This window comes from Drosophila innubila (genome assembly GCF_004354385.1).
Source record: "Drosophila innubila isolate TH190305 chromosome 3R unlocalized genomic scaffold, UK_Dinn_1.0 2_E_3R, whole genome shotgun sequence".
Taxonomy (NCBI): Eukaryota; Metazoa; Arthropoda; class Insecta; order Diptera; family Drosophilidae; genus Drosophila; species Drosophila innubila.
In genome coordinates this window covers 3,475,565-3,735,304 of record NW_022995380.1, presented here as the reverse complement: position 1 = coordinate 3,735,304, position 259,740 = coordinate 3,475,565, and the positions used below count along the sequence as shown (strand labels likewise).

Genomic DNA, 259,740 nt, shown 5'->3' with positions numbered 1-259,740 from the left:
AGTTTATGTGTACACGTATGTATTATGCATACGCCTTTAGTTGTTGGTCGTTGTTGTCGTTGGTGCCTCTTTGTCCTCAGCACATGCAAAATAGGTAGTTACTTGAATTACCTTTATGTATGTATAGTTTGCTTTCAATGGTGTATGGGCACATCAAGGGTATTATAAGTTCGTCACGATATGTGTAACGTATTAAAGTAGGAGTTTCCGAGTTCTTAAAGTAAACATGAATTGTCTTGAGTTGATATCGCAATGTCCGCTTGTCAATTTCTATGAAATCTCAGCATTAACATTTAGAAAAGTGTTAGTTGAGAGTGCATAAATCTGAATTACCCCATATGCGTTGGCAGAATAATAATAAGGACAAATTGTGGTGCTTATAGAATAGTATATATACGAGTATATATAATAAATCAACACACATTTATTTTGAATTTGAATACCAAATTTCTAAAATTCGATGCTCTTATCACGTAGAGTCTTGAGTGGATCAGAAAAAGTGAAATCTTCACCCATTCAAACTTAAACCTCAAATATTTTTCCTAGTAGGAAATTGGTGAAAAATGTGTTGATTTATATTTGACATAGATCTTTGAAGTCAATAGAAAATTGTATACTACAGTAATAAATCCAGCTTCAAAGCTTTTACGATTTGGGCTGTACGTTGATTGCCAATCAGTCAGTCAATCAGTCAGTGAGCACTAAGAGTTTTATTTATATAGATTGAGATTAGGTGTCAAACACTCCTACTTGTTTGTATTGATTTTCAAATAAATAAGAATATTATGCACACAACAAACGGGAATGCTCGACTAGGAAATACCATATCTATCAGACCTGTTCCGGTTTTCACTTTCGGCAATATTTGTCGGAAGTGAATATCTTTAACCTGTATTGAATTCACATTGAGTTGGTGAATTTGTGTCCAATAAAGTGCTAAAATATAATTTTAAAATGTTTAGCCCAAATGCAACGTGAAAAATTACATTTTTTGAAATTCGATAAAATAGGAAGGGAAAACCGGAACAGCCCTGTATGTCTCAAAAGTGCAATTTTGTTTCTTAATTATTCCGCAATTGGCATATACATATAACTTGTGTATTTTCTATACACAATCGTTTAAAGAAAAAAAATAATAAATAACTGTGTTCGACATTCAATCCCGTATCTTCATTCGTTAGGATCACATATCGTTCTGTATTAGCTCTGATCAGTGATTATCGGGTTTCTTCTTTTCCCTTTTTTTTTTTTAGTATTTTATCGAATGAATAGATATTAAACAACAATTCTGAAAAGCAAAAGACGAACAGAACCGAAACCGATTTTGAAGCGATGTTAATTTAAGTTTGATTACTTGCACACTTGTCTAATTGGAAAATCAAAATGTACGATACATAAATTTCTTTAAAGTCATCTTACAAGATAGTTAATAAGTTGAAACGAGTAATATTTAACAGCTGGGAAATTTAACTCAAATCACGATAGATTCATAAAAGTAAATATAGACACTGGTAATATATTACGGGAATATTAACAGCAATTATATAGTTCTCAACTGTGTCTTTACCTATTCTCAAATAATTAGTACTTTAACAACTGATACGTTTATTATCACTTAATAGTTGGAAAACTATGAAAACAGAGCGTTGTAAGAAATGTGCATACCATTTAGGAATTATAAATATGATACTCTGCTTTTAAATAGACTTTCTCGTATTTAACGGAGCGGATCTACTTTTAGTATTTATTTGAAAATTAAATTTGGTCTCTGTTTAAGCATTAATTTGTATAATGATCAGCCGACGGATATTACAATGGCTCAGATATTAAATAAAGTGTATGTTATAGTTATTTGAATTACATACAGGTAAATGGGCTGGTTCATTAAAGATTTAAGCCAGAAGGCAGATCGTCTTGGCTATTGAAGTTTGAATAAAACCAAGACCAATTCCAATTTAATTGATAAAATTATGATAATGAAGACTTCAAATAAAAGTGTTTTACTGATGTACGAGTTAAAGATAAAAATTAAAATCATTTATCTTAGCTATAAATACCAATATGCGCATATATACTCGTAAGCTCATATATATCGTTATCAAAGGCGATTAGGTAAAAACAATATAAAAATGCAGAGGAAACGTAAACGTTCGAAGCATATCCTACTGATATCCTGATATCCAACATAATTGACTTTTATAACCGAACCCAACACCTTAGCGAGGCAATGAGTAACTTAGGTTAAACTCAAGCAGCCGTCAGCGATAACCAGCTTTATTCACCAAATTGCTTTAACCGAAAGACATTCCGTCGCCACTCAACAGAAATACGCAGGGGTGCAGTTGTGCATTACACCGACATACAAATACCCTTTAATTTCAAGCTGACTTGATGGACAAATTATTCAACTATAAATTAATTAGAGTTTGTGATGCGTTAAATATGAACACATATTTCTGTTGAGATTAATATTCACAATTAACAACATATGAATTTCAGTCAAAATGAAGCAACAACAGCTTTTCAAGGGTATGTAAACTTCGGTGTGCCGCATTAAGGTTCTTTTTTTTATTTCTTTCTTTCCTGTAGCTTGTTTTCAGCTTTGCTTATACACCGCCCAGTTTGTCGATGTCGGAGCAAAGAGAGCAAAGAGAAGACCTCGAATGAGCGTACGTTGGGTTTTTCTTTAAAGCAGCCGAAATATGTTATTACTGCCTCGGTCCAATTATGTATATTCATCTACACCGCTTCGGCGCGAAAAGAACAACGATTCTCGACACGTTAAACTAACCGTACCATAAACAAACCATTATACATGTATTAATTGGGATTATTTATTTTCCCTCGCTCTGTAAATAAATATTAGCATAATTAAAAATATTTTCCTTAAGTCTTTTGCAGATGTTGATATACTTCAGTCATTCGTGTCGAACTGTGAAATCTTCAATATCAATGTATTTAAAATTCAGTTACTTATATTTAATATAAAAGAACATTGTAAAAATCTGGTAAACAAAATTATTCTAAATAAATAACAACATTTGTTTTAATGCTACCAAAGCTATGAAGAAATACGTGTTCAACTCAAATCTAGAAGTATATAAAAACTAAATTTGAAATATATTTGTAAAAACTTGAAACATTAAAGTATTCTGAGGTAATAATTATTGCATTTTATTTAACATTGCTGAGAGCTTACAAGATATACGAGTTCAACTAAGAAACTTTTAGCGACCGAGCGATGTCAAACTATCTTGTAAAAACTTGGAAGCTTAAAGTACTCTAAAATAATAAATACTACATTTTATTTAATGTTGCTAAAGTCTGACAAGATATACGAGTTCGAATGAGAAAATTTTAAGTAACCGAGGAAAGTCTAAAAATATTACAAAATAAATTAAAAAGATTTTTGTAAATACATACTTAAAACTATTAGGTAATCTAAAACAATTTTTACTAAATAGGTGCCTTAGTAGTAGATAGGTACTAATAGCTATTATGGTGTAGGTATATAAAATTAAATATGGAGTAATGAAATGTAGAAATGCATTTCAAAGCACTTAGTGCTTGGATCAAGGGTATCTCACAAGTCGTGCACTTTCAACTAGATCTCTCTTGCTTATTTTTTGTTGAAAAGGTTTGAAAGAATGGCAGTGTTGAATGTAATTTGTGCTGTGTCTAAAGCAGGTAAAAACCAGGTAAAAGAATAAAGTATACAGATAAGTAAAACACTTAGCATCCGACGACCAACTGGCCCATTAGTTGGCTCAGATGGTTAGAGCATCGCCTAATAACGAGCAGTCGTGAGTTTCAATCCCTCAAGACGTTTTTCTACATTTAATTTGTTTACTTTATGGTATTTTTATTAACATTATAATATAAAAAACATAGTTAATGCTTTCTTTATGAAACGAATTTGGTAAATGCAATGAATCATTAAAAGAGAAGTAAGAGCGTGTAAGGTGTCGAAATATCCTGTGGCTTTCAGTTGAGAGCTATTACCGATTTGGGAAACTTATGAGATTATTAAAACTTTGCATGATTGATTCTTGCGATCCTGCCTGTCCTGGCAGTTATAGTATATATATATCCTATATATACCTATATAGTATATAGGTGTGTTCTAGAAATGTCTAGTGATTTTAAAGAGAAATATTTTGAAAACGACCATATGAAATGTTGGTGATCCTAAAATGTCGGAGATTTAATATTTTCAAACATATTTTTTTTTTTGCATTTTTATTCAATTTAAAGATATTTTAGCTCAATTTAATATATATTTAATTTTGTCAAATCCCTCAAATTTTTTTAGACAATTCAAAGCAATGGTTTCTTTTTTTTTTAGGAGCACCAACAATTGTTTTTCGGTTGCTTTATCGCTCTTATAAATTTGTAGAACACACCTGATAAGCATTTTTATTTTATTTGAAAATCTATTTTATTTTATTCAATAATTTTGGGGCATAGAATTTTGCATTTTCTATGCTTTTTTATAGAAAATTTTGTAGAACATATCTAAATGCTCTCTTAAGATTATGTATGGTGAGTGCGCACATAAAACTACACTCCGAAAAGGTCTTAACTTATATAGTTTTGCACAAAACTTACGACTACTAATAACTAATGATAGTTGAAATTTGAAATAATTTTATGGCAGTCGACTTCAGTGACTTTGGACATATTACATATTGTATATCATAAATATAAAATCACTGACATTTTGTAAACTCCGATATTTTCAAAGGGCTATTCTTTAAAACATCTTTAACGATTTTTGGTGTGTAGATATAATTTTAAATTTTTTTTTTTATTGACCATATTTGGCTTAGATCGGATTTTGATCGGAAAAACGTTGTTGCTTCTTGACATATATCAAACAATCTCACAAATTGTGTATTTTGCAAAGTCTTCTACAACCTTAGCAAGTCAAGTTGCAATCGGACAACTATATCATACAGCTGCTATAGGAGAGACGGGTCGAAAGACAACCTTAAATATGAAAATTATCTGTGTTTTAAATTAATTCGGAATCGGACCATTATAAAATATAGCTACCATTTGACCGATTTTTCGAAAATTAACCGGTACTTTACTCTCTCTCCATCGATTTTACCGATTAATACATAAAAAGACGCGTAATTTATAAAGTTGTATAAATAAAGAGTAAACAAAATTGTAATTAATTTTCTTCGAGTTTTCCGTGAGTCTTAAATTTTCTTATTTTAAAAATGATTAGTGATTAAACTATTAAATTTAATTTAAGAATGTGTATGATTCAAATGTATTCATTAGCTTTCAGAAAATGAAATGAAAATTATGAAATACAGTATGCGAGCTCATATCTGAAAATAAACTCAAAAAAATAAAATTTTATTAAAAAAAAAATATACTATAGGAAAAACAATTTTTTTTATGTTATTGGGCCCCATATGTATCCAAAAAGGTGGGTTTGGTACCAAATAATAATTGGCTCTTGCTTAGTGTAATTAATATTGCTTTTTAATGCGCGTATTTCAGAAGCTAAATAATGTAAGCCCATATATAATGAGAGTATCAAACTTTACAAATTAAATCCACACTTATGGCGCAATTATTCTGATTCTCTTACCGTTAAGCATATCTGTTCCATCTGATGAAATCTGTAATTTAAAATTGTTTTTCTGCGTCGATACCCAACATAATACTTATAAACTGCTTAGAATATTTGTTATTTTAAATGATCCCGCTTATTATGATGATCAAGATCATACAGAATATGAAATCGATTTTAGAACAGTGTACACAAAATAAACTTAAAAACATATATTTTTTAATAAACCATATTTTATTGTTAAAGTTTGGTAGGGCTCCCTACTCGACTTGCCTTCAATCGAAACAGTATGGAAATCTACAAAATCAACCAGCAATAAACGTGTTGCAACTGCCTTGACGAATGCAGCATTCTGACTTGTTTACCTTAAGCCTGTTTTGAGTCTTTTGTGGCTTTAATGTGAACGTATTGTATACACACACATTCATGAGTATGTGATGTTAAAAAATTCTGTTTAACTAAATCGTTTTGTCTGCGTTCAAACCTAATTTGGATAAATAATGATGAAACATGCCGCACACAAATTAATTCAGTTTTTAACGCTTCATTATTTAATTGTATTTGTTTTGGCATACACGCTATTAATTCATCCATAACCATTATAACCAGTTGGAATAGGAAATTAGCGGTAAGATGAAAGACTTAAGCGCAGCATCTTTGCTACCCCCCGCTAGGAATGGAAGTGATGTTTCTCTTTTGTTTGTTATAATTGCTTGAACTCATATGTTTTTAAACCCCGTGGGTTAGAAAGGGAATGTTGTTGTTATACCCTGTATCTACCAGCACATAGGTATTGTAAGCTTAGATATATGGGCAATACGTATTCAAAGCAAAAAGAATCTTGAAATCTCTCTTCCCGTAACTCATATATTTCTTCAAAAACTTTAAATAATTAAATTTCATCGGAAAAGGAAGAAACAGCGAGCTCTGGAGTATCTCATCGCATGTTCCAGTGCATCTAATAGTCAAGAACGAGTTGATCTTTTGGGTTAACCATCAGATCTAGAAGATATTATCAGGATATTTTAGTTCCATTTGGTAAAAATACGAGATGATATTCAAGGTATTAGATCTTATTGAAATTATCATGATTTGTTTCATTCATTTTATAATAAAGCTGTATTTTGGTTAAGGCTTTGGATGTTCATAGGAGCGTTCTGAATTATACTACATATGTTCACAATGTTTGAATCTTTGAATCCAGTGTCGAAAGCAGCACGTAGGGTGAGAAAGGCGACTAGCAATATATGCAGGAAGAATATGACTGTTCGATCAGATCGAGTTATATGCCGATCGGACGATTTTGATTTTAGAACTGTAAGAAAACATTATAAAATTGACCGTAGATTACGAATACGAGTTAGCATTTTTCAATTTTTTGGAGCTCATACAAATCAATGCACCCTAACACACATATTTCTTCTCAGTTCAATTGAATGACAACAAAAGATTCTGAGACTAAAAACCACGTAAGAACTACAAGTGAATTGGAAGATTGGGAACCTCCATCGTATGTAGGTATACTCATAAAATGCTTCTACGCTTGTTTTATACGGAATATAAACTTTTTAGTTCTGCAACTCATTGAAGCTTAAAAGCAATCAGTGTTAAGGTTCGATTCTTCGTCGCTAGATTAAGACAGATCATGATTATAATTCAAAACTCATTCATAAGTTTCATTAATAAAAAGTAAAAATGGCATTCATTCTTTTTCAAAAATGCAAAAAAATTTTGCATCACTTTTATTATATCTTATTACATAAATTAATTAACAACCTTTAGGCAGATGTACACAAAAATGTTCGGATTATCAGCAAGCACTGTTCGGCTCGCGAACAGCCGTGGTTCAATTTAGTACAAAATAATTTATTCTTTTAATTTTTTCTTGACTTTTTAATCAATCTAATTTTGAATTACAAAAAGTTCGTATTTTGATAATTTATTTCAAGATTTTAATATGACTTTTTTTTATGTAATTCCTTTTTTTCGAGCTGAACCCTTTTTTAAGGAAAGTGGTTCGGTTCAGGTTCGGGCTTGCAGAGTAAATAATTTCAAGGGTTCGGTTCATGCTCCAGTTCAGGCTGCTTAAAAATCCGCAGCGCACTTAATCAGACAGACGGTCACAACTCTGAAATAAAATTTTGAAAATAGGAACCAATGGGGAATAAATGAAAATGTCGATTTCGTCGCACACTAAAAATTTAGGTACTTAAACCTCAGCCATAAAATGGAAAATACAGGTTGTGTCTCTCAATTATGAGTGTAAGGGTATCCACTAGTTGAAAACTCTTATGAAAAGAAAAATTACTCAATTTTTATTGGCTAATATTGGAAACAATGCATTAAATTGGTCAATTGTTGCAGCTTATTTGTTCAAAGTGTGTACACAATAAAAGTGCCAGCAATAAAAGTTCTACAAAGGAATACTTAAAAGTTTTCAAAATAAACAGCTTTTCATATAATTATTATATAAGGAAGTCATTGTCAGTCCAATGCAAGGCAAAGTGCAAAAATATAAATCGTAATGGTATAATAAATCAAAGGCAAAAATTCGGTTTCTTGCCATCTAAAAGGGTCGTCATGACGGGGTAGCTTTTGTGTATCATTAAGGAAATGATTGCCCTATATAAGCACAATAACAAGGGGTGGATGCTTGTAGATGGTAAGCTGCATCAATTCTTATTCTCGCAGGAGAAACCGAGTTCATTTTGGCCACATTTCAAATTCCTCTCTGTTGCCATCAAATTGCCATGAAGAGTTAATGAGCCGCAATGGGTCTAAGCAATTTGTTACTTAGTATTCGCATTCAGTTTAATAATTCGAAACCGCAAGTGTCACGTGTTCACTTGATTGTGGTTTCTTATTACGGCATTACTTGCACATATGTTGCAAAGTGGTAATTGTTCTTATAAATAATTCCGATGAATTGAAATAATTGAGATTTAAGTATAATATTCTCTAAACAAATTAATGCACTCAGGTTATCTCAGGCCCATCAACATAAATAATCTTTATGCTATTTATATATCCAGATACCTGCAACGAATCCAAATATTTATCATCATCAAGAAACTATGCTGCAGTCGAGTGCAAAACCTGAAGATACCCTGTTTATGGGTAAAATGTATAAAATTAAATTCATGTTTATGCCCGTTTTAACTAATTCTAAAACTATGAATTTTTTTAAATTTTACAGCAATTAAAATATTGAAAAATGGAACGTTTATTGAATCTATTAGCTGCATAAATAATAATTATATTATTTTGTAAGTCAAAAGATCTTTATTTTAAATTTTTAAATGAAAAACACATATATTATATTACATATATTTTGATTACGTATATTTACCCTTACAGGTCTATCGCATTTATACACAGAACCAAGGGCGTAGGCAGAGGGGCAGGGGTGGGTGGCTTCAAGTGCCCCTATCTACACTCTAAACAAAACTACACTCTCAACACGCTAACAAAATTTTAACTTCCAAAATCCATTCAGATTGGTATCACATCACATAAAATAACAAAATAAAATTGACACTCTGGATCTTTCATTGATTGAAAGTTGTCAAGTATGAATTCCAACGGTGGTACTATTCACGAAATTATATGAAGTGTCGAGCTCTAATTTTTCACACCAACTTGCGGGTACACAAAGATGAGTTATCTTCATTTGGTACAAAAAAATTAATTTAAAATATATTTAATGTCCTTTTGCTAAATTTTAAAAACATCGTAATTTAATTTTATAATTTGTACATTTAACAGCAATCATTGTTCATTTCTAGGGCCTCGACAAAGCCATTTTTGTGCTTTTTGGTTGTACAAATTTTGTAAAACTGTCTTGGATAATAGAGTCGGTCAATTTGTATGGAGTAACAAAAAATTAATTTTATTTCATAAGCTCTATTTTGATTTTAGACCGATGAAAAAACCTTCTTAAAATTCGTTTTTTTGTCGCAAAAAAAAAAAATGACCAACTTTACTGTAAATTCTTTTTTAAGGATCTTGTATGCTGAGTGCGCAAGAAAGGCTAGTTTTTGAAATAATTTTAACTTATATAAAGCTTAAAATGACTACAAAGACTAATTTAACCTCATAGGAATGTGTGTTCTAAAAATCTCTAAGAGTAACCCAAAAGGTGGTGTTTCTGAAAGTATGCAAGCAAAGCTTTCAAATAACAAAAATATTTTGGAGAGGTAGGTATTAAGTTACTTTTTAAAATTGAAAGAAATGTATTTTGAATTAATTTATTAATTATATTAGGTATGTTTTAATACCTAATATAACACATATAGCACGTAAATTTTAAATCAGTTTGTTTAAAAATCTCTAGAGGTTTTGGGCAGGGTTTGTGGTAATATTATAAAAAAAAATTTTTTTGGTCCTTCCCTTCGCTCAAAGCTGCCTACGCCCTTGCACAGAACCCCTTTGATCAGGAGAACGAGCTGAGTCGATACAGCCATGTTTTTTATTTTTACAATGCAGTAAACAAAAATCGGTCGGATCGAATTTCAATACAATGTCTTATTTCATATTGTTGTAGATCCTATGATCAATTAAATTTTCGTATGCAACTCTTTTTTGTATCTGAAGTTCTTAAAATAAATATAAAAAAAATATTTGATTTTTATATATATGATTATCCATGGGCGTCGATTTAAAAATTAATAACAGATATTCAAATTTTGATACACTCTTTCCGTTTGCAACGTTCTCTTAATATTTTATTTAAAATATTTTTTTTTTATTATCACAAGCTTTTACCATTTTTCACTTCTGTTTTACAGAATCGAATGAAAGGTATTTTTCACTTTCTATTTACACTAAGTATTTAAATATTATCGATTTTTATTCTATCGAATTGAAAAAATATGAAATAAGAAAAGACTAAAGATAAAAACCGGTACAATCATAATACTATATGTACATTTGATGTCATACAAATTGCTAGCAAATATGCATTATTAAAGCTGTATAAAATTTGGTAAGACTGAGCAAAGCGGAAAATGGTAGCAATATTAATCTTAGTCGCAGGGATAGTCGTAGTTGTAGTCTAAATCACCAGACACTATCGTAAAAAACTATGCGATGCACATACATACATAGACTTACTTACTTACACACGAGTGGATTAAAGCAAACAGCATCAAAGTTTTCAACATCTTATCCCATCCACATGTAGAGTACATAAGTAAACGTATCTCTGTTTATATGTTAGTATATGTGTTGATATGTGAATATGTATGCATGTAGACGCGTTACGAGCCGAAACAATCGCCACACTGTCTCGCAAGTCAAAAGCGGTATTTCCAAATTGGTAGTCATTTCTCGGTTCGTAGAAAGAAGCTAAAGTCATTATGGCTTCCATCGAAGCGATTTTACTGTATGCTGTTTGTGCGCGGTCTGTTTGTTAGTCTGATGTCCGAACACTCCTCTTATTATACATAAGTATAACCACACACACACACACACACACACACACATATACACACGCAGCATAAAAGACTGGATGCCGCAACTTGTGGATGTTCAAATCGCAAAATACACAATGTGTTCCGCCTTCGTCATATACATATACAAAGATACAGCACCAACTTTAATTTGATTTCGATTCAATGTGAAGTGAAACACGAAAAAAAATAATATCCCTGGACTATCCTGATTCTCAATCATTAACACCGCATCCATGCAAGCTACGTAGCTAAGCTTAGTGAACAGCGTCAAGCAGAGATTCGTTGTTAAAATATTTTTGAGAAAGCAGTGCAAATGATACTCGCTGTAGGGAAGAGTTGACGGTGATCGTTCTCACCTCGTCGACACTATAACGATGAGCATGGCATGGTGCTGTGTTCAATGTCTGCCTACCCTACAGGAACTGTGGACAGAATTAAAGTCCATTTAAGGTTAATTTTCTCAAAGGTTTTGCACTAAACTAATTATTCAAAGTTATTTTATAAGTTTTAAGCCAAGACAACTTATTTTCAAAATATATTTAACATTTTCTTTGACTTTTCCAGACTTTAAAATTATTTGAGAAACACATTTCTTATTTTTAAAGAACATTGATATAATTTTAATAATAAGTCTACAAATTTATATAGTAAAATATAAAAAAGAACCTTTAATTTAATTTTTCTTACGCCTTTAAACTCGCTTTTTTTACCTTTCTCACTGAATTTACGTGCTCTTTGCAAGGCTTTGCTGCAAAATTCCAACTGGGCACTATGTTTTAGCATGGTAGGCACATGAAAAATACTTCTTACATACATACCTACATTTACGTACATACATATGTATGCATATGTATGTATGCACACGTATGGTATACATCCTCAGGGCAGATACAACTCAACTTCTGAAATTAGTGTGTTACCCTTCAATAAATTGGCGGCTTGTTGCTTTCAAATATTTATTTCTTATGAGCAGATTCAATGCAGACAAAATACCAACACATAAAATAATAAATAGCGATAGCTTATTATTATTAACAAAATATTTACAAATTTCATTGTTACGTTAGTAATACCATAGATATGGACCGATGGACATTGATATACCCTGTACAAGAGTTAATACAACACTTTTAAACTGGCGGACATGTTATATCTAAATTCCCCATGGTAGAAAAAAGTATGGTACCCTCTGGTACTCATTTACTTTTCTGATTAATACATGGACAACTTTAGAGATATTGGCAAGATTAAATATAAGTTAATTAACAAAGCTTCAAATAAATTACTTGTTAATTTACTAAAGTCTTCGAAAGTCGATACTACTCGTAGATTTCATTGATATTAAGATAGATAATTGATTTTAAAAAAAAGGTGAATGTTGAACATCAGTTTTTCTTATTCATCTTGGTCACTTTTTTCGTGCTTTATAATATTAAACTTAGAAATTTTATTGGCCCGGACTTATCACTAATATATGCAGAGCATTTCGAAATATTAGTTAAAATTTAGGTATTCGACACGCCGAAGATTTGATACCCTTGCATTAAATATCTTTCACAAATGTCTCGAGACTTGGGAGAAAGTCTCCCAAACATGTATGGAGATTCGGGAGATTTTCGGTTGGTTTCGCTTTTCCCGGCACTCCTCCCGGGGCTTACATAATTCAAATAATTAGGCATCGCTTACAATAAAATCTAAGAATAGTCGGCTGAGATTTTACCATATCAGAGAGCCTATCCCATGTGAACTGAAGTGTTTGATTGAGAATTATATAATTGGCCTTTATTTAAAATTCAAGAATACTAAGAAGACGGCAAAAAGAAGGTTGCTATAATCCATAAGTCAACTACTGCAGTTTAAGTGATGTTTTGTGTAACTCAACATATGTCACTTAGAAGCAAAGATCTGTAATTTATTTTATATGATTAGCTATAAAATTTTCATGCATTCCAACAAATACAATATACCCTTTCACTTATTTTTTAAGGTACGGGTATTAAAAGATTGCCATAGGTTAATTTCGTTTAATCGTTTCTATAGCAGCTCCATAAAATAAAGAACCGATATTATTTCGACATGTTTTCTGTGTGCAGCAAGTAGACGCTCGGACTTGTACCAACTTCATCAATATAGCTTTAAAACTGATGGACCAGTTTGTAAAGATACCGAAAAAAACATTCTGCAGTTGACAGCTCAGTGCATTTATTTATAGTATATGCCTCTGTCTTGAGTGTACAAGGGTTCCGTATAACTTATTATTGATAACATATTTCACAGTTTGAAATACATATTAATATACAGTGGGGGTCAAAAGTATTTACACAAAACTAAAGTTAAATATACTCGCTATTTAAAGTTACTTCATACACAGAGGGAAAAATCAAGTATTTCGTACTTAAAACGCCACTTTTCGAACTTGATTTCTCACTAAGAATGAAAATACTGAAATCAAAGATTTCGAACTTAACTCACGTACGATATTTTAAGAACGAAATTTAAGTATTTTAGTATTTTAAAACTTAAAATAACTTTAAAACGTACTTGATTTAAGTACATTTCAAACTTGATCCAAGTTCATAATATTCTAAAACTGAGTACAAAAATATGTTAAAATATGAACAGGATACTTGATTTAAGTATATTGCAAACTTAAATCAAAATCGTGTGCTCTTGAATTATATGTATATATGAGATTTTCTTGAATAAGGTATTACCTAACGCTACCTGATTAAATTATCTAAATCGTAAGCGTGGGTATTAAAAGCTTTCAGTTAGTGTGAAAGCCAGTGAAGACTAGATTACAGAAATTATTCTGTTATTTAGTTTTAAGTGCCCATCGGGGTACTCCTCATTGAACCAGTTGAGAATTTTAAGCAAGCGAACGCAAAAAAGAAGTAAGAATGTACTATATGTACTTAATTCAAGATTTGACGAATTTGATCTGTGAGTCGACCCTGAATTCGATCTTATTTTAAGAATTTTTGTACTCATATCTAGTAATTTGGGAGTTTTACTTGATTCAAGATTCTTTGTTTTTATATCAAGAATGTTGGTACTTGGTTAAAGAATTTTTATAGTTATTTTCAGTAATTCGTACTTATATCAAGTATTCATTTTAAGTATCGAAAATACTTAATTCGAGCTCATTCGAACTTAGTTTTAGTACGTCTCTTTTTTCTCTGTGTATACACTTTGGCATCAATGAAAAGATCTTCGAAATGCCGTTTGATTGATACAAAACTTTCCTTAACCCAGTAAGTACCCATTAAAATTTTTGAATTTATGTAAAAATCTACTTTTTTGACTTTTCTGAAAAAAGTCACTATTAGAATGGTTTAGAAAAACTTTTTAAATCAAAATATTTTTTGTTTAAGCCCTAAAGTAGATTTTTACATAAATTCAAAAATTTCAATGGGTACTTAATGGGTTTAATAAAGTTTTGTATCATTCAAACGGCATTTCCAAGACCTTTCCATTGATATTTAACTTTACTTTTGTGTAAATACTTTTGACCACCACTGTATACATATATCTCTTTTTAAAATTTCATAATCGATGGAATAAAGTATTAAAGTAAGTATTTATAATATTATTATCATACTATAACTATCAATAAATTACTACTTAGGAGTGGCACTAAAATGAAAACCAACCAAAAACCAAACAATGCTCTATACATTTTTGGTTGGTTTTTAATTGGCCTCGATCTCTCTCCCTGATCATCCGATTGCAAACATATTTTTGATGTGTTGATCAGGAAGGAACGCAAAGCAGTTATGTACAATGCACTGCTTCCTGTTGGTGTACTCCAGTGTAAGCAGTGTGTTCGCTTGCGGCAAATAGATCTGAGCCCAGGGTATTTTCTACAGAGTATGCTCGACTAAAGCTTCTTTTATTGTTTTCTCCAGGGTATCAAACAGAATCTTATATTGGTTTCAGTTCGGGTTTTGGTTGTGTTAGTATTTTGGTTTTCGGCTATCGGTTACAGAAATCTTTGTATGTCGGATTCGTAGTGGATACCGCTTTTTTGTAGGTTTCGGTTTCGAAATACCGGTATGATTTTGGATCACAAAAAAAACCATAATATATAATAAAATCTTCTTTGATTTTAAAAAAGATCTGTTTAATACGATCAATATACAAATTCAAAACTAAAACAATTTTAAAAACAATAATTACACCTTAACAACATAATTGAATCTGATGCTTGATTGAACCCAAACTAACCGTTATACATGAATCGGTTACTAATCGGTTACTAATCGGTTATTTCGGTATGAATAACTTTGGTTTTTCGGTTTCGGTATAATTAAAAAGCTACGGTTACCAATTCCAATCGGATAATACCGGCTAAAGGATACGGTTTCGAGTACGGTTTTAATCCATTGTTTTTTCAAAAGATGAAATCACAATTTCGAAAAAAAAAAAACAACGAAATGTGTCGATTAAAAACAGAACTCTAATTTTAATAAAATATGACCTGGGTATGTGGAACTCGGATTCGATGAGCTTAACTAAATGTTACCATCCCTATAGCAGCTGTACGTTACAGTTAGCGCGGGAACCAAATCCTCAGCTACGGAGTTTTTAAACTAAGCGAGTAGTTTGCAGGATGAAGCCTTAATTATCATTGTAAGGTACATAATGGTGTTGTCAGCATTGAAAGATAAGGGAATCATTCGCCCTTTCTCAGTCATGAGAGCGCTAATTGTGTGTGTTCGTGTCAGTGTGTATGTATCACACACATTTTAAACTCATATGCAGGGCATCTACTAGTCGTTCACACTGTTGTTTACTCATATTCAATTGAATCTTTCAATTGTTTTTCAACAAAACAAACCCACAATTTTAATTTAAGTGTCGAGATATTTTGCAAATGGTAATGTTATGCCTACACACAGTACATATATTATAAAAAGAGCACCCTAATACTCGTACTAAACTACATTTTAATTTGTTTGATTTTTATCATATTCGTATGCTTTTATTTATGTTTACTCTTTACAATTCTCACAGTTCCACTTGGGATTGGTCAACAATGGCTTACACACCGTTTTTGGCACCGCCCTTAAATGTTATTGGTGTAACCAGCAGAAAGGGATGGCGAACATGCAAACGGATATGAATGCGTGCGTGGAAATGGCACAGACTTTATTTCAATAGCTGCGTCCCTTTCACTCACTCGCTGGAGCCATTGTTGTGTACGAAGAACACCATTCATTAAAACATGTCTTGGAACACATTCTTGTCAGTTTGAACGCTGATGCCGTCGAGAGAGCATCGTTTGCCCAAAGTGAAAACAAAACGTTGTGAAAATATTTAAAAAATAAAAAAAGAAGAAGAACCGCCGCAAAATGCCACGTCCATTAAAAGTTACTTATGGTGACCAGAAGCCGCCATACTCATATATATCATTAACTGCCATGGCCATTATGCATTCGCCTCATAAAATGTTACCGCTGAGTGAAATATATCGTTTTATAATGGACAAATTTCCTTATTATCGAAACAATATGCAAAAATGGCAAAACTCATTACGGCATAATTTAAGTTTTAACGATTGCTTCATAAAAGTGCCCCGAAACATAAGTAAAGCCGGTAAGGGTTCGTATTGGACTCTGCACCCCAAGGCGCTCGGTATGTTCGAAAATGGCAGTTTGTTGAGGCGACGGAAGAGATTTCGAGTCAAACAGCTGGAAAAGGATCTCATTAACTCTGACCTGGCGACAATAACCGCATATAATACTGATCCGACTGGCCAGATTAATACTGAGCGTATGAATGATCCACATTCAGAATGGAACAATCAAAACAGGATCTTCAAAAATTCCACACAAAAGAAGCAATATTTTGACGAGCCGTCGCTAGTTCCATTAGATGTAACTGAATTAGTCGATAGCAGTACGATCCCAGTACGTCCGAAACGTGCATTCACCATAGAGAGTCTGATTGCTCCAGATAATAGTATAAGAACTTCATACGATGCAAGAATCGCTCAAGCTATTCACAGAAAGCAAGTTTTCTTTAATAGTCGGTGTATTGAGGTCAATCCAGAAATTGGCAGACTGCCTGACTTCCCTCAATCAAACTTTAATCAGTTAATGACACATCATCAAACTAATTTGCCATTAATCACACACTATTTGTATAATCCCCAGCATACATTAAATACTATGTACATTTATCAACATAAGCAATTGCATGACCTACGGAATCATTTTAATGGGTCGCTACCAATTTTTTAAAATGAAAACTTTAAGAAAATTACAGTTTTTTTAAGTTAACTTATATAAATATTTATAAATTTATATTGACTAAACTCATTTGTGATATATTAGTTTTTCTATAATAAATTATTATATATTTTGTTAAAAATTACTATATAGAAAGTAAATAAATACAAATACTAAGTAGAACTAAACAAAAATTTGATTTTTGAGAGTAGATTTAAATGTATTGTATAGAAAAAGTAAGTATCAACCGCAACCAATCAAATAGCCTCTTTCCCCTGAAAAAATAATAGGCTTTCTTTTATATTTGTTTCCCTATATAAAATAAACATCAATGGAAAACTGAATTCGCACAGTGGCCAAAATTCCACACACCTGATGCTTACCTTACTTGAGTGGCCATGATTCAGCATATAATTAAGACGAAGTTTTTCCCATTTCTCATTATTTATTGGGAGTCCCAATTTGGGACAGACATTGCGTGCTTTAAAAAAACTATAAAAAAAATTCAGAAAATTGGATATTTAACGGACGCCAAAAAGGGTTTCAAAAATGTATACGGGATTTATTCAGCTTATTAATATACAGTTATGTAAGATAAAAAATTTCGCTTTTTTTTTAATTAAGAAGGAACTTGTACAAACGGAAAATATGTATGTATTTATTTTTTGTAGCAGATTTTACATTTTATACCAACCGAAAATCTCGCAAATCTCCATACATTTTTGGGAGATTTTCGGTTGGTTTTGGATTCTGTGGCACCCCTGTATATGCAAAATTTATATATACTTGCTATGGAATTATAATTTTAATTGTTATTTAATCGTGTTACATGGCCGTTAAAGTAGATAAATATGATGATTATAAACAGTGCTCGTTGAAAATCGGCCAACAAGAGTACTACAAATCAAATGAATTATTACATACTCAAATTAATCGATGGTAAAGTTATGTGTACATAAGAATTATATTTTACCGTCCCTATACTCTCTGAAGCATCCTGTTGCGCAGTTTCATTTACTTGAACGATAATAATGGACTGATCACAAATACTAACTTTTCATCGACTGTATTTGTTTAAAGAAGTATACGCAATGCCGTATGCAAGTAAGTGGACATTGCCCCCCTCTCCACACTCAGCTAACAGATTATTCAGTTCCAAGTCCACACTAATGCTATCATCACATCAAATAACAAACCAATTTCAAGCCCTAGATCTTTCATTACTTGAAAGGTGTTCAGTTTGAGTTCCAGCACTGGTATTACTCATAAAAAACTGTTGCCAAAAAATATTTTCAAATATTAACAAAATTTTTTATTATTGAAATTTTTGGCACGAAAAAAATGCAATCAAAATGTGTTATAGGAATTTTCATTTTATTTTAAAATTAATTTTATTTAGTTTAATAGTTTTTACATTTAAAGCAACCATTGTTGATTTTCGGGACATCGACAATTGTTTTCTCTGTGATTTTTATTGTAAAAAATGCATCCGAAAAAAATCTTAGCTTATATAAGGTAGCGAAAAATTCAAGATTGCAAAAAATTCAAGACTAATATTTTTATTACAAATGTCTAAATGCAATCCAAAAGTTGGTATTCCTAAAACCAAGCAACCAATGCTATTTAAACAGTGCTGTCCAAAAGTATTTAATAGCTTTATTTTTCTAACTTTAATTTAATGAAATAAATATATTTTGAATTAGTCTACAGTTGATATAAAACATTCCTAAAATTAATAATTGTGTTCAAATTGTAAATTAATTTATGGCAGTGGAAAAAAATTATTGAAAAAATGAAATGGCTGAGGATTCCGAAATTTTCGAACGATTGTTTTCAAAAGCAATTCTGTTAAAAATCGTTAGGTATTTGCGGTGTGTAATATACTATGAAAAAAAATTATTTGCAAATAAAATATGACGAGTATGCAGTGTGCGGATCCAATTCGTAGCCCAATTCATACAGTTTTACCAAAGATACTACGTTTTTGGATGCCGGTGCGTCGTCCTAATGGAAAAGTTCTTTTCCATATCAAATATGGTAGTTTTCTACCCAATTCGATTTTAAATCAATCCATATGCAAGAATTGTATTTGCCGAAAATCAATTTGAATTAATCGACGGGCATCCAAGAAACCTTCGCCATATCATTATCCCATGGGAAGTTCAGCGTCGAGAGTTCCTTAGTCTCTGGTATGCAATAATGTATGCAAGCTTTATTTACATTTAAAAAGTGAGGAAAAAGTTCTTTACTTACCATCTGCCCAATGTTTTATTTCTGATTTCGAAACTGCGTCCACTGCAATTTTAATCTCACCATTCGACTAAGATATGTTTTATAAACAGAAATCTAAGGACTGCACCGTTATCTTTATTAGAACAATTTTATGAATTTATGAAATTTGTTTTTATGTTAAGTGATAACACTTAACAACACACCTACCACAGATCTATTAGCCCACGCTCTAAATTTTTTTTTCTAAAATTGAATCATAAATAGAAATATTTAAAATATATGAAATTTAAGCAATATTTTCTTGTTAAAACTAAGAAACCCTGAGGCGTATGCCCTAATTTTAAGTAGGGAAAATTAAAAAAGGAGCTCGAAGAATTCAAAAATATAATAACTTTTTCCAGCCAATACGTCTCATATTTAATGCAGAATACTAAGCGAAAACCAGAGTTTACCATTTACCATTGAAATTCAACTGCACCATTTAGGTAAAAGCTTAGACAGCTTTAAAAGATATATTTTTAAATTTCACATTCATGTGTGACAAATGTTTATAGCTTAATTTCTAGGTTTTATTAGAAAAATCATAAAAAGCCGATGTACATAATCATTTATGTATAATTGGCTTGCAAGTATTTACTTCTTTGCATCATTAATTACGAGTATGAAGAAGGTCTACATCTTAAAATCTTCTATAATTTGAATGCTGATTATTATTTCCCCTATGGTTTCCTTGTCGGTAGTTTTGATGCCTGGGCCCATTATAATTGTTCCTCTGTTGATAATTGGAATCCTGGTTTCTTTGATTGTATGGTCTGTGATAATTTTGATTAGAATGGTAGCCTGAAATATAAAAAAAAATTTCATATATCGATGAAAATGTGTATTAATAATTTCTTTAGCTAAAATAAAGTAAATGGTTAATTACCTTGCGATTGATGATAGTTGTAGTTCATAGCGTTTCCCCCATTATTTTGATATGAATAACCTTGTCCATTATCATTTCTTCGCATGCTGGAGGAAACTAATCGTTGAGCTCCAGGTGGGAGATAAGCTCTCTGCTGATGATTTCCGAATCCTACACAAGACAAATAATTAAATTTTGAAAATAATTATTACTCTTTTACTTTTTTTCTACAAGATTATCAAAGAAGAAATATCCCTATGTTAACATTAACACTCATGGTTAATATGCAATTAACTCATTTGAATTTTAATTGAATTAAAGATATTTAATTTGAAAATCTTAGCTCTTACCGATAACAGGTCCATTTTTATTATTGTCCGATTGTATAACTTGAGGAGGATCCACAGCTTTGGGAAGCCTCTTAGCCAAGAAAATGTAGTCCTCATCATACTGAGGGTCCTTAAAAACAGCTGTTATAGTGGTATTCTCAACAATATCAGGGAGACTTGGTATTGGTGACTTCAAGTGACTAAAAGGATACAATATTTATATTTTATAGTATTATTTGGTGACCACCAAAAGATCAATCTAAAAACATAGTTATGTTGATAGGCGCACTCCATCTATTTACTGAAGCATCGATTAGTTCGTTATCTGTTTTTACTTACCCATTTAAGATGGTGTTGAGTTCAGATGCCGAAATAGTTCCAGTCATTCCATCGAATGATATGGGGCAGTCTTCATTTTGCGAGCTGTCAGCTTTTTTGTATAGGTTTTGAACAGACTTGAAATGAGAACTTAATTTACTAATGTAAAGATTATTTTCCCCTCTTTTGTTACGCTTGACTGAAAATGGAAAAAGAAGATAAGATAAGAAAAGAAGTAGATATAGATAACTGTGGTTGTGAGGCTTAGGTTCCGACTACATTAAAAGTAAATTACCTTCTTCATCTGTTAAATGGCTATGAAGAGGTATAAGCGCCTTGAATAGCCTTTTCTCATCAACAAATGGCAACAGAGCAACACCTTGCCAAGCAAACTTTTTACCATTGAGGTCGATCTTAAAGTCTTCTGGATAAAAATCAATTATAGTTGAGTGCTGGCAAATAAGAAAAATATTTGTAATATATTATTAGTCAATACTATATTAACATAAATTTATTTTCTAGATATCACGTTATCACGTCTCTTAACTTTATACGAGTATTGCTTTGTCTCAAACGGATTAATTTGCATTAATTATGATAAAGCTGCGAAAATCCCACCTTTTTATGCTTCTCAGCTCGGACCAGGAATAGATTTTAGTATCTTTTGTAACTTTTGTTACCATTTTTTTGTGAAAAAAAATCAATGCACACTAAATAATACATTTACTAAATGTCAGGCCATCGTGTTTGAAACTCGTGGAAGATATTGAATTTTATATTCAAGATCCAATTCAGAAAATGACGAATCGGATAAAGATGATACTTTGATAAATATTTAATGGTAGTGTTCTACTTTGTACACATTTGGTCTTAACAAGCTGCAGGTTTTAAAAAAATAGGTTCGATGGTAAGCACGCTACTTTAAAAAAAATAGTTGATTGATTAAAAATATACATGTAATTTTTCTTAATTATTCTGAGCAAGATCTTTATAATCAAATAAGAATTTGTTTAAGATGTTTTCTACTTACAGGATTGGACATTAACTCTGCCCATGGTTCAGGCACATGTGAGCTACTAGCTGCTGGGAATACTCCCATCAATTGCTCCAGTGGATTAAACTATAATAAATAAAATGAAAACTTTTTCGATTAAAACATTTTGAAAAATCAATAATATCTATAACAACACAAATATTTACTTGGTTGTTAGGGAACATAAAGTCTTTGTTAGTGGTAATAAAATTAAATTATTATTAAAACTGCTTCAAAAGTTGCAAATAATATTATAAAATAATTCAACAACTTACCGGTTTTGTTCCTTTCTCGAATGACGTCGAAAGTCCTTGAATATTTACGAAATCAGATGCAAATGGTGCATAGTGGTAAGGAAAGTACCAGTTCCAAGATGCACAGCCTTGATAGTAATATTTTAGAACCCAACAGAGTCCCCTAACATATTGAAGTGCAACAGCATAACGAAATTGTAGATTTTCTGGAGCTACGTCAAATTTAGATTCGTAGTATCGGGACTTAAAACCTTCCTCCCAAAGTCGCACTTCATCGTTATTCTCTTCTTCATCATCTAAATTGGCTTCTGAACTAGAACGTTTAACTCCACCTTCCCCTGATCCAAGTCTTAAGGCAGCCGCTTCTTGTTTATAGTTAGTTATTTTGCCCTTAGCACTATTTGGTCCAACAGCCGTCGGGCCGAAAACAGATTGTTCCATACCCTTATAGCTATTATTGTCCCTTTTCTGTCTCGCCTTATACTGCTGCTCCCTTCTTTGTCTATCCTTGAATATTTGGTCTTCTACATTCCCCAAATCTGTCATGATCAATTGAACCCTGTCCAAATTAACGTCCCCGGAATCCGTTAAGTATCCTTTAGTTTTATAAACACATTTTTTATATAACTCGACCAATCGATCTACGGCGCCCTCTCGGATTTCCAAACTGGGCAGATGAGGTAAAAAATCGTTTCCCACAAAGAAACACATAAAAACCCAATCATCTAAAGCTCTCTCAAAATCATATGCGAACGGTAGATTAGGCATTTCCAGCGTTTTTTTAAGATACTCCCTCAAAACGCTTAACCGGACAAATATAAACTTAACTTCTGCTCCAATCGGGACATCGGGAGCAAAATTACTACTACTTGGACCAACTGCGCCGAGTCCAACACATTTGTCCATTTCGTGTCCAAACTGATTACAGACGTCACAGGGACGTGGCTTATTCGGAAGGAACTCTTCGCGAATTATAGTAAAGTTAGGTTCGTGAGTCGCCAACCCCAACATTATCAAATCAGCATCAGCTCCGCAAAGAACATGATGGGTGTTAGGATCATGGTCAGGCTGTGCGCGTTGTTTGCGTATATAATCCATGATTTTGTGCTCTCCTTCGCCTGGTACATTGGCATCAGATAGAATTACTTTGATTCCCTTCCATGCTGGATTATTATTAAGGCGGTCGTGTACATAATAATGTAAGCATTTACTCAATCTGTCCATAAACGGAGTTCCCGGAGTTATACAATTTGAGTCAAAATGTTCCCCTTTCTCCTTTGGCGGTGGCAGTTTGCAGCCTAAAATAAAAAAGATGTGTATGCTTAGTGGTAAAGTTCAAGATTGCTTTTATACAGAAAAGCTGCGCAATACAATAGATAGCGGCATTCCGAATGATTGTATACAAACACATACTTCCATATAGACACGTGCACATGTATGCGTGCGTGTGTGTATGTATTCACTTGACTTACCTCGTGCTAAGAGCTCATCTCGAATTCTCTCAACTTCCAGCCGTTTTTCAATTGTTTCCTTAGCAGCGCGGAATCGTCTTGATCGTTGTTGATTCATTTTGGCTCTTGGCGCAACTCCATCAATGGCCATATACAATACTTTTCTGGGCCGCACAATACCGAAAAGTCGGTCAATGCATTCAAATATGGCAACCATCATTTCTTCTTCATTTTTGGGGGCTGGCTTGTCTTCAGGGTGTGTACAAGGATGTATAATGCCATTCATATCGAGATATAAGTTGTCAAATTCGATGCCATTGGGATTTGGTAAAGTCGCATCTTCGTAAATATTTTTGCCTGTTTCCGGATCTACTTGCTAATCAGCCAAGTTATTAAAGTACAAATATAATTGACAGGGTTCAACCATACCTTGTTTTCGTTGCATTCTATTATAACGCAAGGATACTTTTTGCTTAGCCATCTAAAGAATGCCGGTACTCCCATTTTAATTCAAAGAATATTGCCGAAATGTTTTTTTTTTTCTAAACTGAGTACATGCATACATGTGTTATATATATGCAAAATCACTGAAATGCAACGCTGCCAAAATATCGACGTTACACACTGTATGTGTATATTAATATCGATTATTCAACCAGAGGTGATATTTGTTAAGCGACTATTCGATATGCGCCGATATTTGGCAGATACGATATTTCCTTTTTATCGAGCATATTACAATCACTAATTCGGAGTTTTATAAGTACTTGTAAGTTGACAATATTTTTAAACTAAATGCGGAGAAAAGCTTCTAGCACTTTTGAAAATAATTTTATTACTTTATGAAAATAATAAGCGATAGGACTTCATTTCGAGGTTAATATCTGTTTCATGCCATATTCTCGAAATTAGAAAGAACCTAATAAAGGGCGATTTATCATGAATTATTTTATTTTAATTTTTCAAACTAAAATTCCTTTTTTCTGTAGTTGTTTAAGCAGTTAAATTACGCGCGTAAGGCATTGCATGAAAGTAAAGTACCGAAGCAGGTTGTATCGATATTGTACATTTTGCTTGTGACGACAGCTTGCTTATTCAACCTTCGACGTACACTTAACTTATTTTTATCGACTAGTTTTTATAAGCCATAAAAAACTTTTTACGATCTTTACAAGATTTGCAAGATAAAGATTAGTTGCGGTTTTAACTAATTTTTTTTAAAATGGATTCGGAAATATCATTGAAAAGTTAACTTTTGCATTGTTGCCTTGTGCAAGTTGACACTATTAACGCTTGTTTATCAACACTAATTTTCTCTCAGATTCTCAGTTTACCAGCACTACACCTTTCTTTTTAAAAAATCAAACTTTAAATTATGTTATCAAAAATAAGAAATCGTCTTTGGAAAATATGTCAGGACCGATTTGGTCACATGAGTCTCATGACGGCTTCTCAGATATCATCGTCTTCTTCTCCCTAGGAAATGCTGGGATAAAGTTAGTGTGCCGTAGACAAACAATTTTTGTTATTTAACTAACCTGGTCGAAATGAACATTTTCATTTATTATGGATTCATTGGACGTGTTGTAAAGCCTCACAATGGCCATGAAAATATGATGTAGCCTTTTCTTGTGGTCCTTGAACATTTTATGGAACTGGCACTTTGCCAAATGTCCAATGTAATGCTCTTTCTGTCGTTTATGATGGGTATACTTCGGGTCTGCGCGAGTCTGGCTGGGTCCACAAATTTCTTAGAGTGGTTAACTGCTTGTTTTTTGTAGCCATCGTCATCCAAACAGTTGTAAGCCTTCCAGCACTCAGAGATGATTGTAGTCCCATCCGCTATGCGCTCTTTAGTAACGCTGAGCAACGTTTCTTTGTCCCGGCTTACAACTGGCAGAATGAAGAAATTGCCACTTCCTCTCTCGACAGCTCCAAGCACCCACTGGCCTTCCACCTGTCATCCACAGTTATATTTTCTTTGGCCCACTTGTCGCTCGTCTATCTCTATTGTCCTTGGACCTCCAATAGTAGGACGACTATTAGTAATATTCCAACCAATGTAAACTTCCCTCAAGAAGTTTCTCCAGTCAACAACAGTTTGCCGAGTTTATTTCAGTTCGTCCATCTGAAAACTCGTTTTATTCTCCAATCGGATATTTTACCAAGCAACGAACTGACATATGTCCTTAATTGACGAATCCGATCCCACCAAAAAGGTGTTAACACGCACGATTTCCTGGAAATCGCATTGGGTTTTTCCCTCGGTGATATATGAGTGACAGGGAAAAAAAGATCGGTATAGTTATTAGACGTCAATTTGCAAACCGATCCACATTTTGGACATATCTTTTCAGCCAGGATAACGTTGTGTTTGCGCATGAAGTCAACGAACTGACTCTCATAAAAACAGATAAACTTCAACACCTGATAATCGCAATCGCACGACATGTTAAATATTTCCACAAATAAAATTTTAGCACGATTCCGCATTTAGTAGTGTTGATAAACATTTACTAAAAAGGACAGATCAAAAAAGTAGTGGTGGTAAGCGAACCCTAATAGTGAGGATTTACACCAAGCAACAATAAAAAGATAATCTTCCATCGAAATTTAAAAATTCATAAAAAAAAAAAAAACTAGTCGAGTGCCCAACTAACAGTTACATCAAAATGTATAATAAATCGCTTCCTATTTGATTTTCTTGTATTTGAAATATATTAAATACCCATATACAATATGTTTCTTTTTTGTTCTACTTGTTTTCCACTCCTTTTTCTTTTCTTCCTTCTTAACCTAACTTTATGGCAATAATATTTTTGACATGGCAGCTTTACCGTTTTATGGGCGACAAAATTATTCCACACGGCTACGTGTGGTAACCTAAATCATATGAAAAAAATACAGAACTACAATACATATCATCTAAAATATCTAAACATTTCAGAGTGGTTCGTGTTAATAAGCCTATCAACTAAAGAAATGGTTCCAGATTATGTGCACTTAACATCTTCATAGTATTTTGCTGCTTAGCGAAAATTTCATCACCAGGTCGGGAACTGCATAGGAGTTCTATCAAAGCTTCCATATCCTTAAGGTGCTCTAACATTAGATTCGGCTTCAGGACCGATAGATGAGAAGCAATAATTGGTATAAGGGACGCTGCAAATTTTCAAACAAAAGTAAAACAGTTATTTTGTAAAGTTAAAAAATACAATTTTAAATCATTTATGTGGATTTTATTACAATTAAATAGATTTACAAAAAATTATATGGATACAATGAAATGAAATAATACATTAGAAAAAAGGTGCTGTTTATATTTGCAAATTCTTTTAAATCTAAAACTTAAAACATATTGGGAATATATAGGCATTCCCATTTTCATTAATATAAATGCATGTATACTGTTAAACTTGTAGGCTTAAATGTAGTTAAGCTGCTAGTACAAATTTCTTTTATTAATTTGAATACTTATGTAATTTATTTTGATTCGAATATGTAGACACGAATATCCACGTTTGCAACATTTAAATTTTGAACAATAGATTCAACAGGTGGTTTCTTGCATTGAATTCGACTTTTGACAGCTAGCATAAATTTTAGTATTGCCAAGAACTGTGGAAACGTTTGGGTTTAGGTTCTGCTGTAACGAGCTGAAACCTTCCTTTCTTTTCGAGATCTCCTTACAATCTGTATTTCCCGTATAATGCGATCCTTGGACAGTTAGAGTTTCCTGGTCGTTACTTCCTTTATTGTTCACATTGCAATCGCTTAATGAAAATTTAATATTCTTTTTCAATGACATTTGACTCATTTGCTCGGATAGACGACGGATGTTCAACTGAAGTTCATCTTTCGATTGCTCAGATATTGTTGAAAAACTGTGTCTGTTTTGTAATTTTTTTGGATTGTTAACGTCTAAGTTATTACTTGAATGTTCTGTTTGTCGTGGTTGATCTGATCCTGCAACATAATTAGCTTGAAAAGAATTTCGAGTGACAGTGTCATCACAAATATCAATATCTCCAAAGGGATTTAGTAAATTTCTACCTCTAGCTGGTGAAAAGCTGGCAGACTTGGTTTGCATTGCTTCGTTGGGTAAGCGATTTAAAGAACAAGCTTCATTTGTGGTTTTCAAAAAGTGTGGAGAAGGTGGTGCCGAAGCTATACACTCCCCATTTCTGATACTTTGATGTCTTTGCACTTCTGGCTGCAAATAATTGGACTTTTTAGTTTCTAAGAAAAGGTCCCTTCTGGCAGATAGAAATGGTTTTAATTTTCCGTTTTGAGACTTTTCCTTAAAACGCGATGTTGGTGTATGGGATTCAACGGTTCGTTTGATCCAAGGATCCCCGGAATTCTCGCCTATTTCATTGTATCCATCCATTTGTATCTCACTTTTCTTTGTCCAGGGGTCCACGGATGACACATAGAGCAAAGAACTTGCGATTCTTTTATTGTTATCATATGTAAATGTTGTCTTTTTAATATCTATATTATTTGGAGAAGTTTGCTCTGATTTACTTATTGTAAGTGCATAATGACATTTATTCTGATTGTCTTGAGCTGCAAAGCGGCTCAGTCGTTGTGGGTTATCATAAAAAGCCATATTAGCTTTATCAAATCGAATTTGTTGAGAATAACGCGACTGATTAGCTATTTTTTTTAAATTTAAATCACTTGTTGAAATATTTTCGAATGAACTCTGGGGTATAGGCAGTAAATGATCGTTATAGTTACTGTTGCGATTATGTGATTTGGATACATTAAGCGTGGGCTCCTTGACCATAATATTTGTTGTAGAACTGTGACTAAAATCAAAACAATTTCGCTCTTTTGGAGTTATTGTGTCATCAAAGTTGGGAGATTTCACACAACTACAAGTCATGGTCGAGTAGTTGGGTGTTATTCTTTCCTTTTCTCTAAAATCATTTATATTTATAGCCAACTGCTTAGTATTAAGTAATTTGTTTGTTGATTTCTGTGGCGCTTTTTTGTTATAGATGTAACGACCAGATAGCTTATTTTGCTGGACATTAGGATATGAATATGGATGCACCGGCGAATGAGGAGAATGTATAGGAAGTGTTGGAGCAGCCTTGTGCAATTGCTTAACAGAGTTTGCAATAATCTCATCTGTGTTTTTATCATTACGTTGGGAGCTTTTTCCTAGATCTTTGTTGCTTGTGTTCTCGAATCCTTTTGAATAATTGATATTTGATAATTGTAACGACTTGTTTTGGGCTTCAGGTGTAGAGCCCGATTTCTTTTGCTAGAGTAGCCTCTCTGCAAGGTCTTTAATTGAAATCGAACTGGAGGCTGAAAGACCTGAAAAGAAGGTAAAACACATTAGACGTTAAATGATTTAAAATTATTTTGTTGAATTTAGTGGATTTATATTGTTTTCAGCAAGCCATTGTAAGAAGCAATATTGATTTTCTATATGTATAAACTATTTGTACATTTTAAATATTAAGAGTTTCTGTTGCCTATCTCATTAGCGAATCCTGTTGCTTTACTTACCTTAAAATACTATATTTAGTAATAACAATTTCTCGACTTATAATAATAATTTTTAATCAGATCTAAACAGTAAAACAAAGCTTGTTAAAATTTTTACGCTAGCCATGTGCAATTTAATAAACTTTTTGAAGAGTTGTTAATTCATAGTGTTAAAAAGTCCCATATAAAAAATCTCCCTTTTCGACATATCAAAATACGAAGTTTATATGCCAACATTTTATCACTTACCGAATAAATTAAAAACTATAACACGGGCATCATAACAATACTCAGAACAAGTCATACTTAAACTAGAAATAAATTAAAAAACCGAAGTAGAAAATATAAATTAAAAGCTTATAATTATTGAAATAGTTATTGTGATTAGTGCGCTGAATCATAATTTTAGTTTGTTGCATTGAATTATTTATTAAAAAAATAAAAATTTATAAAATGAAATCACATCTTAAATTTATTATGTTCCCAACTTAACTATTATTTGCTAAAATATTACCAACGACACTCAATGTGCTAATTGAGTCCTCATTTGTACCACTCAAAGAGATTATGCGGTATTCGGGATCTTGTATATTAAGTTACTTTGTTATCTTTTAAGTTTTCTGTAATTTAACCAATGTATCAATAGAACGGAGAGCCGCAAACAAAAAAATCTCTAAAACTTTGCGTCAAGTTTTCTGCCCCATTGCCGCCGACATATTACTCAATTATTAATCATGTTGAAAATAGATTAAAAACAATTAAAAAGCACAAAGCGAAAAGTCTAAAAAAGTATAAAAAGTTAAGTAAAAATAATGTGAAACTATTTAGTTTACACGCAATGAATAAAGGATGTGTATATGTTTATTATCAATATTTAAAGTGTTTTTTTTTATAAGCATTATAATGTTTTTGATTGTCTTGGGCTTTAAAAAAAAAGAGCTTTATGGTAGTAGGTTTCTACATTTTCTACTAAAAAACTAATCCTTAAGTGTATTACATTTGCCGCAGAATATTCAATTAAATGGATACGGTATTTATTAAATTTAACTTTATTCTCATAAGATGTACCACAGCTACATGTTAATGGAATGGTTGTAAATCGTTTTACTTTGTTTTATATCACTGATCAAGGTTTCTTAAAAATCTGTATCAGTAAAAATGTTTAAACAGATTAATTGCTAAGCTATTTTATTATTATTTATATATATTGACCAAAAAAGAGTATTGTGCTGGATATATGAATTCTAATTCGGATGCACCGGCAGAAAAGAATTCTGTCAAGAGAGTGTGTGGGAGCTGTATTGCGTTGTAGCTTTAAAGTGGCGACAATCATTCATTCCATCTGACTTTTTTATCTTTCCAGATGTTCAGTATCTATGTATTCGCATCCTTGATAAATTAAATTTTTTTTGGATTTTGGCCTGCATTGAGCAAGGTTTTGTGTTCCTAGCTAAAGAAACTTTTCAGCAAGATCTTTAATTGAAATAGAACCAGAGGCTGTACAACCTGAAAAGAAGTTCACATGTATTAGATGAGATAACAAGTAAGAATGCTCTAGTCGAAGAATCGATTTTAAAATGGACTACATCTAATTGCAATTTGAATCAAATACTAATTAAAATCTACATTATTTTTTGATTATAGGAAACATTAGTTTCTTTATCAACTTTAAAAGAAAATGTCATTCCAATTTGATAAGAGTATGAGTGCCACAAGCATATACTAAATGTCGTAAAACTGTTGTGGACTTCCCGTTTAATATCCCAGGGGATTTTAATGTGGTCCATGGGAAGGGCGAAAAGTCACAACAGAGGAATTATTAACTTTGGTTAATAATAATCTCCCCATGGACGGGAAATGGTTACCATGATAAGTATAAAGAAAATTTCGATAGGTCGCCTGCAAAAAAAATGACTATGAATGAAAACGCACAGTATGTTTATAAATGTATAATATTTTTAGAGGGGAGCATTCTTACTTATTGAAACAAGTATCAACAAAGTATACCAAAAAAAACTTAATGTATTGATTTTTAAAATAAAGTAATGATAATAAACTCAATATGTGCCTTTTAATGTTTATATGTATGTATGTATTTTTGATATGCTACTAACCATCGTTGTCATCTTGCTTATTGTTTTTGATATTAGATTCACGTTCTGTCGCTGCTGAAGCGGTTTGCGGTTTTTGACTAAATTTCAAACTAGCTGCCATAAGATTTGTATTTGTATTGTTAGTTGCTCCATCAGAAGTATTGTTACGAACACCTCCATCAGCATTGTTCTTTAATTGTCATTTAATCAGTTCCACGGAAAGAAATTTTCTCAACCGCTCATAGTATTGGGGATGTAATTCAACGTCATTATGACCAGCTCCCTGCAAAAAAAGGAAAATATAGTAAATTACAATTTAGTCAATGCTCTTGTCTAGATAGGATTTACTACTTTTGGCTTTTATTGCATATGTAAATAAAACAGTGTTTTTTTTACAAACTTACCTCCACCCAAAAAGGTTCCACAGTCTTAGGACATCGCTCATAAATGCCAATTCCATGAGAAAAATCAATGACCTCGTCGTCGGTTCCATGAATGACCAAAACGGGTGATTTAACTTTAGCCACCTTATCAATACTGTTTTAAAATGATTAATTAAATGCACACTTGAACTTTGTTATTTGATACATACCTTGGAAAGGCATCGAAAAACCAAGTTCTCTTTGTGTTTCTGAAGACAACTCGAAGCCCCGACATCAATGGTGAATGAAGAATAACTGCACCAACCTCATGACGAGATGCGAGATCGACAGTTGGAACAGTTCCTATGCTCTGGCCGTAAAGTATAATGGTCTCAGGACTTATATTTAGCCTTTTTAAAATAAATAAAATAATTTAAGCTAGTTATAAAAGAGTGCTTTTGCTTATAGGCATATTACCTTGTCCTCATTGCTTGCCAAGCAGCTTCGATATCTGCATAAAGGTTCTTCTCCGAGGGTTTTCCACCACTCATACCATATCCGGAATAATCGTAGCCAAATATGTTGCAATTGATTTGGGAGCCAAGTGTGAGATAAAAGCTGCTCATCTGACCCAAATCAACAGCATTGCCATGAGAAAAGAGCAGTGTATATTTTGCATTCTTGCTGCATCGAACATATGTGCATGTAATCAAGTTGCCACGAGATGTGCGGGTAAAGAACGACTCAATTTTTGATTTCTCGCGTTCAGAGTATTGCCATTCGGCGCGATCATAAAGCTGTAAATTGTATTTGATGTTCGTGTCATCAGCTGGCGTCAATTTGTATGTTGGCTCAGGTGGCTGGAAAGCGAGTTTGGCAGCTATCGGTCCGGGACAAGGCGGGCAGCAAAACATGCAGCATAATTCACTAATGCTAAACATACTCAACGTCTAATACCAAACAACGGAATGTTAATTTTCTAAATTTTATTATAACACTTCACACTTCTGCTGAACAAAGAACGACGATTGTACGCTCGTACATCAATTATGATTTTTACAAAATATGTGTGGATTGGTTAATTTAATTACAAAACGAACATATCATACGTGCTAATTCAAAATGAGAGACGTATTTGACAACATTATATTATGTTATTATAGTTTTTATCAACCTCACACATTTACAAAGTGTAATGGCCGTATATATTATACACATACAAGTCGTGACGCTCCCGTTCTGTTTAGTTCAATAAACCAGATTTGCAATCGATATATACTTTCCTAGGGTAACCTTAAGAAATTGTTATCGATGAAAGAGTCGATTTACTACTGAGTCAACTTTTGAAACAATGGAATGGAACAGAAAAGATACATGAAGAATAATTCATATATTTTTATTTTATTATTGTATATTTTATCAGCATAGTTAAATATTCATAAAAATAATTAATTAATGTTAAACCACAAATGTAATAAAGACAGTTTCTTGCAGCTTCCAATATTTATTTTAATAAACACATGAAAAAATAAATATTTTTATAGAAACTTAAAGCTCCAGGTTGTATTTTGAAATCCAATTCAATCCATCGACGGTATTTGTCAATGGTTTATATTCGCATCCAATCCAATCTTGATGACCAAAATCTTGCAGCGTTTTAAAAATGTATTCGTAATTAAGTTCACCAGGAGTATCTGGCTCATTTCGATTTGGCACCTGAGCGATTTGAAAATGTCCAATGACGTTTTTATATTCCTCTAAGGTCTTAGTGAAGTTCCCAGTTATATGCTGAAGATGGTAAAGATCCACCATTAATTTTATGTTATTGCAGTTGATTTCTTTCAAAACATTTGATGCTGCAAATAAGTCATTTAAAAAGTATTAAAATATAATTGCGCTGCAATATAAATTCATGACATTAAAGTTCTACCTTTGTTGTAAGAATTCATGAAATATGTTGGAATGACATATCCATTTATTGGCTCAATAACGCCGGTCATATTACTCAGTTTCAACTTTTCTGCTGCTATTTTTAAATTTGAGATATATGTTGCCAAATGGTCGCATTCTGACTTATTATTGCGTGTTCCGGACATAAGATGAACTCTACAAAGAAAGTAATGTAAATGATATGTTTATTAAAGTATAGTTGTTTCATAAATTAAAAAAAAGTGGTATTACATATATGTTTATACTCACTTCTTGCACTTAACAGTTTTGGCAAATGCAATTGTTTCATCTAGCTGCTGTTTAAAAAGATTTTCTGAACCAGGAATACTAGTAGATCCAAACTTAAGCTCCTCCTTCGTTTTATCTAAAAGTGATTTTAATAATTTTATTTATAGGTACCTAAATACATTTTGAACCTTTAACATTTCCTTAAAATCACGAATTTCAATAGTATACAGAAATATTTTTTCGATATACCTGACTGTTTCTGTAAACTTACTGAGTGACCCACTTATCACTGCGTGTCCCAAGCCGAATGAAGGTTGCACCGGCTAGTTACTCTTGACATTTAGTCACAATAGGGACTCGTGATTCAAAAAAGTAACAAGTACATAAATATCGGTTATCTCTAATGCATGCACTAACATACATACGAGATCAGCTATCTATCTGATACATACATTCATACATATGTATACAAATGTATTACTTAAAAACTTTAAATGTTAATCTATATAAATATGTACGCAATGTAGTATGTTCGAATGACCTTTTGTCTTACCAAATGCAATGTTTATTAGACTGACTGTTATTCCGGTATCATTGACTGCTTTCTCTGCTTCCTTAAGTTCTCCCTCTGGATATGGAATTTCTACAGCTCGGAATCCATGCTGACTGGCGAGCCTTATTCTATCTGATATTGTTACTGCCGTTTCAGTAAAAAGGAAATTTAAATTTGCAGCAAATTTCAACGCCATGTCGAGTTGTTCGCCGTCAGTTATGAACTGATAATAAATTTCTTTGCAGTAGCACTTTAGGTAAAAAGAGAGCAAGTTTGAGTGTACATATACATACATACAAACATTTGTGTGTTTTTAGTTATCTCTGAGAATTGTTTATGTATATACAAGCACAGATAATTACATTCCATACATATGTATGTACAAATAAATCCAGATGGATTAACATGAGGGGTTATCCATTAAAACCACAATTTAAAATATGTATGTATCTATGTACCTCAATACACACGTGTCTGTATATTTACTAATATGATAATATGTACGAATGTCCATAAAAATTATCTGTGTTCTGACTTTGGTGGATGGGAATTTTTCAGTCGTTGTTTTAAAAGTTAAATAAACAAAGTGACCTGAGGTATAAAATCCACTTTGCTTTTTGCAAACATATTTTAAACATTTAATAAAATATATATATACATACCTTCAAATACTTTTGCAGATATTGCAATATTTATATTAATTTAATTTGGAAATTAACATTTGTTAAAAAGCTACAATTTTGAGATAACAGTCTATACTTCTTTGTATTTAGCTCCAAAATTAATTTTAGTTAATGTCAAATGCTTGAAATACTTATATTACAAGTATGTTAATGTTTTCTTATTTATTGCAGTACAATTGTTATAAATAATTGTCATTTATTTCAAAGTTCTCTTTCCTTTGATAACGGTTGGACGATTCCGAATGAATCCCTTGCGACGCTTCAAGTTCTGAAAGATGAAATTCATGAGATACATGATTTATCTTTAATATATAATAATTTACCTTTCTAGATATAAAGTTGGTGGGGGGAATAAGTCTATCTTTAGCTTTTAGGGATGGTCGGTTAAACTCAAATGGCTTCTTAACTCTGTAGATTCGAACCAGCCAGTGCTCCGTGGTATAAGCCTCTTCCAAGTATGTCAAATCGAAATCTTTATTACCGATTACAGCATTGCGGGTACGATCATAGCCAGAGGGACCCCTAAAAAAAATAATCGAATTATTTAAAACAAGTTCAGCAAATTGAGAATCAATGGTATCAATGTGGTAAAACTCGTACCTATAGTCCAATTTCAAGTCCCCAAAGCGATAGTAGCTTAATTTGTACATAAGACAGTTAAGTAGAGCTGGAGCGCCTTCGGCATCCACTCGAAATTCTCCACGATCGGTAAAGAAATCGCTTTCCTTAATATCTTTTGGATGCTCTCCTTCGGCAATTCGAACCATCCAAAGGAATTTATTGATATCATCACCAGAATAGCCAATCACACCGCCAAAGATAACAAGGACATAATCCACATCCAGAGATGTCATAATTTCATAGGATTTCTCTTCAGTTGATGACATGGCTTTTCCAACTAATGCAATATGACTATTATTCCAAGTATTATTATCCACTAACGTTGTCCTATTCGCCATTCCCGCTATCTGATACCCGTAGTCCCACCAAGACATAATACGTGCATCATCAGCAGTGTTTTGAGAAAGCCAGTAATATGCCTCCCTAAAATCATCCAATATATTGCGCGATCTAAAAATAATAATAAGAACAAATAATTATCGCTGATTCTCTTTTGGATATTTTTAGATTATTCGATATAATAATAATATCATATTCTTTGATAATTTCAAATTTCTTACCCATCCTGACTGTTGTGGAATGCAAGCACAATTGAGGGGCTGGAATAGGCATTGCTAGTGACCCAAGTACAGTGAACGGCAAACATCATTAAGATCATCAATACAGCCAAGATCACAATACTCTTCAAGTTGGAACTTATTCCACTTTCATGTGAGGGATCGTGTTTGGTGCGGTGCTTGAGTTTTCCAGCCTATACAAAATATGTAAATACAAAACATAAAGAAGATGTTATATTTCTAGTAAAATTCATTCGTTTGCAATTTTACCTTATCGTAAAAGCTCTTCTTCTCCAATGATTCCTCCTGATCCTCAGCTTCTGGTGCTGAGGTGACCGTGTTTGCCATCCGTTTGGATGCATCTTCCTGGAGGAAGACGTCCAAGAGTCCAGAGAATGCAACGCCAGCGAGCATGCACACAACTGGAGTAAGTGTCAACATCAGGCGGACCATGACGCCGGCAAAGTAGACGGCGCTTATGGCGTACAGGACAACGAAGACACGTTCATCGTTGATGTGCTTGATGCTGTACCAAAGACCAACCGGAAAGGCGCACACAAGAATGTGCAAGTCGAAGAAGAATGAGAACCACGTGGTAGGCTGATGCTCCGACACAGACGCGATAATGGGAATATGAATCTTCGCATAGCCAGTATCCCAGAGCGAATAAAACCGTCCACTCCATGGTGCCACCACTCCCATTACGGTCAACACAACTACGGCCACAAAGACGAGCACAGCTGCCAGCAGGCCGCCAACAATGAACAGTTTCCGGAACTCATTGCGTGACAATACGGATTGCAAGTGACGGAGAGCAGCAACCGCCATCAGAAGCACAAAAACGCCCATGGCTGCCATGTGTTCACTAGTGCGTATGGGCTGGAATCCAACAAATGGTATTTGCATGGAGAACAGTAGTCCAAGGATGTAGAAGGTGCTGTAGCTGGTAAGGAGTCTCGGCGAGTAGCGTCCCATGATAAGCAGTACAAAGACATGCAGTGGAATCAGATTGATTATGAACACATATCCACCCCATGCGGACACCATGTAGAAGTAGGAAATCGCTGCACCAGCTGACCAGAAAACGGATCCAGTTTTCACCGATCGCACCCAGAGGAAGTATGTGAATTGCAGTGCAAATATGGCGATGCCTTCGTTGTCATAGGAACCAGCTACGGAGCGGCTAATATAACCAGGCACAATTGCTATGAAGCTAGCAGCAAAGAGTCCAGCGCCGGGAGACCAGAGTTCTTTAGTCAATAGATAGGTTGAAATCGATGTGAGGCCACTGAAGACGGGAGCCAAGAACACGCATATGTCACGTATATGCACTGGAATGTTCAGAATGTGCAATAGATAATGGATGCTGCCGGAGGTTATCATGAGTCCCGGATACACAGTTCCACCAACAATGCGGCCAAGCGGATACCAGGCGCGCTCATCGAACCAATTGAGAAACTTATACCAGCCATGTTCCACCATGTAGGCAGTTGCACGGTAATTAAACCATGGATCAAACTCGTGGATTATCGACTCGAATCGTATGACGGCAAACAAACGTGATGAAAATCCGGCTATCCAAGCAATTAGCAAAACTGCAAATGTTATAAGGCTGCTGTAGCCAGCCACCTTACTATTGAAAATTTTCGAGCTCCGATTCATCTTAAATGTGGGCTCTGGCTTTATATTTAAGATTTAATTCTACTTAAATACCACCAGAAAACAACTGAGACACGTAGCCTAAAAATATACCGGCGATTGCTGGGCTACCTTACACGTAACATGTTATCGAGCATGAAGGGTCGTACACGATACGATATTTATATACATCTCTTGCATAAGAGGTATTCCTTTTAACTGCATTACAATATACATTATATGTATGTTCCCAAATTTTTATTTTCCTAATATATATATATATTTTAATATAAAACGTATATATATATACAATTACAATATTGTACTGATCCTGACATTAAAATTCAATATTCAATGCATTGGCATTGGCATAAGCAAGTTTAAAAAACACATCAAACATATCGATAGGCAATATCAACATATCACATTTGTCATATAACATGTTTATATTGTGCCTAAAGTTGCTTTAATTAAAGCAAATTAACTTTAACCGCCTTTATGAACACTTTTTAATGCGTTTTAAAGTAAACAGTGGATTAGCGAAGCTCGCTTTTTAAACCCGCCGCTAATTTTTTACGCCTCCTTAAATATACTTATCACTACAAAACCAATTGTTACCATGTTTATACAGGGCTTTAAGTTGCTTTAATTGAAAGTGAGTTACCTTAAACCGCCTTAAAAGCACTTTTTTAGTGCGCTCTAAAACTAACAGTGATTTAGCGAAGTTCGCTTTTTAAACTTATTTTTTACGCCGCTTTAAATATACGTATAAGCACTTATCGCTTTAAAAATGTACTACAAAACCAACGGTTTCTCATATACATCTACTAAGTGCCATTGAAAATGCAACGATATGAATATTTAATTAACACACAATAATAACAAAATAAAGTCGCATGTGTTGTAAGAACAAACGATTTAAGGTAAAATCTGGTTTAGCTGCTCTATAAACATGGTAATAAAAAAACCAATTTCGTCGATAATTATCAGGTGATGGATGAGTTAAACAATCAATAGTAGAATTCCTCAATCTCGATTAGATTTGTAGTCAGCATATATAAATGGATAAAGGGAATTACCTTATTGAGTTAATTTACATTTTACGCAAATTTAACTTAAACATCGTGGCAACAAAACAAAAATGCGAATGCACAGGAGCCGAAAGAAAGTGAAAAATATGTTCTTTTGCTGTGTTGCCTAAAGTTTTGAAAAACGCCCATACCTTATCTGTAAACTTTGTTTGATAGCTTTAGTGAGTACCGCACTAGCTAAACTCAAGCAAAATAATTTGTCTTGCTGTTTGCCACTGTTTTCTTTTTAGGGCGAGTACTCAGAAAATGTTTGTCTTCGCTAGTGAAAAACTCTCAATCATTTGCTGAGGCCTAGAGAAAGCCAGTGTTAATAATGCAACACACAAAAAAAAAACATAGTGGAATGGCAGCACAGTTGCGCGATTTGTTTAAATTCAAAAAACACACAGCTGATGTGTTCTAACACATTGAGGAGGTAGGGGAGTGGAAAATGAAGGTTATTCAATTGTTTAGTAATGCAATATAAGGTAAATGTCTATTGGTCCGGTTCAAACTCAAAAATTAATTTAAAAAACCCCAAATAGAAGGTGATTTATTATGCATTTAGCCATAAAAATTAGTTTGGAGACTCATCTAGTTTTTTTTTTAACTAATCTTTGAAGTTTCCATGCAAAATTGCCTTTTTTGTTGTTGCTTTGTGCAACTTTTCACTGTTATGGCCCGTTTACCAACACTACTCTTCTTTGACTTGTCAATTTTTTGGCCTGTTTACCAAGTACATCATGGGTTTGTGAGTTTAATTTTGAAAAATCTCAACCGAAAAATAATATTATGAAAAAGATCATTATTGGCGAAGTTGCCATTCCAAAAGAATTTGGAAGATCAGTGGAGAAAAAGTTATAATTTTGTTATGCTCATGTAGCGTGTTAGCAATTGTGAAAATAAGCGCCGGAAATAAAATTGAGCTGCCAAATATATAATATAATACACATGTAATAATAGTTCGTCTTTATATACGTAATTTTTTTCTTTATTCTATTTGATTCTAATATAAAAGCACTTCCTACTTGTGAACGCTTTTAATTCTCCAATCCAGTAAGTCGTCTACACTGCATTCTTCACCAGAGCTCGACTCTACATCCAATTGTACTGGTCTTTTTTCTTTGCGCTGTTTTTTTAAAAGAAAATTCTTTTTATCATTTATTTTTTCAAATCTCTTCCAGTTTTCCATTTGTTCGTCAATTTCTTTTAAATGTCGTTTTATATTTAAACTATCCTGTTCTTCAGATACTATAATATTCGATACAGTGTCTGCTTCTCTTATTTCGCGCTGAAATTTTAACCATTCTGCTTCTGTATCGCGATCGTTAGCATTGGTAGATTTTTCTTGATCAAAGAACTTTTCCGGTAATACGTTTTGTGAACTTTGATTAGCTGGAGCGTCCTCTGATTGAATGCTGTGCAACTTTACGGCATCAATTTTAATTACGTTTTCTGTGGTTATTGGCGCCTTCTCCTGTACAGGGTCTGATTTAGTTGTTTTTAAGGCCTTTGACGTTTTTGAAGTATTTTCCGCTTCTATTCGCTGTTTTTTGGCCAATTCCACAAACTGTTTATGTTGTTTTGAGTTGAGGTGAACTTTCCAAACGTTGGACTTGATGGGAATCCTACACAAAACGCAAGATAGGTTTCCCGAAGAATCATATGTATATAGGGAGTTAAGAATACCAAATATGTGAAACTTAATGTATTATTAATATCTTATGCTTATTAGAGTCACGCACAAAATAATAAATGCTGACTTAAGTATGCGGCTAAGAATATTAGAATTGTGTGTACTTGCATACAACATGAAGATACAATATGTATATATACTTATTAGTAAGTGCAGTTATTAAAAAGGATATTTGGCCAATGGTGAGTCCACTTTTGTAAACTTGGAACTTAGTTCTGTTTTTCGACGAATTTTGTTATTAGATTTTAATAATTCCCTCGTTTGATCCATTGTAAAGTAAACAACTATTAATAGTGATGATATACAACTTCAATATGAGCATATTATATCGATATTTAACAAATATCGAAATATCATCAAAACAATTAAGATATTTACATTTATCAAACTACATTTAAATAATTTAAAATTATTTTAAAAATAATTATTTTAAAGTTTTTTTTTTAAGTAATTCATGTATAATCAGTGAAAAAAAAGTTTCAGCTCTGTTATCTATCCTGTTTCATTCCATTCCATTTTGTAATCTGTTGCTCTTTTATCGATTAATCGATAGTTGTGGGTACGAAAAGCTATGCTTTTATGATAGATACGATATGTGTCGTGAATAGGGCTGTCGAGTGTTTTTTATATATCGTATCGAAAGTATTTTTTGTTTTGAAAAAATATCAAAATATATATCGATTTAAAATACCAATATATTGGATATTTTTATTATTTTCTTTTTTCTCACAAAGTGATATTTATTACTTTGATTTTAGTATGTAATAAGATACATTGTGTACAACTATATTTTTTTTATATTCGATATAAACAACAAAGCGAATTTGATTAGACAATATTAAAATATAACGAACTTTTAGTTCCAATACCTTGATTTCACGTACTTTAAAAATACTCATTGCTTTATGTGGTGATCTGTCATTCGGCTACGAGAGTCACAATTGACACATTTTATAGCACTGAGCTACCAGGGCTGTTGAGGTATCTTAAGGCGATTTTATATAGTCTCGACATGGACGCCTTATGAGAATTCCAGAATTTCGCTATTTTCGGGGTCGCTTTTGCTCGCTACCCAGACTACAGAGTGAAAAACGCAAAAATATCATAAGATATGCCAAAAATATCGCATATTCGATATTTGGACAAAAAATTATTACGATATATATATATCAGTTTTGGAAAAATATCGATATATTGATATTTTGATATATTATCAACAACCCTAGTCGTGAACGAAAAGTCAATATTGCTCATCTCTGTTTTATATCTATTTACTTTTGATTAATAGAATCATTATTTAGTGCTTAGACTAGTTTTAAATATGTTTACATATGTAAATTGGTTTATGTATGTAAACATTTATATAAATGTTTGTTAATAAGAATACATATGTTTGTGTGTAAACGTGTATGCACATACATAATATATATGTATTTGCAGACAATATACATATGAATATATGTACATAAATATATTTCTAATGTATCCAAAAATGTACAACTAGATTTGAATATTTGTATTTACTTATGTTTAAAATAAATATATGTGTTCAGGACTCTCTGGTTTAATAAATTATGTAGTCTGAAAAGTTATAAGTATCTAGTGTAAGCTCTGTCTGTAAATATTTTGGTAGACAGCAATGTATCTATAAGCAAATACATATGTATGTATGTATGTATGTATACTCAAATGGCTATTTAATGGTTACATTTCCGTTGTTTTTATAATTATTGTTAAGGAATATTGCAATAACACATATGTATGTACAAAATTTACGTTAATATTGTACATCATATGTTACCAAATGCAAATAACAATGTATTTATGCAGATCACTTAACCACAAATGTAATGTTTGTGTATGTATCTTTTTTTAATATTTGTTTATCCAAGAAAAACCACGCATCTATTAACATACGTATCTATCACACACGTATGTATATATTTAATTAAACTGCAAATTAGGCTGCCAATCGAAGCTCAAAACGTAGTTAAGTCGTGAAATAAATTTCTACAATTTGCAGCTTGTGTTAAGCCTAAGGGAAAAACTTTACAATATCCAAGTCAATTAGCGGAAGAGATAATTTAATAATTGTAGTTCATTTGTATATCAATGCAAGAAGGGCTAGGGTGTGCTAGTCCCTGATTTATTAGTATATTTAAGTAAATAATGATAAGCACAGTCTCGGAGAAGGATTTCTATAAGGATGCCAGGATCCCTTTGATACTTTAATACTTTTGAATCCATCGTGTGTATTCCTTTTACGCCATGGTTTTTTCTATACATTGGGTTATCCTGAGGTCTTGCCGTATGAGCATTTAAACATTAAAGCAAATCCTATGCGATTCCTATACAAAGATTTTGAAACTCGGCTGAAATCTTACAAAGAGATGCAGTGACGTATTCAAAGTTTGCTCCAATACGTGGTGCCTAACATAGTCGTGTCCACTCAACTCCAGTAAATGCCAATTATAGGATAGACTGATTTTACTCTTTTAATAGGTTGCTCACGTAAAGGTCAATTGAGCCTTCCACATGCCACCCATTGATGATCTGATACCTAAATATTTTGGAATTTACAGCGGTATTTGATATCTGTGTACCAATAAAGGTTTGGTTCTAAGGCGCGAGCCATAGAGAATGACTTAGGTTCGGTCCGGGTGCCGGTGCTACAGTCGAGCATACTCGACTTTCGAAGACCCCGTACTTACTATGGCAAAAACTAGGAATGGAAAAAATCAAAAAATATTTAGTTAACTTAAATGCATATTCTATAAGTTTGGTTATGATATCTTATAAAACAAAAAAAGTTTTTCATACTAAGACTTGATTTTCGCCCGATCGATCCTATGACAGCTATATGATATAGGGGTCCGATTTAAACCAACTTCGATATGGACGTATAAGACTACCTTAAATGCATATTCCATAAGTTTCATTATGATATCTCATAAAACAAAAATTTTGTCATACAAAGACTTGATTTTCGCATGATCGGTTCTATGACAGCTATATGATATATTGTTCCGACTTAAACCAACTTTGGTCAGGATATATAAAACTAAGTTAAATGCATATTGTATCAGTTTTGTAGCAATATCTCATACAACAAAAAAGTTTTTCTTACTAAAACTTGATTTTCGACCGATTGTTCCTATGGACGCTATATGATATAGAGGTCCGATCTAAAAAAGATACAAACTTGATCTGCCTGCAATATAGAGGAGTCTACATACCAAGTTTGGTGTCACTTTAAAATTGTTCTTATAATTTGGATATGAAATTTTCTTTGTCGCTTTTTAGACGGTAAAGGGGGCGTGGCCGAATTCTGAAACAAACTTGATCTGCTTGCAATATAGGGGAGCCTGCATACCAAGTTTGGTGTCTCTAGCTCTAATAGTCTCTGAGATCTAGGTGTTCATACAGACAGACGGACATTGGTATATCGACTCGGCTATTGATGCTGATCAAGAATATATATATTTTATAGGGTCTTTCACGCCTCCTTCTGCCTGTTACGCACATATTCTAAGTACGAGGTCTAACTAGTCGGAAAGGCTATAGTCGAGATCCCAACCATAGAATATCCGTCAGTTATTTCACGGACGGACTATATCGACTCGGCTCTTGATGCTGATCAAGAATATATATACTTTATGGTCGGAGATGCCTCCTTCTCCCTGTTACATACATTCCAACGAACACAGTATACCCTTTTACTTATTTTTTAACGGGCATAATAAAATTTTATTGAATTTTGATAATAATCTTATTTTAATCCTAGGTCTCAAATAATTGATTAATTTTAGAAAATCATTAAAGCTATGTAATTATTTTTTTTTCGAACCGAACCTTTTTTTTTAAAAAGTGGTTCGGTTTAGGTTTGCGTTCGATGAGTTAAAAATTTCAAGGGTTCGGCTCATGAGCTGGGGTCGGGCTGCTAAGTTCGGTTTAGAACCGGTTTGCAGCCTTGGTATCAATACACCAGAGGGTTGCAATGAATCGATAAATTAATCGCAGTGAAGGGGCAATTTATAAGGAGTCAGTGCATCCTATTTCTTGTCACTTATACCGAGTTTACGCACACCTGCTTCCGACAGGACCTTATTTTGGTGCACATATTTTTGGAATCAATCACTACATATGTATATATATATATATATATATATATATATATATATATATATATATATTCACTTGAGAAATGATACCGTCTTTGTGGGAATTAGATGACCGATGGTATCTCTTATGCTACATCTTATCGAACGCACGTTTAAGATTCACAAAGACTTGCCTGGAGTAACTTTAACCAGAGTGGAAGCCAAATATCTGTTTCATCGCCTTCTTGAAATCCATTACGTTATAAAAGACGCAAAACTCCTTTATTAGTTTCGATACTAATTCGATAATAAAGTAATCGTAATAAAATGTTAATGTTATTAAATTTTTAATTTAAGAGATTTTCCTTTATAATATAAGGTTGAAATCTATTGTGCCTTCTTTAGACGAAAAGTTTTATAAGAGATTTGTTTTTCTGCCTTGGTGTGTCATCATGGTGTCCGATCTTGAAAATATAAGGGACGATTTCGGTAGGCACTGCTTTGCCAAAGATACAATCGGTAATGGGTAACGAATCTAGGTTTATTTAGTTTAGTTTTCGTCACTTCTTGCGACTTTAGGGTTTTCAGAATTACTCAGTTAAAGGCCCTAAATGTTTTTCTTTATGGAGAGCTCCTCTATGAATGTCCTTGCTAAGGGTACTGCAGGAACAATTAACTCTCTTGTCGCTACATCAGATATTCTATTATGAAGACAGTTTGTATGCCTCACAGGACTACACCCAATAGTGTTGTTTTTGTCTTTTTCAGACCGTTTAACATGATTCGAATTCCTGAAGAAGAGTTTCCGGAAGACAATAAAGAATCACCTCAAATCGAAAAGCTCCATCAGAAAGATACACCTGGCAAGTCGCGTTACCATATGCCAATGTCCCCGGAGCTTTGCCCAGATGCGATGAAAAATAACTGCTTTCCAAAAGGCGGTTTTCTAAATAGTGCATTACCATATGCTACCCATATCATAAAGTCTAGTTCACCGGCTTCAAGCATGGGAGAATCGGTATTTGCACCTGAGTTTGCAAATCAAATGCAATTAGCTCAAGGTCAACAAATGCATACAATGGCACCCGGCGGTGACATCAATTTTTACAGTTTTCCAGATTTTATTTCCGATCAAGAGAAGACTATATTGTCGGACACGGAAAAGTTGCTAAGATCGAAGGAGAATGATATGTATAGCAACGAATATAACCACATACACGACGTGTTTGCCGTTCGCAAATATTATCATCCTCTTTTTGCTCATGGTATATGTCGTTGGCCGGGTTGTGAAATGGATTTGGAAGATATCGCTTCATTTGTCAAGTGAGTATTGGAATTATTGATAAACGACTATTGCTCAGTCAGCATTGAAAAAATCAGGTTTAGTCATAAAAAAAAAAAAAACAGGCTTAACAGCAATCTTCTATATTATTTCGTTAAAAATAAAATTGCAGGCATCTGAATACGGAACATGGGTTAGATGATCGTTCTACAGCACAGGCTCGTGTACAAATGCAGGTTGTTTCTCAATTGGAATCTCACCTACAAAAAGAAAGAGACCGTCTTCAAGCTATGATGCATCATCTTTACTTGTCTAAACAGCTACTATCACCAACAAAAGCAGATCGAAAGGTATTTATTGTAATTAAAAATAGTAGAAAAAATGTTTTTTTATTTATGGTTCTTTCTAAAGTTATAGAGTTTTTATAACATTATACTACATGTTTGATTTTTAGGATGTTACAGGAACCGATATCAATTTCTGCGGGGGAACAACACCAATTGTGATAAACAATGTTGCTCGAAGCCTTTACCGAACACATTCCCCCAACTCAGTTAATCTGCCAATCGTCAACTCGACCGGTTTATCCTCAATGAAAAAAAGGAGTCATGAAAAAAGTACTTTCTCTGTAACGGGTGGTAAGTTGCATTCTACTCCTGCTACTACTACTCTACTACTTCCCAACTACTGTTTCACAACTACTTCTACTGAACAACTACTATTTTACTGCTACTACTACTCTACTAACATATGTATTAAAATTAAATTTTCTATTTAGGTTTACCTTATATGCTAGAAAGGGCTGGACTTGATGTACAACATGGTGAGTAAGGTATTTGAGAACCGAGGTGATTAAATTTATGGTATTTACTATACTATGATCCTATAAACATTTCTCGCTTACATATTATATTGCTTTTAAACTATAATATTTGCAGAAATTCAACGCAACAGAGAGTTTTATAAGAACGCTGACGTTCGTCCTCCATTTACTTATGCTTCGCTTATCAGACAGGTAAGTTAACGTCCATTCTCTCCTTTTTTAATTCGAAACTTAATGACTTTCTTAATTTATTTGCAGTCTATCATTGACTCTCCAGACAAACAATTGACACTAAATGAAATATACAATTGGTTCCAAAATACGTTTTGTTACTTTCGAAGAAATGCAGCCACTTGGAAGGTACTTATCTGAATCATTACAAATAATTAAATTTTACTAGAATATTTCACTCTGAGGCAAATAAGGTGTTAAATGTTTGTATTATTGATAAAACAAGACGTTACATTCTGCATTTATGTTATTTACTTAACACCAAAAAGTCTAAGTTGAGTCAGTATACTGTCTGCCTTCTGGGTAACTGTAATCTTACAAGATTCTAGGATACTATGCTCTCTCCTTGGACTAACAAATCGTTTTAGAAAACTTTCTATGACGTTGGGGAAAGATACATCAGTGAACATGATTAATTATTTAACATTGCGAAGAATCTCTTTTAGTGCATGGAATATGAATCCTCAAAACGCACAAAATTTTATATTTTTAGTCATATCAAAAATTTGTTTTTTTAAGTCTTATAATTTATTTGTTAATTTAATTTTTTTTTAAATTTTGTTTTATTTTATGCATAATTTAACTTTTTGTCGACTGATCTTATTTGACGTTAATAAATAAATATAATTCTAAGGCCCCTCTTTTATTATTTGACAAGTACTTATATTCCACAATATTATGCCCATACTTTTACCTACAATAGTGCCAGGTCATTTCACAACCATTTGTAGCCATATTAATCAACAGGTCATTTCACAACCTTATGTGCCCATATTAATCAAGCAAAAAAATGAATTTTGATAATAACCCTTGGAAATGCCCATCTGGGTGTAATATTGTGCTATTACGTTTTTACGGATAAAGTTGCTTTAATTAAAATTTTTGTTCAAGATTTGAGTTTAGAAACTTTGTGTTTAGAATCAATAAATGAACACTATTAAAGAACCTCCGTTTGAGTAACTGGTTAGGTTGATTTCTGGACAAACAATTAAATGATATAGTAGGAGATTTTTTGATATTATTGCAAAGAATTTAAACAATTAACTAAAACTGGCATACCCATAGAATGCAGTACGTCATAATTTATCGCTTCATAAATGCTTTATGCGTGTTGAGAACGTTAAGGGCGCCGTTTGGACGGTCGATGAAATAGAGTTCTACAAGAGAAGACCGCAACGTACTGCTGCAGTTGCTAATAATCTAGCCGGTGTCAAGAATTCGACGGATAATAATTTTTACATAGCATTAAACTTTGGGTAGGTGGGAGAATTATGCAAATACGTATATTTTATTCTGAATGCTTCTCTTTCTATTAAATTATTCTATGTAAGCTTAGAAATTTTAAAGAAATGTATGAGTGAATTAGCTTTGATATTTTATTTTTATCACACACTAAAAAGTTAACAAAATTTTGAAGTTAAAAAACGTGAATTTATAGAAAAGTGCCTGATCTTCAAAAGCTTTGCTATTTTTTATGAGCTGCAAAGTTTCACAAATTTCAAAGTTAAAAAACGTGAAGTTATTGAAAAGTGCTAAAGTGCTTGGTCTTTAAAAATTCTTTACCGTTGACGGGTTATAAAATTCGTGGTCATTAATTTATGTGCGGTTATTGGGCAGACCAAGCTTATTTGGTAGCACAGAATATATGTGATCTTCCTCCAAAGAATACTGTTCGAGGTACTTCCTGGATTTCGCCCGTAACAAGTTTCGGCTTGGTATCGTTTGGACCACTTGAACGTGCATACTTTGAACGTCAACGTCCAACGCAAGATAAATTGCTGGACGCTGGATCCTCAGCACGACTATACGTTTACAAAAATGACGTAAAGGCGGAAGACTAGATAAAGGAGGGAAATATGGAAACAAATATAATAAGAAAAAAAAGCTTTCCTTCGTTACGTCGAAGATTTTATACTCTTGCAGAGCTCTGTATTTAATTTTTGACTGATCGTATAGTACTCCGATCTTAACCCAATTTCGTCCGGATATATAAAAGAATACCAAGTACACAATTTTGTTGAGACATGTCATGCATTTCAAACTAATGGTTTAATTTTCGTCCGATGGGCCCACTAGCAGCTGTAAGATCAGTCTTAGCCAGTTTCGACATGTGTCTGCGAAAAAGATGCAGATTGAGAACCTAGTTAGCATAGAAATAGAAGACCAGTCAGTCAGATAGCCAGACGGATAGACGGAAATGACTAAATCGTTTCAGGATCAGTGTCGCCTCCGTTTATCTGTTACAGATTTAATAAACAAATTATAATACCCTCTGCAAGGGCTTAAAAATATATAATCAATATAATCTAAGGAATACAGTGGTGGTCAAAAGTATTTACACAAAACTAAAGTTAAATCTACTCGCTATTTAAAGTTACTTCATTTACATTTTGGCATCAATGGAAAGGTCTTCGAAATGCCGTTTGAATGATACAAAACTTTCCTTAACCCATTAAGAACCCAATGAAATTTTTAAATTTATGTAAAAATCTATTTTAGGACTTTAACAAAAAATGTTTTGATGCAAAAAGTTTTTCCAAAGTATTCTTATAGTGACTGCAACAATTTTTTTTTCAAAAATTTCTTTTCTTATATTTTTATGATTTTTGAAACTTGCTAAAAAGTACCTTTTTTGCACATTTTCTTCCTTTTCATGAAAAATTTTTTTTTGCCCATCCCATACAAAAATTCATAAAAATTATGAGCAAAGACATTTTTGAAAAAGTTTTTTCAATCACTATTAGAATTGTTTGACGAAACTTTTTGCATCAAAACATTTTTTGCTTAAGGCCTAGGAAAAAAGGCAAAACAAACGTAGATTTTTACATAAATTCAAACATTTTAATGGGTACTTTATGAGTTGAAAGCATGAAGATCTTTCCATTAATGCCAAAATTTAAATGAAGTACCTTTAAATAGCGATTAGATTTAACTTTAGTTTTGTGCAAATTCTTTTGACCACCCTGTACATTTAGCTTAAGAAAAATTTACTAAGCGATGTGAGCTAAAGTTTTACAATATTAAGGCAATAATATACTTTAATATATTAGGAATACCAAGAAGCTCTCCAAAGCAAAAAGGTGAAGTAATATATTCCTGTCCCTTTACCCTTGTCCAGTCCGGTCTGTCGGTTTGTCTGTATGTCCGTCCGATATCTGTCCGTCCGTTGTCTGTCTGTCCGTTTTCTGTCTGTCTGTTATTTCGACGCGTACTTCCTACATTTCATATAAATTAAAGTAGAATTACTTAGTCCGATAGCGCGGAGAACAAGGTATTTAAGATTCACGGACTCATATTTGTGCTCACGAACGTGCAGTCTGGAAATTGTTAAGGTATTTTAAGACTTGGTACTGGGTATCTCCTAAGCATTTTGTAAATGCATGTAAGACTAAGAAGTATATAAAAATATATTATATAATATAATAAAATATAATTTTATTATCTACATCTATCCTGTCCGTCTGTTTACCTGTCAGTCCGTCCGTGTATGAGTATTCATAGAATATATTTCAATGTTGCCTTCCCTAACAAGTGTCAAATTTAAAGCATAACAAATGAAATAAAAAGAAAATTCATAAAAACATATTGTCTAAGTCACAAGTATTATAAATTAAAAAAAAAGAAACAAAATAAAATATATATAAGAAATAATGTTTATAAATAAAACTCCTTATTTTATGGTAAGCAATGTGTATATTTTTTCTTATATTCTTTACAACCAACGATTTTTGAACAGTGTCCTACAGTAAAAATTTAAAATCTTTAGCGAATTTTGTTACTGAAATTCATGTGTTGGTATTTTTTCAATTTAATTTACTTTTTTTTAGCGTTTGCAGAGCCTTTCCTATATTTCTGAGTAACTTACTGCTCATCAATATATGTATAGCTTTTGCGATGCGTTTAAATAAATGTATCAAGTGAACTTACGAATGGGCACAAGTTATTTCCCATGTGCTCTTGCGCACTTTCAATTCAAGCACTCAGATAATTCTGAATGACAAACTTGTGAATTATTTCATTAAAAAACTATATTGAATGCAACATATGTCTTACATTTTTTATTCCATTAATAATTATTCATAAACTATATTTAATTTTTCTTCTATTACAAACCCGCAAACCCGGTTTTTAAAAACATTTTTTCGGATTTAATTATGATATGATATTTATACGCATGATAATTGTAGAATGCAATTCGAACAAATTTATCTTTACATAAATGTTTTGTACGTTATGAAGATGACTTTGGTTCTTTTTGGATGGTTGATGATAATGAGTTCATTAAAAGGCGTCACTTATCTCGAGGTCGTCCTCGCAAATACGAGACGTCTTCATCGCCAAATTCAAATCAATCAGAATGCGTCATTCCCATTGATAAACACTCTTGTGATAATTGCAGCCAGAATTGCCCAAATATGGTCGGTGATACCGACAACAGAATTGAAATGAACGATGTAAATGAAACTAGCGAACAAAATATATTTAACTTCAACTGTGCAAGTCGAAACAAAAAAGAAAAGAAAAATAATGAGGAGAGTAGTATTTATGTAAGTGACTGCTTAAATAAGAATCCGAAAGCAATAAAGACTTCGGAAGCATTGGTATCCATGTCAAACGACTATATTAATATTGATGATAGTTCTGGCACAATTTTTCAAAGAAATGTTAATAATTTATACCATTAGTGATGCTATATACATAAATACTTGTGCAAGTAACTACCAATACTTACTGTATGCATTGCTGTTTATTTTTTGGGACACGTAAAATCGGACTTTTAATACGAAGTAGTATTGGTTGGATTCGACATATTAATGATATATTATATTAAGATATACAATTTAGTTAAGTGTAAGTAGGTGAATAATGAAAAATATCTTTGTAAATTTCCTTTTGATTTTAAAATTTTAGTTATTTTTAATAAATATTTTATTAAAAACTCTCTAGTATAACTATTTCTATACCATATTGCCTTTTTTCCCACAGTTTAAAGCATGTATTTAAAATACAAAATTTCAGCAGAGTTTGTCTTTCTCCCGCTGAAAACTAATGAAAACTTGGTAAGAATTTAAATAATATTGAACAAAGTATATATTTAAAATTTTTATCTATGTTTATGTAAACATCGTTACGATTGTCTCGGGTCAGGTATAAATTCAATGGCGCCACCTAGCGTTCGTATCCTTTAACATATTTATGTGTTTGGCTTATTTAAATCAGTACTTTGAAACAACATTAAGCTGATTTAATAACTATACTAAAAAGAAAAGGAAAACTATATAGTTGTTGGTTTTTTATTTTAAATGTTGACATAAAGCTGCTTGTAGGTGACGTGACAGATTTTTGGTTTTCAATCTTGTCTGTTCGTTTTGAAATGTAATTTTTCGTAGTTTATTCTCAGGTGGAACCCACCCCGAACAAGACAGAAAATCAATGAGTTCCATAGAGACTGAAATTGAATGCTGTTGTTGACCGTTGTCAACTGCCGTCGGAAGCAGTCGTCTCCGTTTATTTAAAGCTTAAAGATTAAATTGTGGTCATTGGAGCAGAACTTCATCTGACCTTTCTGTAAACCTGTATTCAAAATTTTCCGCTTCGAAATAATTGTGGCCGCTAATGGTTAAGTTTACTCAAATATTTTTTGGAATATTATTAAATATTATGACCGATGGTCATCGCGCCGGATTTTTTTTTTTAAGAATTACATCTAGTACGTACTGTTGTCGTCTGAAATACCATTTTCGAGTATTGTAGATCTAATTTGTTAGCCGTGAATTCATGTCAATTCTTCGCATTAATAAAACATTACGGACTTTCATGCCAATTGTCAACTTAATCATTGTTAAGTCCTTAAATTTAAAAAGCGTCTATATTTCGTTCATTAAAAAAAATTTATAATCTTTTAAAAAGTTTTAAATCTTTAAAATGTCAATTTGATAAAAAATAATTTTCCTCAAAATTTTGTTCATTTGCAAAACTTACCTCCCTGCGAAATTGTTTTTAATATTTTCATACCATATTTAAATTAAAAGTAGTATTTTCGAAAGTAGTGTCCATAAATTGCTTTGAATTATTATAATCTCAAGAATTCTCTCCCAAATCTTTAGTTCTCAATTTTTGCCAAGTTCACCCCAACGACTGATGATCGGTTCAAAACGTCATGTCGACTTCGAAATTAATTGCAGTATATAGAAGAAGAACAAAAAACTAATTATAAGTATTTTAAGTATTCTAAATCTAAAAAAATGTAGGAAACTTTTGAACACATTTAAGTTTTCAGTTTATTGTATAATACATTGATCTATAAATATATACACTTATTATATATACTTTTTGTTTTATTTTTGAGGTTTTGAGAGACCTTCCTGTATATATACTTTTAAGAACTTATTTATTATTGCTATTATATAAAGCAATCATTTCATTTAATGAAATCGAAATCAAATATCGCTGCATCTATTTTAAAATTGTCTTACATATATCAGCTGATATACACACATACATAACTGAATTGAGTACACTTGAACATAACCGAAAGAATATAAATGATACGAGTATTTATGATACATTTACCATGCTCTACCTTGCAATGGCAAATAGCCTCCACATTGTTGCTGATGACCATTCGAAATGAAATTATTTTGGTTTCTATATGCCATAGCTAAACTATTGGACATTAGAGCATTATTGCAGGGTTGCTGTAACATTGAAGCATTGGAACCTCCAACTGTCCCACCATAACTTGCTATCAGAGACGAAGATGTATCAGGTGAGTGTGAGTTGGGTGCATCTCCTGGAATGAGACTGAGGCCACTCGGCACATTGGCGGTAGCTGCTGTTGTCCCATTTCCACCATTCGCATTTCCATTGCTATTATTGCTGTTATTGCCAGAATTTGTCGAGCTGTTAGTATGCGATTGGGGTTGTGCGGCACTACTGGCTCCAGAGCAGGGCTTTCCATCCTTTACTAAAACTGGCACCGCGACGCGTCTTGGCGAGCTTGCAGACTGAAAAGAAAATTAAATAAATAATAATCAAATTGAATAAATTCCAAGTAGCTCAATTATTCATTTGATTTAATGCTAGTTGAACCGAAAACAGAATATCCTTTTATCAAGGGGGAATCTTGTCGTTCGACATTTCGCTTTTGGGTATTTCATGAGTGATGTAACACCTTTTTATTGAAGTAGATAATAATTCTTTGATTTATTACCTGATTGTGTTGATTTTGTTCAGCCATTGCCTTTTCTTTAGCTTGTCGCTTGCACTTGTATCGATGGTTTTGAAACCAAATTTTTACCTGAAATTAGAATTTGATGTAAAAATTGTTTAATAATTTTAAAATTAAAAAAATAATGATCAATATTTTTTAGAACTTTTAAATAGAAAGTATTGCCTAATACAAGACAAGTCGATACCCTGCAATTAGCTCTAAGGAATTGTTTTTTGTTTCTTTCCAAAAAAAAAACTAATATTCTGCCATTTACAAAATAAAGTTGGCTGCTAAATCTAATCAATAATACATCCTAAGCATATAAAAAATATACCCTAATCAGTTTGGCAAATAATTCCACAATTTATTTAGCTATTTTAAATAAGAAACTTAAATTCTTTTAGGTGATGTAGGCACAATGTTTCAATTCTTATCAGTTTCCGCCAATTGTTATCAATCATTGAGCACTGACAAGGAACTAATGGGCGTGTTAGTGAACCGCGAAATCGCACACGACATGCAGTCCAATCAATACAAAATAGACAACAATTGAGAGTATATTTTTAAATGAGTTATAAACACAATTAAATGTGGTATAACGAATGAAAATAAAAAAAATGAAAAGTTCTTTTCTGTGGTTTTCCGTTTTATTATGGGCAGCCAGTCAGCCAATGTGATGTTTGCACAAATTTAGAAAAACATAAGTAGGTAGAAAGTACTTACATAAAAGGGATGTGTATTCCGCTTGATAAGTTAGATTACTCTACTACGAGAAACACTTATGGAGTGAATACAATACAATAGCAGGACCCTTTTATAGATGAGCATGATCAAACAATGACCATATTTCAATTCAATACACATTCTTGGGGTGAGTTTAAATATATTATTTTTTCGCATTGTTCATTAATGCGTTTTTATCTTTCAAAAACAAGCCACTGTTGTCCACACACACACTCACACACACACCACACACTCTCTCTCTCAATTCAATGTGTTCTGGAGCTACTGCATTATTCTAAGGTAATCACCACTCCCGTTTAGGCGGGTACGCATTGTATGAAATTTTCAGATAATAAAACTCGAGGGTGACAATACACAATTCAAATATTTTTATTGTTATAACACGTCACACCCCGTAGATGTTTGTCAGTTCAGTAATTGCTTAACCTAATGACAATTATATTATATTTAAAGTGTAAGTTGTTGTCATCCCCACGCCTTGCCATTCACCACTTACTAAAGCAAACATCATCTCCAAGACATTCAAGTTCTTAAAGTATATGGTATCCTGTGAGTAAAGACTTGCACTGTGTCTTAGACACATTTTGTTTGACTTAAATACAGACAATAGCAGACCTATCTCTGAGTCTTTACAATTTATGCTTCAAAGTCAGGCAAAGTTTATTCTAAATTAACATTCATTCCTTCATAAATACATTGCAAAGCTTATATAAATATTGTTTTCCTTAGACAATAGATTAAATTAGTTGCTTAGTGCGTCCGTGTTCCTATTAACTTGTTTATCGCTACTTTATTAAAAATAATATTTATGGTGGATGCAAATATAATAGGTGAAGTTAAATATGGTTTATTTTCTTACTTGTGTGGGCGTCAAATGTATAAGGCTGGCTAAATGTTCTCGTTCGGGGGCCGACAAATAACGTTGTTGCTTAAATCTTCTTTCGAGCTCATAAACCTTAAAAAACAAAGTATAGTTCATATTGTTTATAATCATTAAATACTTGAATAATGTAAGAAATGCTCTAGTAAATACTCTTAACTCCACTTTATTCATATAAAAGTGAGTTTATACTCATAAAATAACAAATTTTTTGTACATGCTTTAAATAGTTTTAAGCAAAGATAAAGGTAGGTGTATTAATAGCTAATGGAAAAGAAAAGGAGTCTTACTGTCAACAACAACAACACTCGATGTAAGTGGACTTGTATCCAGTTATTATTATTCGACATTTATTAAATTTATACTTTAATTTCAGCAGAGCTATTGACGCTCATCGACCACAACTACATCAGCTCAGACAGGGGATGAACTTATGAAGTCCAATTTATAAGTAAGTTCATATCAAATATCCTGATAGAGTTTCAACATAATTTGACACTTACAATACTTGCATACTTAAGATCTTAACCCCTAAGAACTATACCTTTTCAAACATATATTATATTTAAAATTTTCATCAAACTGTTGGTTCAATAAGATTTTGATAAGGCTGTTTAATAACATTGTTGTTTATAATGTACCTAGAAACAAGCTTTGCTTTTGAATCTGCTTTCAATCAACCATAAAAATTTTAATAAACATTTTAAATTCTTGTGGTAAATGCTTAAATGCCACTTAGGGGCCTTTTAGGATTTAAACCTCATTTCAACCTTCCGAATAATTTATAATTTCACATTGAGAAAACGAACCTAAATCCATACACACTAATATTTAGAGATTAATTTTCATAATTACTGCTTGCCACTTTTAGCCCAAAATCATTTGGTTAACAAACCTATTCTGCATTAATCAAAATAAATATATTTTTTCGGACCTTCTTCTATAAAGTCCACATCTTTGAAATACTAAAGCGTTAAATACCAGTTAATATATTAAAATGACCTCCTTACATTAAATCGTTTTTATTAAGATGCTATTGACTAAAAACTGTTTAAAGTTTTGGGTTGTTAGCAATTAAAAAATCAGATTCAATTCTTGACTTGCATAAAATTATTCTTTTGTTGGCCCTTAATAATTTTTTAAGAAGAAATTATTAATTTTTTACGCAAATTAAAGTTACCTGCAATCTGAAAAGTCCTTAACTTGGTTTTACTTAAGTTGCGTTACTATAAATTTATTAGTTTTTGCCGTTAAAAGATTACTTAGTCCTGCTATTTGACAATCTCTTTAAAACAAATTAGCTTAATTTTTGCAATAAAAAAAAATTAATTATCACTATATTGCCAATAAAACCCATAAAACTACCCTTAACCAAATTTAATCATTTTCGATCTTATTTTTATTTGAATATAATTTAAGTATTCTTTATTTCATTGGACATGGCAAAAATAAATAAAAAAAAGTTCTTCGTTTCGCGCATCATTTTCTTAAATAGGGTATATTTCATTCCAAAAGTATTATAAGTTTCTGTTCAAGTCACCAACAAAATTGTATTATCCTTCAAAAGAATTCAGAAAGAACTCAATATAAAATAAAAAATATCTTCGTAGTTAAGTTTTTTCCAATAAAAGCCTCCCAAAAGTTTCCATTCAAAACCACCAAAAAACACCCAGTGTATAGTTATATTTTTGACCTAGTATGAAATTAAAAATACCACTAAATATAATGGCAGAACCACCAAAACAGTTGCAGTTGACAGTGTAATCAAAAATATGCAACTGTTAAATTCCTGCCGCATTAAAAATTATCAAAATCAATAAACCCATAGTAATAAGGTCGAAAATGACCACTTCAATGCGTTACACAATTCGTCGCAGAATTATAATATTCCCTGCAAGGGTGATACAAACTTATGTATTTACATAAATACATACATACATATAGAGAGATGTGTAAGAATTTAAGCAAAATTCAATTCAAATATTTAAACCGCTATAATGAAAAACGAATTTGATATTTACAATACACTTAAAGGCCCAAGACTTTAACAAATAAAAATACCTTTTTGAGAGTATATTTACATTGTACAAATGTGTGTTTGCGTATGCCGTTCGACAAACACTACCGTTGGATATAGTATACATACACAAGTACATGTCCATACATATTCGTATTTATGTGTGCGTGTACATATTTATTTACACATTCATATGTATTTATGTACATTAAGGCGATGGTTAAAACAAAGTATCTTATGGCAGGATTGCCAACTGTTTCATAAAGGGGAGCAACAAACGAGAGCACTCGACATTGCAATACCCTACATAAACAGGTCTGACATTTGACTAAGGTATTGAAACTTGTATTGACTCATAAATGATTTTTACTCTGCTACCCTATTTATTTTAATGCCTTATTTTCGAATACAAAATTTCTAAATACAAATCTCTTTATCAATATCTGCTATCAATACACATCTAAACAATTTCTAATAAATATTTACAATACGCCGTGTGGTTCATCAGCAAATGTTGGGAGGAAGTATAACGATTAAGGAACAAAACAGAGTTTAACACTGTAAAAAAGACCATATCCGTCCGTCCGTCGGTCATTTGCCTGTCTGTTTCTATGAGAACTTTGAGTAGTCTCTGAATTTAATTCTACAACGAAAAGAACGATCTACTTAAATATATGCGATTTATAATTCATAATCCTTGAAATGAAAAAATGACAAATACAATTTACTCATCATTTTCTTTTTTCGTATAGATTTGTGAACAGTTTAAGAGTAATTGAGGTGAATTTTTCATAAATGGTCGAGCAATCATAAATTCTTTTTTTCATGTATTGCAACCCGATCGGAAACAAATTATACTTAATGTTAAGTGTAGCACGCGACAGTTCTTCATAATGTTTATATGGAAGAACCCAAATATATCATATATTTCAACAAGTTTTTAGTTACTAGGTTTGATCATATTTAGACAGGGGCTATAATTTGTGTAATTGTTGAGTTTATTTATTACAAAAAAAAAAAAAAAAAACACTTTACACAGATAGTTTTGAATGCTTATGGCAATGTCATCCCACAGTTGAAATATTGACGAGTATATTTATCAACAGGTAGGCTCATTTAATGTGTTTTTAACCCAGAAAGTTTGATCCAAGCTTCAGTATCACAAAGAAAAGTGCGTATCATAGTTTCTGGTGAAAGGTGTGAAACAACGTCTCATCACTTTTCGAATAATAATAGCGAACGGTATCGAATGGAAGCTACCCTACAATTTAAAGCTATCATGCTTAGATGGATACAATATAAAGTCTAAATCTTAAATATTACTAGATAAATATAGAAACAGACAGACCGATGTTGAGATACCTCCTGTGTCCTTCTAAATTATAATATCCTCTGCACGGGTTTCCTTGCCCAAGAGGTTCAAGTGGTCGTCGGTTTGTTACCGTAAATCTTTGACTTGCAAAATCCGGCGGCATTAAATCGTACTATCCCGGGGGGCCAATTTAGATCAGCAAACGTGAAAACACGACCAGGAAATGACTCGTGCTGTAATTGAATTACCGCCAGACCAGTCGCCAGTTCTCGAAGAAGAATAGTTCGATAAAGTCCCCTTCCGTTCCAAACTCCGCACCAAACAATCACATTCAGTTGATGAATTTGATTTCTCAACAATCATTTGTGGTTCTGAACCCCAAACACGACAACGTTGACGATTGACGAAACCTTCAAGTTAAAAATGCGCACCAAAATTAAAGTATACAGAATTCGCAAACTTGTAGGAATATGAGTATTGTTTGATTACTTATTGCACCCATTTAAAATTGGAAACGGGGTATTCAAAATTTTTTAATTTTGATGTGCATTACAGTTCAAGCTACCGCCAATAATTACCAAAGTAAGTTAAGTAAATTCGCAATTTTCGGTGCATACTCTTTCTTTTTATTCTATTTACCCTGAAAATTTTATTCTGATAGAAAAATAAATTTGAAATTTGTTGAAATTTCTTTTTTTCTACGTTTGTAGAATCAATCAGGTATTTCGAGTTTGCGCACTTCCGACTGCAACGCTTGAAGTTTTTTTTATAGATAATATGCGACGGGGAAAAATGTAGTAGTAAGTGTATTAAAATCTGTTAGGGAATACCTTCTAGTCGGTCAGTCAATCTTCTTTAATAATGTGATATGACCTAACCTTATGATGTATTCATAATTTCATTTGTGAATTGAGACTGTAATTAAGAGATTCTACAGGATTACTTTACATTTCTCTGAGTAAATGAATATATTCCAACTTATTCATACATACCATTAAATTTAATAATATTTATCAGTACAAAGTACATAATTTATTTTTTATTATACAATATAAAAAAGTAGCTCATTAAGAGGGCACTTTGTTCAAGATGTGTTCTACTAACCTGAGCTTGTGTAAAGAGAACTCTTCGCTTTCGTCTCTGCGCCAACGGGAATTGTAGAGGTTTTGCATCACTTACACTGCATGCAGCCAAGCCACTCATGTTCCCCATGTGACCCATCGATCCACTCGCTGAGGTACTCATAAGACGGGATACTGAAAGCAAAAGTTTGCTATATTAAATATAAATAGAATACTAATTAACTGATTCCGACAACAACCAAATGATAGTAGTTTTTGATTTATTATAACAATTATATATAAACTTAAACTTTAATTTCGAGCGGACATAAAAAACCAAGTCACAGCGTTTACGGTACATTTTTCCAAAAATAAGTATAGTATAACATTGCTTTCTATTAAAAAAGATTATTTTAATTCAATTTAGATTAATGGCGATAAAATACATATGAGCTTACAAATAAATGTGCAATTGTGCACTGATTTTTTCACAAAAAATCGTAACCCATATTCGTAATCTACGGTCAATTCTAATGTGTTTTCACCAATAAAACATAGTTCTAAAATTTATTCCTAGTCTCCGCTTTTTGAATTGAAAAATTTTGTGTTTTTAGTCCTTGCATTGACGAAAATTATGTTTTAAGGACAATTGGTCTTTGATTTTGATAGTCCTGGTAATTACAAGAGTTTTGATACTAATCTTGTCAGGATTGAAATAAAAACACTAATGATATGCTAAAATTGCATGCTAAAAATTTCAAGAAAATAATTTTTTCAACTAAAAAAGCGGGGCGTAGGAATTATTTTTAGAATTATGGTTCATTGGTGAAAACATCATGAAATTGATAGTAGATTTAGAATTTGGGTTACTATTTTTCAATTATTTTGGGCCCATACATATCTATCTGTTAATATATATTTTGTTTTTTTTTTACCATTTATAAATTTTAAAATTAGTTTTGTTGTAAAACCTTTCACCGAAATAGTTGTTTCCGGACGTACCGAATCCGAAACCGGAACCGACATTCGTTTCGGTTTGATTTGCTGATAAAAATTATCGTTATCATTGCTGTACAAAGGGTATCTGCTAGTCGACCTTTTTTTTAATTGCTGTATTCATAAGCACAGCTGATGAACTTAGTTTCTTGGCGAAGGAGCATATGAATGATGTTTGGGTCTTTTTCCTGACATCTTCTAGTTCGTAACTCGCGCGAAGATCATGCATACATATACACACGTAGATATGTTAATGCAGGTATGTATATTTAGGAAACTGTTGTCGTCACATACATAAATACATACATGCAGAGTCGTAACTTCATCGACGAGACACACAAACAGAAAACTACAGTTCATGCTAAGTACTTGAAACTGTTTGCTTTACTTTTAAGTAAAGATATTCATAAATGACAATTATTGCTGAGTCACGCAATCAATGTACACTCTTTTTTTATACCCTGTTTAATGCTGTATTTTTCTTAAAAATAAAAAGGTATGCGTGAGAATAATTGATTTCACATTATTTTGTTGTCATTGTTTATTTTAGAAATGAAAAGATGATTATTAATTTTTACATTTTTTACATTTATGACGTTTCTGTACCATATATGTTCATGATATACAAATTTCTACCTAGTACCCTGTAAAAATATCATATCTAGAAAATGAATATAAATGTGATAAAGGTCATCTCTGTCCTATAATATACATATAAATAATGCCCAACAGTTGTTGGGTAAGAATTAGGATGCTTTAGTAAATATTTTGGACCCGGGTCCAAAATAGAACAAGGTAAGACAAAGATGACTTGCTTTAATATAGGTTTAACAAAACTGTACTCTAAATATTATAAAATGAGATTGTTATTATTTATTAAATATAGAAATAATAGTTATGGTTTTTGACATCTCTTGACAGTTTTACTAACTAATCACATTATAATACTATAATACAGTTTCAATATTGAGATAAAAGTATGATAATTTAGGATAGGGCCTTGAATTTTGGTGCACACATATCTAAATATTATAATTTAGTACACTAAGATTTACTTAAATCGAAATTTCAATACAGAAGTTATTCAGAAACAATTTGTGCTGAAAAGAGGATGTCTGCCAGTTGTGTACTCTCGTCACGAGCATTCTCACTTGATTTGTAAGTCATAACGAATTCAGAAGGCAGACAAACATCTATTATCAAATTTGAACATCAACAGCGGGGGAAGTTTACTATGTGTGTGTTTACTATTAGTAATAATCGGTATAGCAGGTAATAAAAACTCAGTTTCAGTGTATTTTCTAGTTCAAGCGAAGAATCTTACAGCTCTTTAATACACCGTATCTACAGACCTTAGAATCTAAGAGTTTGATTAACGATATTAAATTTACTTTCAAAATTTAATAAAGTGACATACATTTTAGCTTATATAGGGGATATTAAATCTTCGGCAATCCGAAGTTATCTGAAAATGTTCTTGTTTGAGTTACGTACTTGCAAATCTGGGATCATTTGCTGTTGATCCATACCATGATGCCGAACCTCTCATGTCTGTATAGTGTCCCGCCAATGATAAGTTATCGGTAGGTCCACAATAGCTCTGTACACCTGGACTATGATATAACGATCCCATTGCGTAAGGATTCGCCATTGTTGAAGTACTTATTGTTCCAGGAGAATTAATACTACTTCCACTAGAATTTGATCTGAAAAAGTAACAAAATTAATGAAAAGTTTTATTAAGATTTTATATTGACTTCACTTTGATATTGTTTAATAGCGAACTAAAATACAATTTGTTTTGATTTGTTGCTAATAATATTATATTTAGTTTTATTAGTTATTTATATATTAAATATTCCATTAAAAATTATAATACGAAAGAATACAAATTTTTATTATAAGTAGATAAGGTTGTTAGGGTAACTTATATTTTTTCCGTCGGCTGAAAATCTAGTATAATTGGGTTTAAATTAATTAATGGTCGACCTGGAGAACTTTAAACTTGACTTAAAAAGTGCTTAGATATAAGCATCAGGCAGGTCAGAGGTTGCAGATGGGAAATTACCCTTAGGGTGGTCAGTTAGTGAATGTGAATTTCCAACGGCGATGGGTGCAATAACTGTATTTACCGCGTCGGTATATCGTCTAAGGGATTGTTGTTGCCTTTTTCGCGCTGCACAGCCCATCAACCACCTTACTATGTTCCACATCTCACTCCAAACCAGACAAAGGTGTCAGTCCAACCATACCTTAAGTCAGCCTGCCGGGAGGACCAACACAGTCGTTAATGGCGGACTCAGCCAATTGGCGACAGCTTCCATTTTGGTCGGGTACCAAGCGTATAAAGCCGACAATTATTTCAAATAAAAAAGCGTAGGGACAGATGAAGGAAGAGTTTTTGCCGCAATCTCTGTTGTTCAAGTGGCAAGTGGGCGCCCTCAAATGGAGGAAGAAGCCGACGCGACGATGGCAGAAGCAGGAAAACACAGAAAAGTTGAATCTAAGAGATAATGAAGTTTATCAGCAGCGAGCAAGAACATATAGTACTTTCTCATCATACCAAACCCGTGACTATAGAATACATGAAAGATTTGAACGTTTGCTAAGATTAAAGTACCAAGAATATTTTATATTTGATTTACTTTTTGTGTTTTTTAAATAAGGTCCCGTTTTATAAAAATAGCGAGAACTCTTATTTGGTAATCATTTCGAAGTTCTAAATAGAGATTGTCGCCCAAATACAACTGCTTAGGATACTAACTAATCGCATGGTCAGACACTGTGGACTGAAAATTCTGCGAACTCGTTGAGGAATCCTCAAAGTAGAATTCTGGGAATACACGTACATGTCTAAACAGCAAAGGTGTAGGGGGTAGAGGAGATGTGGCTGTCAGCGATGCATCAGGCTCAGCGGGGGGGCTTGACAGATCTAACAGGTCGCAGTATACAATTCCCTCATTATAATAATAATGAGTATACTTAACGTTGTAGAGCTTCTCAAGGACCAACAATATTGCAACAGAATGTAAATTGAAAAGAAATAAAATGCCATTGAAAGCTAAAAATTAAATTTGTAAGCATTTTAACAAAGCCAGCATGTTTAATCTTAAACCCTGAACTCATTGAAAGTGAGCTAGGGTTATCAAATTTGGAATTTATAGCCCTGAACACAGGGAATGTTTATAAAGTTGACTTTTTTTAAAGTTGTATACTTTCTTTCAATCCCCCACAACACATAAGCTTTTTAATTATTCAAAAAAGCAGGAAAAAAGTTTGCGACGGTACGAAGGGTTCTAATTTTCTAACATAAAAAAAATTAATTCTCGGAAAATATGTTGATACACACCAACTTGCCCTCACTTCGTAGGCGTGAATTTACCTAAATCGGAAAAAATAAACATTTTATTGTAAATTTGTAATGCCTTTAAAACCGGTTTGAGCTCTCATTTTGGTGTAGCTTTTCCAAGTTCGAGAGAGATGAAGTTTTCGACAGTGCATCGATTTAAAAATCAATTGTACGATAAATAAAAGCTAAAAATATATGATTTTCATCAATTAAATGTAAACATACATATTTTTAGACACCAACTTAACAATAATCAGTTAAATTATGTGATGTAAAAATGATTTTAATGTCGATTAGTAAATTGATCAACTTTAATCACATAAAATTTTAGTGAACTACCAAAACGTTTATAATTGTTTCTATTTAAAATTGCATTCTTAGAAATGAAATCTCTGAAAGTCTCATTTCAGTGTCTTAAGTTCTTAGACGGAAATTGTTATTAGAGAGACCCTGTTGTAATAGGAATAACCACAGACTATTATGACGGCATGTTTTGTCCGTGTTTTGTGGAAAATGTGAATAGTGTGAAATAAAATATCTTATATAATAATAATGAAATTATTAAAAAACAGGACGAAAAACTTACCGAAATGGAGACGGCGGATTACCGTTTATTTCCAGTTTGCGATACGATTCCTCAATTGGACTTAGGATATCGGTCACACTAAACGGAGTTGAATGGCTGTTATTGAACAAAGTATTCTGATGCTGGCTATGCAGATTCTGGAGATGCTGAATACTGGAGAGACTATGATGATGATGTGCAACCGCTGCAGCGGCTGCGGCAGAAACCGTGTGTTGTGCCGATGCCTCGTTTGGATTATGCTTGGCAAGTGGTTCCAACTGATGATGCTGGGAGGCTGCAGATGGTATAAGTATATCCTTTTGAGATAAACTCATAACCAGATCTTCTTCATTACCCAAATTGTTGGCCTCGTCGTCAGGTAGCGCCCGAAAGCATCGCCGATCGTTATATGTTGGATCAATTAAGTTTGACGCTGACATACGAAGAAATTTAAACCTAAGCCTTCACTTTCAATTTAACCAATCTAGAAATATAAACAGTATAGATATTTATTAATCGCTTGACACCAAAAACTAAATAACTTTATTGCTTTTAAGCTGTTCTTTGAGTAACCAAGCGCAACTTCAAAGAGGTAAACCGGTTAATGAACATTTTATTAAATTATGATTGAAGAAATATTTACAAGCTGTTGTCTGTCGATAAATTTGCTTAAACATAAGCTATAAAAAATTATTTTAGCTCTACAAGTTTTTGTTTATCCAATTAATAATGCTTTTGATTACTTAAATATTTGCACTTTGCTAGTAATACTAATACTAATTGATATTTTTTGTCCGGATTTTTCCCAGTTCCTACGACTTTTTCATAATCTTTAATATTTTTTTATCCTTTCTGTTTTCTTTTTATAATAAATGGCTGAGTTAAATTATATAGAATTGTTTCTTGAAGTTAAACAAATCATTTTCTACAATCTCTAAGTGCATTTCTCTAGAAAAAGCATCTTATTTAAAAATGAATATAAAATCATAGGCTTGGGTTACTCGATAGTATCTTTATATTTCTCCCAGATCGATTGGTCCGATCTTAACACAGAGATTGTTTTGTTGTGAAGAACTAGGTAAATATTCGTTATTTGTATGTATTTAATTGCTTTTCACTTTCGTTTGTATCGTTTATAAAGGAGCGGGCAGGGTTGTTTAAAAACGTAGCAAATTCACAACTAAGGGATATTGTTTAGATAAGGATGTGGTGTAGTCCGTCAGGGATACCCATGAGGCAAAACTGTAGGGATGATTCACTAATAAAGAATTCAGAATGGAGGACGATTCGCTATCAATTCAGGTTGTTAGGCCACATATTCTTCTTCCTTTGCAACTGCTAGACTGTGAAGGATTCAAAATAAGTTAAGTCTAAAGATCGAAGACGACCTCAACCCTCTTCTCAGCCAATGGAAGGCTGCCAACACTTTGACCAAAAACCTGCTAGGCAAGATTCCTATGTAAATTACACAAACAACGTCGGGGAAGAATTGGAGAGCGCTCGACCGAAACAACTATGGTGGACGTGAAGTGTCCGTGGGCAAGTGGCCTAGCCAACCGATAAGCCCTATCGTAGAGACTTTCACTCAAGCGAGACTCCGACGGTTGGGGTGTTCTGGTATTGTAAAAAATGTTGGATCAGTTATAAAGTTTTTGTCAGGGACCGCAAATAATAATTATGAGTTTGAATAAATTATAGCCTAAAAACCTTCAAAAACAGTGGGGAAAAATGTACATAACATCTTTTTGTACGCCATATTCGAAAACATGATAAACTTTTATTTTCAATTTTTATTTCAAAAATGATTTTTTATTAAAATAAATTTAGATAATACAAATCAAAAATAATAATTATATTTAAATTTGTATATAAAAATCAAAGTATAATTCTAATCATCAATTTTAATTATAAAAGACAAAAATAAGAATTACTTGTAAATTTTCATAATAAATTTTTTTAAAATTGGCTACCTCGATTTAAAGACATTTGAATTCAATTTTTATTATAAAAATTGACAAGTGATTCTTATTTTTGATTTTTATAATAAAAATTAAAAAAAAAAGTGTTATGGTTTGATGTTAATATAATAATATAAATATATTATAATAATTATTTTTGATTTTTATTATTCAAATTAATTTTAATAATTAAAAATGATTTTTTTCAAAACAAAATCATAAATACTTATTATGTTTCAATTTGTATATAAAAATTATACTAATTACAGTCCCTGGCTTTTGTGGATACCCCCAAACTTAAAACTTTTTAGATTAAAATTACATTTTATTTATCATTTTTTTTTATTGCTTATTTAAAGTTATAAGATCACAAAATTATTACCATTTTAACAAAAGATTTATTTTGTTTCCGAATTTTCTATTTATTATGACCCATTACTTTAAGTTTGGTGTCTTCTGATTTTTTTTTGTGATGTTGATACTGATGAGGAAAAAATAAATATGCACATTTACGCTTCTGCATGTCACGCACTTTTCACTATTGACAAGCTTAATACACCCCGTGTATTTTTTTAATCCATGTCGAAAACTGTAGCTCAGTTAAAAAAAAAAATGGGAATTCCGAAAAATTAAACATTGACTTTGACCGTCGGAGAAAAGAGTAACTCTTGGATTGCAACATATTGCAACTCTTGCCAGGACACACAGAAAGTAACAAGAGATTTGCATTCATGACACTTGGTAACATTGAAGAAAGGATGAATGAGGTAACTAACGCCGTTATGCAACGCAGAAGATGCAGCACAATCTCTAACCACAAATTGATGCAATGCATCTTCATCTGAGTTAAAGCCCAAGCTGATGGCAAAAGCCCAACGCGAGGCACTTGACGGCATTGCGGGTAGTTGTGGTTCACCCCAAACCCAAACCCAAACCCGAACCCAAACTCAAACCCAAAACAAAGGCACTAGAAGCGTTCATTGATGGCAGCCAACCCTCTGGTTGTGGCTCTCAATCTGGATATCTACAGACACAGACGCGTGTGTGCATTCTATGTGCGAGCACGTCTCTCAGCAACTGGTAAGATGACTAATCAGAGATTTTTAGCATAAAGAAACGCCGACGCTAACAAGAAACCCCTATATTTCCAGACGAATCTACTTGAGTTACAGGAAGTTGTGGAAATGGTTTCAAATGGACATTTTAATCGTGCTCTTGTGTCGCACTCACCCAATGAATTTCCAATAACTTTTATTGGTCTTGTACAACAAATCACAAATAGCTCTATACCTTTAGCTAATGGAAGCTGTTAAATGTTTTTTTTTTTGGCCATCTTCATAGTTGTAATCAATCTCAGGTGCGTAACAATTTAATAATTATAGGAAAACAATATTATCACCAAGTTGATAAACATATAAAAATTGTGTAAATACGTTAAAGTCAATCTTGCATTTTAAATTAAAAGAAAACTTTAACTGATGAAGGATTTTTATTATTTTTTAATTTTTTGGGGAAAATCTATAAAACTCAATCTGAAGTCTATTTTAGCATAAAGTATGATATTTTAATATTTGGCAGATAAAATGTCCGTAAAATGTTTGATACGTTAATGTCGCACTTTGATGTCGATAAGCAAAAATTAAACTATTTTATATAATTCAAGTTAAGATACAAAGATGTGAATAATATGTATTTCCAACCTGATTAGAGGGCAACAACTCTTTTCTTGCTGCAAGCAAGATAATTGTTATGTCAACTTTCATATAAATCACAATAAGTGTTTATTGTTTAGAATTCAATTCAATTTTTAAGCATGAAATGCCAATTTAAATTATTTTGTAAATTTTATAAATCATAAGAAATTTTATTATGCACAATTGTTTCATTTGAATTCCAATTCAAAAATTTGATTATATAGTCAATTGTTTCGAATATTGATATTGCTTATTTAAGACAGTATCACATTGAGTTTTGTTTTTAAATCCTCATATTGGTTTGAAATCTTACTTTAACCATATTTGTAGTGCACTTTTAAATGTTGACCATCTCGTGGCAAGAATTGGTAGTTATTATGTAATTTTGGATTTTGATTTCACTGTTATTGTAACTATCAATGAATTGTGATCGAGTAATCGCTAAGAAATTTAAACAGCGACATTGATTTAGGTCTTAGCGATTTGTAGAAGCCATTAACTTATTTTGATAAAGCACTTAGAATATGTAACACCAATTTTTTGTTTCTGCCGCACAATATATGTATGTAAATTTAAAGACATATAAGCCCACGTCAGTGAATTTATTATGAATATCCACTCGACACGATTCCGTCAAATGAAATAAGAGGTCTGAACAGTACTGACGAGTACTCCTCAGATGGCTTCTGGATAGCCCTCGAATAAGTTTTTCCTATTAACGATAACTCTGTACTGTTGGTACTGGCTACACACTTCGTTGAACAAAACAAACATCAAAATATTGCCTATTCATTTCCACAGCTGCCAACCAATGGCAGAGTCGACACAATAACTGTGGGCTGGAATTCAATTCAGAGTTAACTTACTTTACACTGCAGCGCCTGCCATGCCTGTCTACACTCAAATATACCTGTCACGCTCACTCTACAGTGCGCACGGCTCAGACGTGTGGGTTGGAAAGGGAGCAATGTAGTTTTAGCACACATCTTTGCAGCGTCGCAGTTTTCAGTTGCATGAGCCAATGAGAGACGTTTGTGTTTCATCCCCCGATGCGGCTTGAGGTCGCATATTTGGAATTAGTTTAGGAATGTTAAATGCATTCTTAAATTGTTAAATTTCCCCTCACTGTCACGCTCAACAATAGAAATGCTTGCTAAGCCTGTATTTTCACACAACGCAACAATGCGTCCGCGTACTCCTCATGAGTGCCAACTTGAAATCGTTAAGAAGTTTCTGACGGGTCTGGGTGGACAGTATTTATATCATTTCATTCAAAATCAAAAAATCGAAAAACAGAGGCGTATCCTCTCTGAAACAAACATACTCGAACATAGAGCTCCCGTCAACTCGTCAAATAACTTAAATATAGTACAATTGAAAGTCAACTCCGAACAATTTACAGGATTCAAAATAGAGCCTTAAAGATGAATGCTGTTTTAATTTATATTTATGACAGAACCCTTTGCACATCCATTCGTAAGCATAAATTTGATGTTTATGTTTGAACTGACATAAAGAGTCGTCTTCCATATAAAGAGACAAATAAACTCATCAATCTGCTTTATACCCTATACCAATTGTGAATTCATAAGTGTATGATTGTTATTTGGAGTACTGCGATTCGCGGGATGGGGCATATTCTACTACTTTACCGTATAAAATCCTTTGTGTATCCTATTATTATAGCTTATATAGGAAATTATAGCTTTCTTTAAATTTATGGTCGGAGACCTCATAATCGACTGTCTGTCTGTCTGTCTTTTAATCTGACTAAGCTTGATACAATTATAGATCAGTCTCACATTGTTTAAGATATAAAAAATATATGTGTAAGTATAATCCTAGGAATAAAACCAAATTCTTGGGGGAGGAAAATTAGGTAGAAAATGTAACTGTTTTGATAATTGTCCATCTAATCGAAAAAATCACCCTGCTCGATTAGTTCTAACGCCAAATCGAATTACGCAATTTATATAAACACAATAGATATTTTCCTGAATAATATTGACTGCTTAATGGGGATGTCTTTGACCTGGGTACAAGAATACTTGGTATGGGAGTAGGCAGCTTTGTGCAAGGGGTTTTTAAAAGAATCGCTTCTAAAAACAATCGTTTCCAAAATTTTGGAGTGTCTTTAATGTCAGAGATTTCAATTTTTAAAATAATATATTAACTATAGGTATAAGGGATTAAATCGCGTGAACGATTTAGGAATACTCCTTGAATTTATTTTAATTTAAAATTTTATTTTGTTCCACTCTCGCTGTTATCAAGGCTACTCAAGTTTTTGGATTCATCAAATGTTGGTCCAAGGAGTGTGATTACCCTTATTTGACTACACACTATTTGACTACACTACATCAAGATAAATTTGAGTCTGTGCAAGAGAAATTTCTACTTTTTGCACTTCGTGACATCAACTGGGCTCCTGTTACTGAACTGCCCTTATTCTCTGGTAGACTTATACTTATTAGTTAATTCCATCAATAACAGGGCGTACTTATTTAAGGTGACGTCTTCGATACAGTTACCCTCTTTGAGGTACCTATTTTGACAGTTCGAAAGCAAATTTCGTTCCAGCGCCTCTCTCTCTGAGAGCCGAGAGAGCACTTTTGACAGTTTAACTACCACAGCTGACATCGAAGACGTCACCTTTAATAAGTACACCTTGGTCTGCTATATTTATATAAACTCATTATTTTCTCTGCATAAACCATTTTGAGTCCTCTGTGCTGATTTTATCAAGTTTTCAACTCAGAGGCCTTTCTTCGCTTCTATTAACAAGCGGAACAGTCGAGCACACCCGACAAAAGGATACCCTGTGCTAGGCTCTTAGACTCTGTTAGGGACGCCGAAGATTTTATGACCTTCCTGAAAGCTGTATTAAATTTTCGACTGATTGTTCCAGTGAACCGATTTCAACCAAATTCACCAAGGACAAATAAGACAGCAGAAAATTCATAATCTTTGAGCTTGAATTAGGTTTCTTCAGAAAAATCAAAGATTAATATTCTGTTAGATTGGTTGAGATATCTTAAAACCGAGCGATTCCATGGTATCTATATGATATAGTAAAGCGAGTTTAAACAAGTTGGGTCAGGATGTATAAGAAATCTAAAGTTATCTCAAAAAAATAACAAAGTTTTTCGTACTTAACCTTGGGAGCAATGGTTTCAATGGCAGTTATATGATATAGTGGTCCCATCCAAAAATAAAATTAATTTTGGTCTGTGTATGTAATCCAAACTAAAATTGATGTTTCTAACTCTTCTACTCTTAAGGTGTTGTATTATATCATTGACTAAAAATAAATAAGATTGCAATTAATTTTTGAGTTGATAATTATCAACTTAAACTTAAATTATAATTTACTAAAATCGGCAGAGGAATAATCAGAAAAAAAATTTTGACCATTTATTTTTTATTTTTTTTTTATTATTAAATTTCCCGTCACAGAGTTTAATGTTATTATTTCATGTGCTAATCCCAATGTGTTTGATGTTTTAGAAATGGATGGTAATTTTATTTATTACTAAAGAACAATATTTGTTAAGCATTCAGGCCTATTTTAAATATAAAAGAAGTATTTTTACGTAAAATTTGTAGAAATTAAAGTCAAAAGCACTCCAAATAGTAATAATCTGTAACTGAAACCCCAAATGAAATCCTAACCGAAACCATTTTTTTTATTTTAGATTTGCAAACCTTTCTTATTAAATGGAACTTGTTTGACATCAATTACCCCTTGTTTATATATTAAGCTTTTTTATACAAACTTGTACATCTAATTTTTATTTATTTTTGAAAAGAAATTATGCCTGAGTTTCGGAACCGAAGTAAACAAAAAACCCGATAATCGATATGAGTCCGTTATACAAAGATTCCGATAACCGATATCTCGAATACAAACATAAGAGAAACTAATTTTTCATTTGGTTTGATACCCTGGATGAAAGCTTAATTTACTTCCGACTGACCTTAACTAATTTTCTATGCTCTGCATGACATGTGAAATCAAAATGGCTTAGCAGGTTTTGGAAAATTCAGTCACAAATGCAGAAAATTAGTGGCAAATAGAATTGTCCGACAGGTCTCAAGTTGATTTTCAGCGAGCTATCCAAGATAGAGATCCATAGAGACCTAAGTTGGTATAGGACACAGCTTACCATTCGTAAAACTTGGTTCAAAAACTTTAATCCATAATTAAGATCTATAATGTCACGGGCAACGCCAGTTTATATAAACTATTAAATATGTACAGTTTGCAGTGGGAAAATACAATGTTGCCACAAGCATCTTATAAGAAACGTTACCGCATTCTTCAGCATTATCAATATTATTACAGTAATAACCACATTACAATTTTAATTCGGGAATAATATTATTCGATTGTGCAAACTTTGTGAATATATTGTAAATGAAAACGTTCCCATGCATTCGGATGGATGAATTGAAGTTCATGCTCTCAGCACGACATAAGTTTTCAGTTGAATGATTATGTTAGCAACGATCTTCAGACAAATTAAAATATGTAGAAAGAGCAATCGAGAGCGTAAATCACCCCTAAAAAGATGAATAAATCGCTTGAACAGTTTTAGATATAATGGCAATAAAAGTATTTAATAAAATACTTATAGATATAAGTACTTCAAATAAAACTACGCAGGAGTTCACTACTCGACCAGCAGATATCCTGTACCCGGCCCTGATTTCGCAAGCTGCAACCTACCAAAATTAAGCAGCGGCTGCGCTGCGTCCCCTGCCCCTAAGCAAGCTGGATGCAGCTCAAAGTGGTTCCTTGAAAGTTCCCTCATTCGTAAGGACTGCATCTTATTGTTGAAGTACTCGCACAACTTGTAGAAATCATATCGTACAGCTCCATTTCTTAAAATTACATATTAAACCGAGCAAGCTAAGAATAAATGTAAGTACACTGAAAAAAAACCATATGTACTATTATATATGAAACAAGTAGTGCACCCGTGGCACTCTGGTTAGAAAAGCCGCTTCATCTGAAAGCAGCAGGCGCCGGCTCGAATCCCATTCGTAACAAGGAAGAGAAACATTTATAAAATTACCAAAGACAGAATAAAATGTATATAAATCAAAATTAAAACAACAATAAAAAGTTATAAATTTGAAAATAATTTCTAATTTTTTTTTATTTTTTCACTTAAATTTTAAAAACATTTACTCTCATAATTAAAACATTTATTCTAAAGATAAAAACTTTGTATTATTTCAAATGTTTTTAAACCAAAATGTGTTTTCTTATTTTAAGACTTTTATGCTCTCGACTCATTTTTTGACCAAAACTCTTAGTTTTGAGACCAAAATCTTGATTTTAGAACATTTTTTTTTTAATCAGTGTATGGGCTCATAAAAGCTATCTATTAAAGGATATTAAATAATCACATCTATTTAAAATGTACAAGTTGCAGTTGAATTCTGTTCTATCCTCCCTATAATGGAACATATCCGTCGTCAAAGTGATATGCAACAAAGATGGTGGTGGCTTCAAGGTAGTCATCCATGCGGACATTGTTTGGGTTTTCTTACCGGAAAATAGCCTTAATCGCTTTGCGATTCAATGACGTAAAAACTTAAGTAATTGTCTAGTTGAGCTGCAAATAGCGAAAGTTAATCCTAATATAATTTGATCCATCAATTGTCACCCCATTAAGAAATGGCGTGTCTGGTCTTTAAAATACAATAAATCTTATCGCCGATTAAAGTATTATGTTTTAATAATCATATCATTAATTCGTAACTTTCACAGCTGTATTGTTAGTTTCTATTGATGATTTTGTATTCTTTTGCACTAAACACAATATTTTTATTAAGTAAAAAAGTCTAAAGATGTTAAATGTTAAAGATGTTCTGGAATATAATGTGTCCCGTTGAAATCAGATATAGTTCACATCATTCAATTCAGGTCAAAACAATTTTCAGTTATCATGGTCCGACATCGTTTACCATTGACAGGCCCTTCTACTCACTGGAGATGAAGGCAAAGGAAGAAAGAAAAGCAAATCAAACAGTGTGTTTTTCTGCCTAAGCCTTCTATCTCTGTCTCTCTCTATTTCTTGCTATCTCACTACTCGCGTGAACGTTCAGCGAAGAATGTGCATCATCACTGCCGTTAATCTTTTAGCCAAAATTTGAATCAGGTTCAAACTGCACTACATCCCAATCAGCGAACATAAATACAATGAGTTGGGTGGTCTTGTTCTGTCAGTTATTGTGTTAATCGGATCTTTAGTTTAAATTTAAAAACGATTCTTATACATCTTCTTTGTTGTTTAATAACTTTAAGACAAAATAAAAAACACACCATTTTACAATAAATTTCCAAAAGGTCTGAAAACTATTATTTTTTCGCAAAAAATTAAAAATTTGAGTTAAAAACAAAAATTAACGTTCCTTTTAATCTTGGAGAATTGTCTTCATTTTGAGCAAACCAATACTGACCGAGGCTAATGAATCTTAGTTACTGTTTAAAATTGGAGGACCTTTAAATATTTTCATTTAAGTTAAGAATAACATTATACAAAAGGAAAAGTAATACTTATATTATGTATTATACTTGGATTGCAGGTAAGTAAAAGCTTATCATCCTCTCCGAAACACACAAATATCAGGAGAACGAGTTTTTCATAATCTGCTCAGACATTGCCTCGTTTGGACTGTCGATGACAACATCTCTTGAGGGTTCCCTCATTCACCTTGCAGATCTTTGGGCAAACAATTTCATCGTGTAAACAACATGAGTGTTTAAACAGTTCGTGATCAAGGCTGTTTTAAGTGTCTTTGAGGTAACTTTGTCACTGATTGTTAACAGTGATCTCAATATACTTTCTAGGCGAGTTGTGGATGGATCACTCTGCTTAATACTTTACCTTTGTTGCTCTGAATTTTATTTTTGAAAAAAAAAAAAAGAAAACAACTTCTCTTTACAGAAATTATATAATATATCTTATTAAATTAAAATCACACTTACGAATACAAATCGTTATCATATGCATTTAAAAAAAATCAGTCTTTGTTCCTTTCAGATACTACAAAATAGTTTTTTCTAAAATACACATTTTAGACACCACTTAATTAAAGTAAGCCTCGTGCTACTTAAAGCACATTTACATCAGATTGGTTCAGATGAATCGCGATGTTGAAAAACTTATTCCGTCTGCTATAAATTATATTTCCATTAATGATGCATACACATGGTACGTACACATTTTATATAAAAAGATAATCAGAGCTACAGTCGAGCATTTTCGACTGTCATAGACCCCGTACTTACTATAGAAAAAGCTAAGACTGCTACAAATTCAAAAATATTCTGCTCACTTGACGACCTTGCAGAGCGCTGTATTATGTAACTTTACGATATCTTATAAAAGAAAAAGTTTTTCATACGAAGACCTGATTTTCGCCCGATCAGTCAGCTATTTGATATAGGGGTCCGATTTGAACCAACTTTGGTCAGGATATATACAATAAAGTTAGATACATATTGTATCAATTTGGTTACGATATCTCGAAAAACAAAAAAGTTTTTCATTCTAAGACTTGGTTTTCGGCCGATCGGCCTATGACAGCTATATGAAATAGTGGTCCGATTGGAACCAACTTCAATAAAGATGTATAGGACTAATTTAAATGCATATTCTATAAGTTTGGCTATGATATCTCATAAAACAATAAGTTTTTCATTTTAAAACTTGATTTTCCACCGATTGCTCCTGCAATATAGAGGAACCTACATACCAAGTTTGAAATGTTCTATGTCGACTTTTTGGCGGTTAAGGGGGCGTGGCCAAATTCTGGGTCAAACTTGATCTGAGTCAAACTTCTGGGTCAAACTTGATAGAGGAACCAAGTTTGGTGTCTCTAGCTCTAATAGTCTCTGAGATCTAGGTGTTCATACAGACGTCAGGACGTCAGGGCAACAGGACAACAGACGGACATTGCTATAACGACTCGGCTATTGATGCTGATCAAAAATATATATATTTTTGCCACGCAATGCAACTGAAATTTATGAAACAGGGTACTAAATTTTTTTTAAGTTGCAGCCGCACATTCAATCTTTGTTCTTTGTTCATCTTTGTTTCTTTCTCGAATTTTAAAAACGACAATAGTGGAACATTAAAACATTTGCATATTGTGTTGATTATTTTTAATTCAAAATGTATTTATTTTATTTGCGTAAATCACCTTGACTTTTGCTCAAAAACATACTAATTTTAACAGCCATTATGAAGTTAAAGTTTTCATTTTGTAATCTAATTCAAATACCTGCAAAAGGCATTATATAAATATATAAAAGAGCATACATTAAATACAGTTCAGACTAACAATGAGAGTTTTATTTATTTAATTTTGATTTGCAACTATGTGGGTAGGTTGTTTTTGATACGCTACGAAAAAACTCAGCTTATGTCACTGTTGACGACAGTCCACGCCAGTGACGAAGCATCCGGAAGCGTGCAAAAGGTAACTAGCAATATATGCAGAATTATATTAAAAATTTTTTTAATAAACGAAATTTTTATTTTTTTTACAAAAAAGTAAACAATTCATCGAAAGCCCAATATAAACATTCAATGTACAGAATCTATCTGCAAGGGTATTTTATGTTCGAAACGCCGTAATTAGATCTCCTTTTAGATATAACACAACAGGCAAGAAATAACATAAGTAGTACCCTACTAAAGGTAAACAAAAAAGAATTGAAGATAATTCTTATTAAAAGTAATTAGAAATAAGCTAATTGATGAATTTCAATCAAATTTGGCAGATCTACATACATAGTTATTTTGAGTTTTGATTAATTAAACTTAACTACTTACAACTATAGAGCTATAAAGGAATTTTGTAAATATCTTTGCATATGCTGTATGAGGATGACCCAAAATGCTTTATTTTACAATGGGAGATTCCCCCTCACAATGACGATGGGCGTTATTCGAGCATGTCGAGGGGAGGAGCATAGGTGTGGAGTACCGTTTGTGACTCATGATTGGTCAATTGCAAGCTACGCCTCTTTACGATTTACCACATTGCAAATAAGAATGAGAGTATGAAATAGAAACATGATGCATGAGCACACAATATGAATACATATCTATTTAAACACATACATACATACCACACATACATGCATACACTTCGTCTGTGTGTATGTGCATGTGTGTGTGTAGCCCACACATAATTTAATACAAGTACATGCATATACAATTCGACACCGTCGAATAACTTCAAATAGGTATAAAGATAAAATACATTCTAAACGAATTTAATATTAAAAAAAATAAAAATACAGAAAGTAAACTAATTAAACTAATAATATTTCTGACTTTATACTTGCAGATGGTTGAACTTCAAAAACTGGGATAGTACTCTCAACTGTCAAGCACATCAAAAGCTAAGGATTATTCTTGTATTCAAAACCTGATGTACCTATTAAAGCTTACATTTTATTTTAATTGTTTCACTTTAAAGACTTTTCAGCTATTTAGTGCTGGTTGTTTAATTGAATGACTGACTGCTTAAGTGATTAGAGAGCTATATATTTATACACGAGAATAATATAGGGGTGTACTGTCAATGTAAATAACTCTAAAAAGGAGGAGAAATAGATCAACAATATTCAGCATCAGCAGACGAGCCATGCTCGACTTTATACCATAATCAAAACTTGGCAACATTTCTGGATTAAACATTCTACTTTTCGGTTATGCCATTTAATCGCAACATGATCGTATAAGTCCAACGATAGTTATAACAGCTTCAAGCAGTGAATCAAACTAAAACAAAAATCGGTTTCGAAACAACTAATTCGAATGGGGTTAAATTTCGGTTTTAGTACCAGTACCACAGTTAGTATACAAAAGTACTTCTAAAAATTATGTAAGTCTTATATTTTTACACTGATCTTAACAGTCAATACCGTTCTAAAAAGAAAGAAGTTAGTACTTGTGCTATCTTTTTTTTGCATTCTTAGGATGATATATCAAATTGCCAGGTCGATGACCCACTCCATGACTTCCAATAAATTTAGTTTTATGCACAAATAATAATTCTGTACAGTATCATACACAGGACTACAGAAGTAATACACTCCATCCTTATACCCTAATGTACGAAAAAAGTACCGTTACCGTACAGTTACATACGATTCGGCTATCGGTTCTTGAAAGAGAATTTATTTTGATTCTGGTTCCGTTTTCCTTACTCAATATGAAACTGTTAATTTTGGTTAAAGGTTTCGGTAGTGCTCCCCGATATCAACTTCGGAGTTCATTAATTTTATGTGTATATTTAAACTGAGTACCGTATATCTGTCGTCAGGGACTCGATTAATTGCTCTTACTTATTTTCCTGCATGCGAGCACAGTACTCCGCCGACAAGGGTGGAATATCGGCGGAATACTGTTGAAGAAAACCGTATTGTTATTCATTTGATCAGCTTCACAGTAATTTCTTTAAATCTGTAGCAATATATTTTTAAATTGGATTGACTCTCAACAGAAGCATTTACTACTTATCTTTCTGGTTGTTCTTATTTACACCCCAATCGTCCCTAACCCAGCATTAAAAACTTCCTTTAATTATTTCTGTCTATAAATCGATCTTTTGCAAAATCTAAGATATAATATAGTATGTCATTAAATGAAACTAGGTACCAGTTTCCTCCGGTAAATATCTGATCACGCAGTATTGTTAGGAGGGGCATACATGACAGAGAGTTATCGATATTTAAATCATATATACTTAAACTAAACTCTTATTAACTTAAGGAAAATTCACTTCTATGGCCAAAAAGTTAATAGAAAACTTTCATTTGAAATTTTTTTAAATACTGTTAAATTCATATAAAGCTCATTAAATCTCATTAAAGCTCTAAACAAATTACATTTTAATGTTTGCTTTTTATAATTTTTAACAAGTCAACCCCTAAGGGTAGAAATCTCAATTGTACAAAATGGCTAAAATCTGACTTATATAAGACCATAAAAACTCGAAAAATGTTGTCTGGCTTCCGCAAACTTATCAAAAATAAATCGCTCTTATTTCAACAACAGTTTGGAAAAGGTTCGGCTTATTGTTTTGAGCCATGATTTCTGTTCGCAAATAACTTTATATACAACATGACCACAAGGATTTGGCTCCAATTTTTGTTCAGTTGAATACAAACAACAAATATTTTTATAGCATTCATCTGTCCTTTATTTTTTGAACTCATTTAATTCATTTTAAAACAATTTTATAAAAAATTTAGCTTTATTTTATGATTTTTATTTGAAACCTAATATAGTGGCGCGATATTAGAAAAGTATGCACCTTATGGTAATTTGTTTTTCTAACCGTACCTATATTTTTAAAATATTGGTTCAGTGTGGGTTCGAGTTTACGGAACTAACCGGTTTGCAGCCTTGTAAATAATATAATTATTAGAAAAGTTCTTGGAATATGCTTAGTGAAAAAGAATAAGTCGAACACAATATAGGCTATATGCAACCAATTTTGTTTTCCTTTGTAAATAAATTAATTTAATTAATAAAGATATAAACATGAAATGTGAATCCACGGTACATAAGATTAAATATATTGGAAGACTGGCTCTGAGTTATTACAAAAATTCGTTGCTGACAGACACCTGGAAAGGTAGCTATATATATTTAATTTAGTCGCATTTCGCGGTAAGGTCCTCTGTTACTAATCAGCGATTAATTTAATCGTGGGTTCAACCTGAATTGTGTACACGTGCCTTGGGCCACGTGCGTAAAGCTGAGGGTAAGTTCGAAAGTACGAGTATATGTATTTAGACCGGCGCGTTGCTAACGACTTTGATTTTTATGCATCCATTGTTGTCTAGCCCAATCATTTTATTTAGTGCTTAACGACACTACCAGACGTTCGAAATAAATTGTATTTTAAGGGATGGTAATGTGTGAAAAAATATTTGTTTAATAATTTGATCCACCGTTTAGATCAAGAACAATGAAAAATCGAGAAACACACGTGTGCAAATGCGAATGGCAACAAACATTTTCCTAAAAGTGAAACAGCTTAAACTCTAATCTCTGATTTCTCCTCAACATAAACAAAATTTGTTCTCGCTTTGTTTATACAATATACTATTAACATACCCGGAATACACTGTTGACATCTTATTTGGTCCATTTTATAAATCTTGCTTATAATATTTAACAGTTCTATGATGGAACTTCTATCGTATAACAAACGGAAAAGTTTCCGCCGCAAACGTTTTTAATTACAAGGAGCAGCTAGCACGTTTTCCTTCTGAAAGTGAACCGACGGTATTTATTGGTCCATTGGCAATTTTCACATTGCCTTAAATCGACTCATTTTCAAAACATTTTTAACGAAATTAAATTAGGGAAATTATGGATTCTCCATTTGGTTTTAAGAAAGTGAATCCGAATAAATCTGAGTATTGAATTGTCAGGCATTAACAATTAAGCAAGTCCTGTTCCTGTTCCCTAAATACTACTTCGGAAAAAATCTGCTTTCAATTCGCAAAAGTTTTGGTTAAATTAATTATTTGTTTTAATTAAATTGTTAAATATCATCTTAAAACTCTAGCTATCCTGATGTTCACCAATAAAGTTAGGGAATGTAAATAATTGTTAGCCATTAGGTATACCATGCTTACAATTTCATTTAATAACAAGCAACTTTTTATATATATAGATGGTTTTATAATGAAAGTCCCATTCAAACAATGACGAAGATGCAAATCGATTGAGCAATATTTATTTACAGCCAAAACAAAAATTCCTTGATTTTAAATGTATTTGTGTCATATGATCAATTTTCACATAGTTTAAAAATTGATGATTACATTTTAACAAGATAATTAAATTTAATGATCGATTGTACTAATATTGACCGTTATTCATAAATCGGTTACTAATCGGTTACTAATCGGTTATTTCGGTTTTAATAATTTCGGTTTCTCGGATTTGGTATACTTAAAAAGTTGTACCGTTTCAATCTCTGTTTACCACTGCCATGCTTAAAACTTTAAAACTGATCTAAAACTCACCTACTATGATAATAATTGTCAAGAAATATATTCAAGTTATTAAACTTAACAGTTTATTCATGAATTAATTTATTGGAATGAGCATACACACCACTGCAGAATATATTAAAGCTGTTATAATTTATTCTATAAATTTGTAACGTTACGTCGTATTCCTAGCCTTACCAGCGCTATTAAAGAAGCGACAAATGTTTTTAAATTCCATAAGCTGAAAAATTATCTAACACCATTCCAAATCTAAATCAAGAAAAATTTTTAAACCAATTTCAAAACCATTTTCTATTTCCGAAACGTCATGAAGCTGCAGCGGTTTCACCCGAAGTTTATGTTCTATGATGGAACTTCTATCGTATAACAAACGGAAAAGTTCCCGCCGCAAACGTTTTTAATTACAAGGAGCAGCTAGCGCGTTGTCCTTCTGAAAGTGAACCGACGGTATTTATTGGTCCACTGGCAATTTTCACATTGCCTTTAAACGACTCGTTTTCAAAACATCTTTAACGAAATTAAATTAGGGAAATTATGGATTCTCCATTTGGATTTAAGAAAGTGAATCCGAATAAATCTGAGTATTGAATTGTCAGGCATTAACAATTAAGCAAGTCCTGTTCCTGTTCCCTAAATACTACTTCGGAAAAAATCTGCTTTCAATTCGCAAAAGTTTTGGTTAAATTAATTATTTGTTTTAATTAAATTGTTAAATATCATCTTAAAACTCTAGCTATCCTGATGTTCACCAATAAAGTTAGGGAATGTAAATAATTGTTAGCCATTAGGTATACCATGCTTACAATTTCATTTAATAACAAGCAACTTTTTATATATATAGATGGTTTTATAATGAAAGTCCCATTCAAACAATGACGAAGATGCAAATCGATTGAGCAATATTTATTTACAGCCAAAACAAAAATTCCTTGATTTTAAATGTATCTGTGTTATATGATCAATTTTCACATTGATTAAAAATTGATGATTACATTTTAACAAGATAATTAAATTTAATGATCGATTGTACTAATTATGACCGTTATTCTTAAATCGGTTACTAATCGGTTATTTCGGTTTTAATAATTTCGGTTTCTCGGTTTTGGTATACGTAAAAAGTTGTACCGTTTCAATATATGTTTACAACTGCCATGTTTAAAACTTTAAAACTGATCAAAAACTTACCTACTATGATAATTATTGTCAAGAAATATATTAAAGTTATTAAATTGAAAGTTTATTCATGAATTAATTTATTGGAATGAGCATATACACCACTGCAGAATATATTAAAGCTTTTATAATTTGTTCTTTAAATTTGTAACGTTACGTCATATTCCTAGCCTTACTAGCGCTATTGAAGAAGCGACAAATGTTTTTAAATTCCATAAGCTGAAAAATTATCTAACACCATTCCAAATCTAAATCAAGAAAAATTTTTAAGCCAATGGTAGTATTATATATTATTTTTGGTATATTTTTAACGGCTGCACGCCAATGGGCGCTACTGCACAGCCAAAAGTGCAAACACGCCCATGGGCATTATCTCACTTTTTAAATTGTTATAACGCCCGCGACAAGTGTGAATTAAGACCCGTGGGAGTTATTAAAATTCGTGCTAATCTTCGACGAAATGTTAGATCAAAACAGTGTCTCATCAACAAAAAATATAATTCCTTGAAATGGAACACTTAACTTGAAGCTTCCGATTCGGAGTCCGAGTCTGGTCAAGATGATGAAGAGAGTAATGATCTTCTATTCGAATTTAGCCAAATGGTGAACGTTCTTTTAAAACTGTTTTACATCCTATAGTCTTCGAACTTCTTTTTCAACGGAATTGAAACTTGGCAAAATATCAAAACGTATAAATATTTTTCATGACATTATTTTTTGATTAAGATTTTTTACAATAATAGTGAAAAATCTATTAGATTTTCAGAAAACTAATGTTGGTAAAAGGATCATAGTATTGACATTTTGTCTTAAAATATTAAAATTATATTTTAAAAAAATACTTGAGATTCTCAACTAATATGTATCTATGAATTCATCATAAATCGCTCTCTCTTTGGGTTTTTTTTTTGGTAATGGGCCCCGACTGTTACCAAAAAGTGAAATAATTTCAATTTAAAAAGTGCAACTGTCAAGACTTGTGACAGTGTGGATGAGAAGGGAGTGGTGTACCTCGAGCTTCTGAAATTCGGCAAAAGAGTCAATGCCGTCCGTTACCATCAAAATGTGATCGATTTAAGCCACGCATTAACCGAAAAAATGGGATCAAACAAAAAAAAGTCATTCCGCTATAATCACCAGACTTGGCGCCTTCCGATCGTCATTTGTTCTTTTCGATGGTACACGTACTGCCTGAGCAGCGCTCCTTTACTTTCGGGGATATACAAAAAGGGGTCGATGAATGGATTTTAACGAAACGTAAAGATTTCTTTTTTCATTCTTTCCATCAATTGCACAAAATGATGGACAAAATGTGTAAAAAGTAAGGGCGAATACTTTGATTTACAAATCTTTTATAGTTTTTATAGAATAAGTGCTTCTTTTTCACACCTTGCACACCTGATTTTTTATAGTTAGTTGTTTTAACTGAACTACATAGAAAAAGCTAGTCGGAAAGGCTATAGTCAAGATCCCGATCATAGGATACCCGCTACCTATTTCAATATGTATAAAAGTACTTTAATGAAATTACTTGTATTAATTTGAAAACATTAAATCGCCATAACTGACGTTCTACTTGTCCGATCTTGATGCGATTCAGTGGGATAATAGATAATATTACTAGATACCGCTAATAACCATAAAAACGGTATTATCTCAAAAACTGTGGGTGTGATGGTTATTCGCGATTTGTGGGGGCGGAAGGGGGTGGGTCTTAAATTGGAAACAAACTTGATCTGCGGGCTTATAGAAATCTTTGTGCCAAATTTGGTTACTCTATCTCTTTTAGTCTCTAAGATCCTTTTGTTTATACAGACGAACAGACGGTTTTTCGCGAATAACGGGGTCAGAAGGGGCGTGTCAAAAATTTAAAACAAACTTGACCTGCTCCCACGTTTTTAGAGTCTGTGTGTGAAAGTTTGGTATCTCTATCTCAAATTGTCTCTGAGATCTAGGTGCTCACACAGAATGACAGACACACATGGCTATATCGACTCGGCTGTTGATACTGATCAAGAATATATATACTTTATGTGGTCGGATATGCCTCCCTATTCCTGTTACACAAATTCCAACGAACACAATATACCCTTTTACTTACTTTTCACGTAAAGGGTGTAAATGCATGAACATTATTTAGCGAACTTAAGGATCTAAGATTAACTGCAAGAAATTTAGATAAAATAGCATTGACATTATTTTAAGAAGATTTTTATGATATAAAATATTAAAAAAAATTTAAAAACAATTCTTCAAAAATAAATTTAATTGTATTTGAAAGACATTAGGCTATCAATGTTATGTCTGCTGCTGGTTAAAATAAGCTGTGAGCCACTGAAGGATTACATAGTAAAAAAATTAATACATAATTACACATTAAAAGTGAACAGTGTAACTAACATTATATTTCCTCTCAAAACAATAATTTTTTACTGCACGACTTGTCGAATTCATGAAATTATGTTGACTTATCGATGTTTTAACATCTCGAAAAAATACCAAATAGAGCCCACATTAGTCTATCGTTTATGCCAAAATAAATAATAAGCCCAACAAAAAAGCTCTTAAGGCTTATAAACACTCGTAGCGAAATAGAAAAAAGTTAATTGAGCATTAGATTACATTAAAGTGATTCCGTTAATTAAATTGCGAAACAAAAAAAAATTATCGATATATCGATTGCATCATAATATCACCCATGCCAATACAAAACAACGTTATCGATAGTGTCATTGATAATTTACTATCTCTAATAGTTATATTGGCCGTGTTACATACGTAGATAATACATAAACATACGTTTTCCACTGGACTAGATTAGTAAAAAATTACAGAAATGCCGGTTAATGAAATGGCCATGTCAGAAGATCGATTGGGGAAGAAGTTAGACCAGTGTATATCCGACACAATTGTAAAAGGATGTAAGTATATTGTTATATAACATAATATGTATTAAACATACATACAGTGATAAAAATGTTGTCAAATTATATTTCATTCATCATCGGATTCGTGTTTATATGGCAAATTGTTCTTATCATTACGTAAAGTTTACCGAATTCCTGTATCTTTACTATAGAAAAAATAAAAATGCATTAGTAAATCTGCATATTTCGCAAACTCATCAGCGTTGACAGTAAAATTCACATGTTTTACAAAATTCGGGCTATTCATAAAATCACGATCTAGGTCTAAATTTTAGACTGTAACATCAGAAGGAAAAGTGCCACCAGGTCGTCGAGTAATCGTATCTAGAATTTTATATTAATACATGTGATTACAAATTTTCAGTCAGTGTGTCCTCGTTAAATTAAATTCCTAGTGTTGTCTTAAGTATTTTATGTTAATTTATTTGTTTCTAATTAATATATCAAATATTTTATTTACAGGTGGCGGTCTTCTTATTGGATCAGTGGCTTCTCTAGTATTTTTTAAACGACGCGTGTGGCCTGCATTTGTCGGCACTGGATTTGGCATTGGTGTGGCTTATAGCACATGCGAAAAAAATTTAAATTCACTGAAATAAATGTTATAGCCTTCACCTTATGAATAAAACAAGATTATTAATTTAATGTTATTGCAAAAGTAAATTATTCGCCGGCAAAAAATCAGCTGTTCAAAGCAATGCAACGTAGCCAGACAAGGGTCACACCAAACGAGTTTACGAAATCAAAGGCGAATTTAGGGTTGATCTCGTGTTCCTCCTTGTCTTCGAAGAATACGACGTGTGATCACGGTAACAGATTAAATCAGTTTGCTAACGGTCGTATTTCCACTGACTTAGATGTGCCATATTTCTTGTGTTTAGGCTGGCGCACGCTTGCGCGTGGTCTTATTTCGTCACCAACAAGAAGTATAAATTGCCAAGACAGAAATTTATAATGCAAAATAGATTTGGAACCTTTCGGAGTGATTGCAAAATACTACTGTAAGTGCTTTAACGAAGCTACTTCAGTTTCAGGAATCCCACTACTACTTCCGCTGGCAAAGCTTTTTGCTTGAAAAATCGCTTAATCGATATTTTGTACATCCCTAACAATTTATTTGCTATGCAATATATATTGTACAAGTAACATCGATAACTATAAAATCGTTTTATCGTCAGTCTTGCATCTCTATTCTGGATATGAATGTAAACAAAATGGATTATAAAAAGAAATACGCAAAATTAAAATCGCGCGTGAAAAATTATGTTCTAGTACGTATGCCTTAAAGAATATTAGTTAGGCTTCGGTCGTTATAGTTTATTATTTTGAATAATTTTACTTTAAAGTTTTTACTCAAAGCAAATGTAGTTTACATCTGTGACGTGCAGAAGGCATCTATGCATATGCATGTCGACTAAGCCTGTCTGTTCAGTTTTTGAGATGAATGCATTTTTAAAATCAAAATGCAGCATATTCGGTATAAGCTTTGTACATTATACATAAATGTACATGCCTACAGTGCTTAACAGAAAAATATGCACAGCCTCATTGGCTATCGAGTACTTCTAAGTAATGATACGCCTATGTATAAAGATTTTTACCAATGTATATTCAGCAATGTTATAAATACCGTTGATAATACTGAGTATTAAAAACTTATAATCTGATATATGTATTGTTTTTTTTAGGAAAACGCATCTATTATTGATGAGGTTTGCTATTTGCAGGCAGAATTAACTGCAGCACGTGCGGAGAGACTGACCTTAATTGAAAAACTGATGTCTTACGAAGGATTGGACAAAGGCACCATTCCACAAATTCCATTGTTAAATGAAAGTCGGGATTTAGCAAGCAAACATATGGGCGAGAAACAACATGCGGCTAAGAAAAGCACCAAAGCTAAATCGAGGGACATTTCAAAAACGTCACAGAAGAGCTCCATGTTTCCGTTAAAATTGCACAATATCCTCATACACAGTCTCGGTGAAATTATACCTACGAATCCCAATTTCCATTCGGCTGAATGGATATATCCAGTTGGGTTTGTGGCAACGAGAATATATGCACATCCCAGAGATCCAAGAAAGAAATGTGTTTTCACATGTAAAATCCTCAACAATGCTGGAGTTCCTCAGTTTCAATTAATTCCTGACAATGACTTGGATGGAGTGTTCTTCGGGGAAACTGCTAACGTATGCCATCAAGAACTATTAAATACGATACAGGGTTCGATTAAGGAATCTGCAAGAGCACCACTTGTAGCGAAGGGAGAAGTTTTCTTTGGATTATCGAATCCAAGGGTACAATCGCTTTTATCGTCGGACCCAAGGATTCAACAATGTGTCAAATTTAAAGGATACATACCGGACAGTACTAATGCATTGAGTGAAATCAATGATCCTACGTTATCCTTTGCAGAGCTTCAGAGCTATTTAACATGATAACTGCATTAGATTTCATTAGTTATATTATTGAAATACAAGTACAGTAAATAAAATAAGCTGTAATTTACAAATGTTTGTTTTGTTTTAACGATTCCGTCCAGTAAAGCCATATCTGGTCATTCTTCAGCAAGGCGGCATTAACATAGTAGAAGAACCTGTTCCTATTTTTAAAGAAAACACGTACTTTTTTGATGTTTACGATTTATTTTATTATTTTACAAATATGCGTTATAATAATATACATTCTATTACATAAAATGTGCTCTTGAATTCAAATAATTTATAAAATTTAATTGAATTACATGTAGGTGATTATAATCAAGTTTGTAAGGTGTCATCCAAATCATCCTCCTTAGCTGGTGGTTGAGCTGCGACTCGTTTTAAAACCTTGGCTACCACATCACTTAAAGAGTCTCTTGCCCCAGTTTCTAGGACATCGCAGGTCTTTTTAAACGTAACCTCATCAGATCTTAGTCTTAGTATGGATATTAGAGCTAATTCTGAATTGGATTTAACATAGCCATTTTTCTCTTTAGTGCCATTTACGAGGGTTGGAACTAATGTTTTCAAAACATCTAAATGTATTTGGTCAGCACTTAAATTTTTAGAGAGGTGAATACAGCTTTTTGCCACTAACTGCTTGACGTCATTGCTATTATGGTTCATTGCTCTTGCTAGTGAGACTAGGACATTGCTGGGAGGATCTTCTTTGTTAACCAGTTTGTATTCTAAAACATATGTCGCTGCTCGAACTGCGTTACATGCAATGGGTGCCTTTTCGGATAAAATATTAACTAATATGTTACCAATTATTCTATCAGTGAAATTCTCTAATAAAACTTCCTTGGGACACTCCTTCAAAGCAACAAAGAGAATAACTGTATAGCCATGTTTAGTCAGTGGGTCATCCGAGTTCTCAGCTAGTATGTGGTTATTTAACAAATCGGTAACTTGCGCAGATGGCATATACTTTAACATAGCCCCCAGACATCCACCAACAGCATTTCGCGTGGTATCCTCCTGGTGTCCAATTAGACTTAGTAATGTTGAAAAGACTTGCTTTCTTATGGGCTCCGACATTTTGTCCCCTGATGGACTGATGATGCTGCGTAGTGCATGCAACATTGTTTCCCTAACAGCAGAATCATCTGAGCTCTTAATTCCATTGTGAATTTCATTGAACAGCGGATCGGCCCGAGAGTGAATTGCAACTAACTCCGATAATGCTTTGCCTGCTTTCATGCGAACATTTCTGTTTTGATCATGCAATGCTTTCAAAAATGTGGTCTGAAGTTGTGGTAAGAACTGCTTCAATAGAACACCGACTTTGTGTAGCAGAATTGCCAATGTCTCCAGAACTGCTGCCTTCACGCCAGAGTTAAAACGGTCTCCCAGGATGCGAATCAATGGTCCAGTAATGTGTACGACAGATGGCTGCAAAGAAGCTGCGCTGGTTAAGAAAATCACTTCACCAAGACCCTGGGCGGCATTTTCCTTCTCTTCCGGTAGACCATTTAATATAGCTTCTCGGAAAACTGGCAATAGCGGGGTAATTCCCTTCGGTAAGCAAAAGCCGGGCAATTCGGGCTCCTTCAAGTCGCTGGCAGCAAATCTAACTGCTTGGCGAACATCAGTTACGTAGCCAATCTGTTGAGTTGGATTCAAGCCCTTGATGACTGCATTTAATGCCTCCCAGGCCTTTTGAATAATGCTCTTGTCGTTATCAGCCATCAATCGAAGCAGACAGCGTAAGAGCTGTGGAATATATTGTGAATAATCTCCAGGCGAGTGAATGCAGAAAGCACAAAGCAAACTGGCTGACGATTTACGAGTGCACACATTATCTGACTTAGCAGAGACCATTAGAGTGTCCATTATAGTTCTGATTCCAACTTCATCAGTCACAGACAAGATAACAGTCTGGCAATATTCCAATTCTTGATTTTCATTAGCCGTACCATGAGATTGGGACAGGGCTTCCAGCAATGCGGATAGAATTTTTGGTAGATATTTCGTTAGAGCATCGCCAGCAACAGAAACTAATATAGATAGAGCTTTTGTGTTAACGGGTTGTGCAGTCAACTGAGGAACAAGGTATGGCAATACCACACGTGACTTTATGGACATCACCTGACGCAGTCCATCCAATGTATTTTCTGCAACCTCGGGATCCGGGTCGGAAAGTCCTTCCAGCATGAAAGGCAGAATGTCATCCAGTGCTCGGGATCCCACGGTGCTGTGCAACGATTCAAATGTCTTTGCAGCTGCTTCGCGAACCTCGGGCAGAGGATCTGCCAGGGCTTTGCGTACAGTGGGAACCAAGCTGTGTACAAACGTCAGTACCATTTCCTTTGAAGTAGAAGCCATTATTTCAGAAAGTCCAATGCAAACACCTTGACGCTGGTCAGACTGCTCCGAATTCAAGCCACTTTCCAGAATTGGAATAATTTCAGGTAGGACACGTTCACCTAGTTTTCTCACCAGATCTCCCAAGGTTCGTGCAGCGACTTGTCGTTTATCATAGCTAGTGCTTGCCAAGCAGCCTAGCAAGAGTCCGAATAATGTTGGCAGAATCTCTCTCAATGTCCTGGGAGTATTTGTGACGACAATTTTCCACACATGCAATGCAGATTGACGAACCATCAAGGAGACGTCACTACGGCCCATATAGAGACCAGATAAAACTCTGTTGCGGCGTTCATCACCAAGAAATCGGATAATGGCTGTATGCGACTGTTCAGTTCCAAAGTTATCATCTTCACTGGCTGTTTCCGTAGTCATCTTTCCAGATACACCAGAAATACGATATAGAAGATCTCCAAGCAATTGTACAGAACTATAACGTATACGCCAGTTCTCGTCAAATAATCCTTTCTCCAATTCTGGCAACAGTAGGGCAACTGCTGTCTCTGCATATAAGTTGACAATTCGTTGTCCAGCTCGTAAGGCGGTGTCACGTACGTATTCACTTTCATCTGCCAATGCCTTAAGTATGGGATTAATTATTTGACCAATGTAGGGCGTAAACTCTTCTGGGAATGCACCTGGCATATATATGAACATCATTATGTAGCCGTCTTTAACGTGTGGAGCTATATCAGTGCGCTCAGCAGTGGCAATTATTTCCGGCATCAGTTTGTGCATTTTCTCCACACCCAATCCTCCAACAACCTCCGAAAGTCCTTGTGCTGCGCCGCTACGATCAACGCTGCTCGATTCCGATGTAAGAGTTTGCATCAACCATGGTAGGAGATCTTCAAATGAACTTTCTCCCATTCCCTTAACCATTGCACCAAGTGCACGGGCGGATACTGCTCGAACTTCTGGAACTGGATCGAGCAACGATGACTTTAAGCCTGGTATAATACTTGGCAGATATGGTGTCAAATCCTTTTGATCTGTGAGCGAATACATATTACCAATAATTTGAGCGGCCATTTTCCTGGTTTCCGTCGATCGATCCATAAATGCCCTTTGAACCACAGGCATAATTAGAGCTAAAGAGGGGGCATCGATGAAATGAATGAATTTGGTTTTCAACAAACTTTGCAAGCATGCTGATGTGTTGTTAGAAGGATCCTCCAATGCCTTCAATAAAACAGGAACAATCGCTTGAATCTCTGGATTCTTAATAACGGATCCAATCACCTTGAGTGCATCTCCACCAGCTTCTTGGACTTTAGTGTGAGAATCTCCAAGGACTTCAATTAATTTTGGAACAATGCTAGGCAAGCACGACGAAAGCTGCTTTGGTGCACAGAATGCCATGGCACCCAATAGTTCAACCGACGCTGTTTTTGTTCTCCATGAATCTTCGTCAAGAGCGTCTAAGAGAGATGGCAGCACGAGCTTAACTCCATGAGCAGACAGCTTTCCCATTACCACCTTGGCAGTGTCATCGGCAGCTTGTCGGACGTATTGAGATGAATCTCCGAAGCATTGCAATAAGTGGGGCAGGACATGCACAATGTATGGCTCGAACAAGCGACCAAGTGTGGTGCAAAGAACCTCAAATGCAAACAGAGCACCTTCACGACTCTTGTAGTTCTTTTTGTCTTGTATGTACGTTGTTAGCTTTGACATAATGTCCAATTGCTTAAGCGATAAAATGCCAAGTCCTTTGACAATTCCAGCAATTCCATAGGCAGCTCCACGTCTTTCGCCATATTTTTCAGACTTTGACAACGAATGCAACAGTTTCTTGATCATTGCTGGAACTTCGTCCTTAACGGATGGCATAAGATGTGGCAAGCAATTTGAAACAGCTTCCTGAACTTGTTGCGACGGTGTCGAGAGGGCAGTTATTAAACGTTTGACGATCGGATCAATTCTTTTGTCATCCTTTTCCAAATGCCGGGCCAAGGATCCCATAAGAATAACAACTGCTTGGCGTATATTATCATAGCTTTGTGATTTGGGTGCGCTATCAAGAAATTCTTCAAAAACTGGTAGCAAACTTACGATTGTCTCCTTGCCATGTATATCCACAATCTTTAATGCAGCAGCTAACATTTCCTTATGCACAATCTCCTCGCGATCGCCAAGACCATGGGAAACCATAAATTGCATCAAGTAGTTTATATCTTCAATCGATAAAAATTGTGCTATTTGAGATATTGCAATAGCGACACCTCGTCTGGGCTTCCACTGATCAAAAGCCGGCTCAATTTCACGATCAAACTTGTCGAGCTTTGGTGGAATCAAAGTGAGTTTCTCATTATAGATGGCCAGGAGTTTCTTCAATCCACATTTTAATAGACTTTTGTCATTCAAGATGAGTGGTATTAAGGACTCGGCAGATGCTTTTTGTATACAAAGTTCAGGATGTGTGATATCTACAATAATGTCGTCGAACTCTGGATAGGCAAAACCAGCTGAATCCCAAAGATCTACGGCCAACTGTCTGATTTCAACTGCAATATCAAATTTCGCTATCCACAATCTAGCGACCAATTGTTTCTCCAGGTCAGCATCGCTCTTCAAGTAGTCCACAATTGATCCAATCATGATTTGCATTGCACGCAGTGTTACATCTCTTATAGCTTCAATATTGCTTTGCAATGCATCCAAAAATAGTTCAATTATATGCTTGTCAGGGGTAGCATTTAATTTGCCGCCTGAAGAAACCGTTGCCACTTCCAATAGAGCATTTACAGCCTGAGTTTGGACTGCTGTCGAATTATTTTTTATTAAATATAGCAAGATTTGGAACATTCCCAGGCGTGGCAAATAGCGCGGATGATTGCACTCATCGGTGGGTTCTTCTTTTTGTTGGACGTGAATCTCGATTAGTTTGATACTTGATAATACGAATTCCTCGTTTGATCTATTATCCAAATGAATTAACGCACGTTTGAGAAACTCAAAGGCATATGAAAATGACTGTGAATCCAATAAGTTTGATTTGATAATAACGTGTTTGTTTAGATTTGATATTATATCCATGATACTCTCGTTAATATTTTGAGCATTCCATTCCTCCTTCAAAATGCAGGATGGCTTCTGAAGTCTGATTGTCGCAATGGAAATGGCACGGCCCAACTCTGAATTGGTTTTAAAACACATTTTGTTCATGAAATAGTAGAGATCCGTCAAGGGTTCGGCGCTTAAAGGACTCGAAGTCGCTCGTAGAATATCGTCGAGTAATGTATGGAAATGTAATGCAATATTATTTTCATTTCCGGAACAAGAAGCTTTGAACAGACTGATCACGCACATCAATTTCTCATGCAATGCTTGAACACGCGTTCTTATACGCAATTCCTTCTCCGTTTGGTTTTTAATTAATTCCTGTTGTTTTTGCGTGAGTTTTACAGTTTTCGATTTTCCTTCCTTTTGACGCTTCTCGTCTATTTCACGGCGTAGTTGGATTTCTTCTAGCTGCTCCTTATAGCTGTAAACTTTATTTTCCCGCTTTACGCCAGTTGTTGCATATTGTGCATCTGCATGTGGTATTACACTTTTATCGTAGAGCTCTCCTTCTGGTGTCATAAAAGTTAGAAAATCCTCATTGCTAACGTTGAAGTTGCTTTCATCATTTAGATACGTTTTGATTCGCTTAATTATCGCTGGGACTATTATTTTTGGATTGATTCGCACTAACGAAGCAATTGTATTTTCAAAAACGGGACAGATCTTAAATTGTTCAATATATGTCTCAATAATTTGCTGTTCATTTATGGATATAAAGTGTTCAGGATTCAAGTGAAAGTTGTTTTGAATGGTGTTTTCCCAAAAATATGGATTATTGGATAATATAGCAGGATAGTTCGAAATATCTAAGAGTAGCATAGTAAGCTCAAGGGAGTCTTGGTGAGGAACGTTTTCTAAACAACATAAAACTTCTAGGGCATCTACAAATGCCTGACTTGGAGTACACGTCTGATCTGATTGAACGGTATTGTCGATTTCATATTGAATTTTCGCATTGTTTATAAGTTTGCTATATTCTTTAAGAGCAAGTTTAACAAAATCAACACCATCAGTACTTTTTGTTATTTGTGTAACTTGTTCTTTGGTATATTTTCTTACTTTAGCTGAACTGCTGCACAAATTATTAAGCAATGCACGGTGCAATGGCTCAACAGGACCCTTAATTTGATCTAAATATGATTTAAATAGCATCTTAGCCATGAATGAAATATGACATAAAGTCTCTGTTGTTGCTGACGCTATAAACTTTTCATTAAAGAAATATTGCTTATTCATATCAAAAAGGGAGTTCCAGAAGCTTGAATACATTTCTGATGGCTTTTCTAATATTAGCAAATGACACGAAATACATGCTGCTTCTGATACAAAGGAAAGCTGAGAAAAGTTCTGCTGTGCTTTCATATACAAACTATATAAGGTTGGGACAATATTGCTCGTGTCTTTGATTTCTGCATTCTGTATAGATGATAGCAGCCATTCAAGATAACTCTGTCGTATCATTTGATTTGAGTTTTTGTGTTCTATGCCTGTTTTGAAAATGTTTATAATCACGTTGGGCAGCTCCTTTCTAAACTTTCCAGACCACAAAGCAAACATTTCTAGTGTACAGCAAATCACCTTGTCCTGGGATTCAGTCTCAAGCGCTTTCCAAAATAAGTCCACAGCCATGTTTAAAATATCGTCCATGTGATCTTCTTGAACCTTGTTGAAGCTTAAACAGCCAGCACCCTAAAACAAAATTAAAAGTCAATTAATAAATGACATAACGATACTTTTCCATAGGTATTAATTGGCAGTGAGTAATATATGTAGCTGAAAGACAGTTGATGTTATTTAATAAGTGAAAACAGAGTCAGACAGATAATTTAGCTTTAAAAATATTAAATTACCTGGTACAAATTAATTCTATACTCAACAACATTTATTTTGCCATCGGATCCGTTGAGAATAGAAAAAATGAGTTGCAGCAATTCTTTAATAACGTTGCTATCCGAACATTTTTGTGATAGACTCTTTAATGATTCCAAAGATTCACGGCGAGCATCCTCTCCTTTGCTGTATAACTTTTTAATTAAAACAGTTCCGATTTGAGATGCATACCGGCTACAATCAATATTAAGAAGTTCAAAAATTATACCAATACTTTCTAGCGTATTTTCAGGACTCCGCAATATTGACTTTTGTAAATCATTATAGATGATGTTGAATTCCGAATCATTAAGTGTTGACAATAATGGTCGACAAGCTGTTATAAAAGCAGTATTCGGTTTCGATTTACACAATACCATACTTTTTACAAAGTATTCCACACATTTCATTTTGTATTTTTTCAGGATATCCAAGTGTGTATTTTCTGTGTCAAATTGTATCATCATCATAATCATTATTGTGACATTCGAAGTTGCATCCATTTGAAATAACGTGTCCTTTGTTTCGTCAAAAATCTTGTTGCTCTCCCACAAATCATAGATGATTTTTGTAGCTGCTTCTGTAACCCTAGGGTTTTGGGCCAGCAAAGTGGTCTGGTATAACAACGACTGGTATTCTATTAACCTGGACTTTTCTGTTTTGTATATATTTGATTCAAGGTTTGCATTCTTTAATAACAAACAAGCCCATCCTAAGGCCACAACGGAAGATCGACATGACTTATGAGCAGGTGCCGATGGTAATTCCTTTAATAGGGTCTTAAGAACAGATAGCATATGTTCTATAGTTAAATCATGATGGGCAACAATAAGATCACAAATGAGTTTGCGAACTAGCAGTTGAGATGGAGGATCCTTGTACTTTAATATCGTTGTTCCTATCACTTTGCATATACCTCGCACGATAGCAGAGTTCACACCTAAAATTAGATAAACGATTATATTAGTATAATGATCAAGGATTTTTATTTGTCATCTGTTTGAACCTATTAATACCCTACACTAAAATTATATATTGTAACTGTAAATTATATATTTGGAAAAACATCGGTTTGTTGAGGATTAAGATAAAATCCCTGTTGAAAGCTTTTTAAGTACAATTCACTTTTTTGCTTTTGAATTAGATGCCTTCTACCAGTCATGATGCCGGCATCAATAGGATTCAAAGTTGTGTCACTGTTAGCTGCAATTTAATCCATTTCAAGACGTTGCATAAACGGACATCGCGTGTTATTATGTCAGTTCTCAGAGTAATTGACACATTTTGCAGTAAAACAAAATTGCTGACCCAATTCTTGCAAAAATCGAAGCACAAAATTCCATATAATCATACATAGGCTAGCACATTTCAATCGACGTATATATGCTTTTATACACCGATGCAATCACACACGTGTATATAATAAAGTTAAGTTAACAGCACTTCAAATAATTCAAATATTAATCAAGTTGCACTTACGAATTAACGTGTTTTAAATCTCACTGTATTTGTATGTATGTATGTACATGCATATGTCATATGCATAAAGATTGACTGCACGCTTACCGGGATTTGATAGCACCGCACTGACATTGTGAAATAAAGACTGTCGTTCTTCGATGGGCACATTCAGTACCCTATTTGGCAAATCGCGCAAGGCACTCGACAACTAAAAAAACAATTGTTAGAACTTGATAAAAACATAATTAACGAATTTATTACCTGAGGAACTTCCATATTTTCCTAAACGCAAACGTGTGCCTTATCTGGTGATGGTAAAGCAACTTTTAAATTATCGATTTCGATAAACGAGTTATTGCCAGAGCCTGCAAAGTGCTTATCATTTTGGAACAGTGAATGAAACACGAAGAAATTCCATTCTCAAATTCTGATTAAAATATTATCAATTATTGTTATCACTGGCGAAACAATGCATTTACTGCAAAAAATGGATAAGAATATGTCCTGTGAATAAAAAGGCAGAAGAAAATATGAAATCCATATGATTATCTTTATTCTTAATTCCAATAACAAAGCCATTTTTATTTGGGAATCATTAAAAAAAAACTTAGCATCCAACGCAATAATATAACAATATCGACACTCCCGCTTTACTTTCGTAGAAAATATAGTAGTCTTCTATTATATTGTTAAAGGTTTGACGACATTCAACATTGCTAGCTTAATATTAACTATCACTGTTTTATACTTAAATTTATAAAATGGCTGAAAATGTTTTACTTACTCTCGTGCGATTGTTATTGCCATTTACTTTAATGTTTGGTGAGTAAAGTATTATTATACACCGATAATTTATAATTATGTATAAATATACTCAGCTTCCTTGGCGCGTCCTGTCGCTATATCTGTTCTGTATTTGGCAATGTTCTTGGCATCTCCTTGGCTGATGCAGACTAAATGTTCTTTGCAACGGACTGTGCTAACATTTTACTTGGTATTTGCAGTTGTAACTGGTGGATTATTCACCTTAGGCCATCTGACATTTAATTTTACGAATTTCTTGTTTTCTGTTTTGGAATCAAAACCGTCCATAACAATTATTTTGCGTCAAATTGGTTTTGTAGATTTTAATGGATTGCGGTAAGCGAGCTTATTATAATATAGTAATACGTATTTTTATTATAATGTAACGATTTTATTATTTTAAGGGCCATTGCAATATTGCACTGGATTTTACCAGATATAATGGTTACACTTGTAGCCTTAATAATACTTGTTTTTATGAAAATATCCGATAAGTTTTTTGCATCTAAACGTGTTTCCGAAGCAAGTCAAAACATTGATGAAAATGTACTGACTCCTGGTCTAAAATATTCTGAAATGAACCGACTTCTGATAGTGGCGTATATACAATCGTTTATAAAATCATGTAAATATTAGGAAAAAATCAAAGTGAACCAAGATCTAGAAATTATTATAAATAGCATTAATAATCAATTTCCCGTTCTGCAGCCCCTATATTTCCTCTGATTATTCTCTACTTTGCTGCGACCTTAAGACCCTCATTGCCCGGTAGTTTATATTTCTTGGTATTTATTGTGGCTGGCACATATTGGTCCCTATATCGACCGTTCAATTGTGGCTTATATTATCCACTTATTGTTGTTATAATAGTTTTAACAATGCATATTATTTGCTTGCTTGTATATCAACAGCCTATAGTAAATAAGTTTATTAATGGCGAATCAATTTGGGCAAGGTGAGTAGAATAATTTTAAGATGTTTATAATTATTATACCCTGTACTTAAAAAATACAATTGGTGATGCCAGCAGGTGGAGGCATCTCCTAATAAAATGTATATTCATATATACATGGCATGTTATGTTTTGTATTTTTTATTTGCTTGTTTTACAGGTTAAGTACAGGGTCTTTCACAGCCGATCGTGCTCGACTGTAGCCTTTTTAGCATTGAAAAATATATAATAATATTAATACCCATTAGAATTTTGGGATTGGAAATTCTATTGCTGCTTCTCGATCGGAATCAGAATGGCTCAATTTTGGAACTAAATAATGCCTTATTTTTCGATTCGTATCTCAGTCCAATTGCATTGATGTGTGCCTATTTTATTATAATTCTCAATATCGTACACCATGGCCGATACCAGTTAATTTTTAGCACAATTCGAACAAAATTAAATCAATCGCCCGAGGAGGCAATACCTGAGGCAGTCCACTTTCCCGAGAAGAGCCAATCTACGGGCTCTACACCGGAGACACCATCAACAGTGGAACAATTTTTCTACATGATTACCGATGTTACATCGTTCATATATAAGAATAGCTATATATTGCTAAATATTATTATGATGGCGAGTAGTACAATTTTAAGTATTACTATACTTCTGTATTTATTATGTCTACATTCCTTAAATTTCAGATCTGGTCTATTATATATCATAGCTGGTTAACATTCGTTTTTCTCATTTGGGCTAATATCCTGTGGATGATACCCAACCAACGTCGCACTATGATGCGATCAAGTTTCTTTGTTGTATTGTATGCCGAGTTTCTCATTATTACCCAGTATTTATATGGATTGAATTTAAAAGAAACGGAGCTACCAACAAAAGTAAGTCGTCTCCTTAATTTACCTTCAAACGTTTACCAAAGTAGAGCAGCAGACTTAGATGAGCTATTTTTTTCCTTTTAAACTGCTTAGGCCCTCTAAAATCGGAAATTATGTGCACCAACATGAGATATTTTGTTTTTAATTTTATCGCCTCAAAAAATTTTGAAAATCACGTTTCCATTTAATATTAAAAAGTGGTATAGCCGTTTTCAGTTGAGACTATCAGATATTTGTACACAACTAGATTTCAAAATATATGTCTTAAGTTTAACAATTCATTTAATTACTTAGATCAGAGGAGTAAATGTTGAACAAATTGGATTTGTTCATCCACGAAATATTGGTATTCAGCCCTGCATTCCACTGGCAGTTAAGACGGCATTTCTATTTATATTCTGGATAACTTCGCATCAATATTTTAAAGAGAAGGCCGAGGATAAAGATAGGAAAGAAGATGATATTTTACATCAAATATTTGGACCACAACATTCTCGATCTGAGAGCACGTTTTTTGAAAAATCCCGTGCACATCGGGCATTCATATTCATTTTCGAATGTGTATCAAATTTCATTACACGGATTTGGATGTGGATGCTGATATTTTTAATATTTCTTTGTGCCATGCTTGATAAGGTTATGACCGCTTTTCGAATTTGCTATATGTCGCTTTTTCTGCTCTTTTTAATGGTCTTCCAAATGTCTTTGCCGTTGTGGATTAAGTTTTTGTATGGCTATTGGATGTTTGTCATATTCTATGCCATGACTATTTTAACCATTATTTATACCTATCAATTCGATTATTTTGATCACTACTGGGAGAAATTTTTACATGTTCAACCCACTCTGTAAGTCTGCCTTATATCTTCATAATCTTATTGAATTCTATTTCCATTTTTCTTAGACAAACTGATATCGGCCTTAGGCGTTATCGAACTAAAGAATTATTTTTACACCTGTTGGTTCCAACATTAACAGTTATTTTTACGGTTATACAACTTCATTACTTTCACCGTCGTTTCATGAAAGCTGTGCTTCATCCAGTTCGAACCGACAAGAAAAAAACTTTTGTCCGAGTGCAAATAAGTCACCATAAAATTAACAATTCACGGCCACAATCTTGGCTGAAAATATTCCCCTTAGGTTATAAGAGACTACGCTCTACGCTTTACCGATGGTTCCGACCCAGCAAACTAGTTGCTTGGCGATTTCTTGAAATGCACATGATCAAAGCTGTTATATTTGCCACCTTCGTATGTGCAATTTCTGAGATCTGTTGCTTCAATCTATGGCTTGTCATATTGGCATTGATAAGTGTCTGTGTTAATCGCCTATTTCGACGAGTAATTTTTCGTATAGTCTCATTTTGGATATCTGTGCTTATACTGATGAAAATGATCTATCAAATAAAATATTTGGATGAATCTCATTACAACTATTCATGCGTAAGATCACATTTATTTTCTTTAATAAATGAATGGATTAAGATTCCCTTATGTTTTAGAATAATAGCACTGTCAATTTCGCTGCTTGGATGGGTCTTCGGAAAACTGATCAGACCTGGGGATCATTACTACGCTATATATCACCATACATTGTATATATGATCGTGACGACATTGCATGCAGTTGTAAAACTACGTGATCATTTAATACGCTATTCAATGGGCGAAAATAGGGATCGCACGATTCTGTTCCCTCAAACATCTCGACATGATGCCGAACGAAATTTCTCATGTCTATTAAAATATCTTCTAAACTATGGATACTTCAAGTTTGGATTGGAAATAACGTTAATAGCACTGGTTTCATCAATTGCCCATAGACGTGATGTACTTGCTGTAACATATGTGCTTTGGTTGATACTCCTCCTCTGTCTTAAGCGTATGCACTGTGCTCGGATTTGGTATATTTTTCAGTTATATTTCGTACTCTCAATATTTCTTCAATACGTGTATGTTATACATTTCCCACCAAACCTATGCCTTGGTGAGTATTCTTTACTAAAAACTATATTAATGTATAAATAGTGGGTGTAGTTAAATGGTAGTGGTATACAAATATAACTATTAGAAAGAAATTCCCTTGTATTGCTTTAGCTTCAGCCAAAGTATCAGAACGTTTTAGGGATAATCGACCGTTCGAGGAACTCTTGGATGATCCAACTAAATCGAAACTATTGCTGGATTTTATTGTGCTTCTATTCATCTCCCGTCAACGCAAGGCATTCAAGGCTGAAGTGCGTCAAATGAATAATTTGGCATACCCTGGAGGTGATAACAGAAACATTGTTCACAATATTGCCAAACTGGGACATGTTTACTTCAAGAATCCTACTCATGACTTTTGCTCTTTCGTCCGCAATTATTCGGATGTATTCAAGACACTGGTCTTCTGTAGCTTTCTCTGGATAACACTGGCGATTGTATTTTTGGGTGGCGTATGCAGTATGGATATGCTATCCTTGGGATACTTAATATTTGCTTTGGTGTTTCTACTTCAAGGCTCCGAAGTATATCTACAAAACATTCATTTCATCATTTGGCGCTGGAATATCCTTATTGCCTTCAATGTCTTTAATATTGTGATCAAAGTCTGTATTATTGTGTTTGGGAATTTGTTCGATATCAAGAACAAGCAGGATTATCAGAGTTTGTTTGCAGTTATGGAGTACGATAAATCCCTCCCGAAGATTGAAGTTGACAAACAACCTGAAGATTATACCGGCTATCATTATGGTCCGAATAGCTTGATATTCAAGAATATCTTGGTGTGGCACGCGATAATTTTTGGCTTTGTAATATTTCAAAGTCGTATTTTTCGTTCGTATTATTTCTGTCACATAATAATGGACACTCAAGCTAATACGGTTCTGGCATCTCGGTAAGAACACTATCCATACAATCAATCCTTTGACGTAAAAACTTTTTTGCAGTGGTGCTATTATTATTGAGAATTTGCATTATAAGCAAATTTACGATAGACGGGAATATGAAAAGAATATGTTGAAAAATGTCAAGACAAAAATGGAAATTATTAAAGCCAACAACGTGAAAAACTACAAAAGTAAGTGAGACTGCTAAAGATGATTAGGTTTTACACGGTTTTCTTCTGCAGGGATACGAGCGATGACAGCAACTCCAAGTTCCGTTACCCGTGACCGCACCCAATCCCAAGATGGTGAGCAGATTCCAATCGCATCGACAACATTAAGGCACTTAAATTTAGCAAGTTCGTCACCGCTGAAAAGACGCGATTTGCGTCTCCATCCTCATGCAGTACGTGCCGGAGATTATTATATGTTCGAGGATCAAGAAGATCACGACGAACCGATGTTGAATGAAGAGTATGATTTTTTGGATAGAGAGGACATGCGCACACGTCAAATGCTTTTATCAGTAAAACCTTTTAAAAGATCTTAACAATTTTGGTTTAGTACTATAGTTTAATTACTTACAGGCTAAAAATAAAAGGGCACAAAGTAAAAGTCAATATAGCTCCGATTCGGATATTGACTTCGAAACCAATCCAATATATAAACTAACTACTGAACTAATTATGCTAGTGACATTGCGATTGAATCGATTATCTCGCAATTTTCGATTTGTACACAAAGTTCTGTCGGCCGAAAAGAAGACACTGCAAGACATAAGTACAATGAATCGACTTGGCATGGTTAATACTGCGGCAATGTTCAGTTTCCTGAATCAATCGCTTTACGAGTGAGTTGCCTTTCACAAATAATTGAATTCAATCATTTTCAATTTATGTAATCTATTTAAATCCCTGTTTAGCAAACAGATTGATTCTATCAATAGTCCGCCTAGGGAATCGACGGTTAATCTTGTAAATAAAGATGCAGACTTCACCACACTGGACCATAATGACTTCGTTCAAATGTTGATATCAATGTGGTATGCGATTATTGCCAATACGGAGGTGATTAGCTATTTGGCGGTTTTCATTAATCAGGTGGCCAACTCGTCTATAATCTCGTTGCCAATGCCTTTCCTTGTCCTTTACTGGGGGGCTCTTACTCTGCCTCGTCCGACAAAAACTTTTTGGGTTACCCTCATCACTTACACCCTGGGAATGATTTTCTTAAAGTGTATTATACATCAGAAAATCGTGTTTGACCAGAAGCTGATAAAAATGGCCACGACCATGGACTTTGAGCTTTTTATAAAGCATGGCAAGGCGGTCTATGATCTTCTGCTTCTTGTTGTTCTCATCTGGCATCGCTATATGCTAAAGAAACAGGGCATCTGGAATATACCCAGATCTGGTAGGGATCCATTATCAAAGAAGAAATCTCGTAAGTAGATTTGCAGGTGATTACTATCCAAAACATTGCATATATTGATTTCTTACTGAAGGTAATAAAGAGCGACCCAATGATGTTCTTAAGCGATTAAGGTATATATTATTTTGCTCTCTCTTTTATTTTTGTTACTCAAATTTAATTTTTATTTAAGGGAAGAGTCTGGAAGTGACCTTAAAGAAAATACGAAAAATCGTGCAGAAACCAGTGAGTTTGAACGTGACATGGATGACTTACTGCGTCCCGGAATCGAGAATAAATATGTTTATGAAAACATTGAATCAGAGTATTATCGCGCGACTATGAAAAGTCTAGAGTAAGTTGCAATAGGTGAAAATAATGGAAACAAATGAAAAATTAACTTTGTCTACAGGCACAAGGGTGGTCTTTTATCTGGTATTAAGAAATTCTTTGTAGCCTTGCTCCACAAGGCACGGCTATCAACTGATGTATATACGTTATTATTCTTATGCGATTTTATTAATTTCTTTGTTCTACTATTCGGTTTTCCCAAGTTTGTGGTAAGCTTATAAACTCTGTTTAGACAAAGATCTTTGAAAAGCAACTTCAAAATGATCTGTTAAAGATAAAAAGTATTACTATATTTTTTGCAATTTACCCATTTGTATACATTGGACATAAATACCATAACAAATTAAGGTTTTGGTTCTATATCCTGACGTAAATGGAAAAGGCGCAATCAAGGAGATCTTCCAAATGGAAATTTAAATGATTTAATCGCATTTTCATGTAGTATATTCGTGTTAAATTTTATATGGAAGGCGGTGTATTTTAAATCAAGGTTGCAAACCGGATCTGAACCGAGCCTAGTAGAGCCGGTTCGGTTCGGGTTTTTAAGCAGCCTGAACCGGATCATGAACCGAACCCTTAACATAATTTACTTTAATTACATGAATTTTATGGTTTGTTAATATTACGCAATTATTTGAGACTTCGGACTAAAATACGTCATATTTAAACCTTTAAATTCTAATCAAAATTTGATTTCTTAAAAAAAAATTTTATTAGTTCAAATGTAGAGAAAAAAGTATAACAATACACATATTTTTTTGTATAAAATTAAACCAAGGTTCGAACCCAATCTTTGGGTTTAGAGGGTATATAAACCAATTCGCGAACCGAACCGATGTCTTCATTTATGGTTCGAACCGCCGAACCTTTAACAAAATTTTTGAGGTTTGCAGCCTTTTTTTAAATACAAATTAAAGGCATCAAGTAAGAGCGTCTTGTCGTGCTGAGCAATGATAAGACTTTTGACTCAAATAAAACTTCGCAGAATATTCCAAAAAAAATCTGTAGACAAATTAATTTTAATATATAACTTATAATATTGTTTTTTCTCTACTTTCGATTATAGTATCGTCACAAATATACCACAAGTGTTCTAGAGACGTATATACAGGGAAATAAGGTGCCCTTGAGCTTCTTATTTATGCTTTTGATCCAATTTGCAACCATTGTGGCAGAACGTGCAATCTACGTGCGAAAGGCGATGATTGCGAAAATAGTTTTTCACTTCCTTACAGTGGTTGGAATACATATTTGGATGTTCTTTGCAGTGCCTTATGTTACGGCGCATAGTTTTGGAGCAACTGCACCGGTTATCTTCTATCTAATTAAGTGTCTACATATGCTGTTGTCAGCTTATCAGATCCGTTGTGGCTATCCGAAGCGCATTTTGGGCAATGTCTTTACCAAAAGCTATTCAATGGTTAACTATGTCGCCTTTAAAGTGTAAGATAGAGTAAAACTTGAATACCCTTACGCCCCTGTTACCCTTGATTTACTTATCGGGCAATTCGCAAAAAAGATTTTTATGTCAAAAATTCTAAGCTGCGTAAAAAATCTTATAAAATTTGCATTAATATTCAACAATGCAACAATATTTTGCAAAATTTTGTTATTTTTTGTGATTACAAATACAAACCATTTTCTGCAAATGAAACCAAAGTACTAAAATTTTTAAAGTCACTAACTTATAATTGGTAAAACATTCTTAAGTTTAAAAAAAAACAAAAATTTTCTTAATTATAAATTAATTATATCTTATTTTGTTCAATTTCAAGAGCTCATAATATTTTCATGCCATTTCTTTGGACATAACTTTTAGTTGTTAATCACTCTACGGCAATTTGTTTTCGCTCCCAGTGAACACGCAAGTTATCATTAAAAGACAATATTTATATTTTTAGATATATGGAAATACCATTTCTCTATATACTTCGGACCCTGCTGGACTGGCTGTGCATCGATACCACGCTTACGGTTATGGAATGGATTAAAATGGAGGATATATTTCAATCGGTATTCATTGTACGTTGCTATAGGCAAATGGATGCCGATTTTCCGGTTATGCGCGGAGAGCCAAAAGCATTCTATGCCAAGTGCTTAATAGGTGGTACGATCATACTGATATTGATAGGACTCATATGGAGTCCCCTATTTCTATTTGCACTAATTGGAACTGTTGGCAAACCAAATGTTCCTCGTGGAGCGGATATATCAGTTAAAATTGGACATTATGAGCCAATATATGTGTCCCAAAGCGACTCTCGTATACATCAGTTTTCCAAACAAGATTATAATGATCTTGTCAATAGTTTTAGTCACGATATTTATTCGACTGATCATATTATGGTATATGACTCCGTCGACGTTACGGCAGTGAAGTTTGATGCCAACTCCGTGACACTATGGAATATGTCACCTCCTGATAAAACGCGTTTATTAGCAGATTTGAAATCAGGTGACTAACAAAATTAATTCTAAATATAATAAGAGTATAGTAAATGTTTATAGGCAAAACAATCGATATTCGTCTTCGTTTATCGTTCAATTCCGGCGGCACATCGGAGACAATAATGCACGAAACCACTTATACCCTGACGACGAATAAAGAACTGACCCGCGAAATGTTTATCAAAACATTGTCTGATGAAAATAGCAAAAATAAAATCATTGTGCCAAATATACTGCCGAAATTTATCACAGTTCAAAAGAATGAGGTGTACGTTCAATTTATTAAAGACTACGAAGGTTCGAATACATAAATATAAATATGTAACAGATTAATAATAATTAAGGTCAATATAGGTAAAAATAATCGCCCAATTACTCTGCAAAAGAAACAAGATAATGGAGATTTGTGGTGGGAAATGCATGACTTTTGCGAAGACAAGTACTATAGAAATATTCTTTCCAATCTTCCATTGAGTGATTGCAATGATGGCATCGTATTCTATATTTTTAATGATAAATCATTTCCGTCTGCTATGAGTTTTCTTGAAAAAACTGGGTAAGCTTATAATAATCTAAATTCCTATGTGAATATTAAAATCTTACATCCTTTTAATTATCCAACATGACTAAACGTACGTTTCTTATTTTTGTCTATTCAGGATTATCGGCCTTTACACGACTTGTGTTTATGTGGTCTCCCGCGTTATTCGATCACTTATAGCTAACAACCATCGACGAATAATGTTTGAAGATTTGCCTTTTGTAGATCGAATACTGAAGTTATGCAATGACATCTATTTGGTGCGGGAGACTAAAGAGTATCGCTTGGAAGAAGATTTGTATGGCAAACTCCTATTTCTCTATAGATCACCGGAAACACTCATTAAATGGACACGATATAAAGAAGATATTGGAGATGATGCGCCAGGCTCAGAAAAATCTCGGGCTGCCTCAACTGAAGCTTCCGAAGATGAAGAACGAGACAGTCGGCCGCCACCCAGGACACCTCCACCTTAATTATTTAAAATTGTCTAAATTTCGATATTAAATCTCAAATTAAAAATATTGGTAATACCTCTCTGTTTATTTCCTAAACTCTCTGACTTCAAGATTCATTTTAAAGGGTTTGTACTCTACGTTACCGTAGCTACATATTTTATAGCATATTTTAGGTGACACTATTTACATTTTAAAATATTTAACTAATATTTATTAAGTACAAATATATTAAAATCAGGTGGTTATCGATCGTTAAAAAAAATGTTTACTAAATTATAACAATGAATATTATATGTTGCATAGTAATTCTAATGTTGACTATTGATAAAAGTGTCACAAGTAACGAGCAGCTTATCAGATATAATATTTCCCAAAGTGATAATTCCGTTTACAGTGTAAGTTCGCGGAGAACCAGTAAATTTCTCTTCGATACTATATTCCGAATAAGTTCCGGGGTATCAAATGCCTTTGGATTTGATACAGATGATGAAACCGAATATGTTGAAAATAACAATCTTTCCAACTGTGATTGTGGTGAGTGCGCAATACTAATTTATTATATAGGTTTGTTTTGTGGATATAAAAAGTTGAATAAACCAGTCAGACGAACTAGTTAAAATCTTTTATGAACTTTAGCCTAATTTCGAGACTGCGGTTAACAAGAACGTGTTTACAAGAACTCTGCGGTCGAGACTACAAAATACCCTGTATTCAGTAGACATAAATACAATAAATGCTTAAGTAAATTAAAACTTTACTTTTAATTTCATCGTTAATAAATTTAGCTTAAAATAAACGCTTTTAAAATTTGAATTTAAAAAAATATTGAATATTTGCAGATTGCGGATTTTCGAATGAAGAAATAAGAATTGTTGGAGGAAAACCAACAGGAGTAAATCAATACCCATGGATGGCTCGAATAATATATGATGGAAAATTTCACTGTGGAGGATCATTGCTTACTAAAGATTATGTGCTTTCTGCGGCACATTGTATCAAAAAGTTGCGCAGATCCAAAATTAGAATCATTTTTGGAGATCATGATCAAGAAATAACATCGGAATCTCAAGCAATTCAAAGAGCTGTAACTGCTGTAATAAAACATAAGAATTTTGATCCGGATACCTACAACAACGACATTGCATTATTAAGGCTAAGAAAACCTATAGTATTTTCTAAAATTATTAAACCAATATGTCTTCCTCGATATAACTACGATCCTGCAGGTAATTATTCCACAAATATACTGTATTTCGTTTTCGGAACATGTATCATATAAAATAATTATTTTTATATTTTTTTCAGGTCGAATTGGGACGGTCGTTGGTTGGGGTCGAACCTCAGAAGGAGGAGAATTGCCTTCTATTGTTAATCAAGTAAAGGTTCCGATAATGTCTCTTGGAGAATGCCGAAATCAAAAATATAAAAGTACACGAATAACATCGAGTATGTTGTGTGCTGGCAGGCCACGCATGGACTCGTGTCAAGGCGATAGTGGAGGACCTCTCCTATTATCAAATGGAGTCAAATATTTCATAGTTGGCGTTGTATCCTGGGGAGTCGGATGCGGACGCGAGGGTTATCCTGGTGTTTACACTCGCATTAGTAAATTTATTCCTTGGATAAAATCCAATTTAGAAAATACTTGTTTGTGTTCTTAGTTAAACGTTGCTAAAATAAATTAAATTATTAACTTATTTGAAACTGTCAAAATTTGTTTATTATTTATACCTAATATGCAACTATTGCTCTTATAATGTAGAAAATCGTTAGCTTCTAATTGAATAAAAAGTCTTCAAGCAGTTAATTTCAATGTTTACGTGGACACATTTGATTTTTTATTGAAGACATTATCATTAGAGAAAGCAAGATTTTTGATATTTGTATTTAAATACGGACGATTAACCCATTCAGTGTCACATGCCTTTATGTTTTCTAATGTTCCCAGTTTGATTTGATAGAGCTTAAGCTGAAATCTTGGTCCGATTTCCGATAAGGTTATTTCTTTGTTAACGTATTTATACTGATGATGTCTAAACAATATTCTATCATCATTATTGACAAACGTGATAACTCTTTCGGCTTTTTCTTTTGGCACTGGGAACAAGTGTTTCAAAATATTAACGGTTCTTAAGGCAATATTACTTTTGAAGTTACTGAAGATTAGGTGCGGCTTCTGTTCACTCATCGGCCCTATATCCGGAATATCGTGACGCATTACAACGTCGGATATATTAAAAAATGCAGTTGGTCCAAACGGAAGATGACAAACGATAAGACTATCGGGAATGCCTCGATGCTCATGGACTATTATAAAGTCAGTAACATTATTAGCACGGCAGGCTTGCATTAGTGTGTTTATTTGATATTTTCCTCTGTTCATTTGTTGGGCATTAGGAAATATCAATCTGAGTTCTTTCATAAACATTTTAAGACGTGACGACGGTTCATGCGAAGTTGTTAACATTATTTTAGGGTCCTGAGCACCAGCAAACTGATATTCATCAATGGTTGTCGAACTCCCGTTACCCTCTGCATTGAAAAAAAAAAAACAAGATTCAGTAAAACATACACAAAGTAATAGCTGTAAACTATTTGATTGTTCAATGCTTACCTCCATAATATTTAAGAGAATCGTAAACTTTAATTCCATTAGCAATGTTTGAAGAGTTAAGTGTCTTATTTTGCTTTATTTTCTCTGTTATCGCCGCCGAATTCTTTTTCTTAGTTAAGATGCGTTCATTTACTGCCTTCGTGTATAAATATTCCCTTCGCTGTCTTGCTTGTTTTCGCAACATATTTAATTCTTTTATTTGTCTGACACGCGCACGTGAATTACAGTTGTATCGGACTCTTCTACCCACAACGTTGCCACCTGTCCCAAAGGCTGCCACCCTGTTAAATTCACCTATCTGGCAATGTGCACCACTTTGGCTCAAATATCAAAATTGGTAACATTAAATTTTTCCATTTTTTGTGCAAACAATACAAATAGAAAAATATAGCTGAATATATATTTAAAATAGCCAGATATCTGGATATTAGCAATTTTCAAATTTTTCTAACTTTGAATAGACAGACTAGCTATAAAATAGCTAAGTTGCTAGTTGGCAGCACTGAAACATAATTTGGAAATCAGCTGCGCCGTCTCGGTCTTAGCTATTTTGCATCGCAGCTACAGCTATTTTTCGACTGCTTTACAGCTATTCTTCTCTAAAAAGTTGACACTTTTGTGTAAAATTTGGTGTAAAATTTTTTCCGAAGCAGAAAAAAACAAAAATATATTTGAAATGAGTTTACCACCCACACTATTGCAACGTTTGGCGTCACGAGGTCTACTTAATAAACAAAAAGGTATAATTGATATTAATAAGAACACAAGGATGATTTTAATTCATTATTTGCATTTTATCTCAAGCCTCGCAATCCGAAGCAATTGAAGAAATTATTGCTGAAAATTATGACGAGGACGACAAAAGTCATCCATATACAAATATTGAGCATGACACTACAACTACCAAGCATACCGGCAGCAATGAACAGTTTTGGCCAGACAGAATAAAGGAACGCATTGGAGTAACAGAGTCGCATCATGGATTTAAATTCTGTCCCAACAAATCCAATATTTATCACTCGTGCACACTGTACTGTGTTAACAGATGGCCAACTGGTCACGCAAAGGCAAATGAAAAGTATCTTCGTCGTTACAAACGATTAGTTCGTAAATATCCGCTAAGTGCAGATTGGAAGGAAATGTATGATAATGGATACGGATTTTACTATTTCTACAATTCGGCATCCCGTAAAGTTTCCTGGTTGCCTCCCACACACCCAAAGGCACGTATATCAAACAGCGCAGCCATATTTCGAAAGCAGTTGGCTAATTCAAATGATAAATATAATTTCGACACACCTTTTACTTCGAATAATAATGATACAGAGGATGGTCCACAGGCTCCATCTTTCGCACCTTCTAAGAAGCAAAAGGTTCGAGATTTGGAACGTACGATACTACGAAAGCAGCGAGTATAGATATAAATAAATATAAATACTTTAATATAATAATTATTTAAGTCCCAGTAGTTTTATCTGAGCTGCGCAGTCAGTTGTGACCAGTACTGCCGACTTACTTATTTGAGGAAATAGAGGTGTTTTTATGGTGGGAAACATGTTTTACTATATTTTTCTAAAAATGTTTTAAAAGCTGATGCACAGCTGACCCTCCTCGGTGTTCAGTTAGAACATGAAGTAAAAGCTGACGCCGAGCTGATGACCTCAACAGCAGGTAACCTTCTAATGATTACGATATATTGAGCACACGTCTTTGCCCCAGATGAAACTACATTTTACTTGCGTTGCTTCCTTCCCAGAAATTGTATATCAGCGCCAAGGTTTATGTTGGGTAAAGTACGTATACATATTTACATACGTAAACGACCACCTGGCCCAAATGCTGCCACCCTATTAAATCTCTGATCTGGCAGTATGTACCATATTGGGTCAATGGTCTAAGTTGGTAATTTTAAAATTTTCAACCTTGCTTTGAGAATTTCTTAAGTTTTAAAGCTAGAATTTTTTAGCTTTATGTAGAATTTTTGACAAATTTTTCTCCATTTTTAAATATTTTTTTATGTAATTTTTTTTAAATACTAATTTATAGCAAAGTTATGGCATTTTAAAAGTTGCATTACCTAAAGTTTAAATTTAGCTAGGTGGCGTATTTATATTTCAGAAAACACAATAGATGGCGCTTCAGTTTCAAACTATCGATGATTTGACGATAGAGAATATCGATCAATAAGTAAAGAATTACCAGCGCCTCCTTGCGGCCGTATCTTGCAGCTCGTTTGTCTGCTGTGCCAAATTGACAACAGATGCCGCACTCTGCTCGACTTTGTTAAAATTCCCAAGTTGTTTTTCAGCACTTGATGCATTTATATACGACAAATTTAAAGACAAACTTGTTCTTGCTTCGGCAGAACATATACTAAAATTGGAACGATACAGAGAAGATTAGCATGGCCCCTGCGCAAGGATGACACGCAAAATCGTGAAGCGTTCCACATTTTTTTGCAAAACCAAATCCAAAAATATATCAAGAGTTAAAGGTTTTTCTTGTTGCTTTCGCCATTTATTTTATATTAAATGTTGTATGGTTTTTATATATGGATGTCTGCATATGCGGACACATTTTTCGTTGGTTGGTATACTTAAATGTTTTATGAATGAGTGTGGTCGTAAATTTTACAGTGATTGGTTAAATACTTTATATTATTTGTTAGGTATCTTCATTTCATTTTAAACATAATAATTATGTGTTCTTTTCCTTTGCCTCAAGGCATACATAATTTGAAATTTGCAACACAGTTATTTAATATTAGATTTCATAAATTAATATTAGATTTGTTGGACACCACATAAATTGTTTGGTTATCTGATAACCTTGCTGAATGAAGTTTTTTTGTTATTCAAAAACTTCTGGCTTGGAATCAGCTAAAGAACGGATTCTCAAGATATTCAGTACTTCGCCTTATCACGAAGATTGTTAATTTTGTAAAATTATTTTTTTTATACCCAGTAATTTAATTTAATTTGAAATACATAAGGTTTATTTTAAATGGACACATGAATATGAATCAGGCTTTTGGTTTTATTTTTACATATGTATGTATATTTATGTTTGTATATTATATATATATTTATTAGTTCCCACAGTAATTTTATTCAGTTAACTCGTAATATTTTGACCAATTTTTAAGCTGTTCGAACGTACATCGTTTTTATTATTATTTTTGCTCCTAAATATTTATTGAATATGAAACTTGTATTAACTTTGAGGTAGTTTATCCTTTGTTTATGTATCGATATCGATATATATATAAAAAGTAAATATGAAGCACATTTATTTAAAGCACACATTTACAATACATTACATATTAACCATAACATTTATTATGTATGTTTAAGTTTATATGTAAGTACTATTTGTATTTCTATTTCGTATTCGTTTTCGTTACAATGTAGAAGTGGTAATCATACACATTAATTTAGTATTCTCATTACACATTTAATTATAACAAATTAAACACTGAGGAACTGTCGTGCTTACTTCAATGCCGCCTCACACTTTATATGCATATTTGCAAAGGCAATCCTATTCTTAACCTATTCAACTCTGCATCCGACTGAAATATATGTACGTATTATATACAGTAATTAAAGAAGTTGACAAAATCCACTTTTTTTCATAATTTTACCCAATCAATCTTGTTTATTTATTTGAAAAAAATTTAAAAAAAATTTATTTTCTTCCTCAAAATCCAATATGCGAATTTTTTATTCTGCCGAAACAATTACTTGACTTACTGTATGTAGTTAGCACAGCAGTAAAAATGCCACACACTTTGGGTTGCTTTGTTGGCGCTTGAACTTTTTTGTATTTACAGTGTGTTAAGAAATTGTTTCGATAAAAAAAATTCGCTTTGTTTTAGCTTTATACAAATAGATAAGAGCAGTGCATTTCATTACATCTGTTTTTTAAAACTTGTTTAAAGAACCACAGGTAACTATAAAAAATTTGTTTTGTTTTTTTTGTCAAAATAAACTGTGTGCTTTTTTTCCTTGTCAAAACAATTACTTGACATATTATGTGTAAATGTAAGTTTGAATTCATATTCATATCACTTATGGATTACAAGCTCCTAAAACATTTATTTGATAGCCCTAAGCAAACTGATGGCCAATTTGTTAAGCTATTATTTATAATTATATTTTAATTTTACCCTTGTTTTGTAGGTCCTAAACTAACAGCTAGTACAATTTGTTTCGTCACGTGCTCAACTTAGTAGGTGATACGAGTGCCTAAGTCCTAAGTTTTTAACTTGAATCACTTTGTATTTGTATTTTCGTTCTCATTTATCAATAATTAGCAAAACAAAAAGAAACGAACCGCAAAATGTTAAAGCGAAAACTGAACGCCTGTTTGAATGTTTTGAATGGTTTTAGCTGAACACAACTTGTTGCGCAACAAATAGCAGTAATAAGGCTACAAATAGGTACAACTGGAACCCAAAATCACACTCACACGCACATGAAGGGGTCCCTAGAACACAAATAACTCAATACAAATATCACAAAATTAGCATCGAGGCCGAGCAAATGATCACCATCAAAATAATCATAATAATAATAAAAATATAAAACATAGAATAAAAAGCATGTGAACATAATAATAAAACTCAAAGGGTGTTAAGTGGTTTTGTTTTTTGGTTTTTTTGGTGTTTTGTATTTGAAACTTATTTGTATGTATTTCAAAGAGCAACCCGTAACTAAATTTAAGAAACCAAAGTAATTTAGGATTTGAATTTAAATTTTTCGCTTCTGCCTTATGTTATTAAATTATCATTTATATGTAGATATTTTATATTGAAGGTATTTTATATGAAAATCGTAAAATATGATAAAGATAATAGAAAACTTAATATTAAATTGGGCAAAACCTAAAAGCGTTTGCAAGCAAATAGGTTTTTCATTAACAAAATTAAAGCAAACAAAATACAAGTAAAATTATATCACCATGCATACATAAATATATATATATATATTCATACATTTATATATATTGTAGTATAAGTAATTAAAAATACACATTCATATGCATAACATTTCACATTGATTATGCATTTTCAAATTTAAATTAAACAATAATATTTTCAACTTAGGTGCAAACAGAAATTTAAACAAACTGACAACCTTGGTCATTGGGAGTGGAGGTTGGGTTGGATATTTCAACAAATATAATGTTAATATTACATAAAAGCTCTCCAGTTTGTATCGAATTGCTAAAAACTTAGTGATAAAAACATTGAACCAATTTATACATTATTTTCGTAAAGAAGTATAAAAAATGAAAACAGTTAAATCGCACCTGAATATTTAAATATGTATATATGTGAAATATTGTTAATATGTTTCAGTTAATAGTACTCGCAATTTAAATATTGAAACAAATCAATTCAAATTCTTATATCGTAAGCAGGTATATCTGGTAGCTTAATCCAAGACGCATTTTTCCTTTCTTCTTAATTTCTTCTCGCTTTCTTTACTTCTTAATAACATGTTCTTAATAGCTAAACAAATGACGTAATATATTTTTTTGTAATTCCTTTTGTTTGTTTTGTTTTTGTGGTTGCCTCTTTCTTTACATTTTGTTTCGTTTCTTTTCGGTTATTTTGCCAGGGAATTTTTAGCGCTTGACAAAAAAGTTTTACACATAGTTCTACATATGTGGCATTTACTTGTTGCATGCTACGCCAGGCTCTTAAATCACAGTTACATCTCTTTCTCTCTATTTCTCACGTTACTTTCTCTCTTTCTGTTATCATCATAAGTATTATCACTCAAGCAGAACATTTTCAATAATGATTGTTTGGTAAGTTTGTTGGTTTTTTTGTTTGATGGTTGGTTGGTTGGTTGGTTGGTTGGTTTCTTGAATCGTTTCGTTTCAGGTAGTTTTTGTTTGCAGGGAGCGTGAAAAGCGCTACATGCTTGCATTATCTTATAACATAGTTTGATGGGCGGTTCGTTATAGTTTCGTTTTTGGTCTATGATGATTTGCGAAGCTCCTCTAGGCCTCCATTTGGCATACCGCCGCGCATATTCTCCAAAACCTTATTCACAAAATCTGTAGATCCACCCGCAATGCGTATGCCAGCTGGTAATTAAAAAAGATAAATACAACAATAAGTTATGACTTTAATTTGAGTATAGAAATTAATAAAGACTTACATGATGCCGTTGAATAAATGCGTTGTATTTGCAGATCCATCTCCTCGGTGTTTTCGCCTTGGCTCTTTGTGCGATGTTTGATCACCAACGCCTGTTTTAAGTCGGCAATGCCATTCATCAGACGCTCTAAGAGTTATACAAAAAATATCCATGGAAGTTATACAATTTTGAAGTAATAATTCAATGCAACGTACTGTGCTCAATTTCTAGACCAAAGAGCTTGATCTTGTTGGCCTCATGCTGTGCCTTCTTCTTCAGACGACAGGCACGTGAGGCGAGCTTGTTCTTCTCCTTGCGCGATTTGGGACGCACATTGAAAGGCAGCTCCGAAACGGGCGTCATATCATTAATAGTGCGACTCAGCTTGTCCAGCTCCTTTCCAATATTGTGCAGCTTGCGAGCATTCGGTGTCAAATCGTTGCCATCTCCTTTGCGCGCTTTGCCGCTATGCTGCATGAATACAAAAAATACAGAATGGCAATTAGATAATGTTAGTAATACAAAGGATTAAATAATAAATATATGTATATATAAAGCGTGGCAGACACTTCATAGTTTATTTATTTATATATTTGCTATGCTATTAAAGCCTCTATATTATTATATCTAACCAATCTCTAATGTTCTCTTGGTCTGATTGGGTTTTTCTGGGTTTTCCCCAATCCATGCAACAAATGTTGGACCAATCAATTTCTTTTTCTGTTTAGATACCCACATAAACATTTTTATACGTATTAATAATTTAATTTAATTTTAGTTTTAAATTTAATTGTATATTCACGTATGGACCGCATATAGCCTGACAATAAATAAATCAATAGATTGTCAAATATGAAGAGTGAACACAAAAAAAGTGGAAAAAGTTGAATGATCCTAGATTTAAATAATAAATAACAATCAAAATAGTAATGAAAAAGTATTAAAGAAATACAATTAAAGTTTAATATCAAAATTTAGAAATTGAGATTCGAGTTTAAAATTAGGCAAATTCAATTTGTTAAGATTGGTTCAACATGCGTTTCTAGGATTGGAATAAACACAGAGAAACGTATTTTAAATTCAAATTTCGTAAGTAATAATAAACATAAAAAAGTTAAATAAATCATAAAATTTACATTTATATCCATATATAAAAAAATTGCCAATTATGTTTAACACTGAATATTTAGATTAATATTTCCTTCTTCTTGTGCCCTACCTTATACACTTTGATACCACGCACTGAGCAGGTGGGACTAAACACTGGATCGGTAACCTCGTTGAGCACATGGGGATCCTCTAGCTTCGATTGGAACACTAGACGTTTACCCTTTGGTCCCTTGGCCTGCACGTTGTATTGCCAGAAGAAACGCTCCTTGCCCTTGCTGCTGCTCAGTTGATTCGGTGTCGATGTGCGTGTTTCATCCTCATCCCCAGAGCCGCCTAATGGAATTGATTAATTAATTATAATTAATACGCTGTTGTATTTGTTAGGCTTTTAACTGATACCCACCGTTGTCACTGCTAAAATCGTCATAGTTATCGCTGTTATCACTGGAGGCGTCGTCATCATCGTCTTGCGAGAAATCGATGCCATCTGGTGAGAGAACGCTGCCAGTGCTCAGCGAGGAGAAGCTCTCGGCCTCGGCCAGCGAGCCGGTGGATAGTAAATGCTGTCGGGGCTCACGTCGCATCCAGATGTGTTCCCGGTCCAGATGCGTTGGCGCCGACGACGATAGACGCGACAATTGTGAGCTTTCCATAGCGCTCTGATAACCAAACGATTTACGCACACTGCCCGCAGCACCCGCTGTGATAACCACCTGGTTTTGGTTATGGTTTTGACCCGAACTAGATGCATTGCTGGCACCAGGTGTGCTATTGATGCTGCCAAAGCCGCTGCTCCTGCCGCCAGGGCTGAGAGCGGCCGATTGACTTAGCATCGATTGACGCTCTGGTGGCGAGGACATGGCAATGCCCTTCTTGAGCAGCTCCTGCATGTTGCGCGACTTCACCAGCTGATACTGCGACCGACTGGCATGTGGCGGTGGTGGTGGCGTCAATGGCGATTGCGATGCTTGGCTGCCCGGCGAGAAACTCGAGCTCAGCTGCGCTGGCTTATGTGGTGTGCTATGGAACAGCTCATAAGTATCCTGTTGCTGTTGTTGGCTTTGGCTGAGTAGAGTTTCCAAATGTTGCTGCTGCTGCTGTTGTTGTTGCTGCTGCTGTTGTTGTTGTTGCTGTTGTTGTTGGAGCAACTCTAACGGCGGTAAATGTTCAGATGTATGCGATTGCGGTGAGAGCAAAAAGTTGACATTCTGTGTGACATTTGCAGCTGGCAACAAATCCTCAATGGTGCCAATGACATCCAAGAAATCGCCACCATTTAAATCGGTCAAATCATTTGCCTGTATCTCAGCTTTATCATTGGGAAAGATGTAATCATCGTCTAGATTAAATGGCTCGTTTTTGGTATGAACAATGGCACTGCTAATGCTAATGTCACTCCACATGGCATTCGAATTGGGGGTCATCTCATAGAGCAGAGCACTGCCGCTGACAACCTCCTGCAGCAGCGATTGCTCGTGCACCACATTCAAATCGAGGCTGGCACTCAAATCCGGCGTATAGTAGTTGTTGCTGCCAGTTACAGTGGCTGTGGCAACACTCACATCGTTGCCACTGCTGCTGTACAATGTGTTGCTGAGGGGGGAGGCGGCGCTCAAGCTGACATCCTGCAGCAATGTGGGCGATAATGAGGCAGCATCCAGTGCGTCCAGTCCAAAGTCTGATAATTCGCCCAGCTGCAGAGCTTGTGTTTGATGTTGTTGCTGTTGCTGCTGTTGTTGTTGCTGCTGCTGTTGCTGCTGCTGCTGCAACTGTTGTTGCTGTTGTGCCATGCTAGGTAGTATGTGTAAATGATGCTGTTGCTGCCTTGGTGTTGGCGTCAATGTTGGCGTCCCGCTCAGCTGCTGATACGGATGATGATGGTGATGATGATGGCTTTGATTTTGATTATTACTGCGCGGTATACTAATTGCCGTGGTGCTCAGCATCACATTTGACGTATAGCTGCTGCTGGTATTGACCGCACTGGAGGAAATGGCACTCGAGGAACTGTTGTTGGTGCTGTTGTTGCTGCCACCGTAGTTGCCAGTGTTAATGCTCAACGTGGGCACGTTGCCAAGTGAATACAGTTCGTACTTCAATGGATTGCTGCTGCTGTTTGAGCCGCTGTCAAAGAACTCCGATGACATGGGATACACCTGATTCTCAGTCATTGCGTATCACTTAACTAGAGATCAAACAGGGAGAAGGAACAGGCGGAAGGGGGGAGGGATTGGATTCGAGGCGGGAGTCCCAACAAAGATTTATACTTTCTTCTCTCCTTGTCTTCCTTGCCTCGTTGTGCGCCTGACGCGCAGGCGCGTCTAATCGACTGCTCAGTTGCTTTACAGTAGCTAAAAACAGAGAGAGACAGAGAGAGAGGAATGCAAAATAATTGGTTAGTTTTATAATTTAACTACGCACAAATCTATTATAAACATAAGAGCACTTTAAGGCAGGCATAAAAAAAAAACTTGAGGACTTTTTCTTATTAAATAATTATTACAATTTGATATTTATTTAAAAATCAATCTGTATATCTTTAATTGTGTATTATAAACATAACTAACAAAAATTAAATGCCCATGCCAAAAACAAAATTAGATAAAAATATGCTTTATGGTATTTTTAGCAAGGCTGCAAACCAAAATGTTGATTAGGGTTCGGTTTGGCAATTCGAACCATAAAGCAAGACATCGCTTCGGTTCGCGAATTGGTTTATATACCCCCTGAACCCAAGGTTTGGTTTCGAACCTTGGTTTAATTTTATACAAAAAATATACTCGTATGTACTGTTTTAAACTTTTCTCAAAATTTTGAACTAATAAAATAGGTTTATCTTTAAGAAATCAAATTTTGATTATAATTTAAATTTATTTGAAGGTTTTCATATTACTTATTTTAATCCAAAGTCTTCGTAATATTAGAAAAATTAAATAAATAAATAAAATTTAAGTAATAAGTTTTTTTTCGAGCCGAACCTTTTATTTTAGAAAGCGGTTCGGTTTAGGTTTGGGTTCGCAAAGTAAATAATTTCAAAGGTTCGGTTCATGATTCGGTTCAGGCTGCTTAAAAACCCGAACCGAAACGGCTCTACTAGGTTCGGTTCAGAACCGGTTTGCTGCCTTGATTTTTAGTGAGTGCATTTAATTTCAATTATAATAAAATAATTTACAATATACAGTTAAAATAAGGGTTATAGACATATGTAATTAATATGGATATTGAATTATTATCTCTTTATGTGTAATTTACTTATTCTTATCAACAAAGTATTTTTAATACAATTTTAATTCTTCCCACTGCTCAACATTCAAAGTCACAATCTTTATAAAATTATTGAAAAACTAGTAACCCAGAGAATAATATGGTCGAGCAATCTAACGAAACTCCATATATCGTAATTTTAATGCAAATTAAATAGAATGCCGCATTCCAGATTTCATTGCAATTCGAGCCGGAACTATATTGTAAAGTCGGGTTATATGCATAAACATGCCAACTATTATATGTCTTATGTGTATGATTGATGAACTTGTGCCATCTGAATATGAATATCTTATAAAGAATGACAGCAGCTTAAGCTAAGCATAAGAACTGCGTTCATTTAGAAAGATGCTACATTTAATTAGTCTCTTTATTTATAAACCAGTCTAAAACCACAGAATATAATATATAACCCATACGATTGACAAGCAAAAGGTGTTTTTTTTTCTTAATATTATTGCTTAGCTTATCGCATTGAGTGATAACGTTCAAAACTCATTTCGCAACAAAATAAAAGAAATAATTTGAATTTTTTTGCACAAAATAAACAAATCAAAAAAGAAACAAAAACATATATAAATAAAGCAAAACAAAAAACAAGTAATCAAAAGTGCTTATCAAGAATGATTGACTAGCAGATACCCTGTGTAAGATGCCGCTTCTTATCATATATTCCAAAAAGCAACATATATTACTTCTTTAATTTCTTTTTCAATGGGTATAAAAGCTATGCCAAAATTAGTTTCTTCTTTTTCTGTTGCTTTAAGCGCTTATTCGTCATTTTTTCAGTTTCTTTGCCTTTTGCTAAGCAGGTGACTCTGCAATTTGATTTAATTTCTTCTCTCTGGTTCTCCTTATTGTTTTTGCTCTTTAAAACATTAATTAGTTTGTTTACAAAGAAAACGAAATTTCTGGTTGATTTCAATAGTCTTCATTTTGAGCGGAAAAATACATCTAGAATCTGGATTATACAATTTTGAATGAAATTTGCAATACGAACAAGAAGATAGAAATAATTTATTGCTAAACAAAATCTCGAGTACTCATAAACAGATTTGAGAGGATCTTGTTATATAGTAGTTATTATAATATATTGCATGATTTTCGATTGATAATGAAACTAATTAACAAACTAAAAAAAGATTCATTTGTTTGCCACGACAATAGTCAAATTTTTTAGTAGCATTTATATAAATTTATTGTAAAAATGTTTGGCTCACCAAACAATTACTTGATTAACTGCATTTGGTTTCAGTTAAAATCTATGCAATTCGTTATCTACTTATCTACTTTTCACCAAGTTCTAAAAACCATAAGCGTTTAAAAAAAAAGAAACAAAAACAAATAAAATAAAACCCAGAAAAGAACTTAAATTTATGTGATTTTTTTCTAATTATTTCCACATGAATAAAAAATGAGCTGTAATATTCAACACATTCATGTATGACCCCCACAAGTTTATATTTACATATTCTTATATATGTAGTAAATACTTTTGCATATAGTACTTTATAGACCTTGGAATTAATATCATTTACGCGTCCAAGCTTATCTACTTCACGCAGTCAGCTCAGTTGAGCGATAACACGTTTTATTTTTTCAAGCGCTGATAACATTCGCTTACACGAACAATCGGATGTGAGGGAATATGGACTTCGTTAACATTAACATTACCTCCCATTCATCAAGGTCACCCGACAACAGCCCAAGCAACTCACAAAAATTCAAGCAAGCAAGCCAAACAACCAAACACATCGTGTAGCATCTAAAGCAGCACTTAAACAACAAAATAAATAATAAGACAACAATTCTAGTTTAGCTAAATGATATGCTTGTTTCTCTGGGTTCTTTACACATCCACTTCAACTCCCCCCTCCCACGACCAATTTAAATTGTTTAATATTCGTCAAAGGTTGCCGAACGCGTCGAAGGCCAAACAATGCTTTATTTTTTATTTGACTTACCAAAAGCGCCCTCTATGAACAAGTGTGTGTACTTTTTCTACAAAATACATAAGTATGCACATATGTATATACTACATATATAGGAAACAAAAGCTACAAATAAATAGACAAAGACGAAAATACAAGAATTTATTACACATTTTTTGTCGAATAACATAATAAAAAAAAAGAAACCAAAAGCAATCAAACATTTTGATTTGATTGAGCAGCGCAAGGAAGAGTACGACAGAAAGAGTGTGTGAGAAAAAATGTCTATATAATTATCAGTAAGAATATTGCTCAAAACGCTAACAAATAAGTTAATGAACGCAAAATGCTAGCAAAAGAAGAAATGACAAACGAGAAAACATCTGATGCAAAACTTACATACATACATACATATATATGTATGTGAGTATGACAACAAAGGCAGATAAGAAGCTAGAAAAGAGAGTATGAATGTAAGAAACAAGTTGAATGCATTATAAAGTGTAATATATCCAAGTATTCATGGGTAAACAAAGCGGAACCGCACTAAAGACGCGTGGGATGCACGTGGAAAGCTTTTCAAATTGAATGGGGGAGAGCTTAAACTTTAAAGTACAATATTGTGTGCAAGGCGTGGCCAAAACAAAAAATACAACTACAACTCGCAAAAGCAGCTGCTTTTGGGATACATCTGACGTCATAGAGTCCAATTAAATGCAATAACAAGATATTTATAAACATTTCGGGAGAATAAGTAAACAACAAGAGTGCAACCTGGTAGTAGTTTCAACACATCATGAAATAATGCAATAATTATAAACAAAGGCAAAAGAGAAATAAAGAAAGAAAAAAGAACAGTTAGACAGCCAAGCTATTAACAAATTATTGAGTGAAAACAAAGAAAAAGGGACTGGGAGAAGTATGTATACAGAGAGCGAGCTTGGCGCACAGTTATTAACCAAACTCAAGGTCAAAACTGTTTATTTTTTATATTTTGTTTTGAATTTATAATTTATCGCTGTGTTGCTTTTGTTTTACACTCGCACACAGACAGAGAGCGACGAGTTGTAAACAAAACTAGACGATTGTAAAAAGCTTTCTGAGAACGTGGGTTGTTTGTCTTCTCTCTTTCTGCGTGTCGCCTCTCGCACTCTCTCTCACTCGCACGTCTAGCACGCCTGACATTAGCGCTCTGAGCAACATATGTTTTCTGACTATTTGCTTTTGTCGCCATATTCGTGAGTGTACATATATATATAGTAAATAATCTAAAGCTTTTTGGGCGCTTTGACTGGTGTTAGACGGGTTTTTTTGTGAGTAAATAAAATATATATTACAATAACAAATCAGCAACTCTTAGAAAGAAGCTTTTACATTTCACCAGAATATATTCTCGATGATTCCGTTGTTGTTGTGTATGTTTGTACCCTAAAACATATGTACATATATGAAAATGAATGTACATGACAACAGTAAAAGCTTTTATTGGACCCTTTGCCTTTTAATTACTTCGTTTTTAAAAACAAATGACATTTGGGTAGCTTCCAAAATTGACTAGATTCTGAAGTTCTTTGTTTTGGGAAACTTACATTTTTTATAAATTTAAGATATGTAGTTGAAATTTCATTAAACATTACACGCATCGATGCCAGGTTGCATAAACCCAAAGACATACATGTATGTAGATGCACTTTCAAGAAAGATAAAATCAAAGATAATAAAAACTAAGGACTTATTAAAAACAAAACTTTGCACTCTCTATTTTGGTCAATTGAATATTCACCGCTTCCGTTTTACTTTAATCACCAACTGATTAAGTCTCTCTCACTCTCCCTTTACCCCACTGTCCACTTTAAATCATTGATAAAAAGAAGCTTTTGAAAAACAATAACAAAATCGTTGCTGTCGTCATCATTGTCACATGTTCGAAATGCATGCAATTTTTGTTTGGTTTTATCCGCATGCATGCACTCTCTCTCACTCTCTGTAGTCCTCTCTTTATCACTCTCTGAAGCTGTTTATATTTTTCTTTGTTTTTATATTTATGCAAGTCACTATTGCTTTGTCTGGTTGCGTTGCTTTGCTTTAATATCGTACAAACACACATACACAAGTACACACACACGCAAAGAATTCTATGTTGAGGTAGCCACATTCACCGTCAAGTGCAAGTTCCTTCCCCCGCCCACACGACAGGCAAGTGACTTGTGATTTATTTTTAGTTCGCGTTTTTAGGGCGCCAATTTCGGAGGTCCCCAGGTAAAAATAAACCAAAAAGGAATGTGGGGGTGGTTTTATTTAGAACTGGTTTTTTTTATCAATAAGCTGAATAAACATTTAGAAAAACTTGTCAACTGATGTAAATTGCGATTAGAATGGAATCTTTGAAAGACAGCAACAATAGGAAATGGTATGAAATAAAAAAAATATCCAAAGTCGAATTCAAAACAGATAAACAGGCCAACGAGGAAGCTTTTACGAGGGCAGTTAGATTGTTTGCTTACTTTGAGAACCGCTTAGGAAGCTCGCACATCTATTTATTGAATATATACATATGTATGTTAGTATTTGTTTGTACTTTATACACTTTGCACTTTCTTGACTTCATTCCGATTCCCTCATCAATCAATAGCAATGTGAGTTTGTAAACCGCAAGGAGAACATGTTAAAATGGTTTACTCCAAACTGCTCGACTGTAAGTTACCCCGCACACAGGTCAAAATTAGTGGGAAAGGCTATAACGACCATAGGAAACCCGTTACTTATTTCAATATATATAAAAGCACTTTAGAGAAATTACTACCAAATAAAAAGTACTGCATACTTTTAGGTAATTGTATTGAAGTAAAAACTTTATTAATAACTTTGGTTAGCTATAACTCACGTTCTACTTGTCCGATCTTGCTGCGGTTAAGTGAGATTTTAGATAATATTAATAGATAAAAACTGTATTATCTTAAAATCTGTGGGTGTGGTGGTTTTTCGTGATTTGCGGAGGCGGAGGAGGGCGTGGCTAAAATTTGAAACAAACTTAATCTGCGTGGGGTCTATAGAAATCTCTGTGTCAAATTTTGTATCTCTATCTCTTTTGGTCTCTGAGATCTAGGCGCTCACACAGACGGACGGACGGCTGTTGATGCTGATCAAGAATGCTTATACTTTATGGGGTCGGAGATGCCTTCTTCTCCCTGTTCTCCCGAATACAGTATACCCTTTTACTGTTGATGCTGATCAAGAATGCTTATACTTTATGGGGTCGGAGATGCCTCCTTCTCCCTGTTCTCCCAAATACAGTATACCCTTTTACATATTTTTTAAGTAACGGGTATAAACACTACAATAATTGATACTGAATCACAATAGATTGATGCAGTCAAAAAATAAGCTGGTCAAACAACAGAAATTTTATATAATTTATAACTACGATGATAGCTCATTATAGCCACAAAGTTTAATGGATATAGGGTATAAATAGAAGAATAAGCAAACAAATTGCTTGCTTGCTGTTTTGCTAATAGAAAAATAATTAAAAGCAATTTATATTGATTTAGTAACACAATACAAGTACATATATATATATATATATATATTCGTATATAATGTATATAAAATTAGCACAGTTCAGCTGAAATGTTAAACAAATAAAAAGTGTGTGAAATCCTAAAAGCTAGTCAGGCTAACTTCAAATTGAGACTGACTTTCTGCTCTGTTACAAATATACATACAATTATTCGCGCATAAGTTTTTATAACTTTTGATTTAATCGGATACATTGCAGGAACACGTGAGTCCCGTATCAGCAGACGCCTTTACAGAGACGTCTGGTTTCTCAACGGTTCGTCCCGTCCCTCTTATCAGCAACGAGCCGCGTGCCAGTGACGATGGCAACTCGGTACTGATAAGCCTCGCACACAAGCGTTAGGTCAAGCACATTGAATTTTTTTAATAATTCCCAGAACATACAATATATAAATTGAAAAGAAATTTACAAATCCACGTGCATACATACAGTGGCTCCCAGATTATTTGACCAAATAATTTTGCACATTACATATTTCAAATCAATTGTTTTCAATAGGAAATAGATGAAAATCAAATTTAAATTTTGTAACCGAATTATACTATAATAACAAAACAGCTACAAATTTAGTGGGTCGAATAAGCTGTGAGCCACTGTATGTATGTATCTCTTATCGTCAGATTGTGGTTAAGCTTCTCACACGCCCACATGGAAAACAAATTACTCAGACTTTTCAAAATGTTTGCAAAAATTAAAAACAAATAACGGTCGAGAGAAATTATTCCGTTATTGTTTTTGGATAGCTATTTTTATCAGCTCGTCGAACGAAATGAAAACAAAAGCAAAATTGCAATTGGAAGCGGAATTCAAACAAATAATTGTCTTCTAGGAATTATGAAGAAAGGGTTGCGCCTCGAGTGATGAGTTGAAAGATAAGATCGACTACGGTATACTCTATACTCAGCTTGAAGACACCAAAATTTTGATGTGCCTGGCATTAATTGCACAGTCGCATCATCCAGTCAGTCAGCACAAAGAATTTTATATACTGACGGATATATAAGATATCTGTGTGTGGAACATATTTATACATTTTAAAAAATTTCAATAAAAAGCAAACAAGTTTACTCAATGGCCGCATCCGAAGACCATAACACCACACAGCCCCACAATAAAGAAAGTTGAAGGTCGACAAAGCAATGACCGTACTATATACTTAGAATATATGAAATACATACGATACATACGTATCTAAATGGCACATACATATGCTACTTTCTTGTATTGAAATTTATTAAACTTTGCAATTATTTGCACTCAATCAACTGATGAAATATCAAAGCGATTTGAGAAATGATGCAATAACTGTGAGAAAGATAATCATCATTTTATCAGTTGGATAGAAATTTACATTTTTTATACAAAATATGTATTTCTCATGCTAATCACTTACTGTGCTTTTATAGAACAACAATCGACTTATAATTGTTGTAATTAATTAACAAATGAAATCTCTTTTAATTTTAAATTATAATATATGAATCTTTTAATTATATATTTTAATAAACGAGAATTTTACTTAATTGTCAAATGAACCATAGGAACCATTGGTTCCACTTTTAGACTCTCAGTCTTACAAATTGTGAAGAAAGAAATTTTTTTAAGCCATTTTGACTATTTGTTTTTTCTACTTTCAACTGAATTCAATTTTAGGGGCTTCGAAGATTCAATCATTTTATTCTAGATTCATTTGAAACTTATATTTAATTTTCAGGAATTTGTTAGTATGTACAAAACATTAGCCAAATTGTTTGCTGAATAAAATTCCAGTGAATTCTAACACAAAGCCAAAATATTTATGGTTAGCATTATTATCATATTTTAGGTTTAGTCACTAGCGGAAGCAATTAGTCCAATTTGCCATTGTTCCGTTGATTTAAGGATCATCAGTCATAAATTGATCAAGCAAGCTCAACTGTTTTAAGCACCTGCTACATTTATCTGATATCACGTATTTGCATGTGTATTGACAAGTCAAGTTGTTTGTATTGTTTTCTTTTTTTTTTTTGGCATATTATTGCTGCAGTATTTTGCTTATCGTGCTTATCGTGCGCTCAACTGTTGAGTCATTGATGAATTTAACTGTAGCTTCTGATAAATGCATACATGTACATATGTATTACTACGGTGATATGGCAAAATCGAATTTCTAGTAGACTGCGTCAAGTGGCGATTGTCAGTAGTTAAGTCAATTAGTCGACCAGCAGGAGATTTAGTTAAACCCCAACCGAGAGAGGGAGAAAAACGGCGCCTAACAGAACGTATCTTATATTAAGAAGCGGCGCTGTAATCGTTTATTTAGGTTTGGTCTGCGGTTTAAATAAACTAAACGACAATTGAGTGTGTATATTGGGGAGGTTTCTTCTATTGGTATTTGCCCAACATATGGACAGTTTAAGCATTTTACTTAATTGGGTTTTTGGCTGTCAAATCAACCGAGTGTGTGTGTGCTGAGTCCGAGAATCAAACTACTCGACCTTGAATATTCGTTCACACTGACACTGAACTCTGAAAGCGACAGCAGAGCTTTGAATTTCAAATTCAAATTCAAATTGAAATCAATTTCAAATTTAATTTAATTTTAGGTCGCCTCTTATTCGTTTGCAAACAAACTTTTATTGTATTCGCCATTTGATTATTTGCACAAATAGCAACAAATATTCACAAAAGCCTCTTTAAAGTCTATATGTATGTACATATACCATATACGTTTATATGTAAACGGCATTCGTTTAATCGTAAGATTTGAAAATTTTAACTGATTTAGGTTCCAGTTGAAGAATTATTAGTATAATTTTAAGACCTTTTTTTTGGGTTCCCTTTGTCGGACGCATACAGGAAATTATCAAGTTTTGTGCTCCAATTTATGGCTCATATACATAAACAAATCCGAGCATGTTTATAGCTCGGCTTTGCTGCAACGTTTCTTATTTCACAATTTTTGAATTGGATTACAAATATGAATTTTGGAATTTGTGTGTGTGTGTGTGTAGATATCTGGAATGAGTTGGTATTTTAATTGACTTGGGCACATAAATTAACAAATTTTGACAACTCTAAGAATTTGAGAATTAAATTGGGAGCTTATTATCGAAAAAAGAAACTATCAAAATATGATTTATGCGACCAAACACATGTACATTGTACATATATAATATGTATTTATTGTTTAAGTCAATCTTGATGAGTTTTTTTTTTTTTTTGTTGCTATTTTATAGTTTTTCAATTAGCTTTAAAGCAAACACAAAAACTAAAACTTTCTATTTCTTTCAATAGAAATAAATTTACATAAAGCTCTCTCAATGAAAATGCAACACGAAAGCGAGCTTAAATCTATGTATTATTAAAATGCTTGAGCTCTTCGATCGATTATTTAAAACTGAAACACATATTCCCCATTTCAGACTAAAATCCAATTATTAATTAATACAAACCTTATATGACTGCACCGTGTAGTATCAAATGATGTACTTCAAGAAAAAACAATTCCAGTTGAAGGAGTAGAGATAAAGTTGAAAATTGTCGTTTATAAGGTAAACTTTCGACTTCCGTATACGTTTTTTAAGCAATAAAATATTAAAATTGTTGAAGATTTTACACGTTGTGTTTATTTAAACATTACTGGTACTTATAGATGAATTGTTATTGTGTATTTTCATCCAATAATTAATTTATATGCATGGGCACGCGAATTGAGGGAAGGAAGTTGTTTTATTTTGTTGTTATATGTAAATCGTGTATTTCATTGTTGTTGTTGGTCACGCTTTTGTTGGTTGGATTTTAAACTGGGTCACACATGTGGCGATTAAAACAGAAATAGTATTCATGTATAATATTTAGTACAACAAACACAGCACACATAATAACATTTAGAACTTCCACTTTATGTTTTAAATTTGATAAGTTGAATTATAATTTTTTTATATACTACACTCGCGTCTAACTGCTAGCGAATCTTATCAGCCTGTCACAAGAAAGAAGCATAAGCTCAAAGAAGAATTGTTATATGCATGTACTTTATAATACTACTTGCATACACATGAGTACATACATAGTTATTGTTGTTGACGTAAGACTTGAAGTTTGACATTGAAAAGCTCCCTCTATGTGCATAGATGAAATTGGGATGTTCAAAAACACTGACACTCAATGGCACGCGTTAAATTAAATATACCGTAAAATATTGTTATAATTATGGCAAAAATTTACAACAACTTGAAAGCTTTGTTGGACTTTTGTTATCGTTTATTGTTTTTCTGTTGCTGTCAATTTTGCGACGATTTCGACCGAGCAGCTGAGCGTGTTGCGAACAACTGATCAAAGCATGAACAGCGAAGTCGAGAGCAAAAGTAAAGCTCGCTCTATGTCCGCTCTTTGAACGAGAGTGCACGTGAGTGTGAGAGTGTAAGCGAGCGTCGCGTCTGCGTCGACGTAAGAATTTTTGTTTTTTAAATTCCAGCACTCTTCAAATTTTGTAGCGATTTTATTTTTGTTTGTTGCTTCATTTATTTATGCAAATCTACTGAACGTTTTCATGCTTTGCTCGTTTTATTTTTGATTGAGTATATTGTTGCTGTTGTTTATTTCTGTTTTGAAACTAGTTCGCGCGTCGTCTAATCTCCTAAGCGAGTTTTTTTTAAATATGCGTGTGTTTGTATGTATGTATGGGTGAACCTAAGTTAATTTACTCAAGCTCGTATGATCGAACAGCGTTTTGCTTGCGTTTTTCGAAATCGCGCGCGATTTGTTGACTTGTTTTAATTACTTGCTAATTGAATTATGGGCACAGTTACATACATACATAACCATATGATTGTAAGAATATAATTTATTGTGTACATACATATAAATTTACAATAATTTACTTTGATTTGTATGCGTTGCATTGACGTTGTTCATTCTATCAGTGTTTTTGATATACACAACGACAATAAAAATAAATTGTGCTATTTTATTTTGATTATCGCACTCTACTCTATGTATTGTGTGTTTCTCTACACACTAATACACACACACACACACACTTTAAATTTGTTGTGGTGCGTTTCGTGTCCGCGCTTGTCAAACGTTCTTGACCGATTGTTAAAAAGTTTGAAAAGCTCAGCGACAAAAACATGCCAAGCAAGTGAAAGCTCCCGCGCTTGCTGATTTTGTTTTGATTGTTCAGCTGTGCAGGCTCAGCATTTCGAGAGAGTAGCACAGAGAGCGCATGTCGCTCGCCTACATACATATGTACATACACATGCAGATAAAGAGGCATTGTCGTTGTCTCTTCGTCTGTTGCTTCTTTCACTTCCATTTTTCCATTTGGTTTCTTAAATGCCGGTGCTGGGGGCATGCGGCAGTGGGATAGCAGCGGTGCTGTCGCTGCTGCGGTACAGTCTTTCACGTTTGTTGTTGTTTTGATTTTATTCCTTGCCTTTCGCATCTCGCTTTGCGCTTTGAGTGTTTGTTTTATTCCCCATTTGATTAATAAATAAAATCATTTACAAAGTTCCGCTCTTGCTTTTTCTTGTTCTCTCTATGGATTATGTACATGCATACACACATACACAAGGTTTCGCTGTCCACCCGTTTTTGACGTCACCTTTGTTGTTTACTTCGGACCAGTCAGCCTGTTTTCATTTTCTTTGCGCATTGTTATTGTCATTGTTATTTGTGCTGTTTGTTCTTATTTTTAATGCAAATTTCTGTTATGAAATTGTCTGGCAGTTTGATTTGTGTTTTGATTTTTGCAAAAATAAAACTAGTTGAGCATTGAAAATATACTATAATTTCGAATGGATGTAAATACAATACAGAAGAAAAGAAAAACAAAACGGTAAAAGCGAAAATTCAAAAGCAATGCATGCTCACAATTTTTTTCGCTGACGTTCTCAATTATTTTATTGGTTTGTTTATAAAAATCGGAAAAATAAAAACAAAAGAAATGCGCACGATACAAAGATATGTACATACATATGTACGTATTTACACTTAGTGAATTAATTGTTTTGACAAAGAAAATACGAAATGTTTACACGTGTTATATTAATAAAAAAAACCTTTCTTGGCTGATTTTTTTTTACTATGCACCTAAATCTAAAATAAGTATATAATTTAAAAATGTTTCATTTTTGAAATATTAAAATAATTGAAAATATTTCATTGTTAAAAACAATGACTTGACTAACTGTGTGAATTTACGAATTGCAAAATGAGCTAATTTAAGCTTGGCTTTTAATTTGTACAATTTTTTTTTGACACGCTTCCTCTACACAAGATGATGCAATTTGTCGTATAAAAAACGTAATTTTATAATGATGTAAAAAATACACTTTAAATTTATGTATTAAATGTACTTATTAAATGTACTCATGAAACAAAAGCCGTAAAAATTTTTATTTGAAATCTGATTCTGATTAATTTATTTATTAATTGCATTCTGCTTCCATTGCAGAATTACCATCATGTAACGGAAAATTCAATTTCCCACATTCACCCGCCTCAACAGGAAAATAAAGTCGTGTTGGCGTCTGAGGACAATCGATCTGACGCATGGAAAATATTTGCATGGGAGTTATTGCAGAAAATCAGAGACATGTCCTTGAATGGCAAATTGCGACACAGCAAAACAAAAAACGTGTAACACGGCAGGATAAACAGCGAATGAAGTAAATACCTTGTACATAGTTGTATGCTCGGGAACCAACATCGGGAACAGTCGGTTCCTGTACATAGTCGTAGAAATGCCAAGGATGTCAGATGAGACACACACACACACACATACAAAAGCAGGCACGCCCACGTCAGGGATTCATGTGGCGGAGTGCGGTAAATGACTGTCAAGGACGTGGGCGCCGGTATCATTCGAGTATTTACTGAACAACACCAAATAACTAAATACAAACGCCTACGTAGGGGCATGTGGGCGTAACCATTTCATGGTGACATACACCGCTTTCCATTCTTCTTTTTCGACTCCCATCCACCGACTTTCACTTTCCCTTTGCGAAGCATCGTCGAGTTCAAGGCAGTCCGAAATATCGCGGCACCTAAAAAAGTTGGAGTTGTTGCCTACTTGTGGGCGTAACCACCTCCCCCCATCATTACGCCTGACATCTACTTGTGTATTCCTTATGCTCTCGCGCGCTTTTATTTTAATTAATGCAAATCACTTGAAAAGTATGATTAGACATTCTTTTATTTGAAGTTAAAAAACGACGATAGTTGTAGATTTTGTAGGTGGCCATATTTGGTACTTTTGTACCAATAATGTTATGTATTTTCTTCGTTGGTTTTATTTTCAAATTATACATTTATTATTGACAGTGAATTTTATTTTTATATACAATTTTTTACTTTACATATTCAAATATTCATATTCAAGTTTACTGAAAGTATAAAAACGATTTATAAATGGTTAACTAAGTAGATGAGTGAACTTTTAACTTTTTCTCAATCATATAAATTTTGCTTTTAGCGATAGGCACTTAAAAATTTAATTGTCGCTTTATTTATATTAAAAAAAATAATACATATAATAAGTTGGCATACATTTGTTGAAAAATATAAAATTTTTTAAAGTCAGGTTTAAAATATTTTCCCGAAGGGACAACCGAAAACCTCAAAGCTTATATGTATCGATGTTTAACTTAATTGTTGCGTCATATTCATAAAGGTTATCTTCACTTAATAAATATTAGAAGAGGTATTTTAATATCAAGTTCAAACATAGCATTGTTAGAAAGGACATTACAACTTCGTCACTTCCAACATAAATTTTCAAAATTGTTTTTGTTATGAATGTGCAGAAGCACAACAAAACTGCGACCGCAGACTGGCAAAAGTATCAAGGACATGCATGGGGGGATTGTGGTTGTGTTTGGCCTTGGGGTTGTAGATACACATTTGGGAGCGTGGGTTTTATTATGCGAGAGCATGCCGTAAGGAGAGAACGTGAGAGGCACAGAGCATTACTGTTCGTTGGTTTAAGGATTTCAAGGGAATTCTGCGTCGTAACTTTTCAACATGGCAGCCAAATCTCCACAACAACCCCCAAGTAAGCAGCCCCCTTTTGTAAGGGGACAGCCGGCGAATGGGTACATCCAAAATATATATTTATACGAGTATACATAATACAATACCTACACATATATAGTGTACATATATAGCTTGGCGTTGTTGTGACGCGTATCGATTTGTTTATGCTTATTAAATGAAAATTCGCAAAAACAAAAAAAACAAAAGGATGAAAAAGGGTGGATGATAAAAGGGGGGCGTCAATGGGCACCGTTAACAGGGTGTGAAGCAACATTTGCAATTTTCACACTCTATTTAATCTCGTTTAATGCTTATATACACAATATAATTAGTGTCTTTTTGAAACATACAAGCAAATATGCAGTAAATTTCAGAATACAGACTTAACAGGTGAGGTTTGTAGATATATAATTTTTCCTTGTATAATGTAAAGGAATATTTTGATCACACCTTGAAGAAAACCTATTATGGAAGTTGCAAACTTAATAATTAAATTTTAGTTTATTTGATTCACATTTAAAGTCTTTTATTAAATGTACAGTTTAAAATTGTTAAAAACAATATTTACTATATTATTTTTATTTATTTCTTCACTATTATTCAGAAGGGAATGTCCAAAAAATCACATGCACTTTGCGTGTGATTGGAGACACTCAGCAATTTGTTCAAATAAACAACATTATGGCCATATGTATATATATATATATATATTTTTTTTTTTTTTTGTTGTTGTTGTTGTTTTGACTATTTTGTGCTGTTTTTCTGCTGATTCGTGTGCTTAACGTTCATTGGCCCCAGGCACCGCACACCAATTATAGCTAAAGCTCTCTGATAAAACTCAACAAAAAAACACAAACACAATAACATTTTCAACAACTAAGCGATTTCTACAGTTCGTATACGAATGAATAGACCAGACCCAAAACGTATACCTCAAGACATTGGCTTTTCCATCGCGTCAGGTTCAGTTCAAGTTCAGGGTCAGTTTGTTACTCTTTTTTAAGTTGTGTCTTCACTCGACAACTGAATACAATAATATTCTATCACACACATATATTATCACACTAAGTAAATACAGCGGTATTATCTTTTATCACATTAATATTGCACGTCATAGCGAGAATATAAATAATATTAGCCGCTAAACAAAGTTCAATTTGAATCATTCAGGAAATTAAATTATACCAGAAACAAAGTGAACAGCAATGTGGGCGTTTTTAGTGACAATTTGGCAAGAAATTTTCCATGGCTATTTTTATAGAGAACGGCGCAAGTTCTATGTGAAAGTGTGCACTTGTGTTGGCATGAGTAATTCCCTCAATAGAAATATAGATACAACCTGACTGTTCTTCAGAAAAATGATCAATAGAATAATATATAACGATTATTTTAACTTGGTATTCCATTTTATTGTTTGTTTTGTTTTATTATTATCAAGGCTTCAAACCTGGTAGAGCCGGTTCGGTTCGGGTTTTAAGCAGCCTGAACCGGATCATGAACCGAACCCTTGAAATCATTTATATTTATTACATACATTTTATGGTTTTGTAATGTTACGCAATTGTTTGAAATTAGTATAAAAATAAGTTAAATTTAATCCTTCAAATAAATTTAAATTATAATCAAAATTTGATTTCTTAAAAATAAAAAATTTTTTTTAGTTCAAAATGTAGAGAAAAATGTATAACAATACAAATGATTTTTTGTATAAAATTTAACCAAGGTTCGAACCCAAACCTTGGGTTCAAGGAGTATATAAACCAATTCGCGAACCGAACCGATGTCTTGCTTTATGGTTCGAACCGCCGAACCGAACCTTTAACAAAATTTTATACAGAAAGTCAAGTGCAACGATATTTTCAAATAATAAATATTGCATTTTTTTTTGTTTACATATAGACCAATCATTTTGATCAATAAGTCTAGGCATATTGATAAGAATAAAGCTAGCAAGAATTGCCAATAAATTAATACCCTTATAGATTGTTTAGCTATTTATTTATTTTTTGATTAATACAATTTTGAAAAAATGTTACCAACTTAGAAAGAGTATTTAAATATTACCGCATACACAATGCTATTGAAGTAGAATTTCTGAATCTCAAAAGCAAAACTACAAACAAATGTATATTTGAGAGTGTTCCGGCTAATAATTATTCTGTATTCTTTTTGTAGTAATCTAATTATACCCTATAATAGTGCTGTGTAGCATAATGAGTACTTACCTTTATTGTTATTACTATAGGCGTATAGATTTCATACTAAGGTGTATATGTCTTGGAGGACCACGTAGTCGTCTAGAAGTAAATAAACTAAAGACTATTAACTGGTATGAAGTTGAAGAAATTTATGTAACTTAAAACTAATAAAATTATATATATTTTATAGGATCAAGCAAAGTTATACTCGTTTTAGGTACTCATTTTAAGCGAGTAGAGGGTAGTTTTAATTTCTAAATTGTGTGGTACATAAAGTTTATGAAAATAATGCTGCAAATGTATTTTACAGTTTGTAAGCATACTATATTATTATATACAACTGAAACAAAGACATTGTGAAATCGTGAATACGTGGTATATAATAGTCGGATCTTTGTTTGATGCAATTTTAATTGCAATTGTGCGGAGGCGAGTATGAAACTTGTGTTGGCGCGGTTCACTGATTGCAGACGACATCGGCGTCGACAGCACCCGCCTATAGTATATATGTTTCTTTTATAGTACGAGTATGTTTGACAATGCGGAAGTTGTTGAAATATAACAAATCCAAGGGGACACAAAGAGAACTGCACTGCATATACATAGACAGATATATAATCGTATCGCTCACTCTCTGAGTCTGCAATTGCAACAATGCCCAGACAGTCGGCCTATGACAATATTACATATATATTTTTTGCATTATCTGCTGTGTAATTAATGGGTATCATTTAGAGCGTTAATGTCAGGAGAGGGCCAAAATAACACAGATCCCATGTAATACGCTTAAACTTACCCAAAATATAAAACAAACCAAAGACGCAACACGAAATACGATTACGAAAAGGAAACGAAGCGAATGTGAGCAACAAAAGTTTAAAGAACAAGATTTAATACAATGCTTGAATAACTATCTAAGGATTAAACAACAACAACACAGAACAAGGATAACAAAACGACGCGTTACAAGTACGAGGAATAAGAAGTAAACCCTAAATAAACCGGAATACGCGACGCGAACGGAGACACACAACCGACCTGTCTGAATTGCACTCGATAACTGTGTCAGTGTGTAGCAACGGAATGCCCAGAGAGTCCCTGGCTCAGGCTTCAGGCTCACAGGATGCTCTCCTGTTGGATGTTGGCGGCGGGGCGGATTGTGGATTGGAACAAAGCCACCACCACCACCATTACCATCACCACCACTAACATTAACCAGCACAGCCAGAGAGCCAGTCTGTCGTAAGATGTGAGATAAAAAAAACAAGAAAGGAATGCCGAATATTAAATATCCTTGCCGAGCACTGTGTTCAATGTTCGCAGAATTGTTCCTATAACAGCTTTATAATGCAATAAACCAATACCTTTTTATTACTTATGTTTTATTTTTATTTATTCATTCAGATATAATAATTTATGTATAGTATATAAAAAAAATAAAAATATTTTACTTAAATTAAATCAATTTTTAATCTGTTTAAATTTAATTTTTATTTTCTATCTTATTAAAAGATAAAGACATACCAGTGCCAAATTTAACTGATTGCTTAGTTTTCTTAAACTGATCTATATTAAAACAGTTCGTCGTCCTGATCTAGAATATAACACATCACTCAATAAGTCCCGGGCCTAATTAATAAAACAGAAAATTTTATACAAAGTTCAATTTTATTCTACAATGTTATATTTTTCTTAGATAATACCCTGATTCCATGGCTTCTCTATCAATGCGATGCTATTTTGGGAAAATATCTTTACTATGGAAATGTACCATTTTTTTTAGACCATTTTGACCTATTTTAGGCACCCCATTTAGTAAAGCTTTCTCATAGGCAAAAACCTTTAGTATCTGACCTACCTCCCTCAACTTCATTTTACGATAAAAAAAATATTTAATAGATTTTTTTTATATTTTCCGGAACAACTGCCGAATTTCGACGATTTCGTTCTTCATCATTTGTGTTTGTACGATCACGTTTAACCGTTGTTTTTAACGGAGCATACTCTCAATAACATTTATCAAGCAATTTTTTAGGCTCAAAGGTATTTTTTTTATAAACATTTTTTTTTCAATGCAAGAAAATTCATAATTTTTTTTGCATTAAAATTTCAATAAGGATTTTTTTTAAGTGACGGTTACTTGCAAACTAATAATCCAATTAAGCTCAAACTTGGACATAGATCTTATAAAGGATGGAACTTTCGAAAAAAAAAAAAAAATGGATTTTTTATTAGTGGTACGAATTATATGTCAGGCCCAGGACTTATTGAGTGATGTGTTATATGTATACTTTATTGAGTCTGCAAACATTTCTTTAATGCGTTACACATTTTGTAACAAAATCATAAAACCCTCTGCAAGGGTATAAAAAGGGAAACCCTCGATAGACAAACTAACCCCAAGGCAAAAGGCTCGAGTCTGAGTACAAAGCGTATTCTTCTCAATGGCATCGCGAAATCTTTGGCTTTCCTTGCCTTTTATTTTCATCGATTTAACTTACGTGTTTGCCCATCAAACGTCGCGGGGTGGAGAGCGCTCGCGGCTGTATTCTGTGTCCTGTGCGAGAGCGAGTGCGAGTGTGTAATTGAATGAGCTTGGTAACAGGACGCTCACATTTTTGTTCCTTTTTCTTCCTTTTTTACAACTTTATAACTAAAGCATTTATTACTCACTTCTGCCGGATTCACTCAGTAGACTCAAAGTACAGTAAGACTTGGAATGTCTATGGGTTTTTCCTGTTCATCATAACTGGGATATTTCGAAATTTTAAAGAATGGAATATTGGAATACAATCTGAGACTTATGAGTCGCATAAGATTAAATACAGGAACATCTAAAATAACACTTGAAAGAACTTTTAACTAATATGAATTAAAGGAAGGACACAATTTTGAGCTAATACACACATTTCCAACTAGACCTACTATATAATGTAGGGTCCAATAGATTGTATGTAAAATAATACTCTCAGTACATAAATACATAAAACTTTAATATTAACCGATAGGGATTAAGAAATTTTGCGGAAAATTATTGATTTATTTATTATTTTTTGTCCTAGAGCTTAAAAAAAAATTAAGGCCCCTACTACAATACTTCATAGTTTCATATAATATGAAAATAGTTTAATTATGGTAACAATTTAGATTAATTTTCTAATTACGATAGTTACTAACACGATAAATTCAAAGTAAGCTCTATACTTGTAGAGCTAGAGATCAATAAAATAATAATAAAATAAATATGAACTTTTTTATATGATAAAATTTAGTTCAAGTGTGACCATAAAGAAGAACTCATAAGATTTATTATAAGTTTTACATGAAATTTTTAGTAATTAACTAATTTATCTATATCTACAAGATATTAATAACTGAGAATATTTTTTCATACCCTAGTGGATTATTCAGCGGTGCGGGAAGATAGTTTTTCATTAAATCTATTCGTGATACATGAACAATGATTTGAAGACAACCCGCTGCCCTAGCTAGAAAGCATCTATAGAATTAATATTATTACACCACCGGTATCGTACGCTTCATGCTAATTCCAATTCCAGTTTGTTTAACAAAAGCCTCGTACATAAAAGCATTAACTTTTGTCTGACTGGAAGACAGAAGAGGGGAAGACCCAAACTGAACTGTAATAAGGATCTCTCTGGGGCAGTGTGTGAGCTCTAGACAAAGGCATAGACGCTGAACCCTATCTTGTCTTATTATACCCTGTATCCATAGAAATAGGGGTGAATTAAGTTTCTGCAATTGTAACATACAGAAGGAATAATCTCCTTTATATCATAACTTGCCAAGAGGTATCTCAACGTCGAGCTCTTATTCTAATGCAACTTTCTCTATTGTTTTGTTTAGGTTACTTTTATGTTTTTCCAGCTTTTCACAACAAGCGATTTACGTGAATTGGTAGGAAAAAGCCTTTATCCCGTTTTCTTCAAGCAATTCATTTCAATAGAAATGTAAATAACAAATTTTAATAATAATTGAAATAGATTTGCCTAGGAAAATTTTAAGCGGCACCTTTAAGGGGTGACTTGCAGTGCAATCCATTCAAGAAACTGCATGTGGCAATCCCACAGCTAAGTGATTCATTTGAATAGGTTCTTTGAAAGTCGATTGAAACAGATTTTAATCGATTTCACGGCGCATATATATTTACATATCTAGCAAAATGGAAACAATTAAAAAATGCACATGTAAGATACCCTGTAAGCAACCACTGACAGAGTTTTATAGTAAGCTTAAACTTTTTCTCAGTACAAGGCAAAAGTCTAGTTACAAAAGCATATCCATTTCTGATATTCAATTTTGTGACGAACGATGTTAAATTTAATATCTAAATTATCCTTAAAAGTAAGTTTGTCATTTAAGGGATGAAATCCAAACTACTATCTACTTTTCGTGTTTCTTGTATAGTTTTAATGCCTACTTCTAGTTTTTGCATTTTTTGGGTCATTTATTACGGTATAAAAATTAACTACGATGAACAAACTCCAGTGACTTTTCATAACATTAATTCAAATTCGCTTATCTATATTTTGTAAAAATTTCAAAGTAATATTTGGTATAAACATGTGAGAGTCAAAAAAATTATTTTTATACTACAAATAATTGCCAAGAAAAGAAAACACTTTTTGAAGAATTTTGAAGGGGTAAAGTTCTGAGGAGTTACTAGAACTTTAAACTTATAGCAGCGTCATGACCTTAACAAGCAGCCCATTACCTTAGAGATTAATGAACAATTTGACAAATTTTTACCAAAAATTATCATTAATTTGCAGTGCCACTGGAAAGTGGCATTATGATCCTAGAACCTCCCTCCCACTTCTCCCCCTTGCCTGGAACCGGTTCCTGCTGAATCTCCTTTGTCTTTTAAGTCCATTGTCTTCATAGACTTGCTTAGAGTTTTGCACGTGTGCACAAATTAGCAGAACTGGTTCCAATTTATTTTATTCTTGAATTAGAGAAAGAACCACATGGAAGTAGTTTATTTCCGGGGCGCTTTTCCTAAGGGGAAAACAGTTGAGCAGCATGAAAATTTTTAAGAATTCCTTTGTTTAGCCTGCGCCGTGGGAAGTCGCTGAACAGAAATAATCGATGGATTGTGATTTAATGTGTGAGGTGCATATGGGGAGACATCTAGGGTCCTTCAATTATTATTCGATTTGCAAACAGATTTAAAATAATATTGTAAGATTTTCTTATAAGAATTTTATAAGCAACCCTTCAATGAGTCATTAGATGCAACCATGTGGTGGTAAATTTGCCAAAACGAAAAGAAAACCCGAATTTCTATAGAAAAACAATGTGTTACAGAAGGCATTTGAATAGCGTGCTGTAAAGGAATTCAAAAACGCTTTAAAAGCGAAAGTTGAAAGAACTGCACACATGATTTTTTTTGAGACAAAACAAACCCCTTAAGGGCTGAACCATGTTAGGGGTGCATACAGCACACACAGCGTGAGATGCGTGTAAATTCTCTAATTTTCATTACAATGTCACTGGGTCCCTGGAAGCACCCTGAAAACGCCAACTGTCAAGGCAAACGATAAGACATTGAAGCACGAGTAAGTCCTGAAGGACAAGGGTTGAGGTTTAGGTTAAGCTTCGGCTTCATTGTGAGGGGAGCCAAGGGCACATACAACCTAACGAAACGTAACTGCAAAGAATAAATCACACATATTTGGGGGATGATTGGACCTGGAGCGCAGTGAGCTTTGGGAGGCCACGTGCAAACGATCGGAGCTTACAAAATGGCTTCCCTTTACAGCAATAACGCTAACCAGATGTGTTTCTCAATAGACCAATGCTTTGGTCATGGCCAAACGGAAAAAAGATCAGAAAAACTGAAATACATTGGTTGAAATTTTGAAACACTTTCTTATACGGCAGCTTAACCTGATTCAACCTAATCAAGTGTTTTAGAGTTTATAGCCGTCACATAAAGAGTTGATTATGATAATTTAGAGAATCGCGGAAGCAAACTTAATCTTTAAAACTAATCTGTCTAATTTGTATTTCTATCTATCTATCAATCTATATAGACTATCACTTTTTCTAGTGCTAAAAGCTCACCCAGAAAAACTTAAAGATCTGCTATTTTCTATTAAATACAATTAAATAAATAAAACCGTAACAGAACTGATAAGTTTTAGACTGAAATATAAATATTTAAAGTTATAGATAATTTTTGGGTTTTATTTGTTTAATGTTTATAATTTAGCTGGCGAATTATTTTTCTTAGTTGAATTAAGTCGGTTATAATCAATACCGATAAATAAATTAATGTTTTTCTATTTTTTCTGCAAGGGAGATTTTGTCAAATTAAAAATAAGTGGTTGATCAATTAGAAATTTTTGGTCCCGGATTTTGGAATATGGAAGTAGTACAATGTACATGGGTATCGGTTAATAGTGTAATTTCAAACTAGTGATGTAAAAATACATCGAAAAACCGCAAACTTGATTGATGAGTTCTTGCTCTAAATTAGCAGAATTAAGTTCAGTCGATAAATTTTTAATGAACGCCCGTAATAAATGACCTGTATTACAAAGTTTGAAGCAGGTATTAAAACGATGCAAAAATAAAAAAAAAGATTTGTAATAGGAGTAAATTGCATTTTCAAAATATAATAAATAAAAAATTGTTGAGTAAACTCGATATTTTTAAGTTAAAAAATTCAAAATTATAACTCGATGCATTATTTTCCGATGTATCATAGATTGTATTTACAACACTATTTCAAGCCGACATTAACTTTGAAGTAGGGATTTTTTTAAATCAATTTAATTAGTAGGGTATAACATTTGCTAATATAGCTCAGCATTGCACTACAATGATTCAAAACATACACTTTAAGAGGGCGGGCCCAGTGCCATGAATGAATTTCTTCAACGGAAGTGTGTCAGGCAGCGAGAGAGAGAGAGAGATAGCGAGAGCAAGAGAGAGCAAGAGAAGGAGAGCTTTGATAAGTGGGCTTGCAGCATGCAACTTGCACACACACTATACAACAATACACCGATAATCATGTGCTGGCATACATTTTGCTGTTGCAAACATTTTCGCGCCAATTTGCACGACCATAAAAATGTGTAGCATGCTCCGCACAACAACAAAACAACATTACAGCTGCAGTAGCAGCAACAACAAGAAACAAACTGGTTTGCAACGGCTGACTGACCGAGTGTTGCCATGGTGAAGGTTGCAATAGAAGCAGCAAAATCAACACACAAACAAAAAACTACAACACAAAGAACAACAAAAAAACGAAACAATGCAACCAGTCGCTTGTATAAAAAATGCTGGCAACAACACGTTTTTGATTTTATTGTTTGCGTCTATGCTAATAAGCGGGGGCGGGGCACTAATACACGAACACAATCTTGTTTTGACACTAAATTGTTACGCTTTAACGACACAAAAAAAAAGCATTTACGTATGCATGTATAATATATACAACAAATTGTTTCACACCACGAAAATTAATCAGTTTTTTGGGTAATTAGCAATATTAATCCGCACTTACCGAGCTCGAATTTATGCAATAACTTTTCTATATCAAATTGCAGTAAATTTACAAGAATTATAAAATTTCTTTTGTCTTTTTTCCAAGAGTTTTAGACAATCACAAAGCAGCATGCAGGTGTGTTGAAAACTATTTACCATTCGCTTTTGCGCTGCTATTCTACACACAGGGTTGCATTTAGCGCGCGCGCACACACCGACTCTGTCGCAGTGCTGTAAAACGATGTGAATATTTGAATTAAAAGTATCGATATTTGTAATAAAATATATTTTTGATTTTATTTAAATGCATGTTTTTTTAATATTTATTTTACATGTCCTCCACGCTGTATTTGTAGGCTTCATCCTGAACCGCACGCCGTTCATTCAGCTTGTTAAACCAGCGCTGCTCGTAGCCATTGGAACGATCAACGCCATCCCAGCGATATCCGGGCCGTATGCCATAACGATTCTCCGGATAGCTGCCGACATAGACGGGCATCACGGGTTTATTGGATTGCTGTTCGCGTTTCTTGCGCTTCTCCTGCATGTACTGCAGCATGGGATCATCGGCGTGCTCCTGCTCTCGCAAATGTCGATCCAGATCCTCGTCGTTGGCATAGCGTGCCACCGGCTTGGCGGCCTCGTGTGTCATCTCCGCATGACGTGCCTGCTGATCCTCCAGTTGCTTGAGTCCCTTGCCCCAGCGATCGTACAGTTGCTTCTTCTTTTGCTCGTGCGCTTCCTTACGCTTTTGCTCCTCCGGATCCTCGGCAGCAGCATCGCGGGCACGTCGCCCACGGCGACCTGTGCTGCGCACCTTAACATCCGCATCTCGTCCAGACACCTCGCTGGACATTTGATCAAACATCTGATGCTCCTCGCGTCGTCTCTTATCCGTTTCGCTCTTCAGCGACTTGGCGTCCTGCAGTCCCGCCTTCTTCCCGTCCAGCGTGTGCATTGTCTTCGGCTTGTGAGTGGGTGGTGGCGATGGCGATGGCGTCCTGCTGCTCCTGGCCTTGGACCAGCGACTTTTACGCTCGTTAGCTGGCGATTCCTTCTTAATCCTTTGAGGTGGCGATTGATCACGGGCACGTTGGCGTCTGGGAGATGTTGGCTGTCTACGATCTCTGGGCGGACTTTGATCCGAGCTGCGTGGCCTGCGAGGCGGAGATTGACGTCGTCTTCGTGGACTCAAATCCGCATCGCGGTGTCTTCTAGGTGAACTTTGATCGAAATCACGTTGTCTGCGGGGCGGAGATTGATCTTCCTCTCGGCGTCTTCTAGGCGGGCTTTGATCGGAGTTGCGTCTTCTTCTAGGCGGAGATTGATCTTTATCTCGACGTCTTCTAGGCGGGCTTTGATCGGAATCACGTTGTCTGCGGGGCGGAGATTGATCTTCCTCACGGCGTCTTCTAGGCGGGCTTTGATCGGAGTTCCGTCTTCTTTTAGGCGAAGATTGATCTTTATCTCGACGTCTTCTAGGCGGGCTTTGATCTGAATCACGTTGTCTGCGCGGAGGAGATTGATCTTCCTCGCGGCGTCTTCTAGGCGGGCTTTGATCGGAGTTGCGTCTTCTTCTAGGCGGAGATTGATCTTCATCTCGGCGCCTTCTGGGTGGACTTTGGTCCCCATCTCGCATCCGCCTGGGTGGACTTTGGTCGGAGTTGCGTCCTTTCAATTCTGCGGAGCTGTCGTTTCTCATGCCATGAATTCTTGCCGGGCTTTGGTCACGTGAGCTGCTCCGCTTCTCCTGTTTAATTTTGATGGCTGGCGGACTCTGATCACATGAACTGCTACGCTTTTCCTTTTTGATTTGTACGGCAGGTGAGTGAGTGTTACGCCTTTTTCGACTGGGAGATGGAGATGACTCTTGTTTGATTTTAACTGTTGACGCCTTGCGGCCCCATAAATCCGACTCATTCTGCTGCTGGCCATTTGTTTCCGTATCAGATTCGGACTTGGGTTCCTTGACAGCAATATTGCGCCACTTGCTGCGCACTGCATTTGGATTTTCCTCAATATATTCGCCAACTATTTGGGGCGCATCTTCGCCGCCCAGCAACAAATCTTCGTCCATTTCCTCGATGTTTGAATCGTAAGCATCATCGTCGATTATTTTTACCGTTGCCTGTGTGCTCTTCTTGTGTTTCTTATGCTTCTTTTTCTTCTTCTTTTCCTTGTCTCCGGACAGATATTTCTTTAAATACTCCTTTTGATTTATTATCTTAGCATTTTGCGTGGACATTGCAAAATTTATGAATTTTATTTCAGTAAACGTACACGGGGCTGCCACTCCGTTTGCCAACTTGAACCCAAAAGTCGGTGTGGCAGCCTTGGTTCCCAGAAAAACAGTGTGGCAGCTGAGGCTGCCAGAAAAAGCTCCATTTCCATATTTTAGCCAATTTGCAAAATATATCTTTTTGCTCAGGAGCTAGAATTAAGAAAAACTTTTCCGAATTTTTCAAGAATTATGTCGAGTTCCTGAAATTATTCTAATGTAAAATTATATAGCTTCTTCCTTTATTTAATTTTTTTAAAATTCATTTTGTAACTTTTCTCCCCTTGGGGTGGCAAACTTCAAACCTTCATGAAAATGATTTCCTTAATTTGATCTAATTTCAAATTTTTAATTTTCATCAAATTATTAATTTATTGCTATTGCGTTTTGAAATTTGCATTAACTAAAATTTACATTTAGAAAGTTGACAGTACTGAAACTTGGCAACAGTGTTATACGGCCCAGAGATTGTGGCGGTCGGGCGATAAGCGCACGCAATTTTTAACTCACGTGAAGTTGGCTGCAAGTTAACTATTATTTTTGGTTTTATCTCCATAGATGCACGCGGTCACATTGTCGTTGACATCCTAAATTTTTTTTCACGGAACTACAATTTTAAGGCTTTAAAATTGTTATATTAAGATAGTACAATTGAATTTTTGATTGATTTAGTGTGGAGTTTAATAGTGGCCAGAAAGCAGTCACAATGCCATTGTAATTGTAACGGCATAAAACGATTAAACGCCGCCGCCAAGGCGGTGGCGTCGATACTTACCTCCAAAATGTAAGTAAAGTTTTTAAAAGAGAGCGTTTAAAAATAGTTGCCTAAAAACGTGGAAGTAAAGAACACAGATTAACAACAGTTTAGTAGTCCCAAGTTCTTTTCGAGAAAGTGTCGATTTTCATTTCTCTGGAAAGGCACAGACGACAAAGCGCAAGTCGAAAAAACAGCGCCTAAGAAATTGGACATCAAAGCGGAGCACAACAAAAACAGAGCACGAACTGTGTGCTTTGGCGATTTGAGAACCGCAAAAGCGCAATGGATTGCAAATTCCAAACTACGGCATCAAGTGTCTATGTCTGCACGAGTTGCATTTTATTTTCTTTTAGAGCCTGTTAAACTTGGCATGTTGCCCCTTTTTGCATGATATGCAGTTATTTTGCATTGACTTCAAAATAAATGAAATAAGCGTTTTTAGTGAAATTTATAGCGCAACGTGTGGGCTACTTACTCTCACAATGAGCTCTCACTCTGCACACAAACACACACGAACATGTGCACTTGTGCGCGCTCTTGCTCTCACCCAGACGAAATGAGAGAGCAAGAAGAGAGTGGGAGCAAGAGCTTAATTTGGCTGAACGTGCAGCATTTTAGTTGGGATCTAGTTGGATTTTTCAGTATGAAAGCAAAACGCGTCGCGTGCAGTCTGTTGTTTGTGCCTCCGTCTTGTGAAGAGCGATAAGTTCTCAACTCGCGAAATAAGAAATAAATTAAATTCGTGCTGTGCCTAAAGAAATGAAAATCTGTTGCCTTCATTTAGCCTCCTGATTTTATACAATTGCTTGTGTGCGTGTAGATTAATTTATTTTTATTGTTGTATAAGTTATTCCAATTCTCGCCCATGTGTGTGTGCGTGTATAAATATGTGTGTGTGCCTGCCTGTTTATTTATTTGAATTTGAGAAAGGCCAGCGCTACGAATTTTGTTTTGGGTGTTGGCGCTAATTGTTTAAATTGTGCATGTGACCTTTCTCTGTGCTGACCTCCTTTTTCTGAATTAAACAAAAAAGAAAGAACAGAATTAAAAAAAAAAAATCACAAGATCAACTAAGGCCTAAATCTTTCGGACGTTGGCCTACTAAAGCAAAACTTGTCCCGGCTAACACACATATGCACATATAACTTCACACACACACATAGGCAGAGGAAGAATAAATTTATGTATTTTTTTTTAAATGTATAAAATGCCGAATGAATATCTTTTATCTTTACCTCCTCGAATTGATTTTAGGTGTCTGTGCCTTGGTCAAAACGAAAGCGTGTTACGCCAGCAGAGCAACCACAAAAACAACAACAATAAGGCCTCAAAGAAAGCCAACGTCAACGCCAACGTCGCGTCATCGATCGTGAGTCGTAGAAAGAGTAAGAGAGTGGGAGAGAAAGCAGAGCACAACATCGCTATTCAATGTAAATGTGAGTGAGTGCGAGTGCGAGTGAATGAGTGTACAAAAGTGAACGCATAAGTGAAAGAAGCGAAACCAATAATAAAAATCAACAATAATAAAAGAAATGAGTGCCAACAAGCGACGACGCAGCAGCATCAGCAGCAGCAACAACAATTGCCAGTTGAAAGATGATCAGTTAAAGGCAACAAAGGATATGCAAGTGGTGGGTGAGGGAGGAGAGCGGCTTGAAATGCCGCGCGTGTGTCGTTGTTGCTGCAAAGGCGATATGGAATTGCTTAGTTTGTTCGAGGGCAACGATGCGACAGCAACAAATCACAATCAAACGACACAAACACATCAATTGCCGTCTTTGTCAGTACGCCGTCACAAAACCACAACAGCCTCACAACAGCAACAAATGGAAGAACAACAAGAACAACAACAACACAGTCATCAGCAAGAAAAGCGCAAATGTGATAATCCCGTGGACTATGCGCTGAATAGTGCACATAGCAGCATGGATACTGTACTCGAAGAGATGATCATATGGATGCTCAATGTAAGTACAACAACTATATGTACAACAACTATATAATTATGAAGTTCTCTTTAAAGAGAGTAGTCTCACTTTCGTCAAAGAACAACATAACGAAACAAAGCTGCTGATGTTACATTTTATACATTCTCTGAGCAAATTGATGTGCTTGATGTGCTTCAAAAGCTCCAATTAAAGAAACGGAATGTTTGTATGTATGTTTATATACATGTGATTGTTTCTGTGGGTGGGCATGTGTGTGTGTGCGTTTTCTGCTTGCACTGCATTTTGAAACTGCTGCTAATACGTTATGTTGTTGGTTTCCTCTCTGCTCTGTTAAATTTTTAATGTGATTTATTTGCCGCACATTGTAACTGACTGGGCACGAACCAGCCAACTGACTCGTCTCTCTGACTTGCCGTGTCTTCTTCTTCTTGCTTGGATCATTGCCAGCATTAAAGTATTGCTTTTCTTGTTCTGTTATAATTCTGTTTTTTATTTTAGCAATATACCTAAATGTTGAATAAATTAAACATTATTATTACTTGGCATTATACTTTCCATGATGTTGACATTGAGATGTACATTTTTTAATAAACAATGAAAATTTGGGTTAAAATTGGAAATGATATCATGTCAATATTCCTAACTACACGAAGTGTTTAATATTACAAATAAAGCAAAGCACAAAGAAGTATACATACTATACAGTATAATAGTTCATACTTCGTACACTCTCTTTGCGTTATTTAAAGGTGTGTTCGAACTTCGAACTTTGACAAACCGTTCGAGTTTGTTTTTGGTTTTGCTGTTTTTTCTTAGCCTATTTGTTATTCTTAACTTTAGGACCTCATCGCGTGCTAGGTTATTCCCCCCTTCGTCTGTTTCCACCTCCTCCCCCGCATACGAAAATGTGCCATAAACACGCAGTGCAACTTGAGCTTTGCTTTTGTTGTGCCACTGTGCACACTTGGCCAATAGAAGTTGGCAATATGTATGTAGCACTATATAGAGTCAATATTATTTTTTTCTCAATTAAAATGGCTTCGACTTATACTTCAATTGTTGTTGTTGTCGCGGACCGGGTCATAAACAGTGGCCAATACAAATGTATATATGTATATAGTAGCCATCGGGCAACAATTATATATACTCATTACAAATGACTCGTCGAGTGCTGTCGGGGTCTTGACGACAGGCCGACGTACCGAGGAGTGGACAACCGGTTTCCTTGAGAGGAGAGCCCCTGAGCTGCCGCAGCTAAAGCCCGCATTGTTGAAATCTGTTGGTAGCCGCTTTTCAAGGTGCATGAAAAATAGTTTGACCTTAAGTCGTTATACGTACATATGTCTAATTCGTTATACAATTTGACTTGTAATTATTTTCATTATTTATTACTATTAGTCGCATAATGTGTATTTTTTTTGTCTGTGCTAAGAGAAACAAAATAAGTTCAGCTGCTCAAGTAAAACGTGCGATTATCACAAATTCAATAACATTTAACGTAATTCCACACAGATAAAACCAATGTAGATATTCAAGGCAGACATCATGCCTCAAGATTTTTGAAGTGAAAGGGCAAGTGGTTGCTACGTGTGTTGCATGTGAAATTTGAGAAATTTCCACAAAATCCATTAAATACAAATCAAGAAAAGTTAATTAATGCTATTTCAAATAGTTAATCACACTGTTTTTAGGCTAATCAAATTGATAGATGATTTAATTTTTATTTTCTCTCAACTTTCAATCCAAAACTATTCTTATTTATATATATATGCTAATTAATTTTATCTCTCTTTTACTTTTGAGTTACTCTGTTCTATTCTCTAACTTTCATTGTTGAAGCTTTTGTGGCATCGTTTATCGTTACATACAAACGAAGCTTTTGTTGCATCGTTTATACGTGCATCGTATACGTAATATTTTTGGTCATCGATTTGTAGACCATTCACAATATGCATTTTAATTGTTGTGTCTATTGAATGGGTAAACAACGTGTATCAGCTAATAGTTCCGGACATTACAGTTAACGGGGCGATTGTGATATTCAGTGAAATCGTTTCAAAATATTCAGCTAAACGTTTAAAGAGTTGATCATTAGTTTTTGCCATAATTTAACTAATTTGTGAATATCGTTAATCGTAAACCCAAATGTCGGCGGGAAAAATCCAATCAAATATTAAAAACTTTATCAGTGCTTTAATGTTTGTGTGTAAGTCTGTTAATAACAGAAGCCGCTTACACTGTTAATTTACATATCATTGAAATAGCGTGAGATCTGTTTACAGAGGCAGTCACACGAACACCATAACATATGTTAAGTGGATGTGTGGTTAACATTCGTGCCACTACACGTTCTGCTAATATAAAGAAACATTGTTAAAACAGCCGTATAATGGTCTACCAACTGATAAGATACAGCAAACTGATATAAGTATAACAGTTTCATTCAGCAAATGCGAATGCAGTCCAGCACAAATTGTGGGTCATTGAGAATAGTTTGATATGCCGAAAAGGCACAGAAATAATTATCGTTATCTAGTAGCTAGGCATATTATTCCCCGCAAAGACAGAATCAGAAACGCACGACTTTTATCACACAATCCAATATTGTTATCTGATAGCAACAAAGAGTCCAAACATTGTGTGGTAAAGTTTTAACAATAAGATACTCTGTATACAAGTTTTGCAGTAAAATAATATAATCTATTCTAATGCAGCTTGCTGAATAATTTTGTCAATATTTTTTTTTCAATCGCATTCAAGTCGTACGATCCATAAATAATTATAATATAATTATAATGATATGCAAAATCTGATTATCGCTCTTACAGGGTTTACAGATGAATACATTGGTTAACAATTCGAACTGTTGTTGATTTTGGTTAAGATGGCCGCGTGATCTTGAAAGTAATCAAATAGTAATGCTAAAAACAAATGACTCATAAATTGCTAAAAAATAAAAGCAGTCGTTTATTAGATAAATACATTAATGAAGCACACGATAGTGGGTTAATAAATACAAGCTTATTCACTAAATCTATCTATCTGGTCAAAAATGTTGACTAAAACAAGTCATATAATTTTTGGTGATATCAGTATTATCTGTCTATTTATTAGTTGATTGGTTTAATAGTTAATGAAAATAATATTATATATTGTCTGTCATGTCCCCATGTTCTGTGTTTAGTTTTTGCTTCAGGGACAGTGCACTGCAGTGATAACAAAGGGTGTAAGGTCTCGGCGATATGATGAACAGTGTGTTTACTATGAGTAGGAGTTGATTGAGTTACGTACTGAATCTATTCACTATTAATAATGAAACTTTTTGCTTATCAGTTGCTTTTCGTTTTAATTGTAATTCTGTAAATGCTGTAATAAATTGTTTTAAGAAAAAAATAGTATATAATCCAAACATTGAGAATATGTTTTGATTAAATTTCGAAAATGCAATGACTATCTACAAATATTTGTACAGCCTTTGACTTGCGTAATATGAGTATATTGATGAAACCAAAAATCTACTTTTTAATGCTTGGGAAATACATTTTATAAAACATATCTGTTTGTTATGTATTTCAGATCAAAGATAAGGATATTAGACTTTGCTTACATCTGATATAGTTTAAAATCACTTGCAATAGATAAATAATTTATAATTTTTTTTATCTGCATACAGTAAATCAAGTAATGTTTTTGACAAAATAAAAATGCACATATTTTAATAAAACTAAAACCAAACCTATTTTGTATGTAATTTAAATTTTTTTGTTTTTTTTACTATTGTAATGATAATGAGATTCATTGGGGTTTTATTTTTTACAAATAATGATCAAATGTGTGCACTTTATTTTTGTCAACGAGTTTACTTGACTCACTGTATGCATATGTAAATGCTATGCGACTTTCTATCACTGCGATTCTTCTGAAGCCCCAATCGAAGTCTCAGAGTACCGTTTCTAATTTGATTTCCAAATCGGCTTGTAAACAATAAGTTTGCTTTGATGGCGTTATCAGGCCGAGGCTGTTAGCAATGCTAATCAATCCATAAGAAGTAAGAGCCTTCCCACTCTCCCACCCAGTCCAGTTCAGTTCAGTCAGTCAATCGATACAATCAAACATATTCTACATTTAGATTCTACATTTACCTTTACCGAAACTTGCCGTTTGTCCAATTAAAGCAGCCGGCAACAATAAAACAATCACAAACGGCACACGCTCAATTCAGGAACTGTAAAATGTGTTTGGGAAACAAATAGGAGGGGAAAAAACAAATAATATAGAATATCCATTGTTAAAGTAGCACTGCAATAAGTGGTTAGAAATATTGAAGTGAAAGGAGGGGCTATTGCCATGGCATGCAATTTAATAGCTTCAATTGGGTGGCAGAAACAAAAGTTAAGACCGAGAATGGAACGCATTTATGCCAATTGATCCTCCGCGACGGCACGCATTTCTAACAATTTCCAATTTCTTGCCCCACGTGAATAATACCCGGCGTACGTGCCGGTTGACTCGCTTCGATCCAGGGGAAAACTATTTAAGCGTGTAAAACAAAAACTGTCTGGCATCTATTTTAATGATATTGTTTTGTTGTTAGTTATTCTATGGCCGATTTCTTTATTATAAGCATTGTTCCCATTTCGATTCAATTCGATGTTTGTTTACCATAACAAATAACACAAGAAAAGCTGAATATTTCATCTCCAAGCTGTTTTCACTTGGTTTCCGTATTTATCTGGTACAAGTATTATTTGAGATTCGGGCATACGTTTTACGGCTTTTCTCACATTCTGCTGTTATTATTATGAAATTTTCTTTAAATCGCCTGCAAAATGCAATTGAACAAATTTGCAACCCATTTTCCACGGTGTCATTAGCAACAGACTGGCAGTAAAATATATTGCTGCGTTTGAATAGGTCTATTATACAAAAACAAAGGGTATAACGCACTTTAAAACAGGGACTGTAATCATTAAAAGTGTTATTATAAAAATTACCTCTTTATAATGGCAAAATAATGATTTATTTTATATGTTATATTAAACAAATCAAGCAATAAATATTATTTTAAAACAAAAAAATATAACTCATAAAATACTTGATTTTTTCATAGGGAATATGGGAAAAATTTACGTATTCCTAGTCAGCGAACAATAAAAAATACAAATTTAACAAATAAATAATTTTTCAGAAATAATATTATGGTTAATAGGTAGCTGATATAAACTTGGATATTGGATAAGTCAAAATAACAAGTGTCAAGCTGTTTCTTAAAATTAAAAATAAATCAAAAATAATAGTTTAGTTCCAATATCTTTTATTGCAAAAGTTGAAAGAAAAATACAGTAAACAATATATTTAGGCTCTCAAATATTGAAAATACTTAAAAAAAAAAACCGAACCTGTTTGTACGATTTAAAATTGTTGTCGTGACTTGTCGTAAAAAATTACCAATTTTATCGCTACTTAAATAAATAATTACTATTTGATATTTTTCATAGACATAGTTAATATGTAATATTTTTTTTTCTAAGTGAGGGGTATCTAGTTGCTGAGTACATTTGACCAACATCCAACTTGTAACTGCTATTTTTGGCACAGTCATGAAATTCAGCAAGTAACTATTATTGTTGTTGGTTTTTCTAGTTGTTGAATGAGAAAACTTGGCTTCTCACGCATGTGTCACTATGTTGTTGTTGTTGTTGCCTGTCCATCTACCTGCTGACATTTTCTGGCGGTTTCTCAGTTTCTCGACTTTGTTAGTTTGAATACTCAAAGTAAGTTCGCTTGTAGCTTGTTGTTGTTATTATCTCTTACACTGCTATTGAAAAGAGCAGTATTATATCGTTAGACAGTTATGTTGTCTGTAGTAAAAAATCCAATTGAAATGTAAACTTTACTGCATAACAGCTGTAAAGATGATGTGAGAGAAAGTGAAGCTAAAGAAATTATGACGCAGCAATTTCTTCGCCGCTGATGCGTCTTTTTTTTTTTTGGATTTAAATGAAATTTTGTTCGCCTCGAGAAATATGTATATACATAATATACATATATTTTTTGTTTGTTACGAACTGTATACATTTTGGAATAAGTGAGCAAATCAACTGGGTCAAATGCGTTGAAACAGAGACAGTTGGTAAGTCAAATATGTATTGAAATCTATTTAACATATTTGATGCAGAATACATATTTATTTAAAGAAATTTTGGCCTTGTAGGAATTCTTTAAAGTGTTACTTGACAATTCCCATAAACGAACATATGTGTATGTATGTATATAATTTATTTATATCTTAAGATCAATCTTAAAGAACCGAGACACAGCAATAGGGAAATCAATTCATATCACGTCGATGATTCAATGTGTGTGTGTGTGTGTGTCGTTTGTTCTTTCAATTTTTATGTACATTCGTATGTGTATGTGTTGATATGCACATGTATAATATAGACTGTTCTTTTCAGACTCTTGACTTCGTCAATGTTATTCCGAATTTTAATTTTTTTTCTCATTGTTTATCGAGTACTTTGCAAGGGCATAAAAACTTCGGCGTTCCTTGGGATTTCACACAATTTAGATTTTGGTTGTTGCTTGTTTTTCTACATATACATATAGCCGGTTTACAAAGCTATATGTTTCTGCACACGTGTATGTGTGTGTGTATTGGTAGCATTGTAGTTATCTTTATTGTAGTGTTATTGTTGTCTATCGCATTACCTCGTCTAGCCACTTTTTGCATTTGTTGCGCTCTATTTGACTTTTACTTTTCATTTTGCCAACAGCATTCACCGCTTTGTGCTCGTTGTCCGTACGTCTTAGTTCATAATTTGCCTTGTACATATGTATTTCGATTTCCGCCTCGGTAAATCCTCCATAACATCGAGGCAGTTTATTTTTAATATTGTTATGTTTAATATTGTAGCGGTTGCTGTTTCCACGAATACCAATGAAAGTGAAACTATATGATGGTTAATTGTTCTTATTTTTATATTTGTTTAATTCTTATATACGGGCCTGTTCCGAATTCCGAAAACGAGTGGAATTGCCGCAAATCGAGTGGATTGCTGTTCCGAATTTCGCAAATCGACAAGAATTGTCGTTTTCAAAACGTGTGCTGTTGAGCTAGTGGAATCAAAAGAAAATGATACATAAACCATTAACATAATTCCCTAAAACAATTAACTGAAAATGCAAATAACCTTGAACATTTGTAGAATCGTTTAACATCACAACTTCAACTGTTTTAAGTATATTTTAAAAGAATTTTTTATAAACATCTATAAAATATTGCATACAAACAAAATCGAGCGGCAGTGACTAAACCGAGCTGTTCTGAATTCCACTTCGGTTTTTGCTATCGATACTTACTCTCGCAATCGAATGCTGCTAGAGTTACTCCAATTGATAAAAAAAAACTCGAACAACGATATTTTAGTCTAATTTTTAAATATTTAAAATTAATTTTCAAAAATAGTTTTAAGTAATTCTAATCGGATTTAAGAGAAAAAATAAATTTTTTTTGTTTTTATTTTTGAATTCATGACAACTCTGGTTCATGTTGATATGCACAAGCCAAGTAATCAGCTGGTGACCAACCAATAACCATAATTGCCGGCATTTTGCAGAATTAAATTAGCAAATTATATTATTTTAGCAATTGCTACTTCTTCATTGGCTAAAACAGCTGATACGGTCGATGACTTACTGCTATCTAAACGTTTTCGAAACCGCGTTCGAAAAGTAAAAACAAGTCCATTTCGGTCGAAGTTGGGAACAGCAAATAGTAAAACGTTCGTTTTCGTTTCGCTTTTACTTTTTGAAAACGTTCGGAAGTCGGAACAGGCCTGATAGACCCTCAGCAATTAGTTGAGAGAAAGGGAGATAAGTTGTGTAATGAAAGAAACCCTAAATGTTGACGAGCTAAAATTCTGAAAATATTTCATCGCATTATTGTTTTTAATTATTTTTTAAAAGCTTAAATGAATAGCAATTTAAATTTTGTAAAAAAAAACTTCAATTCTGCGCAAGTGGCAAGCTTCATAACTTTGTCAAAATTTAAGCGAATTTTATGTGACATACCAATTTAATAATTGTGTGTCTTCTAAATTGATTCTGCGTCTTAATTTTGTTCATTCGGGAAATCGTGTTGAAAAAGTTCCATTGTTGTTATATTTTTTTGTAAGGAAAAATATAACTTTGACAAAACCTTAACCGTTTCCAATGAAACAATTTGTCATTTAAATCTTCAACTTAATTTGGTTCATTATGAAAATAAAAATTTTTTTTTTGTGAAAAATAGCATTATAAGATGTTTTTGACAATTTTTAACGCACATAATTTAAGCAAAACTTAACTGAGTTCCATATTTAAATTTATTTGTAAAATTCCATTATTTTGATGACGTTCACCTTGTTTTAAAATTTTTTAATTTCAAACTCGCATAGCTTGGGCTTAACTTAAAAGATTTCCATGAACAATGACTATTAGATAATTGTTTGACCCCTTAATTGGTTCTGCATCTAAATTTTCTTTATTACTGATACTTAGATGTTTTCTAAATAAATTCATTATTACCAAGCTTTTTTGTTGCCTTGAACTCTCATAACTTCAAAAAAAAAACTTGAGCGATTTCCAAGTGGAATGTCAATTGGATCATGGTTCATTTTGCGTTAAAACATTCTTTACTCGGCTTTAATTTCAATGTTTTTTGCGACGAACATATTTCTTAAACCTTTAGCCTATTACAAAAGTTTTTAGGTAAGAGGTTGAAACATTCAATGCATGTTTTTTCAACATTCCTTTATAACGTAGATTACAGATAAGCCTATAGACAGTAGTGATAGCTGTCAACCATTTTGAAAAGATGTTGTCGTAAAAGTTGCCAAATAAACAAGGCGCCAAAGTCGGAGATGGCCAACTGAAGACACTGTGAAATTTGAATATGCTGGCAGTCTGCGAATGATGTTTCACTGCCACATTGAGGCAACCCGCACCGCACTATCAAATGTGGCGCATCTTAATTAAATTGTTATGCCTGCAACTAAATTACAGAAACAATTAAATATGCCAAGGCAGAGTTGTTGTTGTTGTTGTTGTTGTTTTTGTTGTTGCTTTATCGTTGCCATGATGTCAGAGAGTCTGCCACAAAACAGCTGGACATGTTTAAAGTGACATAACTTTCAATTAAAAACAAAAAGAAACCAACGTTTACCGACACACAAACATACACTCAAGAGCAGTTAATGTGCCATTGGCACCCGCTAAGCTGAACTAATGTCACAATTTGAGCCACATTTATGACTGATGGCGACAACCACGCATCGACGACAATGGGTAAACTCAAGGAACGTATCCACAGATAACATTGAAATACTACAAACACGGTCAACTGCCCCTACCTGCTCTTTGTGTTCCGCTTACCATTCAAATTGAATTTGATTATATTTTAATTAAAAGTATTGTATGCTAATATGATTTAGCACCTCTCACGCCTGGCATATCTTGTTGTTTATCTCTCAACTTCCAATAGGAAAACTCAACTCAATTTGGCGCTAATACTACGTAATCATTCCACACCGCATTAGAGCTATGAGCAACCCCAATCGAACAGCGGGTACTATTGTTAACGGGACTCCTCCCTCGGAGTCATGTCTGATATCAGCAATAACAATTGCCTCAAGTGCATTCCATCTATCGGGTACTTGAAAATGATTAAACGTGCCACAATTGTGTCATGTTTGTTACCATGTTAAGTGTTATTAAAAAGCAGATTTTTTGAAGGCAAATAACTTTTAAATACGGTTGTCCACTAAGCTATAAATATTAACCCCTGATACTTGATATACCATTTATTCATATAGGCTTGGTAATTTAATCATATGTTCTATATAATGTTCAATTAAAAGTTCTTTATTTTTATTTTTAATAATCTTGTTACTCGATTGCTTTATTTTATTTGATCGTTCTAAGCAAGTAAAGCTTGGTACGTTCATTTAAATGCCATTCTTGCTAGCTTTAATTACAAACTCATTCATTTTAGTGTCAATATCGTTCGTTGAGTTATACCCGATTACTACGGCATAAATAAGATTTTTTTGTACATTCTTAAATAACGTTAATTCGCTGTATGTCAATAAACCCAAAGTTCAGAAGTTGAGTTTATCCATGCTCAATAAATTCAATGCGAATGTACTTTTTTAGCTGACAATTCCATAATGGAAATACAAAAAAACACGAATTCATTAATATGTGGTACAATTAACAAAAAACCTATGTGTCGCGGAAAGGGGCTTTTAATTTCAGTTCTAACCTTGTTAGTTTGGTTCGTTTAAGTTACATTCATTTTGTATCGAGTAAGTTTCAAATAAGTTCAGCTCCATTGATTCATTTTAAGACCCTGTAAATAAAATATACAAGGGTTTATAAAGTTCTTATGAAAATTATAAAAAGTTTATTCAGAAATATTTAGAATTTTATCTTACTCTTCTTCTTCTTCTTAGGCTGATTGATCAAAACATTTTTTTGTTTGAATGAATGAAATTATTGTTTTCACTTATGATATTACCTATATATGTAGGTCGATTTTCAACTTTGCTTTTACAATTATCAGGAAAATCGTTGGACATATTATTGTATTAAATTTTTTATAGTACTCATACCAAGAACAATAGATGAATGTAAAGTTGCCCTGTGTGAAATCATATAAATCGCTGTTATAAATAAACTGTAACATTTTGATAAGGAAAACATACAAGTTTTTACTGATATTAACTGTACAATAAATTGTCATTAAATAACTACAATTGCCTTGAGTATAGCGTGACAAGATTTGATATCGGATCGATTAAATGACAAATGGTGACACCTAGGGAAACAATTTCTCAGCTTTTATTATATTGTCACGCCAGGTAAAGAACTTATTGAGCGCATGCCAAGATCTTTGCTGCTCCAATTCTGGCGTTTTTTCGCTATAATTATGTGTCCTCGCTCAAGCGACAACATTTACTGGCACATTTAATGGTCCTATGAGCACTGAGTTTAACTAACTGCTGTCTCTTTTCTACGGTTCTATAATTTTCTTAATAATTTGCAGCAGTGCAAAGTAACATAATGTGCTAAATATAAAAATTGAATTTTGGTTAATTATTAATGTAAATAAGATACTTTACAAACTTTGTATTAGGGTTTAAAAACTCGCAACTAGCAACCAATATTTAAGCCAACACCCAAATATCTCTACATATCTTCAGAACAAAAATCCTATTATGTTATACCAAAAATTTTATTTAGTCCACGAGTTAAAAATGCAAAAAACAAACAAACTAATCTATGGTTTATTGAACCCAGAAAACTGGCTAAACTGAGAAACTGCCATGAAAGCGTTTCTTTAAAATCAACTTGATCTAGTCTCTCTACTCTGTCTTCGTCTCTGACTCTCAACGTTGCTGCTAACGGCACATCTTGTGAATTAACAGTGTCTGTGCAGAAAGAAGAAGCAGATTTACTACTCGAACACGTTCCAAGCACAAAAAACGTATTTATGGACTTTACTCATTTCCATTATGCAAATGACGTCGTCGTAGTTTTTGGGTATGTTGCCGTGTGTGTCATCATGTAGTAAGGTCAATGGCGATATCTTCGAAGAGTTTGCATTATTGCATTATCTGCAAAAGAAGGCTGGCTTATAAGTAATAAATCGCTATCTTGCTCATTTTATCTCAAATTAATTCAATTTTTAAAAGTTAAAATGCTGGACATATATTTTAAATAAAAACTTACACAAAAATAAATATATTTTATTAAAATTTCATATTTTTTTTTTAAAATTTGTATTACCAAGAGGACCACTTTGCGCTGCTATGTTGTCTGTTTACTAACAGTTCGATCATCTAGTGTTTACATACTTTCACTCTAATGGCTTTTGGGCTATATTTGTTTAGGTGGATACATTTTAAGCTGCTTTGCGACTTGTTTAGCATCAATTTAGTCGTTTCTTACCTTAAAGACAGCAATTTCAATGTGGGACTCAACAAAACTTAATTAAACAAACAAGTGAAATGGTAGAGGATCGATCGATCGATAAAATTGCGTGTGGTATTTAATTTGTTGTCAATTTTCACTTTTACCTACTGGTATTTACGGTATATAAATAGTATTAATTGTTTCTTAGTATACTTATTAAATATTGACTAATTTTGAAATGTGATGCAAAAAGGCGTTTAAAACCGCATCAATAGAAAGTGTAAGTATTGCCATGACACATTTTGATAACCACATCTTTTCGTGATATTCGTGTTGATATTTCACACATTTTCTCTAATTGTAAAATGCAATATAATTTAAGATCTTGTAGCGATCTACAAAAAAATCAAAAGAAATATTTTGATCATTTCACAATGAATCTGTATCTACAATGTTTAAATATGAGCACATTTCTTGTTTGTTTGTCTTGTGTCTGGCCAACAAAACCAAATCCCCATTTCAGCGCATGACTTTTGTTGCAATATTTCGGATACATAAAAGACGACTGTCATGTCAGTGAATTATCTTGTGTTTATGCAAAATGTGCCAAAAATAAAATTATCTTTTAAGACGGGACCTCGGCAAATTTGTTGATTTTAATTAGAAATTGCAATCGACAAAATGACCAACAAAGATAAACAATGAAAACAATAGCAATTGTGATTGCTCAACTGTTAGACACTGTGTAGACAGAAAATGCTAAATAAAATTTAACAGATGTAAAGACATAACATATATAAATTTCACAGATAAAAGAGCTGTATTGACAGCGTACATTGCTGTTATTACCATAACATTGACATGGCGCTCGATGGGTTTGCAGAGTTGATAACATATGTTATGTATTTCGGAGTTTTAGCTGTCACTTTTAATAACACTAGGCAAAAAATTTTGACTTTTTTCTTGTGAATTGAAGCAAACTCACTGTTTTGGATAGATATGGGGCCCCAAACGACGTAAAACATTTTATTTTTTCTATGGCAGAGTTTTTTTTTTAGAATTTTTTTTTCTTTCCGTTTTTTATAGGTGCGCCATTATTACTCGAGAATGCCAAACCCGATTTTCAAAAGCTTTGCTTTTCCTGAAAGCTAATGAATATACCTGTAATTAATTCATACACAATCTAAGACTTAAGCCAGTTGCTTAAGAGCTATTAATTTTTTAATTAAGAAAATTTTGTTTCTTTTAAGCTTTTTTTTTAAAGCTTTTTTTACTTTAAAATTCAAGGAAAAAACTCAACAAAATTTCTGTACTTCGGTTTTAATTTTTTTTTACAAAACTGCATTAAGATATGATTCTTTAAAATTATGACCAAAGTTGGTTCAAATCGGTCGACTATATCATATAGTTGCCATAGGAACGATCGGTCGAAAATCAAGGCTTATGAAAAATTGTGTTATTTCTTGAAATATATCAACCAATCGCACAGGTTGTATATCTGGTAGTGTGTTATGGCATTCTCGAGTAATGATGACAAAAGTGGGCGCACCTCTAAAAATAACGGCAAGAAAAAAAGACGAATTTTAAAAAATTCTAAAAAAAAACTGCATAGAAAAAAAAATTTTTTTCATCGTTTGGGGCCCCATATCTATCCAAAAAAGTTGGTTTGGTTCAATTCAGATTTGGCCTGTTGCCTAGTATAATAGATGTAAATTTGTTCCCTGTTATGTATTGAAAAAATTATATTTGAGCAAATAGTTATAAACATAAAAAACCTATCCTTACAGATATTTGTTTAGCAACATCAGCGACAGCTTGGCAAATATAAATCAACACTGCAATAGCGACAGACTAGAAATTGGGGACTACAAGCACATAAAGATAAATTAGGTGGGAGAAAAGTAAATTCAATGAATGTTTCGAAGTTCTTGATTGCCAGATTTAAAAATAAAAATTACATGCAGACTATTTAATACCCTTTCGGAACATTAAGTTATCCCAAAAATATATCATTTAATTAAAGTAACTTGAGAAAATCTTCATGCAAGAATTAAGATTTTTTACCGATCTTTTCTACGACATCTATTAAACTATATTATAGTATAACAATCCCTCCTAAGGTTTGTATGTGTTTGATTTATAATTGACTAAGTAAGCGTACGTTATGATGTGTGACAAGATTCAGGGGATGACTTTTCTGTCTGCTACTATGTTATGGGTTAATCAAGTAAACAAACAAAGGCAACAACATCAGGCAGCTGCTTCACAAGAACAAGAACACAACACAAACAAACCCCTCCAACAACAATCCACACAAAAGTCAGTAACACTTAACGCCTTTTGATTGTTTAATTTCTCAAATTGTTTTATGGATTTATCCCAGCTGTCGGATCTGGTGCTGGTGCTGATGCTACCGGCAACAGCGTCTGTCCTGGCACACGCCAATGAAAAATTAATGCCAATGCTGCCAAGGGTTGCCCAACCCCTCGCCGCTCTCCCTCCGCCTCCGTCAGCCCAAAGGACATAAGAGAGTGAAAGAGAGAGAGAGAGAGAGAGCTGGTGGCAGCAACAGCAGCCCCAGGACAACATCAAAGCCGTGTTGCTTCATTTTTCACCGCTTTTGACATTTTGCAGAGCACCCATCTCATCCAGTCTCACCCAGGCCAAGCTTCTGAAACAATCAGCCAACCAAAGCGCATCCAGACAGCTGACAGACTACTACTTAGGGATCGGGAAGAGGAGGCTAACGCATAAATCCCCCCTTGGTGTTTACTTTTGTTGCGTGCTAATCCCCCACTGACGCACACCGCGTGACCATGCCCAACATCCGTTTATCTGTCCTTCTGTCCGTACATCCGACCGACCTCCTGCGCATATTCCAATCAAATTAAGTAGAAAGGTTTCTTCTAATGCTCGGTACGGCTCGGTCCATTGCGGATTCTTTCTATTGGGCGAATTTGTCAATAGGAAAGATATAATAAAACTGGGAGTCAGATCACATAGTAATAAGTTAAACTGGCATCAATTTATAATCAACGGGGATATGATACATGATTTCAACTTTTTGCATTCATCAAACTTACTTACTTTATACAAATGATCAATATATATTTCTTACGAACTTAAAACTTAATTCAACAAAAAGTTATAATGTAGTTTACTAATTTATATAAAGGGGTATCATACAGAAATGTAAACACGATTTCTACTTGAAAATAACTTTTTGCGAATTGTTGAAGTTCAAGGTCCATATTTCTTTGTATTAGATTATGTGTATGCGCCACTGTTGAATCACAGATTCTTTGAAACTCATTGAATTTTTCTAGCTAAAATCAATTTCTTATCAAAATTCATAGAATTATAATTACAGCGGCAAACTGTCGGTAGTTTACCGACCCAAAGACATAATGTTCGTTAACTTTGCATGTGTAAAACACAAAATATATCTATGCGTATGGAAAATCTCCAATTTAAATGTACACAACAAATTCTCGTTTTGTTTGTATACTATGTACGTTTTGTTTTTGTTTATATAATTATTTTCTATTTCCTGCTAAAATTTTATTTTTAAAATTATTTTTTATTGCTCTTGACGCCATGATATTAAAATTTGAAAAAGCTCGCTAATATTTTAATATTTTACTGATCCGTTAAAATACTTGTCATTACTTAAATGTATTTGTTTCTCATTTGAGTTGGTTCGCTTTATTTTATGTTTTATAAGTCATTTTAGTTTCTTCCTTTTAAATTTTAAATTCATTTGATTTCGTTTGTGCTATTTAATTTATAATTTATTTAAACTAGTTCGTTGAATTTTGCATTTTTTACCTTTTCCCACATTGTCTGATATGCTTATTGCAATTAATTGTAGAGCATCCAAACACACACATAATCCCGCTCCGTCATGTTAACGGTGGGATATCCTCCCACCTCCCTTCGATTTCCCGACTGCTCGGACGTTTCGCACTGTGGTTTTTATTGCTCCGCCTATTAGCACGCACACACACACACACACACACGTTGGAGGGTAAAAGAGACAGGGAGACTATGTGAATGAGATAACAGCATCCTTTTTGTGTTTATCTTTTTTCCAACACGTCTATCCGTCCAATCGTCCTTCCACTGCAATTAAGTTAAATTGTCAAAGCTAACAAGTTTCACAAGTGGATTGTTGTTTGTTTGTTTGTCTGTCTGTCTACTTGGCTTGTATTTTGTTTATCATTCGCAAAATGGCGTTGCGAATCCGAATTGTAACCGAACCGTACACGAACTGTATCGGAAATTCCATTTTCATCGCCGCCTGCCTGCCTCTAATGCTTTGGTTGGCTGACAAAGAGCTAACCACTCACCGTTGGCCTTGTGGAATTGCTTTTCACACAAGTGATGTCCATTTAGCCTTTTTACGGATAGATGTGCTCAATATTTTAAAGTCCTTTAGTTACAAAAAATACCAAAAACTCCAAATGCGAATATCATTTTTAATAAATTCTAAAACTGATAAAATCAGGCAAATAATTTTTAACCTGTTTCAACAAATAAAACAGGAAAGCTTTTAAGAATTAATTTATAATTAAGTTCAAATGTAACAATTCAAAAAATTAAGTCTGGAGTACAAAAAAAACTATAATTTGTTGTTTAATATTCTGGCATCACGATTAGTTGGCATCACTGTTTCACACTGTGCGGTGATGTTGGAGTTTTTTCCAGAGAGTGTCGAGTGACAAAGGGGCCGAGAGGTTGTCTATCTAATTTGCTGTTTCCGCGCCTCCTCTCGTGCCATCTCTCAGTGCCTTCTGCCTTCTATTAGCTATGATTTATTAAGTGGCGCTGTCTCTTTCCATCTTGTTCTGTTTTTTGGGGGCATGTGCAGTCTGATTACAATTTGGTGTCGCTGCTGTCTGCTGTGGCTTTTTTATGGCTACATTAGAGTCGCAATTTGTGCTACAAATGAATCCCAAATTCAACCCCCGCACAGCTGTTAATTAGTTAAGCATTTTCTTGCTTGTTACATCCCCCTCTTTTGGTTTTTGGCTTTTTTGGGTCTCAATTTTTGAGCTGTTGCTGTTGACTTATGCTTCCACTTGAATTTCCATTGCAATGGGAATTATCATCAAAAATGTAAATTTATGTTTACATACAAGCGATTTATTATCTGGTAAACACGAGCATAGCTTCTATCTTTATTTCTTTTTGTTTCTGCTATACCTTTTGTATCTTATCGTGTTGCCGGGCTTTATTTATGGCCAATTTCTGCTTTCACAACATTTCAGTTATTAATTTTTGTCCAATTCCGGCGGTAGCTACGACTCCGGACGATGGTCTGCCGTGAGTTTAGCTTAGCTGTAAAATTGATTTCCATTGTATGCAATTTTCTTTATTACTGCGCAGTTTTTCAAACAAATTAACATCAGTTTTGTGTTTATTGTTCACCTAGGGAAAAATAAGTGGAAAATATAGCGGAAAATGTACTACACGATATTTTGAACTGCTCAAGATTAATTTAATTTAACTTAACGTAGATCCTCATCTCCTAAAACGTGTTTTCACTTTTAGTCCAATTCAAATCACATCTTAAACGTATGTTTATAAAATGAAGACACATGCGAGTTTTACATAATTTTTGTGTTCAAAAGTTATTGAATTATTAATTTTTAAATATCAGCTTGCTCAATATGATAAATGCTTTCTCTTTCTCATGATTTCTTTATCTTTTTGCATCAACCTATATATTATCATATAGCATATATGATTAGTATGCAAATTTGTGACTCCACTCATCATTTTGTGGTGGCTTTCAGTTAATTGGCAAGTTTTGTCTGATTTATATAAGGTTAAGGCTAAGGCTTAATATTTAACTGAATTTTCGGTTACATTATGATGACAAATTCGCAATGAACTTTACGTGTTTATCTAAACAATTCCAGAAATTTTTTTATAATTATCTATGACTAATATAGTTAAATAACTATGATATTGTGACAAACTTTCCCCCTGTGAAAATATTTTTGCCCATACCCTGTATTTGGCTTGGGTAGTAAAGAATGTAACTGTGGGTTGAAATGTAGCATTTATGATATTGAATAATTGGTCGAAAGCTTAATAATTGTGGGAAAATAATTCTTACTATTTACAGTGATGCCAGAATTCTTACAGTAAAAACTAATTTTATAAATACATAAAAAAAAATAAAAAGTTCTTAAAAATACAAAGCTTAAGTGCCTACAAAAATATAAAACGTTAAAAATTATACATTCCTTAAACAATATTATAGATCTAATTTATTTTATAACAAGCTAATATGGGAAGGCTTGTCATATTGTTGAACCTCTTAAAATGTATCACATACCAACCTTTATTACGATCATTATGAGAGTGTATTCAAACTATGGAATTACGCTAAGTTAGTTGATAATTTCTCGAGTTTTATAGTTTACTTGACTGCATGCTGATGACATATAAAAAATCTTGGCACTGTGGGGAAACTACGTATTTGCTGCTAATTGAGGTGTTTTTAGTGTCGTAAATGTATTAACAAGTTGATCTGTTTACATGAGTATATATATTATATTTACTTGTTGATTTGCTTAGACTTAAATGATCCCTTATAGAATCGAGATGTTCTTCCGTTCATTCAGTACTTGTATACTCACAATATATACGTATGTCTATTTTTATGTAACTTGGGGGCAGTCGTTCCTCTTTGATCGGTCGTTACTTTATTTGCTTATTTCTTTTTTTCTGTACTGTAATTTACACTTGACAACGTCTCTGGCGCTTCCTCTTCGTCTTTTGTCATGGTTTTCGTTCTCTATTTGTATATTTATCTACATCTATATACATATATATCATCTATCTCTGTTGTCAATTCTCGGGGACTCATTTACTATGCAGACTCGGATGTTTTTCATGCATTCGAAATTCTCAATTTCCGTCTCTTTCACAGAGTACACCTACGCATAAGTAACGATCCCAGATGTTGTTGTATATTGTTTTATTCCAATTTGGGGACTCTTATAGCCAATTACCATATAGTTCATATATACGGTACATCATTCATGTGCCCTTATATGCATCAAGTATATGTAGGAATCACGTATTTCGGCCTCTCGTGACTTTTTATTATTTTGCTTTTCTGCATTTCAAGTTGAACTCTCATCAATATTCTCTTTCGGATTTGTCGCTCTTCTTGTTTCTTTCACCTAGACCCTGTGGATCTGCCTTCGTCACCTCGACGAATGACAAGTGATTATTAATCAATGACAAGATCTTCAACTAACACACAATACATTAACACTCGTTATTGAATGAAATTCAAATATCGAATCAATCTGATAAATAACTGAACTTAAATTACTTAACGGAATTTTAAAATAAAAAAATAGAATTTCGATTTGCGACATGTAAATCTAAAAAAAAGCTAAATATTAATTGTAGAAATTTGGAATGAATAAATTTAAAGCACGAAATCGAACTTCATATTTTAATTTGTCAATTAAAGAATAATTTTAAATTCTAATTTGCCAATTTATCTTATCAAAAGTCTGTTTAATAAAACGTTTGCCTGTTATTAAAAAAAATTAGTAAATTAATGAAGTCAATCTATCGAATTAAGTGTTAAGCTTTTTAGCCATATCTTAGTCAACTCTATTATATAATCATTCTATTAGCTCTTGGTTCATTTATAGTCATATTTATTAACACGATTTGTGGTTATTGTTGGTTGTCCCACTACTCTAATGAAATCGGTCATTTGGAAAACAAAGACAAATTATTTGCTCCAAATCACAAGATGTCTTTGTGGCGGCGGCAAGTGGCAATTATGCCACTTGGCTGCCTCCTCTTTTACTCAGTGTCACATGAATATGGCTATAAAATACGTATGCTGACGATGTTGACTCTGAAAAGAGTTCATATTTTATATAGGTTACTTTCCAAAAATGACATTTTAGCTCTTTTTCAATGTCAATAAATTAACGCACGAATTGGCAATGGCAATCAAAATAAAAACAAATAATTTGAATTTGATTTTATGAATAATTTGTAGTCATCCAGAGACTATAACGATTACAATTTTTGAAATGAACAATATAAATTATAAACTTATTTGCTCAAAATAAAAAAAAATTAACGCTTATATTTTGACTTGTATACAATTTTTATAAATTAAAACGTTAATTTCAAGACGTATTTTTAAGGACTTATAATTATAATTTGCTTAACATACCCCAAAATTGAAAATTAAAACAATATTAACTAATATTTTTTTAAATGTTGCTTATAAAAATTATTTAAAATATTATATTTGACCTAAATCTAAATCGTAAATTTTTTTAATTATAGTGTGAGTGTAATTTTAAATTTTAAAAAAGTTTTTAATACGAACTTAAAAAAATATTTTTTAATTAAGATTTACACTACGACTTAAATAAAAATTAATGTAATATAACAGCAATGTTTCACAATCTTGTTTATTCAGATCAAAAGAGATTAATAAGTTGTTTAAACTTTTTTCCACGACACCCTGTCCAATTATGGTATAGCTGAGAATTTTCTATTTCATAAATATTATTTGTTTAATTTTAATTTTTTTAAATTCTTAACTTATTTGTGTATCCTGTGCTTATCATTGCAGATATCATACAACGACGGATTGCCACAGGAGATTTGTCGGCAATGCAAGGCGCAGTTTATAATGGTGGCAAAGTTTCGACGGCGTTGTGTGCGCGTCCAGCAGCGACTCCACGAGGTCGCCCAGGACATTGCCGAGCGGAAGGCACGGCGTCGACCCGACAAACAGCAGGAACAACAAGAGCTGCCAAATGAGCCGGATGAGAAGGAGGCGGATTACATGCATTTGCCGGAATCACAATTGGAACGCAGGCGTCGACTGAAATCTGTTCAGCCGGATATGGAACTAAAAGAAGCTCAGACTGATGAGGCAGAGCATCCGCCAGCAGCCAAATTAAGGCGTCTCCAACTGCGAGGTGCATCTCTGCCAGCCAACAAAATTGAAATTGAGACTGAAACTGAAACGGAGACAACAACAACGACATCGAGAAGCTCGACAGAGCAGACCAAAACTAGGGAGAGATCCCCCAACAAGAGGACTCACGAGCCTTGGAAAACGAAGGCAGCTCGGAAGCAGCTTTCTGAAACCTGGTCCTCAAGCTCGACAAGCTGCGCCTACACCACAGATAGCCGGAACACGCCGGACGAGATCACACAGGTTGAGACACAGCAGAATTCTGCAAAGAGCACAGTATCGACATCCTTATCCCCATCTTCATCCTCACCGTCGGGTCAAACGTCACCGGAGCACCTTAGCGATATATCCGTAAATCTATGTCGTGGCTTTGGCAGCGATGAGAATTCCTCCTCAACAACAGTGTCCACCCTTGAAGGTCAAACGACACCAGTTTCAAATGCCAAACTCCGATTTCCACCCAAACACTCGGCCAACAACCAAAACAAATCCCACATCGTTCTCCGCCGTGGGCGACGGGCACGTCCAACGCTCAGTTACGGACCGGCTAGGCGTCCGAGGCGCGTCTTAAAAAAGACGCCGGAAAAGGAACCGAAGTTGGCTATAGATCCAAAAATACCCGAACAAGAGTTGCCCAAATACACCAGCGAACCAACGAAACAATCCGATGAAGCACCGAACAAGTTGGAAACCAAAACAGAGGAGGCGCCGTCCAGCAGCACGGATGAAACCTCAGAAACCACTTTAAATGGAAGTTCATCAAGGGCAACAGATGATGACAATACGCCAAGTGAAAAGACAACAACGAACGACGCGGAAAAGGAGTCGGAAATGTCCAAGACGGAAAACTTAAGCGATGCAGTGCATCCTTCTAAGCTGGACAATGGATTACAGGAGGAAACCAAGTCTGTAGATCAGGAAACAATCGCAGCGAATCAACATCAGGTAGATAAATCGATCGAAACAACTGTGTCCATATCGAATGGACAGTTGTCAGTGGATAATCCAGTGCAATTTGAAGAATTGACGTCATCCACGGAGCTCAATCGACAGATGACACCTGGAGTGACATCCCCAGACTGCGTAGTGGAAGTGGAAGTCAGTTTGGCAAATGATGATCAGCAGAATTCCGAGCTAATTGTGAGCATACCACTTGACGCTCTCGATGATGAACTGCAGCGTAAACTCTGCAATCCTGGAGCAGGTGAAGGTGAAGCTGAATCAGAGGCCAAAGATGAGGACGATGTGAATAACAATGCAAACGACGAGAATTTTTGCCAGAGTGCTACAGCAGATAGCTTCAATTCTGCTGTGGCACTCGAGATCAAAGAAATTGAAGCAGAACCAGGCGGAAGTGGAGAAGAGAAGCCAATGGATGACGAGAATATGGTGTCACTAGAACGGCTGGTGAAATTGCCGGATGAGCAGCACGATGAGGTGCAATTGCCACGTTCAACTGCAAACTCTATGGATTTCCTGGCCGAATTTGAGAAGCACTGCGAGAAGACATTGAAACTGCAGACGGTGACGGCGACGACGCCACATGAACTGGAGCTGCAAGAGGCCAAACAGCAGATGCAGGTGGAAATGAACGATGTGGAGAGCACACTGCATGGCATACTCAATGAGATGCAGGATCAGCATCTCTATACGCCCGTCTGTACGCCCATTGATGAATTCCTTACGCCCGCCGATTATGCACCACTCAACGAACCGGAAACGGAGTCGGAGACGACGCTGGCAACGCCTGCGAATAGCATACCAACGACCAATCTCTATGAGACAGATGTGGTGCAGCAGCAGCAGCAACAACAACAGCAGCAGCAACAACAACAGGTGTTTGATAGCAGCAGCTTTAGCAATGAGCTGATTGGCTTTCAAAATGATATGCCCTGTTTTGAGAATATTGAAGCGTCTCCCGAGTCGATGGCGGCACAGCAGAGTCTGCAGCTGGAGTTGACGCAGTTGCTCAATGATTTGCAGCCAGCTAGCAGTGGCAGCAGCAGCAGCAGCAACAGCAACAATCAACAGCAGCAACAGTTGCAGTTGCAGTTGCAACCAGAGACTGTCAGCTACGATGCACTTTATCCAGCAGCGCCGGCAGCAACACCTGTTGCTCCCACTGCCACTGGCAACAGCTCCAGCAAGGTGAAACTCATCCAAATGTCGCCACAAGAGACATTGTGGCAGGCACAAACGACAGCCCAGCAGACGACACATTTGCAATGGTCAACGGTGGGTGGTTTGGAGTCCATCAAGACAATGCCCGTTGCCGGTTTGAATGGCAACTTGGAGAACAGCCCGGCGACAACAACAACCACGTACTACATCAACGCCAGTGATCTGTACCAGCAGCCAAGCAGTAATCTCACAGGGGATACCTATGCTCTACTAGACAACAATGACAATTACGTGTTGGAGCAACAACAGCAACAACAACAACAGCAGCAGCAACAGCAGCAGCAACCTATTATGATACTCATACAGCAACCAGAGATGCAACAGCCGGTGGCTTCTGCCAGTAATCCACAGCAGGCGCCATTGCACATCACGTATGCTCCACAAATTGGCAATGAAATGCATGCGTACCAGCCACAACAACACCAACAATTACCTACACCAAAACAACAACAGCAGCAGCAGCAACAACGTTCGAAACAACAACAACAACAAGTACAAAATCATGCAGTATTAGGTTTACCAGCAGCTGTGGCTCCGCCCACCCGAGGCAGACCGCCCATGTTAAAGTGCCGCTTCTGTCAGAATGGACCGCGCTTCTCCAGCAGCTTGGAATACAGTCGCCACATCATTGAGCTGCATCCGGCCGTGGCGCCCTTCACCTGTCCGCACTGCCCGCAGGCATTTGCCGGTCGCAGCAAACGCAATCAGCACATCCTCAGCCATCATGTGGTGCAGCAATTCCATTGCGGCCAATGCTCACAAATGTTTCCCGCTCAGCGTGCTCTCGACTTGCATTTGCAGCGATTCCACATGCCACTCGCCACGGACACGGCAGCGGCAACTGATGCTGTGCGTCTGGAGGAGGTGCAACTCCAAATTGCCACTAAGGAGCAGCAGCAGTTACAACAACAACATCAGCCACAGTCACTGCTACAAGCATCGTCGCAGCTGCAAAGTAAGTGAAAAGTTACATCATTATTTTTAATTTCTACTAATTTACTCTCAAAATAACGATTAACTTTGAGCTTTACTTTAAAACTTAAACGGTAATCGTTATGAAAATAATAATGATTCCTTAAGTTTTATTTTTTTGTTAACTCGTTAATTTGTATACGTAAATATATCAATTTGATGTATTATACTTTTTATTTAAAAATGGTTACTCAAACTCTTTTCAATTTCAATAAAATTAATTCCTGAAACTAATATTCATTTGCCATCTATTCTAATTAAAAACTTAAAATGCATTTCACATTTCTCTATTAAGAACAAGGCTGCAAACCTTCAAAATTTTGTTAAAGGTTCGGTTAGGCGGTTCGAGCCATAGAGCAAGACATCGAATCGGTTCCCGAATTGGTTTATATACTCAATTTTAAATTTAAAAAAATATTTTTATTATCATACTTTTTTCTCTTCATTTTGAATACATAACATTTTTTTTTTTAAGAAATCAAATTTTTATTACAATTTAAATTTATTTGGAGACTTAAATATGACTTATTGTAATCCGAAGTCTCAAACAATTGCGTAATATTAGAAAACCATAAAATTTATGTAATAATTTTTATTTTCGAACCTTTAATTTAGAAAGCGGTTCGGTTTAGGTTCGGGTTCGAAAAGTAAATAATTTTAAGGGTTCGGTTAATGATCCGGTTCAGGCTGCTCGGTTCAGAACCGGTTTGCTGCCTTGTTTAAGAAACAGTACTAACTTATACACATCGCTTATCGTTTATAAACTTCTGATCAGAATGGCCTAATCATCTTTTATCGTTCATGACCAACTGAATAGAATCGTTTATCGTTCATAATTAATGACAAAAAATAATAGAAAATATAATCGTTTTTAAATCATGACAACTGAATAGAAACCTTCATCGTTTTTAGTTTATGACAACTGAATAGAAATCTTCATCGTTCATAGTTCATGACCAACTGACCAACAGAATAAGTGAACTAAATGACTGAATTTGTTTACGAATCAAAAATGAACGAATGAACTTAATCAGCAGATTGAAAATAAAAAACCCAACTCTAATATTTGTAGTACTTTCTATGTTTTACTAAGGTAGATTCTTTTTTAATTCTAAGTCTTTTTAATGAGAACAGAGGAGTTAGTTCATCAAACGCACTAGTAAATCTTGGAATTTGTGGTTTTCTGTTCAACTAGTAACACTAGATCTTGTTCTTTTCTGTTTATCTAAGCTATTTATCAAACTACTGTTACAGACTCTACAAAATTCTAAAAACTACAAAAACTGTCGTCGATCTTAAAACTAACTTTGGTTGCTTTTGAACGTGAAATAAAGTTCATAGTTAAATTGAATAAAAATACAAAACATACATTTTAAATTATTATATTTTGTAAAAATTCTATTCAAATTACTAATAATTTCGTTGAAATTTGATTTTTGTGACTGAAAAAAGATGTCAAAAATATTTTGTTTATACAACCAACTTTTTTCTTACAATGTTCTCGAATAGAGTGAAAATGTTATAGAAAGATTGCAGTACGTTGAACATATATTTCACTCATTCAGTTAATCCTTTAACATAATCTGCACCAGTTTTAAAAAACAATTCTCGTCAAAAGTTTTAGAGATTTGGTAGAGAACTTGTTGATCTGACCTCATTTCGAATTAATAAACTATGTTTTACTAAACGAAACAATTAATACTTCAGTATATTGAACATATAATATGCAATTAGTCCATTTAAATAATCTGCACCAGTTTTAAAAGCAAATCTCGTCAAAAGTTTTAGAGATTTAATAGATAACTTGTTGATCTGTCCTCATTCCGAATTAATAAGCTATATATTACTGAACGAAACAATTAATACTTCAATTTCGTTTCACTAATTTCCTATTTCACCCTCTTTTTAATTGAATTTTCCTGCGCATGCGCAGCTGTTGAATCGCTAAAAAGCACAATGCAGACACGCAGGACGCGCATACTTTGTTGCCCGGACTGTGAGGACTGTAGTAAGTACAAATACAATTGTTGCCACAACACTCGCTAACATACAGATTTTCCTTTGTTTACTTCTACTGCAGGTTCGTCTCCAATTGGACATCATCATCGCAGGATTGGACAGAACTACGAGGAGTTGAGTAATTTGCCGACACCGCCAACAGTGTTGACACCGCCATCAACCATTGCCTCGTTGCCATCGCCACAGCCACAAGCAACGCCGCACATAACGTTGCCATCGCCGGAGCAATCGGAGCCGGACTCGACAACTGCAACATTGCGACAATTTCGCAAACGTTGCACAGCCAGTGGCAACACTACACCTATTCCTACAACAGCAACAACAGCAGCTGCTGCAACAGCTACAACAACATCAACAATGCTTATGACAGCAGCATCTCCGTCCCCCTCATCATCGCCATCATCATCGACTATGGAAACGAGTGCGACAGCGACTCTGCAAATGAGTAAACTTCGTGGTAGCCATCAATGTGTTCTGTGCGACAAGAGATTCACGAATATCATTGCACTGCGGAAGCATCAACAGTTGGCCCATGATTCGCAGACCACCATGCCGTGGGTTTGTTCAATCTGTAAGCGTGGCTATAGGAAACGCACCGATATGGATAATCATATGAAATCGCACGAACCAAAGGGCAGGCCATATGAGTGCAATGAGTGTTGGGTGCGATTCCCGGAATTTAAGCAGCTGGCAATGCACAAGTTCACCGTACACGAGCTGATCAAGCCGCATACCTGCGATGAGTGTGGTAAACAATTTGGTACGGAGAGCGCCTTGAAGACGCACATTAAATTTCATGGTGGTAAGTTTTTGGGTGCTCGCACGCATGCGGATGCGGTTGCTAACCGGGTGCCGGTTGGATGCTAGCTAAGCTTTATTATTTAGTAACAATTATACAAATAATCACATACATCAATAGTTACCATAGTTTATCCATAATGTTTATGTAGCTTGTACATTTCTAACTAATTAACCCCAAACATAATCTTTGTTGTTGTTGTGCCAACAGTTTACACAACCGTAATGGTTTGCTCGAAAGGTAAAAGATATATATTTGCTGTCGTTCGACAGTCATTTTTAGTATGTACCGAGCAACCCTCGCAGAGCACAGCTTGAAACGATATCGCTTAAACTAACCAATAGCTGCTTTTATTGCATCTAAAAGTAGTCTAGTAATATATATAATTTATAGGCTATTTCCACGACAGCACATTTGGCACATTTGACGCCATTTCATCATTCGGTACGAATGTGGAATTCATTTTAGTACAAATTCCGAATGATCATTTTGACTCATTCATAATGAATGTTAATATTTGCCATTCGTCCCAACGAATTTCAGTATTTTTTAATCGAACGCCCGATTTTTATTGACAAACTAAAGAAAAAAAAAAAGCAATTATCACCTTAACCAGCATTTTTCTTTAATAAAAACGGTAGGCATTAAATTTGAGCCAATTATAATATCAAAATAAATATTGAAATGTGGTTATTGTCGGCTTTTTATAATTTATGCACAGAAACCGAACAGCTGATTTGCTTTGGGTGAATATCAAATGTCTTAACAGTTTCACATTTGGTCGGGGAAAGCCAAAAATGCGCCACATTCAAATGTGAGCAAATGTGGCAAATGTGAGTGGTTGTGGAAATAGCCTATTAAACAATAAGAGTACATTTTTATTGAAATCTAATAGCATTTTGAGAATGACAAAAAGGGATTAACATAGATTAAGTAGTATATAATAATAATCAACTAGAAATAAAAGTAATAAAAATGTGTATTTGATTATTGTTAAGTGTAACAAATATGTAAATTACCTCAATCTCGATCGTTGCATTGTTTGATTGATGAATTGCTATCAAATGTAAATTGGATTATAATGTCTAGACTCTAGATATTTGTTGAAAAAAACTAATTATTTAGATCAGCGGTGGGCATTGTGTTTTAAACAGAAGCACTACAACAACATCTACAACAAAAAGTACCATTCGAGTCATGGGTCAATCCAAATGTACGATCAATAATTATAAAAAAGTTGCCGGATTGCGAAACATTGCTTGTGCGTCTGGGTGGCGCCAATACTGCATGTATTCTGTTTTTTGTAAGCTCACTCGAGATCGGCACATGTTTGCCCGAGTATGTCTCTCTGTCGCCACTTACTAAATCATAGTAAATAGCACTGGGAGCAGCAGAATCAAAGGCGTGCTCACCGCTGATTTAGTGAAAGTTTGTCTTTAAAACACATGTCGTTATTAGTGTTCGTTCGTTAGGTCCCCCGAGTGTTTTGTGGTTAACCTTAAAAATCAAACAAAACCCCTAGCAAATTAGAAAACTAAAGTGCACCACCTCTCCAACTTGCAACACAATTTGTTTCACTGTTAACTTGCTGTTGTCTCCATGTTAAGAGCTTAACATATTCAAGATACAACGCGAACAAATTGTCTTTTTACAGAGCGCGGTTTCCAGTGCGAAGAATGCGACAAGTGTTTCGCACATATCAAAGATTTTCGAAAACATCGACGCACCCACAACAGTGAACTGTTTTACAAATGCGAACACTGTCCACGAACGTTTCTACATTTTACGAGCTTTCGCGGTAAAGATCGAGCCCAACTGTAATCTTAAGTAGTGTCCATATGTAGTTAAATGCTAGTATTAATTAATTTTAGATTTAAATTGAATTGAATGGAAGCCTGTCTGCATGTTTATTGCATGCATAACACTTGCACCAGCTTTATAATTTCAAAACTGTTTAAAATACAATACATATTAAATGATATCAATTAATTTATTTATTTGCATTTATATGCAGCTCATATGAACACTCATTTGCCGTTGGGTGTATTCCTAAATGATAAATCAACTGCACCGATGCCCATTAAAACGGAGAGTCCCGCAACGCCCGGAACAAACGAGGAATTCCTGCCAATGACGCCGCTGAGCCACTGCAATGGAAACATCAATGAAGAATGCCCCGGATCCGTGGAGATGGTGGAGAGCAGCGTGGCACAATCGCTGGAAATGATTATTGATGCGCCATAACAATTAGCGCCGCTTTATTATATAATTTACAACTACCCAGGGATGACATCTTCCGATTCCAATTGCTATACGTAGCGTTGGCTTCCATTTTCCGACACACAGAGAGAGAAAATTCAGCACATGAAAACTGTTGCGACTGTATTGAATGCACAAATTAAGATTTAAGCTGCACTCACCTATTGAGACACTCAAAAATACACATAATTACTTAAAAGTACTGCTGTAATACTTAGAAAACTTAAGTTTAGCTGTAATTTATTCATTAATTGAATATCATAAAGCAATGAACGATTATAAATAATTATATATTGAATAAAACAATTGTAAATCAGTCAGCTTACATAGATTATAAGATATTTGTCGGATTCGACAATCCAAATACTTTTTACGCACAAATCTTTTTTTTTTAAATAGACAATTTTGTTGGGATTAAGTCTTGTCATCGAATACACAGAGCAAGCATGAATTGATTTAGAATTTAGAAATTCGCTGTTAAGTTTCAGTTGTTTTATATTGTTAAGCCATTTTTTTTTATTTCCTAATATGAATAAGTTTAATAAACAAATTATGTTTTAGTACGATAACAAACAGTAATGAGTTTTCACTTAAAGTTACACAAAACAATTTAGATTTAATCGTAGTACCAGTCGAGAAATAACAATGAGAAGGACATGACTAACAAAAAGAACAATGACCAGACACGCAATCCGGCATTACGTTGCGTTGCCTGACGAATCTGCTCATTGGCATCCTTGACGTTCTCCGTGGTGCCAACTACTGCGCTCACAATGCGGTCAATGTTCTGTTGTTGCATTGCCACCTGGAAAATTAATCAAGAAGAGAGTAACTAAAGAAGATCTCGAGTGTCCGGAATTTGTTGTGCTTACCTTCTCCGTAAATATGTCCTGTAGTTGTGCTATGTCCACGACGTTCTTTTCGATCTGCTCGACTTCCTCGGAGACGCCTTGCAGTAGGTTGTAAATGTGCACATTTTCGGCCTCAAACAACTGCACATCCTCGGCGCTCAGGGGTTCCTCGTCATTCTCCTGCTGCAGCTCCGTTTTCTGAATGTCCTCGTCAAGTGCCACTTTCGCCGAGGAATCTGTGCTGTTTGGTTCACCTCGCCGGTTGCGTTTACGCAGCTTTTGTTCTGTGGCTGTCTTGGAGCTGCTGTCCTGCTCGTCATCCCAGTCGGCCCAACTGTCGTTGTTCCAGTCATTACCACCCTCCTCTACATCCTCTAAAGACGTGTTCTGTTCGTTGCTATTAACGCTGTCATTGCTGGTCTGACGTTTGATTTGCTTGCCACTTGTGGCACCTGCCGGACGCACTGGAATTTTCTTTTTATCCGCCGCCAGTTTAAGCAGTCTGTATGTCTCCAGTTCATGTTGTACGCGATATTTCTTTTGATCCAAATAGATCTGTTCGACGCTGTGCAGATAACTGATCAGCATATCGATCACTGCTTCTATATGCTGACGTTCCTGGGGCTTTCGTTTGGCGCTCTTGTAATCCCGACGCATATTGGCCAAATGCTGTGTGCATAATGTCACGAATTTCTCTGTGCCTCGATCTATAAAGTCCCGCTGAGCATCCGTCATATGGGTGGCGCTCTTCAGATGTTGACCAATGCGCATATAAGCCGTACGATTCTCTATCAACACATTCCGGAGTGTGGTTATGTCGTTGCACACATCCTTTGCCCGCTTGGCAAAGTCGTTGCTGTTGTTGGTGCCAGCGGTGGGTTTTGCGGCTGCCGTTGAGCGTTGTTGTTGGTGTTTGTCCTGTGCCTTGTTTTTCGCTGCCGCCGCTAATTCAGTCTTACGCTGCAAACGTACCGTCATAACACTCGCCTTAAAGTGCTGCGTTATGTCCATTGTGCTGTGCTTCTTTAAACGCCGTATTAATTTTAAGCAACAATTGAATTTGTAAATTCCACATCATCAACGATTGTCGATAAATATTTATCAATTAAGCAAAAACCGATGGTTGCCCATCCGGTAAAAGTTTCCGATCTGGCTCGATTTTTTGTACTTAAAAAAACAAGTACATTTTCGAAATTGGGTGTTTTTCATTTTTGTACTTAATTCCGGATTTTTTATTTTTGCATATTTTTTTTTAGAATTTTCTTGATTTTTCTATATAATTTTTTTTTAAGAATTATATTAGATAACTTCTCTTCCCGACGGCTGACGAGCTTCAAACCTTTGTTAAAATGTTAAGCTTAATTTTGTCAAATTTCTAAATTTTAATTTTCATCAAATTTATTAATTTTTATTAAGTTGTTTGCTTTTTAAAATTTGCATTTTTTGTCGGTCATGACAGGCCTGACAACTTTTTTGAGGAAAAAATAGCTGATTCTCTCGGAAACACTGCTGACAATTTTTATCGTTAAAAAAGAACAAATGGCAAATAACGGTTTTGAATAATAAATAAATACTTGAAATAAAATAGCCAAAACACAAAGAAAAATGTATAATTTTAGTGCTTTTCTTTACTTAATTACTTTTAAAGCAATAGCGGCCAATAGCAATTTTCAAAAGTTTTCTAGCTATCGGAACTCTAAAAATAGTCAAAACTAACAATAATACGGAGTTGAAATCGAAAAACATCGCTTGTGCAAAAGTTGTGTCGATGTTTTGATGTTTCTGCACATCGCTACAATTTACTCAGCTGTTTAATTCGCGCCAATTTTTGTTGCAACTTTTAAATAGAATTTAGATATTAAATAAAAATGCAGGCATTTTTAAAAACTGGCAAATCCAGTGCTAACAGCAACACGACAGATAAGCCAGCCGGCAATGAACCCGCTGAACGTCGCAAGCCACCTGCACCTTGGGTCGAAAAATAGTAAGGAAGCAGTCAAAAAAGCACATTTCGGATAATATTTAACACTACAACAATTATTACATTTTACTATAGTCGGCCGCGAAGCGTAGACGATGTTGTGGAACAGTCGGAGGTGGTGGCCGTGTTGCGCAAATGCGTCGAAGGTGCCGATTTGCCCAATATGCTGCTCTACGGTCCACCTGGAACCGGAAAGACGAGTACCATTTTGGCGGCGGCACGTCAAATATTTGGCGATATGTATCGCAGTCGTATTCTGGAGCTGAATGCTTCTGATGAGCGAGGTATCAATGTGGTACGCACCAAGATCAAGAACTTTGCACAGCTCACGGCGAGCAATACACGTCCCGATGGTCGTCCATGTCCGCCATTCAAGATTATTGTGCTCGATGAGGCAGACTCAATGACCCATGCGGCGCAAGCGGCCTTGCGTCGCACCATGGAAAAGGAATGTCGCAGCACCAGATTCTGTCTTATCTGCAATTATGTGTCTCGTATTATTGTGCCCATTACTTCACGTTGTTCCAAGTTTCGCTTTAAGGCGCTTGGGGAAACACAGATCATTGCACGTCTGCAGCACATTTGTGAACTGGAGGGAGTACAAATTGATCCTGATGCATACAAGTCCATTGTTAAGATATCGGGCGGTGATATGAGACGTGCCATAACTACATTGCAGTCATGTTATCGCCTCAAAGGCGCCGAGCATACCATCAACACAGACGATCTGCTCGAGATGTCCGGCATCATACCAGAACATTATCTGGAGGACTATCTGGAAGTCTGTCGCTCTGGTAAATATGAGCGTCTGGAGCAGTTTGTGCGTGAGATTGGTTACTCAGCCTACAGCGTTGGTCAGATGATGGAGCAGTTTGTGGAGTTCATTGTCCGTTCCGGATCGCTGACCGATAAACAAAAGGCCATCATATGCGACAAGTTGGGAGTAAGTGTTTCGGTTGGAAAATCTAATTATAAATCTAATAATTTGTTTATTTGCAGGAGTGCTGCTTTCGATTGCAGGACGGCGGCTCTGAGTATTTACAAATTATGGATCTAGGCTGTGCTATTATACTGGCGCTTAAGTGAATCAGCAACATACACACACACACATACACATTCTCAACCATTTTATATTAACTTAAAATCTTTGTTTACGATATCATAGTTATTGTTGAATAAGAGCTTCAATAATTGAACCAATTTAATACGAATGGTACCTCATACGAGTTCCGAAATTTTTTAAGGAATTACAAAGAAAATATAAATAAAATAAAGGAATAAATAAGGAAGAAACAAGTGGGAAAGGCTACAGTCGAGAACCCCACCATAGGATACCCGTTATATATTCAATACATATAAAATTACTTTAAAGAAATTACTACCTAATATAAACTACTGCATACTCTTAGGTGATTGTATTGAAATGATAACTTTGGTTAGCTATTACTCCCGTTCTACATGTCCGATCTTGCGGTTAAGTCAGATTACAGATAACGTTATTTACCATAAAAACTGTATTATCTTAAAATTTGTAAGTGTGGTGGTTTTTCACGATTTGTGGGGGAGGAAGAGGGCATGGCTTAAATTTGAAACAAACTTGATCTGGTCTATAGAAATCTGTGTGCCAAATTTGTTTACTCTATCTCTTATAGTCTCTGAGATCCTTTTGTTTATACTGATGAACAGACGGTTATTCGCGATTTGCGGGGCGGAAGGGGGCGTGTCAAAAATTTGAAACAAATTTTACCTGCTCCAACGCATTTGGAGTCTGTGGGTGAAAGTCTTACCAATTTTGTTTTTCCTTATTTGGTTTTACCAATTTTGGCTTTTCTTAATTTTTGTCTTCCTAATTTTTAATTGCTTATAACAGTATTACTAATTTTGAATTCCTAACTGTCGTGTTCTGAGTAATGTTTTTCGACTTTCATATAGGGATAAATAAATCAAATAGATTTTCGATTCAATTTCATACGTTTATTTGGATGCATTGTTAATATTCAAGTCTGTGGTTATATTCTAATTCGCTGTAAATTCAAATTCCTCCTCATCGCGTTCCCGCTTTACAGCCACACTACTACCAGCGATGCTTCCAACGGCCGCCGCATCGCTATCCACCTCCATTTTCATGTCCGTGGCATTCGGTTCGTGCTTTACCTCCATGGCGGAGACGGTTTTCGTTGTAGTTGTAAATTTGATAACAGGCTTCGGAATGGTGACCACCTGTTGCTTCGACACCATCGAATGTGCTCGCTTGGGTCCATTGGCGCTGGAGACGGGCTTGACAACCGTTTTAACAGTGCGCCCTTCCAGCGCCGACTTGGTCATCTTTTTGGGTTGATTTGTGGCGCGCAATTTGTAGTTCACACCAGTCAGACAATAACGATCGGGTGGCAGCCTGAGACCGCAATGGGGTTTGATGGGTGGCAGTGGCATCGCATTACGTAGCTCTGCCATCTTGGCCAGCACATGCCGTGATGGCGGACCCGTAAAACTCTTATCCAGTGTCATCTCTGTGGCCAGTCGGACATCGTCCAGATCAATGGTTTTCTTGCGCGCATGATTTGCATATACTTTTGCATCGTCTAGTATGCAGGTCACATAGCCTAAACAACAATTCATTGTAAATTAATATGTGTTTGTAGATTAGCTGTCGAAGTACTTACGAAATGTAAATTCGAGCATTTGGTTAACGACGCGAGGCTCATACTCCTGGATGTTTAGCTCTTTGAGTATGGACATGATAACCTGGGCATCCTTGGGTACATGCTTTATTTGTGCACTTACTTTGGCCTTTTCAGCCTTTTCACTACTCATTTTGTTTATAATATTTTTTACGCTGCTTGGCAATTGCCAATGTTGCCAACTATTGGTCTACGGTCGGCATCTTAATCTAAAGTTGCCACCCAGCAAAAATGTATGATCTGGCAAGTCGTACCAATTTAGGTAAATAAAAAATATTTTAATTTGTTTAATTTTTCTAAATTTTGAAGCAAGCATTTATTTAATTATTGCAGAGTTTTGACGACTTTCTGAGATTTTTTTAAAAAACCATCTCACGTTTAGTGTGGATTCAAGCGTACAGTCTTTTATGTCTAAAAAAAAATACTAGCACGAGCTGACATGCCATATCACTTTTCGATATTTATGAACGAGCGAGACAAACTTATCGAAATATTCAAATAGGCATTTTAAAATGAAAGAACCAGGTTTATTGATTTTTATTATTTCACTCAGTTTAATTTCAGAGACTAAAAAGCTGTTTTGGTATGTGTACAACTGCAGTCCCTTCCTTTTCCCACATTACAGAAAATTACAATAAGAATTTTAATGACGTTTACTGCATACAGGGTATATTGTAAGAAGCACTCCCGACGGCAGCATTTGCATGTTTTGGCGTAAATATTTATACATACAGACTATTTTCGCATTTAAATTCAAATAATTACATGTAGTGTTGAAATTTTAAATAAAAATGCACTTTGGTGGCATACAAAACAGATTTCACACAACTTAAACTTAAAATTACAACTTATCGTTACATTTTCTACACACTGTGAAACAAGCGAATCTAACGCCCAAATCAGACATTTACATATGTTTATATATATGTACATATATGTATATATATATATGCATAATACAATTACGTATAATAACAATATTCAACATTAAGCATATGACTTAATTAAAGTATTCTGCACGAGGGAGGCTTCGATCTTGGCTTCCTCTCCACCGCTCGCACTGCCTCCTCGAACACCTGCTGTAAATTGATCTTCTTCTTTGCCGAGCACTCGACAAAATTGTGGGCATGTATCTCTTTGCGCAATCGTCGTCCCTCCTGTGTAGTTACAAATTTCTCTGAATTTGGTATGCGCAAATCCAGTTTGGTTCCCACCAGAATCACGGGCACATTGGTACCAAAGTGACGAATCTCCGGCCACCATTTGCTCTTGATGTTCTCGAATGAGGTGCGACTGCTGATGGAATAGCACAACAGGAAGCAGTTCGTCTGCAATAAAAGAAATATATAAGTATAAATATTGGTATGGCTATATCGATTAGTTTAACATGGACAGTTTAAGGTACCTTATAAAAATGATTAATACAAATCAATACTTTTAAGAAATAAAATAAATAAATGTCCTATGTCCATTTTTATGTAATCATCGTTTTTTAAACGCGTATATAGTAATACTTACATTTGGATAGCTCAATGGGCGCAACCTCTCGTAGTCCTCTTGACCAGCCGTGTCCCAAAGCGTCAGATTGTACTCGTTATCATCAACAGTTATATTGCAGGCATGGTTATCAAATACAGTTGGTATATACTCCTCAGGAAATTCGTTTTGTGTGTATGTTATCAGTAGGCAGGTCTTGCCCACCATGCCATCACCAACGATGGTTATCTTAAGAGGGCGCAGACTCTTCGACATTATGCAAAGCCAACTGCAAATTGTAAAGATAAAGAAAGTGAAAATGAGGCGTGAATATCGACATATGTATGTATTTGAGTTTGTTGCATTGCATTGCACCATTTGGTGGCATATGTTGAAGCGACATGCGTTGTTTATCTTGCCACACCCACATCCCATTGCAACCGGAAATTTCCTGTCTGCCTGTGTGTGTGTATGCGTGTGTGCATGTGTGGGCGCATTTCCTTTAAATTCGCAAGCCATGCATTTAGCTTAACATAGCCAGCGACTGTTATCAACTGCGCACTGTTAACACTTGAACTTCAAAACTTATAATCTAATCGGCAACCAGTTGATAAAATAAAAAAAAGTCCGGCAAAAAAGCTTCACCGTTTTCATTACTAAGTGAAATTGCAAATTGCAAAAGCTTTTATCAGAGCGAGACAGTATTACCAACACTCAATCAATTCAATTAAAAGTTTTACGACAACAACCGAACAAAACCAGAATACAATGCTTGAATTGATTCTGTGAAATTCATTAAGCATTATTTTGCCTAAAGTTTGTTTTGTCAAACTTATATAAGTTAATGCACTTTCACCAGCTAAACATAATTTCGTCTAATAAATGTTTCTTTTTTAATTAAAACTGGTTTTCTTTCTGTCACCGTCAACCAAAAACGAGTTGTTGACCCAAAACTTGAACTAGATTTCCCTACAGCATCTCATATCCACACTGTTAACATAATCTTACAAATCGAGACTTTGCTTAATTTGCACTTCAGTTACAGTTACAGAGTCTGAATGATTCTCGTTCTGGAATTCGCAGAAAACTCATACGAATTCTGGGAAACAGAAATCTCGCGGTGTGACTCATTCAAAATGATTGTCAGTCAATTATAATTAAAAGTATAAACACACTCAGTGTATGTACAATAATACGTAAAAAACTGTGCCTATGTTCATAGGAGTATTCTTTGAGGTTTTTGATGACGATCTAATTCTAGTGACTCATGCAAGGGCTCCAAGCAAATCAACCTACAAATCATGCGGTTAACGGACTGCATTCACATTTACATCCATAGCTCACCAACCGGTTATTGTTGACATATTTAAATATGTTGATCATCGTTTACCGTTTGCGTTTGGGTTCATTAAATATTCTTAATGTTTGCTTAAAAATGTTAAGTTTTCAAATTAGTTTTTATATACATACTTAAATATTAATTCCAAAACTCCTGACAAATATAAAACAACTTTTTTAGTTACATTTGTTTTATTTGTAACTTTTTTTTAAAGTTAAAAGAAATTTAATAGTAATGTAATTAATTATTAATCATAATTAGATACATTTTTGAAACATGTTGCATGCTACACAAAGCAAAGGTCCAGAACTTTAATTGCAGCATTTCTTTGATATTGATATTGTTTTTTGGCGCCATGATCTTGACGCTGATCTCTGAGTTCGCTGTCGTTGCCAACCCGCTACACAATTAAGCCTAATTGCTGTACACGAACCCCAACGGAGGTTAAGTGCTCTCTTTGTAGTTTCGTTATTCTTTTTTTTTTTTTTGCATAATAAACATGTGTTTTCTGCTATTCTGCGAGCAAATATCTGCCGTCTGAAATTTAATTTTTAGGATGACTTTTTGAGTTATATTTTGCTTAAATTATGTCTAAATGTCTAACTTTGAGTATAAGTACAGATAAGTATCATTGAGATGGGATATTTGGAATATTCATTGACAAATTGAATAAAGTTATCAGTGCTGCCAGAATTTGACATTTAAAAACGCTAGATTTAGAATAAGTAATATAAAGAAAAGAGGTAAGAGAAATTTAAAAAAGGCTAAGCATAATTTTGTTTTAATTTATAAAATTTATAATAAATTTAAACCTTCTCTAAATTGATTTCAAAATTGATTTCTCAACAGAAAACATTAGTAAGCTGACATTTACATGATGAAGCTAACATTATGCTGTAGATTAACATTATCTCATTGAATAAGTGCATTCTATGTTAACAGCATAATGTTAGTTGTTCATTGTTAATCATTGAGAAAATCATCATTTGTTCTAGTAAATGTAGCTCATTGAATAATCCATAATTCCAGCTAGTGGAAATTCCACTCAAGTGTTTTCCGATTTCTGACCATTCCAAATTTTTGGCAAATTGCTTAATCAACTGCTTATAAAAATAGAAATGCTTATAGACTTTGCCGAGCACATCCAGGTAACATACACATATACATATTTGCCTGTGTGTGAGTGTATTGTAGTTTATAAAGTAAATTATTTGCACTGCAGTCACTAAAACAGCGCCCACATTTGCTTTATTTATAATAATTTAAAAAGCGTCGAACAAGAAAGCACAAAGAAAAAAAACCAATTAAAAGCAAAACAACAGCAAAATGTTGTTTATTTATTTTTGTTGGTATTGTTGTTGCTACTAGTACTTAATGGTTGGATGGCTGCCCGCTTGGCTAGCATTAAAGTTTGTTTAGAATTTGGAACTCTTGCCGACCGAAAAACAAAAAAAAAAGAACATTAGGACCGTTACAAATCTGTTGTGTGATCATTAATGACCAGCTGTTGTAGTGTATTAAATACATTCTGTATGATATACGGAAACAGTCTATCAACAGCTGACGCAAATTGTACGTATTGTAATTAATACACATAATAAATTATTTAAACATAAAATATACTACATAATTGTTTGTATGCATATACTTAAAATGCCTTCTTTGTTATCAATGCAGAGAGAAGGGTGATAAAGAAGAAGAAGGGGGAGGGGGGGCTGATGAAGGGGCTGTGTTGGCCTCTTGTAAACTTTACATATCAAGTTTCGCCTTTGTTGATACGAATATTGTCGTAATATTCTTGGAACACTTGCTTGCCACATTCACACTCTTTGCATTGCCAATGCTTTCGCTTTCGCTCTCGCTCTCACTCTTATTCTCTCTTTATCTCTCTCACTCACTCTGTCACTCTGACTCTCTTTGCCTTCCGTCAGTCTGATCAAGCTTTTAAAAGGCTCTTTGAATTATATTTTGCTACAATTCTTGAGACATTCTTAAGAAACTGCTGCCGACTTCTTTGTGCCTTTATCAGTCACTTGTAATCGCATTGTGCATCATAAGTATTATACACCACAATTATTACTACCACTACTCTGGTTGTCGTAATATTTCTCTATATATATAGCTTTGTAAATAAAAATAAACTAGAGTCAACTTTGTGACCACCTCAGCTGTTTTGATTCATTGGCGGTTTTAAATTGAATTTCCATTATAGCAAATGAAATCATTTATGCATACAGTCGAGTCTGGATATAGAAAACAGCTTAAAATAGTGAAAAACTACTTCACTATTTACAGCAATCTAAAACCTCTAAGTTTTGAACACAAATTTAAAAGCATCTTTGTATATTTTACAGATTCTCATAGGCTATTGCTGAAATCTTTAAGGTAAGGGTTTCTAAACAAAGATATTTAGATTCATTCCTAGAATATATCCCTCATTCACTATAGACGTTGTGCACTGTATCTGTAGCCAATCGGTAATGATCTTATCTACTTTTATAAAACTTGATACAGCAGCTTCTTTTTGTCTATAGCCATGACCAAATTGGCTGATAGGGTTATCTATACAGTGGTACACGTATATTACAAAACTGTCAATAGGTCGATTAATTTTGAGAACCCTTGTAGTTAAATGTGCAATAATAAATACATCAAGGCTCAGGTTAGCGACCTCTTACTTATCGGCGAATTCGCTTTAACGACGAAAAGTTTTTAGGTCCATATGGGCTTTAAATATCGCAAAAATTTTTAATCTTAAAAAAGCAACTGAAAAAATTTGTCGAAATAACAACAACGCACTTTATTTGGCAAACTTTTTACATTTTTGCTATTATGATTATAAAGATAAGAATTTTTCTGAAAATGTTGAAGATATTATAAAAAAAAAAACGTTTTAATAAAGCTTAAGCAGTCAACATTAGACAAGATTTAAAATGTAGACATTTCAATAAAAATCTCAAAATAAATAGCTGATATTTAAATTGTTTAGTAAAAACTATTAAAAATAAAAAATACATTTGTTTTAGAACTTGAGACCAATCTAATTTATGACTAAAATCCAGGATGAAAATATGATATTTGTTTTCAGCTTATATAGTATATCCGAACCCTATGTAGGCCGCTAATCGGGTCATAGGTGTATTATTTTTCGAGTTATGATGGAAATTCTATATTCTATTCATATATTTGAGCTTGAAATTCAAGTAAATAGTAAATCTTCTTTCAGAAGAATTCTATTCATACATAAGTGCGAGAACAGTTGGTCTTCTAAGTGCCCCTATATCGCGTATGGCAACCAAATAGAAGTTTGTTATTCATTTTTGCTCAGCAAATGTTAGTTATGTACAATGTACATATGTATATTTTGTTTTATGATTTCTCGCATGTGTTTTCGTATTTAATAAACTGATTAGATAAGCTACACACACACACACACACACACAAGTACACAGGTATTCTAGTACATATATACCTGCCATATAAAGAAATCAACTTGAAAACGCGATAAGTGCAACTATAAAGCTCGTTAACCGTTAGACTGACTATATGTACATAGTATAAATATATTCAGATTGTTGCGATTTGGTTACGGGTTTGTTCGGGTTACGGGTTACGGGATATGGGCTACGGGTAACGGTATTTGCGAGGCACGCGCTGTCAATTAGTTTAATTAATTGAGGTCATAAATATATGGCAATAGGTTGCACTAAATTGATTTGTAATTTGATTATAGTGGGATCACTACGTCCAGGGGAGTCGAACTTTGAAGGTTTCCTGTGATAGCACAGACATACTCCAACCCCACTACCTCCTCCACCACCCATTCTTTTGGTTTGGCCTTTAATGGTCATGCTGCCATATAATTGTTGTTAACTAAAAATGGTAACGGGCCTAAAAGGTGCGCGCAGCCAGAGAGCCAAGTGTGGGAGACAAAGCAAGCTAGAGACATAGAAACACAGTGAGAGAGGCAGTGGAAGAGTGAAAGAGAGTAAGAGAGCAGTTATACTCGTAATCAAAAAGCTGGTTGGCATTCCAGAGCCATTGGACGGGCGTGAACGCCATACGAAAGTGACTCAGGTGATAAAGAGGTGATCACGCTAACGATTTCAGCGATACAAAATACGAAACAAAATAAAAATATTTAAGAAAAAAGGGAAAATACACAATAGCCTAGAATGCAGTGAACAGGTTGCCAAGATGCTTTCTACTGATTATACTAATCATGTTTACAAAAGATACACACACTTAAATCTTTAAGATATGTACATATGCTATATGCTGTACAAGGTCACCAAGTTGATTTTATATACATGTGTATGCATATATTTTTAAATTTATCTGCTAATATTGATTTTGATTTGGCGTTTTGGGCAACTTTATGTTACGTTACGCTGGAATGTAACAAGCACGTACTTATAGATACACGTTCTTGTACTCAAACTTGCACTAGTATTCGATTTCTCACTTTATTTTAGCAACAAATCAATCGAGAGACACGTCCGTCTCTGGCGATGACGTCTTTTGATCAACGAACAAATTTGAAAACACGAAGATACACGCAACGCACGAAGACGACGAAGTTTACAGCGAACAAAGAGTTGTAACAACCGATCGCTCTGGCAGCCGTCACGGAACTGAAAATGAGTATCTGACGGATACTGCGAGTGGCCGTCCGAGCTGGGAGCAGAGCTGCACTCTAAAAAATAATTGCCTTATTTCGCTCATAAAATTCCAATTGGAAAGAATAACGTAACTTAATTTTAAAACATTTTATAAAGTTGATTTACTTATGTACATACGTAATGTATTTTTGTTAAATATTATTTTAATCAATAAAATACAATTTTATGTTAAGCATTGATCGCTTTTTCCAAATTTTTATTTTAAAATATCACTTGTTTTTATTAAAGATAAAATTAATAAACAAAATAAAATATTATACTAAATGGATATTTATTAAATATTTATATGTTTAAATTTCAAACATATTTATTTTTATTTTTTTTAATTAATAAAACAAAATATACTTATGCTAACAATTATAGTATGTCGCTATAAACTTAACTGTTTCCCTTACCTTCTCTGGCTTTTTCACTCTTTCTCTCCCGCTCTCTCACGCGTTCTCTCTTAAGTGGGACGCCTGTTTGTCTCTAAAACGACGTTCCTTCTGATAAGACCAGTTGCAACCATTTTGCAGTTTTTCTCGTAATGTAAAGGCTTTATTTAATATTATAATAAGTACATAAGTATTTATATATATATATGTCTGTAGTAATGTATGTATGCATTTTGTACGAACAATTCTTATTACGGAAAATTACTCACAGTGCTTGAAATTCCTTTAATATAAGCACGCAAGTGATTTATTTATTATTATATTAATAATATTAAGACGCAAAGGCCAAGCTAGAATTTTAAAAACAAACCAGTTGTGTAAGCCGAGCATAAAAATTGTTTTAAATTTGTAGAAGTAATATGGATTTGTTTCACAAGATAGATTTTATAATGTGGACTTTATACTGAAGAGATAATTGTTAGCCATGTAAACCATTGACCAAATTGAACAACGACTTAAATCCACTTGCGTAATCCCGTAAAGAGAACGTAAGCGCAGCTGTCGTTGCCAATTAATCAACGACATGACCGCGCTTGTCATCGTTCTATGCGTGCCCGTTAAGTAGTTGTAACTGTAATTAAAGCTCCCTCCCCCACCGTATAAGGCTAAAGAATGACCAAAGTAATGGGTATGTGAGTACATTACGAGAATATTAGGCATTAATTAAAATTACAGCTGAATGCACTGCACACGCCTTAAAGGGCGACAAACAATTTTAAATGCTGGCGGACAAAAGGTTAATGCGTAGGCCGGAAAAATTATAAATAAATATATTAAATATGAATGAGCTGCACTGCCAATTAGGGGCAGCACTTATGCGCCATATGAGCAACATATGTGCACAGCATTAAGTGAGAGAGAGGGTGAAAGAGACTGAGAGAGAGCGAGATACAGACAGGTGCAGGTGCACTTCAAAGACAATGCAATTCACTCGAGAGCAGTTCAAGGTCGAAAAGAAAATTATCTGGCGCTTAGTGCTCCACATCTCTCAGCGATGCTTTCGTTTATTCAAAACAAAATATCAGTTTTTTATTTTAGTATCATCAGAGAAAGGAGAAGCCAGAATCAGGCTAAAAGATAATATTGCATGCATTTCCCGTTTCCGGTCGGATTTTTGTTGTACTGTGGGTCGTGTGTGGATTTCACGGATGGTGCTGCGTGCTGCTTGTTTGCTATTTCTGTACAGCACTCATATTTTATATCTTATCTTGAGTACAGCCAGCGTAGGGGTGAGTGTTATTAGTAGCAATGGAGTGACAAAAACAAATATTATGCGCTCTTTCATACAGCTCTTTAAAAAATGACAATAACTTGCACAACATATTTCTATTTTTATTTATGCATACTACGGAGAGTTGGAAGTTTAAATTTTACCGCGCACTTTGCGATTTACAACACTCAAATCATAACATAACAGTTCAGAGCTTATCCGAGTTTACTTCAATTTCAATTAAAAAAAAAACTTTAATTTTGATTAAAGAACTTAAGAATTTAATGAATGTAAATAATTTATAATATATAAATTTATTTAATTTATAAAATAAAGGTAATCATCTTATTGAATGTTGGGTGCTCGCCATCCCTTGTTTTTTTTTTTTTTTTTTTTTAATAAATAGTATATATATTGAATTAAAATTTTATAACAATATAGAAAACTTGTTTTATGTATGCCATTCCTTGTAAATTCTAAATTTAAATCAAACGTCCGAAATTTCTAAACATTTTGTATTCGAAAATGGGATAGGATATTTTCCGGAAATCAAGGTTGCCACACTGTTTTTCGAAGAGCCAGAGCTGTAACACCTTATTCTTTAGTATTTAATACAATTTGCATATATCAAGACTTAATTTGTGGAGAAAACTAATTTATTTTAAACGAATTGCAGGCCAAATAATAATTCATTAATATGCTATATTTGTATATCAGTTTAAAATCATCTCTCTTTTTCAAATTGAACAACTCTATTTACTGCAAGACACAGGGCTGCATTATCGATATAAATTTTTAGAAAAAATTGTTGTGTATTGTATTTCTATAAAACAAATATCAATAAAAATGCCAGAAAGCGATGTTACCAAAATGAAGGTGAGTAATAAGCACATAATAAATGAGTCTGCAAACTACCCACGCTATAAATTTTATAATCAGGTTGCCGATCTGAAGCGCGAGCTGAAGATGCGTGGCTTGCCATTGAACGGCAATAAAAATGAGCTACAGGACCGGCTGCAGACGGCATTGCTTGAGGGTGACATTTCGCTGGAGGATAGCGCAATAGCCGACGCCATTGCGGACGGAATAGACGACGATGTCTCGCTGACCGATGAGGACGAGCACAAATTGTTGGGCGATGATCATGAGGATTTGTTGCTGAAAAGTCCCGTAAGCACGCCGACGGCTTCAACTGCAACATTGCCAGAGTTATTGAAGGCGACTGCTGCATCGACGCAATCGAAGCCGGAAGAAACAATTGCATCGCCACCAGCTAAAAAGGTTGTGCTAAAACGCAACAACTCGCAGCAACATTTGACGACGCTGGCCACAACACCAACAACCACATCGAAGGAGAATGCAGCACCCAAAGCAGAAGCCAGTAATCCAGCCTCGGATGCGGAGGAGAAAACGACAAAGACACAACGCAAACCCATTGTTGTTGGAGGCACTGAGGCGGATGACAAAGATGCCACAAAGGGAGCCAGCAAGAAGCTAGTCGAGCTGAGCACCAAGGAGCGCTTGGAGCTGCGTGCCAAAAAATTTGGCATTACAGTTGATGCGAATGCTTCAGCCGCTGCTGCTGCTACGACGACTGCTGCTTCTCCCGTGGTCAACAAGTCGTCAAGTGCATCGATAAAAGCCAACAATGGCAACAAGGAAACTGATGAACAGCAAAAAGAAGCATTAAAACGACGTGCCGAACGTTTTGGCTGTGTGGTGCCAGAAAAGAATGCAAGAACAACGTCAACAGCCGTTGACGAGAAGCTCCAAAAACGCAAAGAACGATTCGGTGGTGCTGCCTCAACTGATGTTGCTGCTGTCCCGGCTGCTGCTGCCGCTGCCACCACCGAATCTAAGGGTCAAGGTGACTGGGCTGAGAAGGCACGTGCTCGTCTAGAGCGATTCAAAGCTACTCCAGCGGCTGCTCCTGAAACCGCAAAGTAAATAAGAGCATTTCCATCTACCAGAACCCCTGATCAACATCCACGCACATATATATTATTATGCTCGGACTCTTTTGTATTTAAGCCACTATTAACCACCAATAATGCGATTAGCCGTTAAGCTAAAGTTAATAACTATAATTTCGATGTCAGATGTCGTTGTTTTATTTGGGTGTCAACCGAGTTTTCAATTTTATTCGGCATATGAAAGAATATGTCCAAATTATCAGCTATGTTAGTATTTAACAGTTGTTTTTTTGAGTTGCAAGTATATTGATTTAATGAATATCCTCTTCGAAACGTTTGATCATTTTTTAAGAACGGACTGCAGATTTCCAGAAAAATTTGAAAAGTCCTGTCAGCCGAAAATCAGGCTATTTTGAATATGGTACCTCATACGAATTCAGACAGTATTTAAGGAATTGCAAAAAAAAAAAATAAAACAATTTTAGGAGTCCAATATAAGGACGAAAAAAGGAAAAACAAAAATTGGAAGACAAAAATTAGAAGAAGCAATTCGTTCGCCGGGTGCGTTAAATTTAAAGGAAAATCAAAAATATGTTTATTAAAAATCGCACTAATTTTAATAAATTATTTTTGATTTCGATTTTCTTAATTTTTGTCTTCTCAATTTTTTTTTTCTTAATTTTGTATTGCCCGGAGCAAGAAATTTAAGGGACCCTATTTTCTGAATTATTTTATTGATTCTCTTCATTTAAATACAGGACAGTGGAGGCTAGTGCGAATACCCCGCAAATTTTGTCTTTTTTGCATTTTATAAATTTCATTCAATCACTTAAAAATAACATAAATTGCGTCGTCTGGATTTTGGAAAGTCAGTTATTTTATGATACTTTTTATGAGTAGTGTAAATACAAGTGTGTATAAAAATTAAACAATTATATATGTTTGGAGTTACTACAACTAAAAACCGCTTGAACTGCCTCGCCGCTGCTTTGATGTGGGTAAAATCTAAGCCGTTGGTCATGTCATCTACATGTTAATTATATCGGTTCATTGGCTGGATATACGAACTGCTCAGTTAAAATCTAAGGGCTACGATTTAAAAGTATGTTACTTTAATGGTGCGACCATCAAGACGGGAACCATCCATGAGAGCTGTTGGGGAAAAGATAATACGGACGTTAGACCAATGAAAAATAACAGCAAAGTACTCGAGTCTTACCAATAGCCAATTCAGCATCACGCTCTTTGAAGAATCGAACCACGCCGAGATCATTGCCGCGGATTTCGGCAAACTTGACTTCACCAACGTCCCGGAATTTGTCGCGCAGTGTCTGCCAAGTGCAGCTCAATGGCACATTTTTGATGATAATTGTGTCGGATTTACGGGGACCGCCGCCAGCATTGCCAGCACCGCCGCCAACACCAACGTTGCCACCACCAACGCCCACGTTACCACCGCCTCCAAACATGTCCAATTGATTGCCGGAGTTGCCATAGTCATTGCCATCGAGCTGGTTGTTACCAGCATTGGAGACACCACCGGCACTGCTGTTGTACGCATTGTAGCCCACATTGCCACCGGAGACGCCACCACCGCCACTGCCAGCACTTCCACCGCCACTGTTGTAGTTGTTACCGGCACCACCATAACCTCCGCCGCCACCACCGCTGCTGTAGTTATTGGATAAGCCCACATTGCTGGCAGAGACGAGACCATCATCATTGCCGCCAGAGTTGCCTAGATTGAGGCCGAGAGTGCTGAGCGAAGAGGTCAGTAGAGGATTGGACAGAGCAGCTCCCAGGTTGCCAACTACAGCAGCCAAATTACTGGGATTCAAATTGTTTAGATTGAGTCCGCCACCACCGCTGCCAGGGTTGTTGCCCATGCTGGGCTTTGGCGCCACCGGAGAGGGTTGCACGGCTGAATTGTTGCCAAACATGACACCACTAAGGCTGCCCAAAAGGTTGCCAGCATTGGAGCCGCCTCCGACTTGACCCCCAGTGACCGCCGATAGTTGCTGGGCATTCTGCACATTGTTGAGAAGCTGCGAAGCGTTTTGGTTTCCACCGTTGGGTAAATTGTGTGCCACATCCTTGAGGGGCTCACCGTTGGGGCCCAGACCAATGCCAACACCGCCAAGTCCTTCGGGCAGCTTCAGGGCCTCATTCTTATCGGCAATACGATCCAGACGCACAGTCATGCGACGATCATAGAGCATTTGACGATCCAGCATGGAAATAGCCTGTACTGCTTCCACAGGATGATCGTATTCGACTACAGCAAAGCCACGACTGTTGCCTTCCTTATCCAGGGACAGATCCACGCTCTGCACTTTGCCGGCCAGCTTGAAAACCTGTTTGAGCTTCTTATTGTCCACCTTATAGTCCAGCTGTTGAGATAATAATTAAGGCAAAATATTAGGAAGACGCATTTGAGGTGTGACCTTTGGATTTGCTGAAATACACATTAGCATATGCAGTCAGTCAATTAATTGTTTTGACAATACAAATACAAAAATGAACAAATTTGTTTATTATTTGCAAAAATAATTGAATTCAAAAGACTCAGAGTATTGACTCTATATTTTTAATAAGTTAAATATAAGTTTTTTCTTTGTCAAAGCAATTCCTTGACCTACCGTATACAAATATATAATATAAATAAAATATATTTCACACAGATTCGACTCTGACTCCGGTGAGTGAAGGTAGCGGTCACTAGGAACAAAGGAAGTCTGAAGCAGCTCAGGATCCAGCCATGCCCAGTTGGCTAATCCAAAAGCGACGCAGGCTGGCAGTTGATCAACTGTTTCATATTTATAACCCAGATCTCTCTCAGATCTTGCACTGCAGAAAGGACACGGATATCGATGCGACATGCGACGGCAAACCAAAAATAGATACCAACCAGCCTCAAGTTTCATTTATTCTCGTTCAAAAACAACGCAACAATATTTATAAGGATCACTTGAGTATAAGGAATTTATAATAAGATAAAAATCAAGTTATTCTCACATATGATCGATGGTACAAAGATAATAGCACCTGTTGGCCTTTAGTATATAAATAAGTGCTCGCAATTATCTTTCAGAGAATTAATATAAATTTGCCCATTTATACAAAAATTTTTTATTTAGTATTTATTTTTTCGTCCCGGAATTACAATTTCGTCCATCACATCAGTTATATACCAGATCTTTGTATCAGAAATTGAATAACGGACAGAAATGACAACTTCTGTCTCAACGAGAGATTTTTAATCCAACAAATAAAAAATAATATTAGAAAATAAAATTTTTTAAAATAATTACTCATATCAAATCTAGGAATATCACAAGATTTAACAATTTTAATTAACATCAAACAGAAAAATTACCAATTAGGAGGAGCGATGTTTTGTTTTGTAAATGTTCAAAAGCGATTTCGAGTCTTGCCCAGAAATCATAAAAGGAACCGTTCAAAAGTGTTATTGGCTATATAATTGGGTTATAAATACGAAACAGAGCCCATGATGAAATTAAAACTTGTGTAGACTGAATAAAACAACTTACGTCTTACAGTACAACTAAGCGAAGAATACAGGCTAGAAAACATACATAGTAGATATACATACCTATATCCATTTTATAGGATATATATGCATATGAATAGTTGTGGTTTGGTTTGGTATAGTTTTGGTTTTTGGTTCAAATACGGGTTGTTTTTTTTTTACATACAATTATTGGAAGTTTTATAATACAATATACTCACATTAGCAACAAAAACCTTATTATGCAAAGGTCCACTTATGCCAAGACTCTCCAAAAACGAAGCAGAAAGCCCATACAAATTGTAATTCGACGAATTAAAATCATTCGACATCATGTTAAAATTATTACGCCCAGATCTAGAAAAAGAAGCCAAAAGATCCAGAGAGAAAAAATAACAAAAGCAAGAGATAAAACAAATACTCGATATCCCAAAAGAGAGCACGCATCATTTTCAACTATAGAATTAGATCCAGAACGCAGTCATTCTGTTTAAAGTTATAAAAATACATACACTACATTTTACACTAATAAAAACAAAGCTTACAAATGCCATTAACATTTAAATTGAATATTGAAAATCGTTTCCCACAGCAATTCATTTTTCAGTTAAATATTGAATCAAACTAACTTAGATGATATTATAGATAGTAAATCAGCCGATTATTGGTCAACTTTATCAACGCAAATATAAATGAATTCGGCAAGCAAAGCCTGATGCAGCCCAAATTAACTACCATACTCTTATAAGGCGTGTTTCGAATGGCGAAATTAAACAAATTCTGTGTCATTTGGATTTTGATGTCTTAAGAATGGATAGTAAAGCCGAAACATACATAACTTGACAACCTCTAGATTGAGTTGCAATCAAAATTCGGAGCAGGCCTTATAATCAAGATCAAGATCCCTTAAATATAAACGTACTCTATACACTGTCACTCAAATAATTGTTTTGTCAAAATATGTTCATATAAGCCAACGGATCTCATAATTCCTTCTCATAACTTGCCCTAAAAACCAGAAGCAATAGCTTTTATGCGCAGTGCCGAATGCCAACATTTTTTTTTTTATTATTTATACACTAAATTTAATATCGTTTGTCACAAAATTGGATATTTGAAATTTAGGGGCATGGAAAGACTTTCGTTACTAAATTATACCTCGTACTAAGCGCCAAAGTGTCCTCTAACATATTTACATAAAAAAATCAATGGGCTATGAAGAATCTTTTCTATAAACGTTGTTAAATATAATATGCCCCATTCTTACGAATGAATTTCCTGGAATTTACAATTTGCTGAAAAAATATCACCGACGTTGTACAACTAAAATAGAAGCCTCCAGAGATTGAATGAGAGCGACTGTGCATCTTTAATGGAAACTTTTCTACTCAAAGTAAAATTGTCAGCACAAAGTAGAACTGCGTCCCATATAGGATATATAAGTGTTCCAGCTGAAGTGTTAGCAAATGCTGCTGCATTAAGTAAATATCTGAATACCCTACCCAAAATAACTGTAGTTTGACGCAGAATCAGCTACAACTGGTTGTTCGGATCAGAGGAATATTCTTTATCCTCTGCGGTTCGCTAGAGACCTTAGTGTATTGAGAAATACGTTTATACAAGTAAAATATGATAAATTCACTTACATTCTGTCATCGTCACGTCGGGAGAAACCACGATCCCGGTCATCCATATGGTCGCGGCCACCACCGCCACCGTTGCCGCCGCCGCCACCACCACCACCACCGCCTCCTCCACCGCCACCACCACCGCCGGCACCATCCCGGACAATACGGCCGTATTGATCGCGCTGTTCGCCATGATCCTCCTTGACGACCAACTCACGGCCGTTCAGTTCGTAGCGATTCATTTTCTCCATTGCCTTTTGCACATTCTCTGGATCTTTGAATTCAACAATGCCGCAGCCGCGCGCCTTGCCGCTCTCGTCATGGAACAATTGTACATACTCAATGGAGCCGACAATGCGACGAAACAGATCTTTCAGCTCTTGCCAGCGGTAATCGTACGGAATGTTGGAAATATATACACGGCAATTGCGTCTCTCACGACTTCTGTCTCGTGCAATATTTTGTCCGCCGCCCACGCCCCCTCCTCCTCCGCCTACAGCATTGCCGTTATTACCATCGGCATCTGAGAATCGTGAGCCGCGTGCGCCGCGACCACGACGATCGCGCTCCTTCTCACGATTTTCGACAGCATTGGCATCCATGTTCATGTTTCTGTCTCCTGCAATATAAAACACAATCTTCAACTGATTTCCCGCACCCAAATCTAAAATCAAAATAAATTTTTCTCCTGCGGCGGCGTCATTGCAAAAAAAAAGATGGCGACTGGCGGCGTCGCCCGCATTTTATGCACAAATTGGCACTGGAAATTGTATTTCAACAAAATCTCTGCGATTATACTTACAGTGCTATTAATATATATTAGCAATATATGTTTTTATGCAGTTAAACAATATTTAATGCTTTACAACTCCAATAATCAATAAAAACAGGCAAAGCCGACGTTCTTAAGAAAAGTTATTCGACAGACTCAGAATTTCTGACTGTGGAAGGATGCCACCCGGCCCAAAGGTTGCCACCCTGCAGTGTTTCCAATCTGGCAGCATGTACCGTAGAACATTTTCTATTCCATCTGTTTTTTGCGTCGGTCAACTCAAGCCAGTGAGTTGCTGCCAGATTTTATAAGAGAGTAACCGATGGCATCTCTGTGTGAAAACCGATGCAAATATTGTGAATTTCGGTGAAAAAGTCTCGGTTAAAAAGTCCCCGTCTGACGCCCGCTTTAATATTGAAAATATAATTTTTTAAATATGTGCAGAATTTTTGAATTTAGAATTTTGTCGATTTTTTTTATATATATCTTTTTAGAACTAAGTTTGTAGCTTTTCTCCCCTCCAAAAATAAAAATTTTCATAAATTTTTTAATTTATTGATAAATGAACTAAAAATAAGTGTTCAGTGTTCAGCGTAAGCAGTGGGGGCATTCAGCAGGTAACTGTGATCACCATTTTCAACAAAATATGTCATGTTTTGGTATCGGTATCACAATATACTCGTATGTATCGTACAAATAGTGTGATACCTGATACTAATTCTATATCACGAACGATGAAAGGAGATTTATTACAAATATAGTAGGCTCATTTAATAAAATCGTATCATGTCATTCAGCAGGTACTGGTTACTGATCCATGACAAGTAAAGGAGCGATTACTGATTGAAAACCCTGCTGAATGCCCCCAGTGTTAACGTTCGTTCCGAGAGAAAACTATCGCACGCTTACGTGAATTCACTTCATCTGGTTTGCTCGTTCACCTAGTTCGTTCGTTTGTGCGAATCAGACAAATTGCGGGTACTCCAAGATTGAATTGATGTTTTTTAATCTCCGTAGATTTGGCATTCGCCTTGAACCCAGCCGGCCAGTCATAATCTTCTTTAATAATATTATAATGACCCAATAATAAATGCTAATGTTGGCTCTAGATTTTCTTCAAAATTTAAATGTTATATTACCGCAGTCGATACACACATTTATTCAATAAATTTTTGAAATTTTTAGCATTAATCTTAATTGATTCAGAACAAATCACTTATGTGCGATTTGAAAGTCGAGATCAGTATAATATTCATACTCGATTAAAATCGCTGGATTAGTACAAATAACCATCGATGAAATGTAATTTCCGTTTTTTCACTAGTAGCACCCGCTTCAAGTAATTCGGGCTTTAAATAGTACACACAATTGATTTATTTTTCTTTTTGTATGGCAAAAATGAATACAAAAAATTAAATATTATGTATGTATAAAAAGCTTAAAGCAAACTATGTATGTATGTATATGAATTGTCTGCTTTTTTACTGCAGCGATTTCTGCTATATGCATGTACAAGTATGTGTGTGTATCTCTAACTTATGCGAAACGCGTTAATCATAAATTAAAATTTTTTTAAATGTTTATGTATGTGAGCTAAGTGCTTAAAGTTTTCTTTTAATTATACATATTAATAGACACAATTTTATTTGCATTTAATTCTGGAGTAAGAATTTCGCATAGGCTACTAAACTGATTAATCTCTGTCAGTTATACATATACATAAGTAGAAATAATAAAATGTCGTTTCGTTTAAAATAACTCATACAATATTTTGTGCTATTTTTTCTTGTTGATTTTCTTTTAATTTTTTAGCACCACACAAAAATATAAGAACAGACAGTGAGCTTTTCGTTGAATTTTCAATTGTTTTTTTTTTTGTTTTTTTGTGGAAATTTCTAATGGAATTCTTTTTGTGCGTGTGTATGTGAGGAAACAAAACGGGGCTGACATAAGATTTAAATGTGTAGCTTCTCAAAATGGAAAAGCAATCAATAACACACAAATATCATATTTAACGATAATATTCAACTTTTTTTTATCGTGCTCACTGAAAACAAATGGTTATGAATACCAAATGCGCTTAAACAAGGCAGTTGTAATAGTATTTCGTAGTTATTTATACATGTACGGTAAATGTATAATTAATAATCTTAAATGGGGCTTAACATAGCATTTCAAACGACACACAATGCTGCACAAATTATTTGACATACGATAAAAACTTCAGTTGCTTAAATTAATTACAATTTTGTTCTTCCTCCCAACAATTGCACCAACCGCGCGCAAATGTGTGTGCGTGTGTGTGTTTGATTTTATGTGAGTGTATGTGTTTTTGTGCGTAATTTAAAAGCCGTAATGCAAGATACCACAAAATTATAAACTATTGAATTTGAATGCCTGTTTGCATAATGCGAACTTTAAATTTCGCGCGCACTCACATACACACACACATGCACATACACACACATATATATGCAGGACAGGCGATAATGAAAAAAACCAATGCGAATCCTCTTAGAGCATCTTACATTTAAATCTACGGTTCGGCTTATTCGTTTTGCGTCCTTTTCGTCCCTTGTTATCCTTATCCTTGCGAATTTCGCGTACCAATGTGTAAAATGCATCATCAACACCCATGCGCGTCTTGGCGGATGTTTCAATGTATGGAATGCCATATTGTTTGGCCACCTTCCGATGATGACGGTGTGTAAAAATGGAATAGTTATATCATTTTTATAATTTAAGCATAACTACACAAATGCCTACCTCTCTTGCTTGCTCGTTCTGCACGTTCCATGAGGGCAGATCACATTTGTTTCCCACTAGCACCATTGGCACCTCTTCGGCATCCTTGACACGTTTGATTTGCTCGCGGTATGTGCCAATATCTTCAAAGGATTTAGCACTGTTTACCGCAAACACAAGTAGAAAACCTTCACCGGTGCGCATATACTGATCACGCATGGCTGAATACTCCTCTTGACCGGCGGTATCTAGAATGTCCAGCAAGCATGTTTCACCATCTAAAAAAAAAACAATCAATTTTGGTTGAGTTTTTCGTAATTATAACGATTGATTAAAAACGTACCTATAACAACTTGCTTTCGATATGAGTCCTCGATTGTGGGATCGTACTCATCCACAAAATGATTTTGGATAAGTTGTATGGTTAGTGCTGATTTGCCAACACCACCTGCACCAACAACAACTAGCTTGTATTCCGTCATTTGTCTTCCTTCGTTTTGTTAGCCGTAGTGCTTTTCGATGTTTACAACTGCAGTCAGTCTATGTATTATGAACGGGAGTATGTGTGTGTGTGTGCGGTTGTAGGTGTGCGTTGCGTGCGTGTGTATTAGTGTGCGTGTTCCTCGCCCTACTCAAAATGAGAGCTGCAATTGTTGGGGTTGGGGCTACGGCGACTGCAAAAGAGTGAAATTGTACATAAATTATTATTAATTAAAAATGATTAAAATAAATTAAGTTCGTAATTAGGTATAAATTAATGTGAGTCACAATCACTTTGGATAGGCTCTGCCTTTTATAAATTTTCTTCGCCGCTCACACACACATTTATAGATATATTATTTGCACACACGCATACACTGAAAAAAAAGAGATGACAGTGACTCAAGCGTTGCATGGCCTATTATGCACCAATTCAGTAAATCACACAATTTAAATACAAGAAGTAACAAACACTTCTATTTTGTAAATAAATAAGGTTTGCCGTTTTGCTGGCATGTAATTTGTAGATCAAGCTTATATCTATGTTCATATGAATACATGTACATATGTGTACGTATGTATGCTGCCGGACCTTCTTTGTTACTGTCGCTTCAATTGGCTCCTCCTTGTTTTTTTCTTCCTTCTTACGTCAATATAAACGTTACGAGTTTAACTTTTAGCATATGCACAATCTAACACTATTGCGTTTTTGCCAGCTACAAGTGTGATAATAATATATATTTGTTTTATATTTAATTTACGAGTTTATTATGTTTTTTCGTAGAAAGAATTTTTTCTTTGCCGTATTTGTAAGTATTGGTTAATTTCGGGTGTCAGCGGCTATTTTACAGCACTACCACAGAGCTGAAATAAAAATAGTTGAAGTCGAAAAGTTATCGATAATTAAAGCAAAAACAAAAACAAATCAACAAATGAACGAACGAAGCGTGCTATTTCCAAATACAAAATGCTAAATAAATTGGAATTTAATAATTTGGTAAGCTAATACTGTTGTTAAATATACCCATTATAACAATTATTTGCCAACAGGTTATAACCAACAAAAAAACCATACAACAAGCACGCTCTCAGACAATTGCGAAGGTGGTGCAAAAGTTGCGCAAAGTAAAGGATGCGTTGGCCAAGAAACCCGATAATGAAGTAAATAAGGCACGTCAACGCAAAAATGTTGAATATATTGCACAACTAAAGTCACTCAAAAGCGTAGATATAATGCGTTCACTGCTGCTGAAGGATGAAAAGAAGCACAATGCAATTTTAACCAATGGCCGCGCCACACCTGATGAAGTTGTCATTGCCATGTTGGGCCTTAACAAAGTTATGCAGGGCTTGGTTGCCAAGTTTCAAGAGACCTTGAATTTGAGCAGTGATCCCAATGCCAATTGGCGTGAGGAGATATTGCAAACGAGCAAGCGTCGCCTGAAATTAGAACGTACCGAAGAAAAACGGCGTAAACGTAAGGAACTCAAAGAACTGAAATTACAGTCGCGCAAGCGCTTAGAGTGGCTCGAACAAAATAAACCAGAGGGCGAATTAGATGAAAAGGAAACCCCCGAGTCTGAGACAAAGATAACTACGACAAATGCTGTCGTTTGCCTAGTTGAGAAAGTGAATAAAACTGCTAAACCACCAGTGAAAGTGGATACAATTTCAAGTAATGATAAACCCAAAAAAAGCGATAAAGTTCCAAAAGCGCAAAATTCACAGGAACCCAAAGGCAAACGTGTACAAAACAAACAAAAGGTACAAGAGAAATCAAATAAATCAGAACCGGAAGTCAAATATGAGCCCATGAAACCTAAAGAAGAGGAAAAGGAAAGACCTACACATGTTGTCGATCCATTCTTCATTACAGAATCGGGACAACCATATCTATCGACAGCTGTTGTTATGTCGGATGATAATAATGACACGGATAATGACGAATATCAACCGGAACAAAAAAGACGCAAACCAATGACCAATCGCCAAGAATATAGACAGGAAAATAGTAGAACACGAATCACCGAGAGGCCAATTTTAACAAATTTCAAAGGCAAGAAAACAAAGTTTGCTGAGGACGGCAGCGCTGCAGAAACGACTTCACCTTTCGCATCTCCTGCTGCTGAAAGTAGCGAAGCAGGCATGCATCCATCGTGGATTGCTAAACAGAGACTTAAACCAAAAATAGCATCATTTGCGGGCACTAAAATTAAATTTGACGATTAGATTTTATGTTAAAGTTACGTTTATTTTAAGTGTGACCAAGAAATGGCAATTTTAGACGTCCACCTTGGGTACGAAATGACCACGAGTTTTATCATTGCTCAGCAGCTTGTCGACGTCGACATCTGGGAATTTGCGTTTCAACATCTGCAAGTCAATGTTGGGATTGCGTCGCAGCATCATCATAACCTCATTGCGTGAGCGACTAAAATAAATAGAATGTTAATAAACAATGCAATTCAAATTAGTTTTTTGTATTATTTTAAAGTTTACTCACTTTTTGGCCTTGCGCTTAACATTGTACAGCTTCTCCCGGTATTGCAGAAGGAATTTATGCACAGCGCGTCCGCCGTAACTCAAATGCCGCGATTTAATCCACTTTGTATTCATGTAAGGCGGCAACGCGTGCTCGCAAGTTTTGTATGTGGATCGCAAGCCAAATGCATTATGCACCTGTTTCTTTGGACGTTCACCTGTCTCACCGGTTTCGAGCAGATGATAAGCCTTGTTGCGCTCCCGGACAACAGTTTCCAGGTTCTCCATTGAGATTTTCACCTTATCGATACGTTCAGGATTTGGAAATATTTCCATTTTGTCGTTGCATTCGTGTTCCATAGTAAACAGCATGTTTCGTTCCTTTAACAATACGTACCACAACTGGTGCAGCTCCTTATTGGATTTAATTCGCAGCTCATCGGTTTTCCAGGCACGCCCAACTTTTACCTCGTTCTCGGTCCAATGCTTGGGATCATCAAAAAACTCCATAAGTCTTTCCTGCCGCATTGGGCTTGTTGTGTGCATGCCGCATTTTAAAAGACCTCCGACAGCTGCCGGGCTGTGTATTATATAAACAAAACACGAGCGAATGAAGTAAATATTGTGGAAGCTTTAATTTAAGTTATTTAACTGACCTCCATGCCGTCAAATGGTTGTGTGACGTTGCTAGCACATTTCTAAACGTGACTGCTCCCACAGTTTTAGCCAAGCTTAAACATTTAATTAATGTTGAGGACATTTTTCCAATTGTAGACAGGCACAGCAGCTGTCCAGAGCACTGCTGCCAACTTAGCTATTTTACAGCTAGATCTGGCTATTTTCAGAATTCGTTTGCTAGAAAAATCTAATAATTTCTATTAGCTGCAAATCTGGCTATTTTAAATATATATTTAGCAAAGTTTTGCTATTAATATTTTTAGTAAAACTGTGCAACAAAACAAATTAGATGGTTTTAAGACAGAAACAGCTATTGTTCCCCCGAAAACTTGCCAACACTGGTGAGGAAGACTGCCACCCGGTCAAAAGGCTGCCACCCTGCAGAGTTTACCGATCTGGCAATGTGAACCATTTGAGAAAACTTTTTTCACCCAGTTTTGGCAAATTTCCTAATTTTGAATCTAGATTTTTTTAATTTTTTGCAGAGTTTTTGTTGGAATTTTCTCGACTTTTTAATATTTTTTTTAGAATTAAATTTGTAACTTCTTTCCCCTATGGTTGACGAGCTTCAAACCTTCATACAAATGTTTTCCTTAATGTAATCTAATTTCGAATTTTAAATTTTATTCAAATTGTTAATTTATTTCAAGGCAATTGCATATTGAAATTTACATTCGCCTTCATTTACGTTTTCCAGTGTGGCTACACGCGACCAATAACGCATTCTAATAAATACTTATTCAGTATTTCTCAATTACCATCTGATATACCAGAACAGTCAGGTATATTTTATGTTTAAAATTTAACGAGATTACTCCTCATTAGCGTATTGCTCCTCACTTAACTCGTAAAGTTTAATTTTTTTTGTTTTTTTTTTTTTTGTTAGCAATAATTGCCGAGATGCCGGTGCTAAGAAAGTTGACTAGTATTTTGCATCGCAGGATCAGCTTTTTTTCGGAAGCTTTTTACCCAGAAACGGCTACATATATATTTCTCTAAAAAATTGGCAGCAGTGGGTCCAGAGTTGAAAGACGCTGCCACCTGTCATAAAACGTTGCAATATATTTTAGCGCTGCCAGACCTAGGAATCTGATCTAGATAATTTTTCATATTATTTTCTTTATTGTATATTTATTTTTTATATTTTTAAAAATTTTGCAGATTTCTTAATTAAATTTTTAACTTCCCTCCCAAAGGGGTGACGAGCTTCAAACCTTTATATAATTCTCTTTATAAATATTATTTATATTATTATATTATTGCCAAATGAAGCTCATATTTGAATTGTGATCGATGACTGTGATCAAATTCAGAGACAAACTTCAACAATCGATAATACAGAAAAGCATCACTGTCTTGAGATAATATCGTTGTTATCGATAATATAGTCGATAGTTTGAAATAATTTTTGCTATGTGAGTGGTATGTGCGCTTTGATGCAGAAAAGTTAAATTTCCATACAGTAATAGTCTGAAATTTAAATGTCAAATATTAAAAATCGAATGTGCAAGTGTGCTGGTAATATTCAAGAATAAAATGTAAGTTGAAATCGTTATCAGAAGTGTTTAGTTTGTTCCGTGAAAAATTGCTTGTTTTATATTCTGACCCATCCACACACTTACGTATGTATATGCGTCCAAACATACATACATAGATATATATGCATACTTGGTATGCTGGAACGCTAGAGCGTTCAACTGAATGTGTGTGGGCAAGTTGTATGTATTAGTGTGTTTGTTATATTAAGTACACAATTTAAATTGATAAAAATTCTAAAGCCCCCGTATTTGATGGGCAGCTGCTAAGTGAGTGGCTAAATCCAAAGTGAATTCGCAAATTGCTTAGAAGCTTGAGCTGAATTATTATAAATGGACTGAAATTAGTTGTGCAAAAAAATGCAACCCATTGACGAAACAAAACGTTAAGGTAGGGTGAGTGCCGATGTAGTAATTCCAAGCCAGTGTTGTCGTGCGGCTGGAGTGTTTACGGTCCAAAAAGGTAGCAATTCTGCGTGTTATCAGACGGCTTAAACCAACAATATTTTACTTTTAAGATATCATGGGCGTTATGTCGTAATATTTAGCAAAAATTATAATTTTGGGGGAGGGTAAGTGAGCCAAGTATTGTCATGCTTGTACATACATATGTATTAATAGTCCCTTAGTACTCTTTTAAGTACAGGGTCAAAAAGGGAGCATTGAGTACTTGTTCTTACGACATTTAACGCACACATACATATTACCATTGTCGATGCAATTATCTTTTATTGATTTAACTAACGTCTTCAATGGCGACAAATAAATAAGATACCGTTGGATCCAATTAAATTGAAAGGTCAATGAAAGAGTGTACAGAAACTGAATTGATTCATCTATTTGCAGAGGGCAAGCACAAGTTGAATGCAAGACAAGCTTTTAAATGGTTCATTTATATTTGTAATTCCTTTTGCTGCACATGCTGTGTGCGAGTGCGAGTGTAGTGTGAATGTGTTAGTGTGTATATTTAGCTCCAAAACATCGATAAGACGAGCTAAAGGCAGCGGCGACTTCGTTGTGGTTCACGCCCAAAACATTATCGCAAGTGCCACAAGGGCATTTATGTGCGTGTGTCAGTGTGGAAGTGTGCTAAATCATCCAAGGTTTATTTCTCCGACATCTCATCAGAATGAGTCCATTGCTTTTTATATAACCAAAGCCGTTATAAGAGACCAACCCAAGCTGACCCCGACACACCTTCACTCTACTAATCGATAGAACTTATCGATATGCTGCAAATGACACTGACACTTGTTGCAGGCGCCAGAGAGAGAGATAGCAAGAAAAGGCGACAAATCTTCACAATGTTGTTAATTGGTCACTACATACATACATACTTATTATGTACATATATTTCAGAATATTTGTTAATTGCCAACTAAAGCGCTTGGCAAAGATAAGACAGTAGGAAGTAAATATTTTTTATCTTTGAAAACATTTTGTATGTATATTTATATACTATGTGATAATGGCTAATTCGATCGTTTTTATATTGGGGGTGTTTGCATTATTGTATTAAGCTTATCAGACCCACAATTATGTATGTATGTGTATATGTACGTGCTTAAATGTGTATATACATACGTACATATATTTAATTTAATGATAAATTATCTGTAGGTCGATCTGGCCGAGTCTAAACTCTAGACATTTAGTATATACAATTTTATGATTATTTATTTTATGTTGAGTATTATTAAGGTCTGTTTTTGGATACGGTTTGCTTCTGTGCCAGGTAATCATAGAGACAATGTCAGTTGTTAACTAATTACCACTAATAATGTTGTATGTAAATAATTTAGTTTAGAAAGTGCAAGTGAACAGTAATTGTAACAGTTCTTAAAACCAGTGTTGCCAACTCTACGGGTCATAAAAAAGCTAAACTAGCCTTTGAAAAAGCTAGAAATAGAAAAAAAAAACGCAGGGAAACGATATTTTTTATTGATTTAATCCAGTATTTTTGAAAACTTCTCAAGCTCGTCATCATATCGTCTTCTGCAGCTGAACTTATGTAGGTCTGATTGGCCCCTATCTTTTTTAAGCATACTGCTGGCACTTCATAATTATGACAGCATTCATCTTTCCTGCGTAGTCCGTATCTTATGTGTAAAATTGAGTTTAATGTTTGACCAACCATTCTATATCGAAGTATAGTTTAAACATTGTTCATTTGAGTGCAGTGCCGAAAATCTTTTATTTCCAGTTGCATCTAGACACTTTGGCCCAAAAGTATTGTGGTATTTAAATTGGACCACTTAATAAGGTGAACGTTCGAGTATTAGACCAGAATCTCTTCAATATTGGTTGATTCCACTTTGCTTGGAAAAAAGCTATAATTCCCGCCTGCCGCTATTTTACAGTTTTCCCGCGTTTGCCAATTGCAACCCGCTAGATATAGCGGGGAAATAGCTAAATTGGCAACACCGCACCTAACACACACATATGTGCACAGTGTTGCCAACTATTCAGGGCCGGAAGAAGCTATTTTAACATTTTCAAAAAGCTAGAAAAAACTAAAAAATCCAGATAAAAAGCCATTACACTTTTTTAGTTGTTCTTATTATTATTTTAGTAATGAAAGGCATTTTTCGATCTCAGCATAACCATCGTCTCCCTCAGCTATACAGAATTCGTTTGTCCCAATTGATTTGAAATACTTTACATTTAAATCACTCAGTTTTGAATTAGTGGTGGACTTACAATAATTGCAATAACATTTTCTCGCGTCCCTGGATCAAAAGATAGACAATTCTTAAATGAGGCATCACGCATCAAGGTCTCTCGCGTCATTTGTGTATATTGTATTTTAGGCATCTTATATTAGTGCGCTCGCAAATCAAAAATTGTGAAAGCCTTAAGCAATTTTTGCAGCAACTATTAATTAAAGTAATGTCATGCTTTGATATTTAGATGTTTGTAAAAGACAAAAGAGAAAAAACAAGACATTGCAACTTTCAAAAAAGCTAGATTTCCCGTCACCCGCTAGATCACAAATTTTCCCGCATTCGAAAAACGTCAGATTTGACGGGAAAAAAGCTGACATGGCAACACTGTATGAGCATTTAAATGAAGTGATATGCTCGATAACTAATATCGATAACGATCGCGAATGTGCAACCACAAAATGTAGGAAACGAATACCAAGTGCATAATAAAGCCGGCTACAAATACAAATTGTAATAAGCTTGGCTAATTATGAGATGTTCATATTATGCTTTTTCTCTCTCTCTTTCTCTTTGAACGCTCGCGTGCACAGTGCAATGTCGCAAGCAACATCAGAAAATCAAAGTCTGGCAACGCTGCCATCAAATGCTGCTGACAATTGTCGTAAACGCGCCTTGTCCACAACATCGCTATCATCACGCTCGGAGCCCAAATCCATAATCGAGATACATATATCGAATGAAACCAACACCAACAATTGCAGCAGCAGCAAGCGAGCCAATTTGGAAACATGCACAGATGAGGCAAGCCGCATATGCAATATGGATTCCCAACAACAACAACCACAACAACAACAACAACAACAAGAACAACAGCAGCCGCAGCAGATAAATGAAAACAATGCTATCGAATTGAGTATTGAGGAGCAAGAACTCGATAAGAACTATCGAAGCAGTTGTGCCATCTTTTTGCAGCACTTGCCGTGCTTTAAGCTGCAGAAATCCACAACAGTGACGTCCATACCCAAGTGCCGCGAGTGTCGTCGTCGTCATGCCCCACTGTCCACACCAAGCAACAACAACAGCAACAGCAACAACAGCAGCAACAACAGCAGCAGCAACAACAACAACAATGATATCTATTGTCGCTTCTATGAATTTCGACGGTTGCAATACAATGCGGCTGGAGAATTGAACGTTGCTGGGTTTCCCAATCCTTATCAGGAGCCGACAAGCGATGATTATATCATTTGGCAGCCAGATGGAAAGACAGCACCGACTGCTGGATATATGGACATACAAGTATGCCGATATATATTGCTGCATGCGGGCGATCAATTCTGCTATTTGTGGCGTCAGGAGGCGGAAGCGCTGAAGCTGCACGAGAATCCAGATGGGACAATTGCATGGAAGAAGGCAGTACAGGGTATACGGGAGATATGCGATGTATGCGATACGACGCTCTTCAATTACCATTGGACATGCAGCAAGTGTGGATTTGGGGTGTGCATCGATTGCTTCAAGGATCGCAAGGAGGGGCTGCAGGTGAAGCGACGCGTTGAGACGCAGCGTGGACACGATGAATACCAGTGGCTGCTCTGCACCGATGATAAGCAACAGCAACACTCGCTCTCCGAATTAATGTTGACTCAGATTATTGCAGGGGATGCTTTAAATGTGCTTGGGCGACTGCTGCACGAGGTGCGCATGTTGTGGCAGGTGCCACAGGTTTGTGGATGCTTGCTTAGCAAGCAGCAAGTCAAGGACGAGCAGCTGACACAGCTCATACAGGATATGATCAAGGAGTCGCAGTTGATGCAACAAACCAGCGCCTCCTCATTGGCAACGGCACAAACGCTGCAGCAGCAACAGCGTTTGGAGCAGTTGCATGCCAAGAAATTGGAATTTGCGAGACAACATGGCATTGATTATGTGCCAGGACGTGTCTGGAAGAAGGAACGACTCGGCAAAGATCCAATTACGAGCGCCTTTGACAATTTCAAGCATATTAACTTTCTACGCAAGGGACTCGCGGGTTTGCGACGTTTCCTGCCTCCACGCGCCATGACACTGGCACATTCAACCCAACTGGCGCCGGGAGTTCCCCATGAATGGCTCTGCGATGGCAAATTGTTGCGACTCACGGACCCAATGCATCCGGACAATCGTGTGCTGTACCAGGAGGTATGGAAATGTGGACAACCTGTTATGATATCGGAAGTGGCGCGTTCGCTTAATTTGGATCTATGGCATCCACAGGCCTTCTGTCATGACTTTGGTGATAAGCCAAATGATTTGATCAACTGCCTCAACGGGAATTTGGTGCCGAATCAACCGATGCGTCACTTCTGGGAGGGATTTCAGTGCATGCACAAGCGTCTGCTCGATGCCAATGGCAAGCCCATGCTGCTCAAGCTCAAGGATTGGCCGCCAGGCGATGACTTTGCTGAGATCTTGCCCACTCGCTTTGCGGATCTAATGCGTGGTCTGCCCATGCCCGAGTATACGCTGCGCACTGGGAATCTCAATATTGCCAGTTGCTTGCCCAAAATGTTTGTGCCACCCGATTTGGGACCAAAGATGTACAATGCTTATGGCTCGGCGCTCCATCCGGATAAGGGCACGACAAATCTACATCTGGACATCTCCGATGCCGTCAATATCATGGTCTATGTGGGCATACCAACGGATGAGGACAGCAAGCCACAACTGGCGGCCACACAGCGTGCCATTGCCTTGGGCGGCTGTGATTATATCACCCGTGCACGCTGCCAATCGCCGGACGTGTTGCCGGGCGCATTGTGGCACATATTCCCAGCCAGGGATGCGGACAAAATACGCGATCTATTGAATCGTGTGACATTGGAGAAAGGCTTTCGTCTTGAGCCGGATCATGATCCCATACACGATCAGAATTGGTATCTCGATGATAAGTTGCGTGCACGTCTCTTCAAAGAATATGGCGTTGAGGGTTATCCCATTGTTCAGTGCCTGGGCGATGCCGTATTTATACCAGCGGGGGCACCACATCAGGTCCAGAACCTACACAACTGCATCAAGGTAGCCGAGGACTTTGTTTCGCCGGAGAACATCACACACTGCTATCATCTCACCCATGAATTCAGGCGTCTTTCGCATTCGCATACCAATCACGAGGATAAGCTGCAGATCAAGAATATTATATATCATGCTATCAAGGATTGTTGCACCATATTAACACGTGCTCTGGACGAGCGAATTGACCAGGAAATGGCCAAGTTGCAAGCCGAACTATAAGGAGAATCATCGTTTCAACATCTACTCTTATACTCTAGATTTTAGAGATTGTGAACAATTCAAATCAATCATGTATTAATATTAATAAAATATTCTATTTGACGTGCAGAAATCTTTATTTTTTAATTTCTGAATTTCTTAATTTTTGAAGCCTATAAAATTATTAATTTGAAAAACTCTCAACCTTAGGAATCTAACATAAGCTAATACTTTTATTATTATTTTTTCACTGATTCTAAATAAATCTAAAACAAAATAAAATGATAAAAATAGGGTAATAGGATTAATGTAATTTGTTTCTCGGGCTCGGCGTCGGTTCAAAACCGGTTTGCAGCGGTTTTGCGGAATGATATCGGGAAATTTTGACACCAGTACAATATAATTAACTGCTTTAATTTGTATTTGCAGTCGCAGAGGAAAAGCTCCTTCTATCAATGCGTCCTAACCGTGCTGAAGGCGATACTGACAATGATGATGAATCCTACCAGCCTGCCAGCTGTGACACTGTGCTCAGTAAGCCACTAGGGCATAGAAATTGGGAATCCAAGTCAATTATATAGCTAAGAAGCCGTCTGCAACATCACCACAAGCAACACCAAAGGCAAAGCCTACAAATTAATTTAAATAGGCGCATTTAAAAGAAAGCATTCAAAATGACGGTGGATTTTAATGATTATTTTTGGGTAGGTTAACACATTTAATTTGTTAATTATGTTGCTAACTGAGATTATTGTTGTGCAGGGCGAGAAAAACAATGGATTCGATGTGTTATATCATAATATGAAGTTTGGTCTGGTGGCCAGCAAAGAGTTGTCGGAGTTTTTGCGCGAAAAGTCAAACATTGAGGAGCAGAACTCCAAAATGATGTCCAAGTTGGCTCACAAGGCCAGCACGGGCACATTGAACAGCACGTTTGCTCCCGTGTGGACCATACTGCGCACCTCGGCCGAGAAGCTGTCCACGTTGCACATGCAAATGGTGCAGAAATTAACCGAGCTGGTCAAGGATGTGGCCAAATATGCGGATGAGCTGCACAAGAAGCACAAGTGTGTCAAGGATGAGGAGTCTCAGACACTGGAGTGCGTTCAAGCCATACAAACATCAACGGTTGCTGTGCAAAAGCTGCGGGACTTGTATGCCAGCAAGGTGCTTGAACTGGAGAAGCTGCGCAAGGATAACGGTTCGCACAAGGATGCTGAGAAACTGGAAAGCAAGCTGAAGAAACTGCAGGAGGACTACAAAGCGCTGCTCGACAAGCATAATCCGATTAAAAACGAATTTGAGCGACGCATGACACAAACGTGCAAGGTAATTAAACTATCTAATTATTACGAAATTAAATAATTCAATCCTTTGTTTTATTAGCGCTTTCAAGAGATCGAGGAGGTGCATTTGCGCCAGATGAAGGAGTTTCTTTCCACATACTTGGAAATGCTGCAAAATAATCACGATATGGTCGGACAAGTGCACTCGGATTTCAAGCGTCAATTCGTGGATATGTCCGTGGATAAACTGCTTGAGCAGTTCGTGTTAAACAAATACACGGGTCTCGAAAAACCTGGTAAGTAATGCATATTGAATGCTGGAACCTTAAATGTTAAAAAAAAAAAACACAATTATTGTTATAATTTAAAATTGCTTTAAGAATAATACTCATTTTTAAATTTTATTTAAATGAATAATTATATAATTCGTAACTTTTATTTTAAAATAAAAAATAATGGGTAATACGGATTTTTTATTTTTAAATCTTAAATACTTAAAAAATAAGTGTTAATCATATTTTATTTGTATTTTTAATTAAAAAATATATACTGTATATTTTATTTTCAAATCAAAAATAAGAGTTTATTCTTTTTGATAAACAATTTAGCTATAGTTGTTATTTTTCAAATTTTAAATACAAACCAAATTATTGTTCGGTAATTTGTAAATAAGAATTTAAAATGAAATGTTTTATAAAAATTGAAAGTAGACTAACAACATTAAAATTTTGCAGAAATGCTCGAACTGGAGTTTGTGTCCCTCCCGGGAGGTTCACGTCTGCAGACACAGCAGGCTTCTGCCACGGCATCCAATTCGAATTCGGCGACCAGCATACAGGCGGCTTTGCGTGCCGGCGGCGCCGCTGCAGCCGCATCGGGCAGTTTAGTGTCCATGGACCAGAGAGGTGGCGCCGGCGCTGGCGATGCATTGGCTGGCATATCGCTGGGCAGTGGGAGCGGGGCAAGTGGCAGCATTCCCTATGCGGATGATGCAATGCTGGGCAGTGGCGGTGGCCTGTCATCACCAAGACCCACATCGCCGGAAACTCTTGGCGCACAAACAGCGTCTGCGAGTGCTGCAACCTCAACGGTAAAAAGTCTGCGTTCATGGTTTAAGCCAACAGCCAGCAAACAACAACAACAACAACAGCAAAATGCCAGCGGGGTCACTGGGAATTTTGGTATGCCTGGCAACAGCAACAGTTCCAACAACAACAATTACAACAACACGAACATCACAACAGCAACAAGCGTCAATTCGAACACGAACAACACACCACCAACAACAGCAACAACAACAACAACTGGCACCATCAATTTCACCACCAATGTCACAAATTCCCCTAACTCTGAGCATCAGGATAATCAAGGTTCATTCTATTATTTTTTGTTTTCTTAATTTTCTTATAAGGTTTCAAGTCTGTTTTTATGTTTTTGTATGCTTTGGTATTTGTGACTCTTGTATTAATGTAAAAATCTATCTATTTAGATAACTATTATTATCATCTTTACGACATCTGATATGATCCTTACCTTTTTGCTCTTCCCAATGTATGTCAAGAGGTTTACATTTCGAACAAATATTTAAAGTGAAATTCTTTTCTACTCATGCTTGATATTGTAAATATGACAGGGAATATTTATTTTAGTAATTGTCTTCAATTTTATGTTATGGTTATCAATGGTATTGATTTAAATTATACACTCAAACACTTAGCCAATATCCAATATTTAATAACTTAACACTCATGCACACCGTTACATATATTAACAGCCCTAACAACTTACATTTCACTACGCTTTACACACGAACACCAATCATTCATTCATTCAATGAGAATTCATTCAATATAAACTCGATCATCTATGCACCACCGATCAAACTAATTGAAATCAAAACTTTAGATCAGCAACAACAACAGCAACCACATGGAACGCATGAGATCTTAACACCAACTGCAAGTATAACTGGTCGAAAGCAAATGAATGCAACGACAAGCGAACAACAATTATCGAAATCATTAAACGAGCAAGATCATCTGAATCATCAGCAACAACAACAACAGACTGCAGTGGGCAACAATGGGGCCACGACCACAACAACAACAACATCAACAGCAACAACGTCCAGACGTACAACGTCACTTTTAAATATATTCACATCGAATTCTCAGGGTAAATGAAAATGCCAAATTGAAAGTAAAGTGAACAACCCTATCTCAGCAAAGACAATCCCATCAAAATTATACTATTATTTACACTATTATTTATACCTATTCTCTCTCATGCATGTATTGTATATATTACAATTTACCCAAGATTCTAACAAATTCATTTAATCATTGGATGTTCTTTATGGCGGTGTTTGAGTTTATTTGTGAATCCTCTAGGTCTATAACAATTTGAAATATTTAATTGTTGTCCACTGTAATCTATTTTTGCACTTAAAAACTAAACAAGTTTTCATGAAAACTCTTTCTACAGTTTCGAGCATTTTGCGTAGTAGACGCGACAAGCCAAAAACCAAAAAGTCAAAGAAGAAGAAAGACAACGAGGCCGCTGACCATAACAAACAGGAGGAGCGTTTGACCAGGTGAGCTTATCATTTGGGCATAAATAAATCTATGCTCTACATGTGCATTTCTTTTCAAGCGTGGAGCGGGCCAATAATACTTTGTTGGACTATGATGATCATGGAAGGAGCATGAAGACTCAAAACTCCAGTGGCAGCAGTGCTGGAGGTGGATTAGCTGCCTTGTCTGCAACCTCGGCCCAAGGCAGTGTGGACTCCGCGGGCGTGAGCAGCATGGGCGGCAGTGGCGGAGTTGGAGCTGGAGCCAGTGGAAATGGTCTGGCTCATGCCAACAGCACTGCGGGAGCTGGTGCAGCGGGCACATCAATTGCGGGCACGACAACCGCGGCTGGTGGCGCAAATGCCAGTGGTGGCGGTTATGAGGTCGATGACGAAGGATTTAGCATACAGCCAGCAAAGGAAATCGCCTGGGAGGAGGGACATGATAAATGTAAGCCAAAAGCATTTTCAACATTGTATTGTATACTCAAAGTTTTAAAAATTTTAGCAGCTGGCAGTTTCTACTCCGACTCAGACACTGATTCGGATAACGATAAGCGTCGAATTCATGTCAAGATTAAGCCGCTAAACAATGGACAGGCTCCCATTTCAGCCAGTGTGGATGAGCTAAGAGCTACGGTTGAGAACATTTCACTATCCCCCACTGGAGTATTTGCGGTAAGTTATCAGTTATGGAATTATTAAGTTTGAAAGTTTTGTGAAAGTAAACTCACCGTACAACGTATCGTTCTTTTATCAAGTTTGCCACCAAAACTTTTAAATTAACCCTTTTCTCAAAAGTGTACTATTTTTAATAAAGGGATTGAGTATTAAAAAATTTTATCGTACTAAACGACACGTCCTCCACGAAACGAAAGCTAAACTGCAAGTTGAAGAAATAAATATATTGAAAAACAAAACCTCATTACAAGCTAAAAGCCTAGTAACAAAAGTCTTTAGAATCTAAAATCTAAAGTTTAGATGCCCCAAAAATTTCAAAAAAATAAAATATTCTTAAGATATCCCTATCTATCTATTTATCTAAGCAACAAAAATTTTCATACTTATTTTTAACTATCATCCAATTCTTCTTATGTCAGCTATATTTGTTCAGAATGTATAAGACCGACTTAAACCCGAATTTTGTCAGATTAGTTGTGATATTTAAAGAAAACGAAGCTTTTTGTAATAAAACTTAGAGTTACTTATACATAGTTAGACTCTGTTAATTGCAAATCACTCCATTTAAATTGACACTCTTTTTTAACAGCTTAGAAGTGATTAAAAATTGTAATATGCATTAAATAATTTGATCATCCACAGCACCACAGCCAACAGCTGCAAGGAGGAGCACGCGGTGCGGCTGTATCGCGTCAGCAATCGCCGGAGATTTCGAATGCTTCAACGCCAACGGCGAGCGTTCATCCGTATGCGCCACTTCAAAGTCCGACGCTGTCCAATAACAATGCAAATAATGCAAGCCACAATCGATATGCGGATCTGGGCGATATATTCTCAGAGTTGGGCGAGATGAGCTCCTCGGCGCCACCTTCTGCCACGTTAAGTAAACCGCCGGGTCGTCAGATACCAACGCCCACATCGGCTGGGGGCAGCAGCATTGTCATACCGCGACCGCCGTCCCGTCGTTCGGATATGATTGCGATTGGTACGTCAGCGTCGGCAGCGGGAGCATCAAGTTTGGGACGTGGTCGCATGAGTCCAGCACCAGCACCGACACCGGCGATGAATCGGGCGGACAGCATTGGTAGTCTGGAGTTTCGCACCGCCATTGGAGGCATGGGCTCATCCCGAGGCCCGTCGCCGTTGACAATTGGCATATCGGACACAATACCGCTGGCGGTTGCATTCCATGAGATTATACACGCCTATTTCAGGGGCAGCGATGAGTCGCGTTGCCAGGTGAAGGTATCCGGTGATATGATGCTATCATTCCCAGCCGGCATTGCCGGTCTTTTAGCCAATAATCCAAATCCAGCCAAGCTGGGCTTTCGCATTAAGCAAGTACAAAATCTGGACAACCTCGTGCCGAATGGCTCCCTGGTCCAGATGTAAGTAAATTGTACACTTTAAACTCTTACACTACTCTAATTGTGCATTTATCATTATTTTTACAGAGATCGGCAACAGTCAAGCGCGATGAGCACGCTGCTGGAATTCAATATGCCAGCGTTGACAGCGTTATTGCGTCGGCAGGCGGAGAAGAATCCGACTGCCTCGTACTTTAACGTCGACATACTCAAGTATCAGGTGCGCACCAAGCCGGGTGCCAGTTCCTGTCCCTTTCAGCTGGTCAGCTATTGGAAATGCGAGTCAAGCTATACAGCGTTGAAAGTTGATTACAAGTACAATAACCATGCCATGGCCAGCGCTTCGCCTCTGCTAAATGTGACACTCTCTGTGCCGGTCAATGGATCTGTGCGTAATGTCCAGTCGAAGCCACATTCATCCTGGTAAGCACTTATGCAGCTGCAAATTCTACAAGAATTTTTACAAATTAAAAGAATTACAAATATAGAAAATTTGTAATTAATTAACTAAAATTAGGAAAAAGTGTAACAAGAAAATTTAAATTAGGAAAAACAATTGGAAAGACATTAATTATGATAGATGAGGATATACTTTTTTCTAATGACTTCCAAAAATACTCTAAAAAACATCCAATAAATAACATAACATGGTCAATCATTTTATTTAAAAGTATGAATTGTAAATATGTAATCGTTACTATTGAAAAGGATTCGCTTTTTATTATATTATTATTATAAGCACGCTTTTGGACTCGGTCCTTTCTTATTTAAATTTCTGCTTCTCCATTTTTATACTTACTTAGAATTTTTTTTGTACTTTATTGTTTTTTTGTAATTTTTTCTTTTTTTTAACCAAAATATCTGAAACTTGCATAAGGCATCACAAATGTATCTATTAAACCTCTCACTTGCCTATATATTTTAAGGTTGGGTGAATCAAATCGTTTGGTGTGGAACTTTACGGATATATCGCAGAATTCACAGGATGGTGGCGTTGGCACGCTCCGGGCACGCCTCGAGCTCAACGATGGACCCTCGACACCGGCAATGCTAGCCACGCAGTTCAATTGTGAGGGCACCACCTTATCGGGCATCGAATTTGAGCTACAGGGCAGTGGCTATCGGTTGTCATTGGTCAAACGGCGCTTTGTCTCAGGTATTTACAATAAAGCAAGACTTTATTAATTGTCGATTGTAAATATTAAAATGTTCTTTACTTGCAGGCAAATATGTTTGCGAAGGCGATGGAATACGTAGCGGTGCCACGCCTACACCGCCCTCGGTTGGATCCACCAGTCCGTATTCCGCTAAATCGAATTAAAGTTGCTATTGGCTCGACAAAATCTAGCGAAATTTGTATCTAACATTAAAAACGAAACCCATTTTGTATTACGACAAGTGGAAGATCGAAGGATTATTGGCATCACTTGTATTTAGCTACTGTGATTGGGTTATTCATTATGTATTTTTGTATTACTTGTACTGTTAAATCTGCTGGACAACTTCTGTTCTTCGTAAAGAGAGAGAGAGGCCCAATTTTGTATAGCCGTAACAAGTGGATATATTATCTGTTATATGCATATTTATATATATAAATATACAATAATTATATGCTTAGATATGTATTTATTATGTTTAATTAAATTTGATGTAAACAAAACAATGTATGTAGCTATGTAGATATATCATATAAAAACACACAGACAGACACTTAGATACACTAATTGCAGCGTATGAAAAGACGTTGATTTTATGTTCACTTTTCTACACGCAAAACACACAACCAAATGTATTAAAATGAATGCAATATTCAAAATATCAAATCATTTGTTATGTTTTTCTTCTTTTTTTTCTTAAACCCTGATAGCTAAATAAATATTCATGTAGATATCAACTTTCTATGGTCATTACATTTATAACTAAAGAAGACACACAACTCTCAAATCAAAAGTTTTGAGTTTAAAACATTCAATTAAACAAATCGCATATATACTAACATTGAATCAGGTATCCTGAAAAAAAACTAATTTTTATATTCAATTTTATTTTAAAATTTTATTTAAAAATAAAAAAGTACAAATTTACAAATAACCTATTTATTAATAAAAAATTCAATTAGGTGTATTGGTATTAATTTTGAAACAGAATTGAAAATTAATTGTATTTTATATGATTTTATTTTGATTAAACAAAGTGGTATTACTTATTTATTGATCAAAAATTAACAATTAAAATTGTTTACAAAAATTATTTTCATTCCTGTCCCTTACTCGAGCTAAAGATGGTAATGTGAAATGTATAGATTTAATATTCATGAAAGTTGAATGTCTCTAGGTTAAATCTTTATGTACATGAGATATTTGCGACATCGTGCCAACACACGCATATTTCAACGTTGTCTGCTGTTTTTTTTATTTTTATTTTAGTTGCTTAATTATTCGCACTTCTATTAGCCAGAGAACAACATGACAAACCGGTTTCGCTTTCTGTGGCCATAAAAATGAGGAAATTAGCCGAAGCCAAAAATTTAAGCAAACGTCTGAGTCGAAAAAGAAATTAGTAAAAAAAAAAACTGAAGATTACTTGTGGGTGCAATCAGTGTCTGAGTTATGCATAGAAATTGACTAAAATTCATAGTTGCATTATAATTTAATGGTATTGTGTATTATTTTTGGAACATATTTGTGTATACACAAGTGTGTAAATGAAACAGCTGTTTTTACTCGTCTCATTTCTCGTTGTGCCAGTTTGTTATTGTTGACGCATGACGTCACCATGCCACAAATTGATTTCAAGGTCGTCGCCAGTCGCCAGTCGCATTTTCATTTCACTTGACACGCTGTGCCTCATGCTGCTTGTTGTTGCTGTAAAATAAATGGCATTAACCCATTAGCATTAAGAGAAAGGAAAATAAATTATTATTATAAAAAATACAAAAATAATTAAATAATTACTTAAAAGGAAAATTGAGAATTGAATAAAGTCAGTTCCATTCTAATCTTGCAAAATTTTTAAATAGGCTAGAGCTATAGAGTGGGATTTAGGTTTGGTTTGCTAAGCAGAATTGATTTCAATGATGTTTATCCAAGTGCCAATTTCTTTGCGGACTTTCAGAATGAGTTAACTTATTGCATCCTGATTAACATTGATATACATAGCTCGTTTTAGTTTCGAGCTTCCAAAAGGAAACCACATTTATTTTTACCATTTAAAAGCATTTGCCATAGCTTAATAATACCCTTCTATAAAGTCTGTACAGGTTACTATATCTATATAGTAGTTGTCAAACGATAAGATTAAATTACAAAACTAAGTCGTAAAAATTGGTTGGAGAACTGACATGTACATACAGTTAGTCAAGTAATTGTTTTGACAGTGAACAAATGCAGATACATTTTGTTAAGTAACTGTTTTGGCAAATTCTAAATTCGCATATTTTATTTTGCAAAAAAAAACCTATTATTTATTAATACCACGAGTGGGAGTAGTCTTGCCGACTTAAAGTTAAACTTAAAAAAAAAATTAAAAGAAATACTAACAATAAAATTTTTATTAAATTTAAATACAAGCAATTAAATATCCCATTTTATCGTATTTTAATATAAATTGTTGCTTATGATTCATGTTAAATAGAAATTAACAACTAAAATTAAAAACATTTAAGTTTATTTTATTTTTTTTGGAAAACAATTACTTCACACACTCTAACTTTGTTTTATTTTCAAATAGTTGATGGCTCTCTAAATCTATTAACTTAAAAAATATTTAAGCAACTATATTAAAATCAGAAATATAATGGAAAAAATATGTGCATTTTGTATTTAGTGAAAACAATTACTTGATCAACTGTATCTATTGTTCGTTTTATTGTATACAGCAATAGAATATAGCAGTCAGTCACTTAATTGTTAAACAAAAGCGACAAGCACAACAATTGTCACATATGTATGCTTAATTGTATTTACATTTACCCATTGTATTATTGTTTGAAATTAGAACTCGCCAACTTGCAAAGATAACATATTATAAGCAGATGCTGTGCAGTCTATTTAATAAAATATAATGGACAGTATGAGACTATTAAATAGTAATATATTTATACCTCACACGCATTGAGAATGGGTTAAAAAGTTGGAGAATATTTAAACTCATAAAGAATATTTGTATATTATTGATCTGCATACATAGTGCATATGATTTTACCCTCTTTTTACTTTATGTAGGATCATTCAGATCAAGCTACCATATTTGTTTACATCATTTAAAAAAAAAACCAAAAAAAAAAACAAAAAAAAATACGTTTACGAAAAACAAAAAGAGAGGAAAAGGGAGTTTGGTGGGTGTTATGCCAATTATGCCACCATCAACAGTTAATTTTAAAATGTTTGTTTCCAGAAGAGATTTGTTCAAATGGCGTGTCGTATTTACGTAGCCCGTCGATATTTCTTCGCTGATAATACCACGGGTTTAACCGAAGAACAGCTTCGTCGTCGTGCGCTACGAAAATCTATATTCACAATTGTAAAGTTGGTAATCTTTTTGATAATATGGATGAGCTTTACAATATACATAATTTTAACGCCATCGTTTGAACCGAAAGAAATGGTTGTACCCCTTCCGCCTAAGGAAAAGCAAATTGTAATGGTAGATAAAGAATCTACTAGAGATTTTATAGGTGTTGATTTAAGGGGAAATATCGATGTTAAAAAAACAGTGCATCCCAAACAAGCTTCGGAGAACGATCCATATGTTATAGTTGCTGTGGAGGCATTTAATATAAAGACGGATGTTATTATCTGGAAGTCGAAGGAGTGGCGAGTTTATATCGATGAATCGGATTTACAGGAATTGCACACTGTGAAAAATAATTTTGCACTGGATAAAGACATAAAAAAGTTGCTCATTAAAGATGCGACATTCGACACACTATGGAAGGACAGAAGTTCATGGCGCGATCCTAATATGAAAATGCAAGTGACACTTTTGAGTTTACACAAAAACCCGCTTGGATTTGTCGTTAACATCAATCCGGATCCTATCAATACGAAAATCAGTGTTTGGCTGGGACTTCTCCTGCTGATTTTCCTATATGTAATGATTTGTTTCGATATTACGGATCGAACATTTGCCTCATTGATGGCCGCAACAAGCGCCATTGGCATCCTTTGCTTTTTGGACGAAAGACCCTCGTTGTCAAAGATCATCGGATGGATGGATATGGAAACTTTGATGCTACTTTTTGGCATGATGGTCATGGTGTCGATCATTTCGGATACGGGCATCTTCGACTATCTGTCCGTGATTGCCTATCAGCTGTCTAAGGGAAAGATCTGGCGGCTTCTATTCTTTCTGTACATGTTTACAGGAATTGTGTCGGCGTTTCTGGATAATGTCACCATCGTGCTGTTGATGGTCCCGGTAACAATTCGCCTCTGCGAGGTATTGGCAATAAATACAACCATAGTTCTCATCAGTGTGGCGATCTTCTCGAATATTGGTGGAACACTGACTCCAGTGGGGGATCCACCAAATGTTATAATCGCAACTAACGAATATGTGCGTGAATCTGGCATTAATTTTGGCAACTTTATGCTACATATGCTGCCAGGTGTTGTGATATCCATGCTCCTTGCCTTTCTCATGATCTACTTCATGACGCGTAACAAACTCAAGGAGAGTGGCGATCAGTTGCGACGTTCTATCGAGATGCTTGAGGCGCAAGCTGAAAAAAGCAAGGATACGCAATACAATCCGAAAATAGTCATACATATCGCTGAGCTCAAGGAACGTTTGAAAAAGGAAGAATCTCTTAGTCCAACTACGCATATTGATTTTGAGGAAACACTTAAGGAAATCAAGTCGAAACATAAAATCAGAGACGTGCCATTGCTGATCAAATGTTGTATAGCCTTTGTAACTATTATAATGCTGTTCCTCTTCTGCTCTATTCCCGATTTCAAGGGGATTATGTTGGGCTGGGCTGCCATTTTAGCGGCTCTTCTGCTTCTCATATTGGCTGATAAACCAGATGTAGATTCGATCATTGAGCGTGTCGAGTGGTCAACTCTAGTCTTCTTCGCCGCCCTCTTTGTTCTGATGGAGGCACTCGTCGATATGGGATTGATCGACTGTATCAGTGACATTACCACCTCAATTGTCAAAAGCGTCGACAAGAGCAATCAATTGACGGTTGGCATTTTGTTGGTGCTTTGGATCAGCGCGATATCCTCTGCTCTTGTGGACAACATTCCCATAACCACACTAATGCTAAAACTCACCATCAAACTGGCCACTAACGACACAATTGCTCTTCCCCTCCAGCCATTGGTCTGGGCCCTCTCCTTTGGCGCCTGCTTCGGTGGAAATGGAACTTTGATCGGTGCTTCAGCCAATGTGGTAACTGCCGGCATTGCCAAACAGCATGGTTATGAGATCAGTTTTCTTCTCTTTTTCATTATCGGTTTTCCCATCATGATAATGACCGTGGTAGTGTCGACTATATATCTTTTCATTGCTCATCATCTATATACCTGGAACTGAAATCAATTCCCAAAGTATTTTACCCCAAAATTGTCGTTGTGATATCGAATAATGAACTATCTAAACGAATTTTGTATCTTTCAATATGTAAGTGTACATTTAATCGTTTAGACAGTTCATTATTGTTATTAACTGTAATTTGTATGTAAAATAAAATTTTGAGTGGTTCCCCTTTATTTCTACTTGACAATAGTTTTTAATTTTTGCTGTCTGGCAACTTTGTATTGCTACATCACTAAGATACCGCTATGTATATGTGTATGTGTGTAGAGTTACCAGCCTGGTCTCACAATTCGTATCTGATTAAATAATTAATTAATAGTTTTATCTTCAACATCATTGCACTTTATTTATAATTTAACTGTATTAGTAAAACTTAATTCTTGCAATATTATTAAAAATTATTATAAGCATATGCATTACATATTGCATATTTGCTTCTATTCAAAACTCGTAGATTAACATTATTAGCATATAAATGTAAAATTATTTTATAGATTACCTTTCGACCTTTCCGACAATTACATTAAATTTTAAGATATTTAGTTATTTTAGTTATTCCACAAATTTCGTTTAAATCTTTACACTGCACAACAAAGTGAATGAAACAAAGCACACTACAAATATAAATTCTATGCTCGGTTAAAATATTGATTTAATCATTAACAATCATTTTCCGAATGTTTTAAGAAAAAAAAACCTTCACATTAATTACTGATTTATAAATATATACAATTAAACTGTAAAGCAAATAAAATGTTAATATATTTATTAACTATTTGTATATTTTCAGCACTGGATAATTTTATAATCATGCTCAATGTGCTTTGCTCCACTGTGCATTTAGCTAGTTCAAGTTCGCTCATTTAATAAACATAAATGTGCGTATGTGCGATACAGAACCTTTAACTGACATTACTTTTGTCATTAGAATTGTCGTTTATTACTAATTTAATTTAATAACAAATTGTCGAGCTCGTTCAGAGACAAATGTTATTTATGTCCGTTGTACAACACTTGCCAGTTTCAAGGGGGATTTCGCCTGAAATAAACGCGAAAAGAATATACATTAAAAATACCATTCAGTATCAAAAGTTCATAAACGTAATCTCTATAATCTATATACTATGCAGCTTTAATTACCTAATTGAAGATCAAACAGCGCAAAAGAGAACAACAATGGAAAGAGAACAAAATGCCGTCTGATTCGATTGCTCTTCAACCATTTTACAATTTAAATTTATTTTTAGAAATTCCAGTTATATTTATGTTACTGCTAGAGCTCTGCGAAATCACTGGAAGCAAACAAATAAGAAATTTATAATCAAAAACACGTCTGAAATATATTTTTCCAAGATCTCTTTAGATTTTCTGAAATGCGCAATTGACGCTCATTCAAATTCGTATTTCCAATGAATTTATTTAAACTTTTGCGCTATATACAATTTCAACTAATTTTATACATATTTTATATGTATCTGGATTCATCTGTTTATTCAAATGGAAAAAATTCCATAGATTTTAAGCTTGTTGCCTTGAGTTTATTTCGCTAAATGGATCTCTATACAGGTACGATATTTTGTAGAAATACGAACAAAATTTCTATAATTTGAAATATGTAGATCTAGGAATCGAAAATGTATAATTTAAGGCAAAAATCTTTAAGAATTTGTACACATATAGTTGAAATCTTTCAATAATTTGTAGAGTTTCTGAATTTTTTTTATTGGAATTTAAGTAAAATGTCTTATGATGCAGTTTTTTTTTATATAGTCAAACGATAATTCAGAATTTTCTCAACTTAAGAATGCAGAAATGATCAACTACAACAAAGATTCAATTGAGTTCGTAAGGAACAGCGAAACAGAACAGAATACGATGAGTTTGACGCTGATGTTGACAATATCATAGCCGCCTCTGAACTGGCGGATTCCAACATTTATAATTTATTTGTGAAGGATACGCTTCTACAGTGATTTCATCGTGGTGTCCAGTGACTCACGAAATCTATCTGAAGCTTGCAGCGATATAACCACCTATTTCATTTGCTTCGACAAGATGAAACGTTCCGAAATTGCAAACCATTTGGGATGCAGTATCATCCATCGATGAAAGGAAAGGCAAACCTTTCCTCCACCAGCAATAGCAAGAGGAGCAAATCGACGAAGAAACTGATTCTAAATATCTATCTTCTATATATTTTTAAAATTTTATTTATATTTTTTTGTTTATGTGAAATGTAACCAATATACTTATGAAGTTTTCATAAAAAAGTGTTCAGAAAGAGATTAACAATATAATAAGAACATTATATAACTTTTACTCATAAACAAAAAAATTCAGTTCAAAGAGATATGGGGTAACAAATGACAAATTTAAGACGGTTGATAAGAAAATGAAAGGTAAAAATATTGCAATCAGGCCTGCTTAATGACGAGACACCCTATAATCAAGTTTGACATTAACAATTTATATTATTAAATATATCTCAAGAAAATAAATTATAAAGGATTAAAGATGCATAGTTGTACCTGTTACAAACATAGGTGTAATGGAGGGTATATAAATATCTAAATGTTTAAATGGCATGGCAATGCACAGTTAAGCACAGTGGGTCTTATCGGGCGACCTCAGCGCATGACCATGACGTGGGAAATATTAATCAAATGTATAAAAAAAAAATGATAAATAGATCTATATACATATGTATAAATGTTGTGGGCCCATTAAAACTAGCTACCGTATTAAATTCAAATATATATGTACATGTATAATCTAAGCATACGCCCTCACAGATTTAGATCGAAAATCAATTCGATTCTACATCGTTCAGTATTTAGGCAACTGACTCATGACACAAACTTCCGTTGCGAAAAACTAATATCAGGAATGTTAGCCAGTTTTTATATGGTCCGGCAAATACATACGTACGCTTTATGGACGTATACATACGTATCTATATGTGCATATATGAATGCCATAAAACAAACAAACAGGAAGTTGGATGAGTGGAGGGGAATTGGAGCGGGACGTTGTGTAAAATATACAAACAGAAAACCGTATGAACCACGGGAAAGCCAAAGAAACGCCAAGAAACTGAAACAGTTTTTTTCGATTCCCATTTAACGCCAAAGATGATGGAAGTTTTGCATTTACAGTGAATAGTTAAGATGATAGAACAATAATTTTATTACGTATTACTAAATCTAGGTTAAATTAGCAACATTCTTTAACTAAAACTTTAATTTCCTGAAAATAAAATATTTATACCGATCAATAAATTAGTTTAATTGTTTTAAGTTTGATAATACTTGGTAAGGATATATAGATCATATTATAACTGGAATATAATGAGTTTCATTTACTCATTTTTCAGGCGATGCTTCAATAACTTCTATAAGATTTTGACTAAACTTAGTAAGTAAAAAAATAAACAAGTTTTTATACTGCAATTCATTTTTCAAACCATCTTTTCTTTGATATCTATGGGCTAGTCGATAGTCGGATTTAGATAAAATTAGATCATTATTTACAGAATACATCATTCAGATATCTTCAAAAATAAAGAAACTTTAAGCATATTATAGCTGGAAATTGAGTTTTTAACTAAAAATCATAAAAAGAAATACATATGTCAAGCGATCTTACTTATGAGAGATATATATTGAATATTTGTATACTGAAAATATTAAGTTTACACCTTATATGAGGCAGTTCCAACTCAAAATTGACTGCTGTGAAAATGGCTAATGTGTAGTTTGCTCTAGAGATGTTCTACTGTATTTTAATGGCCATACAAGGACGCCGCACCCACGCAAATTATCCTTAAAATTGATGGGCCATTAAACGGCTTGAGCTCACCTGCTATTCCAAGTTGCAAGTGGGTCAATAGTGTTGTTTAAAGCACATAGTTGCGCTGCTTTTCGGTAGGCAGTGTACGATTGGCAAATGAGACAATCGCCGCCGCAGGTTGGGAGACGGAAAGGTCGCAGAAAACATGGCACTGATTATCCTTGGAGCTGTGTGATCTGCGTGCCACAAAGGCAAAGATGGTCTTCTTGTCCGATTCATTGGGATTCGTCCACATGCGATTCTCGGGATCGATGGCACAGTGGGAAATCACATCGGCCGTATAGTGCTTACGGAAGAACTTCTTGCGCGTGTTATCCGTCAAAGTGATGCCCTGTCCGGAGACCTTAAAGTGCACCTCGGTGGGCAGGGGCAAAGGTCGTTGCTCGTACATAACCCGAATGGCCTTGCGTATGGCCTCGTTGCCCGTGAGGGATTCCGTATCGCAGCTGAACAGCCAGAGCACATTGGTCGCCGCTCCATGGGTGAGTAGATGTTGCTGGGCCGGCGTCGTAGCTGCCAAGCCGGGCACCACATCCGCTTCCGGGATGCGGAGCAGACACGGCAATGCCAGCTGATTGATGGAATGCTCATAGATAAGGGCCGACAGGGAGGTGAAGACGGGCTCATTGGCGCATCCCTTCAAGCGGACGCCACGTTGCGTCGGCTCAATGAGAAAGTGACGCACCAGCTCCTGGCTACCTGCCGGAGGTTGTGCAACACGCAAGACCAAACCGTAGGCATTCTTATACGTGGTGGAATCACGGACCAGAAATGTGCCCGGCGGAGCATTCATCAATAGCGCAATGGCATCCTCGCGAGACAAGGTTGCCTTGTACCAGAATTTAGCCGAGTTGCGAGCGAATTTCACCAAATCAGCAGCCACCTCAAAGGTCGGAGATGGTGCTGAATTGAGATATTGTCGTGGTCCCATGGTCTGATAAATGGACTCTGTGGTGGGCGAGGCACGTTGTGTGGTGTTGGTCGTGTTGATGGTGTTGGTGGTGCTACCAAATGGTGTGCGTGGTGTGACCGGAAAAGCGGGCGTCTCCGGTCTGCTTGTGGGACTGGGCGTTAACAGGTAATCCGCCTGACCATTGCCAGTATGTGGAGCAACTGCAGCTGCTTTGTGCTGATGCTTTGTGCTGGTGGCATAAATGGGCGACAAATCGCGACGATTGCGCGTGTGCGTCTCTGTCTCTAGATGCAGCTGGTTCTGACCATAAATGTTTGTTGACTGCTGCTGCTGTTGTTGTTGTTGTTGCTCCAACTGTTGTCGTTTGTGTGTCACTTCCATTGGAGGTCGTTCCAAGCTGTTGTAGTTGTTGTTGTAGCCGTTGTTGTTGTTGCTGTGGTTGCTCTTGATGTTGATGTTGCTGTTAATTGTGTGATAATTGCGTTCCACAATTGTGGATTCCAAGCGCCTACTGTTGCCTCTGATAGCACCATCAGGCACATCCATATCCTGCCCATAGCCCAACTGCTGTCCCAACTCAATGTTCCTGGTGTGATAGGGAGCTGGCGCCGGCAACGAGCTGCGTTGTTCATTGATATCATCCAAATTTAAGTTAAACTCAAAATCATAATTATATTTGCTGGGTCCATTGCTTTGACGTCGCTGCGGCGGCGTGGGCGGCACACGATCAACACGATCCACACGTTCCACAATGCGTTCCTTTTCACGCTGATACTCGCTAAACACTTTGTCGCGTCTCTCGCGCAGCAGCTGCTCAAAGTCAGCGCGTGGCGGCGTTGCTGTTGTTGTTGCCCCATAATGATATGTATTCGATATGGTATTTGTATTCGGAGTCGGATTCGTATTCGAACTCGAATTTGTACTATTACCATTTGTATTCGCACGGCTGCCGCCGAGTGTTTTGCGCACTAGCAAAGGGCTCGTTAAACGTGGCTGCGGCTTTATCATATCACCATTATTATTATTGTTAATATTATTGTTGTTATTGTGATTGCTGCTGCTCGTGCCAATATCAAAGTCTAGAAAACTATCGGCTCGTGTTGGCGTTGGCGTTTTCTTCAGCGGTGTCGACGTTGTGGCAATTCCATAGCTAAAAGGCAAGGAATTTTCGCGCGCGTGATAGGGTATCCCATTGCCATTACCATTATAGTCTTTATGGTAATTATTGTTATTATTATGATTATAGCTGTAACTAGTGTGGTACTTGTTGTCCGTGGACACGGCAGCACTATCTTCGTACTGCGACCGCATTGTTTCGCGAATTCCGAACGACTGATTGAATATGGAGAGACCCCCAGGTCTAAAGCAGCGAGCGCCACAGCACACACACACACACACTCATACACTCACATACTCACACAGTTGCATGTGCCAGCCATAAACAGCAACCGCGTAAAATGAAAAGTCAGCGTTGGCGTAAGCACAACCGCTCTCAGTCTCTCGCTCTCTCTCTCTCTACCTCTCTTTTCGGCTTGTTGGTCAACAAACAAATCCACTTGAGTTGCTGCGCCTACAGCACAGCGCACAGTGTTGCTAAACTCATTGTCACTTGTTGCACGTGAAAACTTTTAATAAAGTATTAATTTTGTACGCATTTGTACATTGTAAGGATTAACAGCAGACAATTAAAAAAATTTTGTTGAATGTTTATTAAATTACTTTAATGTCACATTAAATATTAATGTATGGTTATATCAGGCCAATGTACTCCACTCAAGTAACACACACCCAAAGGTGTTGGCGTTTTGGAGAGAGACACTGAGAGAACAAACTCAAGATGAGAGTAGCAAAAAATGATACTGTGCGAACTTTGTGACAGCAGCGAGCGGTGATGTCATCTCCCTACATATTTATACACACACACACATCAGTACAGAGAGTTAATCACAATAAGTGTTCCATACAGATACTCTGCCAATCGCCACTCAGTTTCACTGCAGCTCTCTTGGTGCTTAGAATGGAGTCCTCTCTCTCTCTCTCTCTTTCTTTTGCTCACTATCGCTCTGTGTATGTTGTTCTGAGAAGTTGTTGTAAATTGTAAACAAATATATCGAACGTTTTCAGCATGAAAATACGTCTTGTTCTCTCCGTCAAGCTCCGCACCCCCGCTGCCGATCCACAGTTGAAAGCAGGCATGTTTTGTACGCTTTGATACTTTGCATCAATTGAATGCCGATGCTTTGAGTTACATTCAGCCATCTGTTGTGAATGAGTAGCCGTTGTTTGGGTTGCAGCGGAGAGCAAGTTATCAGCGTTTAATTTTGATTGATTTTATCAATAAATTGCGGTCTATTTTTATTTCCACATCAAACTCAGTATTAAGTTGCTTTCCTAGTGAACTTTATGGCCAGACACACACACACATTCACGTAGAAATATAAACATGTGTATGTACAAATATACACACACACATACACTAACAAATCGGTGGTCGCATCTTTTTGATTTCTCACATTTTTCTTGTAGAAAGTGGAGAAAATTGTAAGCGCACCTTTTGTGGGCACAACAACAACAACATCTACAGTCAAACCAATAACCACCAAACAACAAACATCAGCAATTGCTGCAACAACATTTGGGAACATCTGACGTCAGCCATGCAAAAATATTTGCTCAAAAATGCAAAGACGCTGTTAATATATTGCCACTGTTAACGTCGCTGCCAGCTCAGACACATCTACTTACACACATACTAGCTGTGGGTGGTTTGAGGTCATAGTCAGTGTTACATGCCTCCTACATAAATGTACATACTTAAATACATGCACACAAGCACAGAGGCAAACAGTTACATTGCTCTCTTGATCTCTGTTTGCCTTCGGATTCGCTCGTGAGCGCAACTCGTTTACCTTTTCGCGCAGCTCCCGAACATCTGTTGTTATTGTAGTTGCTATTATTGTTGCTTTTGGCAATTTTGACAGACATGTGGAGCCATGTGGAATTTGTGTGGGGAAATAATAAAATGTTCAACGGAGAAATCCATATGTTATGATATCTATATATTGCACACATAAAGATCGGCTTAATTGGGTTTGAAACACCAAAAAACTGTTTCATTGTTGTTAAATTGCAGCTGTGAATTGTTTGCATATACAATGTTACGGCCAATTAGACATAAAGTTGAAGGTCATTCTATCAGATGATATATTTATGGGAGAATTAACAATAGACGCTTCGATATAAACGATATAGAATATACTACTTCACATTTTTACATTATACAAACGTTATCTGATTTTACTGGATTGATAGATATTCTATCAAAGATTTTTAATTAACAAACGATATTATTAAAGTTTAAATAAAAAGTAATCAATTTATGTAATTTATAAAAAATAATTTGAAACAACAATGGCTACGGTGTCGTCAAACACAAACTTGACTACATTCAAGCCTGCATATCCTTAGCAGATTAAGCACATCAACACCAATATCGATTGGCACACCAGACTGTATAGCAGTGACTGTGCTTGTGCCAATTACTTTCTTGTGCCCATAGTGCAGGAATGCACCTAAAATCTTTTTATTGGCACAATACACACATTTCACCTGCACCTCATCGCCAAGCCGCTCCCTAAATAATATTAATGCGAAAAATATTACCGTCCAAAATATATGGAATCCGTGCGTCTTTTTTATCCGCCGCCATCTTCATTCAAGTTTTGGGCGCCGGCGTCTCGGGGTACCCGTCCGTGATTAGATTCCGACATTGTGTATTTTTCATTTTTAGTAAATTTATTTTTTAAATTTATGTATTATTTTTTTAAAGAATTTTCTTGAATTTTTTTATATAACTTTCTAGAAATTAATTTTCTAACTTCTCTTCCCGAGGGCTGGCGAACTTTGAGCCTTCTTGAAAATGTTAATTTTCATCAAATATATTTATTTTTATTTGAGTTTTTTGCGTTGTTAAATTTGCAATTTAACCCGCTGCCACCCTGCACAATTTTCCGATCCGGCAGCATGTACCATTTTTCAATTTGCAATATACGTAATATAAAAATTTAGCTGTTTTTTGCTAAAAAGGAATAGTGGAATAAGTGATGCTAACTTTTAAGAGAAAAAAGTAGCTGTTTCTGGCTGGAAAGAATCCGAAAAATAGCTTAAAAAAAACTTGCCAGCACTATTTTTGTGCAACAGCAACTGCATCAACTTTCCAGTCTTTCATAGCAATGAGCAATCGTCATGGTGCTTGGCGGTTGCTGAACTCGCTAAGTCAAGAAGCACTTTGTGGACTGTAGGTGGACGCTAATGGGTTCACTTTTAATCCACACAGCAGTTTGTCATGGTGCTTGGTGGTTGGCGAACTCGCTATAGAGAGAAAACTAGCTTTTTTTTGTGGACATTAAGTGGACTCTAGGGACTCTTCAATAGCGTTTCCGTTAAAAAATTCAAAAGCTCCCACTTATATGACGATTTCCCTATGTTAAACAATGATCTGACAGCGGCCCATTTTCCTATTGGATTATTTAGCTGTGCAAATATTTAAATGCATTGTTTACGTGCGAGTTTCTATCTCTGAGACTCTTATCTTAGGACTCCTCTGCCCCCTCTCCACCCATTCGACCATTTGCCCACGAACACATGAGAAATGTTAGCATATTCAAGTGATTAATGCGGCCAATGTTGTCTAGAATCTCTGGGGCTCTTGCTGCTTCTGTTTCTGGGTGGGTTGAATGGTTGCCGTTAGGAGTTATCCTAACGTTGGCGTAATTAAACTTGATTAATTGCTTAGTCTGCATAAAGGTAAAAATCGGCGTACGCATGATAACAAAACGGAAATGGAAATTAATTAATATGAAAATTCCCCATTGAAATATTTTGTTTCTTTGTGAATAAGAAAAATTCGTATACCCTGAACTAAGTGAGTTTCTTTGAAAATATTCAACGGATTTTTAGCTGAAAGAAGCTAAACTACCAATTGTAATCGATAGGTAGCAAACTTATCGAACATAAAGCTTCCACTGGAATTTTGCATTACGCTGTTTTTATTTTAGTCCCTGAATTTCCGACAATTTTACTTTTTGCAGCTGCCAAATTAATGAATGTACGAGCTCACCTTGAAAATATTTTCATTTGTGGTCTGTTAACAATTCGACGATCAGCACACAAATAAACAAACAGCTGAAAAGATTTTAATTTAACTTTTGCACCTTGTTTGCTTTACGTTTCCTTTATTTTGGTTATATTTTGTCTTGGCACGTTAGCTGTTTGTAAGATTTCAATTTAATTTGCGCTAAGAAAGTCTCAATATTAACAACAAATATTATTATAAGCAGCAATTAAACAGAACCTGAAATCAAAATGCACCCCGATTGATGTAATACTATAAATTCTTCTCAATTATCTACGGACTTGGAGAATTCGGAGAGTCGTTAGTCAAGTCATACTGCTCAGCCATCTATTGAGTATGCTGCTCAATCGTAAATTAGTATTATTACGGTGTATTGTCGAATTTAGCCACAGTTTTGCTAATTCATCTTAAAATTTGGAGACTCTTTAACCGAACTAAAGCGGAGGAACTTCATATTACACACATGAAAGTTAATAGTAATAAATACATTTAATAATTAGTTTTTAAAATAAATGTTTGCTTACATTATTATTTTACTATATACGTTACTTAAAAAATAAGTAAAAGGGTATATTGTGTTCGTTGGAATGTATGTAACAGTATTAATTATATTTATCTATTAATATTATCTATTATCCCACTTAATCACAGCAAGATCGGACAAGTAAAACGGCAGTAATAGCTAACCAAGGCCATTAATAAATAAAAGTATGCAGTAGCTGTTATTAAATAGTAATTTTTATAAAGTACTTTTTATTATAAAGTACTTTTATATTGTATATTAAAAAAAGTAAAGGTTATTCTATTCCATTTCGACTAGATTTTATGTGTGAACATTTCCACAACGATGTTCCACAAAATGTGAATGAAAAGTAACACCAGAAAAAGACAAATTTTGAAACAGTTATTTTTAAAAGTTTGACTTTATTTAGAAAATAAGATGACTAAGCCAGGATATCTTGAAGTCAAGCACTCTCATCTTCTTTCTTGTTTAATATTATAACTAAAAATCCAATTGTAGAATCCACCAATTCTTAACTTGGTCTTTTCAGCTTGGCAAACAGGCCAAGCCTATCTCAGAAAAAGATTAACAGCTTTATCAGGCTCACATATGTACATAAGATTCAGACTCCACACCTGAATGTCGCCAGAGGCCTTCACATGAATTGCAATGAATAAATATTGTAAATACTCCTCGAATAAAAATAATGAATACAAAGAGCGCACTCAAAAAGGGAATAATATCGGAAGATCGCTGCCAAAATGCCACGAATGTAGGTGGGTAACAAGTGAATTGAAAATTATTCCCAATTCGTTTGCTTTTCTCATTATAATTGAGGTAAGCGTTGCGTCTTCAACTGTTCAACTGTTTTGGGCTCACAACGGAGTCGTCGTTGATATATATTTATGTATGCATGTATGTATGTATCCTGTGCCTATTGCCAATGGCCAGACAGATTTAACTTGCAGATTTGCTGGCTTCCTCCTCCATAGTCTCTTCCTTTTTCTTTTCACTGCAAGGGCTCTTCTGCGACTGCAATTGCATAATGTTAAAGTCTACAGTGGGTATATTGATTTTGTAATAAGCCTTGATGCGTATTTCGATTTGCTTGTACATATAATAAACATTTTTTTTTTTTTAAATAGTCCCATTTATTGTTGTATAAAGTCTATTAAACACTATTTTCCACTACAAACTTTTCTTTTAAAATTATTTATTTATTCAACTTTTATTTTTAGTCAAATTTAAAATAGTTACGCAAAATTTTTTTTAAAAATTATTAAAAATTTAAAATAAATGTTATCTTTAAACTGTTATTATAAAAATTAAAAATAAAATTAATTGTTCTTGAAAATTACATCGTAAATTTTAAAGTAATATTGAAATCTAATTATTATTTTATAATATAATTATTTAAAATCCATTTATTTATTAATAAACTTTAATCTCAAAATTATTTCGTATTTTACAATTTATATTTAAAAAATAATAATCATTATGGTACCTAGATGAAAACAAAAAGCTAAGAAATAGTAGTAATATTTTTTATTTTGTTTTTTAAAGCTGTTCATATCTTGAATCTTGTACATTAACTTTATAAAATCGTATATTAAATAGTAGTAATATTGAATTAATTTGAATTAACTTTTTACAAACCAATAAGAGTATAGATAAAACGTTTTACTTAAAAATCTCCCTCGTTTTCTTCATGTTTTAAATTTGCTTGCGCTTTTAATGAACTTGTTGCTGGAACAGTATGATATTTGTATATATGGATATGGACAGAAGTACGTCCAAATACGGTTACATAATTATTTGCATTTCATGGGAACTTCGTTTGGAACAGGTGATTGGTGTAGGATCCTTTTTACTTCATATTCTTAAGCTTTGAACTCATTCATTGTTGCATGTTTCGAGTGTCTGTTTATTATTGTTTTTGGTGCGATTAACTTGAAAAGGGAAACAAAATACGAAAGAGAGAAAAAATTTAATTTCATTTTTTATGGGACAGAAAGAAGAATAATTCAAATACAATTTTCACATCTCTCGTAGTTGGGATAAAATGGAAGGCATCGGAATTGAAGATGTGAGACTACTCCCGATAATCAGATTATGTGCTTTAGAGGCAAAGAGGCAACCTTTTTCATTGGTTTTCCTTTTTGTGCAAGTTTTCCGAATTTTTCATTTCATTTTATTCTATTGTCGTATTGACAGATTGTTTTGTGGCATATTGTTTTCAAGCCGCTTTTAATTTACAATATGGAAATGATGGGACAGCCGATAAATATAAGATGAGAAGAAATTGGATGAGATTTTTGTCTGTTTCCAGTGTTTCTTCATGCTTGCCAAACAGAACAAAAATCGAAGAGAAAGTGTATTATATAATTGACAATTCTAAGCTGTACACTCATTATTTATTATAAGTAATACTCAGTACATATATCTTTGATGGGTTCGCTCATTTGTCTTGGTTTGTCCAAACAAACATTAGGAATACGAAAAGTAATGATGGCACGAAAGCTGATGAGCCATGTCAACAAAAAAAACAAGTTCTTCTTCTCCTGCCAATATCACAGAGGCTGCACGTCAGGATAATTAAGAAATTTTTCAGTGCCCATTTTCCGAACCCCAATTGGATGAAAGACGTGGCTGAGTTTTGGGGTTGGGGTTGGGTGAATGAATGAAGTGACCATTTTCCGTTGGTGGTGCGAATTTCGTAATCGAAATAAATGAAAATTGATTGAATTCCATTAGCAGGCAAACCGCTTTTGCTTTTACCAAAACTGCCTGCATCCAAAATTAGGCAAAAACTAATGAGCCATGCGCATTACCACAGAAATGTGGCACATTGGTTGGATTGGGGAGACCATGGGTACATTACAACTTGTGGTCAACTATCAATTTGCTTGGTAAAATTATGAGACTCCCCCAAAACAGCCAATAGATATCATGCGCTTCATTACATTGTGATAGCAAGGGAGACAAGTCAAAGAATATCAATGGAATATTGGGTGTATTCTTAACAAAATGACTTTTTAATTGTAAGGAGTGCAAATACAACCAAATGGAAATTAGACACATATCTTATTTAATTCAGTTTTAATATCAGTAGTTGCCTCTTGAAATTGTCACCCAAATTTTTTATCCATATTTCTCCCGTTCGATTTATTTGCTGCCGCAAACTGATAGAATGATTATTTATTTTTATTATAATTATTATTATTATTTAAGTTTTAACTAATTTGTTTTCAATATAAAAGATTAAAGGTTTTCAATGTCTACTTAAATTTTATCAAATAAATATTTTCACATAAGACACTAATTTCTATACACTTTACGTTAAAATATCTTTGATATAGTTATCAAACGCCTTAAATACTAGTAATGGAAAATCGGTCCAAAGTTTTTGTTAATTAATACATAAATAGTTTTTTATTTTTTATTTTTATTTATTTATTTATGCACGACTAATATCATGCAGCAAAGAAAAAATTACTAACTATAGAAATTAAGTTAAGAATTAAAAATAAAATTAAAATTAAATAAAAATTATGAGCTGTAAAGAAAAAATTAAAATTAGATATAAAATGCAATGAAATATAATAAGCAAAAAAAAAAAAATTAATTAATGAAATCCAAAAATAAAAAAGCAATTAAAATACGTAAATAAAAAATGTTTTAATGTACGAATGATTAATTAAATAACGATTGTATTATTTTTAGCAAATCAAGCCAAATTAAAATAGTTATGAAAAAATAAAAAAATTAAAATAAATACAAATTAAAAATAAAATTAATTGATCTTGATTTCTTAAAATTTAAATCTAATTATTTTTTCATAATCAGAAATCGAAACCAACCGAATATCTCGAAAAATTTATAGAGATTTGAGAGATTTTCGGTTGGTTGGCTAAAAATGTTTAACATTATTTGTTAAAATGTTGAGAACGAATTAATTAAAAGTATCTGCTAAGTTCACTAGTTAAGTTTTGGTAATCAAAGAATTTGATCTTCTAAACATAAACTTAGTTCGCTTGTTTAGTTTAATTAAACGTTTAATCGAATTTTAGTACTTGGATTATGTGCAGAAAAAAAAATTAAATAAGAAATGGACAAAATTAAGTCAAATAATTTAATTGCATTTATAATCCTACATTTGTTATGTAGATTGAGTCTTTCTTAAAATCTGTTTTTCAGACTTAATAAAAATCACGTTCTAGCTGTTGATCAGCTTCTGGAAGCGAATTGAGTACTAAAGGAAGGTGCGTTAGTCTGTCAGTCAAATCAGTGCAACGCATGCGTGCAACATTCATCATCGTCACACACACACAGTAACAGGCGCCAACAGATTGTTGCAACATATTTTACGTCAAGGGGACGTCGACGCGTGTTGCCTGCGTTTAACGTTTGGAGATTTTTTCAATTTTTAGTGAAAATTACATCATCACTTATGCTGAATGGGATTTTTGCTTGGTGAATTATTAAAAAATTTCTTTGTCAACAAATCACTTTGGTTCGTTGTGAGCACGGGAGCTTGACTAAATAAGGTGCAGCCTCCTCCCCGCACCCCGCACCCCAAATCCCTTACTCCATATCCCCCAATCACACACATATACACTCACTCACACACACACACACACACACGATTTACATTAGCTTCACGAACATTTGCAATATGTGTGTTTGGGAAATTTAAAAACGTCGCAAACAAATTTGTTACCGTTGAGGGTTGTTCCACTTTAGGCAGAGGGTGGCCTTAGACTCCACACCTCCTTTTCCACCTCCTGCACCTCCCCCTTCTTCACTCCTACAGCCCTACAAGCTGCAAAGTTGATGATGTATGACTGCAAGGTATAAAATCGTTTTCAACCATAATTTTGTTTGTCTGACACCTACGAAAGACGCATAAATCTCGAGTTTAAAGCTGCTTGCTGTTGTCCTGCTTTAAGCCATATACAATAACATGCAAGAAATCTAGATAAAACAATAATATGAGGATTCCTTAGATAAGCAGAAGATTTGATACCTTTTCGACTGAGTGTTCCTATGAAAGCTATATGATAAAGTAGTGCGTTTTCAACTAATTTTATTCTGAATGTATCAGATACTCATAAATATGCAATCTATGAGATTGGCTTATATACACTGATAAAAAAAATTTCTAAAATCAAGATTTTAACAAAGATTTTTGGTCTAAATAATGCGTTGAGAAGATAAAATTCTTAAATTAAGAGAACACATCTTGATTTTTAGAACATTTTAAATAAAATAAGTTCTTTTTTAAGAATTCGTAAAATTAAAATAAAAAAATTAAATAAATAAAAATTATTTTTTACATTTATAATTTTTTTTATTTCTAAATTTTGATTTATTTATTAAAATTTCAAGACTTTTTAGACTAATAATGTTAGTTTTAGTAATTTGGTCTTAAAATAATCTTATTTTAAGAACAACATTTTAAGATGAATGTTCTTGATTTTAGAAGTTTGTATTTTTTTCAGTATACCTTAAAATCATCGAGGCTTTTCATATTGCAGGTTTAATTTTCAACCAATTGTTCCTATGGTAGCTGTATTATGTATTACTACCCTTTCAGTTTTTTTATTTTTGGACTTACTTTCGAATATTATTCATATAAAATTTTAGGCACTCATTAAAATCTTTGTTTTGTTTTTGTTGGTAGTTAGAAATCGATTAAATTCACTCGATTCATCGTTAATAAATGCATTGAGTTAAAGTTGTTAAAATCGATTATATGAACATCGATTTCGTCGATGTATTTTTATATCGCCAATATATATATTTTACGAGAACTGTCACATGTCGTCGCAATATTATAATACCCTCTGCAAGGGTATATAATAATGTGAGGAAAAACTGCCTGTAGCAGTCGTTGACAAATTCAATAATTTTTCCCATTACTGGGGACATTTTTGTGGGCTTGTTTTTGTCTGGCTGCGTAGCAAATTGATTGACGTTGAAAGAAAAGACTGAAAGAAAATCTGTGGGGCTAAATTTAATTTCCCTGTCCCACCACGTACACACACACACACACAAACACACACACACACAAATGAAACGCAATCGACACCTGCCCAGACACCTGCCGGAAAATAATCAAAATAAAATATGGATTTTTTCATTTCGCTTTGTTCCTTTTGCCTTAAGGAGAACGGCCCAGGACAACGAAGGAGTCGCATTAACTGGAGTCTACCAAAGCGCAATTTGTCTTGCCTGATGATGTTGATTTGGGCAATCCAAGTGTGTATATACATACATATACATATAGTATGTCTGTACTCGCATAGGCCGTAGTTTTAAGCTCAACAACAAACACGCCGGAAGTTCCCCCCGTTGCGGTTGTAGACACTTGGAGCCAGGCGCTAATTCTTGAAAATTTGTGTAAGGGCTTTTCAGTTTACATTTGCTATAAGATAATGCAGCAAAGCTGCTTTTCAGCATCACAATGGGGGAGACCTCGTGTGGTTTATAAGCCCAATTGCTAGTTAAAGTTACAAACTCAGGGATTGCTTCTCAATCCCACAGCTACAACCTCAAGTTGTCTAATGTGAATAATCCTTTAAGATAATGATGAATTCAACACGGCATCCTTTAAGTACTTTAATATAGAGTACAGACGGCACTAGAAAGTCTTATTTAAAAGTAAGCACAGTTCGTAACTCTTTAAAGTATTTAAATTAAAGTAACAAAAAAACACTTATATTTTGATGTTTAAGCAAAAGTTACATAAAACCTTCTTTTTATTTTTGATATTAAATGATTTAAAAATAAAATGCTAACGAAATAAGACTTATGATTTATGCTCATTAAAAATGGTCAAAAAAGGGTATACTGTGATTGACGTGTAATGTAAGTAAGTAAGACCCCCTTTGCTTTTTATAGTACTAGGGGGCTTCTCCCCCTGCTCGCTTCGCTCGCTAACCCCCCGGCTCACTTCTTTTTTTCTGCCAAAACTTCAGCCTCCTCGAAATTACTGTTTTCAGCCAGTCAGTTAGGACAAACAGTCTTATGTACATATAAAGATATCCCAATAAAACTCATAGCATCCCAATTATAGTTTCAGATATTCTTCACCATATTTATTTTAAATATTTTTATTAATTTTTAATCGTAACTGGGAACAACTCTTCATCATAGTTCTTACAAGATTAAATAATTATATCTGTAAAAAAAATTTAGTTACCTATTTCATCTTATTGCTTTAATCACTATCGAGAAATAGATTAAATAAAACGACTTTCTACTTTATTTTCCAGATAATGCAAGTTACAACTTTGCAATAACAATAAATTCTATTCAATTATCCAAAGTTTGGGAACAGCGAAAATACGCAAAAGAAACCGCAAAGCAATTGCAGTTGCGAATTGCATTTGGCGAAAACATTCCCAGCCAAAATAATTTGGCCAAATGGAATGCAAAACTGGAAACTTCAGAAGCGCGTCGAGTTATCCATTTCAATAATGTTGAACATATTCGTATTCGAACGTGCGGTAAACTATTCGATGAGAATAGTTTACGGAAATCGAGAGGGTGAGAGAGAGAGGTGAGGAGAAAAATAATGGCATTATTGGAGTGCAATTAATTGATGTTGAGGCAAAACAAAACAAAGCAAAACAAAACAGAATCGAAACGAAATAAATCGATACGAAAGTGAGGAAAAGTTTTAATTACCCATAAAGATGTTCGTACACGAAACAAGCAACAACCAAAACAACAACAAGTGACAGGGAAATACTTTTGGGAAATTGCTGCGGCTAAAGACTTTTTCCGGCGTACAGACTTGTAATCTGGTTCAGTGAAGCAGCAGACTCAAGCAGCTATGGCTCATAAAGAGCATAAGGCATAAAATTGGCTAATACTTATTTGGAATAAGCCCCGCTACTTTCTCCACTGTTAACGTAAACAAGCAGCTGACCATCTATTATATGGCAAATATCTCTTTGGACCGCTTTCAAGAGCTAAGAGACATTTTCAAAAATCAATGGCCAATAAGTAGGCAACACATTTTCTGGTCAGTCATTTCCGTTGTGAGCTGTTGAGCGCCACAATTGGCGGCACGCCCCCAAAACCCCCATTCTGCACTGTCATCCATGTGGCACGCCCCAAAGATACTCGCCTCTTGTCGAGTTCCTTTGCTGTTGCTTTCGCTGTCTTCTTGTTGTGTTCTTGAGCTTAGGAAGTTAAGAATTCAATTGACCACAAAATCAAGATTATTATTCGAACAGGCCAAGCCAGAATCAACTGTCCCGCTTGCTTACATGTCCGACTCTCTCAATCGAGTCATACATATCTATGTACTTGCCGCCCCCTGCCGCTAGATGGCTGAATGGATCAGTGAGTGGACATTGGGGCTATAATGCTATGTGATTGGCTAACGAGTTGGGAATTATAAGATGACAGACAATATAATTTCGTTTTAATATTCACATTATTTATGCGATAAATGTAAATACTATGATTGTTAAATATTAAACGAATTAATTTATTATTTTAGGTAAAGTTGAATAAATTTTTAGGCAAATCTGATATGTTATAAGACGGGTATCAAACCGAAACGAATATCGGTTGCAGTTATGTTTTTTATTCTATTTCGGATATATATATATCGGTTACGAAAAATCGTTGTATATCATTTTTTCAACGGTTGTCGTTTTTTTAAGGTTTCGGTTTCGAAATACCGGTATGATTTCGGTTCACAAAAAAAAAAAGTGGTCGAAACGCTATTAAAAATTTAATATATAAGCAAACATTTTATGGCATAAAACAAATCTATTTACTATGATTAATTATCAAATTTAAAATCATAATATGTTAATAAAACTATGATTACACCATAACATAATTCAATAAATTACTTGATTGAATCGAAACTAACCGTTATACATGAATCGGTTAGTTCGGCTTAACGTTTTTTTTGGTCAGGGTTTCAGTAACCTTTACCAATTTAGATGGGTTAAAGGTTACGGTTTCAATTATGGTTTTAGTCCCAGGTTTTATGTGTGTCTCCTTTTTAAATTATAATACATTAATTTTAATTAATTTAAGCACTCTGTTAGATACATAAATATTTTTATATAAAATCATAGTCAATAGTAAAATTAAAAATGAATGTTATTTTTTGATTTTTAAATAAAAATAAATATTTGAATATATATTCAAGATATTTTATTTTTTAATATCTTTAATAATTTAAAAACCTCTTTTTTGTGATCACTGGTCAATATAGGCATATACGAGTAGTTAGTAGTTATAGTAGTTGCAAATGCATTAGCTAAGGAGAATAAAATTATTTGTTAGTGCTTGTGTAAAGTTTAAAGATAAAATTAATAATTAATAAGTTCATATATTATTTTGTCCATAAAATACAAATGTTATCTATTTTTTTTTGTGATAATTAAGAATCTTTAATTTTTCTCAATCATATTTCATTAACACTTGGTTTATTTTCATGTGTCAAGTCAAGCCACTCAATTAGCAGTTTCATCAAAGCACACGTACCATACATACATACATTTATGTTAATATATATGTATGTAGATAGTTAAGAGAGGCAACTCGGTCAGTTTTTGTTAATTGAATGCAAACAACGCAACGGAAATGTTGGTCAAACACGCAAAACGACGAAAAGCAATGGGAAATCCAACCCCTAAAAATTATTTATGTTTCATATATTGACCATTCATTTTGGCTTTTATCGCCGCAACGGCACAACATTGGCGATGCCACAACCGGTGGCAATGGGGAAGGAGATCAGATCAGAGGGTGCGCCGGCGACAATTTATTAACTTGTGGCCCGCTTTTAGCATTTGACATTTGTTTGGTTATGTCGAGGCGACTGCCGTTGATTGTTGGTGTCGCCTTGCACGGAAATTTGTGAAATTGTATCATCGCCCTGCTTCTTGCTCCTTGTAACTTAATTAACAGCAGGCAGAAAGCAGAAGACAGGGCCAGGCCAATTGACACAGTGACACCCGAGCGAGCTGAGAGTCTTCCATGCATATCCTGTATGTTTACATAACTCACCGTTTTTATTTTGAGAATCACTCTAAAGAGGGTACTACTGACTTGATCATGCAGAATGCTACATAAATAAATCTGAAGTCTGAATGTTTTTTAATTATTACTTCTATATATTGCAGCAGACACAATACTTAATTTAGAAATAAAAGTAAAATTATAAAATAGCAGCTTAAAGATAAAGTATAAAATTTATATCTAAACGTAAATGTTTACTGACTATTTTATTATTGTTTAAATTACTTTTATTTTAACTATAATAATTATGTTTATAGTTTATTTTAATTGCTTATTTTAAATTAGATTTCCAATATACTTTTCATTTTACACATTTTTTTGTCGTTTGAATTTGGTCGATTTGAAATAAAGAAACTAAATAAATTAATAAATTTTTAAATAAAATAAAATAAAATGACTATTTTATTATTGATTGAATTATTATTATTTTAAGTATTATATTTATTTTTTATAGTTTAATTTTAAAGTTCATTTTAAGTCTCCCATTATACTTAATACAATTTTTTGTCGATTGTTTTTGTCAACTTTAAAAAAATAAACTAAATAAATGGTTTCATTTTATTAATATTATTTATAATATTATTTACAAAACAAAGTTTTAATCTAAAAATAAAACTATTTTTAATCATCATAGTATTTTATTATTATTTCATAACTATTATTATTATTTGAAAGTATATTTACAATTCGTTGAATCAATCACAAAATTGATTTCCCCTTTCGTTTTCTGCCTTTTCATGTTGAGACAGCATAATTTTCAGGCATTTAGCTTGACCAGGCCGGAAGCATTTTGCTTAAATGTCTGGTCATTTGTAAATAGTTCGTGTTTCTTGGCCAACACTTGACGGAAATGAGCAAGAAATGAGCCACTGTTTGTGGTAGTGTCGCAGCTGGGCATTTATAGGGTGCTGACCACAAAAATGTCACGGCTTTCACCTGAAATAAATGGTTTGACCCTTGGCTTGGGTGACTTTTGGCCACACCAGAAATTAGCACAACATTAAATTACACGATTTGGTCGCTGTGATAAAAGCTTAACATACATATACTAAGTATATGAGTTTTGTTATGGCTGACATGAGTTATGATCTCGTAATATTTCGGGGGCAGTCTGTTTGTCTGTCTGATCCTTAGCATATTTTACGCGGATGTGAAATGTGTTTTAATAACTGAAGTATAAAAATTAGTGCATATCTTAATACGTTATAATTAGGTCAATGCTTTTGTTTGTAATTCGAGGGGCTTGTCACACTGCAGGGTAAAAGGAGAAGAGTAAAATTGATATTATGAATTTTTCACTATGAGAATAAATATGAAAAATATCAATTTTTTTTCTTTTTAAAGAAATTGAGAATTTTTTAGTTAAAAGAAATTATTATAAAATTATAAAATCGTTAGAGTTATATTAGTAGTTTATATTAATTTATATTTAATTATTAGGCTTGGTGTAATTTGACAAAAATACTTATCTTATTATATACAAAAAACGCGCATTAGCAATAGTTTCACCAACTTTTGTGTGAATTATGGATGAGAAATTAAAAACATTTTACTGTCTATAATTTCGTTTTCAATCTCAAACTAGTTATCCTACATAATGAACTGATTTGAGCTCATTTTGTAGCTGAATTAAAAAAGATTCAAGTGCACTTTAAATAAAACTTTGCGCAATTAGCCAAGTTACTAGGGCGGCCCACTCATTTCGCCAGTTGAATGTTTTCTTTAGTACATTTCATTCAAATGGTTAGACATTTGTTACAGAGCACTTCCGAAGTCATCCAGTCAGTTAGGCAGTCAGTTGGTCCGGCGGATGCGACGTCCCTTCGGTCATTCATTTCATGACCTGCATCATCAATAACTCATGCCAGGCCAATTTGTATACTTGGACAGTTTTGCGTTTGGCGCTCTCTTGACTTTTGGCCAGCTCCGATGACGGTGACGTTGGATGGCGAACGGTGACGACGACTTGGTCGAAAGTCAATACCAATTCGAAACTCATGAGCCTGATCTAGGCGTCTCTCTCGCACATTTGGTTCAGGAATCTCAGCCACATTTCAAAAACAGTTTCCAAGACATAAATCACTTAAATGCCCCAACAGCTCTGGAACAGTACAGTTCGATTTGCTAGCCTCAAAGCTAATTCTTATACTCTCACATGGGGTATAATTATTTTTCTTACTTTCTATATTTATGTTTATATATTTTTTTCAAATTAAGTTTATTTTAACTGTCAATACTTTGGCCATTTCATATTTATGAGTGATAAACTACAGGAACAATTTTCATTAAATTAAAAAAAACTTTCAGCTTACTATTGAGGTTTTGAAAAGAAACATTATATAATATAATATTTTTAATTTTATTAATTTGCAAGGTGTGTAATTAGTCGTACAACTCTAACTGCTCTTTCTTCGGGGTGTTTCTTTTTCTTTTGGCCTGGGGTCCATTTCGTTTCGAGTTTTATCATAGGCAAAAATTGATTTCTTGTTTTTGCCTGCACAAAAATAACGATAAATTGAGCAAATGTCAGTGCGGAGCACCTTTCCCCTTGAAATCAGCAGGTTTTGCTGCAGAGTTGAGTTGAGTTATAGCTGCACTTGATATGTGGGAGACATGACAGCCTATCCCCAACAAATGCCAGGTAACAGCTAAGCTCAGGGGTGAAGGGGTATATCAGTTAGCTCTATCTCCGACTTGGCTTATTTGCTTGGTCGTCTGACCATATCGTCGTCTAATTTGCACAAAATTGAGATTTATTGTCCCCAAAAAAGTTTTTGCAAATCGATGATATGCTAAACCCTTTTTTTAGCAAAGACTGTGCAAGTATTTGAAGTAAATTCACATTAAGTCAGCTAATTTAATTATGATTAATGAGCATCTAATGACTTGCATTTCCAGCGACATGTCATTATGTCAACTTTACCCTTGAAAATCTGTCATGAAGATATCTTAATACGTTTACTGAGTGTTGCTATTTTAACGATTTTAAGCCAGACTTAGCTGCTTTAAATCATTTTAAAAACTGTTTGAGAAATGCAATAGCCTAAAATCAATCTATTATAAAAGATATTTGAACACTATTCAGACTGCCAGATAGCTTTAAAAGGTCTAAATCAAATTAACCTATTCTTTATCGAAAATATAGTCTAGTCAAACAAACAGAGTATGGGAATAATTGAATAAAGAAGTAAAGCAAATCTGGTTCTCTTACGGTAAAGTCTATTAGATAAGAAATTAATAAAACGAATACAGTTACATGTTAAAAGGTTCTTAAATACAAAGATTAAATCTGCAAACTTAAAAAAATACAATTAGAGATCGTTTAATAAAAATAATTCACTGAAATGCCCTATACGATATTTTAGTTATTAGGTATTGTTATGACAAAAATAAATAAATATAATCTATTGCATCACAAACCTAATTTACACATTGTCAAAAAAAAAAAATATTCAATAATTTCAGTATAGAAAAATAACTATATGTTGACGATGTCAAAATTAAAAAATTATTCTTTTTAGCATAGAATAAATTAAAAAAAGTATATAGTTTTATGTATTTATCTGTATTTTTATAATACAAGCTTTATTTGAGTCTACTGTTATTTTAAACCAATTTAGTTAGTTTACCTTTTAATATTCAGGCAACTCCTATACCTCTTATAAGACCTATTCCTCATGCTTAGAGAGTACAATCAACCCATTCAATTTAAATTCGAACATATTGCCGCACAATAACAAACCTAACGACAATTTCACGCAACAAATGTTTCGATTAAAAAGAACAAAAAAACATGAAATGAAAACCCTTCATGGCGAAAGAAAAACACGCCCCGCTCATATGTGCAAAAACCGTAGAGCGAAATATACCTCGCAAAGAAGTGGAGATACAAGTACGAGAAATGAAAAACCCAGAAGCAGTCGAGAAAAACTTTATTTGATATTTGCTGAAGCACGACAATGAATAATAACTACACACATGGAATGCATCTGGTGGTAAAATGTGGAACCCCTCACAATCATAGGGGTGAGATTTTTACTGTTTTTTCTTTTTATTTGGCTTTAATAACATTTTCATTCTTTTTGCTTACTTTGTGCAGCTGGGAGATAGAGAAAAGTATGAGGATAAACAAGTTTAAATCAAATCCATTAACAATTACTATGATAAGTCAGCGAAAAGGTCTTAACTTATTGATCAATCGATGAAAGTTCTTGAGCATTTAAACTTTAGCAAATATTTCGTTTTGGCCGCCATCTTATTGGCACCGTTACTTGCAGTAGACGCCATTTTGTAATTGAAGAAAATGCAACTGTATTTATATGGCACTGCGAAGGACTTCAGTGTTATATTTATCAACGTTGGTGGCAAATAATTTTATTAACTTTTGCACAAAACACAACTTCAACTCAATTGAGAGTGAGAGAGTGAGAGAGAGGAGGGCAGGAATTCGCTACACTGAAAAAAAGAGCAACTTCTTAAATCAAGGCGCCGGTTCGAATCCCACTCGTAGCAAAATAACATTTAGAAAATTATCAAGATAGAATAAATTGTATTATATATAAAAAAAAATAAAAAAAAAATGAAATTTATAAATTTAAAAACTCATTTTTAAGTTTTTTATTTTTCGATTTCAATTTTAAGAACATTTATTCTTAAAATAAAAAATTAGTTTTATTTTAAAGGTTCTTAAATCCAAAATGTATTTTCTTAATGTAAGAATGTATTCTCGACGCATTTTTTAGACCAAATTCGTAGTTTTGAGACCAATATCTTATTTTAAGAGCATTTGTTCTTATCAGTGTAGAAACGGTAAGCTGTGAACTATTTGTGGAAAGTTTTTGGTAGATTCAGGTACAGTCTCCAACCCGTCTTCATCTCCAACTCCATCTTCGTCTCTGTCTAGCAATTGCACCCAGGCCCAGCTGGCCGATGTCTGTGTTTGTAGTCGAGCAACTTTGTGTTCTACTATCTGCAGCGCATATTTTATTATTATCCTTTGCGCAAATAAATAGACTTTTGCGCAAATTACAAAGAGCACAACTAACTGGCGACTTTAAGTTGAGCAAGGGCAACCACCCTTCACTCCTCTCTCTCTCTCTCTCTTTCTTCCTATTCGACTCCAAACAAAATGCATCCTGTGCCGTTTTGTTGCCAACGACAAAAACTTTGTGCAGATCTAATCAAAAATTCACTTAAAAAGTTTGCACTTGTCGTTGGCTCCATGTCCAGAGCGAAATGACTTCAAGAGCTACCTTCAGTCGACTTTCATTGTTGCACTTGCATTGTAAGAGAATACAAAATAAAAAGTAACGTACAGTACAGTCGAGTCGAGTCATTTTAACGCAAACTCCTAATGAAATGTGCCCTGCTAAGTAAAATTTAAACAATCTACGAGCATTTGGTTCTCTTTATGGCCAATAAATGAGTTGGCCAATAAATGAGTAACGCCTGACGAACGGTTGTTTTTATCGCTTTAGAACTAAATAAATATAATAAAAATCACACTGATGAGAGCAAAGTTTCATCTTACATTTGGTGATTTGAAAATATATTGAACTCATACGCCATCCGAGAAAAACAGATAAGACTAAGCAAACTCACATTAACATCAAATACTACGCTAAGACCTACTGATATTTTCAGCACATTTTAAATAATAAAGAAAAATCATAACATGCTTTAATCTCGACAACATTTACAATTCCCACTGCTTTATTATCACTTCACTGAGCGACTCAAATAAAGTGCCAATTTCAATATGATTTAAGCAAGAATTAAGTCACGAAAAAAAAGAAAAGAAATCTGTAACCAAATTGAGCAACTGCATGACAGCAAGTAAAATTGAAGAATGTCCTTCCCTCTCCACTTGCGCGTTGCTTCAAAAGTCCTGGCAAATTGCAGTGAAATTTCGCGTGCACACTCAAATTTTTCAAGTGCAATGTTATAAGGAGATCTGGACTGTATCTATTATTGACAGTTCGCTGAATACCCTGTAAGTTTCAAATACGGTAGGTCATAGATTCTAACTTTTATAAATATAATGTTTTTATTTCCACAAATAAACAGTACTATTTTTTTTGGTAATACTTTTTTTTTTAAATTTGAAAATTTGGTATTTCTTATCTGTTTTTCAGACTTTTTTCAAGTAATTAAAGTAATTGATTCTTTAGATCATTCGTTCGTTTTGTTCTCAATCTAGACCGTTTTATTAATTTAAGATGATAAAATTCCATCAGTAACGATCAACATTTCTAAATTGAAAACCAGTCGAGCTTTCTGTGCAGGGTATTATTCAATACAGTACTCAACTAAATTATACATATTTTTTTGTAGTTTCTTTCGCTGAAAATTTCACAAAATTGCAAATAACTTGCAATCAAGGTGCAGAGGCTAGTAACTTCACAGTCTGAGTATTGCGCGGGGACTCTTAAGGATACTCAAGCTTGCATTTCCCTAAACGTCCCGTCGTCGCGTCTGGAAATCAATTTAAGTCAACTCAAGTCTATTGTTTCAGCGTCTGTCCCGCTTTAATCCAGCCTCAGTCTTAGTTTTGCGTTCTTTTCATTCCATTTTAAGGGGGTGAATAGGGGAATAGGGGTTGCTTTGTCGCCAGGAATTTTTATGAGCTGCCGTCGTAGACGTCGGCCGGCTATCATGGAACTGCAGACTCCTACTATGACTACGACTCCGAATCGCTTGTTAATATTTCACCTAGATTGATACTAAAGGAAAAGCCAAGTGGCAACGTCCCAGCGAGCGGCAGCAAAGGAATTTCATTATATGCACCCAAAGCCAAAGGACAAAGACATGTTTTTAATAGTTTCGCATGTTTGCCATGTCGGCGTCTCTCCCTATTTTTTTTTAAATTTTTTTTTTTTTTTTTTTTGCAAAGTGCTTCTATTTTTTAGTATGCGCTCAAAGTTGCCAGATTTTTGCTTTATTCGTTTGGTTAGAGTTGCATATTTAAGCAGGGAAGTCGGCAAACAAAATCCGCCAATGCTGCATTATAGCCAAAATGAGTTGAGTCCTTGCTCAACATAATTTAAACCAAGTTTTACTGCGTCTGCAGTTAGATTGATTTCATATCATATAATATTTAAAATTTTAATCTTTAATTTTTAGAGACGGTTCGATTTAATGGCTTAAAACATTTATCTTAATTTCGTGCCTTTCATTTATTGTTTTATCAAATTACAAGTAGTTGGCTTTTTATTTTTTGATAGTTTTACAGTAAAGAGACAAAACGTTTATATTTTTAATATACTAAATTGGTCGTTTTATTATGCAAACTGAACGACTTTAAAGACATATGTGTAAGATTTTACAATTAATCTCTCCTAACGATTGACTCATTAAATATTTTATTAGTAGATACATTATAAAAACAGCAAAAGACAGTTGGAGTTACTATGAAATGATGACCAAGAAAAGGAATAAGCTAGTGAGAAGCCCAACGGTAAGATAATGAATACATGGATAGCTAGGTTCATGCGATAAGGTTGTGTGTGCTGATATTCAAGTCATTCTAATGCTTTCTAAATGCTTTATCAGCTCTCATTTAAAATGTATTCTTATTAGCAGCTGAGTGTAAAATTAGCTTGATTCTGTTGCGTTGTAAAATGTTAATGAGATTACACCTTGATAGAATCGAGAGGTTATAGTGTTCTCTTGATGATAACGACCGTTTCATTGATAAGATATTGATGTGAGCTGCAAGTAATTGTGCTCAACTGTTGGGTTCTCATAGTATGACTCTGTACATTCATTTTTGTATTTGATGCGGGATTAAATGTGTACACTCACTTTCAGTTTTGCTTGATAAGCATAGCAATAATTGTAGTTTTCCCTCAGGCATTATTACGCTTTGTTCAGTCGTTAAACGGAGTCGGAAGAGAGCGGATCTACGAATGGAGATGAAATTATTTATCGTGCTGCTGTTACGAATCTTTTGGATGCATAGTGTTCAATCTTTTGATATCGCTCTTCCGCCAAACTTTAATTGTCATAGAGATGTGCCTTCCCAGCCGCTGAATCTCAAAGCCGTAAGTTATAAAGTAAACAATAATATATAATCTTTGATCGTTAATGTGTGAGACGCGTGATCTTTAATATATGATATATTCGATCAATATTGTATGTTATAAAATCTGTAATATGTGATCTATGTCGTTGATCTTTGTTCGATGATTTGTATGTTATGATCTATGGACTAATATCAATGATTTATGTGCGTTAAACTGTAATTTAAGATGTCTGTGTTATGATCTATGATCTGTAATATGTTTATATGATTAATAGTCTATGGTTATTCACCTAGAATCTATAACTTTTGATATTTTGTAATTGTTTTTATCTAAAGTTCAGCTTAAATATTTTACAGTTAGCAGGCGTTTGGTATGAGGTAGGTCGAGTGCCAAGCGGGGATGTCTTAAGATGCCTGAATGTTACTGTTCCGGATAAAGCTGAAAGTGAGCTGGTACTCGATTTGGAGTATATTAGCTCATATGATGGATCACTGAGTCCTGTCAAGCAGACAGTGTCATTTCCCTGGGATAGTAATACTCAGAATAGCATTTTTAACTTGTATTACGGCGAGATTGCGAACAATCCTTCAGTTACCTACAAAGTGATGTATACCGATTACAGGCGTCTAACATTAATATGCGGTTACTCCGGTATCTCTCCGATTCCGCTGGCCAAGTTATTATCACGTCAGCGTCAGTTAGATAAGAAATTATATGATATTATTCAAGCTGCTGTGGATAAATCGCCGTTTCGCGAATATTACGTTTGGTCGGAACAGACGAAATGCAATGCGGCTGATCGTTCGGTAGCTGGAACTATATCAACAATCGCTCTCGTTATCTTATGGATGCTGTCAAAGTGGTGTTAGCTGTGGTTTATCTTCATCGACTCACATTGTGTAATATGTCTAAAAGTTCAATGTGCATATAATAATCAGATTCAAGCCCAAAAAAAAAAACAAAATTTAACTGTGATTTTATATTTTTATTAAAAAATTAAAGATGCATTTGGTCTATTCTCTTAGAAATGTGGGGAGCAATGGATATGATAAGGATAGTATCCCCAGCTCGAATATTGATTCCTGAATCGGCTTTCTGCTGTTTTCATGCTGCGATTTAATAGTTATTTAAAAACAAGATTAAATTTATTTTTGGGAATTTAGGAAGCAACGCATACGATAAGGGCTTCCCTGATTCGAATATGCTTTGCTTTTGAATTTGGATTCTTGTTTCGCTTATCTGCTGTTTTCGAGCTGTGATTCAATGTTTATTTAAAAACAAAGATAAGTTTAATTTTGTTTTTGGAAACTTGTGAGACAACCTATATGATAAGGGTATCCCCCATTCGAATATGTTTTGCTTAGAATATTGATTCTTGTTTCTCTTTTCTACTGCTTTCGAGCTGATAAGCGATTTGTATTCACATTAAATCAAGCATGTATATATTAAGCTAGCCGAGTGAGATGAATTTCTGAGAGAAGAGAGAGAGAGAGAGGGAGAGAGAGAGGGAGAGGGAAAGGGAGGGGTCACCGGTACGCCCGCTGCTCAATAACAAGTGCATTTTGATAGCGTGCAGCAAAAAGTGCAAAAAAAAGTATGAAAATGGCATGCCACAATGAAGAATTTTCCATTTTCTTGGCAATTTTCATTTTCATAAACTGGCTGCGGCCAAATGGGGCAAAAAAATGCGAATGGAATGAAAATGCTGTAAGTAGCGCCACAAGCTTCAGACTCAGCTTCAGCTTCATTGACTTTTTGGGTGCTCCAATGGGAGAGCAACTGGGGAAACAGAGAAACTGAGAAACTGAGAAAGTGGTCATCTACAGAACCTAACGACTGGCTAGCTGGAAGCTGAAGCTGTTGGTTGAGGAGAAGCCAGTTCAGTTCTGACCTCGTCTGTTGATTGTGGAATCAATGAAGTGCAAATCGTGACGCAGTGGCCACTTTCATTGATTTGATGCGTTTGCGTGCCGCTTGCGGTTGTTGCATGCTTCACTTGATCGCTGCCACAGCCCACAAAGCAGAGGCGAAAGGAAGGGACGATGTCCAGGCTCGTTGTAGCTGTTTACCTAAAGCTAGCCAAGTGAAATTGAAAGCCCTTTGGCCCCCATAATTGTGTCCCATCCCTTGTCGAGCTCTTGGCTATTGGCTTTTGGTAATGGCCTTAGCTCTGTGCGTGTGTGAGTGTGTGTGTGTGTGTGTGTGTGTGTGTGCACAAAATGATTGCTTGACTAAAGCCGATCCGACGTAAATCATGCGATGACTCTCTGAAATTGGGACAAACATGCAAGCCACCTCGTCTCCTTAAGGAACTCTCCCCGCCCTCTAGCTACACAAAAGCGAAAGTTAATGTAGCAGATGAGGTCGAGGAGAGTAAAAAGAGTTAACAAGTTTTGGTTTCCTTTAAGATGGATGAGGGGTTGCCTACGTGGTTCAATTACTTTTGACATTTCGCTTAATATATATACAAATATACAGCATGCTTAAAGGTGTCCACACACTCCAAAGAGGAAAACTTAACAAAACTGAGAAAAATGGCAAAGTTCATCAGAAAAACGAATGTTTTATTTTATTCAAATAGTAGTTTACAAATGTGTTAATTTTTTAATTTTTTTAAATTTCAAATTATTTTTATTGTCAACTGACTGTTGCAAAATAAATAAGTACATAAAAAATTAGTGATTCAATAACATTAAATAAAAAACAATGCTACAATACTCAAAAAAAAAAAAATGTTGAAAATGATGACAACATACAATGTAATAGATAGTAAAATATTTTTTTACGTTTATTTCCGATTATTTCATTAAGAGTGTACGTAGACAAACCATAGATTTAATTTTCCATTCCTAAAATTTATTGACATCCAAATCATTTTAAATCAAAGTCGTAATTCAGCAAAGCGCTGACAAAATAAGTATATGACAGTATCATATCAACAAATTTGCATAGCAAGCAAGTCTATCTTAATAAACGTGAAGTTAATTAAATTTGACAGACCCTCTTATGTAGCTACATCCCCACATACACACACACACACACATCTACAGCAAAGGGGACAGGTGGATGGAGAAAGTGAAGGATGAATACGATTGCGCAAAATATTATATGTGCGGTAAGTAAAATGTTGGGGATAACAAGTAGTAAATGTTCTAGTGCAGAGTGATCCCTGTGAAGATACCCTGTAGCTGCACACAATTTCGAGCTATACTCAGCTCTGATATACCCTAGCAAAAATTCTCACACGTATGTACATATGTATGATGTAAGACCTTGTTTACACCAGATTTTTTAATTACTTAGAGAGAATCAGGAGAACTAATTATATTCTAATGGATCGTACAAACTATGTATGTAAATCAGTGGTGTCCAAACTCACACAATGAAAGATTTGCGCTTGTGTGCGAAGCAGCGAAACCCGAAGGCAACGTGACGTTTTACTGCTTTACACTGAAAAAATAAAGTGCGTGCGATACAAACATAAAACAAATTAAATCGATGCGCAGCATATATGTATTGTATCGTCGATATTGGCATCTCTAAAACTTTTAAATCTCTCTCCCTCCCCTTTATTTCATCATAACCCCCGTTTCAAAGTTGGTAGTGCCTTTTAATTACGTCAAGGGTAAATCGACATTCAACGTTATGGCACAATAAACATTGAGCATTACCATCCATATTCTCAATGAAAAATAATTTATTTTCCCAATTGAGATCAAACATTTTTTTCGGTGTAGTAAAAAATCGTGCGCTCTATGATCTGTCCTCATTGAATTTAGCACAGCGACTGACTGCGCGTTTGACTTTTGAGCTTCAGCCGAACACATGAGTCGTGAGAG

General features: G+C 34.6%; 32 protein-coding genes, 2 long non-coding RNA genes and 1 other non-coding gene across 54 annotated transcripts in view; 17 read left to right on the top strand and 18 right to left on the bottom strand.

Moving 5' to 3' along the window:
- Positions 1–19,988: 19,988 nt before the first annotated feature.
- On the bottom strand, positions 19,989–24,382 carry LOC117791081 (5'-3' exoribonuclease 2 homolog). Its single transcript, XM_034630730.1, has 9 exons — positions 24,227–24,382; positions 23,819–24,173; positions 22,368–23,644; positions 22,090–22,179; positions 21,355–21,511; positions 21,081–21,258; positions 20,763–20,941; positions 20,434–20,583; positions 19,989–20,348 (listed from the first exon to the last, which is right to left on the bottom strand). The coding sequence occupies exons 1-9, from the start codon at positions 24,299–24,301 to the stop codon at positions 20,188–20,190; spliced, it is 2,622 nt and encodes an 873-aa protein (XP_034486621.1). The 5' UTR covers positions 24,302–24,382; the 3' UTR covers positions 19,989–20,187.
- A 2,876-nt stretch (positions 24,383–27,258) lies between these two features.
- On the bottom strand, positions 27,259–31,428 carry LOC117792263. The gene is made up of 2 exons (XM_034632323.1): positions 31,417–31,428; positions 27,259–29,072 (listed from the first exon to the last, which is right to left on the bottom strand). The coding sequence occupies exons 1-2, from the start codon at positions 31,426–31,428 to the stop codon at positions 27,348–27,350; spliced, it is 1,737 nt and encodes a 578-aa protein (XP_034488214.1). The 3' UTR covers positions 27,259–27,347.
- On the bottom strand, positions 29,001–32,999 carry LOC117792752 (alpha/beta hydrolase domain-containing protein 17B). 4 transcript variants are annotated; one of them, XR_004618195.1, is made up of 6 exons: positions 32,235–32,999; positions 31,988–32,167; positions 31,800–31,932; positions 31,417–31,678; positions 29,552–29,613; positions 29,001–29,128 (listed from the first exon to the last, which is right to left on the bottom strand). XR_004618195.1 is itself a non-coding variant. In XM_034633002.1 (4 exons), the coding sequence occupies exons 1-4, from the start codon at positions 32,696–32,698 to the stop codon at positions 31,595–31,597; spliced, it is 861 nt and encodes a 286-aa protein (XP_034488893.1). In that variant the 5' UTR covers positions 32,699–32,999; the 3' UTR covers positions 31,237–31,594. The 4 variants fall into 4 exon arrangements, 1 of the variants encoding a protein (XP_034488893.1); XR_004618197.1 differs by lacking the exon at positions 29,552–29,613; XR_004618196.1 differs by lacking the exons at positions 29,001–29,128; positions 29,552–29,613 and adding an exon at positions 30,329–30,808.
- Positions 33,000–33,229: 230 nt separating this feature from the next.
- On the bottom strand, positions 33,230–34,711 carry LOC117792754 (putative hydroxypyruvate isomerase). The gene is made up of 4 exons (XM_034633003.1): positions 34,489–34,711; positions 33,957–34,071; positions 33,688–33,863; positions 33,230–33,613 (listed from the first exon to the last, which is right to left on the bottom strand). The coding sequence occupies exons 1-4, from the start codon at positions 34,682–34,684 to the stop codon at positions 33,306–33,308; spliced, it is 795 nt and encodes a 264-aa protein (XP_034488894.1). The 5' UTR covers positions 34,685–34,711; the 3' UTR covers positions 33,230–33,305.
- A 588-nt stretch (positions 34,712–35,299) lies between these two features.
- On the bottom strand, positions 35,300–38,102 carry LOC117792751 (dolichyl-diphosphooligosaccharide--protein glycosyltransferase subunit STT3B). The gene is made up of 5 exons (XM_034633001.1): positions 36,620–38,102; positions 36,353–36,543; positions 35,772–36,242; positions 35,495–35,693; positions 35,300–35,439 (listed from the first exon to the last, which is right to left on the bottom strand). Exons 1-5 carry the CDS (start codon positions 38,009–38,011, stop codon positions 35,368–35,370), a joined length of 2,325 nt encoding a protein of 774 aa, XP_034488892.1. The 5' UTR covers positions 38,012–38,102; the 3' UTR covers positions 35,300–35,367.
- Positions 38,103–40,020: 1,918 nt separating this feature from the next.
- Positions 40,021–41,027, bottom strand: LOC117790569 (zinc finger protein 830). Its single transcript, XM_034630051.1, has 2 exons — positions 40,926–41,027; positions 40,021–40,724 (listed from the first exon to the last, which is right to left on the bottom strand). Exons 1-2 carry the CDS (start codon positions 41,021–41,023, stop codon positions 40,082–40,084), a joined length of 741 nt encoding a protein of 246 aa, XP_034485942.1. The 5' UTR covers positions 41,024–41,027; the 3' UTR covers positions 40,021–40,081.
- A 4,598-nt stretch (positions 41,028–45,625) lies between these two features.
- LOC117790798 (forkhead box protein P1) lies at positions 45,626–48,521 on the top strand. Its single transcript, XM_034630357.1, has 7 exons — positions 45,626–46,176; positions 46,308–46,485; positions 46,590–46,773; positions 46,914–46,958; positions 47,074–47,150; positions 47,217–47,318; positions 48,255–48,521. The coding sequence occupies exons 1-7, from the start codon at positions 45,632–45,634 to the stop codon at positions 48,447–48,449; spliced, it is 1,326 nt and encodes a 441-aa protein (XP_034486248.1). The 5' UTR covers positions 45,626–45,631; the 3' UTR covers positions 48,450–48,521.
- A 5,210-nt stretch (positions 48,522–53,731) lies between these two features.
- On the bottom strand, positions 53,732–69,647 carry LOC117791773 (homeobox protein Nkx-2.1). 2 transcript variants are annotated; one of them, XM_034631652.1, is made up of 7 exons: positions 69,292–69,644; positions 65,348–65,810; positions 62,907–63,118; positions 60,460–60,611; positions 56,006–56,101; positions 54,403–54,489; positions 53,732–54,196 (listed from the first exon to the last, which is right to left on the bottom strand). In XM_034631652.1, exons 2-7 carry the CDS (start codon positions 65,764–65,766, stop codon positions 53,759–53,761), a joined length of 1,404 nt encoding a protein of 467 aa, XP_034487543.1. In that variant the 5' UTR covers positions 65,767–65,810; positions 69,292–69,644; the 3' UTR covers positions 53,732–53,758. The 2 variants fall into 2 exon arrangements, with proteins under 2 accessions (XP_034487543.1, XP_034487544.1); XM_034631653.1 differs by lacking the exon at positions 56,006–56,101 and having other exon boundaries at positions 69,292–69,647.
- On the top strand, positions 68,307–78,463 carry LOC117791778. Its single transcript, XR_004618102.1, has 3 exons — positions 68,307–68,364; positions 68,436–68,641; positions 78,354–78,463. It is a non-coding gene; the product is annotated as an uncharacterized LOC117791778 (long non-coding RNA).
- Positions 78,464–85,986: 7,523 nt separating this feature from the next.
- LOC117791777 (MICOS complex subunit Mic10-like) lies at positions 85,987–86,789 on the top strand. The gene is made up of 2 exons (XM_034631658.1): positions 85,987–86,138; positions 86,607–86,789. The coding sequence occupies exons 1-2, from the start codon at positions 86,054–86,056 to the stop codon at positions 86,741–86,743; spliced, it is 222 nt and encodes a 73-aa protein (XP_034487549.1). The 5' UTR covers positions 85,987–86,053; the 3' UTR covers positions 86,744–86,789.
- A 519-nt stretch (positions 86,790–87,308) lies between these two features.
- Positions 87,309–88,735, top strand: LOC117791776 (transforming growth factor beta regulator 1). The gene is made up of 2 exons (XM_034631657.1): positions 87,309–87,415; positions 87,833–88,735. The coding sequence occupies exons 1-2, from the start codon at positions 87,344–87,346 to the stop codon at positions 88,583–88,585; spliced, it is 825 nt and encodes a 274-aa protein (XP_034487548.1). The 5' UTR covers positions 87,309–87,343; the 3' UTR covers positions 88,586–88,735.
- Positions 88,736–88,772: 37 nt separating this feature from the next.
- On the bottom strand, positions 88,773–97,728 carry LOC117791772 (eIF-2-alpha kinase activator GCN1). The gene is made up of 4 exons (XM_034631650.1): positions 97,652–97,728; positions 97,496–97,598; positions 95,911–96,869; positions 88,773–95,749 (listed from the first exon to the last, which is right to left on the bottom strand). Exons 1-4 carry the CDS (start codon positions 97,664–97,666, stop codon positions 88,907–88,909), a joined length of 7,920 nt encoding a protein of 2,639 aa, XP_034487541.1. The 5' UTR covers positions 97,667–97,728; the 3' UTR covers positions 88,773–88,906.
- A 423-nt stretch (positions 97,729–98,151) lies between these two features.
- Positions 98,152–108,166, top strand: LOC117792261 (piezo-type mechanosensitive ion channel component). The gene is given in 22 exon segments (XM_034632322.1): positions 98,152–98,212; positions 98,269–98,530; positions 98,599–98,819; positions 98,903–99,149; positions 99,395–99,764; positions 99,833–100,024; positions 100,316–100,869; positions 100,926–101,466; positions 101,526–102,051; positions 102,180–102,903; positions 102,956–103,086; positions 103,138–103,418; positions 103,480–103,742; positions 103,815–104,335; positions 104,397–104,436; positions 104,496–104,657; positions 104,715–104,862; positions 105,720–106,096; positions 106,555–107,108; positions 107,162–107,398; positions 107,456–107,657; positions 107,761–108,166. Coding segments are annotated over 22 exon segments (6,972 nt in total). The 3' UTR covers positions 108,119–108,166.
- Positions 108,167–108,342: 176 nt separating this feature from the next.
- Positions 108,343–109,813, top strand: LOC117791774 (trypsin-1). Its single transcript, XM_034631654.1, has 3 exons — positions 108,343–108,634; positions 108,940–109,326; positions 109,406–109,813. The coding sequence occupies exons 1-3, from the start codon at positions 108,382–108,384 to the stop codon at positions 109,759–109,761; spliced, it is 996 nt and encodes a 331-aa protein (XP_034487545.1). The 5' UTR covers positions 108,343–108,381; the 3' UTR covers positions 109,762–109,813.
- Positions 109,814–109,897: 84 nt separating this feature from the next.
- LOC117791775 (U3 small nucleolar ribonucleoprotein protein IMP4) lies at positions 109,898–110,993 on the bottom strand. The gene is made up of 2 exons (XM_034631655.1): positions 110,715–110,993; positions 109,898–110,632 (listed from the first exon to the last, which is right to left on the bottom strand). The coding sequence occupies exons 1-2, from the start codon at positions 110,896–110,898 to the stop codon at positions 109,917–109,919; spliced, it is 900 nt and encodes a 299-aa protein (XP_034487546.1). The 5' UTR covers positions 110,899–110,993; the 3' UTR covers positions 109,898–109,916.
- Positions 110,994–111,302: 309 nt separating this feature from the next.
- LOC117790479 lies at positions 111,303–112,243 on the top strand. Its single transcript, XM_034629935.1, has 2 exons — positions 111,303–111,454; positions 111,519–112,243. The coding sequence occupies exons 1-2, from the start codon at positions 111,391–111,393 to the stop codon at positions 112,130–112,132; spliced, it is 678 nt and encodes a 225-aa protein (XP_034485826.1). The 5' UTR covers positions 111,303–111,390; the 3' UTR covers positions 112,133–112,243.
- An 820-nt stretch (positions 112,244–113,063) lies between these two features.
- On the top strand, positions 113,064–113,170 carry LOC117793076. The gene has a single exon (XR_004618219.1). It is a non-coding gene; the product is annotated as a U6 spliceosomal RNA (small nuclear RNA).
- A 3,011-nt stretch (positions 113,171–116,181) lies between these two features.
- LOC117789889 (protein CREBRF homolog) lies at positions 116,182–144,640 on the bottom strand. Of its 3 annotated transcripts, none has more exons than XM_034629065.1 (7): positions 144,509–144,640; positions 136,999–137,070; positions 118,380–120,327; positions 118,086–118,309; positions 117,082–117,337; positions 116,888–117,013; positions 116,182–116,813 (listed from the first exon to the last, which is right to left on the bottom strand). In XM_034629065.1, exons 3-7 carry the CDS (start codon positions 120,145–120,147, stop codon positions 116,704–116,706), a joined length of 2,484 nt encoding a protein of 827 aa, XP_034484956.1. In that variant the 5' UTR covers positions 120,148–120,327; positions 136,999–137,070; positions 144,509–144,640; the 3' UTR covers positions 116,182–116,703. The 3 variants fall into 3 exon arrangements, with proteins under 3 accessions (XP_034484956.1, XP_034484955.1, XP_034484954.1); XM_034629064.1 differs by lacking the exons at positions 136,999–137,070; positions 144,509–144,640 and adding exons at positions 130,186–130,536; positions 131,595–131,848; XM_034629063.1 differs by lacking the exons at positions 136,999–137,070; positions 144,509–144,640 and adding an exon at positions 130,186–131,848.
- A 118-nt stretch (positions 144,641–144,758) lies between these two features.
- On the bottom strand, positions 144,759–146,871 carry LOC117791609 (BUD13 homolog). Of its 8 annotated transcripts, none has more exons than XM_034631406.1 (3): positions 145,988–146,869; positions 145,721–145,789; positions 144,759–145,621 (listed from the first exon to the last, which is right to left on the bottom strand). In XM_034631406.1, exons 1-3 carry the CDS (start codon positions 146,732–146,734, stop codon positions 144,818–144,820), a joined length of 1,620 nt encoding a protein of 539 aa, XP_034487297.1. In that variant the 5' UTR covers positions 146,735–146,869; the 3' UTR covers positions 144,759–144,817. The 8 variants fall into 8 exon arrangements, with proteins under 8 accessions (XP_034487297.1, XP_034487299.1, XP_034487298.1 ...); XM_034631408.1 differs by lacking the exon at positions 145,721–145,789 and adding an exon at positions 145,793–145,862 and having other exon boundaries at positions 144,759–145,625; positions 146,094–146,251; XM_034631407.1 differs by lacking the exon at positions 145,721–145,789 and having other exon boundaries at positions 144,759–145,625; positions 145,793–146,080; positions 146,114–146,199.
- A 480-nt stretch (positions 146,872–147,351) lies between these two features.
- Positions 147,352–178,727, top strand: LOC117792253. The gene is made up of 7 exons (XM_034632311.1): positions 147,352–147,551; positions 148,779–149,491; positions 170,061–173,547; positions 175,498–175,572; positions 175,645–176,385; positions 178,037–178,180; positions 178,397–178,727. The coding sequence occupies exons 2-7, from the start codon at positions 149,057–149,059 to the stop codon at positions 178,624–178,626; spliced, it is 5,112 nt and encodes a 1,703-aa protein (XP_034488202.1). The 5' UTR covers positions 147,352–147,551; positions 148,779–149,056; the 3' UTR covers positions 178,627–178,727.
- Positions 178,728–178,747: 20 nt separating this feature from the next.
- LOC117792961 (syntaxin-18) lies at positions 178,748–180,578 on the bottom strand. Its single transcript, XM_034633305.1, has 2 exons — positions 179,514–180,578; positions 178,748–179,446 (listed from the first exon to the last, which is right to left on the bottom strand). The coding sequence occupies exons 1-2, from the start codon at positions 180,501–180,503 to the stop codon at positions 179,258–179,260; spliced, it is 1,179 nt and encodes a 392-aa protein (XP_034489196.1). The 5' UTR covers positions 180,504–180,578; the 3' UTR covers positions 178,748–179,257.
- Positions 180,579–181,316: 738 nt separating this feature from the next.
- On the top strand, positions 181,317–182,744 carry LOC117790484 (replication factor C subunit 4). The gene is made up of 3 exons (XM_034629940.1): positions 181,317–181,476; positions 181,549–182,416; positions 182,473–182,744. Exons 1-3 carry the CDS (start codon positions 181,361–181,363, stop codon positions 182,557–182,559), a joined length of 1,071 nt encoding a protein of 356 aa, XP_034485831.1. The 5' UTR covers positions 181,317–181,360; the 3' UTR covers positions 182,560–182,744.
- Positions 182,745–183,425: 681 nt separating this feature from the next.
- LOC117790302 (transcription initiation factor TFIID subunit 9) lies at positions 183,426–184,333 on the bottom strand. The gene is made up of 2 exons (XM_034629711.1): positions 184,137–184,333; positions 183,426–184,076 (listed from the first exon to the last, which is right to left on the bottom strand). The coding sequence occupies exons 1-2, from the start codon at positions 184,285–184,287 to the stop codon at positions 183,490–183,492; spliced, it is 738 nt and encodes a 245-aa protein (XP_034485602.1). The 5' UTR covers positions 184,288–184,333; the 3' UTR covers positions 183,426–183,489.
- Positions 184,334–184,678: 345 nt separating this feature from the next.
- On the bottom strand, positions 184,679–191,600 carry LOC117791172 (ras-like GTP-binding protein RhoL). Of its 2 annotated transcripts, none has more exons than XM_034630850.1 (3): positions 191,383–191,600; positions 185,673–185,919; positions 184,679–185,482 (listed from the first exon to the last, which is right to left on the bottom strand). In XM_034630850.1, exons 2-3 carry the CDS (start codon positions 185,904–185,906, stop codon positions 185,159–185,161), a joined length of 558 nt encoding a protein of 185 aa, XP_034486741.1. In that variant the 5' UTR covers positions 185,907–185,919; positions 191,383–191,600; the 3' UTR covers positions 184,679–185,158. The 2 variants fall into 2 exon arrangements, with proteins under 2 accessions (XP_034486741.1, XP_034486742.1); XM_034630851.1 differs by having other exon boundaries at positions 191,435–191,600.
- Positions 191,601–194,046: 2,446 nt separating this feature from the next.
- On the top strand, positions 194,047–195,393 carry LOC117789932 (SAP domain-containing ribonucleoprotein). The gene is made up of 2 exons (XM_034629141.1): positions 194,047–194,171; positions 194,235–195,393. Exons 1-2 carry the CDS (start codon positions 194,142–194,144, stop codon positions 195,240–195,242), a joined length of 1,038 nt encoding a protein of 345 aa, XP_034485032.1. The 5' UTR covers positions 194,047–194,141; the 3' UTR covers positions 195,243–195,393.
- A 530-nt stretch (positions 195,394–195,923) lies between these two features.
- LOC117789931 (glycine-rich RNA-binding protein 8) lies at positions 195,924–201,408 on the bottom strand. 2 transcript variants are annotated; one of them, XM_034629138.1, is made up of 5 exons: positions 201,168–201,319; positions 200,384–200,984; positions 198,959–199,094; positions 196,428–197,598; positions 195,924–196,360 (listed from the first exon to the last, which is right to left on the bottom strand). In XM_034629138.1, the coding sequence occupies exons 2-5, from the start codon at positions 200,971–200,973 to the stop codon at positions 196,305–196,307; spliced, it is 1,953 nt and encodes a 650-aa protein (XP_034485029.1). In that variant the 5' UTR covers positions 200,974–200,984; positions 201,168–201,319; the 3' UTR covers positions 195,924–196,304. The 2 variants fall into 2 exon arrangements, with proteins under 2 accessions (XP_034485029.1, XP_034485030.1); XM_034629139.1 differs by lacking the exons at positions 195,924–196,360; positions 198,959–199,094 and having other exon boundaries at positions 197,350–197,598; positions 201,168–201,408.
- Positions 201,409–202,457: 1,049 nt separating this feature from the next.
- Positions 202,458–205,205, bottom strand: LOC117792224 (ras-like protein 1). Of its 2 annotated transcripts, none has more exons than XM_034632276.1 (4): positions 204,937–205,205; positions 204,226–204,556; positions 203,904–204,160; positions 202,458–203,825 (listed from the first exon to the last, which is right to left on the bottom strand). In XM_034632276.1, exons 2-4 carry the CDS (start codon positions 204,362–204,364, stop codon positions 203,652–203,654), a joined length of 570 nt encoding a protein of 189 aa, XP_034488167.1. In that variant the 5' UTR covers positions 204,365–204,556; positions 204,937–205,205; the 3' UTR covers positions 202,458–203,651. The 2 variants fall into 2 exon arrangements, with proteins under 2 accessions (XP_034488167.1, XP_034488168.1); XM_034632277.1 differs by having other exon boundaries at positions 204,955–205,205.
- A 6-nt stretch (positions 205,206–205,211) lies between these two features.
- On the top strand, positions 205,212–206,826 carry LOC117792221. Its single transcript, XM_034632274.1, has 2 exons — positions 205,212–205,359; positions 205,413–206,826. Exons 1-2 carry the CDS (start codon positions 205,330–205,332, stop codon positions 206,589–206,591), a joined length of 1,209 nt encoding a protein of 402 aa, XP_034488165.1. The 5' UTR covers positions 205,212–205,329; the 3' UTR covers positions 206,592–206,826.
- On the bottom strand, positions 206,597–207,634 carry LOC117792223 (39S ribosomal protein L47, mitochondrial). The gene is made up of 3 exons (XM_034632275.1): positions 207,500–207,634; positions 206,866–207,423; positions 206,597–206,793 (listed from the first exon to the last, which is right to left on the bottom strand). Exons 1-3 carry the CDS (start codon positions 207,601–207,603, stop codon positions 206,643–206,645), a joined length of 813 nt encoding a protein of 270 aa, XP_034488166.1. The 5' UTR covers positions 207,604–207,634; the 3' UTR covers positions 206,597–206,642.
- A 1,290-nt stretch (positions 207,635–208,924) lies between these two features.
- LOC117792220 (lysine-specific demethylase 3B) lies at positions 208,925–215,107 on the top strand. The gene is made up of 2 exons (XM_034632273.1): positions 208,925–209,059; positions 212,313–215,107. Exon 2 carries the CDS (start codon positions 212,317–212,319, stop codon positions 214,993–214,995), a length of 2,679 nt encoding a protein of 892 aa, XP_034488164.1. The 5' UTR covers positions 208,925–209,059; positions 212,313–212,316; the 3' UTR covers positions 214,996–215,107.
- LOC117792219 (F-BAR domain only protein 2) lies at positions 208,925–222,706 on the top strand. Of its 2 annotated transcripts, XM_034632272.1 has the most exons (13): positions 208,925–209,059; positions 215,404–215,678; positions 215,737–216,303; positions 216,361–216,556; positions 216,995–217,630; positions 218,166–218,435; positions 218,745–218,853; positions 218,913–219,283; positions 219,344–219,510; positions 220,156–220,901; positions 220,968–221,303; positions 221,807–222,036; positions 222,104–222,706. In XM_034632272.1, the coding sequence occupies exons 2-13, from the start codon at positions 215,649–215,651 to the stop codon at positions 222,199–222,201; spliced, it is 3,756 nt and encodes a 1,251-aa protein (XP_034488163.1). In that variant the 5' UTR covers positions 208,925–209,059; positions 215,404–215,648; the 3' UTR covers positions 222,202–222,706. The 2 variants fall into 2 exon arrangements, with proteins under 2 accessions (XP_034488163.1, XP_034488162.1); XM_034632271.1 differs by lacking the exon at positions 218,166–218,435.
- A 2,494-nt stretch (positions 222,707–225,200) lies between these two features.
- Positions 225,201–227,602, top strand: LOC117790552 (P protein-like). The gene is made up of 2 exons (XM_034630033.1): positions 225,201–225,216; positions 225,279–227,602. The coding sequence occupies exon 2, from the start codon at positions 225,291–225,293 to the stop codon at positions 227,418–227,420; it is 2,130 nt and encodes a 709-aa protein (XP_034485924.1). The 5' UTR covers positions 225,201–225,216; positions 225,279–225,290; the 3' UTR covers positions 227,421–227,602.
- A 140-nt stretch (positions 227,603–227,742) lies between these two features.
- LOC117790551 (tensin-3) lies at positions 227,743–233,530 on the bottom strand. 3 transcript variants are annotated; one of them, XM_034630030.1, is made up of 3 exons: positions 233,225–233,530; positions 231,282–232,618; positions 227,743–228,462 (listed from the first exon to the last, which is right to left on the bottom strand). In XM_034630030.1, the coding sequence occupies exons 1-2, from the start codon at positions 233,494–233,496 to the stop codon at positions 231,319–231,321; spliced, it is 1,572 nt and encodes a 523-aa protein (XP_034485921.1). In that variant the 5' UTR covers positions 233,497–233,530; the 3' UTR covers positions 227,743–228,462; positions 231,282–231,318. The 3 variants fall into 3 exon arrangements, with proteins under 3 accessions (XP_034485921.1, XP_034485923.1, XP_034485920.1); XM_034630032.1 differs by having other exon boundaries at positions 233,228–233,530; XM_034630029.1 differs by having other exon boundaries at positions 231,282–233,530.
- Positions 233,531–255,245: 21,715 nt separating this feature from the next.
- LOC117790222 lies at positions 255,246–256,908 on the top strand. The gene is made up of 3 exons (XM_034629568.1): positions 255,246–255,333; positions 255,729–255,919; positions 256,258–256,908. Exons 2-3 carry the CDS (start codon positions 255,785–255,787, stop codon positions 256,768–256,770), a joined length of 648 nt encoding a protein of 215 aa, XP_034485459.1. The 5' UTR covers positions 255,246–255,333; positions 255,729–255,784; the 3' UTR covers positions 256,771–256,908.
- Positions 256,909–258,943: 2,035 nt separating this feature from the next.
- LOC117791539 overlaps positions 258,944–259,740 on the top strand; it is a 1,179-nt gene continuing 382 nt past the window's right edge. Inside the window, exon 1 of the long non-coding RNA XR_004618067.1 lies at positions 258,944–259,016. This is a non-coding gene — a long non-coding RNA (uncharacterized LOC117791539). The remainder of the gene's footprint in view (positions 259,017–259,740) is intronic.

Coding starts and splice junctions, on each gene's coding strand:
- LOC117791081 (XM_034630730.1), bottom strand. CDS start 24,301: ATGGGAGTACCGGCATTCTTTAGATGGCTAAGCAAAAAGTATCCTTGC. Junction 23,645..23,818: donor AGATGAGCTCTTAGCACGAG/GTAAGTCAAGTG, acceptor TTTTTATTTTAG/GCTGCAAACTGCCACCGCCA. Junction 21,512..22,089: donor CAGAGTTAATGTCCAATCCT/GTAAGTAGAAAA, acceptor CTTATTTGCCAG/CACTCAACTATAATTGATTT.
- LOC117792752 (XM_034633002.1), bottom strand. CDS start 32,698: ATGTTTAGCATTAGTGAATTATGCTGCATGTTTTGCTGCCCGCCTTGT. Junction 31,933..31,987: donor TTTTTCGATGCCTTTCCAAG/GTATGTATCAAA, acceptor ATTTTAAAACAG/TATTGATAAGGTGGCTAAAG. Junction 31,679..31,799: donor TGGAACCTTTTTGGGTGGAG/GTAAGTTTGTAA, acceptor CTTTTTTTGCAG/GGAGCTGGTCATAATGACGT.
- LOC117792754 (XM_034633003.1), bottom strand. CDS start 34,684: ATGGCGTTGAAATTTGCTGCAAATTTAAATTTCCTTTTTACTGAAACG. Junction 34,072..34,488: donor TCTAATAAACATTGCATTTG/GTAAGACAAAAG, acceptor AATCACTTTTAG/ATAAAACGAAGGAGGAGCTT. Junction 33,614..33,687: donor CATGAATTCTTACAACAAAG/GTAGAACTTTAA, acceptor ACTTATTTGCAG/CATCAAATGTTTTGAAAGAA.
- LOC117792751 (XM_034633001.1), bottom strand. CDS start 38,011: ATGAATCGGAGCTCGAAAATTTTCAATAGTAAGGTGGCTGGCTACAGC. Junction 36,243..36,352: donor TTCCACAACAGTCAGGATGG/GTAAGAAATTTG, acceptor TATTATTTTTAG/ATCGCGCAATATATTGGATG. Junction 35,694..35,771: donor GACTTGAAATTGGACTATAG/GTACGAGTTTTA, acceptor TATTTTTTTTAG/GGGTCCCTCTGGCTATGATC.
- LOC117790569 (XM_034630051.1), bottom strand. CDS start 41,023: ATGGATCAAACGAGGGAATTATTAAAATCTAATAACAAAATTCGTCGA. Junction 40,725..40,925: donor GTGGACTCACCATTGGCCAA/ATATCCTTTTTA, acceptor CTCCCTATATAC/ATATGATTCTTCGGGAAACC.
- LOC117790798 (XM_034630357.1), top strand. CDS start 45,632: ATGATTCGAATTCCTGAAGAAGAGTTTCCGGAAGACAATAAAGAATCA. Junction 46,774..46,913: donor TACTTTCTCTGTAACGGGTG/GTAAGTTGCATT, acceptor TTTTCTATTTAG/GTTTACCTTATATGCTAGAA. Junction 47,319..48,254: donor GAAATGCAGCCACTTGGAAG/GTACTTATCTGA, acceptor GCATACCCATAG/AATGCAGTACGTCATAATTT.
- LOC117791773 (XM_034631652.1), bottom strand. CDS start 65,766: ATGTCAGCGTCAAACTTAATTGATCCAACATATAACGATCGGCGATGC. Junction 63,119..65,347: donor AATCCGCCGTCTCCATTTCG/GTAAGTTTTTCG, acceptor TTACTTTTTCAG/ATCAAATTCTAGTGGAAGTA. Junction 54,197..54,402: donor AACAAAATCAACACAATCAG/GTAATAAATCAA, acceptor TTTTCTTTTCAG/TCTGCAAGCTCGCCAAGACG.
- LOC117791777 (XM_034631658.1), top strand. CDS start 86,054: ATGCCGGTTAATGAAATGGCCATGTCAGAAGATCGATTGGGGAAGAAG. Junction 86,139..86,606: donor CGACACAATTGTAAAAGGAT/GTAAGTATATTG, acceptor TTTTATTTACAG/GTGGCGGTCTTCTTATTGGA.
- LOC117791776 (XM_034631657.1), top strand. CDS start 87,344: ATGAATGTAAACAAAATGGATTATAAAAAGAAATACGCAAAATTAAAA. Junction 87,416..87,832: donor GCGTGAAAAATTATGTTCTA/GTACGTATGCCT, acceptor TGTTTTTTTTAG/GAAAACGCATCTATTATTGA.
- LOC117791772 (XM_034631650.1), bottom strand. Junction 96,870..97,495: donor TGCGGTGCTATCAAATCCCG/GTAAGCGTGCAG, acceptor ATCTAATTTTAG/GTGTGAACTCTGCTATCGTG. Junction 95,750..95,910: donor ATAGAATTAATTTGTACCAG/GTAATTTAATAT, acceptor ATTTTGTTTTAG/GGTGCTGGCTGTTTAAGCTT.
- LOC117791774 (XM_034631654.1), top strand. CDS start 108,382: ATGAATATTATATGTTGCATAGTAATTCTAATGTTGACTATTGATAAA. Junction 108,635..108,939: donor TCTTTCCAACTGTGATTGTG/GTGAGTGCGCAA, acceptor GAATATTTGCAG/ATTGCGGATTTTCGAATGAA. Junction 109,327..109,405: donor ATATAACTACGATCCTGCAG/GTAATTATTCCA, acceptor TATTTTTTTCAG/GTCGAATTGGGACGGTCGTT.
- LOC117791775 (XM_034631655.1), bottom strand. CDS start 110,898: ATGTTGCGAAAACAAGCAAGACAGCGAAGGGAATATTTATACACGAAG. Junction 110,633..110,714: donor TTCTCTTAAATATTATGGAG/GTAAGCATTGAA, acceptor TTTTCAATGCAG/AGGGTAACGGGAGTTCGACA.
- LOC117790479 (XM_034629935.1), top strand. CDS start 111,391: ATGAGTTTACCACCCACACTATTGCAACGTTTGGCGTCACGAGGTCTA. Junction 111,455..111,518: donor TCTACTTAATAAACAAAAAG/GTATAATTGATA, acceptor TTTTATCTCAAG/CCTCGCAATCCGAAGCAATT.
- LOC117789889 (XM_034629065.1), bottom strand. CDS start 120,147: ATGACTGAGAATCAGGTGTATCCCATGTCATCGGAGTTCTTTGACAGC. Junction 118,310..118,379: donor CGATTTTAGCAGTGACAACG/GTGGGTATCAGT, acceptor CAATTCCATTAG/GCGGCTCTGGGGATGAGGAT. Junction 117,338..118,085: donor GTGGTATCAAAGTGTATAAG/GTAGGGCACAAG, acceptor GTATTCATGCAG/CATAGCGGCAAAGCGCGCAA.
- LOC117791609 (XM_034631401.1), bottom strand. CDS start 146,734: ATGTCCACGCAAAATGCTAAGATAATAAATCAAAAGGAGTATTTAAAG. Junction 146,081..146,113: donor GGCGGATGCGAGATGGGGAC/CAAAGTCCACCC, acceptor CGAGATGAAGAT/CAATCTCCGCCTAGAAGAAG.
- LOC117792253 (XM_034632311.1), top strand. CDS start 149,057: ATGAGTGCCAACAAGCGACGACGCAGCAGCATCAGCAGCAGCAACAAC. Junction 149,492..170,060: donor TGATCATATGGATGCTCAAT/GTAAGTACAACA, acceptor TTATCATTGCAG/ATATCATACAACGACGGATT. Junction 178,181..178,396: donor ACATTTTACGAGCTTTCGCG/GTAAAGATCGAG, acceptor ATTTATATGCAG/CTCATATGAACACTCATTTG.
- LOC117792961 (XM_034633305.1), bottom strand. CDS start 180,503: ATGGACATAACGCAGCACTTTAAGGCGAGTGTTATGACGGTACGTTTG. Junction 179,447..179,513: donor AGGACATATTTACGGAGAAG/GTAAGCACAACA, acceptor TTAATTTTCCAG/GTGGCAATGCAACAACAGAA.
- LOC117790484 (XM_034629940.1), top strand. CDS start 181,361: ATGCAGGCATTTTTAAAAACTGGCAAATCCAGTGCTAACAGCAACACG. Junction 181,477..181,548: donor GCACCTTGGGTCGAAAAATA/GTAAGGAAGCAG, acceptor ATTTTACTATAG/TCGGCCGCGAAGCGTAGACG. Junction 182,417..182,472: donor TCATATGCGACAAGTTGGGA/GTAAGTGTTTCG, acceptor GTTTATTTGCAG/GAGTGCTGCTTTCGATTGCA.
- LOC117790302 (XM_034629711.1), bottom strand. CDS start 184,287: ATGAGTAGTGAAAAGGCTGAAAAGGCCAAAGTAAGTGCACAAATAAAG. Junction 184,077..184,136: donor AATGCTCGAATTTACATTTC/GTAAGTACTTCG, acceptor ATTGTTGTTTAG/GCTATGTGACCTGCATACTA.
- LOC117791172 (XM_034630850.1), bottom strand. CDS start 185,906: ATGTCGAAGAGTCTGCGCCCTCTTAAGATAACCATCGTTGGTGATGGC. Junction 185,483..185,672: donor GCCCATTGAGCTATCCAAAT/GTAAGTATTACT, acceptor CTTTTATTGCAG/ACGAACTGCTTCCTGTTGTG.
- LOC117789932 (XM_034629141.1), top strand. CDS start 194,142: ATGCCAGAAAGCGATGTTACCAAAATGAAG. Junction 194,172..194,234: donor GCGATGTTACCAAAATGAAG/GTGAGTAATAAG, acceptor TTTTATAATCAG/GTTGCCGATCTGAAGCGCGA.
- LOC117789931 (XM_034629138.1), bottom strand. CDS start 200,973: ATGAACATGGATGCCAATGCTGTCGAAAATCGTGAGAAGGAGCGCGAT. Junction 199,095..200,383: donor CGACGTGACGATGACAGAAT/GTAAGTGAATTT, acceptor TTCTTTTTCTAG/ATCTGGGCGTAATAATTTTA. Junction 196,361..196,427: donor TGATGCTGAATTGGCTATTG/GTAAGACTCGAG, acceptor TTTCCCCAACAG/CTCTCATGGATGGTTCCCGT.
- LOC117792224 (XM_034632276.1), bottom strand. CDS start 204,364: ATGACGGAATACAAGCTAGTTGTTGTTGGTGCAGGTGGTGTTGGCAAA. Junction 204,161..204,225: donor TCGAAAGCAAGTTGTTATAG/GTACGTTTTTAA, acceptor TTTTTTTTTTAG/ATGGTGAAACATGCTTGCTG. Junction 203,826..203,903: donor AGAACGAGCAAGCAAGAGAG/GTAGGCATTTGT, acceptor CATCATCGGAAG/GTGGCCAAACAATATGGCAT.
- LOC117792221 (XM_034632274.1), top strand. CDS start 205,330: ATGCTAAATAAATTGGAATTTAATAATTTG. Junction 205,360..205,412: donor AATTGGAATTTAATAATTTG/GTAAGCTAATAC, acceptor ATTTGCCAACAG/GTTATAACCAACAAAAAAAC.
- LOC117792223 (XM_034632275.1), bottom strand. CDS start 207,603: ATGTCCTCAACATTAATTAAATGTTTAAGCTTGGCTAAAACTGTGGGA. Junction 207,424..207,499: donor AACCATTTGACGGCATGGAG/GTCAGTTAAATA, acceptor TATAATACACAG/CCCGGCAGCTGTCGGAGGTC. Junction 206,794..206,865: donor GTTAAGCGCAAGGCCAAAAA/GTGAGTAAACTT, acceptor TATTTATTTTAG/TCGCTCACGCAATGAGGTTA.
- LOC117792220 (XM_034632273.1), top strand. CDS start 212,317: ATGTCGCAAGCAACATCAGAAAATCAAAGTCTGGCAACGCTGCCATCA.
- LOC117792219 (XM_034632272.1), top strand. CDS start 215,649: ATGACGGTGGATTTTAATGATTATTTTTGG. Junction 215,679..215,736: donor ATTTTAATGATTATTTTTGG/GTAGGTTAACAC, acceptor ATTGTTGTGCAG/GGCGAGAAAAACAATGGATT. Junction 217,631..218,165: donor TGAGCATCAGGATAATCAAG/GTTCATTCTATT, acceptor TCAAAACTTTAG/ATCAGCAACAACAACAGCAA.
- LOC117790552 (XM_034630033.1), top strand. CDS start 225,291: ATGGCGTGTCGTATTTACGTAGCCCGTCGATATTTCTTCGCTGATAAT.
- LOC117790551 (XM_034630029.1), bottom strand. CDS start 233,496: ATGCGGTCGCAGTACGAAGATAGTGCTGCCGTGTCCACGGACAACAAG.
- LOC117790222 (XM_034629568.1), top strand. CDS start 255,785: ATGGAGATGAAATTATTTATCGTGCTGCTGTTACGAATCTTTTGGATG. Junction 255,920..256,257: donor AGCCGCTGAATCTCAAAGCC/GTAAGTTATAAA, acceptor AATATTTTACAG/TTAGCAGGCGTTTGGTATGA.